The following is a 281,755-nucleotide window of genomic DNA, read 5'->3' as shown; positions in this document are numbered from 1 at the left end:
AAATCCTTCTCAATTTCAGGAATCAAATAGAACACAACACAATAATTCTGGGTGACTTTAACGCACCGCTGTTGCCACTAGATAGATCTTCCAAACAAAAACCAACCAAAGAAAACATAGAACTCAATAACACAATCAATAACCTAGACTTAATGGACATATATAGAATATTCCATCCATCAACGAGCAGATTCACTATCTTCTTAGCAGTACATGGAAACTTCTCGAAAATAGATCATATGTTATGCCACAAAGCAGCCCTTAGGAAATGCAAAAAAATAGAGATACTGCCTTGTGTTGAGAGTAGTAATCAATGACAAAATAAAAAACAGAAATTACTCCAACTTGGAGTAATTTACTTGGAGACTAAATAATATGCTATTGAATGAAACATGGATAACAGAAAACCTCAGGGAGGAGATAAAAAAAAATTCTTAGAGGTCAATGAGAATGATTATACAACATATCAAAATCTCTGGGATACTATGAAAGCAGTACTAAGAGGAAAATTCATTGCATGGAGCACATCCCAGAAAAGAATGAAAAGTCAACAACTAAATGACCTAACATTACAACTCAAAGCCCTAGAAAAAGAACAGAACAACAGCAAAAGTAGTAGAAGACAGGAAATAATTAAAATCAAAACTGAAACCAATGAAATTGAAACAAAAGAAACTATTCAAAAAATTGACAAAACAAAAAGTTGGTTCTTTGAGAAAGTAAACAAAATAGACAAACCCTTAGCCACACTAACAAAGAGAAGGAGAGAGAAGACTCAAATTACTAAAATACATGATGCAAAAAGAATTATCATGACAGACACCCCTGAGATACAGAACACAATGAGAAGCTACTTTGAAAATCTGTATTCCAACGAAATAGAAACTACTGAAGACATTGACAACTTTCTAGAGACATATGCTCCTCCCAAACTGAACCAGGAGGACATACACAATTTAAACAGATCAATATCAAGCAATGAAATAGAAGAAGTCATTAAAAACCTACCATCCAAGAAAAGCCCAGGACCAGACGAATTCTCAGCCGAGTTCTACAAGACCTTCAAAGAAGAACTCATTCCAATACTTCTCAAAATATTCCAGGAAATAGAAAAGGAGGGTACCCTACCAAACTCATTCTATGAAGCTCATATCAACCTCATACCCAAACCAGGAAAAGACACATCAAGGAAAGAAAATTTTAGACCAATATCCTTGATGAATATGAATGCAAAGATCCTTAACAAAATATTGGCAAACCATATCCAAAAACATATTAAGAAAATTGTGCACCATGATCAAGTGGGGTTCATCCCTGGAATGCAAGGATGGTTTACCATCCATAAATCAATAAACGTAATCCATCATGTCAATAGACTTAAGGATAAGAATCATATGGTTATTTCAATTGACGCAGAAAAAGCGTTCAACAAAATACAACACCCCTTCAAGCTCAAAACACTAGAAAAAATAGGGATAGTAGGAACATACCTGAACATTGTAAAGGCTATTTATACTAAGCCCATGGCCAACATCATTCTTAATGGAGAAAAACTGAAACCATTCCCTTGAAAAATGGGAACAAGACAGGGATGTCCTCTTTCACCACTTCTATTCAACATTGTCCTCGAAACTCTAGCCAGAGCAATTAGGCAGACCAAAGAAATTAAAGGGATACGAATAGGAAAAGAGGAACTTAAGCTGTCACTATTTGCTGATGACATGATTCTATATTTAGAGGATCCAAAAAACTCCTCCAGAAAACTTCTAGATCTCATCAATGAATTCAGCAAAATAGCAGGCTATAAAATCAACACGCATAAATCTAAAGCATTTTTATACAACGAAACAGCTGAAAGGGAAATGAGGAAAACAACTCCATTTGCAATAACCTCAAAAAATAAATAAATAAAATACTTGGGAATCAATCTAACCAAAGAGGTAAAAGATCTCTACAATGAAAACTTCAAAACATTGAAGAAAGAAATTGAGGAAGAACTTAGAAGATGGAAAGATCTCCCATGTTCTTGGATAGGCAGAATTAATATTGTCAAAATGGCCATATTACCAAAAGTGCTATACCGATTCAATGCAATTCCAATTAAAATATCCAATGACGCACCTTACGGAAATAGAGCAAGCAATCATGAAATTCATCTGGAAGAATAAGAAACCCAGAATGGCTAAAGCAATCCTTAGCAGGAAGAATGAAACGGGGTATCGCAATACCAGAACTTCAACTATACTACAAAGCAATAGTAACAGAAACAGCATGGTATTGGCACCAAAATAGACAGGAAGATCAATGGTACAGAATAGAGGACACGAATACAAACTCAAATAAATACAATTTTCTCATACTAGACAAAGGTGCCAAAAAGATGCAATGGAGAAAAGATAGCCTCTTCAACAAATGCTGCTGGGAAAACTGGAAATCCATATGCAACAGAATGAAACTAAACACCTATCTCTCACCCTGCACAAAAATCAACTCGCAATGGATCAAGGACCTCGAAATCAGACCAGAGACCCTGCATCTTATAGAAGAAAAAGTAGGTCCAACATCTTCAATTTGTTGCCTTAGGATCAGACTTCCTTAACAGGACTCCCATAGCACAAGAAATAAAAGCAAGAATCAATAACTGGGATAGATTCAAATTAAATAGCTTTCTCTCAGCAAAGAAAACTATCAGCAATGCGAAGAGAGAGCCTACAGAGTGGGAGAATATCTTTGCCACTCATACTTCAGATAGAGCACTAATTTCCAGACTATATAAAGAACTCAAAAAACTCTACACCAAGAATACAAATAACCCAATCAACAAATGGACTAAGGATATGAACAGAAGAAGATTTACAAGCAATCAACAAACATATGAAAAAATGTTCACCATCTTTAGTAATAAGAGAAATGCAAATCAAAACTACACTAAGATTCCATCTCACCCCAATTAGAATGGTGATTATCAAGAATATAAGCAACAATAGGTGTTGGAGAGGATGTGGGGAAAAAGGTACACTCATACATTGCTGGTGGGGCTGCAAATTAGTGCAGCCACTCTGGAAAGCAGTGTGGAGATTCCTTAGAAAACTTGGAATGGAACCACCATTTGACCCAGCTATCCCACTCCTTGGCCTATACCCAAAGGACTTAAAATCAGCATACTACAGAGATACAGCCACATCAATGTTCATAGCTGCTCAGTTCACAATAGCCAGACTGTGGAACCAACCTAGATGTCCTTCAATTGATGAATGAATAAAGAAACTGTGGTATATATATACATTGGAATATTACTCAGCTATAAAGAATAATAAAATTATGGCATTTGCAGGCAAATGGATGAAATTAGAGAATATCATGCTAAGTGAGATAAGCCAATGTCAAAAAAGCAAAGAACGAATGATCTCGCTGATAAGTGGATGATGACACATAACGGGGGGTGGGAAGGGGGGGAAAATGGAGGAAGGAGGGACTGTATAGAGGGAAAAGAGAGGTGGGAGGGGTGGGGGGCAAGGAAAAAATAACAGAATGAATCAAACACCATTACCCTATGTAAATGTATGATTACACAAGTGGTATGCTGTTACTCCTTATACAGAAACAATATGTATCCCATTTGTTTACAATATAAATAAATTTATAAATAAATAAATAAAACAAATAAAATAAATAAATAAAACATAAAAAGGGCTGGGGATGCAGCTCAGTGGTAAAGCACCCCGGAGTTAAATCCCCCGTACTGGGGTGGGGGTGGGGAGAAGACAGTCTTTGAACAAAAAAAAAGCTACAACTAGGGTTGTCCTGTCCTAGACTTGCCCAGTCTCTGTCCCTCACCCCCGAGTCTGAAGACACCTACCAGTGGTCCTGACAGGAAACGCCAGGCCCAGAATGGAGGGGAGGGAGGTGGCACCCGAGTTCCTGGAGGTCCCCTCCTGTCCCCTTCCTGGGCCACCTCTCTCCCTTGTGACTCTGTCCTGCATCTGTAACCTCTCGGCCCTGGAGCTAAGACCATCTGCAAGCCGAGCTCCCTCTTCCCCATGCTTTGGCCACTCTTCTCTCTGACTTGGTTTCTCCGCTTTGTAACACAAAACCCAAATGGCACCGTGGGTGGAGAGGATAGAACAGGACCTACGCATCAGGAAACCCAGAGTTTACCAGCAGCATTGAGTGAGTATTTACTCTGTGCCCAGAGACCCCCTGCCAAGTGCTGATCCAGCAAGTCCTCCCAACCCCTCAGAGGAAATCCTGTCCTCTCCTATCTTAGACATTAACAGGAGAGACTGAGGCCCAGAGAGCGCACATACCTGGCTGGTAGGTGGTGTGACCTCACCTCGAACCCAGGGCTCAGAGGATTCACCCTAACCCTAACCTGCTAGGACTCATGGAATTGGGGTCTATTAAGGTGACCTGACCCAGCACACAAAGCACAAGACACCTTCCCAGTCAAACAAGGAATATTTAAATGCCACTTAGTCCTGAGTTTTATCCAGAACCTTAGGTTCTATAAACAAAAAGAGAAGGGGTGAGGACTTTAGGGGGCTGACATTTGGCTGGCTTTTCAGTGTTGCTGACCCTACGGTCACCCAGTTAGGGTGCAAGACTGGCCAGTGGATCTGACATGTCACCATGACCTGTGAAGAGGACGCCCAGCAAGACTGAGAGGACAGAGGATGGCTTGAAATACGGGGTGGGGGTGATACCTGCAGCCTTGGGAGGTGGTCCTGGTCATCTGAGTTTAAGCCACTGGGTGAGAAGTGGCCTCACACATACTATGATTTACTTAATCTTTTTTCTTTAACTTGACTTGCATTTTGACACAAAGGTGTTCAAGCAGAAAACCTGAGTCAACTTGAGTCAGAGGTTATTCCTCACCACCGTGGCAAGAACACCTGCGAAAGTGGAAGCGCTCTGTCTCAGCGGAAGGTGACATCCATCAGGGAACTGGCTCCAGGAAAGGATACTGGGCCTGCAAATTGACACCAAAGGGCAGGAGATAATACCGTCACTCCTTAATTTGACTCCTTAGGCTATCTGGTCAAAATTTTAACTCTGTTGAGTTACCCTTTACTAATCACTTACAATCTTAATTAGGCAAACTTAACCCGCCAGAAACCCAGACACAAGATAAGGCCTGACAAACCATCATGGCGGTCACGTCTCAGGCTGAGTCCTCTTAAATGAGTGTCTCAGGAGCCGTTTTCATGGAGTCTCCGGGGAAGTTAGTGCTTCCGTCCAAAGACAATCATCTAGGGTATCACCACTGAAGTGGACCAGTTGTGAAGTTACTTAGGGAAAGGAGTTCCTTATTGAAGACACACTGCAGGGGCAGGTGGTTCCTGAGGTTTATCTAGTAATTGATCAACTGCCCTTTTTGCCATATAGTTCTGCAGGGACCTTCCACAGGGCAGAGTGGACCTCCCATCCCATGCACTATGAGGTTGGTCACATAACTTGCTTTAACCAATGAGAGGAGGTTGTGTAGACCACATTGAGTAGAGGGTCTACACTACAATGTCCTCCTCTACTCTGGCCTCCACAGAGGAGCATGCCCTCTTGCAGGCAGAGTCCTAGAGCAACGGACACATAAAACCAAACTGAGGCCAACCCGTGGCTGAGCTTACCTGACAAAGTCAGCCAGGATCAGCCAAACCACAGCCTACACTGCAGACCTTTGAGGTACAAAGTAAGTGTTTGCTTTTGTAGGTCACTGAATCTGTGGCTGATAGGTGACCCTTCACCACTGTGGCAAGATCTAATAAACACCTTCCTGCTTGGAAACAGCCCTTTCTTGTTTGCCATTACTGAAGACGCTCCTGGAAGCCTCCCCCCAAGGACTCCTCCCATGTGTAGGAGCACATGGTAGAGAGGGTTTTCTGTTGCCATCAAAAGGAGAAGTCCCAGGTCCTCCTGGTTTTCTTAGTCCTTCTACTTCAAAGCGACAGTTCAAGTTCACAAACACCTCCTCTGGGCCAGGCAGCGTCCAGCAACCTCCCCCTAGGAAGACAACCCAGAAGGAAGAGGATGAAGAAGAAAGCACGTGCTCCCTGGCTCCCTCCTCCCACTCTCCTCCTCTTTGATTTCAAAATAAATAACCCGTGAACATTTTCATCTTGATCATCTGAGATGAGATGGAGATCAGCATAGAAGTGAAAGTATTGGCGAGTCTCTGTTCCCAGCCGGGCTCCCTCTTCTGTAAGAGGCTGTGATAAACATTGTAAATGGAAACCCATCAGCTAGCATGGAAGAGGTCCCCAAAACAACACCACGGGAGGATCTTTGGATAATATATTCCTAAGGAACTTCAAGCAGCCAGATGTCCTCTGTCCCCGAAGTGGCAACTCTGGCCTCCAGTTTGCAGACTTCTAGATTTTCATCCCAGAATGATTTTTATGTCGCAAAAATGGGCTTAACGCTTACTTCCCCCATGCTGCCTCATCTCTTTGGCATTTTACATTTAATTTTATACTTTAAATTGATGATTTCTTTAGTGCCAAGTCACTGCAATAGGCATGACCTAATTTTTATCTCTAGATGGACCAAAATAGGAGACCTGTACCTAACAGCTCAGCAGATCCCTTAAGACGCTACGAACAACAACCCAGCAGCAAGTTGAATCTCCAGGGCACAAGAATGTTCCCCCCTTGTAACTTTTTCAGGGAACAGAGAAAGGGAGTATTTTTGGTCACCTGTCAAGATCTAGGCAAGCCCCAAAGTATTTAGTACATATCATGTAAAGTTTTAGGGGCTATGAAAGAAATACAAAAAGAAATCTCTCTCTTCTATGAACCCATAAAATTTAGACACAGGCAGGATTTTAAAACATAAGAAAGATAGGTGTGTGGTGTTCCTGGGCCAATGAACGTGTTGAAAACTCAGGTTCCCGGAGTCCCAACCTCCAGAAAAGGGTTTCGATGTGTTTTAGTTGGGTATCCCGCTTCCCCAGCTTGACCAAAGATGCCATGAATTCAGACTCTAAGTTTTAACAATAGCAGCATCATGTACTCCATCTTGAACCAGAGGATAGAGATCGTCGTCCACTTCTGGTGGACAGATCCATGATCCAGGACATCCAGAAGAAAGCTGGAGAGTTAAAAAGGAGAGTAAGTCTTCATTCCATGAGGAACTTAAGAAATTAGAATATTAGAATATGAACCCACGCTTAGCTCACACTGAGCTGGCACTAACTCGGCCTTCCTAAGGCCCAGCCTCCCTCACAAGCCTCCAGATCCCCACCTCATCTCCTCTCCAAAACCCACCTGCCTGTCCTGGCAGGTCCCCCTGTCTGTGTTCCTGGACAGGTGTGGGGGCGTGGTCCTCAGGCACCGGTGTGGGTCACTCTCCCCCTCGCTTTCCAGACCCAGGTTCCTTCTCTGCTCTGTCCTGGGACCCACCCGAGAGCCGCCTTTCCAGACTCCTGCCTCCAGCACCCAGTTCACTTCAGCCTAGGGCTGGAGAGGGGTGGGACGCTGCTCCCCACTCTCCCCCGCTGTCACCGTATGGCCACAGCCCTGCAGGCAGCCTGCCCTGAACCCTGCAGGGCTCCCCTGGGCTCTTCCAAACACCCTTTCCCTGGCCTTTGGCCATGTCTGCCCCCAGCTCCCCTCTCCTGCTGGTCCCCTTGCTGCCAAGCCTCCTGGTTCCCGTAATGCTGCTCAAAATACGTCTTCTTCCTTCTGGGCTGTGTCTCGCAGAAGCCGCTACACCAGGGTCCCAAGATGAGCAGCAGCTGGGCCTCCCACCAGAGGGGATGGCACCGAGCAGGGGCCAAGTCTACAGCTCCGCGTGGGGCGGCTCTGGCTGCCGCAGAGAACCAGGCACATCCCAGCCGCCCTGTGTCTCCACCCCGAGCCTGGTCGGCCCTGTGCACACCACACCCGTGGTGCCTGGAACCACAGGGCAGCTTTTCTTGTGAGGTTTAACAAGCCCCTGGAGTGGTAAGGGTCATGGGCTGTGCTGGGGCTCCTTCCAAGCTGTGCGACTATGGGGATGTCCTTTGCCCTCTCTGGACTCAGCCTCCTCCTCTGCAAAGTGGGTATCTGATAGACTGGCCTCACGGGGTAGGTCAGGGCTTCAGAGAGCTCTGCAGGCAGTCTGACCATCTGGGCGTGCTCCTGGAGGGCTTGGTCAACAGCGCTGGTGACTTTGCTGTGTCTGGGATTCGCGCTGTCAACCTGGCTCCTATGGTACAGGCCTCACTCTGCCCAAGTGCCCCACTGCCTGGGGCCATACTCTCCAAGCCCCCTTCCAGCTCTACCCTGCCCCTTCAAGACAAGCTAGTGTCCTGGGACCCACGGCCACAGCCCCCGCCTCACTCCCACGCCACGGAGCCCCAAACCCCTCCCGTGGAACTTCTGCAGCCAGTTCGCCCAAGCTTCACACAGGGACCTGCCCTCCTTCCTGACGTGTCTGCAGACAGGCCGGAGCCTCCTTTCCTCCTGGGCTGCTCCCCACGACCCCACCTGCCTGCCTCCTCAGCGTCTCTGGTCACCTTGGCCTGCCCTAGACACAGGGTCTCCTAGGTTCCACCAAGTCTGCCTTCTTCCCTCTGCTTATCCTCCTGGGGACTTGGTCATCCCACCACCTCAGGGGCCACACGCACAGGGGACTCCCTAACCACACCCAGCCCAGGTGGCTTTCCTGGGCTTCTAGCCCTGTGTGGCCACATGAGTGTCCTTGGGCATCTGAACTCAGCCTGATGCATTCAGTCCCAAAGGGGGAGCTTTAAATGTCCCCACCTCAGTGCTTGGTGACTCCACCCTTCCAGGTCCATACTGGGACCCATACATACTCCCCTGTCCCTAAGTCCTATTGCTTCAGCTCCTGAATAGCTCTGGACCCTGTCCACTCTTCCCTCCTCTGTGGTCTCTCTCCTGGCTCAAGGGGTCACTCTGAGCTCACCCACATGACAGCCTCCCTCTCATGGTCACCCTGACCCTGAAACCCCAGGCCATAGAAGAGTGAACTTTCCAAAGGACAAGCAAGGTCATGCTGTGTCCCCGCCTGAGCCTCCCAGAGGCCTCCACGGCTTCCAAGGACATCCTGGTTCCCCAGCCTGCTGGGCAGAGTCATGCTGTAGGTCACACTGGTGGCAGCAAGCTAGACTGCAGCAGGGACCTGGGGTGTTCTAGAATCCCAAAGAGGGGCTGCTGCAAACACCCCAGCCAGCCCAGACGCTGGGCCCTGTGTTCCTCATGGTGACCCCAAGATGACGGGGCAGTGAAGAGAGGAGGCCCCAGCGCCCTGGCCTGGGTACGTCTTCACGGCCGTGACTTCCACTCTGCCCTCTTGGCGGTCAAGCCTGAACTCAGCCAGGCGAAGATACCGAAGCTTTGGCCCTGTTCTCCTGCGCCCCTCGGTCAGGTAGCCTCTGACTGGCAGTGCAGGGGGCCCGGCTCCGGGCGCCTCTGGCTCTTCCACCAGCACTCCTGTATTTTCCCACCTTTAATAGTATTTAGGTACGTATGTAAATATAATTAAAACCTTTCCTGCGTGTGCCCAGCAGCCAGCTTGAGTTGGAAAACACGCAGACACAGATGCCCAGACGCACATTTACAGTGATCAAGCGGATTTGTCCCCTCATCGAGTTGGAAGAAGCCATACCAAATTGTCGCCCAGCCTTGTACCCACAGCAGCGATCCCTTTCCAACATCCCGGGCAGCTCCCAGCCTCCCTCCCCCTGAACACCAGGAGGGAAGGAGTGTACCACTTGGCATGTTGGCGCTGCAAATAGCAACACTAAAGTCAAACTGAGTTAAACATTAAAGGGAACATATTGATTCTGCATGTGGGGGGCCTCGGGTAGTTTCAATCAGCACTGGGCTCTATTTCTTCATGTGTGTCTTGCTCTGTCCCCAAATGGGGGACCCATCATCCCTTCTGACTGTCCTCAGAGTCACATTCAGGTTGCTGCTGACCCAGCTGCTGTCTGCGACCTCCACTCCCCCCAGAAGAAAAAGGGTCTATTGCTCAACCTTTGTCGCACATCGGAAGTCCTGTCCTGCACTCCGACTGACCAGCACAGACACATGTGCTTTCCTGGACCATCATGGTGGCCAAGGCAACACCCTACGTTATTGGTGTCAGCAGTCACCATGGTGAGCACCACAAGATCCCACTGCAGCCCCTTCTCCAGATTACTAAGGGTTTCATGACGAAATGCCTCTTCCTCCGTGGCGAGTTCAGATGCTCTAGACTTCAGAAAGTGACTGACAAGGGCTCCGGCTCCTGCTCTGCTGTGGGGCCACAGGAACAGCTAGCGCCTGGGAGGGGGGACCCCAGGGCTCGCAGGGGACAGACACAGAAGCCTGACCCCCAGGGCCTTCGTGGCACAACACGCACACAGGATGCACACGCCCCCGCACGCCACACACACATACAGCACCTCGCACCCGTGTCCCTGCACACATACAGACTGTCACTGTCACAACGCCTTTATGGAGAGGTGGCTCAGGGCAAGAGCTCCACCCAGCTCCCTTCCCCAGCATCAGCTCTATTTCTCATCACTCATCGTCACTCAGGGGACATGGTTAGACACCCCGGCACCTCTGACCATCCCTCAGCATGGCGCAGAAGCCAGGACCATGTGGCAGTCAAGGACAACGGTGCCATTCTCCCAGGGCTGCAGACAGCCCTCCTCCTTGTCCCTCCACATCTGCAGTTAACAGGGTTGCCAACTGTCAGAAGATAGGCAGCCCCTCTCCGACAGTCGCGGGCGCTTTCCTGAGCTCAGCTCCACCCGCCAAGCTGAGTTTTGTCCCTGGGCTGTCACATCCAAGTTGCTTCTGCGCTCGCTCCTCCTCCAGTCATCTCCCTGGAACAAAGTCCCTGCGCCTGGCTCTGCGGAGTCCCATCCAGAGCGGCCTCGCGTCCAGAGGGCTTCAGTGGCCTTTTGTGCATTCCAGGTTGCCGGTGTCATGGCGTCCACGTTCCACATTTCACCGTGTCCAAACCTGCCCGCGTCCAGCTGGAGGACCTGAGCCCAGGCTCAGTGGACCTGGATGGCCGCGCTCTGCGAGGCTCAGGGAGCCTTCGTGGTGACCAGAGCGCGCGGGAAGAGGACAGATGGCCACGGGTGACCCTCTGCAGCGCCCAGGCGTTGAGTCCTGAACTCTGATTCCCAAGACTCTGTGCTGAACAGGACCCCAGCCAGCCCTGGGCACCCAGGAGGCGGGCGATGCCCTCAGTGCCTGCAGGTCAAGGGCCACATGGAGACCAGGGCCACCCAAGGAGACCCGGCCACAGTGCCTGTGGGACGCGTGGCCACGAGCGCTGCCCCGGCTCAGACCCCTCAGGACAGAGCCGCTCGGCCCCTGCTCCCATTGAACGTGCACAGGACACTGGAAGACCCGGTGTCTGCGTTTCCCAAACCCAGAGAACTGGACACAGGTGCCCGTCACTGTGAGGGGCAGCGCAGGTGACAGCCGCTGCAGCTGCTGGGAGCCCAGAGGGCGGGGAGGTGGCGGCCACCACGGGGTGTCACCCAGGCCTTGGTCCCACTGGTCCCTCAGAACTCTGCCATTCACTGCAGCCAGCGAGGGTGACGCAAGGACCTAAGCACTGGCCTGCCCGGGGCTGGCTCTGCGTCCACACGGGCCCAGCCGTGGGGCTCCGGCCAGCAGAGACTGTGAGGGCGCAACTGCAGGAGCCCCTCCGCCCAGACATCCTGCACAGGTGGGGAGACTCATGCAGAGCGGGCAGCTCTCCTGGCTGGTTCCTGCTAGTTGTGAGGCCACCGCAGACACGAGGACTTCAATAAACATCACAATGTCACTAAGTCGCTGTAGTGCTTGAGGTTCAGAAAGGGAGTGGCCCAGGACCAGGGCCATGTTCCCTCCGGGGACGTTTGCCAAGGTCCAGATGCAGTTTTGGTTGTGACTGGGAGAGGGAGTCACCAGGTCTGGGTGGACACCAGGGACGGAGCAGACACGCCACACGGCACAGGATGCCCCCCCCACACACACACACCAACATGATTAACCAGCTCAGGGCCAGCAGGAAGCCGGAGGCACAGGAGGGGAGTTCCCAGGACAGGGTCTCGGCACAGGCGCAGATGAGGGGAGGGGCCGGCTGTGGGCGGCCAGCTCGGCTGCAGGGTGCTGGAGGGGGAGGACTTGGCGGGTGGTGGTTTGTCCTTTCTTCTGCTGCTGACCGAGGACCTCTGCCTCCTGTCCAGGTGGACACGGTGGGACTTCCAGCCAAACTCCAGATCCTTCCCCGTCCAGGGTTCACATGCCACCAAGAAGGGCCGATCCAATCCTCTGGGAACTGAATCGCAGCCTCACAGGGTTCACAAGGGTTTTAGCAGATTCCCTGTGAAGGTGGCACAGGGACCCGCAGCTGCCCTGCCACCTCACCCCCGAGCCTGGCTTTGCAGTTAATTTCCTCTTGCCTGTGACTTGCCCCAAGTCCTCCCAACAACTCTCTGCAGGAACTTTCTTCCCCAGGGCTGCTTTCTGTTGCTTGCACTCCACGCTGGGGGGCTCTGTGGCTTGGGTCCCCCTCTCCTTCCTCCCACGTCAGCAAGTCCTTGATCCAGGCTGTGGAGAGAGCTGGGTCTGCCCAGAGCTAGATGGACAATGAACGGAGGACACGAGGACAGTGAGCCTCGCCCTGATGGCAGTGACAGAGAGAGAGAGACAGAGCGAGAGCCAGAGAGAGAGAGAGACAGAGAGAAGACACACAGCCAGGACACCGAACGCCATTCTTTGTCTTCCGTGGTAGCAGAACTCTGCCTTTGTCCCCGTCTCTGGTAGAAAACAAGGGGCTAAGGGAAGAGAAGAGCCTGTCCCTCACTGGCCCTGTCCCCAACATGATTGGTCAGCAGTTCAGGGCCAATCACATGACTGGCTTGAGCGGGCGTGTCCTCCAGTTTCAGCGGATGGAAACCAAGGGCGTCTACAAGAGGCCCCGGGAAAGACACCCCGAGACACACATGAAGACAATCCCAGCTCTCCCCCTCCTCTGTTTTGGACACAGCCTGATGATGCTCGAGCCATGGCAGCCATCCTAGGACCCTGAGGCAAAGCCCAGAGGATATGAGCCATGCAGAGAGAGGCCTGACACCCCTGCGCCTGGCTACCAAACTGGAGGTGCTGCTGGCCTTCCTGTGAGGCGAGCTCATAAATGCCTTTTTAACTGAACCAGAGCTTCATAGACTGCAGTGTGCACGTGCCTCCCAGGGCCCTCATGAAAAATGCAGCTTCTTCCTCATTAGCTCCAAGATCAACCTAGAGTCCAAGTTCTATCGGACCCTTGATGCTGATGCCGAGGCTGCAGGCATGCCGGCCACACTTTGGCTGGAAGGGGGCCAGCCGCTCTTGGGGGCCCTCCTCTCACCTGCTGTAGGAAGCTCCCCACTCATAACCATCTGCAGGTTAACCAGCCTCTGGGTGGAGCTGTGTCAGCTTCCCACCAATCAGGTGCCCCTCCTGCATCTGTGGGCGGAGCCAAGACAGGCAGGGAATGTGGTCCTCCTCCCACAAGGCAGGAAGGCTTGTTGGCTGAGAGACTGAGAAGGAGGCAGAGTCAGGAGCCAGGCGACATGGGCAGGAGGTGATTGGGGCTGTTCTGGTTTTCTGTGGCTTCTTTGTGGTCAGTTTATCACATGGTCCTGACATTCTCATGAACACAGATTGGTCAGGGTCCGGTGCCCCTCTAGGCTGCACATTCGGGGTATCTGAGGGATTAGAGGTTCCCACACTGGGTGCTGCACCCAGAGGTTCCCGCTGGATAGCGCTGGGATCTGGCTTGGGCACCCGGAATGTTTAGTCCTTCCCCGAGGTTTCTGAAGCCCGGCAGGGTTGAGAGCCATGGGCCAGACCCGATTTCACAGAAGAGAAATTGAGCTCGCATTGCAATTTCCCATCACAAATGGACGAAAGCACCAGGAGAGAGCCGGTGGCTTGCTGAGATCCAGGAAGGGGGAAAACAAAGAAGGACGCAAAGGCCAAGCACTTAGGAGACCCTGAGAGCAGCCAGCGCCCCCACGCCAAGGGGCTCCTGCTGGGGTCTTCCCACATCAGTTATTGACTGAGCCCTGATTTGTCCTGGAGCCACCACGACAGAAGGGCATGCGGTCCCTGCCTCGGGGGCTCCCTAGGAATAAGGCAGAGTCTGCGGGGCCACCGACGTTCCAGTGGTCGAGCAGGTACACGCAGCACCTCGAGGCCTCTCGCTTCCAGTTATGCCTGTCCTGTTGATGATGCCCACAGTTTTCTGATTTAAAATGTAATAGGAAGTTTAGAAAATAATCCTAAAAGTGGAGAAAGCAGCACCCAGCCCAGCACCTTCCTGCACATGGAAAACCCCCAGGATGTGGAACCGAGATTCAGGGGATCCCTCCTGGTTGGTTTTGTGCCACTTGGCATCAGGTAGATGTCTCAGGGCCATCGTCCTGAACTACAGGACATCCCAACCCAGAGACACAATAGCCACCTTCGACGGTCCTCCTCCCTGGACCCGAGGTTGTTTTCCCCTTTGGTTTTTCTTCTTCTTCCTTGGTTTTGGTCGTTATAAATAACCCTGCAGTGGACACTTAAGCTGAGGAATCTGGAATCCCCCAGTTGTGACTTCAGCTCTTCCTGGGGAAGCGGGAAGCCCTGACCCGAGCAAGACAAAGCCTGGGGTGTCCTCACGGGCCCTCTGCAGAGGCAAAGGTGTGCAGGAAGAAGGTTGTCCACCCCATAAGCCTCCGGAGCCGCACCTGGCCCCGTGGCCTCACCCGGAACCCAAGCTCCGCAGCATCACCCAGCACCACTCTCTCCTCTCCCAAGCCAACCTCAGACACACCGTGGTGCGGGGCTCAGGCTCAGGCTGTGTCCCACCCTCCTGCAGGAGAATGTGCTGAGCCGGGGAATGCTAAATAACCGGTGCAAACCGGCTTTCATACAGAAAACCTGTCCTATGTTCCTCTCCTTCTATGATTTAGCTCAACAGAAGAGAGTGCTGGAGGGCAGGCGGAGGCTCTGGCCCCGAGAACCCACTAAGGTACAGGCCAGCCGTGGTTCTGCCTCCTCCCACCTGGATACAGAGGACAGGGTGCCTCCTCAAAGCCACCAGGAGTGAGCCTCCCGGGGGACATTGCTCTCTCCCACTTCCTTACACCAGGCAGAAGAATGCTCGATGACTGATGTCTCCAGCTTTAGAATTCACATCTCCAGTCTGTTTGCTCCAAGGAACCACCTAGAATATTTTAAAGCTCATTTTTATGTAATATTAAAGCTCATCCTTTCTGGTACTCCACACTGAATTGTCCCCTGTGTAGTTACCCATGGAAACTTTTTCACGAGTGTTTTCATTCTCCTTATTTTCTTCAGAACTCCTGGAGAAAGCTCTGGGTCTGCTTTGACTTCGATAAGTGTCTCCCACAGTCCCAGGGTGAAGGCCTGGTCCAACCCGTGGTGCTCTCGGAAGGTGGTGGCACTTTAAGGGGTGGGGCCGAGCTGGCTGTCTTCCCATCATGTGCGGCGTGTCCCTGAAAAGCTAGTGGACCCCGCCCCTGCCTTCCCCCTTTGCTGATTGACTGCCAAGTCCAAGTGGCTTCCTCCACCATGTGCTCCCGCTTGGTGTGCTGCCTCACCAGAGGCCCAAGGGAAAGGGCCCACTAACCCCAGAAAGCTCCAAAGCTGTGAGCCAAATAAACTTTTCCTCTTTGTGGACTGATTCTCACACGTACCTTGTTGCAGGGGTGCAAACCTGACACATCGTTCCTTCTCTTCTGACCTGTATCACCTGGACAGATCTTTGTTTTCCCTCCTTTCTGTTCCAAAGGTGCACATGAAGATGACGTTGATGGTTATTTAATAACACAGTCATTGGCAGGGAACACGGTTGGCTACTCTCCAGCAACCATGTCAGAGGGAACAAGAATGTAGGGCTCCAGAGGACACAGCCACCCTGCTCTCTTCTTGTCACCAGGAAGAGGCCACCTGGAGTTTGACAAATGCTTCATGAAAGAACATTTGGAAAAGTCCGCGTGTGCTGACTCAGTGCTGTCCCGGCCTCCGGTACGTGAGCGGCTGCCCGGGTCTTTAACGTCTGACGAGAGAAAAACGAAACCCTCGGTGGTGGAGCCACTGAGCACAGAAGCGCCTGAGCCCGACCCTCGGGAACATCGCCTGGTGGGCAGGGACCCGTGTCCAGTGCAAAGCCACTCCGGGGCAGAGGAAAGGCGGGGCGGGTGGGTTTGGGTGCTGTCGAGTCACTGGTTGGCACCCATGTCACCACAGGCTGCGTGGCAGACTCAGCTCCAGTCAGCAGAGGCATTCCTTGTCCTTCTCACGTCCTCAGGGCTGCCAGGCATAGCACACCTGGCCCAGGTGTGGCCCTCCTTGGCTTCGACCAGGAGTGGCCCAGGCGGAGGCACCCTGGGCCTCTCAGCTTCCTAGAACCAGAGACAGCCAGCGTCTACTTCTCAGGTGAACAGCACAGCTCAGAGGACAAGCCCGCCACGCAAGCACATTCCACATCTGTCCCCATCACACTGTCACCAGCCAAAGCGAGTCACACAACCAGGGTTGACACCAACGAGACAAGGAAAGCATTCCACTTCTACAGGAAGAAGCTAGTCACATGAGGAAGGGCCTGGGTGCAGGGAAGGGAGGAACTGGGAACAGAAACGCATGATGGCGTGAGCTGCCCCTGCGTTCAAGGCCCCCTGCCGGGTAGAGGGCACAGACCCACACCCTGGGGTCAGGACGGGCAAGGCCTTCTTCACCCCTCCTGAAGCCTTCTCTCGGGAGAGTCCCCTCGTATCCCCCCTTGCACATCCGTGACGAGGCTCAAGGGAGCACGTGGCAGAAGCTCACCGAGTGGGGCCAGGTGCAGGGGACAGACACCGCGTCGGCTCCCAGGGTGACCGTCAGTGTCCGGGTTGTACAGAGCCCACGCCAGTCACCAGACTTCAGTTATTTTCCATTAAAATATGAAAGGGTAGAACATTCTCTCAGGGAGCACAGGGCACAGCCGAGGAGCGCTGGGGCCACACAGCCCTGCACTGAGTCGCTTCCTCCTCCCCACCTGCCTCTGAGCCTCAGCTTTCACCAGAGAGAGGGGCTGAACCTCCTTCATGTTTGTGGTCCAAGTTCAACAGGCTGACGTTTCCCAAGTGCTCAGACAGGCTGGCTCGGGAGGATGGTGATGGGCAGTGAGAGGGCATCTGGGGTCCTGGAAGTCACTCTCTCCCAAGCCTCGTCACCCATCGCTGAGGAGTGGCCGAGCCAGTCAGGACAGTGGTGGCCCCGCCCGCTCTCTCCATCCTCTCTCCAGCTTCCAGAGGCAGCCTGGGCAGGCCCCCCACAACCCAGATGCTCCGTGGTCCACATAGGGTCAGAGGAACCTGTGCGGCCACCAAGGGCCGAGCCACACTCAAGGATGCTGACCTCAAGGTCTCCAGTCAGGAGGCCCAGTCCCTCCTGGTCCTGCCCTGAATGATGACACACAGAACCCACACCAAGAGCCCCAGCGTCACTTCCAAGCCTAGCACAAAGCCTGTCCTGCCCCCGTGCTGGGCTGGGGCTCACCAGGGTCTGCCCCACAGGGACCATTCCCCTTAAGCCCCTTGATTCCAGGTCCCAGATCCCACATGGTGAAGAGCACCAACACACACGGCCGCCATGCGAGTCGGGCAGGTAGAGGACGCTGCAGCAGAGAGACCACGAAGCGGTTATGAGCTGCAGGGAGCATCTGGGATGACGGACCCCAAGGGAGCACGGCCTCCCCTGCTCCTGGGCAACCACGAGAAGCAGGTGCAGGAACCGCGTGGTACGAGGAGCGGTTGCTGTGCTCTTCCTGAGGTTGGCGGAGACCGAGTTTGACTGTGGCCTGAACAGGCTTCCCGAAGCCACCTGCAGGGCCAGGTGGGGACACACAGAGGAAGAGCGGAGGGCACCTGCCAGGTCCCAGCGCCTGGGCTCCAGGCTATTCCACTGCAGGGAGGAAAGCCACCTCCTTCCTCCCTCCTCTGCTCTTCTGGGAGAGGGACAATGGAAGCCTGGCCTGTGGGTCTCTGGACAGCCTGCGCCCGACACCCCCAGCTCAGAGCAGTGACATCTCCTCCCACCACTCAGCTCCCAGCCGGCAGGAGCACAGTGACTCAAAGCAAGCATGTGGAACTCAAGGGATCCAGCAGGAGGGGCTGCACCTGCCGCAGACCTCAGCCGGCTCCCTCCCGATCGGGGCCGCAGGAAAAGGCATGGCACGTCTGCTGCATGCCAGGCGTGGGCCGACCCACGGCCATCGCAGGAAGAAACGGCTTTCATTAACAGAGCGGCACCACGCACACCTCACGCAGGGACCCAGCCTTGGAGCAGAACGCCGAGATGATCAAAGCGCTGAAGGACATTCAAAGGACTCTCCAAGGACAATCTGCCCCAGATGACAGTGACGTCAGTGGTCACGACGCAGGCACACCTCGTTCCACCTGTGCACAGCGTGCTCAGGTTGTGTCTCTGGGTGCAGGGAAGAGTCAGGAGGCGACGGGCAGGTGAGCTGGAGGCATGAAGGATCCAGCCAGGGTCGGCAGCTCCCGCGGAAACCGTTTCCAGGGTGAACAAGTGACGTGTGGGCAGGGGGCACGTGAAACCATTTCCAGGGTGAACAAGTGACGTGTGGGCAGGGGGCACGTGAGGGAGCAGACGCAGGTCTCAGGGGAAATGGGCCCTGGATGGCCAAGCCTTTCTGTGTCGTTGCTGATTCCACCCATCAACCCTGTGCTGGTTCTGCGATGTTAGAATTCCGGTCATTGGAGAGAACGCACCTGCCTCTGGCCAGGGGTCCCCAGGCACAGCCGGTGGCTCAGATGAAGGGAGGTGGCCACTCGGGGCCTGCTCTGTGACTGACAGCTCCTCAGGAGCGGAGTCCTGCTCAAACCTGACGCCAGGAGCCGCGGTGTCGGAACGGCCCCTGCCATCTGCAGAAGGAATTCGTAAGTGCATCTCAGACTCCCACTGAGACTGTGGTCTCCACCCCGAGGCACAACTTGGTTAATCAATTGTCCCAACAGCATCTATGATCACTGCTTCCAGACAGAACAACTCAGATGTTGAAAGAGAAAGAGAAACGGCTGCATGGCCCCGCGGCAGCCTGGTTCCGTGTAATGGCAGCTCCGTGGAGGCTAGCCTGATTTTCTGGGGAGTCTGGTAAGGGGCGGCAACGCCAGTCCTGAGGCGTCAGTGTCTCGAATAACTCAGAGCAGGCAAAGAACCGCCCTCAGCAGCGACACTGATTGCGGAGAGAGTTGGCCTGGAGCAGGCCGGAGCCTGCTGGGGTACAGGGCTACGGCTTCCGTGTCCACATGAGGAAGGTGGCAAATTACAGGTGTCAGATAATTGCGCTCCAGCGCGGCTGCTCAGGATGCGATCGACCAGCTGGAGCGCCAGCTGACACTTGATCAATCGGCCGAGATGACACACGGAACTGCAGGCACAGGCTGGGTCAGTCGTGGACAGAGTGCTTCCCGCAGGGGCAACCAGCCCCCGAGGGGACAGTGACAATATCTGGAGACAGATTTAGTTGTCACAACCCTGGGGGTGGGAGGCTGCTGGCTTCCAGGAGGTAGAGGTCAAGGATGCGGCTAAGCCTCCTGGGACACCAGGACAGCCCCCGAACAGACCTATCCTGCCTGATCTAGAGCCCCTTTCCCTCCCACCTCTGGGTGACACCAGAGATGTGCCAGAGGGACGTCTGACTCCAGCCGGGGGTCGCTGGCCTCGCGCAGAACCAAACCCGAGCATAAGCCGCTGTTCCCCTGCCCCTCCTGCTTCCTGCCTGTTCTGTTCCTCGTCCCGCTTTTGTCTTCCGTCACCAGGGAAATGGCCACACGTACTGGAGTCACTGAAAGCGTTGTTTTCCTCAATGAAAATAGTGGATTGGAAGTGACTCACGGAAAGCAGAACGTGAGCGGAGGGAGGAGACGTGAGAGCCATGGAGAACTCGAGCAGCCCAGGAGAGGCGCAAAGACGTCTCCAGGTGAGCGCGTCGGGTCAGGACCCCCACCCCTGGTGGAGCTGTGGGCAGAGAGGCAGGGAGGCCCGGGAGACTCCACCAAGGCTCCTCCACCAAGCCAGTGCAGTGCAGGCCGCAGACCGCAGCAATGTGGAATGATAGCGTTGCGTAGAAAGCGTCAGAAATCGCCATCATGGTGAAGAGAAATAATGTTTTGTGAAATTTCAGATTCGTGTGTGTGCGCGCGTGTGTGTGCGTGCATGTGTGTGTGTGCGTGTGCGTGTGTGCGTGTGCATGTGTGTGTGCATGTGCATGTGCGTGCGTGTGTGCATGTGTGTGCGTGCGTGTGTGTGTGCGTGTGCGTGTGTGTGTGCGTGTGCATGTGTGTGCGTGTGTGCATGTGCGTGCGTGTGTGCATGTGTGTGCGTGCGTGTGTGTGCGTGTGTGTGTGTGTGTGTGTGCGTGTCCGTGCACTGTGCTCCATGGCAAATGTATTCTTCATAACAGGTCACGGTCTAAACAGCTTGGAGAACACACGATGGGATTAAATGATGGAGGGTTTGGAAATCACCCAGCATCTGTCAGCAAGTTCTGCAAGAAAAAAGAACGAGGAGACGACAGACTCGAGGGAAATGAGGCAGAATAAGAGAGATGCAGCCGCGTCCCAGCCCTCAATGCGCAGAGGGGAGCACTTACCTGTCGCCCCACCTGGACACCTGCCAGCCGCCGACCCGTTGCTGGCAGGTTCTGCAGGCTCTGCACGAGCTGGTGGGTTCAAACACCAACACACGTGGGCGCAGATATTCCTTGAAGAGCTGTTTGTGCCCTTGATTGTGTTCTAGGCGGAAATCAAACCGGGGTTCCATGGGTGACAGATAAGGACAAGGGTTGGTGCCACATGCATGGGTTTACTCGTCAGTTGGTTTGGCTTAGGGGAAAACGAGGTGAGGGGTAGGCCTGGCTCATGTCTGTGGATGGCCCTCGAGGGACACAGCTCTGGAACCCCGAGCCCTATGGGCCTCCTCACAGCTCAGGTAAGGCCCCTCCCCGGCCAGCCACACCCGCATCCTCTTGGGAACAGTGACAAAATGACGGACCTGGGAACAGCAAAGCCAAGGGCGTGAGGGGTCCCGGGCACCCAACTTCCTCTCGGACATCACACTTGAACAACCAGCTCCTCCACCGAGCCCCCTGCTGACAGGGAGACCCAGCCCCAGAGCCTCCCAGATGCACGGCCCCGGCTGAGACAGGCCTGCTCCCAGGGCAGCCAGGCTGGTGGCCTCCTGTAGACGTTTATCCCAGCACCTGCTCCGCCAGGCTGTCCCCTGACCTCTGAGGTCACTGGCTGAGTTTGCCTAAGGTGGACTTTGATGCATAGAGACCCCATCATGAAGCCCTGGTTCCCCACCCACTGAGCCACATTCACACAGAAGCTTCCATTGTTCCCCAGGGTCCAACTCAGGCCTTTGGATTCCACAAACGCCCACCTCCTGCCTAGGGTCGGGGTCATTCCTGAGCACCCACGCCCCTAGAGTTTGTTGGGGTGCTCAGAGCTCCCCAAATTCCTGCAGGATTCCAGCATGTGCACAGGAAGTCCCGGCCCAGTGGGAGGAACGGGGAGCCCAGAAGTGAACTGGACAGCGTACCTGGTGCTGGGTGACGTGGGCATCGCCAGCAGTCCACCTGTGACCAGGCCGGCCCCTCCCTGACTTCAAGGGACCCCGTCCTCACTGACTATGGAGAACAGTCTGGAATAAAGGGATCAGTCCTGAGGTGCCATTGGGACCTTCTCTTTGGCTGGCCCTGACCCTCCCTCCATGCCAACCTCACCTGAATCTGCCAAGTGCGTCCATTTGGGTTTGTTCTGTTTTTTGAGACGGGGTCTGGCTGAGTGGCCCAGGCGGGCCTGGAACTCGCAACCCACCATCTCAGCCTCCGCGGCAGCTGGCGCTCAGGCGCCCCTGGAGCATGACTCGCACCCGCCTCCACGAGACCCCACCAAGTTCCCAGACCCCACTTCAGCCGTGCAGGGTGGGAGCGATGGCCACGCCCCCCATGGGCGTCAGGACCACGTGAGCAATGCGGGAGCAGGAGGGCCACTGTGGGAGCCCCAGGATGGCACCACCGTCCCTCAGGGAGGAGCCCCTTCTAATTCTGGTCAGAGGAGGGAAACTGAAGGCCCCCGGAGCTGGGGGAGGGACAGGAGCAGGTGCCAGGCCCCCAGGGCTCGCAGGCCCTGAGGGGTGGTCATCGACACCTGCAGAGAGGGACAAAGCCCGTCCCTGCTGCTGCCCGACCCGCGCCTGCCCTCTCTCTGCACCGGGGTCCTCCAGCCAAGAGCAGGTGCTGAACGGCCACGTCACAGACCCGGAAAGCTGACTCGCAGGCAGTGAGTCCCTGGATGGCCAACACGGCCAGACCGGCACCGCATCAGGCCCGGAGAGCCCAGGGATGTGGCTACTGTGCTCCTGAGGGTTTGACAACTTAAGATTATTTCTGAGATTCGGGGGCGGTGACACTGGTGTGTGGCACCTAAGCTGGTTTGTGACAGAGGATTCAGAGAGCACCTCGCTTCTTTAGGTGTCCCTTTGTCACGAGAACCAAGGACTCGGCAGGACTGGAGGCTCCCTGTAGGTCATGGGGTCGCTGTCCTGGTCTGGACTGAGGCCGCCTGGTGACCTGGTGTTGGTCAGCATGGGAGGGCAGGGGGGCAGGCTGCGGAGCTGATGGAGAGGGAAGGAAGGCGAGCCCAGCCCCCTGGGGTCCCCAGGCCTCCGCCTCCAGGGCCCAGAGCCAGCCTGCCCTGCCGCCCCCTGCTGACCACGCACCTCTGGGCAAGTCCAGCCAGCCTGGGGCGGGTCCCAGGACCTCGGCCTGGGTTGTTCTGGAAACCCGGCCCCTGAAGGTCCTGTTCACCCTGGGTGCTCGGCCATCTCCTCACTGACTGTGACTGGGATGGTTTCCCTGGTTCCTCCTCTTAGAGCAGCCCTGGGGACACGGGGTGCAAGAGCTGCAGAGCTCAGGGTGACATAACATGCCCTGAGACCCCACGTGAGAGGGCGCAGAGTGACATTACTGCCTTAAATGAGCAGCTTCAGCAACCCGAGCAGGTTCCGCGGTGGAGGCTGAGTTGTTTGGTAAAAGGCTCATTAGCTGTTTGCAAACATTCCATGCGCTGAGGAAGGGCCCGGGGCTCTGACAAGTGATAAATGAGAAAATTAGAGGCTTCAGGAAAATGTAAATACCATCCTTTGTAAGTCTGTCCCTTGGCAGGAATAAAAAAAATGTTTCCTCGAAGCAATGAGGCATCTCTTTTCTCCTCTCCACCAGCAGGGTAATGGCTGCGGCTACTTTACATACTTTTACATACCTCGGATCTCCTTCCATACTCCTGCCAGCTAGCGGGACAAAGGCTGTGGTTTCCCTGTTCCTCGGCTTTTGTTCCAGTCACATGCCACACACCACTCAGCTCTGCGGTGCCTGCCTGGCCCCTGACCCCGCATGCTCCCAGCCAAGGCCAACTGAGCCACTGTTCCCAAGCGGTCAGAGGGCTTTTCACCAGCCTCCCTCTGCAGAGGGACCTGTCCAGGCAGGAGAGCTGCATGTCTGCCACACAGGCCTCCTGCCCAGAAGGTATGGAGGCCCCGTGCCAGTGCCGAGGGTCAAGTGGGTACATTCATCACCCAGCAGACCCCGAGGTTCCTGGAGCCACCCTGCACAGGCTCAGTCCTGGCTGTGCCCCCGCATCAATGACTTCACCACCTTGCCTCAGTTTCCCCACCAGTAGCAGCGGAAGTTGAATAACAGGACATTACCTAACGGGCTGGCACGAGATTAAATGAGCTAACAGATGCAGAACCTATGGAAGAGTGCCTGGCAACAGCCGAGCCAGGGCCTGTTAGCTCCTGCACACCCAGGACCTCGCCTCCCACCAGCAACGGGGGACCAGAACCCACTGAAACAGCCTTCACAGGGAGGAGCTGCCAAGGATCGCTGGGCACAGGGAAGATGGGGGCGAACCTGTGCACAGACATGGATGGAGCCTAGGCTCAGCCTGGGAGGAAAACAAGCGCAGGGTCCCACGCACACACGTGCACACGCACACATGCACATGCACAGGAGCGTATGTGTGCTCCAAAGCCCTCCAGGCTGCACGGCACCAGGCAGGACTTCTACATGCACATCATTTCCCCAGGGCCTCTGGTGTCCACCGCTCTGCCCCGCCCTGCTGCCCTGACACCCGCCCCTCCTCACCCCACCCCGTTCCCACCCTCAGTGGAGCCCTGACATGCAGCACGCTCTGCCTCAGGCCTCCTCTCCTCCCCACGCTGCAGGGCCCCCCCGCGACCCCTGCCCTCTGCTCACACCCGCCCTCCTCTCCCTCCCCCTCGCCCTCCGTGTGAAGCTGCTTCTCTGCCTCAACACGGCTGCGCCACGGAGGCCCCTGGGCACAAGGTGCTTGAGGAGCATCGGGTGAAGAACCTGAGATTCATGCATCTCGCGAGCAGCCATCAGGCCCTGGATCCGAAAAGCCCCAGAGAGGCCCTCACCCCGCCCAGCAGCCACTGCAGGTGAGCGGTGGCAGCCTGGGGCAGGGACAAAGGGCCTGGGGCTCGTCCATTAGGTTTCGGGTTTCTAACAGGGGAATTCACCTGGGTCTCATTGTGGCATGAAAATTAACGGTAATTAAACATCACTTCCTGCCGTACTGAGTTCACAGTAGAGGAACGGAGTTTTAGTTCTCCTGATTGACATGTTAGACGCCAGGCAGTGTCGTCCTGAGAGCCGGCTTCACGCAGACCAGTCTTGGTGCCTGACGACAGTGACAGTGACAGCCCCCCTGCTGCTCCTGTGGACCCTGCGGGCGGCTTTGCTGGTCCCCAAGTGCGTCACCTCCAGGACCTCGTCTGATCCGAGACAACGGGGCAAGTGGAAGAAGAGGGTCGCCACAGCTGGGCTGGCACGGGTCAGGGTCCTAGTGACTCCGAGGGCGCGAGGCTCCCAGGGCAGGGGTCCCGAGTGGAGCCGCTACGGAAGGGGCCGCGACTGGGGCCACTGGGCCGCGCTCTGGCCCTGAGGGACGCCCAGCACTCCCCGGCCCGCCAGAGCGACTGTGGTGTGCACCCCGTTCTCAGCTGGGTGGGGACAGCTTAGTGCAGGAGCAGAGTCCTCGGCAGGGACTCCGGGAGGGCGGGTCCCCTTCCCACAGGTTTTTCGTGATCTTATAGCCAACGAGGAAAAACTGACTGCGTGGAAAGTCTGTAGAACAGTCACCCAGGGAGTCGCCGTCACAGCAGTTGTGCTGGCGAACCCGGGAGCTTTGGGACCAGGGAGGTCTGTGCTCAAGTCCCTGCTCCAGCAGACACCTGCCGTGGGACCCTGGGAGGACACTTCCTGAGGACACTGCACACCCGACTGTCACCCACCTGAAGAGGCCACTTCCCCCGGAGGCCATGGGAGAAACTTACCTGAAAGGCCACAACTGGGAACATCAGTTACCTGAGAGGCTATTTCCCTAAGAGGTCACTCACTGGGGAAGCCACATCCCTGAAAGGCCATTCACCTGGGTAGGACACTTCCCTGAGAGGTCACTCACCTGGGAAGGACACTTCCCTGAGAGGTCACTCACCTGGGTAGGACACTTCCCTGAGAGGTCACTCACCTGGGTAGGACACTTCCCTGAGAGGTCACTCACCTGGGAAGGACACGCACCTTCTATGAGCGATTTCTCTCAGGTCAGAGATGTAGTGAAGGTTCAGAGTCAGCATGGAAGGCCATCCATTGGCAGACCAAGGCTATCTCCATCATTGGTGCCCACTAAAAAGGCTGCTCCAGAACATTCCACGTCCCCCTGAGCGGGGACCCAGAGTCTGGCCACGCCCCAGGCCGGGAGCACTTTCCTGTCAATCAACCTCTTCCCAGCAGCCCGCTGGGGACTGGTGGGTTCCTCCCACCTGGGTCCACTCCCTGTTACACTATTTCTCACATAGTGACAGTTTTTTCCTGCAGTTTTACAGCTTTTACAGACGATCACAGCCCTGCAGGATTGAGGTGGGGTTGTTCCTGGATCTACACAACAGGAAACCAGGGTTTCTCGCCTTCTGCTGGCAGGTGGGGTCTGTCAAGCCGCAGCCAAACCTGCCGCAGCTCTTCATGCCCTCACTCTTGCAGCCGCAGCCGGCCCTGAGTTTCTTCTTCTTTCTGGGCTCTTGTCTCATGTTCAGAGTGAAATCCACACCGTGAGTGAGTGAAGAGCAGGTTCATTCATGTGTGCATGGAAACCACTCCCCAGAGAGAGGGGGCCCGAGGGTTGCTCTCCGAGCGCGCACGTCTAGGGGGTCATAGAGCACCTGGGTCAAAGCTGTTGGTCCGAATTGTGCTAATTAGGGTCTGGAACCCTCCTGCCGCCACTGGTCAACGCTGGAGTCCAAGCTCCACGCAAGTCGCCTCACTTCCATCTTCTCGCCACTCCTGCGCAACTCAGCGTCCCAACAGGTTGTATCCGTGGATCGGGCCCGGGCCTGGCCGCTGCGGATGGCAGCCGGTGTGCCTCAGGCAAGGGCCAGCACAGGGGCTCTGCCCTGCCGCAGCCAGGCTTGCCGCCTGCGCTCCAGCTCGCCCCAGGGAGCAGTGGCTGGCGGCTGCTTGACGGCCAAGCCGATGATTCCCTGAGTCCTCACAAGTGCCTGAGCGCCTGTCGCCCCGTCGTCGGCTCATCGACTCTGCTGTTGAAAGTAGCCTGGCAGCGCCCCCCACAGAGAGCTGGGCGGGTGGGTGGAAAGGAGAGAAGAGAACAAAGCGTCAGGTCCAGGGCTTTGGATATGCCCTGTAAGGCGCCGTCCGTTAAGTAGCAAACCCTCCACCTGACCACATCCCTGGGCGATGGCGGTGGCACAGACAGGTGCCCCATGGAGGCGCAGAGCACAAATGCTCAGGTCACTCACCTGGGACAAGCATCTGGAACTGTCCCCCTTGCTGCTGAACTCTCTTGGAAAGGGACATTTGATCTGAGAGCGCTCCCTCTGGGCACTCCTCTGTGGGGACCAGTGACACTCAGGATGCTCAGGAGCTGAGCCACCGGCCACAGCCCCAGCAGGGCTGGGCACCCGGGCTTCTCGGCCCCTCCTGAGGCCACTGCAGTGCCCTCGCCTCCTGCCTCAGGGTCCTCTCCCAGCGCTCATGCCGCAGGCCCAGCAGTGGACCTGGCGCTGCCCTGGGGACTCACTCGCGGGGAGGCCTGGGAGCTGTGCTTAGGCAGGAGCCACCCTCGGCTCCCCATGGCCTGTCCAGAAGGCCAGGGTCCAGTGACAGGAGGGTCCTGGTTGTAGGTCCACTCACCCTTCACTGTCCCCAGTTGAAAGGACAAGTGGAGTCCAGCTGGGCAGAGAGGTCCCAATCCTGAGCTGGACATCCCATGGGCTCTGCCCCACACAGGACCTGCTGTCCAGCGTGGCCACAGTGGCAGGACTGGGGCTCCTCCCTCTCCAGAGCGGTCACCAGTTTTACCCCAGGTCACAACTCAGACAAGCGCTCAGAGCCGGGGACTGGTGTTGTAGAGCAGCAGCAAGAGAGTGAGACAGCGAGTGTGTGAGTGTGTGTGTGTGAGTGTGTGTGAGTGTGTGTGTGAGTGTGAGTGTGTGTGATTGTGAGAGTGGGTGTGTGAGTGTGAGGGTGTGAGAGTGTGTGAGTGTGAGTGTGTGTGTGAGGGTGTGAGAGTGTGTGAGTGTGTGTGTGTGAGGGTGTGAGAGTGTGTGAGTGTGTGTGCGAGTGGGTGTGTGTGAATGTGTGAGTGTGTGGGAGTAGGAGTGTGTGTGAGGGTGTATGAGTGTGTGTGTGTGTGAGGGTGTGTGAGAGTGTGTGTGTGAGTGTGGGAGTGGGAGTGTGTGTGTGAATGTGTGTGTGAGCGTGGGTGAGCGTGTGTGTGTGAATGTGTGAGTGTATGTGTGTGAGTGTGAGTGTGTGAGAGTTGTGTGTGAGTGGAGTGTGTATGAATGTGTGAGAGTGTGCATGTGAGAGTGTGTGTGAGAGTGTGTGTGTGTTGAGTGTGAGTGTGTGAGAGTGTTGTGTGAGAGCAGTGTGTTTGAGTGTGTGAGTGTGTGTGTCCGTGTGTGGGAGTGTGTGGGAGTGGGAGTGTGTGTGTGAATGTGTGTGAGTGTGTGTGTGTGTGTGAGTGTGTGAGCGTGATGTGTGAGTGTTGTGTATGAGTGTGTGAGAGTGTGCATGTGAAGGTGTGTGTGCAAGTGTGTGAGTGAGTGGGAGTATGTGTGGGTGTGTGTGTGTGGGTGTGTGAGTGTGTGGGTGTGCACACGCAAGGGAGTCCTGCTGCAGGGGAGGAAGGGCAGGGGAGGGGCAAGGGAGGGAGGAAGGGTCCCAGAGGGTCAGGAGGTGAGGAGGGGCCAGAGGACAGAGGGACCTGGGGTCCTCGGGGCCTCATGACTGTGGGGAACTGGGGTCAGGACAGGAGGACCTGGGTCCGGCTTCCCCTGTGAACAGGGACGAAGGTGAATGAGGTGGCTCTGGATCAGGGAGATGCTGAGCAGAGGCTGAAGGGACAGGAGGGAGTCGGGGTCTCAGGGTTGGAGGCCTGGGCTCTGCTTCCCCCAGTCCTGCGGGGCTGACCAGGAGGAGGCCGGGTCTCCAGAACATTCCATCATAGTGTGGCTGCATCCACAGAGTGTCCAGAGCCCCTGGGCTGCCCCTTAGGACCCAGTGTCTCCCAAGACCAGAGGAGGGAGAACCCGGGCCCCCTGCCTCTGGAACATTCCCCACAGAGGCAGCTGCAGGTGGATTCTCTCCCTCCAGAGACAGCGTCACTCAGAAAGGCATCAATTAGACACCATGGAGGAGAGAGTTGACCTGGGCTGGGGCCAGCGTGACTGGCAGACTCTCCTTTCTGGGACTCCGAGCTCCCTCCCTGGGCAGGTCCCTCGGGAGTTTGAGAGAAATGAGGGCTGTTTCCTCTCTCCTGGGGGCTGAGGCGGTTCTGGGGTGCAAACATCCTGAGCCGGGGCAGGTCACTAGGAGAAGCAGCAGGTGAAACCCGCTCAGAGATGGGACAGGAGGAGGAGGAGGGGAGGGAGGAGGGAGAGGCCACCTGATCTGGCTGGAAATGCAGGGGGGAAGGAAAGGAGGAGACTCCAGGAACACCTCCAGGTGCCTGGGGAGCCAGAGGTCTCCTGACATCCCCCGGGGTGGGCGGAGCCAGGCGGTCAGCGGCATAAGAAGAAAGGTCTGCCCAAGCTCGGTGGAGTTCAACCAGAGAGAAGGAGCCGCCCAGGGCCCTACGGCCGCGATGAACCTGGTGCTCCCAGAGGACCAGGCCACATCCTGCCATTTATAACTGGGATCTCTGCTTCCCCAGCCTGATCTGGAAATGGAGATGTCCATCACAGAGATGCCACTTCCCAATTAAATCAAAGGGTCTTTATTTTCATATTCCATAAGGGAATGGAAGTCAAGGTCAGAGCCCAGCTACCCATGAGCAGACTCCACCCCACCCCCCATAGTAGGACTTCTTGTGAAGGCCATCTGCAGGTACTTTGGTTGCCATTCACTAATTCAGATAAAGAGGCAAAGCCACTCCTCAGGAAATGTGCTGGGGATTAAAAGGAGGCAGGGAACAGCCCCACCTTGGAGGGGCCCAGGACGACCTCTCTGAAGACGGACACGGGCTGGGGCTGAACACTGGAAGATTCCAGCCAGACCAAGGCCCTCAGAGCTTGCCAGGCAGGGCACAGCAGGTGCAAAGGCCCTGAGGTGGGACTGGGCTGGGCCAGTGCAGGGGAGGCACAGGAGGCCGTGGAGGGGCAGGCGGGAGGGTTTCAGGCAGGGACTCCAGGGTCAGGGTGAGATCCCGGGGTTCACGTGAGGAGCCCTGGGAAGCAACTGCAGGAGGTTTTGTGCCGGGGGCTCATCATGGCTGAGCTGCATGTCCCTTTGGCTGCTGTTGGAAACCGCAGTGCAGGGGACAGTGGAAGCCGTGGATCCAGGCTGATCCCAGGGGTGCAAGTTGCAAGACCTTGAGCAGATTTGTCTTCCCAGAGCCTCATGGCCCCGTCTGTGCGTGAGGGGACCTCGGCTGTCCTGAGGCTGGGTGAGGAACTGAGGAGCTGAGGCCTAGGGCAGCGGCCAGCACCACGGTGTCTTCCTGTAGCTGGGACAAGTGGACCTTGACCTCCCAGACTCATGCCCGGGACCAGGAGGTCAGCCAGGCCGAGGGTCCTTGGGCGGCCCTTCGGGGCCTGCCTGGGGTGTGAGGTTCCTCCACGTGCTGACTCGGCGCTGCTGTGGGGCTGTGAGGCCACACTGCCGTCTCCCCTGGGAAAGGCAGGCGGCCGATTAAAGTGACCGACCCCCGTGAGCGTCAGCGAATGAGCTGGGGAGGCTCGGGACACCCCAGGCCTTGCGGGTTCCACGCGGCCCTGGAGCCTCAGACACGCAGCCTCTCTCCCCGGGGCAGCCGCTTCGGTCCCAGTCCCCGCAGCCCAGCCTGCTGTCATGGACGCCACGGCCCCTCCCAAGGTTGACGGGTGGCATCCACCTGACCTTCCAGGTGGAGGCAAGTAAAGGTGATGCAGGCGCAGGCGGAGGAACGACTCCAGGATGCGGGCCTCCCGCAGGGCACCTCCTCCTGAACTCAACAGGCCACCACCTGAAAAGTGGGACAAACTGGGGAGGGGACAGAGTCACTGTCGACCCAGGAGACCACAGAGACTTAACCTCCAAATGCCACGTGGCCCTTGCTGAACTTCTGGAGGAGCCACCAGAGAGAGACGCTTGTGCATCAGCCGGGGACTCAGCGCCAGAGGTCCTGGTGCTGCTGCAGGTGACAGAGCATCCATGGGGCCCGGGATCGCTCTACATGGGTGGCAGAGGCGGGGGCAGCGGCGGAGGCAGGTCCTGCAGCTGCTGACGGGGTCCACGCTGAGACGTCCTGGCTGAGCTGACGGGGGCAGCTGTGCCGTTTGTGCTCCGGGTCGCGGGGCAGGTGGGGACGTCTGCGCCTGGCGCTCGGCCCCACCCTACCCAGCACAACGGGGCCGTTCCTGGGGCTGAGCTGGGACACAGATGTCACGGCTCTCCTGACCCCGGCCGCGTCCTTCCTGAGGGGCAGGGACTGTATGTTCACTCCGTCTAAGGGACCAACTTATCGTTGCAAAAGTCGCCGGCCAGGAGATTTTGTGCAGGGCTGAGCACCGCTGCCGGGCCTGTCACCCAGCCCTCCAGGAGGAGCTGGTGTCTTCAAGCAGAAATCATGGCCCCCGTGGAGTCTAAAGAGCTGTCCTTTATCTCTGGGACCACAGCCAGCCTGGAGCTGCCACTGATGGTGACAGGAGCCCTGGCCATGCGGAGCTTTAACCTCGGCTGTCCACAGACGGGGCCCGCTGAGGCTTCGTGGGCCAGGGCTCCTGGAGCTGGGCGGTTGGTTGGCAGGGGCTCCAAGAACGGCAGCTGGGTGCTGCTGGAGGGCGGTCGGGCTCCTGCTGGATTGGAGCTCACCATGGCTGCTCGGTGGGATGTCGCAGGAACCCTTGGTCCAGGGGCCCCGAAGCTGGACCCTGTGCTGTGCTGCTCTGAGGAAGGACAGCCGCGCAGGCACCTTTGCAGCCTCTTAATGAGACCGGGGCCGGCACCGCCTGTCATCTGCCCCACAGGCTCTGGTTCCCTCCTCATGGCCCTGATGGTCACCTACCTGTAAGCAGTGTCCAGCCCCTGGCCACGAGGGCCACGTGGCATAGTTGTAGCCAGTGGGGTGGAAGCAATGTCTTCTGCGGATGCTGGGAAGTGAGACTTCCTGCCCCAGCCGCTTCCTCCCCGCCTGCTGGAGACAGGAGCGAGGAGCTGCGGCACCAGCAGCCACGGCGACCCCACGGTGCTGCGGAGGCTCGGGAGGGCCGCAGAGGCAGCAGGAGCCAGGCCCCGGTGGCACCGTGTGTCCCCTGCCTGCCCCGCACCTGTTAATCTGGAATAAGGACAACGGCCATTCCGTTGGGCTAAGGGACCTGGACTTCTGTGGCTTAGAGTTGAGCGCAGTCCCGGCTGGGAAAAGCATCCGCATCCTGCCCTTGATCATCCGGGTCCTGACGGCCACTCACCAGCTGGTTTCCGTAGCAGCCAGGGTCACCACACTCATCAGTTCTAGGACGTAGGCTGTGACTGCCACGGAGCCCAGACTCCACCTTCCCAGGTACAGATTCCCGCTCAGCTGGAGCCTTAGAAGCTGAAGCCAGAATTGAGAAGCCTCTGCGCCCACTCTCTGAGTCCTCCGAGTTATTGGTCCCTGCCGCTGGATCAGCCTGCACGTGCCCCTCCTGGAGGACGTCTGTGGCCTCCTCCAGCATCCGCCTCCCCGCATGGGACAGAACTTGGCTGTCGCCGGGGACAACCCCCTCGACGCCCCTCAATCCATGAGTTTGGAGTGAGCTGAGTCAGGACCCCAGGCCCAGGTGGGGAGGCACAGGTCGGAGGCAGGCCTGGCCCATGGGCACCCCTGGCCTAGACTGTGGCGGCTCTGTGAAGAGAGGGACCCAGGTGACCCATCAGGGTGGCTCTGGGGCTTCCTGGGACCCGCTCTTATCCCTGCATTGGAGCCTGAGGGTGTGAAGCTGGAGCCCCGTGGACAGTCCAACAGCAGGGACGCCAAGGGGGCAGCAGGAGCCACCCAGCCCTGAGTGGAGCCTGCAGTGGGGCCACCGCAGAGGCTGGTGGACACTCCAAGGCCAGCCAGATCCAGGGGCAGCAGCAGAGCCCCAGACCCGGCTCTGCCTGAAGCCCTGGCACCAGTGCTTGAGCCTCTCGATGCCCTGCTGGTTGAGCCACCTGCTCCCTCGTCACCTGTCACTGAGGGAATCTGCCAGTCACGTGGGGCTTAAATATCACTGGCCCTCGGGAGAACTCCAGCCTGCCACACTTCGGAGACCTCGTTCCCCTGCGGAGGTCTCGCACCAACGTTACCTTCCGCAAGCCTCCCCCATACACAGGGTCACCTGTCTGGAATCAGTGACTGTCTGGGAGGCTCCGCAGGGCTGGTTTGCGCACTTCCAACCAGGGGAACCCAGGGTGGGCTGTTTCTGCCCCTAAACGAAGCCATTATGCCCAGCGTGGCTCAGGAGTGGAAGTTCCTGTTTTCACGGGAACCACAGGATCCTCCATTTCCAAGGACCTGCCCTGAGCACCCATCCCTGGGCAGCAAGGAAGCCTGTGGCTGCGTTACTCTGGACACAAGGTAGCTCTGCAGCGGCTGACCTTTGGCCCTGACCCGCGGCTCTTCCCTGCTGGCCTGTCTGCGGCTTTGGATTCAGTTTCTACAATTCCAGGAGCCGATTCCTTAAATCTCAGTCTACACACACACACACACACACACACACACACACACACACTCCCTGTTGGTTCTGTTTTCCTGGAAAGCACTCACTAACACACGTCCGCACCAGGGGTTCAATCATCTCTGCTTGGTGGATCTTTCAGAGTTGGCGTCAGAAGAATGAATGAAATCATATATAAAAATGTGCTTTATCTATAGCGATACTTGTAATTAATACTCTGAGCTTAGGTCAAATATTAAGTCAGTATTCATTACTGTCACCTCTGTGCCACCAGCTTCATCAGTTTCTGGCATAGAGCTGGGTTCATATTAGAAGCCCCCAAATGCTTCAGTGGTGTGGGGATAGGGCACCTGCAGAAAGCAAGTTCATTCCCCTGGTCGAATAGGTGTTCGTAAAAGGACCCTTCTCAGAAGGGCAGGCAGGCCGAGGAACAAACAGGGACATCAAGGCCCACAGATCAGCAGCAGCAGGTAGCTGTCCCCGTCCCCGAGAGGATGGGACAAGGGAGGAAACAGGTCCCCACATGACAGTCATCATGGAAGGACCTGAGGAACAGGGGGAGCTGAACAGGGGGGAGCCAGGGGGAAAGACCCACCTTGTCACCTACCACTCCTGCCGCCCAGACCCGACCTGAAGCTGGAGGTGAAGGAGCCAGAGGGTCTGCAGGGACAGGCCCCAGAGCAGAGAGGCAGGCTGGGAGAGGGGCTGAGATGGGGCAAAGCCCACAGGGGCCCGGCAGGGCGGCACGGCGCTCCAGGGCGGAGCCAGCAGAGGTGGGCAGTGCAGGCCTGGGTGGAAGGTCCTCGTCCAGGTACTGGAGGAGGGACAGGCTCTGGTGCCGCAGCACAGCAGTGGCCAGGAGGATGGAGTCATCCACCAGGTGCATGAGAACTCGGACAGGCGGCAGGTCCATGCATGGAGGTGCCTGCCGCCAGGCTGGGGTCCTCTCCTCCCACAGCTCCGGCGCCTCTCCAGCAGCACCCAGGTGGCCTGGAAGGGCCCTTAGGCCCAGTCCCAGTTCTGCTCCAGCCCAGTCCCCAGTGGATGAAGGCAGGTCTGACAGAGGCCAAGGTCACCCAGGGTCCCAGGAGGCACAGAACCCGTGGAGAGGCAGCCACAGGCCACCAGCCGCAGGTCACCCAGAGCCTCTGGTCTGGTCCCATGGGGCCTACTGGCCCCTGCTCTCATCTCCTCTCCCTTTCCCTGGGGCTCTGAGGCTCCCATCTCCAGGAGCCTTTCCATCTCCACAAAACCGTCCATCACGAGGGAGAGGGGACAGGACAGCCTCATCCCACATGGGCTCTTGAAGTCCCTCTGAGCAGAGGCTGGCACTGCGTAGTGGTCAGAGACGTGTGCTGCCACCACCTTCCCCGCTGCATGGGACCTGGACTGGGAAGAGTGGCGGCTCCCAAGTTCCCATCCCCCCAGCACCCAGCCCCGCCCGCTCCCCGGCTGCCCCTGCTGCCCCTGCTGCAGCCCGGGGACCCCAGACTGTGCCCAGAGGGTGAAGCCAGGCAGGGCACTCCCTTCCCGAGCCATCTCTGCAAACTGCTCACGCACAGGTGCCACCACGTGGTGGTGGAGTCGCTGGGGGCTAAGGGCTCTCTGAGACCCGCATGTTGACGTCCAGACCAACGGGGAGCCCAGGGCAGTCACTGCCAAGGGCAGATGAGAGGGCGGCGGCCCTGTTCACCGGCCTCCAGGGGCCAAGTTCCTGTTCTGGGCTCTCAAGACATTAAATTGAGCCAAACAAAGCGGTGACAGTGGCCCACGTGATCATGAGCAGCTTCACACGGGTCCCTAGGTTGCCTCCCGACGCCTCAAAGCCACTTCCTTCCCTCCCGGCCCACTCGTCCTGTAGACGCCCACGGAGCAGCCAGCAGGCGCCCGTGCTGGTGCTGGAAACCAGGACACAGCCCCGATGGCTGGCCCTGTTCCACAGGCTCACCAGAGGGTGGGGGACGAGGAAGGGATCCTGAAGTCACAAGTGCACTAACTGTTTCCCCTTGGCAGACGGTCCCCACCTCCCCGCGGCCCACGGCCATGGTCACAGCCCAGAAGGCCTCACGCGGCTGTGGATGAGAAGGGGACTCTCAGCATCGTGTATTTACCTGTGAGTTTTATGATTTATTTTTAAAATACAGGAAGCGATGCAGATTCTATGGAAATGGGTGCCATGCTCTGTAAGTTCATGGATTGGGGGATTCCAACCCCCAAGCCCCCAACAATCACCACGAAGAGTGGGCATCTAAAGGGACCACGGGGAAGCAGTGTCCTGTCCTCCAGGGACGTTCACCAAGTGGTTGCCTGGCCCCAAGCTCTGTGATGGGCTGGCTTTCCGGGCTCCACCCAGGGCCCCAGGCCCTGAAAGGATCCTGGCTCAGGCTGGAGGCCTTGGGCCTCCTCCCAGCCCCTCAGCCTCCTAGCAGCCCAGCCAGGCACCGCCTGCCTCTCGATCGATTGCTCCCCAGATGGTGGGCCCCTCCCTGGGTGGCTCCACCCACCATTAGAAGGTCTTCCTGTGTTGGAAAGACCCAGTCCCAACAACCAGGCCTGGGGTGCAGGAGCAGCTTTAGTCCCAACCACGATCCCCGTTTCCCTCCACAGACACCCAGGTAAGCTAGAATCCATGTCAAACAGGGAGCTTGCTGTTCAAAGGCCCCTGGAGTCCCCTCCTACAGGACCAGCCCCTGAGCCCCAGCTGAAGAGGAGCCCTCGAATCCTGCCATCCTTCGGGAGTTTGAGAACAGCACCCCTCTGGCTGACACAGAGCCATGGGTGACCCCATCCTGTACCTAGAGTGCAGAGCCAGGGCCGGGCAGAGGGTCTGAGGGAGAAGCGAGGGAAGAGCCCCAGGTGCTGAAAGGCGAAGGCGGTCAGGGAGGCCACGCCTAAACCCTGAGCTGCGCCCCCACGGCCCCCTCCTCCACTCCCACCTGAGCCATGTGGCTCCAAGCAGGGGGACCAGACTCTGTCTGTGTCTCCACCTTTCCAAGGCGTCCCTCTAGCCCAGGTGGCCCAAGACGCTCCCCACAAAGCCAGCATTCTGGCCAGCAGGTAGAGGGACAGAAAGAGGGAGGAGACTAGAAGGGCCTGACCTGGACTTCAGCCCCCTTCTCGCTGCTGACTGGAGCCTGCTGTCCTGGCCGCCCTGCCTGCAGTCCCTGGAAGAGGTGAGCTTCACTCCGGCAGCACAAGCTTCTGTCCATATCAGAGAAGGGACATGGGAGCCAGCTAGATGTCACTGCCTAGAAACGGTTGGCTGGACAAATCACCTCTCTACAGGACCACCCAGGCCCTGCCAAGTCCAGGGGAATCAAAGCAAATGGCGCCTGCGGGGATGTGGCCGGTTTCCTGTCTGCTTCCAGCTGGGCCTGGCAGAAGCCAGCTCTTTAAAGCCATTCGAACAAGTCCTGTCTCGTGCACACAGGGAAAATGCCACCCTGCATAGCCCAAGGTCACAGGCCTTCCGTGTGTGGGGCAGGGGGTGCTTGGACATGCCTTCGGAGTGTGGCTCAGATCCCCGGATGCTGGATGCTTATCTGGTGAGTAAGCACAGGCAGCTTTCCGCTCTGGGAGCAGCTCACGCTCTCACGTCCCATGGCCACTCCACGTTTGGTTTTCCAGAGGGAGAATGTGGCACAGAGGCAAGAGGAAGGGATTCTGGAGCCCACCAGCCAGTCCCGGGCCACCACGGCCCACTGTACAGCCGCCAGACAGTCCCCGAGCCTCACGTGTAGAATGGGAAGGATGACGGTCGCGGCAGGCCTGGCGGTGAGAAGCGAGTGACGTGACCCACGGGAAGCCTTGGGGAGAGCCTGGCGTGCAGGGAGCACTCCCCACGGTAGAGGGAGCACCAGGCGCCTGTCACTGTGCCCTGCTCCACCTTCCCAAGCGCAGCAGCAGGACAGCGTGGTGGCTTCCACTGCCGTCATGGCCAAACACGGTGCTGAATGTCACCCATCAGGGACAAGTAGAGGACGTTTGAGTATCCAGCCCATTCCAGAGAGGAGGAAATCCCCAGAGGAGGCTCATGCCCCTCAGCCAGGTGCCAGCGAATGGCCCTGCTAGGATTTCAGCCCAGACTTTGATGCCAGTATCCCCAGCCCGTGCCAGGCAGTGCCTCTGTGGAGATGCCGCCATAACGGTTGGGGACAGAAAGGCAAGTCCCTACCTTGGAGCTTGTACTCAGGTGGGCAGGGGGAGAGATGGCCCCTAAGTCAGTTCACACTCTAGGTCATTTCAGATGGTGTGAGCTGTCCCGGGACGGGGAACGGGCTGCGGGCAGACAAGCCCAGGTGGAGGGCCATTCTGGACCGGGTACAAGGAGGAAGTTCCCCCAGGGGACCTGGCAGAGCCCTGAATTCAAGGCAGGAAGGGGCGGCCATGCACAGGCCTGGGACAGCCGTAGAGGAGCAAACCCAGGCAAAGTCCCGGAGCAGAAATAACAGGCCAGGCTCCTTCCCCACCAGGCCTCCGCTGTCAGTGGGCATCTCAGAATGAGCAGCAGGAAACTGCGGTCACAGAGGAATGGATGCCTGGGACACATGGCCTAACCCAGGTAGCAGCCTGAGGCAACTTACAGTGTCCAAGTGGCAGCACACTGACCAGGGGCTTCCCTCCCTCCGGCTCTGCCCAGGGAGGCCAGGTCATTGCCTGAGCACCTTTTCTCTATTTGGTTTTCTTACTCTACAGGTAAAAGATGATACGTCAAAATATATGCATAGCGCATAATTCGAACACCTTGACGTGTCTGAGTTTGTGCCCGCAGCCTGCCTAACACGGTGCAGGTAAAGAACACAGAGTGAGGCGCAGCCCTCTTCAGGGGAAGCTTATGACGATGGCTTCCTTATCTGGTGAATCTTCGTTTGGTCTTTTGCGGGGATCCCCTTCTGCAGCTGCCCGTGACAACGCGAGCGCGCGCGCACACACACACACACACACACACACACACAGCCCCTTGTGTGTATTTACACTGTAACTTTGTACCCTCAATGTCCCCTGACGTCAGAGGCGCCATGAATCACCATGACAGCTCCCTGGTATCCAAGAGACCTCTGCAGGCTGCTAAGTCACCGTCCCCCACTGTGAGAACAGTCACTAGATTGGAGCCTCCAGCTGAAGGGACGAAATTCCATCCCGAAGGACCCACATTGTGTCACAGCTAATGACCCAGTTAACCTCGGGCTAATTTCCTGCTTCTCTGTGTCCTGGGAACGGGTGGTGTTTACTCGGCCTGGGACAAACCTTTATGAATGTGCGGGAGCCTGGCTGCTCTCGGCCCGGGTTTTCATGGAAATGGGCGGAGGGCCAGGCCTGAGCTGCAGGGAGTGAATGCGCCTTCTCCCACCCCTCCTCCGCCTGGTTTGCATGACTGGGCTTTCTGCTCTTTTCCTTTAAAGTGCTGGTTTGTTGATTATTGATCTGTCTCCTATGGAGGGACAAATTATTAGCCCACCAGGCAGTGGCCTCAATTTGGCAGAACCCCAACTGTGTCCGCAGCAAACTGGAGCCAGACAGTCACACTCATCGGCAGGAAAATTCCAGGAGAACTTTGATGGCCAAGGATGTGAGGATCAAAATTGCACTGGCCTCCAGCAGAGTCCTCAAGAGGAATCTTGGCGAGGAGAACTTGATGGGTAAGAAGGGAAGAAAGGATCCTCTTGTGATAAAAATCTGGCTCAATTTAACAAAAGGCTCAAAAGCCTCTTTAAATAAGCCTGCTGGTTCCCTGGGGAAAGAGGTGCTTCTGAGCCTTACCAATGTGGCTCTCAGCCAGGCAGGCGCCTGGAGCCGGCTAGTGATCCCAGGGAGGCTGAGGCAGGAGGAGCACAAGTTCAAGGCCAGCCTCAGCAACTTGGTGAGACCCTCAGCAACTTAGTGAGACCCTTTCTCAAAAACTAAAAAATAAAAAACAAAAAAGGGCTGGGGATGTTGCTCAGAGGTGAAGGGCCCCTGGGTCCAATCCCCAGTACAAAACAAAAAAAAAGACTCTCAACTCTCATGAAACCTGATACCATTTTTTTTTTAAAGCAAATACTTCATCTTTCCACGTTAGTTGAAATTTTGAGTTGAAATGAAATCCTTGGCTAACACAGTTTAACTACATGTCTTTTAAAAAAGTCAATGTAGTGCCCTAATGATAGCACAAAGCGAAAGTTCGGAAAAGCGGTTTGCAATGAAGTAACACCTGTCCCAACTTTCAAATACCTGGCCTTGGAATCACTGGTCAAGCCGGACGTGGCCTGTGGCGAGCACAGTGAGGTGGCTCCTCAGACCCCGGGGCCGGGCTGTCCCTGGTGACGTCACCACTGGCAAGTCACACTGCCAATGCTTCGCACCAGCTGCCCTTAGTCTACACCGTCATTGCCACCCCAGGAAACTGAGGGGAAACCAGGACAGGCAAAAAGCACCCCTTCCACATAAAATGGATTTTCTCTTTGGGGCTCGAGGGTCGTGGGGTGGACTGGAGGAAACGGGAGGGAAGGCAGCAAAGGGGGTGAAAGAGCCTCTAACTGGGAATGTAAAGCACCCTCCCACCATCCTACCTGCTCCCCAGACCCGCTTGGTCCCCTGGGCCGGTCATTCCCAAATTTCTGAGCCTCAGAGTTATTGTGAATTTACTCCTCTGTGAAAATCGCCGCGTTCTGATGAGCGTCCCCGCTCTCTGAGCCCGCATGCCAGGAGGTGCCGTTTAAGAACTACAATACGGCCACCTTCCAAGCACCCAGAGAGGAGGCAGCGTGATCAGGGATGAACAGGGAGGGCCGGCCGACCACGAATACCTCGGGAGCCGTGATCCCAGAACTGAGCTCACCAGACGGACGTCACTCCCACAGGCTTTCTGTGCCCACCTGAAACGGCCGAGTGTGGGGTCCTCCCTCTGAAATAAGGACAAAGCTCCTCCTGCTGAGAGAAGGGAGCCAATGTGCTGTGACCCCACACCCGTGGCCACCAAGGAGCAGCAGAGAAGTGGGTGGTAGAGGGAGGCGGGCCCCTGCCCTGACCCGCCCTGCGTGGATAACTGGCTGCGGGGTGCTGGGCCCGGCCGTTTCTGAAAGTTGCCTCCGCTTCTGTGGGGTTGGTGGGAGAAGTGACCTAGCTGCTTGTCCCCATTTTGCACACATTCATTTTTCTTTTTTCCATCTTTTGCCCATTTTTTATGGGACAGAGGACTGGATCCAGACAGCCGGGGTCCAGAGAGGGTCCCTGGTGAGGCTGCTGGTAACATGCCCATCATGAGGCGTCCTTTGGAAGAAGAGCCTGGAACCTCAGTGTGCGCCTCCCTCCTTCCGTCCTCTCTCCCCCTGCCCAGGCGTCCGCTGCCCTCCGCCTTCCTCCAGGGAATAAACCTGTCCGCGCGTCTCTCTGACACCCCTGGGATCCTCTATAGTGAATGTCAAGGACCCGCCCGGGCTGACTCAAGGTCCCCTCTCCCTTTTGAAGGGACCTGCTCGGATCCCCTCCAGTGACAATCATAAAGAAGGTTTGTGGACAGGAACGCCTGGTGGGACACCTAGCTTTGCACAGCGTGGGACCACCCTGTCCCTTGTGGTCATCCAGCACCCACACACTGCCCACCAACAGCATCCTGCCTCCATCGCTGCACAGCAGGGGTCAGCTCTTAGTCCACACCCCAGGGACACCCGCTGCCCAGCAGAGAGCCACGCCACCCAGAGGCTGAGGCGCCCTTGTCCTCCCGCTGCACCTTCCCCGCTGGCCCTCCGCCCGGCCCAGGAGGCGGTCAACCCCAGGACACTGCCAGCTCAGAGCTCCGTCCCTTCGGAGGAGAAGAACCGAATGCTCAGCCCCATCCCCACAGTCAGAATCAGCCTCCTGGTGTCTGAGGGCTGCGTGGACCCGTGTCCAGCTCCGCGGCCCCAGAACCTCCCGCCCTGTCTTGGGAACTCCCTCAAGGCCGACTGATGGGCTTTCTCTCCACCAAAATATGTCAAGATAGGCACAAAAATCGAGAAGAGCGATGGCAGAGCATTCTGTGCAGTCATGGGCTGTGCGACGTGTTCCAATCCACAATGGCCACACGTACGTGGCGGTCCCATGAGAAGCCATCGCCTGGTGACGTCATAGCGTGAATACACCCTGCAAAACCACCCAGTTGCCTAACGACAGGGCGTTTCTCAGACGTCTTCAGATTCTACGATCAACTCTGGTCGGCCCTGGAACAAAATCTTTGACTATTTCTTATTCAAAGAATATATAACGGGGGGCACTTTGGTGTCTATGGGATACATTCCTATAAATAAGGGACACTGGGTAAAACAACAAGTGCGCGGTTAAGGGAGAGAGGACCCAGTGATGACACCGCTCAGGGCGGCCGGGCGGGATTCCCTGAGGCAGGTCCAGGGGCCTCCCAGAGGGGGCGGCCCAAGCTCCTGGGGACCTGGGGCAGGGCTGCAAAGGCCCCGAGGCAGGAGCACGCTTGGCCTGGTGGCCAGCACACTCTCAGAAGCAACCCAAAGGACAACAACAGAGCGGCAGTACAGTGGCCGCTGAGGCGTCTGCAGCGGGACTAGGCTGCACCGTCCCGGGCGCTGTTTGCAAAGCCCCCCAACAGTTCCGCAGGAGAAGGCTGGTGGTCCCGTCTCCTGGGAGAGGGAAGAGAGGACCGGGTTTCGGTCAGCTTTTGCTGTGGCCAGAAGACCTGGCAGGGTAGTTTTACAGGAGGGGGTTTTGGGGCTCACAGTTTCAGAGGTCTCAGTCCCCAGACGGCCGGCCCCGCGGCCCCAGCCCGAGACGAGGCAGAACATCATGGCACAGAGGCGGGGGGAGGGCTGTGCACCGGGAGGCTCGCCAGGAACAGCAGACACCAGAGGCACCTGCTCCAGCCTTGCCCTACGGCCATCCCACCCCGTCCCGCGGGGGTTCACGCGCTGGCGAGGCCACAGTTCCCAGGTCCGTCATCTCACCGCTAAGCTTCCTTGCACATGAGCTTCGGGGCCACCTGGTATCTAACCCATGACACACGGGGTGACACCTGGCCAGTGTCACCCAGTCGGTCAGTGGAGGGGCCAGGAAGCCTCTCCCCTGCTGTGTCGGGAGCTGCCCAGGAGGGCGGCACACCGCGGCCGCCACAGTGCCCCGCCCAAGCTGCAGGTGGTGGAGACACCGGGGCCAGTGACCCCTGTCCAGCACCCGCCCAGTGCCACGCCCCCTTCCAAAGAGACAATGAATCTGGTCTCACAGGAGCCCTGTGAAGCGGGCAGAGGAGGACACAGGCACCAGGAGGGCAAGTCACTCCAGAGGTCATGGGTTAGCGAGGGTGACCCAGGGTCCAAGTCCAGGTCCTCAGAGCCCAGAGCCCTGCTCTGCTGAAACACATGGACAGGCGTGCACACGCGTGTACCCACGTGCTCACACGTTCCTGCAGGAGCCACGTGTGCAGAGGTACACATCAGAGAAGGGAGCGTGTCTCGCGTGAGTCACACGGCAGGCAGGAGACAGCCGGGATCCAGTCACATGGTATCATGGGGCCTCCCATCCGGCGCAGATGACCAGGTGCTGAGTCCCGCAGGCCGGGAGGACACGCCTCCTCAGGCCCCACCCGGATGTGACAGCTCGCCAGAGCTGGAGCAGGTCCACCTCCGGGGCCACGGGCAGCCAGACAGGAGCTGCAGTCGGCGCTCTTCTCCTGGCCGGGTGGGCTGCTCCCCACAGGGTCTGTGGAGTGGGCGACAGCTCCGGTGAGGACTGAGCGAGAGGCACCTGTGACGTGCAAGAGCCCTGCGGCACTGCACCACGGTCGCTCTCACTGCCCCAAAGCCTCACTGTCCCCACCCCCAATGGGACGCCACCTTCGCCCTCCGTCCTGCTGCGCGGGGCAGCGACGCCCCTCGGTGTCTCCGCCTGGCCTGCTTCTTGTCTGGATGGAGCAGCGACGATGCCGGGAGCTGTTCCTGGGCTTCATGTCAATACTTCAGGACGCACAGGAAGCCGATGGCTTGGGGACTCCATCAAGGGCTGGCGCGACTCCGTGGGCAGGGGAGGCGGGAGGTGGAGACGGGAGGGTGGGAGAGAGCGGGCCCGGGAGGGGGCATGACTGGAAGGGCTCCCGCAGCCCACGTGCAGTGAGATGTCACCTGTCCTTTGTCCTGTCAGAGGGGTCCTGTCAGAATGGAGGGGCCCTCCCAGCAGGGACGGAAAGGGGGTTCAGCCCACTGCATCCCCAGGTGGAGCGACCCGTGTCCCCACCTGGGCCGACAGGGCTCTGACCCTCAGGCCAGCCTCTCCCCATGCCTCCCCATCTCAGGGGCACTGGCCTTGCTGACCCCCGACGCACCCCATGGCCGCCCTCCCAGCCCGCAGCCGCTGTCCCTCTGCCCCACCTTCCCAGGCGCATCCCCCTCACGGCAGGGCTGGGCCTCTCTCCCCAGCCAGTATATCCAGAGAATGTGTCCATTTTCTAGTTGCTATAACAAAATACCTGAGGCAGGTAACCTATAAAGCAAAAAGTTTTGTTTAGCTCTCAGTTCTGGAGGTTGAAAGTCCAAACAGCATGGTACTGGCACTGAAGGCTCCCACCTTTACCCTCCCTCCACCACCACTACCCTCACAGCATGGCAGATTGTGTCCTGGTGAGAATTCATGTGACCGGGAGAGATGACATGGCAAGACAGACAGCCAGAGAATGGGGAGGAACAAGCCCTACTCTTTTACATCAGCCCTCTCGGGAAAACTGGGATGGTCCCATGAGGCCACCTTAACCCCTCTGAGGGCACACCTCCAGTGACCTCATGACCTCCGACTAGGCCCTGCTCCTTACAGGTCCCAACACATGAACCCTAGGGGGACGACCAGGCCCCCACCCCAACTGGACCAGCGTCCCCTTATATTTTCCTCATGACCTCTTCACCATTTTAGATGTTTGGGGCATATTTTCTGTGTGAGCGCCCGAGCGCAGGGACTTGCCTCTCTTTCAAACCCTAGAAACCCACGGGTTGCTCAGTGCAGGGCTCCACAAAGCCCTGTAGGTGAACGGGCGAGTGAGAGACCTGGTCACTATGCCTCAGTGCCCAGCAAAGCTTTCGTGTCCAAATCACTTTGCCCTGGAGTGGCTCAGCGCTTGTCCTTGCAGCCGCGTGGAGCCCCGTCTTTCTGGCCTGTGAGCTGATCGGTCCCCTCAGAGCCCTGCAGCTACCTGGACGCTGTCCACTCTGCCCGGTGTTGGCAGCCCGGCCCTGCTGCTGCGAGGGTCACACTTGCTGGTGTGACGCGGGCGTGGACCTGAGCCCACCTCTCCCTGCTGATTCTTGGCATTGGGCAGATCCGGCCTCAGGTGAGAAGTCACGCTGCCCCTTCCTCTCTCCACACCGCACTGAACGCCTATTTTGGACGCAACGCCAGGAAAGTGGAAAATTTCCCAGGCCTCCTGCTGCTTCCACAGTCCCCGATGACCTTTTCTATTTTTCTTTACCAAACCAATCGGGCGCATCTGTTCAGCCTTCGCCTAGCGAGGCCTTGAAGGTGAACCCCTGACTCTGGTTCCTCGCTGGAGCCCCGGCCCGGCTGAGAGCTTGGCCAGGGCCAGGGCTGTGCTGGGCGCACCTTTGCGTTTTCCCTCCACGAGGCAGGAGCCCCGGAGACGTGGCAGATCTGGTGCCGTACACGTCACACCGTGGGTGATCCTGCAATGGGAGGGGCACATGAAAAGCCACCTAGGAAGCTGTGTCTCTCTGGGGTTTCCAAACAGCCTCCAACAGCAGATCCCGGCCTGGCCTTTCTTCACTGGAAATCTCTGGCTTTGGTACAGAGAAGAGGCTAGGGAACGCCTGGGGCCGCCGGCCAGCTCTGAGGCCTGTCGCGCTGCATCTGCTTCAGATGTTTCCTTTTAAAATAAAACATATGGCGTGGTCAGTGCCCCTGGTGACCTGCCCTCCACAGCCCCGTCTCTGTCTGCCCCGGGGCTGCTCTTGGCACGTACCGGATGCAGGGCTTCCTGGTTTGCCACACGTGTGCCTGTGAACGTTGCACCGTAAGCCCCAGGTTGGCAGGTTTAAGCCACGTGTGAACCAAGCGCGGCGTGTGTCGTGACAGGCCAGGGGCAGCTCAGAGGGCAGCAGGGGACATGGGGGTGGCGGGGAGGGGCTGTCACCCAGCTGGTGGTCAGGAGCCCTGTGTGAGGAGGAGACACCTGTGAGGGCGGCACGCAGTGGCCAGCTCCGTCCAGTTCGCTGGAGATTTTCGCAGCACGAAAGGCTGTGTCCCCCAAAACCCTCAACCTCTGGGGAGCCAGGACTGTCCGGGGGCAGAGCATCCAGAGGAAGGGACGAGGAGAGGACCTGCCTGCTGGAGGGAAAAGAAGGCCTCTGGGGGCCGAGGCTGGAGAGGGTGGGGGAGCCCTTGGAGCCGAGGGGGAGAGACAGTCCATGGCACAGCTGGCGGGCACTGACGTGCATGCCGGACACCTGTGTGGAGTCCAGTGTCACTCCGTGACATGAAGTTCTTATAATTGTAGAAATCTGTCACCCAGGAACACTGACTTTGGTGATCATTTCTGTGAATTCCACTACATTTAGAGATTCTTGTGACCACCACCAGAAACAGAACCCAGAACAGATTCCAGCGCCCCCGAAAGTCCCCTGTGCCGTTGACGAGCAGGCCGTGAGGGCGGCTTGCCGATCACGCTCACGCTCTCACTGTAAGCTTGCTTTACACTGTTTTTCTTTCAGGTATCACTTCGTAGTGACCACATTCCTGTCTTTGACCCTCCTCCACACGAGGGGTTGGGCAGCAGAGATAAATTATATTAGTTATGAACGTCACTTCAGAAGAGCAATGTCGTCATCAGAGAGGACCGAGCGCCGCGGGGTCGAGAACGGCTCTTCCCGGGGATCCCGCTGTGGCCCCTCCACCCCTGCGCAGACGCAGGCCAGCTCCTCGCCATTCTGAGGCCCTGGAGTCCAACCCTCAGTCCACTCAGCCCACGATGTTGACTGAGCACCTGCGACGTGGCGGGAGCGGGAGCAAAGTGCCGCGACCCTCACCGGAGCAGCAGGGACGCCAGCCCACACCACGAGGCGCACTGTCGCCTGTGGCCTACGCTGCTGCCCCAGGCGCCCGAGACACCTCAGGGACTGTGCCGTGCCGGGGTGGCTGATGGCCCAGCCTGTGTGCCCGCCGACCACCAGCACCGAGTCCTGTGCTTGCTTGCTCGGGAGTCTCCCGCTCCCCTGGGCGGGCTGCAGGCCTCGGGGGAGCAGACCCCGCCCAGCTCCAGAGCTGCTAGAGGTCCCCCGTCTTCCTCCGCCGTGACTGGTCTAGCAGGCAGGTGACCCGGCCGAGGCCGAAGACCTTCCTCTGGGCGGCGTGTGCTGGACGTCATGAGCAACGCCCTGCTGGTCTGTCTGAGAGAGGTTCCGGCGACCCTGCTTCTCCTGCTGGACAGGAACAGGAGGCCAGAGAGGAAGGAAGCAAAGCCCAGATTGTGGACACGGGGCAGAGAGACGGAGGAACCTGGTCCTGGGGGCACGTCAGGTGGCTGGGTCAACCTCGCCTGCGGCCCACCTGCCACCAGTGACATGAAATGGTTGATCCTGACTCACGCATCCTCCATCCCACCCCCGGGGACAGCTGTGGGCTGGGAGGCTCTCCCCTTTTTGCTGTTGCTGTTTGTTTCCGTGTGGTTCTCGCTGTTCGATTCGACTCCCCTCTCTCAGCTCTAGACCATGCCTGAAGGGTCCCCAGTCCCTCACGATCGCATGCCCCAACACAAGCGAGAACCCTCCATCTTAATGTAGAGGCAATCCTTTAACGGTCATGAATGAGTCGGATTTTGACACGTAATACCACTAAAAAAGTAATGATGTGACCACTCAGTGGTGGAACGCTTTCCCTCCCTGTGCCAGGCCTGGGATTCTGTCCTCCACACCTGAAAATAAAAATAACAGAAGTAATAACAACAACAATAAACATCACCCGTGCTTCCCAAAATGAGAAGCCAACCAAGACGGCCTGAAATAAGACCAAAGCTTTCTCTGGCTCTGTGGGCAACTAGTTACTTAAAAGCATCTCTTTTTCCTAGCACATTTGTTTTTGATTTAGTTAACAGACTAGTTTTGTATTGGAGCAGTTTTTGCTCTGCAGAGAAATGGAGCGGAAGGTACGGCATGCGGGGCACCAGGGTGACCAGACCAGGCTCTCCTCTCCTGTGGCCCTGCTGGCTTCGGGCTCGGCCAGTGGGAGGCGCTGGCCAACAGTAGGAAATGTGATTTCATTTTTTCTTCTTAATCAGACTTAATTTTTTTTTAGAGCAGTTTCAGGTCTGAAAACACAATTAGCAGGAAAAGAGGTCAGTGTCCCCCTGCCCACCTCCCCGCCCTCCAACTCCCCTTGAATTAGCATCTGGCATGGGTGGGACGTTGGTCACAAATGATGAATCAATGGGGATCCATTATCATCAACCGAGGTCCACCATTTCCGGGAGGGGTCACTCCTGTTGACCAATGCGTTGTGACAGGTACCCCGACGAGTGTCTTACAGAACATCGTGCAGCCAACAAACCCCCGGGCCCCCACCTCTGCCCTCCTTCCCGAAGCCCCTGACAGCCGCTGATTTTAAGTTTCTCTGGTGTCGCCTTTTATGAATCAGCCACCTGACCCAAGTAAGCCATGGCGGCTGGAGGAGTTTAGAGCCCCGTCGCACCCTCTGTTGACAGCGGTGTGTGCACAAGGCTAGTGCAGGGGGCCCGTGGAGCCAGGGAGTGGGGAAGGGACAGCCACCACCCCCCACTGAAATCAGCTGAACTCCCTCAGACACACACTCACCCCCAGGACCCCGGGTGTGACGGAGACACAGAGGACCGTCCTCCACAGCATCAGTCCTAGGGCCTGGCCCAGGGAGAACCTTGGGAAGAGTTTAATGCTCGACCTTTTAGCTCCATTTCTGTTTCCTACGTAGTTCCCAACGTCAACCACGTGGACTTTTTAAAGAGAAAACGTGCGCTTGGTGTGAAGGCCAGTCTGCAGGATGCTCGCCCGCGCAGCACCAGACTCCCGTGCGGAAGGACAGAAACTCTTCCATAAAAATGCAAAGCGCTGCAGACGCTAGGATTATCCCAGCGTCACGGATGCTGTGCAGGAGTAGCGACAGCAGCCTGAAAGTGGGCAGGCCTTGGCGGAGAGTCCCCAGGGCAAATCTGCTGCCGCTCCAGCCCGGCACAGGGCTGTGAAATCGCCTTCTAGGGCTCATTTCACACCCCGGGCAGAGCGCGAACAGCTCCGCACTGACCCTCATTTTAATCACAGCTTCCTTGACCTTCAAACACCCTCTGATGGCTTGTTTTATTGGGGGGGCTACTTTTTAAGAAATTAAAATGTCCTGTTCGGTTAAGGTGAAATCTCAGGTTTGCTTTTGGCTTCATCTCTTTCATTTTGTGACTCTACGAACCGCAGAGGTTTTGCTTTGTCTTTTGATATTCCGCAAAGCTCTCTGACTGTGGGCAAGAGTCCTTTATTCATTCCACGTCCGTGATTCCTCTGTGCCGTCTCCACAGCGCAGGGTGCTTCCCGGGAGCGCGGCCTGTTTGCCGTCCCTGCTGAGACCTGCTCTTCATCCCCCTGCGACGCACAGGTGAGCCTCCTTGCCTGGGTTTGTGCGGACCTGAGACACAGGTGAGCCTCCTTGCCTGGGTTTGTGCGGACCTGAGACAGACTCGTCTTCCGGGACGTGCTTCAGGACACGGGGAGGGAACGAGTCCGAGTCAACTCGACCAATGGGAGTGACAGGTGAGCTGGCGTGGCTCCCAAGAGGGAAAACTGTGGCTATTTCGGCTGCAGATTTATAAGCCCCAAAGTCACCCTGGGGGTGGGGTTTGGTTGTTCCTGCCATTGGCTGATTCATTTGTTTCCCCACCTATGACTGAAGGGTCCCCTGAGAAACCACTCAGACAGAGGACTCGGTTTACTCCTCGTCTAAATAAGCTCGTTAGCGTTCTTCTAATGAGCCGGGGTTCTCACGACTGTGCATTTTAAAATGAGGTTTGAAGTCAAGAAATGGACGCAGTCTGCCCCGTCTTGCTCCCTGGCGCAGTTCCCTGCAGGGCTCAGAGACTCAGGGGAAATCCCTTCCTTGCTTCTTCCAGCTCCGGTGGCCGTTGGTGGCCCTTGGCTTGGGACTGCGACGCTCCAGTCTGCCTGTGTGGGCACCTGCCCCTCCTCGGCTGACGGGGGTCTGGCCTCCCTCGCACCTGTCTTGAAAGGACACCTGTGATGGCACCTGGGGTCCCCGCGTGCTGCCGGGATCTCCTGCACAGCCTGGCCACCGAAGGCAGCCGTCACTCTTGCCACGCAAGGTCATCTCATAGGCTGTGGGGACCAGAGGCGGACAGACCTCGGGGGCCGCCGTCTAGCTCGGGGCAGGACTCTCAGCCTCCTGCTGTGTAGATGTGAAGACGGTCTCCCCCGCTGGGAGGGGCGGCCCAGGGATGTTGGGTCCGTTTTCTATTTGCTGCCACAGCAAACGACCACAGAATCGGGAGCCCGTGTTTTCTCGGCATGTCCCTGCCTCTCCGGTCAGTAACCATCCCGGTGAGTCTTCCTTGTGTCCAGTTGGGATCTTCTCGTCCTTTGCATTCTCGAGCCTCCACCAGCCTGTTCCTTGCCCGGCCTTGCTAACTACTGCAAGCCCACCACCTGACGGGTCTCCTCTGCCCGGCCCCCGTCAGTCCACTCGGCTCCCTGTCCACCCGAACTACCACCACATTCCCTCCTCCATCAAAGCCCCCCATGGCTCTCCCTACCCCAGCAACCTGGCCCCACCAGACTCCCAAGGACATCTGGGATGATGTCCCACGAAACCCAGACCAGCGTCTCTGCAAAGGCTATGCTTGCTTTCATGAATTTCGGGGGGAAATGTAATCAGAAAATAAAAACTCACGTTTTCTCAAACATTTATGCCTAGGATGCAGTTACTAGCTTAAGTAGAGAACATGGAATCCGTTTAAAGGAATACGATAAATGAATTGATACACAGAATGCAGGTGAGGGAAGGGCTGGTGGGGAGCAGACCCCGGGTGTGGAAAACCCTGACCCACAAGGCAAACCCCACACTGGTTTGGCCCAAAGGGCATGGGCTGCCGGGCTTTCCTCCGCTTGGCACTACTCACCGGTGAAAACAGACGTCCCTCTGGCCAGGCTCCCTGAGCCCCTGAGCTGACCGCACCGTGCTCGCGGGCTCTCTTGCCTGTCAGGGCGCCTGTCCACCTTCTACCAGCACCCCCGGCCCCACCCCTTGCCCTCCTGCAGGACGCTCCCCTACCACCTTCTCCTTCCCTGTCCACCTCTGGTGCTGAACATCTCGCTTGGCCAGGTGGACACAACCCGTCAGGCCCTCCCCTTGCTGACGGATGTCCTGAAGCGCAGACTTGCCTCTTAGCATGGACGATGCAGAGGTGGTCTCTCTAGAAGGCCGAGGGTCTCCACTGCTGAGGCCAAACCTACCGCTCCACCATTCTCCTCTGGGCTCCACGCCCTGACGGTAGCCGGCCCTGGGCCTCTTTCCCACTAGATTTTATTGGGCTGTTCGGGTCATGTGACTGTCCATAATTTGCTCTGGTCAAGGAGAAAGGGAGTAGAAATGCCAACTGGCCAGGCCTGGGTCACCAGCAGAGCTAGGCTGGGAGGCCGTGGGGCCAGGGGCTCCCCAGGGAGGGAGGGAGAATGCGGAAGTTAAAGTAAATCAGGGAGGGCTTCCGGGAGGAGGAGGAGACACAGGGCCAACAGAAGCACCAGCTGTCCCCTGAGGTGAGTGAAGGAGGAGTAAAGAAACTCAGAGTCCAAGCAAGAGGGAAGAGCAAGAGGCAGGAGGGTGCCTGGCAAGAATGGCCCAGAAGTCCTGGGCATCTTGTTATTGTTGCTGCTCAAGAAAAGAACTGCAAAGATGGACAAGGTGTGAACACTTTGGAAAGAAGGAGAAGCTTTGTAAATGTGATGTATTTGCAAATAAAAGTCCAGGTGGAAAAGACTGCCCGAGACTGACGCCAGTAAATCCTATTTCCCGGGGGACCCGTGCCTCTCTAGGGAGATTAAGTTGTATTTACCAGTTTTGAAATATTGAACTTTCATTTTGCGGCTTAGTTCTTTAGCCCCGAGAAAGAACGTGCGTTTTTGCGCAGAGTGGATTACCAGCTGCACTGGATCTGAGCTAACGCTCTCGCTGGATCTCCTCTCGGATCCAGGGCTGATGAACTTGGGTGTCTCTGCTTTTAGCCTCTATCAAACAGAGAAGCCTCGCAGGCTGTAACTGGGTCACAGAAGACAGTCTTCAACAGGCAGAAAACTAAGAAAGAAAAGCTGACTGTTTGTGGGGAACCCTCCCAACCACTGATAAAAGAAGACCAAAAGCAGAGAGAAAAGATTAAGGATCCAAAGCCCACTGTGTCTGTAGGAATCAGTTGTGAAGTGTTCCCATGTCCCTACCTCCTGCCACTGTCCCTATTCCCTGTGCCCCAGCACACTGGTCTCCCTTCTGGTCCTTCAGAGCAGGCCCACTTCAACCTCTGGGCCTTTGCTGTTCCCTCTGCCTAGCACACTGTTCCCTGTAATCACTCCATGGGAGTCCATTCTTATCCTTCAGGACTTAGCCCACCTGCCCCTGCTCACCCAGTGTGAGAGAGCGGCCCACTCCTCCATTGTTCTTCCTGTCACCCAGTCTGTTTCATTTATGCGTGTGTCACAACCTGAGAGTGTGTTCACTTATATATCGCCCACCCTCCGCCAGCAGATTGCAGCTCCTTGAAGCACATGGTGTTCATCTTGTTCACTGTTCTTGGCTTTGAACTTAACATCTTAGTCCATTTGGGCCTGTAACAAAATATCGTAAACTGGGTACCTTACAAACAACAGAAATCTACTTCCCACAGTGCTGGAGGTCAGGAAGTCCAAAGCCAAGTTCTTGCCGTGTCCACCTGGTGGAAGAGACAAGGCAGGTCTCTGGGAGCTCTTGTGTAGGGGCCCTGCTGCTATTCAGGTGAGCCCACCCTCAAGACTAGCTCACCTTCCAAACTCAGTGACTCCTAACACATCAGGCAGAAGATTCCATCTCAGCACGTGAACCTGGGGGGACACAAACACTCAGACCACAGTGCCTACACTATAGGAGAGGTGCCAGCATTCCTGAACTCTAGCCACTAGCAGCTGGTAGCACACGCGTGCACACGTGCACACACGCACACACACACACACACACACACACACACACACACAGTTATTATGACCAGAATGTCTGTCGGCATTGCTACGGTCCCCAGGGTGGCAGGAACTGCCCTGCAGAGCCTCGGTGGGCACCAGCGCCACATGCACACCCGGCTGCCCCAGCTGGGTGGGAGGTCTGCCCATTTTACTTCCCCTGGGGTTCGAGTCACCACTCTCCCAACCCGACACCTTTGCCACCTTGGCTCACTCGCCACACCCCCCGTGAGTTCCCAGGAGATGGGGCACCTGGAACAGCACAGTGCTGCCCCAATTCAAAGACTCTTGCCTGTCGGGGCAGATGCATGAGAAATGTCGGCTTGAGTGGTCCTGTCATGGAGGCCACGGGTGACAGGGCAGCAGCAGGGACCGCCAGTGGGGGGTGGGCCTCACGAAGCACTGCGCCTTCCATCACCCCAAAGAGGCTCTGCAGAAACAGGAGCAGCACGTCCAGAGGGGCACGCCGGAGCCCAGCGCTCTGCTGGCTGCTCGGACCGTCCTCGTGGGGGGCCTGTTCTTATTCCACATAGAGGTGGGGCCTTAGCTCCAGCAGGGGCTCTGGAAATGAACTGGGACCAGACTGGTTCTGGGAAACCAGCCCAAGCCCAGGGGAGGAAAGACGCTCAGTGCCACCAGAGACCCAGGAAATGCAAGTCCAGATAACAACCCGTCCTCTGGGATCATCTGAGAGGAGAAGGCACGTAGGCTGTTGTGGATTCAGATGTTCTAGGAGTGCATCTAAGCCCCGGGCAACCTCAGGGCTCAGCAGCAGCTGACGCTGAACGGGAGTCTGCGGGGCTTGTCACCTCGATGATCATTTCCACAGGGAACCTGTGGTGAGGTTACTGCCTGAATCACTCACCTCGTCAGGGTCACAGCCCTGGCCTGGGCACCCCGGCATCGTACAGCCACGCCCGTGCTCTCAGCCGCAGCTGCAGAGTGTGAACATGCCAAAAGGACTTTGACAGAGAGCTCTGGCTGTTTTAGAGAATTTAGAGGAAAACAGATACGAAATAGACACAAAGATGGAATATTTCAGCAAAACAATTAAAAACTCTAAGATAAGGCCAGAAGAATATTCTAGAAGTAAAAAATGCAATGACTGAAATTGGCAGACTGCACACAGAAGAAGAATCAGAGAATTCAAAGTCAGGTTGATGGTAGTATCCAAACTGAGGTCAAGAAAGGAAAAGTGAAAGATTTTTTAAAAGAAGATAGCCTTCAAGACTTGGAACCGCATCAAACACTGTAACATACGTGTGAAAAGAGGTGCAGGAGGAAGGGAGAGGGAAAGAGAAGGAAAGAAGGAAGGAAGAGTATTGGCAGTTAACGTTGCTGAACACAGCCGGGCACAGTGGCACACACCTGTAACTCCAGCAGCTTGGGAGGCTGAGGCAGGAGGAAAAGTTCGAGGCCAGCCTCAGCCATTTTGCAAGGCCCTACGCAACTTAGCCAGATCCTGTCTCAAAATAAAAAGGGCTGGGATGCAGCTCAGTGGTAGAGCACTTGCCTAGCATATGCAAGTCCCTGGGTTCAATCTCCAGGACTGAGAAAATGAAAATATAGCAACCAAGAGGCCCAAACCCAAGCTCAGGACAAGAAACACTTTACGTACGTAGAATTAAAAAGCAAATAGCTGATAAAGGCCGTGGCATGGAGGAGGCTCAAGAGCCTTGCTGGGCAGGAGTGGCTGGCCACCTGTGATTGAACACGTGTGAAGTTCAATGTCAAGATCCACCGTGGCCGTGCTTCCTGCAGGAGCGGAACAGCCGAGTCGGGAGCTGTTACCGACCAGAAGAGGAGGATTTCCGTCAAGGAGCAAGCCTGCCTCATCCTGCGGCGGGTGGGGATCAGAAAGGTAAATGCCTGTTTGAAAATCAGCGAGCTGCATATTTAAGATCTGTGCATTTCGCTGTGCTTGCGTTTTGCTTCAGGGCTGGGATGTAGCTTAGCAGCAGAGCTTTCCTGGCATGTGGTTCTGGCCTCAGAACCATAGGACGAAGATTCCCTAATCGCTCCATAAAAAGGTGTTACACGTGGGGTGTGTATGCGTGTGCGCGTGTGTGCGCATGTGTGTGCATGTGTGTGTGTGTGTGTGTGTGTGTGTGTGCACGCGCGCGTATGCGCAAGCCTCTGTGCAGGACCCAGAGGTTGAGGAGGTGCCTGGAGGGAGGGAGGGGTGGGGAGGGGAGGCGCCCTGACCGTGCAGAGCAAAGGCCCAGCGAAGCCCTCTGGCTGTGGGCATGGGGGGCGGGAGCACCGAGAGGCACCCACGAGGACTGGGAGCGGGTCTTGGCATTCCAGGCCAACCTGTTGCAAGCCCTTGGCCCCCTCTGGGAAGAGGTCGTGCCCCGGCTGGCCGGTCCTTCCCACGCTGTCAACTCCCGGCCTCGCTTCTTGGCGCTGGCACAGAATTGCAGGCAAACCTGACGTTAAACTCAGCGCAGGGCATGGGGGGTATGGGGGCCATAGCACTTCCTGGGGGAGGTCTCTGAGCTCCTGGGCCTGTCAAAGAACCCCACTGAGCCCTCGCCACTTCTGCAAAAAGAAGGGACGCTATTGACTGAGGTCATCCAAACATTAGACGGCTCGAGGGAAGGAGGGACGGAGGGACGGTTTCATGGAATCAGCCCGGAAGCCCTGGAGCACCTCCTCTGTGCTGGCGCCCTGGCAGGAAAGGAAGGAAGGGTGCTGTCCCGGGAGGGGCTCGGGTAGACCCCAGGTGCCGGCCGAGGTACCTGGAAGGAATGGAATAGGAAGGACTCGTCAAGGGACAGGGCGGGGGTGGGGCGCGTCTGCAGGCAGTGAGTGTGAGCGGCGCTCCTGTTTCATCTCATGTTAGAAGGGTGGGCGTCTGCGCCTGGGATACCAAAGCCAGCTCTCACTGCGGATCGCCAACAGAAAGGCCTGGAAGCCCTGGCTGAGGCCCCCGACAAGCGGCTGCTTTTGCAATAATTGATCCTTCAACAGGTCAGGAACAGGAACCTCGGAGGAGAGCCTGGCAGAGGCCACAGCCTGCAGCGACCGCACCCCACCTGTGCTCTGTGTCCTTCCGTCTGGATGACCCCAGCCACCCCGGGTGGCAGGACGGGATGGTCCTTCTCATACTGACGGGACAGTGGAGGCCCTCAGAGGTCACCCCGGGAGGGCAGAGCACCAGGCCTGGTCCCACAGCCCAGGCCCCAACCCGGCAGGGTCCTGCAGCTCCGGTGCCACAGGGAACAAGTCCACCCACGGCCACCAGCACTGCAGGGAACACAGTGTCACCAACAGACGGTCTCCAAGCCCCACAATCAAAGCAACAGGTCAGGTGGGGCCCGTTGGGATTTGGAAAGAGACTCCAGCAGGAGCCGGGTGCACGCGGCCCACTCTGCTCCCCGGGGTCACCCCTCCTGTCCCCCGCCCACGCTTGTCCCTGCCTTCTCAGCTGTCAGCCCCTCAGGAGGATCCCCTGAGCTCAGGAGGTGACAAGGAAGCCCCTCTCCAGGGCACATCGCTGCCCAGACCAGGCGGGGAGACGTGAGATGCCCGGTCCTGCAGAGGGAAGGCCCAGGAGGGGCAGCTTGCAACTGCCCTGGCCAGGTGAGCACCCGCCCCTCACACAGGCCCCCGCCAGGTGACAGCGCCACCTCCCATCTCAGTCTGTCTGAGGGGCTCCGCGCCACGCTGGCTGATGGGCAGTGTCCACGTGGACGTGTCCAGCCAGGCTGAGCCTTGGGCCCAATGGCCTTGCTCCTCCTGGAAGGCCGAGGGCTCCAGGCAGCCTGAGTGCTGCACGTCCCTGTCACACGTGCCTGTCAGGCGGGCTGCCCAGGGGCACAGGCACTGGGGCCGAGCCACGCCCACCGCTGCGTCCCCCCGGGGACCCAGCCACCTCGGGGCGACTCCCGGCACCTGCAGCAGCGACACTTCCTGCTCACTCTGAGCTGTGGTGGAGCACGTGCTCTGGGCCTAGGCCTGGGTCCAGCCCTGGGGACGCAGCCGTGTCCCCTCCCTGCACCCTCAGACGTGACGCTCCAGGGCAAGGAACGAATGTGGTGTGGAGACGCCGTCAGAGGGCCAGACGGGCTGCAGGACCCAGCAGGATCAGGGCCAAGGCGGGCGGGTGACCTGCAAGGAGACTCCAGACCCGGGGGGACACTGGCCTGCGTCCTGGAGGGGGCGGGTCCTGGGAGGGGCTGGGCTTCCGCAGAGGCAGCAGCAGGTGGGACCTGGGCACAGGCCACCTCCCCGCCAATGGCGGCAGTAAGACCCCAGGAAAAGCCCCACCACCCAAAGCGAGGTCCCTGGAGTGGCCGCCGGGCTCACTTCGCCCACATGGGGTGGACCTGGCACGGGCCGTCTGGGTTCCATCTTAGCCCTTTCGCTGACCAGTGGACTTCGCTCGCCTCTCTGTGCCTGTCCCCTTGTGGTAATGGCAGAACCACACAGAGGACCAAGGAATAACCTCGCACAGAGCCCCGGTGCCTGGACACTGCCCACTTCAGCCGCCGGACGCCGGTCCAGCAGGCGTCCTGGGAGGCCAGGCCGGGCTTTCAGCCCAACCGCCATCACACTGGACCTCTGCCACACGTTGGTGACAAACTGCTCCTCTTCAGAACGAGGTGGGAAAAGACTGCTCAGACTTGCAAACATCCTGAGCTGTCCTGACAGCAAACCGTGTTCCAGAAAAATCCGGCTCCCTCTCCCAACTCCGGCAGGGCGGCGAACGCCAGGCTGTCTCACTGCGAACCTCAGAGCTGAGTGTCCCGGAGGAGGGGGCAGACGCTGCCTAACAGGGGATGAGGGGCAGTGGATCCAGGCGGAACCAGAAGGACCCCGGGATCATTGTGGACGATAGTCAGGCTCCGCGGCCAGTCAGCAGGGTTCCAATCCCAGCCCCACCACACACCGACTCTGTGACCTCCACAAGATTCAGAGGCTAAGCCTCGGCCTCCCATCCGTGGAACGGGATGACCGTCATGGGGTGTTTGTAAGGAACCACTGTCCCACGCCCGCCCACCCACATGTTCACAGAAGGCAGCGTCACACGAATGTCACTGGTTCCTGTTATCGTCATTGTCCAGCACGAGGACGTGAAATCCTGGATGCTGGCCGGGTTTGCAAACAGGACCTCGGAGGTGGAGGAGGGAGCCCCCCCACAGGAATCAGAAGGTCACAGGACGGAGAGAAGCCACGGGCCCCGGCAGCCCCGGCTAGCCCGCAGCTTGGAGGGCGACCAGTTGCTGGGCTCTGAGGCGCCTCTAGAACTCCCCACCCGTAGGCGGTCGGCCCTCAGGTGAGCTCAGGAGCCTCCACTCGGCAGGGAAGGGAGGCTGTGGACTTGCAGAGTGGACCCCGGTCTGCGGAGCTCTCTGCATGAAGTGACTGGGGCCTTCACAGCTGCACCGACCCCGCGCTCTGCTTTGACCAGCCTGCCCCTCGGGACGCGGGGCTGCCCACCAGGTCCTTGCCGTCTCACCTTCGTCTCCTGCGTCTCCTGCGCTCTGGTCTTGGGGGCTTCCTCGTTCCAGGCGCCTCACGACAGATCCTCTGCAGGATCTGTCCCCAGCAAGGACCCGCTCATCAGCAGGACCTTCGGCACATTCCTGAAGCCCAGCCAGCCAGAAGCCGAGGGGCCATCGGGCGAGATGTCCAGGTCCCTCTGCAAAGCTTGCGATGACAACAGGACAGGAGCAAGTGACACCCCGTCACGTTACTGGAGCTGCGTCTGCAAGCTGTACACGTGGCGAGGAAATTAATGACAGCGAGAGACATCTCCAAGAAAGTCACTGCCCTGCCCCCACCTGGCCGAGCGCCTCTGCCCCAGCCGCCCGCCAGGGCCCCCGGGCGCCAGGGCCCCCAGCCTGTCATTCCCGCTCGCCAGCCCAGCCCCTCCCGGCTCCCAGGAGCTGGTTTCCAGCCCCATCTGCCCAGACGTGGCCCCTGAAGAGAGCGGAACTTGTGAGCGGGACCTGCTGAGGCTGCTTCCTGCAGAAGGAAGGGGGACACAGGCGGGGTCTGCGGGGACCTGCGGGTCTCAAGTGGGACTTCCCTGTGAGCAGCCAGGGGTTCCCACAGACACAGGGAGGCTGTGGGCCCAGGCGGGGCCCCTGCAGCGGCAGCAGAGCTGAGCGGGGCTGTGGGGCCTGGGCGGCCCAGGCTGGAGCCACATGCACGGGGTCCGAGGCCACCTGGGCTCAGGAGAGTCATCGGCCTCCGGGGGAGACCCAGAGCCCGGGAACACAGGGGAGGGTGGAAGCCGCCGCCCGCAGCCCCTCTCCCTGTGCCAGGACCGGGCAGTGCCTGGGGCAGGACGGGCAGGCTGCAGGTGTCCCAGTCGAGGGCAGGCCTGGGCGTCACTGCAGAGGACACTGCCAACCAGGAGGAGGGGACAGGCCCGGGGCGGGGCCTGGGGAGGGCAGGAAGGCGGCCAGGGAGAGGTGTCCCCGGGCGCTGGGAGCGTCTGTCTTGGCAGAGACTCAGGGCAGAGCCAGGGACAGAGACGGCCCGGTCCTCAGCGGCTGTTCCTCCCAGGGGCTGGGGACGGAAAGCGAGGCGCCACGGAGGTCTGAGGTCTCTGCGGCCTCGCCCAGGAGTCCCCGTCAGCAGCTCAGGGCTCCCGCCCTCCCTCCCCTGTCTGGATCCCTGCAGGGAGCGCTGGCCTCTCCCGCCCTGCTCTCCGCCTCTGAGGGACAAGAACAGGGATCCTCCCCGGACACCCTGCGTCCTGTCCCGCACACCCCGGGGTCACAGAGGCCAGAGGCGTGGCCTGCGGCCCGTCCTGATGTCGCAGGAGATGGGGCCCCGTCGTGCCTGAGGCCCGGGGTCCCGTGGTGACACCAGAGGATGCTGGCAGGGAGGCTGCCCTGCAATGACCTCCTTCAGTAAGGCCGGGAGAAGCCGCAGCCCAGATGAGCAGGCGGCCCCGGGTCACAGCCCCCACCAGGCACAAGCAGCGGCCCTCCCTCCCCAGCAGGCGCCTCAAACCCAGCAGGTCAGGGACCTGCAGCGTCGGCGATGGCGGCCTCGGGAAGTTTGCTCACAGACGCGCTGTGTCCTGCAGCAGTGCCCAGCCCTGGCTGCGGGGCCGGCCCTCTGGAGCCTGTTCCCAGGCAGGGAGCCGGGGGCGTGGGGACCCCTCCTCGTCCTCTGCGGCCCTCGGGGTCTGCACGGGCTGCGGAGACTGCGGGCCAATTTCACGGATGTTGGTGGCCGCAGGAGGCCATAGCTCAGCTCGGCCCCTCCTGGTTCAGGGACAGGGGCCGGTCATTCTCCCTCGGCGCTCACAAAAGAGGACTGCGCTGGTCCCCAGGGAGCGTCAGATGCCAGAGTCTGGCACCTGCCCCCTGCCATTCTCTGCAAGTGACCCTTTAAGGAGAGGCGGCCACGGTGAGGCAGAGAGCACTGTGGGCCTCCAGTCCAGCCTGCCTGCCCACTGTGGGGCAGAGGACAGTGTCCTCAAACTGCCACTGTCCTTCCCAGAGGCAGGGGCTGCCTTGCCTGGGGGTTGGAGAGACGTGGGCCCCGAGTGCAGAGGCAGAGGACATGCACAGGACGTCCCCTGACCAGGAAAGCTGGTGGCCCTGTGGAGATATAGGCCATCCCTGCCTGACCCCCAGTGGCCAGGACAACCCAGGAAAGTGGGCCTCAGGGTCCACTCTGGGCTGCTCGGGTCAGGGCTGTCCCAACCCGGCCCGGTGCCTGGACGCCTCACTCCTACCAATTGGCTGCCAAGGGCCCTCCGAGTCCTCCTGCCTGGCAGGTGCCCCAGGCAGGGTGGCTCTTCCTCCTCAGGATCAATTATGTGCACAGGGAGAGAGTGTCTCATGTGACGCTTTGTCACTTTGGGCCACTGTCCTCCTTGGCCACTGTCCCCTCTCCTGAGCACCCCTCCCCATGCCACGTTCCCCTGCTGTGACCGTGACCTCCCGTGTGCCGTCGTGCAACCCTAGTTATGACTTCTGACCGAGTTGTCTCACCTCTGACACCAACAAGTATCCGGACCAGCACTTGCTGCGTCAGCCGGCAGGACATGCGGGAAGCGGAGGCCACCCTGCCTTTGTGAGCCGGGTGGAAGGCAGGTGATCAACACAGGAGACCCCGGAGGACGGCTGACAGCGGGCGGCCCCAGCGGCCACTGGAAGACTGAGTCCCTGCCCACTGGGGCCGAGCCGCCTTGTGAGATGACGATCCCGGGTGAGACCCAGGCCATGTCCATTCCCTGATGGGAAGACGGAACAGCTGAGAAACGCCGAGGCGGGCGCAGAAAGCAAGTTGTGATTAAGGGGCGGAACAGAGGCCCGGGGTGGGGTGTCTGGAAGCGGGTGCCTGGCCTTTCATACATCTTAGAATTCCTTTGTTCTCGTGCCCTCCCTTCCCCCACCCTGCCAATGTGACCAGTGACCAAAAGTTGAGAAGGAGACTTGGGGGTACAGGCAGGAAGGGAGTGACCCTGGGGACATTCATCACCCTGCAAGGACAATCCCTGGAGGCAGGTTACCTTGGCAACAGGTGGAGGAGGGGGAGGGCTCTGGAGGTATTAGCATTTGCTTTCTCCTAAATCAGCCCTCATCTTCCCGATCTGATCCAATCATTTATTACCTTCACTGTCTTTTCGCCCCCCAGCCTCAGTGATAGAGCATTTGAGGCCTAGAAAAAGCAAACGCAAAGGCCCTGAGGCAGGATAGAGCTTGGGAGATTTGAGAAGCAGAAAGGAAACCTGGGGAGTGAGAGAGAGTCTATGGAGATCCAAGAGCCACTGACTGACCACGCTTGGGTCATGTGTGACCCACTGAGCCAACCACCATGGCTGGAGGATTTCAGGGCTCTGACTGGCTATCTCCTGGACATGCTCCTTCCTGTGGGCCCAAGGCTGAGAATGGGGAAGGGGCAGGTCGTATTGTGGGGACAGGTGGTCTGCAGTCAGAAGAGGGCGGGAGCTAGAGAGGCAACGCGGGACTGTGCTCTGCTTCCCAGACCTGGAGCCCAGCCTCCCTCCCCCTCCTCCTACCCCCTCCTCCGCCTCCTCCTCCCTCTCCTCCTCTTCCCTCTCCTCCTCCTCCCTCTCCTCCTCCTCCGCCTCCCTCTCCTCCTCCCCTTCCTTCTCCTCCCTCTCCTCCTCCTCCTCCTCCTCCTCCTCCTCCCTCTCCTCCTCCTCCTCCTCCTCCTCCCTCTCCTCCTCCCCTTCCTTCTCCTCCTCTTCCCTCTGCACTTCCTTTCCTTCTTCTCCTGGCTTCTCTTTGGTCGAGGACTCACACCTGCCAGGCTCCAGGCAAAGAGCTTTGTACACGTTACCCATTCAGTCCTCAAAGCCGTGGAGAGGGGCCCGTTTGGCTGTTGGCCATGCATCTCCCAGATGGTGACTGGAACCCGGCAGTGAGCAAGCCGGTGAAGCCCCTGCCCACAGCACATCCTCCAGTGGAGGGGACATGCTGAGCAGACAGACTGCCACAGTGCCACCTAGAAAGGGCGAGGAGGGAACAGAGCTGCCCTGCAGCCGGAAAGGCAGGGGAGGCACTCTCCAGGGGACGGGTGGCCAGCAAGGGCTGCCAGGGAGGGAAGTTGCAGAGAGCTGAACCACATGGGGGGAGAGACAAGCAGAGGAAATAGCAGGTGCAAAGGCCCTGAGGTGAAAGCAGTCGGTGTGGGCAGAGTGGAGGGACAGGGCGAGGGAGGAAGGTCTGACTGCCACACATGGACTCTGTGGAGCTGGGGTTGTGCTCAGGCCTTGGCAAGGAGCGTGGAGTCTCTTGAGGGGAGAAGCAGCCCGGTGGGTTCTGAGCAGGAGAGCAGGGGGCTCATTTGCATTGGCCGAGAGCACTCCCTGTCTCCGTCATGATTTTTAAGATAGCTATATCCCATCTGTAGCCCGACCTGTCAAACTGTGTCTCCGATCAGTTACTTACTTTCCTCAAATAACATTTTAAAGGAAATTTGATATTCCCCCATTGCAAATGAAAAATCAATATTACTTGCCATAAATAGAAGAAAATCCATAAAAACAAATCCAGCAAAAACAAAGCATGGCTGCTGCCTTCTCAGCAGAGACACAAAAGCCACACACCTGGAGCCCCACCCCGCCCTCCCTCCTCAGGGTCAGGAAGCCCTGGAGAAGGAGCAGGTCACACCAGTCCCCAACCAAGACTCCAGCAGGCATGCGAGACCCCAAGGCTTGGGACAGGCGGCGCTCCACGCGGTGGGACTGGCCCCGGCCTCCGTGGGGAAACACCATTCCAAATGTATTTTCCATTCGATGTTCAGGAGCATCAAGAGGATAACGCATCATAATATTTTTTCTCTCTCCCACAGATGGGGGGTCCCCTGAGGGACCGTCCGCCTGGCCACAGCCGCGTCCCCAGCCCTGGAACTGGACCTGGACCTGCTGAGCAGAGGCGTGGGCTGGGGATCCCGTAGCTGTCACCCCACCAGCCTCGGCCGAGTCCAGCTGCCTCCTGCTCGCCAAGCCCGCCCTCCTCTGGGCAGCAGGGAGGGGACATTTCCAGCCTCTTCACAGGGAACGTGGGCCACACAGCCGGGTCCTGGCCAAGCGAGAGCACAGGCTGTGAGTCACTCGGGGGCCGTAGGACCCTCGGCAGGAGCCTCGCCTCATCCCCAACACAGCGGCCCTGGACCAGGGTGGGAGGTGACCTCACAGCCTGGAGGATCCTGAATCCCTGGGCTGCGCAGAGGAGACCCCGCCCGGAGCCGCCCACCCAGGGAGACCCACAGGAGGGAGCCCCGCGTGTGTCCCCTGAGGGGGCAGCTTCATGGCCACGGCTGCTGCTCTTCCTGTCGGCGACGTCACTGTGCTGCCCGGCCAGGCTGTAGGGTCCACCTGTCCACACGGAGCCCACTGGGCAGAGCAGAAAGCAGGGCCAGTCCCCTGGTCCCTCCCCTGTCCTGAGCGGCTGTGTACGGCACACGCAGCTCCCGGGCCTCGGCCAGCTTCCCAGGCCCCGAGGCCGCCCTGGGCTCTGGTGGGCAGGCCAGGAGCTGGAAGGGGCCTGGCCCTCTGACCCACGTCGTCAGAAGGAGCGTCTGTGCCCAGCGGGCTCCTCTCCCTCTACAGTGGCCACTGGCCTTTAGGGAGATGCGTTGTGAGCCACTTGCTGAATCTCCTCTCAGGCCTGGGGGAGTGAGGCTCAGAAACCGGTCAGAGTCGGGAGGGAAGATGTGAGAAACGCACAATCAGACCTGGGCAGAGCAGGACCCCGGGCCACCACGCAGGTGCAGGTGCGGCTGTGTCAGAGGCTGTCTGGCAGCTGCCCTCAGCCGAGCCTCGGTGACTCACTCTTACCAAAGAAAAGAGTCTGCCGGAGCCAACCATGAGGGAAAGGCCAGGGTCAGTTGCTGGCCCTCTGGTCAGAATCTGCTGCTGCTCCCCTGGACTCAGCAGCAGCCTGCAATGGCTGCCTGAGTCACCCTTCTCCCTGACCCGGTTCTCTTGCCCCTCTACCCACTATCTCTCTCCTCCTGAGCCCCTCGCTATGCACCCAACACCAGGGCTATGCCCACCCCAGGGCCTTTGCACAGTCACTTCTGCTGGGCAAGTTTCTCTTCCAGATAGTGTCAGCACTGCCTCCTCTCATGCCCTATCCCAGCGAGGCCTCCCTGATCCCCTTTGAAAACAGCAGCTCCCCACTCGCCGTCCATTCTGACCCATCAGACCCAGCACGCTGCACCCTTGACCAGGCGTGCCCGTGGGCATCAGCGTGTGCACCGCACAAGGGCAGGGAACTTTCTTGGTGGTGTTTGGCTCTCATCTGTGCCACGTGTGTGGCAGACACCGTCAGTCATGGTGGAATGAAGGAGCCAGTGAATAAGTGAATAAGGTCACATTTGAGGGACAGCCCGAGGCTTGGGAGAACTTGCTGATTGAAGCAGGGGAGGCCAAGAGTCTCCACCTCGCCTTTTGCTGAAGGGAAAGAAGATTAAGACCAAGTCGAGAGGTCTGGGGTGCAGAGCGTGGCCCGGCACGCGGGCGGCCCTGGGCTGGATCCCAGAACCCCACGCCAAAGTTATAATAATGGTCAACGGGGAACAGCCACCTGGGAGGGCAGCGGACTGGCTGTTGTAGCAAAGCGCCGCGTGTTTACCCAAGCGACACCCTGCGACTTCAGAGTCTATGGGGTGTCGTGCCCGTCCTTTGGGCTCTGCTGGACACCTCTCCCCACGGGGCCTGCTCCTTCCGTCATCGGGTCTCACCACACAGGCTGCACCCCCTGAGGGCCCCTCCCTGGCCCCAGATCCAGGTGACCTCCCGGTTCCTCCTCCATGCCACCATGATTTATTTCGTCATGCACTGGTCACCTGAAATTCTCGGGTCCACTCTGTCCCTGGGGTTCTTCTGCATCTCTCATCACTCCCACTCCCTGGCCCCAGGCTGCGTCGGGTCCCCAGAGCCCCTCCCACGTCGCCATGGTGCCTTCCCAGCAAGGACCACCACAGGTACACACACCTGGCACATCGTGTGCAGACACGTCCTCGTCACCAAGGACGACTCGTACAGAGGAAAAGGCCTTTGAGCCACACAGGGTGGCACACATCTCTAATCCCAGCCACTCAGGAGGCTGAGGCAGGAGGATCACAAGTTCAAGGCCAGCCTCAACAACTTAGTGAGACCCTGTCTCAAAATTCAAAATAAAAACTAAAAAGTGCTAGTTCTGTGGTAGAGCACCTGAGTTCAATCCCAAGTACTGCTGAGAGAGAGAGAGAGTGAGAGAGAGAGAAAGAGAGAGAGAGAGAAAAGCCCCCAGAGGAAAGTCCAATAGTGCTGGGAACTGAAGTTTCAAACTTGCTTTGTGATTCACTCAGCAAACATTTCCAGGAGGCTCACGAAGCCTGGGCCCTGCGCTCAGGGCCTCCCTGTATTATCACTTCCTCCTCCAAAGAGGCTACCACCGTCCCATCACTGCAGACGAGGATGCCGAGCACGGAGAGGGCGCACACGCGGCCCGGGCACCGTCAGCACTGGGTCGTGGGCGTCTGCTCAGGTCCCTGCCGTCACCCTCCGCTCTTGCCACCTCCCTGGGAGAGGGCTGGACAAGGACTCCAGGTAGAAGAGTAAAACAGAACGTGACGAAATCACTCTGGTGGCCCGTCCAGCAGCACTGAGTTCCCCGTGGTCACTGTGGCTCTGTTCTTAGGTGACTAAAGGTGCATCACATGCTAATTTTTTCTCAGGATTCTTCTGATAAAATCTCAGCCACAGATTGCTCACTGTCAGGCGCCTATCATCCGCCATTTGCCTGCCTCTCGCCTGTCCATCGCCTGCCTTACACCTATCCATCACCCACCGCACGGGGTTCACCACCCGATCCTCCGACAACAATCAGCAAACTGATCGCCGACCGCCAGTGGAGCACCAGCTACCTGCTGTCGCCTGGAAGTTCACTGTCACAGTACCTGCAGGTTTGGTTACACGTGGCTGCCCCCGTTTTGAGACAACAGCCAAGCCCCGTAGGACCGCTGGCCGGACTGACTGAGCCCCGTCTCCAGGATCCCTCAGCCCGACCGATCACTCCCTGCCTCTGGGGCCCTCACATCGACTGCTCCCTGCCGCCAGGACCCCCAGACCAACTGACTGTGCCCTATCACCAGGACCCCAGACTGACTGATTGCACCCGGCCTCCAGGATCCCGCAACCACACCAAACACACCTCACCTCCAGGACCCCTGCTGACCAACCACACCCCGCCTCCAGGACCTCCAGCTGACCACGTCCACCCCTGAGCTGCAGCTCCCCATTTGCCAATACATTTGGAAGCCAGAGCGGCCATCTTGGATAATCCTGGAAGCCAGAACTCCGATCTTTGGGTGGGTCAAAACCCATCCTGAGACGCCTGCTGGAGGCTTGAAGCTCATTGTCAGGTACCTCTCATGCACCAGGCTACTGAACACTGGGAGGTTTCATTACTATATGACTGTTATACTGTAGATTTTCTATTTTTTCCTTAATGAAAAATTTTAAGTCTTTATTTCTTTACTTTTTCTGCTCTCTTTTCTTTTGTTTACCTGTTCCCTCAGAGTCTCTTTCTCCCTTTTTGCATGCTAACATCCAATTTCTTTGATGACACTCTCACCCTTTCTATTATCTAGAACTTCTGTATATTCTTTTCTTATCCCATTAACAGCTACATTCTACATCCCTCTGCATCCTCTTTGTCCTCCATTAGAAACTGCAGACCTTATTGCAAATCTGTTTGTTTTACTGAAGATAATATTTGAACTCATTCTGTTTATTATGACAATATTGTTATTGTCCTCATAGGGTCTATTTGGTCTAGGATTGCATAGTGTCTGAAATGGGCACTGCTAATATTGATCTCCCCTTAAGAAAAGGTTTTGGAAACCTATAGGGCCACTATAAGCCTATAGGGGGAAATCTGCAATACCCCAGATCTGCACTGCTAGAGGGGAAGATACGTGAACAACATGAAAAAACAAGGGAAGAAAATGATCCAAACAAATCTAGATTCTATAGTAATAGAATCCAATGAGAGTATGGTAGAAGAAATGTCAGAAAAGGACTTCAGATTATACATAATTAAGATGATTCGTGAAGCAAAGGATGAGATAAGAGAGCAAATGCAGGCAATTAATGATAATACCAATAAGCTGAAAGAGCACCTGCAGGAAGCAAAAGATCATTTCAACAAAGAGATAGAGATTCTCAAAAAAAAAAAAAAAAAAAAACCAGAAATCCTTGAAATGAAGGAAACAATAAACCAAATAAAAAACTCAATGGAAAGCATCACCAAAAGACGAGACCACTTGGAAGACAGAACCTCAGACAATGAAGAAAAAATATTTAATCCTGAAAATAAAGTTGCCCAAACAGAGAAGATGGTAAGAAATCATGAACAGAATCTCCAAGAACTATGGGACATCATGAAAAGATTAAATTTAAGAATTGTTGGGATTGAGGAAGGCACAGAGATATAAACCAAAGGAATGAACAACCTATTCAATGGAATAATATCAGAAAATTTCCCAAACCGGAAGAATGAAATGGAAAATCAAATATAAGAGGCTTACAGAACACCAAATGCACAAAATCACAACAGGTCCACACCAAGGCACATTATAATGAAAATGCCTAACATTCAAAATAAAGATAGGATTTTGAAGGCCGCGAGAGAAAAGCATCAGATTACATATAGGGGGAGACCAATACGGATAGCAGCCGACTTCTCAACCCAGACTCTAAAAGCTAGAAGGGCCTGGAACAACATATTTCAAGCTCTGAAAGAACATGGTTGCCAACCAAGAATCCTATACCCAGCAAAACTAACCTTCAGATTTGAAGATGAAATAAAATCCTTCCATGATAAACAAAAGTTAAAAGAATTTACAAAAAGAAAGCCTGTGCTACAGAATGTTCTCAACAAAATATTCCATGAGGAGGAAATGAAAAACAACAATGGAGGTCAGCAAAGGGAGGAACTACCTTAGAGAAAAACCACTCAAAGGAGAAACCAAGCCAACTTAAAAACCAAAAATAAGCCCAAATGACTGGGAATACAAATCATATCTCAATAATAACCCTGAACATTAATGGCCTAAACTCATCAATCAAAAGACATAGACTGGCAGAATGGATTAAAAACAAAGACCCAACAATATGCTGCCTGCAAGAGACTCATCTCATAGAAAAAGACATCCACAGACTAAAGGTGAAAGGATGGGAGAAAACCTACCACGCACATGGACTCATGTAAAAAAGCAGGGGTTTCCATCCTTATATCAGATAAAGTGAACTTCAAGCCAAAGTAGTCAAAAGAGATAAGGAAGGACATTTCATACTGCTTAAGGGAACCATAAATCAGGAAGACATAATGATAGTAAATATTTATGCCCCAAACAATGGTGCCTCCCTGTACATCAAACAAATTCTTCTGAATTTCAGGAATCACATAGACCACAACACCATAATTCTGGGTGACTTTAATGCACCACTGTCACCAATAGATAGATCTTCCAAACAAAAACCAACCAAAGAAAACATAGAACTCAATAACACAATCAATAACCTAGACTTAATAGACATATATAGAATATTCCATCCATCAACAAGCAGATTCACTTTCTTCTCAGCAGCACATGGAACCTTCTTGAAAATAGACCATATGTTATGCCACAAAGCAGCCCTTAGGAAATGCAAAAAGATAGAGATACTGCCTTGTGTTCTATCAGATCATAATGGACTGAGAGTAGAAATCAATGATAAAATAAAAAACAGAAATTACTCCAACACCTGGAGACTAAATAATATGCTATTGAATGAAACATGGATAACAGAAAACCTCAGGGAGGAGATAAAAAAATTCTTAGAGGTCAATGAGAACGATGATACAACATATCAAAATCTCTGGGACACTATGAAAGCGGTACTAAGAGGAAAATTCATTGCATGGAGCGCAATTCAGAAAAGAATGTAAAGTCAACAACTAAATGACCTAACATTACAGCTCAAAGCCCTAGAAAAAGAAGAACAGAACAATAGCAAAAGTAGGAGAAGACAGGAAATAATTAAAATCAGAGCTGAAATCAATAAAATTGAAACAAAAGAAACAATTCAAAAAATTGACAAAACAAAAAGTTGGTTCTTTGAAAAAGTAAGCAAAATAGAAAAACCCTTAGCCACACTAACAAAGAGAAGCAGAGAGAAAACTCAAATTACTAAAATTCATGATGAAAAAGGAAATATCACGACAGACACCACTGAGATACAGAACATAATGAGAAACGACTTCAAAAATCTGTATTCCAACAAAATAGAAACTACCAAAGACATTGACAAATTTCTAGAGACATATGCTCCTCCCAAACTGAACCAGGAGGGCATACACAATTTAAACAGATCAATATCAAGCAATGAAATAGAAAAAGCCATTAAAAACCTACCATCCAAGAAAAGCCCAGGACCAGACGGATTCTCAGCCGAGTTCTACAAGACCTTCAAAGAGGAACTCATTCCAATACTTCTCAAAGTATTCCAGGAAATAGAAAAGGAGGGTACCCTACCAAACTCATCCTATGAAGCTAATATCACCCTCATACCCAAACCAGGAAAAGACACATCAAGGAAAGAAAATTTTAGACCAATATCCTTGATGAATATGGATGCAAAGATCCTTAACAAAATATTGGCAAACCATATTCAAAAACATATTAAGAAAATCGTGCACCACGATCAAGTGGGGTTCATCCCTGGAATGCAAGGATGGTTTACCATCCATAAATCAATAAACGTAATCCATCATGTCAATAGACTTAAGGATAAGAATCATATGGTTATTTCAATTGACACAGAAAAAGCGTTCAACAAAATACAACACCCCTTCTTGCTCAAAACACTAGAAAAAATAGGAATAGTAGGAACATACCTGAACATTGTAAAGGCTATTTATGCTAAGCCCATGGCCAACATCATTCTTAATGGAGAAAAACTGAAACCATTACCTTGAAAAATGGGAACAAGACAGGGATGTCCTCTTTCACCACTTCTATTCAACATTGTCCTCGAAACTCTAGCCAGAGCAATTAGGCAGACCAAAGAAATTAAAGGGATACGAATAGGAAAAGAGGAACTTAAACTGTCACTATTTGCTGATGACAAGATTCTATATTTAGAGGATCCAAAAAACTCCTCCAGAAAACTTCTTGACCTCATCAATGAATTCAGCAAAATTGCAGGCTATAAAATCAACATGCATAAATCTAAAGCATTTTTATACGCAAGCAATGAAACATCTGAAAGGGATATGAGGAAAACAACTCCATTTGCAATAGCCTCAAAAAAAAAAATAAAATACTTGGGCATCAATCTAACCAAAGAGGTAAAAGATCTCTACAATGAAAACTACAAAACATTGAAGAAAGAAATTAAGGAAGACCTTAGAAGATGGAAAGATCTCCCATGTTCTTGGATAGGCAGAATTAATATTGTCAAAATGGCCATACCACCAAAAGTGCTATACAGATTCAATGCAATTCCAATTAAACTATCCCAATGATGTACCTTACAGAAATAGAGCAAGCAATCATGAAATTCATCTGGAAGAATAAGAAACCCAGAATGGCTAAAGCAATCCTTAGCAGGAAGAATGAAAGGGGTATCGCAATACCAGAACTTCAACTATACTACAAAGCAATAGTAACAAAAACGGCATGGTATTGGCACCAAAATAGACAGGTAGATCAATGGTACAGAATAGAGGACACAAATACAAACTCAAATAAATACAATTTTCTCATACTAGACAAAGGTGCCAAAAATATGCAATGGAGAAAAGATAGCTTCTTCAACAAATGGTGCTGGGAAAACTGGAAATCCAAATGCAACAGAATGAAACTAAACCCCTATCTCGCACCCTGCACAAAAATCAACTCACAATGGATCAAGGACCTTGAAATCAGACCAGAGACCCTACATCTTATAGAAGAAAGAGTAAGTCCAAATCTTCAACTTGTTGGCTTAGGATCAGACTTCCTTAACAGGACTCCCATAGCACAAGAAATAAAAACAAGAATCAATAACTGGGATAGATTCAAACTAAATAGCTTTCTCTCAGCAAAGAAAACTATCAGCAATGCAAAGAGAGAGCCTACGGAGTGGGAGAAAATCTTTGCCACTCATATTTCAGATAGAGCACTAATTTCCAGAATATATAAAGAACTCAAAAAACTCTACACCAAGAATACAAATAACCCAATCAACAAATGGGCTAAGGATATGAACAGACAGTTTACAGAAGAAGAACTACAAGCAATCAACAAACATATGAAAAAATGTTCACCATCTTTAGTAATAAGAGAAATGCAAATCAAAACTACACTAAGATTCCATCTCACCCCAATTAGAATGGTGATTATCAAGAATACAAGCAACAATAGGTGTTGGAGAGGATGTGGGGAAAAAGGTACACTCATACATTGCTGGTGGGGCTGCAAATTAGCGCAACCACTCTGGAAAGCAGTGTGGAGATTCCTTAGAAAACTTGGAATGGACCCACCATTTGACCCAGCTATCCCACTCCTCCACTTATACCCAAAGGACTTAAAATCAGCATACTACAGAGATACAGCCACATCAATGTTCATAGCTGCTCAATTCACAATAACCAGACTGTGGAACCAACCTAAATGTCCTTCAATTGATGAATGAATAAAGAAACTGTGGTATATATATACATTGGAATATTACTCAGCTATAAAGAATAATAAAATTATGGCATTTGCAGGCAAATGGATGAAATTGGAGAATATCATGCTAAGTGAGATAAGCCAATCTCAAAAAACCAAAGGACAAATGATCTCACTGATAAGCGGATGATGACACATAATGGGGGATGGGAGGGGTGCAAGAATGGAGAAAGGAGGGACTGTATAGAGGAAAAAGAGGGTTGGGAGGGTTTGGGGGAAGGGAAAAAAATAACAGAATGAATCAAACATCATTACCCTATGTAAATATATGATTACACAAGTGGTATGCTGTTACTCCATGTACAAACAGAAACAACATGTATCCCATTTGTTTACAATAAAAATAAATTTTTAAAAAATTAAATTAAAAAAAAATTTCAGCCACAGTCACCCTCCCTCCCTCCATGTCTGGGTTTCACAGCCTGATCAAGAGTGGTTTTCCAAAGGCCCCAGGCCTCAGCCTCCTCTGAGCCTCAGGTCTCTGGGGAAGCCACAGCCTCCCTGGGGCTCATTGGCCTAGTCAGCAGGCTCCACGCTCTCTTACCTGGGGTGTGAGTCCAGAGAAGCTCTGGTTGGCAAGCTCACCACAGAGGCACCTGCCCAGCGTTCGCTGAGACCCCTGAGAGACTGGCATGGTTCCTCCCACCGGTGTGGAGCCCGAGACTGGCAGCTCCTGGGTCCACTGGGCATACCGAGGAAGACCTGTCTTACCTGCCCACCTCCCTGAACTGACCCCTGGGCCACTCCACACTTGCCCTGTGCCCACCTGCCCCACGCCCACCAGCCTAGGCAGGCTCAGGTGTGGCCTGCTCTTCTCCCTGTCCCTGTTCCCACTGGCTGAAACACAGGCAGCAATGGGGCATCTGGACCAAGCAGAGGAAGCCCAGGGCCAAGGAAAATGGAGCAACACCTTATAGGGGTCAGGGTCCCTCAAAACTTCATGAACCCAAAGGGCCACACCACTTCAGTCATTGACACCAGTCACCGTCTCTGTCATAGTGACCAGAGCTAAATCTTAACTCGGAACCCAAAGACACTGGTTGAAGACCGTGGGACATTCGGTGTGGGCTGTGGAGCCCGGATCTCTCTGGGTATTTTCTGCACAGATAAAACTCAATGGAGGAGCGAGAAGTAGATTTTAGAGACTTTGAACATACAATGCAGCAGAAATAGAAGGAGCTGATTTTAGGAATGGATAAACTGCCTTCTAAACAGATGGAGTGAATCACACGCCCAAGTTAGAAACATATTTTGCTACAAAAGTGTGCCGATCAGGGGTCTAACCCAAACAGCAATGATGGACTGTAGGCCACATCCAGCCAGGAGACACGTGACCAGCCCCAGCATGCTGGTCTGGTTGTTTTTTGACACTGGATGTGAAAAGTTTTCCTGTTAAGCTCCAGATTTCCATCTTCCAGTGGCAAATTGGACACACCAGCCACAGGGCATCCCATGACCTACACCAGTCAACAGCTGACCTCCTGGGACCAGGCAGTGAGCTCGCACCCACCCCAGCCCCCACCCTCTGCTGTCCCTCAACAATGAAGTCCAAGGTCATCGCTGTGTGTTTTCATTCTGACTCTGATTTTCTTTTTCCATATAAAAATGAATCTCAGACTGGGGTTGTGGCTCTGTGGCAGAGTTCTTGCCGGGCATGTGTGAGGCACTAGGTTCAAGTCTCAGCACCACATGTGAATAAATAAATAAATAAATGGATATCCATTGACAACTAGGAAATATATATTTTTAAAATCTCTCTACTTATCTCTCTTAAAAACGATAAAACAAGATCAAAACAGCCATGTGCACCAACAAAAATAGGAGCACTCGTCTCTCTGTGAAAATGAATTCTCTATATATTTGCTATGCAAATAACTTCACCCATGTTTAAAAAAAAAAAAAAGCTGGCTCAGCTGGCTCCCACCCACCGGCCTGGTCTCTGCGGGCACTTGGGTCTGACCTTGGCTCCCACCACCCCTGAGTCCAGCCTCCACGCTCTTCATGGCTCCCCTAACTGGCGCAGGGCTCTGCGGCCGCTTGGTTCCTGGGGACCTTCCTGCTCACATTTTCCAGTGACATCATCCCTGTTGCGCCAAGTCTCTATTTGAAGGTATTTTCTTAACTCTTTTTTTTTCCTTAGACCCAGGAAGCAACGAAGCAATGTTGCCCCCGCAACGTGTCAACACCAACAGCTGCTCTGCAACCGGGGGCACTGTCCCCTGACCGCAGGGCAGCTCTTACTCCAGCTTGAGACAACCCCCCATCTGGGAGGAAATTAATTGTACACAAACAAGAACACATTTCACCCTTAATTAAGTTCTTCAATGCTCCCTTGGCAAAGAAGTCTCTGGCTGTTTCTTTTCTGTTTGGGATCAAGTCTCTCTGCTTCCCTGGGAGACTTTTTGGCAAGTGGACCGGGCTTACGGGTCCCCCAGGGTTGTGCAGGTCACCTCCCCTCATTGCTCCTCCTCTTGCCCATCGAAGCTGCCATTGCTCCAGCCCACCTTGAGCCGTGACCCTCCCAGCCCAGCCCGGCCTTCCCACGCAGCCCCCTCCCCTCGGCCTCTGCGGAGTGGAATGGTCCCCAGTCCACGACACGCTGCCCCTGCAGGACGCCCCGAGGTACAGGAAAGATTAACCATGATGAATCGGAAGACGCGAGGCGGGGAGAGAGCTTGCGCCAGCCGCAACTCCGAGATTTATTGCTGAGCGCCACGGATAACGGGACCATCCATCTTCCCCAGACTGGAAAGGGCCCCACAGCAAGCTTGAAAAGCAGCGAGGAAAGGGCTGCCTCCCTGTTGGGAGCTGGCTGTGATCTCCTGCCCCGCAGCCGGTCCCGGCAGCCCAGGGACAGTACCCAGCAGGCGCCCCAGGTCTGCTCTGAGGAGAGAAGTGGGGTTACCAACCCCTGACCTGCCACCTGCAGGGCCAGCCTGACCCTGACCTCTACCTTGCTTGGGACTTACTCCCTGAGCCCCCAGGACAAGAGCCAGGCCAGCCTCTGCCTCCTCAGTCACCCTGAACATGCTGCAGACGTGAAACAACTCATTGTCACTTGCCTGGGGACATCTCGGTAACGCTGTCCCTGGAATCCTGGAATCTGGGAGAGAAGTGCATTTCAAGGTTTCAGGGATCTAGGACACTTCCAGAACTTTCCATCATCCTAATGCCCCAACTGTTAGCACGTGCTTCAGTTAGAATCCCAGCAGCAGCAGGAGTAGCAGCCCACCTCACCACCACCGTCAGGGGCCTGGGAAGCGCGGGTTTGCGCTCAGGGAGCGCAGGAAGGAGGTGTCAATCACACCAGCCTTAGCGGGAGCTTCTGTCCTCCACAGCGACCCAACCCACACATGCACTCTCCTGAACCCACAGTCACGAGAGTTTGCAGAGGCTCAGCATCAGCACCTTCAAACTAGGAGCTTCCAGGTGTGGGACCCGCTGTGATCATGTGGCTCTAGAATTCACATGCTGAGACCTCACCCCCAAGAAGAGGCGGGACCTTGGGGGGCAGTGATCTAAGTGATCCTAAGGGCTGTGATCTCCTAAGACAGGTTGAAGGGCCTGCTTCATCCCGTTTGCCCTTCCACCAAAGGACAAGAGGACACGGCAAAGAGGCACCATCTATGAGGACCAGGCCCCACCAGACAGCAGATCGGCTGACACCCTGGCCATGGGCTTCCCAGGCTGGGAACTCTAAGCAACAAATCATTACTAAGCCACCCATCTAAGGGAGTTTGTTATAGCAGCCTCAACAGACTGAGACCGGACGCGAGGAGGGCCGGGGAAAGGGCGGGTGGGCCGGCTCTTTCTCCCGAGCCTCCACGCCCAAAGCAGCAGCCCCCTTTCATTGGTTCCACAAATTAGAGTCCAGTCTAAGCTTCTCTTTGGCAGAAAGAGCTTGGAGGCTAAAAAGAAATGTGATAATAACCCATCGACATCATCTCCTAATTAAACAGCTCCCTAACTCTAGTCCAAGGTTTCTGAAACTGAAAGATTCCCACAAAGGTACTTCTGGCACCATTAATAGATGACCTGTATCAGTTTTGGTTTTCTGAGAATATTTGAAAACAAAGTGGCACATCAAACACACGGCTTCCCCGATACTGCCACCTAACATGGATACAAAGATTCTTCTAAGTAAATTTATCTGAAGGAAAGGTGTTGCTAATATCAGAGGTAGTGCACACAAGGGTTCAGAGTCAAGGAGGCAGCCCTGCAGGGTCTTGGGAAACTCAGCTGCACAGAAAAGTCGGAAGTCTGCGAGCCTCCACTACCACTGCGGACACGCTGAAGAGCCTCCCTGGACGGCAGGTCCCTGTGCGTGACGCTGTGAGGTGGCAGGGCTCTGCCACCCTCTCCTTGAAGCACACAGCCTGCTTGGTCATGGCTTCCAGGGGTGGCCTGTGCTGGCTGCCCCGGTGCAGCTCCTGGGCGAGACCTCCTCGGGCAGCTCTGATGTGTCCCTTCCACTCCGGTCCCCAGCCTTCTCTGCCTGAGAACACCCCCATCCAGCCCGTGCTGAATCTGCTCACCTGGACCGGCACCCAGCAACCTGCTCTGGACGGCACACGCCACCAACGAGGAGTCCGGTCTGCCGCATCTCCAAGGCAACCATTCAGGACCACCTTGGGTGGCTCTTGACCCCTGTCTCTGTCTCATCGTCTTCAACTGATCAGCAAATCCTGTTGGCTTTGCTTTCAGAAGAGAACTGAACCTGACCACTCTCCGCCGCCGCCTCCCCTCTCCCCACAGGACATCACCTCTGGATCTTCCCAGCACCTCCCCTCTGTCCCGCATCTCCACTGCGCCCCCTTCAGGCCATTCTCCATACGGCAGCCTCGCCCTCAGTTAAAACCCACCTGGGTCCTGCCCCTTCTCTGCCCCTTCTCTGCCCCTTCTTGACCCTGCCCCAAGGCTCCCAGGTGCCTGAGTAGAATCCAGGCCCTGGCCACAGGCTCTGAACAGGGACCAGCATCCCCTAACTCTTTGACCGGACCCCCGCCTCACTTCTCACTGCCCACTCTGCCAGGCAACTTCGCAACGCCCACCCCGGAAGCGCTCTCACCAGAACACACTTCCCCCACCGTACCCCTGCCTGTGTGTCAATCAGCTTTTTGTTACTGTGGCCAAAATAGCTGACAAGAACACCCTAAAGGAGGAAAGATGTGCTTTAGCTCAGGGATCCGGAGTTGTCAGTCCCGGTCAGCTGACTCCACTGCAGAAACGTCACAGTGGAAGAAGAGTCTCAGCTCCTGGCAGCCAGGAAGCAGAGGCGGCCAGGGAAAGGGTCAACCCTTCCACGGCACACCCCAGGACCTGCTTCCTCCAACCAGGCCCGCCTCCCAGGGGTCCACCCAGCCAACAGTGAATTAATCCACCCACGAGGTCAGAGCCTCCTGGTCCAATCATTGCCTAAACACCCAACTCTGGACCTTGCTGTGTTGAGGACCGGGGTCTCAATGCATGAACTTTTGGGGTACATTCTAAACCCAAACCATAACAGGTTGTGCTATGGCTCAGCTGTGACCACACAGGGTGGCCCTTCCTGGTGCTGGCCCTCTGTATGTTAGGGTGGGACTTGTCCACCAGCCCAGGCCTTTCCTGGCTCCACCACTAAAGGACTCCTCATTCCTTGGCAAACCAGAACCACACAACTGCAGGGTCTGTCCCCTGAAGCTGCATGACAGCTACTTCCTGTCTGCCTCTGCAGATCCACAGTCCACTCTCCTCAAGCCTGCTTTGGCCCTGAAGGCTGATCTCCAGAGGTGGCCTTGTTCAGACTCCTGGCCTCCAGACCTCCACTGGGAACTGGCCTAATTGGAGGGACCCAAGAAGATCACACAGGGCAAGATGTCCACTTCCCATCTCCTGCTGGCCTGCAGCTCCCACAGCGGCCACATCACCTGACACCCTGGTTTCCTGGGAGATGTCCTCTCATCTAAGGTCTGTGAAGTTTGAGGAAGCAATTCCCGCCACCTAATCTCAGATACTTTTTTGATACAGGGTTTCTTCCAGCTTGATGTGAAAGAATTTAAATCCCTTCCTTCAATCTTACTTAACGACCTGCTGAGGGGCGTGTGTAATTCTCGTTTCCATCACACCTAATCAAGTGCCACCTCTATGGAAATACTGTCCCTTCCATCCACGTCTATCGTGGTAAATTAAATGGCTACATATCCATTTCGCTGACTGCACCAGAGTCCACAATCCTCTCTGCTCCCCGAGCCCCGAGGCAGAGCATCGAGTAATAGCTTTTGATAAGGGCATAAACGATTGTCGTCATCTCTCAGCTTAAAAGTGCAACACCCAGTAAGGTTGCGTTCGGAAGGGCTGGGAAACCCGGGAACGTCCGTGGATGAAGAATGGCAGACGGACCAAGAGCCGAGGCAAGGCCTGGGGGAGCTGAAGGGGGCCACGGGAGCCGGGCCTGGAGTGTGGAGGAGCCACCAGGAACCCTGAAACTGCCAGCAGAATTAAGATTGCTGGAGCCCGAAGGCGCCCGCACCCCGTCAGGACGCAAGGAGCAGACGGTTCAGCCAAGTCTCCAGGCCTTCCAGGAGATAGCGGGAGTCATTCAAAGAGAGGCCCAACCTTGCGAAAATCTAAATTAATTCTTTGCTTGACTGTTCCTGGAGGAGGATGAGGAAGCAGTTGCCAAAATAAAAGATAATCAAAATATTTTTTTGAAAGAGGCAAAATGCGCCTGTGTACTCGTGTGCGAATAAACATCCACGGGAGCGCACAAGAGACGCGGGGGAGGAGGAGAGGACGACGTGATCACGGAACCGAGGCGACCCGGCTCCGAAGCTCGGCTGGGGGTTCCTCCAACATGAGGCAGCTCCCAGGCCCTGGCAGGAACCAGGCGGCCCTCTGCACACACGGGGAGTCCGCACCGAGGCCCCGTCTGTCTCGTGAGTCCTGCGCCCCCACTGCCCGCACAGGGGCCACCTTGGCGCTCCAGTGTGGGGGTGGTGCCTCCCCCGCCCCCTGCTCCCTTTCCCTCCTCAGTGCTTCAAAAGTCCCCCTGTGATCCAGTCACAGGACAAACCCAGGCTCAGCCACCCTCCACATCCTCTGCGGGTTCTTTTCCAGAAAAGAAAACAGGTTGATTTGGTGCTAAGTGCCTTAGCAGCTGCCTAAGCCCAGCTGGTCATCCTTTTGAACACAGAAAGGACAGGCAGGCTTGGGTCCCCTGCAGGCTTGGACACCCCCCGCAGCCTCTGTTGAGGCCCTTCCTTCTCCTGGCTCCTGCTTTGCCCGCTTGCTTGCTCTGAGGACAACATTCCTCTTTCAATAAAAGTTGCTTAGCGACAACAAAACTGGGTTTATTTAAAGAAAACCATTGAGTAAATCAGGGATCAGCGAACTGCCTGATTTGTAAAGCACCTTTCTCTGGGACACGGACCTCCAGACAGTTCACACATGTCTTGGCCCTGGCCGCCGGCTCACTGTGACACTGTGGAGAAGCCACTGCGCAGGGACTGTGCACCACAAAGCCTGAAGCACTTACTCTCTGGCCCCTTTTAGAAAACATTTGCCCCCCCTGGGGTACAGGCTCATCCAGGGGGTGGGTGGAGGTAGGGAGAGGAGGCGGTGGCCAGTGAATGGTTTAAATTGGGCTCTGATTGAACCCACGTGCAACAGCACCCAGGAAGCCCAGTGTCCACACTGACCACCTTCTGCTGACTGACCTCAGCTGCCCCAAGGGAAAACAGGCCTCCCCCGCAGGTCCCTGCACTGCGGCGCCATGCTGGGAAGCCCACCTTACAGCTGGACGAGAGCTGCCCGGGGAGAGGAGCCTGCACAGCTCAGGACTCCATCCTAAGAAGCCACCCGGGCTTGGAGAGTGTGGGCCCCAAACTGAAAGACCAGGAGGCAACAGCTGCTCAGGACAGCGGGGGCGGAGCCGAGGTCGGAGGGAGCAGGGGAAGGGGATGGGTTGCTAAGCAACGCGTGCTGATGCGGCGTTGGCAGAGATGGGCAAGGCACCAGGGCATCGGTGACATCACCCTGTGCTGCTCCAAAGTCACCTGTAAGCACTGTCCTTCACAGCTGCCCCTGGACACGGAATCAGGGAAGGTAAAATCAAGGAACCCACGCCACACTTGGAGGGACAGACATCCACAGAAGCAGCAACTAGGGCACAGGGGGACCCAGGCTGGACAGGAGAGTGAGGAGCAGGAAGGACATGACTCCATGAGTAGCAAAGTCCCCAGAAGACGGCTCTGGGTGGCCAGGGTCCCTGCACCAGGAGACAGGCGGGGCACTGAGGGCCCAGCAGGCCCTGCGGCAGCTCCAGACACCATCCACCCAGCAGGGCAGCCGTGAGCGGGGCGATGACCTGCAGCCCATGCCAGCATGGCCAGCACGTCATGGGGCCCAGGTCGACCCCCAGGACAGCACTGGCTCCGGGCAGGATCGGCCAGAGGGAAGGCAGAGGACCAAGACGGGGCGTCCACACAGCCTCTGCCTTTCCTGGGCTCCAGGGTCCCTGCATGCACCAGGCACCGAAGGGACACTGAAGGAGGAGACCTGGGGCGGTCACTCTGCCCGTGACGGGAAACGCCGCCTCTGAGGGGTGCTGATGGCGGGGCCTGAGAGCAGCTGCCGCCTGCGGAGAATACACCGCGCCCTCCTGTCCTGAGGTGCCGCGTGTTGGGGGACCAGGCCGCGCCCAGCACTGGCCCAAGCGGCCCTGCCTGGCTGCAAGGGACCTCGCTCCTGGAGGGCCAGTGGTGGACGGGCCTGGCTTGGCGAGCAGGGACCCCAGGAGCACAGCTGGTGCGGGGAGGCCTCACCCTGGATGCGGGCCCAGCTGCCCAGAGCTGGAGGCCTCAGCTGAGGGGAGAGACGCTCTTCAGTCCCGGGGGAGGCTGTGGAAGCAGAGCAGGGTCCTGGGGCCAGAGCCACCCGAGAAGGCCAGAGAACAGGGATGCTGGAGGCGGGGCCTTAGACAGGGGAGGAGCAGGCGTGGCCGGGGCTGGGGTCCTTCTGTCCTTCACCCCAGGGATGGCCAGGCCCCGCGCTGCGCTGGAGGGAGGGACAGATAGGACGGCCGTCCGCACCCACTCGTCACGTTAGCGAGTCGACAAGCTCACGCCGAGCCAGGAGCTGCCTGGGCACAGGCCTCGGCACACAGGAGCCCCGCCCTCCCGAGCTGCATTCCCGCGGGGGTCTGACTCCCGAGCAGAGGACACAGTGACAGGATTGGGCCCAGGACCTCGGGTCCCTGCATCTCCAGACTCCCGTTCCCGGGCCCAGGAGGCATCGACGCCCCACCGGGCAGTGTCTTCTGCCCAGCCCACCGCTGTGTCCCCTCCAGGGCTCCACCGACACCTCAGCCTGACGAGCCCCCCTCCGGGCACAGAGCAGGGTCCGAGCCAGCGGGAGGCCTCCCCTCACTTCACCCCCAGACCCAGGCCAGAGGGCGGATCAGCAGAACCGGGTTCACATCCGGAGCCCGGCTGCTGGGGACTCTGGGACGTGCCATCTCTCATGTCCAGGCTCCCTCGGGCGGGCGCAGGGAAGAGAGCAGGGCCAGGCGGCGTCCCCGGGGCTCTGGGCTGCCACCACCCAGGCCTGCCCTTCCCCACTCTGACCTCTACAGCAAGGTCCCTCCCACCTCTCCCTGCCACACACCCTGGGGCCTGTGCGAGGCCAGCACACCCGCCTCCTGGGACCCCAGAGCCCACTGTCCCTAAGCGGCAGGGGCAGTTGGGGGTCAGGCGAGGCCCACAAGGACACTACTCCCTTCCCCAGAGAAGCCCCTGTTGGGGGCAGCCTGAGAGGATCAGGGCTCAGGGACCCCCATGTCCCCTGTCCCTCCAACACCCAGGGTGATGCCTCAGACCAAGGGCACAGTCACTGGGCACAGTCACTGGGCCCTGCCCCTGTGTGCACCTGCCCGTCACTAGCAGGCAGGGACTGGGGTCTGGGCTGGAGCCGGGGGTCACAGAGGGACGACAGTGTCTGGGAAGAGGAACCCCAGGGAGCTGTTTGCATTGTGTCCTTTCAGAGCCAGATGTCGGGGGCAAGAAGTTCCACTTGAGGTCAGGCAGCGAGGACGTTCTCACAGAACGTCCCACAGATGTGGACAGCAAGACCAGAACCCTGAGCCTCCTCAGAGCACAGCCCTGGGTGGATTCTCTGGTTCAGATCCCAGACCCCAGCTCACTAGCTGTGTGGCCTCAGGCCAGTTATTCACCTCTCTGCGCCTCGGTTCCCTCATCTGTGAAGATAAGGAGAGTCACGATGTTGATGGTCCCCAATGCCAGGGATCTTGCTGATTAAGGCAGAAAGTGTCAGTAAAGAGCTCAGCGCAGCGTCTGCCATGGGACACGAGGACTTAAAATGTCGGGCATCGTTGCCACCATCCACTTGCCTCTGAGTGGGCAGCGAGCACTGTTCCCGTGGGTTCTTTTCGACTGGACTTGATTATCACACTACCTCCGATCATACGCTGACGACCTTCATTCCCAGACTTCTCGGCTTCCTTCTGGGATCAGTGCTGTCCCTCGGGTCGGACTCTGCCCCACAGGAACAGAGGCTGAGAAGGACTCTGAGGTCGCCCCTCGTCTCCATCACTGTCAACAGCGCAGGATTCCCTGGACGTCACTGAGCACCAGGCAGAGGCTGGCCCGCTGTCCCCTGGACGGATGGCACTCTACGGGGTGCAGAGCGCACTTCTTGTTTCAGCCACCTGGTGTCCGCTGACCTCTGCAGCTCCCCGTCTCACCTGGCTCTCCTGCCCCCCTCTGCTGGACAGCCCCTCAGTGGCCTTGGGCTGACCTGGTGGTCCTCCAGGGCCTCGCTTCCAGGTCTCAAGGACAACTATGGAACGTCCTGGGGGCCAGCGCCTGAGCCGGGAGGACCTGCGGAAAGCAGCCCAGCCGTGGCCTGCACTTCACAGGGGAGGCCACATCCTGGGACAGGGTGTGTGTGTGTGTGTGTGTGTGTGTGTGTGTGTGCGCACGCGCGTACACTACCAACCTGGACAGGCCCCCAGGGCACGGCCAGCCTGCCTCACCCCCTCCTGCTCACGAGCAGCCCCCTCCCAGCAGGCCGCTGGAGGGACCTTGCAAAGCCCACACCAGAGCCCAGCCCCCCTCTGTGTGTGCCATCGCCAGTGTCCCCTCCCAGGACCAATAGCTCAGGACGTGACTCCTCTCAGACCCCGTGTGGCTGGCTCCTGCCCCGCTGCTGCCCAGCCAGCAGCCTGGCCGCTGTGCGCACCTCCCCGGCGTTCGCCCCGCTCAGGTCCTTGGAAGCGAGCTGCCCTGGGTACCCCTGCCTGGGCTGGCTCCTCCCTCCTCAGGGATGTGTCATGGTTTAGACATGAGGTGTCCCCAGAAGCTCACGTGCGACCACGCCAGACAGCTTAGAGGTGACGTGATTAGGGTATAAGATCAGCACGTCGATGCCCTTGAACGGGTGAACTGGGTGGTAACGGTGGGCAGGCAGCGTGCGGCTGGAGGAGGGGTCCCTGGGGCGTGTCTGTGGGGTTTGCATTTTGTCCCTGGTGAGCAGAGCTCTGCCTGGCTGTGCCGTCCTGAGCCGCTGTGCCCCGCCACGCTCTGCTTGGTGTGCTGCCTCACCTCAGGCAGACCAACGGTGTCCGCTGTCCACGGACTGAGACCCCTGGAACCGAGAGCCCCAATAAACTTCTCTTCCTCTGAGCTGTTCTTGTGGGGTCTTTTGGTCACAGTGACAAAGGGGCTGGCTGAAACAGAGGGTCGAGGGCACCTTTCCAAAGTCCTCCCCATCGGCCTCCCCTCCCCCTCGTGTCCCTCGGTCCCTGCGCCTTTCCCTCCTGGGACGCAGCACTGACGTGGCTCTGGGCTTATCTCTGGACACTTACTCTCAGTCTCTCCACGTGAACGTGAGTTCCGGGAGGTGAGGATGCAGGCGGCACTGGTCACCACTGGTCCTCAGCAGCCAGTTGGTGCTCAGGGACGGGTGTGGGCACGGGGCGAATCGAGTGGCCAGCTCTGGGGCCGGCACAGCAGGTCTGGCTTCACCGCCTGCCAGGGCTCCAGCCCCCCAACCCCTGAATGCAAGAGATAAACAGATGGAGGCCACTAGCCGGAAAACGAAGGACCAAAGGTCTTAGGGGAGCCAGGGACAGTGGCCAGCACCAAGCAGGAGCTCCTGTCTCTTCCCGCCTGGCCACCTGAGGGGAGCCCAAGGAGAGCACACTCCAGAAAGACCCACGTCGCCAGCGACCGGCTGGGGAGTCCACAGAAATGAAGGCTCTGAACTATGAGTGTCAGAAATCAAGAAGCAAAAGGAGGAAAGGCAGACGGCCCGAGCCTCGGACCCAGGCCTCTGCTGTCCTGCTGCGTATGGTGCCTGACAGCAGCTGGCAGGGCTGGGCACCTCGAGAGGGGTCCTGGGTCACTGCTCTTCCCCAAAGCGTTTTCCTCTCTTGGTTCAGGAGTGACCAGTGTTGTCCGGCTGTCTCTCGAGAGTGATTAGAAGCCAAGCTGCCAATCACAGGCCGAGCCTCCAAGGGCTCCTACAGAAACCTCACTTCCTCAGGCCCAAGCCCTAAAGTCAGGGCCACCTCTTGACCGGATGCATCTGTGCCCCCAGTGCTTGCCCTGTGCTGGGGACTGCAGTGCTGAGCACTCAGGGGTACTAAGTCCGTGATCCTCGCCTGGCCACGGTCGGAGGGTGAGGGCAGCAGGGTCTGCCGGACATGGTCAGGGTTCCCTGGAGCCTGGGCCTGCAGGACAGCAGAGCTGGGTTCCAGGCCACCAGCTGGCACCTGTCCCCAACCCTGGCCACTGACCACCTCCGCTCTTGCTAGGTGGAAGAGGCACTCATCTCCCCTAGCGAGGCGTCCAGGCCCACCCGTGTCACCATGAATGGCAGAGCTTGCCTATTTTAAAGGCGAAGTGGCATCCCTTGTGTGTGCCTGCCGCTGTTGCTTCACTCCTTCATCGAGAGGTGGACCCAGGCCGACTCCGTGCCCTGGCAGTGAGCTTCGGACAGCAAGGGCCTCCTGGACTCGCTGACTCCCTTCCCTGGGGAGGGACCCTGGTCTCCAAGCCCATCTTTAAACTGCTGTTCTTTATGAAGCATTCCCAAAAAATTTGACTTTGTTTTCACAACAGCAACGACTCCGGCAACCAGCTGCTGGGTTTGGAGCACATACGTAAGCTCTTGACGGCAGCGGTAAATGCAACAGGATCGGCGTGTTTGGAAGCGAACCCGTGGACCTGGACTGACCAGCGACTCAGTGGGAACACTCCAGAGGGAGGCTGGTGGCCCCGAGCTGCGCGCGGGCTGCTAAAAACGGAAGGAGGGAATGAAGTGTCGGTCAGTCCGCTGGGGGGCGAGCTGGTTTTAGGTAGAAGAGCCACACACAGAGCTCCGTGCAATGGCTGCTGGGTAGCAAGCACGCCGACCGGGAGTGGCCCTGGCCTGTGCGTCTTGCTACTCACCTCCATTCCTTCCACACAGACCCCGCTGATCCCCTGGAGCTCGGCGGGGCTGTCTGCCCGGAATCTTGCTGCAAATTCTCCTTTCTTTTGTTTTGTCAAGGGCTCTCCCTCTTCCCCAGCACCCCTCAGGCCAAGGGGAAGCAAACTGCATCCCTAACGTCCTCAAAGCCAGGGTGACCCTCCGGCCGGGCCATTTGCGTATGGCACACCCGCCCCCACTGGGCTGTCCCCCAGAATGGGCTAAGTCTACTGAAAGGAAAGACTCAGAGTCCTTGTGTCAAGAAGATTCTCTTCTCTCTTTGTCCCAGTAAACTGTGTGTGGTGACATGTGGCCTTAGATGCTTCTGCCAGCCATCTCGTGCCTAGGAGGTGAACCAGCATTAGAACAAAGCCCACAGAGTAGGACACAAAGCAGAGAGGACACATATCCTGGACCCCTGGGGACAGGGCAGAGATGCCCCTCCCCCACTGGCTGGCCTTGTCAGGGGAGATAGCAAATCCCCTGACCACGTGGGTCAGATTCATTTGGGGGCTTCAGTTACTTGCAACCAAGAGCAAACTCACGGACGCTCCACCCTCCTCTCCAACCCAGCAACCAGCATCGCACTGGTCCCAAGTCCCAGGACGTGGTCTCCTCCCTCCGGCCACGTTGTCACCTCCCTCCGGCCACGTTGTCACCTCTCTCCGGCCACGTTGTCCCCTCTCTCCGGCCACGTTGTCACCTCCCTCCGGCCACGTTGTCTCCTCCCTCTGGCCACATTGTCACCTCTCTCCGGCCACGTTGTCTCCTCCCTCCGGCCACGTTGTCACCTCTCTCCCGCCACACTGTCACCTCTTTCTGGACTGTGGCAGTTGCCTCCTTGTGGCCCTCCCTGACTCCACCCTGAATCTCCATGTGACGCACCCACACGCAGCCTGAGGACCCTGTTTTCACGCCCATGCACGGCACGTCTCACCAGCACCGGATCCCAGTGTCTGTATTGTGCAGAGTGAAGGATTTGTCCTGGCTTTCCCGGGGTTTTCCAGTTTGCCCAGTGAAAGTCCTCTATCCAGGAAGCCCTTCATTCCGGGAGAAGGGGATGGTTGGTCCCCACAGTGTCCTGACCTGGCTCCCAGGTACTTTGGACGGTCCTCCCGGCTGCCTCCACTGCAGCGGCCGCAGCAGCCTCCTTGTGCATGGAGGAGCACACAGACTCACGCCCACCACAGGGCCCTTGCTTGTACTGTTCCCTCTGCCTGGAACAGGCCTCCCCCAACGTGCACGAGGAAGGTCCTTCCATTCCTTCAGCCTCTGCTCAAATGGCACACCACAGAGGGGACAGCCGTGGCTCCCAAAACAAGGCAGTTCGAGACACCCTCGGCCACAAGGTCCTCCCTGATTCCCTGATGGCAGCCACCCTCACGCACACGTGAATACCTGCCTACACACCTGCGTGGTTCTGTGCACACGTGTGTCTGCCCGTCTACTCATGGAGAAACACGGGTCTCTTATTCAAGGCCCAACCCGGGACAGCAGCCCCGTGAACTTGGGGTCCTGGCCTGTGTCCTGCATAGTCAGGCAGCCGCAGGTCCCTGTATTTTCAGTCTTAATTATTAATATCTGCAACACTCGAGTCGCACACCACACTTCACACAGTGACACATAAAGGCTGCAGAGAGGCCAAGAAGGGTTAAGGCTGCCCCAGGGCTTCAGGGGCCATAGCAAGAGCACAGGCAGAGAGCATCTGGCTCCAGATGGTCAGCGAGGGTTTCAACCAGCCGGTTCCGCAGTCGAGGGTGAGGCGGGTCTGACAGCAGGCGCTTCAAAGTGTCCGACTGAGGTGTCAGCTTGAGAGGGCAAAGGCCACCCTCGTAGGCAGGAGCGTCCAGGCTGAGCTGAATCCCAGGACAGAGGGTCAGAGGTCCATTGCCATGAGTTTTCCTGGGCGAGGCTCCCAGGAGTGACCGACCCCGGTGAGGCACTGCATTCAGTCCTGGGTGCCGCTCCTTCCATGAGCCTCGGGTGAGGGGGCTCATCTGGCGAGGTTGGTGAGCTCCCCTATCGGGTGTTTCTGATAGGATCGCGTATCCCAGGGTCCAGGCGCTCCTGATGTAACCTGATAAATAGACATGAATGGATCATTTCTCATTTGTGCCGTACGGTTGCTGGGCAGATAGTGGCTGTTTACCTGGACAAACAAGATGTAGAGTCTTTCTGCCTTGGCGCCTGGACGCAGGACGGTGTAGCCCATGGCAACCTGCTGCTTTTTAAGGTGGGTAACTCAGGGTCAGGCACAGCCCGAGAACTGCCTCTGTACCTGGTGGAGTGACCTCACTATTGTATGACCCACTCTTAGGAAATGTCCAGAACAGGTAAATTCATAGAGTCAGAGTGCAGCCCAGGGGCTGGGGAGGGAAACGGGGAGCAATGATTCCACCGTGTTCTGTGCTGGCCAGAGGCGGTCACCGAACAGCCTGTGGATGCTCTAAATGCCACCGCATTGCTCACTGTAGAATTTTTAAATATTTTGTAAACACCCCCCAGTGTTTTAAAAGTCCCACTCTCTGCTTTGGGGGAACACAAATCGAGACAGCTGGCGTCACGGGCCTGCGTGCCGAGCTGCGCCCTGGGAGCCTCTGGGGAGGCCCTGGGCCGACCCGCCGCCTCACCCCGAGCCCAGGACTTGAAACACACCTTGCCAAGTCCAGGAAAGAGCAGCCCTTGAAAGAGTGGGGTCGGGACGCTGGTCATGGTCTTCCCTCCTCCTCCCACACCAGGTCAGTGCCCAGGCCCAGGAGACTCGGGCCAGGAAAACCCTGCAGGCACCTCATTCGTGAGAACTGGCCGTGGAGCCAGCCCAGGAAGGGACAGCCCGGCAGGGCAGGCTGCCCCGAGAAGACCCTCGGGGGCACTGGAGGTGACCCAAGCAATGTCCAGGGACGCGTGAACCCGAGCAGGAGGTTACTGCAAAGGTCCAGAGAGATGGTGGGCACTTAGACAGGAGGTGACAGTGAAGAGGGACAGACCTGAAATCAACAGGTGTGGGGGACGAAGCCAGGGTGGGGGCCAGAGCACAGCTCCCAGGGCATGTGGAGGAGCAGACAGACGGACAGAAGAGAACCGGGCCTGGGGCTGTTCCTGGATGTGCTGAGTCTGAGCTGCCTTTGACCCTCCCTGGCCGGGAAGCCAGGCACAGGGGTCTGGAAGTCAGAGGAGAGGCGCGAGCTCTGGAGGCCACCTGCCACCTACAGACACGCAAGGGGAGGACGAGGACCTTCAATTACAGGGAAGCTGAGGCACGGAGCGGGAACAGGGCCCGCAGGGGTCACGGGTCGGGAGGCTAGGGACACAGTCTGGGGCAGGTGGTGGCTGAATGGCGGCCCTCCGAACTCCACAGAACTTGTCGGAGCGCTGCCTCACTTGGCAAAGGGATTCCCGATGTGATCAGAGGAGGTTCTGGAAGTCCATCCTGCATTCCAGAAAAGGGGGTTCCGTTAACTCGGAAGCGCTGGCCTAGATAACGGTGAGCAGCCAGAAGAGGAGGCCGCGGGTTCTTCGCTCTCTGGGTAGTAGATTCCAGCTCAGCCGGGTGACTGTGTCCTGCAGGGCCTTCCGGCAACATCTAGAGGAACCCCAGGTCATCACCCCAGAGCAATGGTGCCACGGCACCTATGGCACAGAGGCCCAGAACGCTGCCGAGACGAAGCCTGCCTTGCACCAGAGGGACCCCGTGGCAGAAAACGGTCTGGTCCCACCGTCAACAGCCGACACCACTGATCAGACATCTGTCCAGCCCTTGGGAGCAGGACAGCATTGTCAGATTTACGAGGGACATGCTGGCATTGACCCTAGAATCCTGCTCCTGTTTATCAGAAGTTCAAGTTTGACTGGGCAGCCTGTGTTTTATCTGTAGCCCTAGCACAGGGTGGTCTCCGCACCCAGTGTTCTCTGTGGCCCTGTACCTAGCGTCAAAAGCACGAGGCGAGTGGACACAGGACCCTGTCACCAATAGGCTGCTGCCACTCTGGTGGCCCTGATCTGCACACCCTCCCCCACCTCTTCCCTCCAAAGCTCAGGGCCAGCCTCTCCCCTGCTGGGCTCAGTGACACTAGTTCCCCTCAAAGCAGCCCAGGTGGCTTTGTCCTCCAGGACACCTGGCTTCCTGTTCTGAGGTGACAGGAAGAACCGATGTGGGATCTGAACTCAGGCTGGGGGTCGCCCGAGCGCAGCACCAGCTTGCTGCTGTCTACACTCAGGCTGAGCAGAAGCCTGAGGCCGTCCGTCCCCAGCAGTATCTGGTAATGGCCCACAGAGGTGTGGTCCCTGCTCAAGGCAGAGAACCCAGGAGGATGCAGCGGCTGACCGGCTGCTGACCGGCTCCTGACCAGCGGCACGCAATGTTTATGCTCAGGGAGCCCCTGCGAGGTCGATGGGGAAATCAGATTCATGATGACCCGGCTCTGGATTTACCATCCAATTTTGCAGGAAATGAAAGAGGGTCTCCCAGGGCCTGTGACCACCCATTCCAATTCTGATTCAAGCTTCACTCACTGCTCCTTCCCTAAGCCAAGCACTGTGGGTGCTTGTCACCTTCATGAGGTCACCTGACCCAGAGACAGCAACCTACAATGTCCTCGATACCGTCACACACACACACCTTCTTTTTCTTTTGTGGCGCTGGAGTTGGAACCCAGGGCCCCACACATCCCACGCCAGTAAAGTGCTCCACCTCTTAGCTACACCCAGCCCTGTCGCCAACCTTCAAATGAGGAAGCTGAGGCCCCAGGAGGTCAGCTAGGGAGTCACCAGCCAGTGGGAGCAGAGCCCAGGTTAGCACGTGGTCCCCGGGCCGCTCTGCTCTGCTTTAATTAAATCACCGCTCACCAGCTCCTCGGGGAGTATTATGGGATTGTCAGCAGGAGCACCGTCCCGAGGGCCCTGAATCGACTGGCACCATGGTCTGGTGCTCCTGCCTTTCCCTGGAGATCACTGTCACTACCGAGGACCCGGTGCTCTGCCTTGCCTGCAGGGAGCCCCCGCTGGGCCCGGCACTGAAACTCAGCTGTGTGGACATTAGCACCATGGCCCACGTGTCCTCCCTCAGCAAGACCCACGTGCTCAATCTCCCTCACCCACTTCTTGTAAAAAGAACGGCCGTGGATGGTTTCGTGACTAGACAAGCCGTGGCTGGCATCTGTTCTGACGGGAGGCAGCCCCTCGCCCTCCTGGGCAGGATTCTGATGGAGTCTTCTGGCTCCCAACCCAGGAGACAGTGGGGACCCCCGATTATGGCTTCCCACCTCCTAGACTGACCCCTGCTCCTAAGCACACGCTTCCAGGCATCAGGCCTTAGGATCGCCCCCACCACATGGTTATTTGTGATTAAGGGAGAAAACGTGAACCGTGCTGCAAAGCTGAGCTGTTTTGCTGAGACAAATCACCTGCGTGCTGGCGCCTGGCCCAGGGAGACGACGTGAAAGAGATGACACGGAGCCCCTGGGTGGGGCTGGCTGACCCCACCTGCCTGGAAGGGCCCTGACCAAACGCTGAGGCCCGAGCAGCGGAGCGCCCAGGAGACTGCTGGGAACTGTGGGAAGACGTGAGGCGAAGGGCGCCTCACAGTGCACAGGCCTGCCCACGTGAACACAGGCCACAGTCAAGGCCACAGTCAAGGCCACGGCTGCCCAGGAGGGTGGGGCGGGAGCACAGGTGGCCACCATGGGTTTAGCACAGCAGCCGTGGGGGAAACCAGCCCTCAGCTAAGAGCCGCTCAGCCCAGGACCAGTCTCTGTGTCCAGGTCCCAGCCTCTCTGCCCACCAGGCACCAGCCCCTCTGCCCACCAGGCACCAGCCCCTCTGCCCACGAGGCACCAGCCCCTCTGCCCACGAGACACCAGCCCCTCTGCCCACGAGACACCAGCCCCTCTGCCCACCAGGCACCAGCCCCTCTGCCCACCAGGCACCAGCCCCTCTGCCCACGAGGCACCAGCCCCTCTGCCCACAGGCACCAGCCCCTCTGCCCACCAGGCACCAGCCCCTCTGCCCACCAGGCACCAGCCCCTCTGCCCACCAGGCACCAGCCCCTCTGCCCACGAGACACCAGCCCCTCTGCCCACGAGACACCAGCCCCTCTGCCCACGAGGCACCAGCCCCTCTGCCCACGAGGCACCAGCCCCTCTGCCCACGAGACACCAGCCCCTCTGCCCACGAGGCACCAGCCCCTCTGCCCACGAGACACCAGCCCCTCTGCCCACCAGGCACCAGCCCCTCTGCCCACGAGGCACCAGCCCCTCTGCCCACGAGACACCAGCCCCTCTGCCCACGAGACACCAGCCCCTCTGCCCACCAGGCACCAGCCCCTCTGCCCACGAGGCACCAGCCCCTCTGCCCACCAGGCACCAGCCCGTCTGCCCACGAGACACCAGCCCCTCTGCCCACGAGGCACCAGCCCCTCTGCCCACGAGGCACCAGCCCCTCTGCCCACCAGACACCAGCCCCTCTGCCCACCAGACACCAGCCCCTCTGCCCACGAGGCACCAGCCCCTCTGCCCACCAGGCACCAGCCCCTCTGCCCACGAGGCACCAGCCCCTCTGCCCACAGGCACCAGCCCCTCTGCCCACGAGACACCAGCCCCTCTGCCCACCAGGCACCAGCCCCTCTGCCCACCAGGCACCAGCCCCTCTGCCCACGAGGCACCAGCCCCTCTGCCCACAGGCACCAGCCCCTCTGCCCACGAGACACCAGCCCCTCTGCCCACCAGGCACCAGCCCCTCTGCCCACCAGGCACCAGCCCCTCTGCCCACCAGGCACCAGCCCCTCTGCCCACAGGCACCAGCCCCTCTGCCCACGAGACACCAGCCCCTCTGCCCACCAGGCACCAGCCCCTCTGCCCACGAGACACCAGCCCCTCTGCCCACCAGGCACCAGCCCCTCTGCCCACCAGGCACCAGCCCCTCTGCCCACGAGACACCAGCCCCTCTGCCCACGAGACACCAGCCCCTCTGCCCACCAGGCACCAGCCCCTCTGCCCACCAGGCACCAGCCCCTCTGCCCACGAGGCACCAGCCCCTCTGCCCACGAGGCACCAGCCCCTCTGCCCACGAGATACCAGCCCCTCTGCCCACCAGGCACCAGCCCCTCTGCCCACAGGCACCACCCGCCCAGCCCTGCCCAGCCTCTTGCTCATGAAACACAATTTGCAGTGTCACTGTTACTATGTTCCCCTTATTGGACAGAGGGACAGAGCAGGCAGCCGTGGGCAGTGCCCAGTTTGGGAAGCTGGGCCTGGAGAGGCGAAGCTTGAAGGTTCAGGGTCTTTTGCCCCCAGACACACATTGTGCCAGGGCTGCCAGGTCTCGCAGGAGATCCATCCAGAGGACGGGGACGGTTTAGCTGGGTGATGCAGCCGGGACAGGTCACCAAAAATCTACCGTTATTCACCTGAAATTCAGTTTTCTCTGGAAATTCTGCATTGCGTTTTGTAGAGCAACTCCACCACCTCTGCACACACACGCACACAGGCGCACAAACACATGCACATACTCGCACACACGCACACGTACACGCACATGCACACACACACTCACATGCGTACACACGCACACACACATACTTGCACACACTCGCACACAGGCACACACACACACGGGCACAACACACACTTTCCTCTGATGACATCGCATAGAACCCAACATAGAGTGACTCGGCCCTCCTGCCAGGTCCCGTGTCCTGGCCCCTGCGGGGTGGGAAGGCTGGCAGCGCGTCCCCTGTGGTGGCCACCATCTCTTCCCAGACGTCATTGCTCTCCACGTGGGGACCACGCCCTCTCGCCCCTTTGCCGGGCGGGCTGGCTCAGTGCTGGCCTGGGCCCTGCTGGAGACTTGGGTCGACTCCACCCCAGCCCCAGTGTCCTGCGGGGCTGCGCTCACACGTGCGTTGGGGGGCAGTGCCCGAGAAGCCTTGGCCAGGTGACCCAGGCGGGAGGGGGCGAGCCTTTCTCAAGGCCCAGCCAGCGAGCTCCCTGGCAGAGAGACTGAGAAGCCGTTCCCCACTGAAGGACAGGAGCCCAGGTCACCCAAGGCCCTGTGCGGCCTGCTCTGGAGGACACAGAGCCGAGGCGTCACCCCAGGGCAGCTGACCTGCCTACCTCGGTGGGTGGCCCTCCACTGCCTGAGACGCTTAGTGCTGGGAGCGCTGACCACTGGGACGCGGACCAGCTCTGTCCAGCTACGCTTGGAGCAGTGACGCAGGCGTCCGGGTGCACACAGATCACCCGCCCCTAGATCCACAGCAGCTGCTGGCTCATTGGGTCTGAATGAGGCGTGGAGGACAGTCTCTGGTGAGGCCACACATCTGTCCAGGGACTACGCTTGAGCCACAAAGGGCTGAACTTTGCTGTCTCCAGGAAAGCCCAGCCCAGCCTCAGCACACCTGATTTAACTGGTCAGGGGCTGGGGTGCAGCCCGGGCTTCGGTGTGCGTTAACTCTCCCCAGGTGCTTCTATGCAGCCTAGGCTCAGAAACATTGGCTCAAGCAATAGGGACGTATAATCACCTCACCTCTCGAGAAGGCCAGGGGAGGGTGCTTACCAGGCCTGTGGGCAGTACGATCACAGTTCCTCCTCCTGCTCCGCCACCTCATCATGTCCTCAGACTTAGTGTCTAATGGTCTCAATACGGCTGCACAGCTCCAGACATTGCATCCTCACCCAGGCAGGAAGGAAGAGCAGGACACTCTGCTGTTAAGTGGAGTCTGAAGTCCTTTGTGGAACCTAGCCACATGGCCCCCCTCTCCCTACAGCCGCTAATCATTCTGTCTCCTTTGGCTCACAGTGGGTTATTTATATAGGTTGCTGTATTAGCAAGGAAAAATGTAGACCATTCCAGATTTAAATTGGAACATGATCATAATAAAAAAAATTAATTGTCAGAAATTCAAATTTAACTGGACCTTCTGTATCTTTCTTCTGGTCCTAGTTACACACCTACCCATAAACAATCACTGACAAAAAGAAGTAAGACCACCACACTCGGGGTAGCCCCCGACCAGCCGCAGACTGACCACCCCTGACTCTTTTCTGAGTCTGAATCCCTCCCTTTCATCGGCCAGACCTGGGTCACGTGCCTGTCTCTGAGCCAATCACTGGACCAGGGGAACATGGGCTGCCCAGAGGTCCCCCGCCCTGGGCAGCCACTGAGCCGTGACTCAGCCTTGAGTCCTGTGAGCAGCAGGATCCCCAGGGCCCTGGTGGCCTCCAAGGCCTCCAACCACTGCTGCCTCCACCTGCGGCTGCAGGGACCGCCGTCCTCCTCTCTTGTATTTCCGTTTATGTGTGTTAGAAGCAGCAGGAGCCGGCGCGAAGGCGCAAGCTGTAGTCCCTGCAGCTCGGGTGGCTGAGGCAGGAGGGTGGCACCTTCCAAGCCAGCCTCAGCAACTCAGGGAGAACCTGACTCAAAATTCCAAAAATTTTGAAAAGGGCTGGGGATGTGGCTCAGTGGTAAAGTACCCCTGGGTCCCATCCCCAGTACTGCAAAAAGGAAGGAAGGAAGGAAGGAAGGAAGGAAGGAAGGAAGGAAGGAAGGAAGGAAGGAAGGAAGGAAAGAAGGAAGGAAGGGAGGGAGGGAGGGAGGGAGGGAGGAAAGGAGGGAGGGAGGGAAGGGAGGGAGGAAGGGAGGAAGGAGGAGGGAAGGGAGGGAGGGAGGGAGGGAGGAGGGAAGGAAGGGAGGGAGGGAGGGAGGAGGGAGGCGACCACTGACCAACGGCAGCCCGTGCCCTGGAGTAGACCTGGGAAGGCTGAGTTGGGGGCAGGCTGGGTGGTTCAGTGTTGGGATAAAGTCTGGGACTTGGCGGGGGCTGGGTCCTCCCAGCCCTTCAGAGTCACACGCACAGGTGTCAGGGTGACCTCTTCCCAGCCCACTGCGGTGGGAATGTTGAGTCACGGAAAGAAACTTGATCTGTTTTTCTCCGCACCTCCTCAGGCTGCTGTTGGAGGAACAAATTCTGGCCGGTCACCGACTTCCCTTGAAATATTCAAATCTGGTGTCCCCCCACCTCCCCAGGGCCCTGTCCCCTGGCTCTCTCCTCCCTGGGGTGGGGGGCCCTGTCCCCTGGCTCTCTCCTCCCCAGGGCCCTGTCCCCTGGCTCTCTCCTCCCCGGGGTGGGGGGCCCTGTCCCCTGGCTCTCTCCTCCCCGGGGACCCTGTCCCCTGGCTCTCTCCTCCCCGGGGTGGGGGGCCCTGTCCCCTGGCTCTCTCCTCCCCGGGGTGGGGGGCCCTGTCCCCTGGCTCTCTCCTCCCCGGGGTGGGGGGCCCTGTCCCCTGGCTCTCTCCTCCCCGGGGTGGGGGGCCCTGTCCCCTGGCTCTCTCCTCCCCGGGGTCCTGTCCCCTGGCTCTGTCCTCCCCGGGGCCGCCCGTCGGCATTGGACATGCTCTGGGTCAAGACACTGTTGCAGACGCTCTTGCCACAGCTGTTCCTTCGCCGGTCGCCCAGGGAGCCTCCTCGTGAGTGCCGCGCGTGGGCAGATGCTGCTCCTTAGAACCGCCCAGCTGGGCTCGAGTGGCAGCTGCCAGCGCCTTGGACCAGCTCACTGGGCAGCGGCCAGGGCTCAACCACCCCAAACCAGCAACAGGCAGGAGCCTCCCCCACGACCCCTCTGGACCGGCCGTCAGGGACCCCGCCAGACCCTGGACTTCAGCCCTGCAGCCCGGTGGCCGGGTGGCCGCCCGCTCTGCTGCTCTGGAGAGGGAGGACCGAGGCCCCCGTGGCCTCGCTTGCCTGTGGCTTGGGAAGCCAGGACGAAGGGCGGGTTCTGCCGGGGGTGCCCAGGAGCGAGGTCCACAGTGCCCATTGAGCACCACTGTGTCCCCCGCACCGTGCTTGACCGGGACGCTCGGGCTGGGGCCTGCAACGCGCCGGCACAGGCGCGTCCCTGGAGGTGGAGAGCGCGGGGGTGAGCGGCTCTGGCCGCTGGCTGTCCTGAGCCCCAGCGCGGGCCAGGTCCCTTCCCAGCCGTCCACTGGAATCGCCCTCCTCTGTCCTCTCAGCCCCAGGAAGGACCAGCGTGAGTCTCCTGGAGGCGAAGCGTGTGACCCGGTGGGCACAGGCCGCGGCTGGCACACGGAACCTGGGCCTCCGCTCTGCACTCGAGTGCCTGAACCAAGGCCGGTCTTGCCGCCCAGCGTCTCGGTGGGCAGAGCCAGTGCGCCCTCCGCCATCCGAACGGAGGCCGGGGCCAGCCGCTTCCCAGAGGTGGGGTCCTCTGCGAGTCCCGAGGCAGGGCCGGCTCGTCCCCTGTCCTGCCCCCGATGGCTCTGGGCGCAGGGCGCCTGCCCACGGCCCTTCCCCCTCAGGGACCACTCGGTCCCGCGCAAGTGACCGAGCCAGCCCAGGGCAGCCCCCCGGGAGGGTGGGATGTGAGCGGCTGCCAGGCCCGTGCGTCCAGGGTGTGCGTCCTTGGTCCAGGGTCGCTCTCCTCCCCTCGCGGCCTGGGGGCGCGCCAAGAGGGCAGGGCGGGGTGAGCGGCCCCCTGCAGGGCGCCGTCAGCTCCCAGCCGCTGGGAAGAAGCGCGGTCCTCACGGTGACCCCCAGGCGCCCCCTCGCCCGTGCTGAGAGGACATCCCTGGGCCCTGGCGCCGCTCCTCCTCCACGGCGAGCCCCACCTCCCATCCCACTCCGGCGTCTCGGGCGCCCCGGGGCCGCGAGCCCACAGCACTGCTGCCGCCATGACACATCGGTGCTCTCAGCGAGCTCGGCGAGCACGTGTGGACGACGCTCTCCATTCCCTGAGGGCCGGGGCCCGTCACTGTCCTCCGCCACTGTCCTTGCCGTGTGATGGGCGTTTTCCCATTAGGTGACTGAGCACTCCCTCTGGCCAGTGTGCTGACCGTCCTTGGTGGCAGGACCCCACCACCAGCTGCCTGGAAGGTACCACCAGGGTCTTCCAGGACCACCAGGGGGAGACCCCCAAGACCTGTGCGCTCCTGAAGGGCATGGGCAGCTTCCCCACCTGTGCCAACCACCCTCAGGGGTGGGGGGAGCTCTGGCCACGGACAGTACGGTCCCCCCTCCTTGGCTGTGGTGTTTGGGCCAAGGGTGGGCATGTGGCCACGTTGGTCCAATCGGGTGAATCAGGTGAACCCCGAGAAGTCCACAGGTGTCACCGAGAAGAGCAACTTCCCTCTGGAGGCGCTGCCCTGGCAGGTGGCATCTCCCGTAGCAAGGAGAGGAGGGAGCCGCTCTGCCAGGCTCAGAGAAACTGACGTGGGCGCCTGGATCCAGCCCTACCTGAGGCTGGCCGCACCCCCGGACTTTCCAGTTCTGGGAGCATTGGCTTCGGTCTGTTGGGTGGGTTTCCTGTCACTGACCCAGGAGGTGAGGCAGTGACTCGAGCAGGGCACCTGGTTGCCCTTGAGAAGCGCGGTGGCTGTGGCTCCACGCTGTGGCGTCTGGGCAGGCTGCTGGAGGAGGCGCCCTGCGGCGCTGTCCCCGGCCTGGCCCCTCCCTGCGCCGCACAGCCCCCCCCCGGGGAGTGGCTTCCTCCTTCCTGTCTCCATCAGCGGTGGCAGCTGAAGCCTTCATTTTCCTCCGCAGCACACGGTGCCCGTGGTGGCGAGAGGAACGCCGTGTGTGTCAATCAGCCCGCGAGCTTCGTGTGCAGTCGCGGGAGGCCTCAGGACGCGTGGGCGGGGAGGGCCTGGATGAGACTGGCCCCTGAGGGAAGCGAGACCTGGGAGCTCGAGGTCCCTCTCCCTCCCTTGGGCCCCAAGGGAAATGGGCCTGGGGGTCAAGAGACCCCCGCAAAGCCTCACCTCGCTGCTCCCGGAGGTCACCACGACTCCCCACAGCAAGTCCAGTGTCCTGTCCTCCACCATGGCCCCGGCCTGCTCCCGGATGCCTGGCCTTTGCCCGGCCCCTGCCATCCACACCCACATTCTCTCACAGCATCTCGCACTCACGTTGAGCTTCAAGAGTGTCAATCAAAGCTCGTTACCCTCCTGCTCTGAGACCCTCAGTGGCTCTCTCTGTTCTTAGAACAAGATTTAAACTCCCCAAGGCCTCCAGGGCCTGCAGTTTGGCCCCGGCTGACCTCCCGCAGGCCTCTCCCCACACTCCTGGGCTCACGCCCCTGGCCCTGCCCTGCCCCCAACGCTCGCTGCCCCCCTCCTCCTATGCAGCCGCTCATTCCTGCCCCAGGCCCTTTGCACTGACTGTTTCCTGGTGACTCTTCCCTTCCATGTCTCAGCTCAAATGCGACCCCCGGAGGCTGAGTTCTCCCTCCTCATCTACCATGTACCCAGCCCCCGTGTCTGTTCAACTCACAAACATCCATTGCACAGATTCCTGTGCCAGACACACCTGAGCCCTGGCAAATAAGGCAGGAAAGACCTCGGTCTCCCAGAGCAGCACTGGTACAGAGGTTCATGGACCGAGTAAAGGGGAAAAAAAGCAAAAACGCCAAAGAATGGCAAGTGCGTGAGGAAGATGGAGAAGGGACAGGTCAGGGGTCTTCAGTAGCTGGGGGTCAAGTGGGCTTCACAGAGGTGACACCTAAGCAAAGCCCTGAGAGGGAGAAAGGGGCCACACAGGTCTCTGGGGACAGTGCCCCGGGCAGAGGGAACAGCGGGTACAAAGGCCCTGGGGCCAGCACATGCCTGTGGTGTCCAAGGAGCAGCAAGATGGCCACTGTGGCTGGCGCAGAGCCAGAGAGGGGGCCACACGGGACCGGAGACTCCGGCTTCTGCTCAGAGTGAGGTGGGAGCCGCGGGACGGCCGCGGGCAGGAGCAGAAGCGGAATCCGCCTCGAGGGCAGATGGCACCTTCTGTCCCTGCGGGGAAGGGGAGGAGGGGCAGGGCCGTCCCTGGGCTCGGGAGGGCTCTCGGGTCTGCCCGGGCTCCTAGGTTTGTGCCCCCAGGTCCGCTGGGGTTGAGGCCCAGTGCCAGGCGCCCTGCTGGGCGGCGGTGGGGCTGGGGGCCCTGGGGGTCCCGGGAGACCCACGGCGCTCTCACGAGAGGGCTGCTGCAGGAGGGGCACTGGCCCGCCCGCCCCTCTGCCCGCGCAGGACGACCCTACTGCTCCTGCTCAGCTCACCGCTGGCCACCATGAGGGCGCGGCCCGCGGACCCTGGAACCTCCCTGCCCGCCCAGTGACCTGGTCTCCTTAGGAGCCTCGGCTGTCCCCTGCAGGAGCACCAGGCTGGCCGCTCACTCAGCCGTCCGCCCCGAAGCCACTCCGTCCTGCAGAGGCTTGGGGTCCCGGAGCGCCTGGGTCCAGTCCCCGCCCCACCTCTTCCAGCTGGCCTCCCCCAGAGAGACCACAGGGTCTACCTTCCCTCCACCACCTTCCTGCCCTCTTTCCCTCTTCCCGTCCCTCCTGGCCTCCTTCCTGGGGTGTCGCGGGGATTAAACGGGACATTTAGGTGCTTAGCAAAGCGGTCAGCATGCAGGAGGTGCCTAATAAATGGGATCTGGGTCTTGGATTTGGGAACAGTAGGTAATAAAACTGGAGTGTGGTGCTGGGGTCAGAGAGGAGGTGACGCTGGGGTCAGAGAGGAGGTGACGCTGGGGTCAGAGAGGAGGTGATGCTGGGGTCAGAGAGGAGGTGACGCTGGGGTCAGAGAGGAGGTGATGCTGGGGTCAGAGAGGAGGAGATGCTGGGTCAGAGATGAGGCGACGCTGGGTCAAAGAGGAGGTGACATTGGGTCAGAGTCCAGGTTACATTGGGTCAGAGACAAGGTGACACTGGGGTCAGAGACGGCAGTTCACGGGGAGGGCTCTGTCACAGTGGGGACGAGCCCTCCAGGGAAGACTCAGGGAGGAGAGGCGCAGGCAGGCACTTACAGTAGGATTAGAGCTCCTGGATCCAGCCGCTCCTGCAGCCCCTGGACTTCCCACGAGTGGGCCAATAACTTCCCATTTGGGCATATTTAAGTTTGACTGGGGCTTATAGCCTTATACCCAGAGGGCTTTTATAATCCTCTTTAATACGAATATTAAGACAAATGGCAATCTCTAGATTTCTTCATGGACGAATGATTTCAGTGACCGATGGTAGAACTCAACGTGAGATCACAGCACAGAGCACGTCCACCATATTAGTCGCCGCGACCCGGAGGCTGGCACGGGGCTGGTGGGCACCAGGGGAAGGGAGGGGAGCTGGGCTACTTGGGGACGCACAATCCAAGGTCGACAACAGGACCCCTGCTGGCCGCCCGCTGAGCCCAGGATCCCCGCCCCGCACATCAGTTCCTTGTCACGGTCCTGGGCCGCCCGATCACCCCAGAAGAGACCCCTTAATTCCAGGCAGATGAGCGAAGCTGGTGTCCATGAGCGTGAGGTCTGTGGCCGCGACGCCAGTTCCGTGGCAGGTCGTGCCTGGAGCAGTAGTCGCAGCGCAGCTGTGTGTCGTCACCGTCACCGTGGGGACTGTAAGCTCGGCACGGCTAGCGGCCAAATAAAATCGGATGGAAGGCGGCTTCGTTGGAATCTGACTCTTGGCGAAACCCCCAGCCCCGCGGGGTACAGGTCAGGGCAGGAGCCGGAGAAAACGGCACGTGGCCCCGGCTGCCCAGGGTCTTTACAGGCCGGATGGACGGGTCCTGCTGAGTGGCTGGTGGAGGTGAGGGTCAGCGGAGTTTTCCTGCCTGTGATCGGTCACCGTGGGGCGCGCTGCCCTTTGCCTCAGTTGCTCCGCTCTCCCTCCTACAGTCGCCCAAATCCCCACCTAACAGGGACCCTGTGAGCAACACGGCCTGCGATTTACGGCCATCTTCACAAGGCTGGGGTGTCATTTTGCTACTTTACACATTTACAGAGGTTCGAAGTCGTGTCTGCTCTATGACCCCTGGCGACAGAGCGTGGCCCTCTCTGGTCTGTCTGGTAGAGTCCTTGGTGAGGACAAGCCCAGGAGAGCCTCAGCTGTGGGAGACCCGAGCGGCCTCCCGACAGCCTGGGGGAGGACGCGTCCAGGCTGGTCCCTGGCCAGGAGGGAGACACTCCAAGCAGAGTGATCCCCAGGCCAGGGCCGCCTCGAGGCTCAGACGAGACCCTCCCCTGTGAGCCAGGAGCCCCAAGGTGAGGACCAGGGACACACCAGACGGGCCCAGGCCAGGAAGGACAGGTGGGGCCTCTGGAGGCCAAGGAGCCGGGCCATGCTTCCCGAGGAAGACCGTGTGACATCACCAACTGGGACAGAGGCCCTCGTGAACGCCCCGTCCCTCCGAGGATGCTGCGGTCACTCAGGCTACTTCGGTTGCTTCTCCCACCAAGGGCAGGAGCAGAGACGAGCCTCCTGCCTGGTCCTCCGCAGCAGAGGAGAGTCCAGGGAAGGAGCCGGCTCTGGTTGCATGGCGGGCACTGGCTGTGTGGGTGAGATCAGTGTGCAAGGGAGGAATGAGGAGCGGGTCCCCCCAGCGGTGTCCAAACAGGTGTGTGCGTGCCTCTGTGTGCACCTCAGCTGGCTGTGGATTCAGCTGCTGGTGACAACAAGCCCTTTGTCCAAGTGCCTTAGGCAAGACACAAGGTATTTCTCCCTCTGATAAACAAAGCCGAGCAGTCAGCAGTGGACCAAGGAATCAGGCTTTTCCTAACATGTCCTTCTACTAACCAGAACAAGGCTTCCACCTCACTGCATCATGACTGCTTGAGCGCCAGCCATCACACTCACATTCCAGCCAACAGTGAAGAGGAAGGTACAAAACACGCGTTCCTCTTCCTTGAGGACACCTTCCAAAAATCACAAGTGATCCTCCTCCTATTCCGTTGACAATGACTTTACATGGCCACGTCTAGCTGTAAGAGAAGCCGAGAAGCATAGCCATTATTTGGGGCAAGCGTGTGCGGCTAAAATCCTCCTTCCCTAAGAAGCAAAGGGAGAAGCGTCTCGGAGGGAAAGTCGGCCGTGCCCCGCCGTGTGCGTGAGTGCTGCCCGCGTGCGGCCCGGGGGCTGCGAGCTGCGCGTCCAGGACAAGAGCCTCACCTCAGGTGACAGGCCCAGTAACTACCGCCGAGCGCACGGGTGAGGGAGAGCCGGCCGCTGTGAACGCAGGACGTGACGTGAGCGGCCGGCCGTGCTGGGGCCCGCACGTGTGCCCACCGCCCTGCTGCCTGGCTCGTGCTGGCACCCAGCCAGATCCTTGGGAGTCCGCAGGGTAACGGGCAGCAAGGTCAAGGCCCCCTGGAGCGCGGAGTCCAGCCGAAGAGAGGCCCAGACCCAAGCCCAGCGACCGCCAGGCGTGACATCACAGCGATATCCGAGTGGTGAGGGAAACTGTCCTGCGCTGGCGCAGCAGGGACCCGAGGGTGGGGGGCCGCCCTGAGGAGGTGACGCTGAAAAGACACGGTGGCCCACGCCACCCGACGTCTGCCTCGGCTCAGGTCCCCCCTGGCTCCCGGCACCACCAAGGCCCATTCTGCCTCCAGGTCCCCGTTGTCAAAAGGAAGCTCCTGGTCCTCTTGTCCACGCCACCCTTCCCTCCCTCAGTCTTCCTCAGCCGGACCCAGGCTGCGCCCGACTGCAGCAGGGGAGGAGCCCGGGAAGGAGCCCTCCAGGCAGAGGGAGCAGCAGTGCAAAGGCCCTGGGGCAGGCGAGATCTTCCGCAGAGAGTCCAGAAAGGGCCAGCCCTGTCGGCCCGAGGAGCCAATGAACCAACACCCCGGTGCCACCCGCCCTGGTTTCCTGCTGGGCTCCCCTCAGGTCACAGGTCAGCCTTGCAGGTCAGACGAGGGCTCGCGGGGAGAGTGGCCCTGGGGACAAATGAAGATGTGTGGCTCAGGCTGCAGCCAAGGCCAAGGCTGTGCTGTGGACTCTGACAGCGGGCAGTGAGCAGAGGGGGTCACATGTTAGAAGTGTCCTCCACCATCACGGGCACAGGGACTGCAGAGGCCCCGTGGAGGCAGCCGAGGTGACAATGGCTCTGGCTAAGAGCTGGCAGGGAGGTGGGGACGTAGGGCTGCCTTGCAGTCAGGGCAGAAAAGCCACACTGAGGCCTCAGGTGACATGAGGACCCAGGTGGCTCTTCCTTTTGCCCAGCAGCAGCTGCCGTGCTGGGAGCTGTGGGAGGCCCAGGAGGGAGGCTCAGACTTTCAGGACTCGTGGAGTCAGAGCCGGACCCTGAGCACGGCCTCTGCAACCCTGGCCATCCAAGAAGCCCTGTAGCCTTGGAGGGGTGGACAGAGGGTCACTCCCCCGTCCCCCTCTCAAGTTCCCTCTGGTCCTGCAGACGCAGCAGGATGGGGACCACAGCTGAGACCCTCGGCCTCCATCACCCGCCACTCAGGCAGCCTCGGTGGGGAGGTCGGTGGTACCCTCCCGTCCCCGGGCACAGCCCTGCAGAACCCAGGGCCCTGCTGTGCCACCCGAGCCCCACCCTCGGAACTCAGCTCCCTGGGGAGGAGGCTGCAGAGAGCAGAGCTCACTGCCCCGAGTCCCTGTGCTGGTCTGCGTGGACAGCAACGGGGGAAAGGGACCTGCCTTGGGGTCTCTGGAGGACCAGGAGGCCAGGAGGAGGCTGTGCGGGCCGCAGTTGTAGAGTCCCGGGCTGGGGCAGGACGCAGGGCCAGGACATGCCCGGGGTCAGTGCTGCTGCGGGTACAGATGCCCCGCTGGCATCCTGGCCCTGGGGTCGCAGTGGAAGCTCCCCACTCATCCCTGTGGCTTGACCCCGCCTCTGTGTGGAGCAGTCATGTGACCTCAGCCTGGCCAGATTCTCTGGAAATCACCCTACAGCTCCTGCCCCGGAGGCAGGGAACCCAGGCCAGGAGCTCCCTGCCATCCTCCAGGACAGGAGTTAGGAGTGCAGGTACCTGAGGGGTGGGCAAGTGGCCTCAGCAGGTGACTGAGGCTGGGGGCCTGCAGGAGAGCAGGGGCCTGTGCCGGGCTGCTTCAGCTGCTCTTCAGCTCTGCAAGGGCCACTGTGAGGGAAGCCAGGCCCTGCTCGGGCTCCTGTTCTGCCCGTGAAAGAAGTCAGGGTTTTCACGTGAAATAACTATTCGCTAACTGCTTGCTTGTTTTTAATATTTGGGGGAAAAAAACAATTTTTCGAAAGAACCATATGAAGGCAAGAAAACAGAAGGCAAGGTCAACACAGAAAAATCAATCATAGTTCTAAATAATAGTAATGTAGTACTAGAAAAAAATACCATTTACAAAAGCTTCCTAAAATAGAGTACTTAAATATTAATCTAACAAGCTGGGGCAGGATTCGTATGCTGTAAACATCAAAACACTGATTAAAGAAATAAAAGAAAACCTAAATGAATGGAAAGACATACCATGTTCATGGATTGGAAGACTAAAATAGCATAGATCTGAATTCTCCCCTGGTGATCTACAGATTTAATGCAATGTTAGGCCAGCAAGATTGTTTTTACATATAAACAAACTAATTCTAGGATGTGCAGGCAAAATCAAAGGAACTAAAACAGTTAAAACAATTTTGAAACACATCAATAAGATTGGAAAAATTATTATCCCAATTTAAGACTAAATATAAAGCAACAGCAATCAACAGTGCAACACTGAAGGAAAACACAGTGAATAGAACAGAGTTAAGAAAGAGACCCACGTAAAGATTGCCCGTCGACTTTTAACACAAATAAATCAAGTTGATTGAAAACAGTATATTTAATAAGTGGTATTGGAACTAGTCATATATATGCAAAAAAATAAATAAAAAAAACCTGTATCTCAACCTGAATCTCACGCCCTGTGCAAACATTGATTTAAGATGGGTCATAGGTCAAAACGTAAAGCACAAAGCTGTTAAATGCCCTCCTTTCACTGGAGTGAGGGCGGAATATCGCCGTCCACGGAGGAGAGGGTGAGGACGTATCTCCTGCTCACCCCGTGTGAGCACCAGGCTCAGTCCACAGTCTGACTTATGTTCATAGTTGTGGGACTGGGATGTCCCCAAATGTGGGGACGGGATCTGTGTCCCCTGCACCCATTCCAGCCCCAGCCCTGGGGTGAAGTCCGGTGCCTCTGTGTGGCACAGGCCAGGGGCAGGGTCTGGAGGCCACATCCTGCCCCCAAGGCTGGAGCTGGAACAAACCCAAAGAAGCTGCTGGGGACTCCTGAGCCACCCTCGGAGACCTGTGTCCACCCCCAGCCAGGGCACCCAGGAAGCAGGTCCCAGGTGTTCCCACCCTGCACAGCCCTCGTCCTAAGAGCCAATTCTGGGGACTGGACCCCGTTGGGAGCTTCAGCAGACAGGGTGCTGTTGGCCTTTGGTGGATGGGGCCTTGAGCCCCTGGCTTCCTGCAAGGCCTCTGTGACCCTCGGCTTCAGTGTCCTGTCCTCCCAGGGCCAGGTACAGAGCGCGTCCTGGAGCTGGCACAGGAAGAAGACCCCAGGGCGAGCCAGGCCCTGGTTACACTGTCACCCTCGACCCTGGCATCCTCCTGTGGCAGCCTCCTGGCAGGAAATGGCCTGGATGCACGGAGGCCGGGGGCCCTGCAGGACTGCCCCATCTTGACGCGGGCTTCATCTCCTCCAGCCACATGTCGCCGATGTGACCGTCCCCGGTGGGAAGCTCTCTGCCACAATGCCAACTTTGTCTTCTCAATGGTCCCTGGGGCACGGTCCCCATGTGGAGGGGACCCAGCAACACGGATCCAGGACCTCCTGCTGCTGAGGCTGGTGACACGGCCATGGCCCTCCTGCTGCGGCTGACCCGGGACCCATGTGCATCCTGTCATGGAGTACAGACTCCGGGAGGTCAGTGGCGCGTGACATTCCTCACTGTTAGGTCCACGGAAGCCTTTGGAAGGGGCGCTGTGGCTAAGTGCTGAGTAGGGGAGGCTGGGCCGTGGCGCCTCCAGCGGACACTCCAGGAAACCTCCCAGCGCCACCCACGTGTCCCTCTTACTCGACATCCCTTTACTGTTCCCCCAAATGAGTCTTGCTGAGCACCTCCTCTGTGCCAGTAGCTGCCAGGGGCTCAGGAACAGAGCTGGGAGGGAAAGCACTGGCCTCCGCCCCAGAGGGCCTCTGGACAGGGGACAGGGGAGAGAGGACAGAGGAGCAGGAGCTGGCCAACACGTTCTCCCACGTCTTTACCTGAGAACAGGGGCCGTCATGAGAGAATGAGCCCACAGACTGGCCAGATGTGACATTTTTGTTGCTTTTAGACAAAGAAGTGACAAATTTGTAAACGAAGGGCAAGTCCCACGCCCGAGGGAAGCTGGCCACTCCCGCAGGTTCCCGTCCTGCCCATCCCCGCGCCCCTGCTGTGAGCGTGTTCTGTGCTCCGAGCCCCAAAGGGCACATTTGGGGTGAGCTCTGTAGGCCAAGAGCGGAAGACAAAACCACAGGGGTCCCGACAATGACGGGAGGAAGCACCGGCTGTGCTGAGGCCACAAAGGCCAGGGGCAGACCTGAGGAGCCGGGGAGGGGACTTCAGTGGGGGGCCAGCGACAGCCTCACCCAGAAGGGACGTCTGAGCCAGGTCCTCAGCAGGTGGTGAGGGACCCGCAGCAACCAGAGGCGCCGTCGTCACCGTCCCTCTCCACCTGGGCTCCGATGTCCAGGGCTGGCCCAGGATGCACAGGGGCTGCCCGGCTGAGCGGGTTGACCTGCCGCACCTGGCGGTCACCTCTCTGCTCCTCCCCCTCTGGCCAGGTCGAGGGGCACCCTGGGTCTGGTGTCTGGCCTTCCACCTGGACTCTGGGGCCTGTGACCTCGGCCTGGGAAGGCCCCCAGGTCCTCGTGGGGCCTCCGCCCCTCGGCCTCCAGGTTGTCCGAGCAGAGCTGAGGAGACGCTGTGGGCAGAGCCAGGACCCACTCCAGTGTCCACTCTGGAGCCTCCGCCTCGCTGGGTGATCCGATGGCTTTACTTACACGCAGCGTGTCCACCGCTCCCTGGGAGTGAGCGGCGGGTGTGCAGGGAGACTCCTGGGCCATCTGAGGGGTGGCCAGGCCTGGACTGTCCCACCTGGTCCCAGCACCACAGGTGCCAGGCGGGAGCCACGCTGGGTCTGGTGAGCGGTCCCCTTCTCTGTCACATGTGCAGGCCAGGAGCCTGGGCCAGGGGACCCCTGCCCACCACCTAGGAACCTGCGTGTGCTCCTGGGGCTCCACTCCAGGGGCAGCACGTGCCCTCCCGCAGCCCCTCCTCCCACCCCGAGCCCCAGAACTGTCCCGGGGACAGTGGTGACAGTGACGGCCCACTGAGACAGGTCGAGGGCTGCCGCTGAGGTCAGCGTTGGGCAGGAGCGGCCATCTGCCCGGGCGGGCTGCAAGGAAGGTCTGGCCAGGGGCTTCTGGAACCCGCCGAGCACACGAGCCCCGTCGGAGGCTGCAGAGAGGCCACCAAGGCGCCTGCTCGCCCGTGGACGCGGCATCCGTGGCCCCTCCGCCCCGTCAGTGGGACTTGTGGTCCCAGCACAGTGGGGCTCCCAGAGCAGATGGAGGCCCAGCCCCAGTCTCGTCCCCGCTGGGGAGACAGCCAGACGGATGTCCACCAAGCCAGCCTCGCTGAGTCTGCGGCCCAAGGTCACATCCATGCCAGGATGCGGAGCAGCCGTGGACAGGCAGCCTCTGTGGGCCTCGCACATCCCAGCCTCCATCCACGCCTGCCTCCATCAGGACAGAACCACGTCTTTCCCTCCCCACGTCCCAAGGCCACGGTGGGGACAGCTGGCACCTGAGTGTTCAAATGGGCCAGACCCTCGCTTAAAAGGGACACTGCAGCCCGTAGCACAGCGCAGCAGTGACAGAGCTGGCCCAGAAGAAACGGCCCTCAGGGGCAGCGCCAGGCCCCCTGCAGGCCCCGGACCCTGGCAGCCCCGGCTCAGGAACAGCGGCGGGTTGACTGGCTCGCGCTGCGCCCGTCCATTCACTCACTCACTCAGCGACTGCGGGGCCTCCCGGGGACAGTGGTGACAGCGACGGCCCTTCAGTGCTGGTTGGAGGGTCAGGGCCACCTTTGGGGAGCCCCGGCACAGCCTGGCTGGGGGAGGGTCGCTGCTGGGTGTGGCGGAGCCACGGGGTCCTGAGCAGGAAGCAGTGGGCTCTGGAGCCTCAGCGTCCACAGTGAGGGCAGAGCAGGCCCAGGCCCAGCAGACGGCCCAGCTGGCTGAGCCGGGTCCGCCTGAGGTCAGGGCCCGAGGCCCTGCCCTGCCTCCGCCTGCAGCCGGCCCTCTGCCCGCCACCCAGCCTCACCACCAGAGTGGGCGGCAGCCCTGTCCTCCCACGGAGCCTCCGCCAGCACGTGGGGCCCAGGAAGCCTTGGAGCCCTCGCCCCAGGGCACGGAGCAGGCGGGGAGGGGTCCTTCAGCCAGGGGTCTCCCCTGCCAGAGCCCAGCTGCTCTTCCTTTGTGGTCAGCACAGGGCCAGGGCCAGGACCTGTGCATGGTCCCCTCTGAGGAGCCCACGACCTGCTCCTGTCCCTGAGAAGGAGGGGCAGCCGGTTCTCCTCCCTGAGCCCCAGACTCTGTCGAGGGAGAGCAAAGAGCAGAAGCCGGGGTGCAGCCCTGAGGAGCCTCGCTGTCCCCTCTGCTAACTGGGAGGAGGAAGAGAGTCACCGGGAGAATGTCCCAGCCCACTGGCTGGGTGTCCTGCCACCGCTCCGCCACGCCACCGTTATGCCCGTCCCTCAGGAAGCCCGTCCTGGGTGCCTATTCCTCCTCCACGTTCCCAGCAGAACAGGAGCCCCGCCTGCCGAGTCCTCTGCTGGACCCCAGGGCCTCCAAGCCAGGCCTCGGCCCTCCACCAGTTGGGCAAGAATTTGCTAGAAGAGCAGCTGAGCTGGGAGGTGAGCAGTGACGGACAGGGGCCTTCCAGGCCTCGGCTCTGCTCCTGGGCTCCTCCCATCACCAGCTCCAGCCACCTGGGCCTTGTTCCCGGGACACCTGGGACATTCCTGCTGCCGCACCTGCTCCTCAGTGTCAAGTCTGCCTGCACCTCCGTCAGGCCCCGTGTCAATCTCCCGTGGAGACCGCAGGCCCTCCGGCCCTGGCCCTCCCTGCCCTCTCCACAGCCCACCCGGCTTGCTCCTCTCGGGGCACCTGCATCTTAAGACGCGACACCTCTCACTCCCCACGAACCTCAGCCCCAGCAGGGCTGCCGCCCGTCCTGCCAGCACACAGAGGGCAGAGTTTCTGAATGAGTGAGTTGGAAGGAGACTAAAGATCTGGGAAGGCAGGCAGGAGTGGGCACAAGGACCTCCTGAGAGGGGACCTAGGTGGGACCCATGGGCTGGGAGAAGCAGAACACAGGTAGGAGACAGTCCCAGGGCGCAGGCAGGTTCAAACCCCGGGCCCAGAGCACCTCCCAGGTGCAGTCTGGACCTCTGCTCCCGCCCAGTGCTTAGATCTGTGCCGTTTGATGACGGTTCTTTGGAAATTAATTCAATGTTTTATTCATCCTTAAATTCTTTAAAGCTGCAAATCAAACAGTCACTGGGTGCTGGCTCCTGTGTTGCAAATGACCGAGCTCGTTTGCATACCAAGCAGACCCTTCTCTGTCCGGGAAAATGAATTTCTTCTGGTGTTCATCGCTCTAATTGCAAACACTCTCTCCTCCTGATTTGCATTATGCAAAACCTTCATCTCCCCTAGTTCCAGAAAGCCTGGGAATGAGCAGAGGATCCACGGCCCTCGGACATGCTCTTTCCTGTCTGCTGCTTCCTGGGCTCTCCCCATCACCAGCGCCAGCCACCTGGGCCTTGTTCCTGCCCTGATATCGTCCTGTCTCCATCACCACAGTGCCCTTGAGCATACCAGCAACTTCACCGAGTCAGGGTGAGATGACTCTCAGTCCCACCTCTTGGGCGGCAAGTCCAGCTGCTACCTCTGTGACACCCCTTGCGGTCAGTAAACTTTTGCCCAAAAGTCCACAGGATAAATATTTTAGGCTTTTGGGTCACATGATCTCTGTTGCAACTAGTCGCTTCTTCGGCCCTTGTATGACAGCGGCCGTAAATGGCACCTGGCCAAAGGGGCACAGCGGCACGGGACAAAACTCAGTTTACATTAACAGCCCTGTCGTTTACCAACCCACCTTAGGTTGTCTCTTTGTAGCTCAGTTTTCAACACTCAGTTAACGGTCGTATAGAGAGATGGCTGAGTTAGTTTTTACTGCTAAAATAATTGGCAAGGTTTCTGTCTCCTGGCTGGACCCTAACTCATACAGAAATTGGAACCATAGGCGGGGCTACATTGTTCTCACTACATAAGAAATTTAGCACGCTTGCTTCTTTAAGTTCAATTCCAAACAGCCAAGCATCATCAGCATCTGTGATGTTTCAGGTGACAAGAATGTATCAAGAATCCCTGAAGACCGTGCCACCGCCGACAGTGTCAGCTGACACTTCTTCCGCTCCATTTGGACAGAAGTTAAATGGGCAAAATGCAGCTCTCTTAGCATTAGCAGCTCTGAGCTTTGAGTGCCAGTTGCTCTCAGTTCTGAGTGTTAGCAGCTCTCTTTGCTGGCTCTGTCTAGCAGCTGGAGCCACGGTACCAGGAGCTGGGAATTCTTCCTGCAGCTGGAGCCACGGTACCAGGAGCTGGGAATTCTTCCTGCAGCTGGAGCCCACAGTACCTAGTAGCTGATAGCAGTTCTCCATTGTTCCCTGCTGACCCCTGGCTGCCATCCACCCTCACTGTTACCAGCTCTTCTTGAGATAGAAATCACAATTAGGCAAAATAAAACCACTGTGGTATAGAGGTAAGTGACACAAGGACTTGCCCCATGGGGGAGGGTTGCTCGGATAAATAAAAATGCTCAGCATGTGCAGTGTCCTGCTGGCCAGAACCACAGACTTCCTGCTCAGTAGTGGGGAGGGGACCAGCGCGGGATATCTGGAGTAGCTGTAGCGGCTGGAGTAAACCAAAGAGGTCATGGGGCAGATTCATCTGGGATGGACCCAATGCAAGTGTCCGTGGGGCTGCGAGGTGGGAGCATCACACCTATTAGAGACGGAAGGAAGGAGAATAAAAAGTCCCTTCCGGGGAGCCTCGGGCGGCCTTGAGGCAGGACGGGCAACACGCGCTGTGGCTCTGACAGGAAGGCACCCACTGCCTCTCCTGGTTCTCATAAATTGCTCCAGGAAGACGACAGACCGGCCAGGTCCACAGCTGCAGGGAGGGGTCCAGGTGGGGTGGACGTGTCACCACAGCAGCGTGTCTGGGACAGCAGCCACGATTGGCGTTGCCACCTAATTGTTTAAAGTCACTCTCCAAAATCCGTCTGTCTCCACACCCCAAGCTAAACTGGGGGTTGAGAATCACCCCTTCTGCACCTTTGGAGTCCCCGAGGCTGGATGGTCCCACGGCTCCCTCCAAGCTGCTCCCTGGCTGGGGTAGCAGCGGGGCGGGTCTCCACTGGGCTGTTTGTGCTTTACTGGATTTTACTCCAAGTTCTTCCAGTTGCCAAGAAACTGGTGGGGTGGGGCCCAGACCTCCGGCCCTCCAGGATCTGAATGTGGGTCAACATTCCATTGATTGCTTGACCTCGGTAAAGACACTGGGCTCCTCACTGTGGTGGCCTCTGGCCACTGGGTCTGGGGCTTCTCTATTAAACAGGTCAAGTTGCATTTTGATACACCATCCGTTCATTTTATATCTAAGGGTACCGTGACAAGATTGCAAAAGGTTCCGAGGGCGAACATTCCAGCGCGTCTGCTGCGTGCATCCTGATGACTACTGCTGACGTCCTGGAGAGCACGGTAAGCGTGCAGCCTTGTCCTCAGGGGAAGCATGCTGTCCCTGGACTCCACTCCCACGAATGGCCCCCGCCACTATCCCTGGCCCACTTGAAAGCCCACAGAGCTGTCCGAGGCTGCGGGTGCTCCCTGGGCATTCTCAGTGCCAGGGTGAACGAGCGTCTGCCCCGCCCTGTGGGGGCACAAAGTGGGTTTGGAGAGACGGCCTGTGTCAGCCGCTCCTCCGGCCTCCCTAACCTGGCAGTGCGACCTTTACGTCATGCCGGGAACGTTCTGTCATCCCGTGTGCACTCACTGAGAGCCACCATTGAGCCCAAGAGTGAACATCAACCAAGTAAACACCCCCCAGCTTCCTGAGCCACCACGAGACCCCAAGTCTCCCCCGTTTGCTGGCTTGATTCCGGGCTCTGCCGCGCTGCTGGTCCCTGTCCACGGGCCGTCCCAGGCTTCTCCCTGGGTGCTGGCGCAGTCTCGCCACTACAGCAGGGTGCGTGCTACCTCCTCCCAGGCCAGGCGCTGGGCTTGTTCCCTGGAACCTGCGACCAGGGGGCTCCCCACAAGGAAACTTGAACAGCCTCGTAAGGATCCGTGCATGGGAGGGAGGCCGATGCCTCCGCTCCCGCCCTTCTTGTTCTGCATGTTTGTGTGGTTTCTATGGCGCAGGCATTAACAGGCGTGGACAAGTATTCTTTGGATGAATGGATTTAAATATTTGAAGGGTAAGAGACAAGCATGTGAATTCTATTTTATTTTTTTAATCAATAAAGCAATCATCAAAATGTAGCCCTTTCTCTCAGGTAATTTAAGTAGAATCTCCAACTGTCTAGGTCCTCAAAGGCGACGTCACTGGCTGAACAGGAAGCACCTGGAACAGGCTCAGGTCTGAACCCTGACCCTTCACACCTGGGCACAGGATGATCTGCATTCAACAGACGGCTCGGTGGAATGCTGACTGGGCACGTGGGGACCGCCCACAGGGGGCTCTTCTGGAACACTCCACCAGCGTCAGGCATGGGTCAGACCATCCTCCTTCCGTTTCTCAAAGTGACAAAGTCATCTTTCATTCCTACAAGTAAATTCTCTCCCATCAGAATCAAGGCAGTCCTAGTGACCGACAGCCAGGAGGCCATGAGCATGGCAGGTCCCCGCCGTCCCGTCTCGGGCCCAGTACACAAGGAGCACTGCCTGGTTACCAGCAGCCGAGACGGGGAACTGGCAGGCTGGATTTGGCCACAAACAAGCGAAACGAGGTAAAAAGGAAAATGAGTTTTATGCAGTGTGCTCAAGCCGAAGAGAAGCCAGGAGATAAGGTGAGAGGGTGCGGCCAGGCTGCGCGAGCCAGGGGACAGGTCCGCTGCCCCAGCGCCCAGCCTGGTCAGCGGGTAGCGTCTCAGGTTTCATCCTCTGCGGAGCCTTTGGGTGCGGTGGAGCAGGAGGCAGGGAGTGGCTGGTCGTAAAGGGGCTGTTTCCACCTCTCCAGCTCCCCAGGTGCCTCCCGCCTCCTCCAGGAGGCAGCTCCTTCCACACATCCACTCTCTCAGCAGCAGCACAGGCAGCCCTTGGAGCTGGGCGCAGTGGTACCATCCCAAGCCACTCTCAGCCCAGCCCCACGCGCACCTGCAGCCCAGGTACAGACAGACGTGCGTTCTGGAGCCCAGGTGCCCCGTCCCCAACATGAATCCTGAGGGACCCAAGCCCGCGGTTCTCCCCCTTATCAGACCCCATGACCTCTCCCCGGACGTGCTTCATGGTCCCTTTCCTGCCCTGAAGTGAAAGTCATGCATAATTAACCTATCCTATCCCGCGCCGACTTAAAAACTCATTACAAGGCCCTAAGTGGATTATAAAAAAGAAATAAAAAGACAATAATTTGCAATGAAATAAATCATATTTCAATATGCAAATGAGCAGACGCAGAAGCAGCCCAGCGGAGAGCTGGCTCGCAGGGGAGAGGCAGGTCCGGTGCAGCGGGCCACAGCGGGAGGAGAGCGCCCGCCAGGTGAGCACGAGCGGATCCTGGACACTCGGAAGTCTGGCACGAGCACTTCGTTCCATTTAAAGTTGGCGGAGGTTGTAGGCTAAGAGGGTGACGCAGCCGGGCACTAGGAAGTGTGCACAGGGGCTTGAGCAGGAAACAGGGGAGCCTGCCCCTTGAGGTCACCCAGCGTCCCTGCGCCTGCCCTACTAATCCCAGCAGAGTCGCATCGTTGAGAGGACACGTGCACATTCCCAATATGGCCCCAGGAGCCAGTTTTCTGGTGGCCAATCACGAAAATTCCATTTTCTCTGCTGCTAACAGGTCTATGGGTGCAATTTTGGCCAAGTAGTGAGAGGAAATCTGGGGTTTCAGAGGGGGGCTCCCTGGCTCTGCAGAGAGGGGAGGGAAGAGGTGCACAATCCTCTGCCTCTGGGCATCTGTGCGTGAGCCGTGCCTGGAGCTGGGAGCAGCCCGAGAGGATCAGGGTGGAACAGGTGGCTCTAAGCCAGCGGGCCTGGGACCGGAACCACCCGCCTATGGTGGGACTCCTTAGCCAGGAAGCCCACAGCTGTCCTATGTGCTGGCTACTCGTTTTGCTCCAAAATAGCATCTGCCTGCACCGGGGGGCACTTAGCTTCCCACTAGAGTCCCTTCTGTGTGCGGAGCAACGCACCTGAACCCTGAGGTCAGGGTCCCCGCTGACAGCCAAGGAGGAGGGGAGGGGACTCGCCCCGTGTCAGGCCAGGTGTGGTGGCCGAGCATCCCTGGGCTGTGCTGACCCCAGGCAGCCCTCCCGCCAAGGGAACCAGGAGGTGCCTGCAGCTCTGTGACCTGCCACCTCCGGGACCACCACACCCTCCTCACTGCTAGTGGCGTTCTCGTCACTTGGGTGACGTCCTGGATGGAAAGACCGTGTCTCTAGACATCCCTGCTAAAACACGCACACCTGACCTCGAAAGAACCAGCGCAAGTGCATCAGCACAACATCAGCTGGGGAGAAGGGACCGCGAGCCCGCCGTCCAGATGTGTCTGCCACGGAGCCCGCGAGCTCTGCGTGCTCCCCCGCTCGTAAGCACCCCAGGGCGCCCTGGGCGCTGGACGCTGCTGAGTCCTGGGGCCCCAGCTCCTGCCCTCCTGGAACTGGCCGTCCCCGGGAGGCACAGGCAGAACCGCAGGAGAGGACGCAGACACCCAAGAAGGAGGGGTCAGCCCCATGGAACAGGGGACGGGCCTCAGACAGGTGGTCCCGGGGCCCAGAGGAGAGACGGCCCAGGGAGAGCCAGAGTGTGGAGGCAGCAGCCACAGGAGACCGGGGACACCATGTCGCCAGCAGGGGCAGCCAGCGCAGGGCCCCGGGGTGCTGGTGCCAAGGGAGCAGGGACAGGAGTGTGACCAGGGCAGCAGACACAGGGGCCCTGGAGGCCACAGTGGGAGTCAGGGTTTCACCCCGAGAGCCGTGGAAGTCGTTCAAATGCAGGTGGCAGATGGCTCACCAGGTGCCCTGCAGGAGGCCCCCTCTGGGGCCCACAGGCGGCAGCAGAAGCAGGAGGCCCTGGAGGGGTGGCCGTGGTCACCAGGACGAGGGGACGGTGGCATGGGCAGGTGATGGAGGAGGTGCTGACCGTGGATGGGACAGGGGGACGTGCTGCCCACGGGCAGGGGCCAGGGATCCAGGACCCCAGGGGGCAGGAGGAACAGGAGCAGCCTTCCCCAGGTGGGGCAGCCACCAGGAGGACAGGAACCTGTGGCCATGTTCCCACTGGCCAGAGGCCCCAGAAGGCGGGAGCTGGTATCAGAGAGAAAACAGACCCAGGACGAGTCGTCCAGAACAAAGACGGAGCGCTGAGGGCACGGGGACAGTCCCATGTCCCGCCACCCGGGCTGTGGGCAGCTCAGGTGGCTGCAGGAGCCACACCAGAGGGTCATCTTGCAGCGGGGCGTCAGGCAGGGGACCCCCCCTAATGGGACAGGCCTCCCCCTGCCCAGCAGGGGCCTCTGGGAACCGGGCAGGAGGAACAGGCCGTGGCCCCTCAAGGAGGAGGCAGGCGAAGCCAGAGGCTGGGGACAGAGCCCCGATCTACACCAGGACAGGGGCTTGAACCTGGGGGCACCGTGGGACCAGGCAGGAGGGCCGGTGACCCAGGGCAGCAGCATGGCCTGTGCTGGAGCCTTCCGGGCAAGCGGCTGTTCCTCATGTGCCGCCATTTCCCGGGTGCAGCGCTCTCTGCCACAGTGAGCAGGAATCGGGACATCGGGCACCCGGCTGCCGGGCACTGTCCTGGGCGGCTCCTGAGCCTGGTTCACGCGGCTCGCAGGGACGGGGACGGGGACTCGAATGGACAGCGGGCTGGGCCACGAGGACGCACACCTGGGAACCACACACCCACGCTCCCTAGGACACACAGGCTCACACCGCACCCCGAGGGAGGCTGCCCTGTCCCCGCTGTCCTCGAGGCGCAGACCTCGGGTTGACGAGGACAGCAGGACTCCCGCCAGTCAGACGTCCGCCTCCCTCCCTCCCACAGAGGCTGGCGCTGTGGCAGCGAGGCTGGTCCAGGAGAGAGCTGAGTGAGGAGCCACAGGGCGTCCGTCTCCACAGGCGTCCGTCAGGGACGGCCACCGCTGACAGGTCCACCGAGCCTTTCAGAGGCGGGGCCCTTGCCAAGCCCTCGCACACGGTGACCTCTCCGAGCCTCACCGGATCCCTGGGGCTGCTCCCATTGGGCAGCCGGGAACACTGAGGCTCGGAGCAGCCCTGGGCCCACCTGAGACCACGCGCCAGCCAGAGGCAGAACCGGAGTGTGAACCCGGGACCCGACTGCTCAGGTCGGGTTGGGGCTGACGTCACCTGCAGCGCCGTGGTGGCCATGCTGAGGGCTGGGCAGGTCTGGGGTGCAGGAGCCCAGGGCCGGCGTCCTGCCTCCGCCACCTCCAGCCCCGAGGGCGCCACCCGGGGACTGTGGGTGTCAGACCTGCCAGGACGTTGGGCCTGCGGGTCCTGCTGCTGCCCGAGGTGGGGGTGGCCTGGGCAGCTCTGCACCGCACCCTCCCCGCCTCCCGCCAGGCAGCTCCCCTTCCTCTCCCGCCTTTGTCTGCAGCGGCCTCTCTGGGGTCCACCCGCCGATTCCGCCTAATTAGCTCCGCAAATGAAATCAGGTTATTTGGGCGCAGCCTCCTCCATGTCTCCCTGGAGCATCGAGGTAGAACACAGATAAACACGCCTCTCTGTAAAGTCAATGGATGCAACTTGTCCCCAGGGCCCAGCCTGTCGGGTGGCCTCCCTGTCACCACAGGCCTGGATTTCAGACTTTCCCAGTTCCCTCCAAATGAGGCAGCGTCCCCTGGAGTCCCAGAGAGCCTGGGGCTGGGGACAGAATGACCGTGGCGGCATCCCCTGAGCAGGTACGAGAGCCCAGCACTGGTCAGAGGCTTGAACGGCGTGCCTAGCACTTAGTAGGTGTTCAGTTAACACCACACCCCATCCACCTCTTCAGTCCCAGCAGGGCACTGGGACAGGTGCCACCAGCTCACTGGGAGGCGGGAGGCCGGATTCCCCTCCTGCCCTGCTGGCTCGGACACTGAGCCTCCGCCACCAGCACAGAGCGACTGGAACACAGGAGGACGTGTGGGTGAGGAGGAGGAGGAGGCGGGCAGAGTCCTAAGGGAGGGCGGGGTCTTCAGCTTCGGGGAGTGACAGGAAGCCCTGAGGGTCCTGAGCAGAGGCAGGACGGGGCCTGACGTCCCTTCCCTCGGCTGCGGATGGGGGTGAGGGTGAGGCTGGGGAACAGCGAGGGGATGGGAACACTCCGGTCAAACAGGGGTGCTGGGTTGGCCGGGTGCTGGCAGTAGTGGGAGGGAGTCAGACGGCCACTGCAGAGCAGGTAGAGGGAGACCTGGAGAGAGAAGGTGCTCCTTGGGGTCCCCGGCTACAGACAAAGATTCTCCCAGAATCCCCAGCCCAGGGCTCTTGTGCCTCATTGGTCAGAAGTGAGTCAACAAGAGACCCTGGGCCTCCTGGAAGGAAGACGGGCCCAACTCTCCATTGCACCAGCTCAGGACCCGCTTCCTCGACAAGACCCCGAAGCACAGGAAGTAAAATCAAGCACCAATAAACGGGATGGCATCGAACTAAGAAGCTTCTTCACAGCAAAAGAAACAATGCAGAATGTGGAGAGAGCCTACAGAGTGGGAGAAAATCTTTACCACCGGCACCTCAGATAGAGCATTTATTTCCAGGATTTATAAAGAGCTCAAAAAAACTTAACACCAAAAACACAAATAACCCAATCAAGAAATAGTCAAAGGAACTGAACAGACACGTCCCAGAGGAAGAAATATCGATCAGCAAATATATGAGGAAAGAGTGTCCAACACCTCCAGCAGTTAGAGAAATAAATGCAAATGAAAACTGCCTTGAGATTCCACCTCACTCCAGTCAGAACGGCAATTATCAAGAATACAGGTAACGGTAAGTGTTGGCCAGGATGTGGGGAAGAGGTTCACTCACACATTGCTGTGGACTGCAAATTGGTGCAACCACTCTGGAGAGCAGTATGGAGATTCCTCAGAAAATCTGGAATGGAACCACCATTTGACCCAGCTATCCCACTCCTCCGCATATACCCAGAGGACTTAATCAGCATACTATAGTGACGTGGCCACATCAATGTTCAAAGCAGCTCAATTCACAATAACCAAGCTATGGAATCCACCTAGGTGCCCTTCAACAGATGAATAGATAAAGAAATGAATATCCACAATGGAATATTACTCAGTCATAAAGAAGAATGGAACTATGGCATTTGGTGGTAAATGGATGGAACTGGAGATGATCATGCTAAGTGAAATAAGCCAGTCCCAAAAAATCAAATGCTGAATGTTCTCTCTGATATGCAGATGCTAACTCACAATAGCAGGGTGTATGGGGGGTTCAGCAGATTTGAGAAGGGGAAGTGGGGAGAAGGGAGAGAATGGGGGATGGGAAAGATATTGGAATGAATCAGACACGCTTTCCTGTGTTCGCATATGAACTCGACCCGTGTAACTCACACCACGTACAACCACAGGAGTGGGAAGAATCCATGGACGAATGATGTCAAAATATATTCTGAAACAAAAACGTGGGCCAACCTCACCAACCACAGGCACGGGCCGGGGTCCTGAGCTGGCTCTCCTCCCCATGGGGCCCTTGTTCCAAGATCACCACACACGTCAAGACGGCAGGGCAGAGCCTAGGCCGAGCACCAGGCCCTGGAAGGCAGGTCCCTGCACACCGTGAAGAGCCCCTTCCCGAGTCACCTCCTAGGCCACACCTGCTCCAGGGCCTCGGGGGCAGGAGGGGCCCAGGCAGCGAGGAGGGGCCGAGCCACGGTGCCCCACCCGAGGTCCAGCCCCCGAGCCCTGGCCTGGCTTGTCCAGGGCCTACGCAGGGACCAGGCCAGGCCTGTGGGAGCCGTGGCCAAACACCCAGGCTTGGACAGCGTCACCTGTGCTTGGTCACCTCAGGGACGGGCTCCACCACTTGGTGGCCTCCGGTGCCACACAGCTGTGACCCAGGACAACAGCGCTCTCTCCCCTCACCTCCCGCACCAGTCCCGGGGCCCAGGGGCCTCGCAGCGTGCCTGCCCATCTCCCGGAGCTCTCCACACCCTGATCTGGAGACCACCAGCTCAGCCGCGGGGACAGAAGTACCGCGCCATCCTGAGGTCACACGCTTCACAAGACAAAAGCCGCAGGACTAAAAGGCCCAGCGCTGCCTCCGCCCTGGACGGGCAGGCCTGCCAGGCGGGGCAGGGACGGCCATTTACAATGAGGAAACAGCCTGGCCTGTGTCGGGACCAACGGCCTCCAGACGGGAAGTCCCAGTGCCCAGGCCGCCTGCTTGCTCTGGTCCCTGCCCCCTCCAGGGTCACCTCCCCTCCCCTCACTGCTCCAGCTAGTGGCCTCCTCACCCCAACTCACCAGGCAAGCTCCGACCACAGGGCCTTTGCACAGGCTGCTTCTGATGCCTAGACCAGATGTCTCCGTGGAACTCTTCCCCTTTGGTCCCCATTCAAGGGTCTGCCCCAGAAAGGCCTTCCACGACCTTCGATCACAATGGCTTGCACGCCGGTCCTGGCCTCTGGCCAACTGTATCAGACTTGCTACAGCTGCACCAGCTGACATGCCCACGTGTGTATACATACGAAACGTGAGCGCCAGGGGCTTCACGCATGAGGCTCTGGCCTAGGCCAGGGCTGGGCGCAGAGCAGGCCCTCGACAAGTATCTGTGAAACAGTGCAGTGAGGGCCAAGGAGGGTCAGACCCAGAACCACGGTCAGGTCTCTCCAGACCCCTGATGACCAGAGTGCTGGGCGGGGACGCACTCCGACAGCACAGGGCACCGGGCGACTCTCCCTTACCGTCACGAAATGCCTGAGGCAGGCTTCTTATGAACAAAAGAGGTTCACTCGGCTCAGTTTAGGCACTGAAAGGCCAAATCACACAGCGCAGGCCTGGCAAGGGCCCCCTTGGCTGTGTCACCTCAGGGTGAATGGTCTCTTCCTGGCAGAGACCTGAAGTGGCACGTGGCACCAAGGGACAGGGTGTGTGTGTGCCCGTCAGACAGCAGGAAATGCTGTGAAGAATAAAATGGGGCAGGCAGAGGGGAAGCAGGTGATGGTGACTGAACAGACCTGGAAAAAATGATGGAGCAAAGCAAGAGGCCATGGAAGTGTTTCAAACCACGGGGACAGCATGTGCAAAGGCCCTGAGGCAGTGTCCATGACACGCTGGCAGCAAGGCTCCCTCTGCTTCCCGGCTGACCACCTTGCACCCTTGCTCTTGGACAGTGACCTCTCCAACCCTTCCCCAGCCCCCCTTCTGCCAGATCCCGGGACAAAGCTCTCTCCTGTGGTGCCCGCGGTCCACAATCCTGGCCACGGTGCTTCTCACTTGCCAAATGTAAAGCTGCTCCCTCAGACCTGGAGCCACACAGGGGCTGGTACTTCTGAGGTGCTCGACTTGCCAGCTGCGTGACCTCAGGAAAGCCACTTAAACTCTCTGAGCCCACTTCCTCCTCTACGAAGTGGAGAAGCTGATCTGGTACGATGCCCGCCCAGCAGTGAGCCCGATGGACACTCGGCACCCAGTGCACAGTGGGTCTAAATGTCCACTGCTCCTTCAGAGTCTGGGAGGGCCAGTGGATCCCTCACAGGTGGTGGAGACCCCGGCCTGGCAGGAACCCCTAACTCAGGTCCCGAGCCCTGACTCCAACACCCTGCCCTGCACATCCCCTAGCGCGAGGGAAGGGGTCCCCAGGCGGAGGGCGGGCGGTGGCAGCTGGGCCCTCCGCCTCGCCACCCCAGTCCCAAAGCGCCAGGACCTTCCTCCAGACAGCCTGGCCCACAGCGCCACCTGGTGGCCATGGCGTCCACGGAGCCATGGTTCGGGAGCATCGTGGGGCACATCAGCAATTGTGGGTTCCCGGCCACAACCCTGCGGGGACCACTTGTCCAGGGAGGTCATTCACTCCCGCCTCACGGGTCCACCAGGAAGAAGGACGACCAGGGAGAGAAGGGAGGACACTAGAAAAACGGGTAGAAATAGTCGCGCGTCCTGCCACGTTACGGGGCAAAGAGAAACAAAGGCTGAGGAAGAAAGAACAGAGGGGGAGAGACGGAAATCAAGAGGAAAACGCAAAAGGCAAAGCCAACCGACCAAGGGCAAGGGCAGACCCGCCAGGCCGTGCGCAGGGCCAGCGCCCTTGTCCAAACGGTGCCCGCACTGCCTCCTGGCTGGCCAGGGGCCTCTGGGCCTGAAGCCTGGTGGCCAGCCAGGACCCAAGCTCAGGAGTCCCGACTCTGGGCACCTCGCAGACCCTGGCACCCCGGCTGGACAGGCTGGGCACCACGCACCTCCAGGAAGCCACTGCAGGGCCTGCTGGCACCCCGGCATTGCAGCAGCGGTGGACAGAGGGACAGTGACGCCTGAGAGACACCACCCTGCACTGCAGGAGGCCGCGGGGTCCAGGAGGCGGCCAGGAGCCCAACGTGGAAGGTGTCCACCAGGCCCCCCACCACGCCAAGGCCCCCCGCCACGGCAGTCCAGCGGCCACAGACCCCCCGGGCCAGAGCCGTGGTCCGCGGCATGCACTCCGGCTGCCCGGCGCCGGCGGCTGTGGCCTGCCTCTCCTGCAGCCGAGACTCGCGGGTGCCCGCTCGGGGCTGGTGCTGGCCACCAGCACAGGGAGGCTGGGGCAGGTTCCGGGCTCGTCCTGGGGGCTGCCCTCTCCATACACAGTTCAGTCTAGGTGAAATCAGAGTGGCCCACGCGCCCGTCCACCTCGGGCTTCCGAGGGCCCCAAGCGCAGAGCCTGCACCTGACAGTTCAAAGGGCGGCTCGCAGAGCTCGCGGGCTCAGGCCCCGGCGCCTGCTGCCCCCAGCGGGAGGAGGAAGCCGGGCGCAGGAGCCAGAGGCTCTGAGAGGCCTCGCGGGCAGCGCCTCCCCTGGACTTGCCGTTGGGCGGCTGTGGCTCCTGGCCACCAGCTCCTGCCCTGGCTGGCACTGACGTGGCGACTCCCAAGCCCAGGCCCTCGTAGGTACAAGCCAGGCCTCGGGGGCTGCGGGAACTGAAGCACGGGGAGCCCCTGGAGGCAGCTGCTCCTCACGCCCGCTGCCCAGGCCCGGGGGGAACGCGGACCAGTGTGACCAGAGCTTCTGATTCGCTAAGAAAACGAAATCAAGAACTGAGAAGTGAAATCCGGCCGCTGGTGAGAGGAGTCGTTACAGGAGCTCTGCCTCGGGAGCAGGGCGGGGACCAACCACTTCCAGGCTTCCCCAGGCCCCAGCTGGGTCCTCCGGCCTCCGCAAAAGTGCCCCTGGCTCTGAGGAGCTCTTTGTGCCCCACTCTGTACATTAAGAAGGGCGCGTCTGAGAGGGAAGTGGACCCCGCTCCCCACTCAGCTGAGCCCAAGGAGGGGACCCAGCTGGGCAGCAGGGCTGCCCTGTCCAGCACTCCTCTGCGGGTCCCCAGGGAGAATCCAGGCTGCGACGGGTACTTCCTGTGGAAGCGTCTGCCTGAAGGAAGACGTCCAGTCCTGCCGGCCCCAACTCCAGCTGGGGGAGACAGCCCTTCTGAGTGTCCCTGGATCCAGAAACTGGCCTCCAATAATCCCCAACAATCAGTCTATCACGACACCCCAAATCCCAAACAATCAGTCTATCACAGCACCCCAAATCCCAAAATTCCAAAACTGTTATGGCATTGAGTCTTTTGAAATCTCAGTTGAAAGACCCTAGGATGCTTCTGGAAGGGGCCCAATCCGGGCCTTTGCAAATGGACGGGACAGTCATCCTGGACTCTGAGTGGCAGGAGCCCCGCCCACCACACTGAGCTGCTGATTCCACTCCCGCCTGGGCCAGTGGTCCCTGCAGGCGGAGCAGAGGGTGACCGGGTGCTGTCCCCAGGCCCTCCCTAAGCCCTGGGCACAATAAGACACCCAGCAGGGGACAGCAAACTGCTGGAAAACAGCAGCCATGACTTTCTACCGCAACGGCGAGACAGCGGGTCGGGGTCCTGGACAGCGCTGAAGTCCAGCCCAGGAGCCATCGTTTGCAGTTCAAGCTGGGGTCGCAAACCCACCCTGCACCCTCAGACAGTCCTCACCCGTCCCCAGAAGGAGGCCACCCTGTCCCCGTGACCTGGAGAAACCCCAGCACAGGGTGGCCACGTCGCTGGCTTGGGGCCACTGGCTCGAGGCCCCAGCAGTGGAGATCTGACCGTGCTGGTGGCCGTCAGAGGTCACCCCGCCAGGGCACTCGCCACAGACCAAGCGGGCTGCAGCCTTCTTGGCGTCACAGGCTGGCTGACAGTGAGCTCAGAGCCTCCCGCACGCTGACCCAGAAGAACCCGACGTTTTAAAGGGAACCGTGCGCAGTGCCCGCCCTGGGCCTCACCTCGCTCACCAGGGCGGAGGCGGGTCCTGGGCTCTCTACCTGCAGCAAGATCCGGCAACAGAGGCACCCTGCAGGCCTGTGCAGGGTGACAGGAGGGTGGCCTCCGGGGACCGAGACGCCTCGTGGCAGCCCACGCCCACACTCCCAGCCAGCCGGGTGACAAGGAGACAGGACGTCCCCCTGCTCCCTGCCCCCCCCACAGACCCACAGGCGCCAGGGACGGACTGCTGAGGGGCCTCTTCGGGTCGCTCTGCCCAGAGGGCAGGTGGTTTCCTGTCTCCGCGGCCAGCAGAGGAGTCCCAAACGCCCTGCTCTGAGACGTGGACGTCAGAAGAACCAAGTCCACTGGGGCAACCAGTGCCCCGCGCAGGAGGCCTCTGGGGGCAGCCCCGGCCCCACCTCCCTCCTGGGCTCCTGCTCTCAAGCCCTTGCAGCCACCATCTAGAAAGTTCCAGCCCTGAGTCGACGCTGGAGAACCGGAAGTGGATGGAAGGCGTCGGTGGGGACCCGAGACACCTTACGACCCCAAAATTAAAAAAGAGCACGTGCTGATATTTTTAAGTTTTTCAATAATTTAGTTTTCCTTTTTTAGTAGAACTGGGTAAAATCGTCAATGCTACCTTACGTTGGTCCCTGTTAGATAATATACCTTTCTTTGAAATTTAAAATGTCAAATATATACTCATACAACCTTAGAAAAAAACCTTGAAGACAAAACAACAAAAAATAAACCACGCCAGCGACGTGGCACCTACGAACACGTCGGAGCGCATCTCGCGCCAGGCCGAGGGCGCCGGCTCCCCTGGGGTCGGGCTCAGAAGCGGAGGCTCTCGAGTCCTCTGGGTGGCGGGTGGCGCCCCATCCTTGTCCCTCCTGGCAGAGGCCAGCTCTCCGAGTCCGCCCAGCAGGTTAGTACGGGTTAGGGGTGCGCCGGACGCTCGGGCCGAGACCAGCGCAGAACCCGGGAATGTGCCTGCGGGCCCCGGGCAGCACCCCACGCCGGGCCCTCGGGGATGGCGGGTGGAGTCCAGGTGCCGGAGTGGAGGACGTGCTGGCCCAGACGACCGGACGGTCAGGCAGAGTGGGCCCTGTCCTCGCAGGAGCTGGTAGAGGAGGCTGGGCAGGTCCCAGGACAGCTGGGCAGGAGCCACAGGCCAGCTCTCCTGCTGACCCGGTCCTGATGTGTCCTCTTACATGGCAGCCAAGCATGTGGCACATTGGTGTTCAGAGGTCTCCGTCCACCGGAGGCTGGCAGAGGCGGTAGAGGCTAGCGGGAGGAGGCAAAGAGGATGAGGGCCGGTGGCCAGGGCCTGTGGCCCTCTCACCTCCACTTCTGCATATCTTATGGGCGATTCGCACCAGAGAACAGGCTCAGCAGCCTCAGGAAGCCTGTGAGCGGCTGCGCCAGGCCACCCGGCTGCCCGGCCCCTCCCGCAGGCAGGGTTCACGTGCACAGGCGTGTCTGGAGCACATGCGTGTATTTAGACAGGGGCGTGGGTGCTCTCCTGTGCCCTGGGAGGCTAAGAGACCCGTCCTGCCCGAGCTTCTCCCCACGGAGCCTGGGACTTGCTGCAGTACGGGGCAGAGCGAGGACTCCGAGCCGTGTGCGCTCATTGAGGACACTGCTGGGCCTGTAGCAGGACCGGTGGCCAGAAGGACCACGAGGGGTCAGGACCGTGGAGGCAGGAGTGCCAGGCATAGGCCACCGCCCACGGAAAAGCCGAGCCTCCAGGTGACTCAGGTTGGAGCTGGGCCTGGGTTCAGAACCCAGCTCTGCCGGCTGCTAGCTGTGTGACCTTGGACAAGATACTTAACTTCTCTGGGCCTGAGCACCCCCACCTGCCAACTGGAAATAACAGCAGGACCTTGCTCACAGCACTCCTGTTTGGGTCGAATGGGCCCCTACAGGTTAAGAGATGGGCCCAGGGTCTGGGGCAGGGAAACCACAAAAAAAATTAGAAAAAGAGGCTGAGCGAGCACGTGGAGACTCTTGAGGTACAAACGAGGTTTGCGAGGGGGTCTGAAAGGGCAGCCTGGTCCCGACCCCGTGCTGGGGCCACAGGAGAGGTGGCCACTGCGGAAGTGGCCGAAGGGTGTGCGGGAACGCAGCCCTACTTCCGCATACTCAGACTACTTCAGAATAAAACGCTTCTTAAAGCTTGTGGGCAGATGAGGAGGAACCGGGCGGGGGCGGGAAAGCGGAGAGGGGCTGAAATGGGCCCAGATCCCAGGGCTGCGGAGCGGCTGAACACCACGGGAGCCACCCCGCGGCCACCTCAGGGCCCGCAGGGACCCCTTCCTGCCTCCCCCTAAGGGGGCCCTGTGGGGTCACAGCCTGGGCCAGGCCTGGCGCTCCCAAAGTCGAGTCAAAGAGCAGAGCGGCGGGGGCACCAGGGTCTGCCAGGGCCGAGGGCCCCCGGAGGGGCGGGCCACTCACCGGGGTGCACCCTGGGGCATCTGGTCCTTGACGCGCAGGTTTTTGGCCAGAATCTCCACCCTGGGGCCCTGGAAGGAAAGAGCCGTCAGACTGGGGCCCCTGGAGGAGCGCGGGGCACGCGGACACCTGGCTGGGGGGCTCTGCTCCAGCAGTGGGCACCCTCGGCCCCCAGGCGGGCCAGGTCTGGGCTGAGGGCGCCCAGGCCCAGGTGGCCAACCCCACAGGGCGCACGCGCCGCCCGCAGCCCGGCCTGGCGAGCCTCGAGGCCTCACCTGCTTCCGCATGATGTCCGTGGCCTGCATCATGCACTTGGGCAGCAGCCCGTGGCTCCGCGCCAGGATAGCCGCCTGCTCCAGGGACACGCTCAGGGTGCTCCTGCCGGCGGGGAGAGGGCGTGGGACAGCGGCCACCCCCGCAGGCCTCACCTCCCTCTAGGGCTGTGCGGGCCACCCGCCCTGCGTCCTCTCCGGGCTGACCTTCCCCACCGGCCTGCTCCTCCCCACCGGCCCCTCCGGCAGCCTCCACCCCTTAGCCTGTCCCTGCTGGGTCTGCACCCAGGACAGCAGCACCGCCAGGCGGGGCCCTGCTCTCCATCAGCTGAGTGGTGACTCCCTAGGCCGGGCCCCTGCTCGGTGGCCCCGGCAGCCCCGTGGCTCAGGCTGTTAGGACCCGGCTCTGCGCCAGGCCTGGGGCTCCAAGCCACCCTGCACCCTTCTCCCTGCGGCCCTGACGGAGGAGTTGACCTCTGGGCACCCCGGTCTCCCTGACTAGAGTCGGGACTGGAGCAGCAGCGACAGGGGACCAGAGAGGCTGCCCCGTGCACTGTGGGGTGCCCAGTACCAGCCCCCACCCACTAGATGCCACAGTCCCCGGCTGGGATGACGAGTGTCTCCAGACATGGCCAACGTCCCCTGGGGAGCAAAACTGCCCCTGGCTGAGGACCCTGGAACAGGTCCTTCTGCACCAGCCACAGCAGGGGACACAGGCTGGGGACGCAGACACCACAGAGCACCCGGCATGCAGGAGCCCGCCACCGCTCGACGAGACGCGACTGGACGCCTGTTCATGGGTGCCAGGCACCGATCTGCTGGGCAGGCGGAGAACAGAGGCCCTGCCCTCACAGACGGCCCGCACCAGGTGGCAGAGCTGTCGACCCCGAGAGGGAGTGGCGTGAGTGGCAGGCACGGGGACGCGTGGTTGGGAAGGGGTCCCGGGAAAGCAGCTGTCTATCCCTGGGCCAGCAGCTGGGCAGAGGACAGGAGCGTCCAGGGAGGCTGGAGGCAGTTCTGCCCTGCAGGTGAGGCCTCCGCTGGCGGCAGGGATGGAGGCTGGGAGCTCAGTCTCCCTCACGCCCTCTGGCCAGGACCCAGGACGCGCGCAGCCCCGCTGCCCGTCGACTGCCACTGTCCCATTTCACAGACAACCTGGGGACCGGCGCGGGGAGGCCCTGCCCGTGTCCAGGACGCGGACGCAGCCTTCGCCTCCTGTCCCGGCCCGGCGCGGCCCACCTCTGCATGCCCGTGCCGCACATGGCCATCTGGCAGGCCCCCAGGCGGTAGCAGAGCTCGGAGGAGACGGGGACGAGGCCGGCGCCCAGGCTCCCGCTGGTGCCAGGTTTGGGGTGCACGAAGGACTTCATGAGGCGGCAGAGCTCGTCCAGGGCGTTGATGGGGCGGATCAGCTGCAGGCGTGGGACAGACACACGGATGCTTGGGCACGGCCGAGCGCAAGTGCCCTTCCACGACCCCGGCTCAAGAGCAGTCTGTGGCTCCCCGCCACCCTGCACTCGGCGCTCGATGTCCGCCACGTATTCCAGGTCTCGCCTTCCGGCCTGCTCCCTTCCCCTGCCCAGCGCGCCCCTGACTAAGCACCAACAGGCCGCGCCCTCTAATCCCTCCCGGCCCTGCTTCCCCGACCACGTGTGCGGTAAAGGCGGTGGCTGCTCCTTCCTGTGCCCTGTGAGAGCCGGCCACGCCGCAGGCTGGGGACACACCTGGTCGATCTTCACGGCAGTGGTGCTGGCGTCCGTGGGCAGGTTCGACCGCTCCAGGTAGAAAGCCCTGAGGGAGGACGGGCGAGGGCTGAGGGCTGAGGGCCACCCTGGCCCCGCGGCGCCTGGCCACCCTCTCCAGGTCAGAGGCAGCCTGACAGCCCACCCAGCTCCCCACCCGGCCTGTGTCTCCTCTCCTCGGAGCCCTGTCCCCACCTGGCGCTGGACGCTGCTCTGGGGTCACTGGCTCCCAGTCTGTCCCCCTCTACCACAGGGTCGGCCGAGCCGTAAAGGCCCAGGCCCCGGGAGCCAGGGTCTCAGGGACACTGCTCAGCCGGGCTGTGGAATCAGCACAGGCCGCAGCCGGTGGACAGCAGCAGCCGCCCTCCTGCTGACAGGTCTGAATTCACAGCACGTGGGCTGGTCTTGGCGGTTCCTGCCCCAGAAGAGGACTCCCCGCACGGGGACAGTGCGTGTCCTGCGTAAGGTCCCGATGAACCCGTGCTGGGCAAACAAGGGAACGACCAGAGCCTGTATTTAAAACACTGCACAAGCAGCAGAGACTCGAGGCCTGGTCCATCCACGGGGACAAGACGGAAGCGTCCGTCTCCCATTCCCAAATGGCAAAGCCAGGCCCAGAGCGGATAAAGCCCCTCCCAGCCACCCTGTCACCCAGGCAGGGCTCGGGAGGGGCCGTGGGCGAGCTGCTGGGGAGTGGGACCTCCTCCCCTGGACCTGGCTCCCTCCTGGCACAACCCGTTCCCCCACTTCTCCCTGCGGGGTTGTGAATGGGCACCCCCCTCTCAAGGCCCACGAGGCCCAGGGCCCCATCTCAGCTCCGGCCCCAGGCAGAGTGGACCAGCCGCTGGGCTCAGCAGAGAGGACCTGCTTTGAAGTCAGACTGTTGGCCTGTGACCTTGGGCACACCGTGTACGCTCCTGGCCTCAGCTTCCCCATCTGTAGCACGGGTGAGCGCAACCCAGTGTGCACACTGCCATCCGACTCTCATGCAGGCACGTGCTCCAGAAAGAGCGTCTGGCCTGCTCCTCACGCCGAGGGTCTGCCTGCCACCTGCCGTGGCGGCCTTCTGAGTCCTGCCCCCGACACAGGCCCAAGTACACACCTGAGCTTGCGGTAATACTGCTGGACCTTCTCCAGGGACTGGGCGTTGATCTCCTGCTGCAAATCCTCTGCTGCCTGGCTGCCTGGAGGAGGCGGCCCTTCCACATTCTCCAGAGCTGAGGAGGAAGAGGAGGTAGGGCAGGGGCTGGGTCCCAAGGGCTCGGTGGCCTTGGCTTGGCCCCGTGGTCCCCCACAGCACGCAGCCCACCTTTTGTGAAAAGCACAGTGTGCAGTCGGAGGCTGGCCCCGCTCTCCAGGCGGGAGGGCAGCTTGGAGAAGTGGTAGCTGTCGAGGTAGAAGACCACCTTCAGCGCCTGCCGGCTGCCCTCGATGTGGTAGAAGACGTTGGTGTCTGCGGGGGACGAGGAGGCAGGGGCCTCAGAGCCCCACCCCTCTGCCACAGCAGCCTCAGATCTCCCTCCCCCAGCACCTCCCTGCCCTCCCCACTCCAGAGGGATAGCCTCAGACCTGCCTGTCTTCCCACCCCCCTCCAGAGGGACAGCCTCAGAACCCCTCTTCCCAGCCTCAGGATGGCACCCTGGGACTTCCAAGTCCACTGATGCCAGAATAGCATCCTGTGAGCACACGTTCCCTCCAGCCTAGAGGGGCAGCCTCAGACTTCCCACCCCACGGGGTAGCCTCAGACAGCCCCACACAGAGCAGCCTGTGACCTCCCTCTTGGACAACTTCAGCAGGTGCTATTCTTGGCCCTGACACTGACTGCCCAACAGGGGAGCCCGCAGTGTGTCTTCAGAGCCCCCCCACAGTGCTCCGGTCACCCCTGGCCTGGTAGCTCAGGGCCCCACCTGGCAAAAGCTGCCCTCAAACAGCGCCTGCGTCTTATTTGCCCCATGAGGAAGAGCTTAAGGCAGGGAGGGCACACTGCGGTGTGCTCGGAGCCCCTGCTGCACCCTGCAGGCATCGCTAGCCGATCCGGGTTCTCCTGAGCCCAGCCCAGCCCCAGACAGGCAGCCACTGCAGTCAGCTCAAACTGGCCCCCAGGAGCCGCCCCATGCGCAGTCTGCGTTTCTGCCCCAAGGAGGTGCAAGTCGGTCCTTGCAGGGAGAGAGGGCAGACCTCGCAGAGCCAGACACAGCACAGGGACACGCAGGCCGCGGTGGCGCTGCAATTTCAAGCGGGTGTGGGAGCAAGGAAAAAGGGTCTCAGGGGCTTTTCCTGGACTGAAATGAAAGGAAGGGAAGCGCTGATCTAGAGCGTGGCCCTCAGCCTCGCGAGCGCTGCAGTCCTGGGGACAGCTTTCTGAGGTAGGAGGTCTGGGGCGGGGTCTGAGAATCAGTGTTTCTGGCAAGTTCCCAGGACCCACGCTCAGCAGCAGAGCTCTGGAAGCAAGCACAGGGTTCTCAGCCTCGGCTGGAGGTCACCCGGACAGCTCCTCAGGGACCCCGGGACACGGGGACCCCCTGCCCAGGCCCCATGCCACAGCAGCCAGCAACAGGGATCTGCATCTGGGATGCCCCCAGTAGACTCCAGGCGAGACGCACGGGGAGGGCAGGGGCCATGGCCGTGCTGCTCCATGTGGCCCAGATCCTGTCCCTGAGTACCAAGCGCTCCCTGCTACGGACGTGTGCATGGTGGGTGGTGAGTGGTGGTCAGATGGATGGGGGGCAGGACGAAGGGAGAAAGAAAGGACTAGGGACCGTCCGTCAATTATGCCGTTTGTCCTTAACAATCTGAACTCTGCTCCACACAAGGAGCCTCCAGGGTGGAATCTAATGAGAAGCACTTTACGGCCTGGTGGGTCAGCTGGGTTGGCAGGAGAGAACCCCTGAGGGAACCCCTCTTTTTCCACTCAAGCTGGGGCACGAGGCTTGACGTGCTGAGTTCAGGTCCACCTTGGGCAGCTGGCCTGCACCCAGGGGAGACAGGGCCCCAAGCGTCCCTTCGGCCTCAGCATCCGGACTCCCACCGCAGGGGTGGGAGGAATCACTCACTGGCCACACAGTTCTCGTCCAGCTGCTTAAAGGAGAAGGTGACACTGTCCAGCTCCGACAGGGTCCCCCAGATGTCCTCCAGCATGGTCCGTTCCTCCTTCTGCAAGAAGACACGGTGGAGGGACCTCAGGTGCCACCCACCCCAGGTCACCTTGCGATGCTGGGATCCGAACCTAGGCATCGGGCGACACCGGGGGCTTCCTGAGCCCCAGGTCCAGGGTGCTCTGCTAGCGAAATCATGGCTCCCCATAGCTCGTCCTGTGCCCCCAAGTGTCAGAACTCGCCTCTGCTCTGACTTGCTGAGTGACCTGGTAACGCCACCTCCTCCCCACCCGGACAAGGGTTACTGACTCAACCATCCCGTCCACCTCCCTGGCTCCTCCAGGAGACCCCAACACCTGATCTCTTCCCCCCGCCCATACACAACCAGGGCCAAGCCCCGACAGGTAGACCATGTTCCACATACCCCCAACTTCCCAGCCACCCCCAAAGGGGCTCTGCCCACGTCCCAGAAGGACCCCACATCGCTCCCTCATCCTCCCTCAAACAACCCACCCCTCCCTGGGCTGTTCCCTTTTTAAGTCGAGCCCAAATCCCATTTCTCCCCTGCCTCCACACCTGCAAGCCTCCTTTGCCCAGAATAAAGCCCCAGCCCTACAGACAGGGCCGCAAACCTCTCCTCCAAGCCGCCACTGCTCCCAGGGCACCCTGCCTCCACTGGGACCAGCTCTGACCCTGGGTCCCCAAGCAACTCCACGGCCTTCCACTTTTCCTGCCGTCTCCCCTCCCTCCTCCATCCTCTCTTCTCAGTTTCCCCAGCTGGAAAGTGAGCTGCAGACCCCAGCAGGCAGCACCCAGCACCTCCCGACATCAGAGACAGAGTGGACCAGGCAGTCTCTGGCTCTGAGAAGACATTGAGGGTTGGTGTTCCTGCTGCCTTTTGGGTCCAGGGAGAGCAGACCTCTCGCCAGCAGAGGGCGCTCCAAGGCCACGCTTCCCACCCACCAGATAGTGGCTGGGCTTGGCCACCACAGAGCCAACCTGCACGACAGGTATTTGTCCTGGCGACCGTGGTAGGACACTAAGCAGCATCCCTGGCCTCTGCACACCAGGTGACAGTAACACTACTCCCGGATCCCTCAGTAGCCACAACTAAAAATGTCTCCAGATGCAACCAGGTCCCCTGCCCCAGCTTGAGCACCACTGGTCTACGCCACATGGTCTGTTTCCCTCCCACCAGGAGATAAGTTCCCCAAGTACAAGGGCTGCTTTGCTCACTGGTAGATCCCAGATCCCTAACAGTACACAGTAGGTGCTCAATTAATAACTGTTGTGTGAACAGAGTAGGCCATGAGCACAAGCTGGGAGGGTCACTGGCAGAGGGGCCTCCCACCCACCTGGCCCACTCACCACCGTGGCCGGCGCCAGCAGGGACTGGCAGTGCAGCAGGACCCCGGTGGCGGCCACCTGCTCCAGCCACTTGCGGCTGGCGTCGCGGCTGCTCTCCTCGTACTCGCCGTTGTTGTTGTAGCGGTAGCTGAGGGCGGCCATCAGCTGCTCCGAGAAGGTGCACACGGCGGCCACCAGGGCCTGACAGAAGAGGGCGTCCCTGCGCAGCTGCAGCTCGGTGTCTGCGGTGGGGACAGGCCGCTGGGCGGTGCTACGAATCGGCCTGGCCCCCCGCAGACCCCACGGGGTGAACTGGCCAAAGTTCACTTGGGGCCAAAAGCCAGGTCCACAGAACTGCCCTCCGCGAGCAAGCCAGGTGGCCCCAAACCCCGACCCAAGCATCTGCCCAAGGGGCGGGCCTGTGGGTTCCCTGCGCCCCCGGGTCCCTCGTGCTCTCTGGGGCGCAGCACTTCTCGGCCTGGCCGGCTGGGTGCCCGTGGTGCTGCTCTGCCACCAAGCGCCACCCATGAAGAACGGTCTGCCTGCCTTCAGAACTGTGCCCGCCCTCGCCGCCTCGCCCTCCTTCTCTGGCCCCACCCAGTCCCGCCCCGCCCTCCCTCACTGGCCCCACCCAGTCCCGCCCCGCCCTCCCTCACTGGCCCCACCCAGTCCCGCCCCGCCCCGCCCTGCCTCCTTCGCAGGCCCCACCCCACCCCTTCGCCCCGCCCACTTGGGGCACCAGGCACCAGGGGCTCATCTGCAGGGAGGAGTTACTCTCAACTTCTGGCCACTGAGTGCAGCAGCCTATTTTGACCTGGACCCTCCCTTGGCTGAAAATTTCTGAGAAGAAGGGAGGGACACCAGTCGTCTCCCAGGGTCCCCCACCCCACCTGCAGTCCTGGCTCCACTATCAGCTGGGGCTGGAGTCCTACTGACAAAGAGCCTCCCCACCCTCCATCCTCTATCCTGCGTCCTTGTCAACAGTCACCCAGGTAGCAGGTGGCCCAAGACAGGGCTCCCAGCTCCAGGGTCCTGAGACTTGTCCCTTGGACATGAGGTTCAAGTCATTCCTGGAGGGGCAGGAGGCCAAAATAGTGCTTTGCCCAGTGCAGGTCCTGATGGACCAAGGACAAGTCACCTTGGCCACAGAAGAGGCCTCTGGGGCTGTCCTCATGGACACCCACAGCCAGGAGGGCCTCGCTGGTGCACCTGGGCACGTGCACTCACCTGTGCATTTCAGCAAGGCCAGGAGCAGCTGGTTCTTCCCATCTGGAAGAGGGGGACAAGAGGGAGGGCACTAAGTGAGGCTGGCAGGGGACAGCGGAGCTGGCCCAGCCCATGTGCCTGACCCCCACAGAAAGATGGTGCTAAGGCTGCGCTCTGGCGGTCTTTACCGAAGGCTGGTGCAGGTCCCCATCCGGCAGGGACTACAGTTGGCGCTTCTGTCTCTAGAGTCAGAGTCCCTGCAGACGCGCACACATGCACACACACACGTTTGTGATACACTCACTCACACCAGCAGACCTCAAGTGCACACACGTGCTCAAGCTTGCGCGTCCTGGACCGCAGGCTGCCCCGGGGGGAGGCCCTCCCTCCTCGGCCGCCAGCCAGGTGTCTCTCCTTCAAAGGTGCCCTGGAGCCAGAAGAGCCTTCGAAGGAAGTCTGAATGGCCTCCGTGTGGCTTGAGGTACTGTCTTCCCTAGAAGGCCAGAGGGAGGCCCGGCCAGGTGTGGCGACAGCCAGAGCAGATGCTGTACTGAGGGCCTGCCCCCATCAGGCAAGGCACTAAGCGCTGATGGGTACAGACTGGCTTACCCTCATGACCGCACAGAGTGGCACGAGCCCTGGGGCTGCACACGGGCAGACCCGGAGGCCAGAGAAGACAAGGGTGTGCCAAGGTCCCAGGGCCAAAGGTGTGTGGCCTAGGATTCAAGCCCTGGTCCTCTGGTCACCAAGCCCACACCCTTTACCAAGCACAGTTTCGTAAACAGGACAGCTCAAGGTCAACAGAGATTCCAGCTCAGAGGCAGCTCCTCCCTGGGGGTCGGGCCCCTGGGCTGTCACCTCCAGCTCTCCTGGTCCAATGTCCCCTGGCCTGGGTCCTTCCAACCCAGGAGACCTAGACTCAAATGCCAACAAGGAGCAGGGTGGTGACATCAGAGGTGTGGCATAGACACCAGACTTCGGAGACTGGAGAGCAACCCTCCCCACCCAAGAGGGCAGCCGCCACTCATCTCCTGCCCCACATGAGCACAGAACAGCTGGCCTCTGCCGCCTCAAGCAGCCAGGAGAAATCCAGCTTCCCAGGGAAACCTGAGTGGGCACCGGCCCTCCCTGTTCTGATGCTGCAGCATCAGATCCATTGGTGGCCCCCACCTGCCAGTTATGACCTCAAGGATAAGCAAAAGGACTGAACCAAGCCCCGTTTGGAAGCTGTGAAGAACAGCTCAGCCTCTGCAGCCTCGACTCACGAGAAAGGCTCAGCATGACTGGCAACCGGGATCAGCAGCCCCCTGGCAAAGGGCACCCAGCCCAGGTCTGCCAGGGCAGGTCACTCAGCTGAGAAACGTACCTACTCTTCTTGCCCTTCCCTGAGCATGCAGGGGAAGGGGCATGGAGATGGACCCCGGCGGGACCCCGCTGCATTCGAGCCCCAGGCAAAGGCCACAACCCCCACCAGGACCCTCCCTGCCTGCTGACCTTCCACATATCTCTGGATGTTGTCCACCAGCGTCTTGATGGAGCTAGGGAGGTTCCAGGGGTCCTCCTGAATGCTGATCTGGATCAAGCTCCGGCCACGGACCATACACTCTTCTTTCTGTTTGAACTCTAGGGTGGGAAAGTAACATGAGGGCCAGGGAAGAGACAGAGGTGGCTTTGGAGAACAGGGGTACAAAGGCCCATGCCCCATCACCAGATTCCAAAGCTCAAAACCCTAGATCCAGGGAGTCAGCAGGACTCCAGGATATAATCCAGGCCTCAGAGGACAAACACATGGTAAGTGTGCTACGATTTCAATGTGCCATCCCCATCACAGACATCACTCATCAATCTCAGCACCTTCCTGCTGGTCTGAGGCCATGATCCACACCCACAGCCCATCCAGTGCAGACAGCACTAATCAATCTCGGCAGTCTTTGCTCCCAGATCTGGACGTTGTAGCCACAGAAGACCTCTCAGGTACTAGGTCCTCATGCCACAACCAACTGAGCTGGCACATGAGTTGTGACCTAGTTCTAACCCTTCCCTATATAGAGGAGGAAGCCCAGGCACAGTGACTTCCCTAAAGTCACACAGGGTAGTGGGAGACCTGGAATTGAATGCGGCCTTAACAGGGCCAAAGGCCAGGCAGACGAAGGCCCCTGTTCTGTTGGCCTCTTCCTGGGTTTCTGAGATGTGTATGGTTTGGGGCCCTCCTTGCTTTTCTTCCTGAGGTTCACCCCTGGACGGGGGTCCTGACACAGCAGAGGGCCAGCTGAGCAGGAACCGACTCCTCGCTGGAGGCGGCTGCCGTCTGCATTCCTGTCTCCTGCACAACACTGGGTGCCCCCGAGGCCAGCAGCGTCCATCCTCCTCAGGGTCACCAGCACCCAGCACCAGGCCTGGCACGGGTTGGCTCTGGGGAGCTATTTACTGGCTGCAGAGCTGCATGGATGGACTGGCAGCTGGGATGGAAGGGTGGACAGATGGTGGGCAGGAGGGTGGTGGGTGGGAGGGAAGGCGGAGGACAGACATCCCAGTTCCCATCTCAACCACTGCAAGGAGGAAGTCTCGGCGTGGTGCTGGTGCAGCCTCAGCTCACAGAGCCCTCTCTGAGGAGGCCCGGGCAGGTAACGGCGGTTGCTGCCCCTTTAAGTTCTTCGTTATGGCTGCCATTAATGTATGGCCTACTATGCTGGTTCTTCATATATGGGGAGGATAAGGCCCTTTAGAAATTAAGTTTCCAAAAGGAAGATACCTTTCTAAAATTTACTTATTCACTCATTTTACTGGGGAATTGGACCAGGGACACTTCACCTTTGAGCTACATGCATCCCAGTCCTTTTTCATTTATTTACTTTTTTTATTTTTTTGAGACAGGGTTTTGCTAAATTACCAAGGCCGACCTCAGACTGGCGACGCTCCTGCCTCAGCCTCCTGAGTCACTAGGATTACAGGCATGCACCACCGCACCCAGCAGGAGATACATTAAAAAAATAAAAGTCGCATCAATAATAAACCAGGCGGCAAATGCACACGGTCGGCAAGCAAGAAGACGGAGCCAACCCTGCCGAGTGACTGAATGGGGGACTGTGCTACAGGCCTGTCCCTGTGTCCCCAATGGGCAGGCCGAGGGTCCAGGGACCAGCCCCGGGCCACCAACTGTCCTGCAGAGCCAGGCAGCAGCCAGGTCAGGCTTTGCAGCACCTGCAGCTTCCACTTCACACTGTTTCATTTTTACGATGCTTTAAAAATAAAAAATAAAAATAAAAGACATCATCCGATTCTGAGCAAAAGCAGCCGTGGCTGGATCTGGCCCACGGGAAGGAATCTGCTGGCCTGCACGAGCCAGGGCCACCCAGCAGGAGTGCGTGCCCCGGCGTCCAGCCTGCTGCCCCCACAGGGCCCTCACCTTGGAGGCTGTGCTCCATGGGGAAGTGCCTGGTCTCCTCGAAGGCCCTGCCCATCACCGGCCCCTTGAGCAGCGCGTTGATGGCGTCCACCTGGAGACAGAGCCCCGTGAGTGCAGCCCTGCGCCCGAGCCCGCCCAGCCCAGCGCCAGGGGCTGCGAGGACCCCCCAGGGACTCCCCCCTCCCCCCGGGACAGGCCGACCTGGTTGAAGAGGTGCTCCAGGCAGCCATGGAGCTTGTCCTGCTTGTCCCACGGGATGCGCATGTCACAGGGCAGCTCGTCCCCTGGCCAGAGGAAGAGCAGCCGCTGTCAGTCGCTGCTGCCCACCCTGCTCCTCCAAACCCACAGGGGACGTGCAGTCTGCCAGGCCCAGGTCCCCACTGAGTCACTGGGAAAATCCCTGGACCTCTCTGAGCCTCAGTTTCTTCATCTGAAAACTGGGCAGGAGGCACTAGCGCCCTACAAGATGGCGAGGTGTCGATATTCCCACAAACGAGGGCGCTGAGAACAAAGAGCTGGATCCCAGACCCACTGGGTCACTGTCCACTTTCCAGCGAAGCCAGCTGCCACTGAACCTCCCTGGGCACGGACTGCGGTGGCCCAGTCTTGTCATGAGACATTAAAGTCCAGTGACACATTCCGTCTTCCTGACCTTCCTTTTCCTCTGCTAAAGTGACGTATCATAAAGTTGACTTCTCCACAGAGACTTCCTCTGGCGGGACCCAGCGGTGACAGTGGGAGGGACTTGCCGCCTGGCCCACCCTGGGCCTTTTAATCATGGACCGTGAGGATGCCTGACCTATTTACTCACAAAGTGCATTTTTAAGTCTGAGTGAACGAGACTAAAATCAAAAACACATCAGGCTTCCAGTAAACGCTGCAAGGTCTCATCTGTCTGCCTGCCCAGCCACCGGCCTCCTCCATACATACGCCCATGGCCTCCAGGTACCATCGGTGGGCGCACCTGGGGGCGTGAGGGTTCAGGGCTGAGGGGACTTGGTCTTGGAACCCACCTGTGCTGCCTGGACCTCTGGTTGGCATGTGCGTCATTTCTGCAGGTCCCCTTGATTCCCAGGGTCTGAGGGACCTCATAGCACCCGCCACACCCACACCCCACAAGACGGTGTGCCATGATGCACGATTGCCCGAGGGTCTCTATCTGCTCTGCATCTGGGATCTTGGTTTCACTCACTAAGTGTCCCAGCACCCACAGCATGACACGTGCTTGATTAAGTACCTGCTAAACGAGCAGACGGAAGGAGACTCTGTAGGACTCAAAGCAACACACTGCAAACATGGAAGGCGCTCGGAAATACCCACTAAGCCGATGGCCAGGGGCCCTCTCTGTGCTGGGCGGCCACTTACCAGACCCCATCTCGTCGCTGCCCAGGTAGGAGCTGTTGCTTCTCACGCTGGTGTAGGACAGGACTGAGTCCCGGTTGCTGTTGCACTCACTGCATGGGGTGAGAGATGGCCGAGTCGCCCTTCGCTCCACCCCTGGTCCCGGACACAGACCCCCTTCTGGGGCGTGGTCGAAACCCCAGCCCATGGGTACGACACCCAGGGGTCCTTCCTGTCTGGGGGCGGGAGGCGCTTTACAGCTGCACGGAAACGCAGGAAGAGGAGGGGCCAGCTGCCTCCATTCACCTGCCACCACTGCACAGGGTCCACACTGTCACCACTGCCCAGGGTCCTCACTCACTGTCACCACTGCCCAGGTCCCACACTCACTGTCACCACTGCCCACGTCCCACACTCACTGTCACCACTGCACAGGGTCCTCACTCACTGTCACCACTGCCCACGTCCCACACTCACTGTCACCACTGCCCAGGTCCCACACTCACTGTCACCACTGCCCACGTCCCACACTCACTGTCACCACTGCCCAGGTCCCACACTCACTGTCACCACTGCCCAGGTCCCACACTCACTGTCACCACTGCCCAGGTCCCACACTCACTGTCAACACTGCCCACGTCCCACACTCACTGTCACCACTGCCCAGGGTCCACACTCACTGTCACCACTGCACAGGTCCCACACTCACTGTCACCACTGCCCAGGTCCCACACTCACTGTCACCACTGCCCAGGTCCCACACTCACTGTCACCACTGCCCAGGTCCCACACTCACTGTCACCACTGCCCACGTCCCACACTCACTGTCACCACTGCCCAGGTCCCACACTGTCACCACTGCCCAGGTCCCACACTCACTGTCACCACTGCCCAGGTCCCACACTCACTGTCACCACTGCCCAGGTCCCACACTCACTGTCACCACTGCCCAGGTCCCACACTCACTGTCACCACTGCCCACGTCCCATACTCACTGTCACCACTGCCCAGGTCCCACACTGTCACCACTGCCCACGTCCCACACTCACTGTCACCACTGCCCAGGTCCCACACTCACTGTCACCACTGCCCAGGTCCCACACTCACTGTCACCAAGCCCAGGTCCCACACTCACTGTCACCACTGCCCAGGTCCCACACTGTCACCACTGCACAGGTCCCACACTCACTGTCACCACTGCACAGGTCCCACACTCACTGTCACCACTGCCCAGGTCCCACACTCACTGTCACCACTGCCCAGGTCCCACACTCACTGTCACCACTGCCCAGGTCCCACACTCACTGTCACCACTGCCCAGGTCCCACACTCACTGTCACCACTGCCCACGTCCCACACTCACTGTCACCACTGCCCAGGTCCCACACTGTCACCACTGCCCAGGTCCCACACTCACTGTCACCACTGCCCAGGTCCCACACTCACTGTCACCACTGCCCAGGTCCCACACTCACTGTCACCAAGCCCAGGTCCCACACTCACTGTCACCACTGCCCAGGTCCCACACTGTCACCACTGCCCAGGTCCCACACTCACTGTCACCACTGCCCAGGTCCCACACTCACTGTCACCACTGCCCACGTCCCACACTGTCACCACTGCCCAGGTCCCACACTCACTGTCACCACTGCACAGGTCCCACACTCACTGTCACCACTGCCCAGGTCCCACACTCACTGTCACCACTGCACAGGTCCCACACTCACTGTCACCACTGCCCAGGTCCCACACTCACTGTCACCACTGCCCAGGTCCCACACTCACTGTCAACACTGCCCACGTCCCACACTCACTGTCACCACTGCCCAGGGTCCACACTCACTGTCACTACTGCCCACGTCCCACACTCACTGTCACCACTGCCCAGGTCCCACACTGTCACCACTGCCCAGGTCCCACACTCACTGTCACCACTGTCCAGGTCCCACACTCACTGTCACCACTGCCCAGGTCCCACACTCACTGTCACCACTGCCCAGGTCCCACACTCACTGTCACCACTGCACAGGTCCCACACTCACTGTCACCACTGCACAGGTCCCACACTCACTGTCACCACTGCCCAGGTCCCACACTCACTGTCACCACTGCCCACGTCCCACACTGTCACCACTGCCCAGGTCCCACACTCACTGTCACCACTGCACAGGTCCCACACTCACTGTCACCACTGCCCAGGTCCCACACTCACTGTCACCACTGCACAGGTCCCACACTCACTGTCACCACTGCCCACGTCCCACACTCACTGTCACCACTGCCCAGGTCCCACACTGTCACCACTGCCCAGGTCCCACACTCACTGTCACCACTGCCCAGGTCCCACACTCACTGTCACCACTGCCCAGGGTCCACACTCACGTCACCACTGCCAGGTCCCACACTCACTGTCACCACTGCCCAGGTCCCACACTCACTGTCACCACTGCCCAGGGTCCTCACTCACTGTCACCACTGCCCAGGGTCCTCACTCACTGTCACCACTGCCCAGGGTCCTCACTCACTGTCACCACTGCCCAGGGTCCTCACTCACTGTCACCACTGCCCAGGGTCCCCAGTGCTCTAATGCCTGTTTCTTCTCAGGGGACAACCCTGCCCCTGGGCATGAACTTCCCACCGACCTGAATAAAGGAACTCAGGAATCTAAGTCGCCATGCCACCTTTCCATCCCACCGCTCACTGACAACTGAAGGAAAAGCCCGAGGTCCCAGAGATGTAAGAAGGAGACCCAGAGCCCCGGAAAACCCTGGCGTGGAAGCTCCGAGGACCTGGTGCATGGCAGCCAGGAGGCCCTGTCTGCAGACCCCAGGGAGCTGGACACCAGGAGCGGGCAGGGCCCGCGGGACAGCAAGAGTGTTCGCTGGCGCATCTCCCTGGGGCTCCGGGTGCGCCTGCGACCTGAGCTGCCTCAGGCGCCCCCTAGCGGCAGGCGGAGGTGACTGGGCTCTCGGGCTGAGAGGAGGAGGTTCCGCACCCAGCGCAGGGTCAGCGGGGACCCAACTCTAGTCCACTTAGCCCACTAACTGAGGCCCCGCTGATCTCGTTACAGTTACTCTAACCAGTAGCAATGCAGCGCGCGGCCCCTCAGGAGAAGAGGAAAACCCCCTTATTCCTCGGATCAAGTAAAAATGAACAGCGTTCGCTGCAAAAACCATGCTTTTGTTCTAGTGCTAGGGACTGAACCCAGCACTCAACCGCTGAGCTACACCCCAGCCCTTTCTGTCCATCTGTCCATCTGTCCATCTGTCTACCTACTGATCTTGAGACAGGGCTTCACTAAATAGGCCAGGCTGGTCTTGAACTTGGGATTCCCCGGCCTCGGCCTCCCCAGTTCTGGGATGGCAGCCGTGCGTCCCCGTGCCTGGCGAAGACCACAGTCCCACCGGAGGTGGAAGCACACCGCCCAGGCCTCAGACCCCTCCTGGACACTCCGCCAGCACGTACAGCTGCACGGGCAGCATCCGCTAGGCCAGGCCTGAAGTGCCAGCCTGGACAGGAAGCTGGGGCCTCTGGGGTGCGCCTCAGCTTCCCCAGGGTCAGAGGCTCGACTGTCCTGCTGACTGTCCCATCCAGCCCCAGGCCACGGTGGCCACACCCACCTGTAGGAGTCCCGGTAGCTCATGGTGTCGTGGCCCGAGTCCTCCTGGTCTTCCTCGGACACCTTGAAGCACACTTTCTTGATGCCCCCGTGGTCAGTCCTGTCCATCTCGCTGTCCTCGCTGACCAGCGGGGAGGAAGAGGCCTCCTCCGCCAGGGGCGGGTCGCAGGCCCCACCAGGAGTGGGCTCTGTGATGGTGGACAGCAGCCTGCAGGGCAAGGGCTCAAGGTGAAGACCCAGGCCGAGGCTTCCCCAGCCCTGACCTTCAACCCTGCACGGGGGAGCCGTCCAGATCTCTGTGTCCCTCCCCTGGAGGCCCACTGCAACTCTGCAGACGCCGAGCTGGGCGCCTCCCGGGGCCGAGACACACAGGCCCGTGGCTCCTGGCCAAGCTCGGGCTCTGGCTTCTGCACAGGCCGGGGCGCTGGACGAGCCCAGAGAGCAGGGCTTTCAGCCAGCAGGAAGCAGGGCCTCAGGACCACCCCTGGGCTATGCTGCCACGGGTGAAAGCCCCCAGGACAGGCAGCCCGTAAACATGTGGCACGGGTCACAAGGAAGTGTCATTCAAAAGGCAGTTTTAGCCCTGAGGCCACCACTGCCTGACTGAGGGGCCTAAGGCAAACTGCTCAGCCTCTGAGACTCAACCTGCAACATGGGAGAATTCACACGTGCCTCCCGGGCTGGGAGATGGGAGGCATAGAACACGCCGAGCGTTAGACGGAACAGCGTCCGGTGCCTCGCGGGAGCCGCAAGTTCGGGCTAGATGCCACCCCACCTCTCATGAGGTCAGTGTCACAACTGACTCCACTCTGCAGATGAGGAGACCGAGGGTCAGAGAGGTTGCCCGAGGTCGCAGAGCCAACAGGTGGTGGGCCAGGAGTAAAGCCCACACCTTGGGCTCCAGAGCCTGCAGCCCGGCCTCCTGCACGGGAACCATCCCACGAAGCAGAGAGACGGTGCGCAGGGCACGCAGGCTCTGCAGCTTCCGCCCAGAGAGCACGGCCCCTGCACGTCCCCCGCGGTGTCTCCGACACCAGGCCTGTTCAGCAGCGCTTCTCCCCAGGGGACACTGTCGAGACAGCCCTCTTGTCACCACAGGGAGCGCGCTGCTGGGCCCTGGCCGTGGAGCCCAGGGACGCTGCCCAAGGCGGCCTCACCACACAGAGCCACCCGTCCAAATGCCGACAGACGCAAGGTGGACGCCCTGCCCTAAAGGTGACCACACGCCTCTTACCATGCAGAACAGAATCAGCCCCTTAGCACCCCTGGGACCCTGTCCCTGTTCAAGTGTCCCCGACTGTCCCAAACTCTTCTCTCCAGGTGGCGTGTCAGAGGCAGGTCCCTAGCCCCGTCCGGAGGCTGCTTCTGGTGGCTGCATTGCCAGGGCCCTAATGGCTAAGGGGCCTGTCTCCTCCCACACGCGTCACTGTCCTGCACGATGGCCCAGCTCTGGCCTGGCCACGCGCATCCGAGGGGCACCATTCCACCCTGCTGGGCCCCGCCCTGCTGCCAGCCGACCCAGGCGCCCCTTAGACAGGGCCGGGTGCTGGTGTCCTGCGGTATCACAGCAAGGGGCCTCGTCCAGCTGCCCGCCTTCCTGCGATGCTCAATTCCGAGCCTTTCACCAGGCGGCCCGGCCCCCGAGGACGCCGCGGCCTTCACTGCTGGCTGGAGGGCGCCCTGCCCCAGGGGCAGCTGGCCAGGCCTGCAGCAGCCATGGCTCCCGCGCAGAGGCCGCGGCCGGGCTCACCTGTTGATCTGGGTGACGTACTGCTTCATCTCCTTGAGGGCCACGTCCAGCTTGGTGAAGAGCTGCAGGCAGGCGTCCTGCACCTCCCGGTCCTCCTGCTTCAGCAGGGAGCTCAGGCCCCGGTCCTCCGGGCCCAGGGCCCCGCTGGCCGGCCCAGAGATGTCGCTGGGAGTCTGCCCCTGAGGGTCCCCGTCCACCACAGGCAGGCACTTCCAGGACGGGGCGGCCATGGTGGTGATGCAGTGCTGGGTGTAGGACATGGGGTTCGGGTGGCCTGCGGGCGGGGGGCAGTCCGTGAGGCGGGGGCGGGCGCTCCCTGGGCCCAGGAAAGAGAACTTCCGGAACAGGACCTGGGCTTTAGGTGGTACCAGGGACGGAACCCAGGCCTCACACAGGCCGGGCGAGTGCTCCCCCACTACTTCTGCCTCAGCCTTTTATTTTCTAACTTTGGGACAGAGTCTCACTAAGTTGCCAAGGCTGTCCTCAAACTTGGTGATCCTTCTGCCTCAGTTTCCCCATTAGCTGGAGTCGCAGGCATGTGCCACAGGGCCCGACCTCCCCTTTCGGAACTCAATCCACTAAGTTACCCCAAGAATACGGTTTCGGTTTGATACTAACACACCTCTAACCACTGTGGCTTTTCCTGCCTGGAAATGCAGACAAAGTGGCTGGTACCCCAGCAGCCACACTCTACCATGAGGTGCCCTGAAAGTCAAGAGACCCCATCTAGAGACGGGGTGCAGAAAGAGAGCAGGGCCTGGGCCCCGAGGCCTACACAGCCACATTCCGGCCCTGGACTGTCGGCCCTCAGACTGTTCTGGGCTGGTACCGTAGTGTGGGCGGAAGTACCATCTCTAACAGGCAGGCGAGTACCTTGCTCAGGGTCAAGGCCGATGAGGGAGGGCTTGCGCCCGAATCGGATGCTGAAGGACCTGCCCACGGAGGGGGTCGTCTTGGGGTAGGACACCTCCATGAGGTTGACGTGGCAGTTGGTGGGGCAGAAGTCCAGGTCGCACAGCGCGTGGGGCCCCCGGGCGGCCTGCTTGAAGGCGGGGCTGACACGGCTCTTCAGCTGAGCTGCAAACTGAGGACGGCCGGGCTGTGAGCCGGGCGGGTCTGGCCGCCTCGGACACACGCCATCCCGGCTGCGGCCTGACGCCCGAGTCAGACGGTCAGGAGCTCGCGGTCCCTCCTGGGCCACGGGAAGGCCTGGGGAGGCCGGGAGCGAAGGCCTCCCTGTGAGCTGCACCCATGTCTCAAGGTCACTCAAGGTCAGCTGCTGCCCCCGAGCTGTCCCAAGGGAACCGTCTCTCCTGGCCCCAGCGCCCCGGGTTCAGGCAGGGCTGACTTCCCACTCAACAGGGACCGGAAGAGGCCAGGCAAGGGGCCCAGGCCAAGCCAGCAAGAGCTCCCTGAGCCAATTTCCGACGGAATGCCGAAACTAGAGCTACCGCAGGCCACCATCTCACTGCCCGAGAGAGAAGCCAACGTGGGGAGCGAAGCCGAGGGAGGGAGAGCAGCCGTGCTCTCGCGTTAGTGAACTGTCCGATTAAGAGCCTGGATACAGCCATGCCTGAGGTTCACCTCTGCACTTTTCAGTGACAGAAACCTATAAAACTTCCGCTGGTTTAAGCTTGTTGGACTGGAGCGCGACACCCATAACGACAGCGAGCGCCGGGTGAGATCCCACCCCGGGGAGCCGGGGAGGGGCCCCGGGAGCAGGTACCTGCCGGTAGCAGGCGATCCTCTGGCCGAGTCTCTCCAGCTTGGTGTCGCAGGTGCTGCGGAACTCGTAGTGGGACATGGTCAGCATGGCACTGCTCATGGCCATGAGCCGCCCACAGTTCTGCACGAAGGCGCTGTCGTCCGCGGCAAAGGCCTCCAGGATCTGCAGAGACGGCAGCAGCGACTGAGCGCTCGCCGGGCCGCGAGGGGCCCCGTGCTCCGCCCACACCGCCAGGTCGGGCCCGCTGCCCAGGCCGCAGACTCGGGCTGAAGGGACAGTCACCCTCCTCAGCCCACAGCCACCAAGGCGGGGACGAGGACACGGCCCCAGCGAGGGCGCTGCCCACCCTGGGAGAACTGCCCGCCTGGGCACCTTGGCGGTGAGGCCGAAGCAGCCGCGGGGCTCCACGATCCTCTCCAGCACGTGGCAGCGGACGCCCGCAGTGCTCACGTACTCGTACACCACGCCCGGCTCCAGGTCCACGTTGTCCACCGTCAGGCTGACCACCGGGCTGTCCTCCCGCAGGCTCAGCTGGGGGCCCAGGGACAGCAGGGGCCAGGCTGCAAGCCAAGGGCGGGCGATGCTGAGGACGGCACCGTGCCATGACCAGCCAGGCCCTGCCGCCCGCACAGCCGGCGGGAGCGTGGACTGTCCCCAGTGCTGTCCACCTCTGATGCCTGCCACCGCACACCCATCCTGGAGAAGTCTCCTTGAGTATCAACCCCTGTGAGCCATTCGCAGTCTGTGTGGCTCAGAAGGGGCCCCACCTGCCCCCTCCCCCTGAAGTCCAGGCCCACAGGTGGGCAGGACACTGGTGGCTCTAGGGCTTCTGCTGGACCTACAAAGGGAAGGATTCCGAGCTGCCAGAACCATCAGGTAAGAGTGAGGCAAACAGAGAGAACTGAGAATTGGGAGGTGCTGGATCAAGCCAGACCTGAAGCTTGTTGACCCGACTGTTTAGTTCGCTGGGCCCATGTTTGTATGTGAGCTAATTTCAAAAAGAGCTTGTCTAGGGGGCTGGGGAGATAGCTCAGTTGGTAGCGTGCTTGCCTCGCAAGCAAAGGCCCTGGGTTCAATCCCCAGCACTGCCAAAAAAAAAAAAAAAAAATAAGAGCTTGTCTAATTAGGGAACACAGAGTCGCCTCTGAGAAGAGATCTGAATGAAGACAGGGACATAAGTGAAGTGGAACTGTGAAGAGTTCCAGGCGGTGGGGACAGCAAGTGCAAAGGCCCTGGGGCAGGGACATATCCAGCTGGAGCAGATGGAGCAGGGGCAAGCAGGAGAGTGCTGAGAGGGGAGGATGGAGAGCCAGGCTGGAGTGGGCCATGGCGGGGACTTTGATCTCTGCCCTGAGCAGGAAGGTGTCTTCGGAGGTCTGCTCTCCTGTTTGGGGACCCCTAGGAGGAGGCGTGAGCAGGCTACTGCAGCCATCCTGGTGAAAAGCCACGGCAGTGCAGGGAAGCGGTCAGATGCTGGGGGCAGGAGGAAGTGGGTGGTCGAGGGTGTTGCTGGGATTGAAGTGGGAGGGCAGAAGGGAAGGCGTCTAAGAGGACCCTGGGCAGGGTCGAGACTCTGAAAGGATGGAGGGAGGGGCAGATCCTAGAGGGAGGCTCCCGGGAGCATCTGACGGGAGGCCGAGTGGGCAGGCGAGCAGGCTGGGCTCAGGCTGAGGCGGCTGCAGAGGTGCGGGAGCCCCCCCGGATCCCGGGAGCACAGCGCAGAGCAGTCCCCCGAGGAGCGGAGGAGCCCGCCCAGGCCAGGGGGCCGCAGGGGCCACGGGCCGTGACACGGGCCTTCACGGCAGTAGAGCCGCAACGCAGACCCAGGGACGCAGGGGCTTCCAGGAGCCCGGGCGGGCGAGGAGCAGACCCCAGCCCAGAAAGCACGTGGCCCTCAGCCACCTGGCGGAGACCGTCCCGAGCGTAAGGTGGTGTCACCCTGAGCCTCGGCTCTGTGGGTCTGGGGAGGCCCCAGGGGGCAGGTGCAGAACGGCAGCTGGGGAGGCCCGGAGGCCGGGCACAGAGGACACACCCGTCCCTCCCGTCCCTCCCCACCGCCCCTTTACCAGAGTCAGGCTGCTCTTCCTCCGGGGCCCCCTGGCCACGCGGGTCCTCGCCGGGGGTCTCCTGGCTGGCTCGCGCCTCCTGGGCGTCCTCGTGGGTGTGGTAGATCCAGTGGTAGAGGCCCTGAGGGAGCAGCTGTGAGGCACGTCCGGGGCGACGGGTGGGACCCAGGGCTCAGGCCTTGAAGGGTCTCCTGATGCCCCCGAGCCTCCAGGGCCTCCAGGCACACCCCTCCCCCAGCAGGGATGGTGACTGTCCCACACAGCAGCCCAGGGACGGGAGCTTTTGGAAAATGCCAGGCCCCCAGCGTCCCCAGGGCCACCTGGAGATCCGGGGCACGTGATGGAGAAGCTGCCCTCCCAGAGCCCCAGCCCCAAGGGGGACACACGGCCGTCACCACCCCTCTGCCCCACGCCCAGGGGTGCGGAGGGGTCCTGTCCGCCCGGCGGGGCTGGAGACCAGGTCCTGGGGGGGGGGACCAGGCTGCTCCCTGCCCAGCGGGCAGGGACCCAGGGCTGCCCACGCGTCTGGGCAGCCACCATCCCGCCGCCCCCAGCAGGACCCTGGCCTGGCCGCGGCCACTCACCAGCGCCTCCTGGCGGCGGCTCCGGAACGCCTGGAAGTGCTCCAGGACCCCCAGGGCACCCTCGCTGGCCACGCTGCTGCCGTTGACCTTCAGGACGCACTGGCCGGCACTCAGCCCTGCAGCCGCAGCCTCGGAGCCTAGGGACGGGGCGGACGGGGTGGACGGGGTGTGGCGGGCAAGGCAGAGGCCGCCAGGTGAACTGCCGCCCGTGTCCCCAGACACCCAGGGCCCCTCCCTCCCGGGACCGACGGGCCCTCGTGGGCAGCATGGAGCCGGCACCCGTCCCGCAGGAGAGGCAGGAGGGGGCGCTGGCCAGGGTCACACGCAGGGGCTCCGGCTCTGCACCCGGGCTCCAGTCACCGGGGCTCTGCCTCCGTCAACGTCCTGCAGGACCCTTGGTCCTGGACCAGGCTGGCCCCGCGTGGCAGGGGAAGCAGGGACTCTGGGAGGCACAGCAGCCCGAGGTCTCGGGGCCAGGAGCCGGGACTCGAGCCCGTGCTGCCAGCCGCACGTCCACCCCCCACGTTCCGACCGCCAGCCCTGCCCCGGGGCCTCGGGGTCGACTGACATGCAGACTGGGCGGCGAGGTGACAAGGGCAGCCTGGCTTCACCCTGCCCTCCACGGTCCTTCATCCAGCACTGCCCAACGTCCTGCGCTCCAGGTCCTCATCTCCACGACGGGACATGGACACAGCCACTCACGGGGTTCCTGAGGGATCCCGGAGTTGGCACGGGAAAAGGCACAGCAGCGAGCGGCTCTCGGCAAGGGCTCGGCAAACACCTGCGGCCTCGCTATGCTTGGCTGGCCCACCCCCTGCCAGGCCACGACCCGGACTGTCCCCCAAGGGCCTGGGCCCAGCTGGGTGCTTTCTCAGCAGGGGTGGAAACGTGAAGAGGCGGCCGAGGCCACACCGCTGGCCCTTTCTATTGTGAGACAGGGTCTCACCCAGCTGCCAAGCTGGCCTTACATTTGTGATCCTCCCGCCTCAGCCTCCTGAGGGGCTGGGATCGCAGGCGGGTACTGTGCCCAGCCAACCTTTCCTCCTGTGAGTCGATGGCTCTGGGTGTTTCGTCACAGCAGGGGCAAAGCTGACCGACACCCACTCGCGCTACCGCAGCGGATCACAAACGCGGCCGCTGCTGCAGGACAGGCCCCCTGCACTAGCACCATCGGGGCTGGAGGGCCACCGTGGGCACACGGGACGCCAGCAGCATTCTGTCTGCCCCAGAGGCTAATGGCACACCCTCCCCAGTCCCCCAGAAGGCCTGTGGAGGGGGAGGCAAGTCACCCCCAGTCACGAACGGCTGCTTTATAGGTAAATGACCCTCGAAACGCCATGGACTTCAGAAGCCTCTGTCATGACTCGTACTTTCTTAGTGAACAGATTCTGGAAGCATAACTCTGACCTCAAAAGTGACAACTAATGTTGGGACATTCAGAGGGGCCTGTGTGTACAATGCCGGCCCAGCACTGCGGACCTGCTCGGCTTCCTCTCCAAGGCAGAGGGGCCCTGAGACCAAGAAGGCAGTGCAGGGGCAGAGGCCTGGAGCTGGTGGCCCGGGCTGCGGCACACCCGGGGGACAGAGATTCGCGTCTGTCTCCTCTCAACAAGCCCCGTCTGGCAGGAGCGGGCCCAATTCCTGCCCGGAAACACAGAGCCTGAAGGGCGTCGGCTTCTTCGCGGAGGGACACGCGCTCTCTGCTGAGCCTCCTCCCCGCTCCCCGCATCCCTCTGGGCTCCCCCGGCCCAGGTGTGAGGCCCAGGTGTGATCAGCGTCTGCGACCTCGGCTTCAGGAAGGACACAAATGCCATGGCTCACGAGCAAGCGGAGCCAGGCATAGGGGTCTGGGCCACTCGGAACTCGTGTGACGCAGACAGTCTGGGCCCAGGGCCGCCGGTCAGCGGGGTGCCCACTCACCTCTCCCCACGGCGTAGACATAGGGCGGGGCGGCCCCCCGGATCTGGAAGCACAGGGCCTCGGGGTGGTCGGGGACTTTGATGGTCCTGCAGCAGCAGCGACAGGTAAGGCCTGAGGAGAGCATGCGCTTCCCACAACCCAGGCCCACCTGGGGGCCCCGCCTCTGAGGCTTCTGGGAACTCGGCCCAGGCTTGCCGCTCCCACAGGAGGAGGAAGGCAGCTGACCAGAGTCCACACCACCAACCCCGGGGCCAAGAGCCCCGAAACTCCCCCAGGCCTCCCGCACCGCTCCCCATCCCAGGAGCCCCAGTGGCCAGACCAGCACCACCAGTGGGTGGCGCCTCACTATGGAAGAGGCAGGGTGAGAAGTGGCCCAGCTCAGCTTGGTGCTGTCCCCAGAGAAGCACCCAGCGGGGCCCCTAGGAGGGCTGGAGAGCCCGGGCACAGCCGCACTGAGGCCCATTCCCCACCATGGCAGAGAGGGCCGGCCCTGCCAGGGTGGGCGGCGGGTGTGCTGTCCGGGACGCCCCTGCCCAGGCTGTGTCCCCAGTCCTGCCTCCACCCCTCCCGTTCCCACCTGCCAGGTGAAGCCTCCCGTGAGCCTGTGCCCCAGCCCCAGGTCCTTCCAGAACTCTGAAGAGATGGTGGTGCCTGGTGCCCTCCCCACTGGCACAGCCAGCTACACAGGGGCTAGAGTTCCTGAGCCAGCTGGCCTTCGACTGAAATGGCCACAGTCGAAGACCCCTCGCTCCCATCAGGGACACTGGCCTCAAGTAAGAGGGAGACCTGGACACCAGGTGAGCGACCTGAAAGTAAAGGACTCGCCCTGAACCTCGACCTGCCCCAGTTGCAGCCGCCAGACCCCAAACCTCCAGCTGCTCTCCAGAGGGCTCAGGTGGGTGCAGGGCCCCACATGCCGGCCCCCACTGCCCGGCTGGTCTCACCCCATCACTCGGCTGCACCCCTCGGCTTCCTCGCTGGTCCTCAAACCTGCCAGGGATGCCCCACCGCCTGGCACCTAGGCACCTCCACCTGGAACCTCCTCCCCCAGAATCCCCACAAGGAGCTCCAGTTCCTGGCAGCCTCTCTGTGTCCACCCTATCTGCACAGCCCAGTCCACTCCCAGCTCTGTCTGTCCACAGCCCCTTGCTGCCCTAGCCCAAGACATATCTCACCCCCTACCTGTGTACCTCTGCCCCCGGCCCTGTCCCCCAACTTGACCAGAGGCCCAGGAAGGGGAACTGTGTCCATGCCAACGGGGCCACATGCCTGCACGCCCCTTGGCACAGCCAGAGCTCACGTCCTGTGGTGGCTGCAGGAACGGGCCACCCACAGGGCCACCAGCTCCTGCCCACCAGCACCCAGGCACGGCACCTCCTCAGCACACCAGCAGGGGCGGGGGACACTCACTCTTTGGCCTTGGTGGCCACCAGGAGGCGCAGGGGGCGGCGGGAGCAGAAGCTCTGGTTGAGCAGGGACTCCACCTCGGAGAAGGGCCGCAGGAAGACCAGGTCCTCGTTGATGGAGTAGATCTTCCTGCCCACCTGCAGGCCGGCCATCTTGGGGACCGCAGGGCAGACGGGCATGTGGTTATTAACCCTGTGTTCCTTAGGACAGGGGCAGCCTGCAGGCCACGGAGGTTCCCCTGCAGGAAGCACTGAAGGCACAGGGCCTGGTTCTGGGCAGCAGCTGTGGGGGGTGGCCTGCCCAGCGGGGGCCAAGCTTGGTGTCCAACGGGGTGGCCACCTGGTGACTGCTCCTCTCACGGGGGCTCCCGACATGGCAGGTGCAGCCCCACCTCCCACCAGGAGAAGCTGTGAGCTGGGGCTGAGTCCTGCCTCCCACCTGGCCCTCCTCCGGCCCTGCCCAGGGGACAGCAAGGAATCCTCCTGCTGAGAGCAACCGTTATTTGGGTTTTTTATCTTCGAAGCTCTTTGGAAAATTGACTCAGAAGGTGAGCGTTCCCGGTGCCTCTGCGCAGAGCCAGCAGAGGGTGCCAGAGGGCCACGCAGGAGGCACTGAGCAGGGCCGCCCTGCTCCCCGTACCTGCAGGGGTCCTAGGCCCAGTTCTCCCAGTGGCCAAGAGAGAAGCAGTGCCGGTGTCCCCGGACCTGCCAAGCTGCCCCCTCCCACCTGCACACAGCCCCTGCCAGCAGCCAGGAAACCTCACCTCGGCCAGCGAGCCCCTCTGGACCGATTTGACCACCACGGCCTTGTTCTTCTCCTCGATCTCGAAGCCGTAGTCTTCCTCCTGGGGCAGGATCTGAGGGCCCGGAGCAGACCTGGTGAGGCACCCCACCCTGACCCCTGCGGCACGGTGATCCTGCCATCTCCTCACGTCCCAGGGCCACCAGGGTGGGGTGCAGGTGGGGGGGTCTGCAGGACAGCAGCCAGACCAGGCCAACTGCACACAGTAGGTGCTCAGTAGATACCTGAAGTGAGGCCATCACCCCACTCCAGAGCCTGCTGTACTCGTCCAATCTGTCACCCCTTCCTCCTGCAAGCCTAGGGGACAATCTCCTTCCTTCCATGTTACTGTCTCCCCGTCCACTGGCATACTGTAGGTGCTCAATAAATGACTTAATGAATAAAACAGACCCAGAACATGACCATGGACGTGGGAAAGCAGCTCAGGGAGCAGTAGCCCCTCTCCTGCTGGAAGAAGGTCCTGGGGCTCTTTGGGGACGGAGCCTCTACCCCTCACACTGGACGGGAGCCGGCTACTGGACGAGGGGGACTCCACGGCCCTGCCCGCTGCAGCTCTGTGGCTCACGGTCAGAGGGGGCCAGACTGTGGTGCAGGGGCGTGTGCAGCCCAAATTAAAGCAAAGCAGCTATGGGCCAGGCAAGGCGTGGGGCCACAGGGTGCCCTGGAGCCAAGAGCTGGACACCACAGTGGGGGAGTGTGCAGGGCAGCAGGCCCACGTGCCACCGCCCGGAGTGAGGAGAGACCAGGGTGGCTGGGTTGAGATGGAGCTGGGGAGGCAGGGTCTCCCAGGCCACTCTGACCTTTGCAGCCCACCCTAGGTGTGCCGGGGAGCCCTGGAGGAATCGGGGGAACGGCAGTCCCCACAAAGAAGGCAGCAGGCATCTTCTCATCAGGAAGAACAGCTCCAACCTGGGCGGGAACGAGTGACCCGCTCTGAGCCCGTCCACTACCAGCTGGGGCCACACATTAGGAGGGGCTGGTGTTCACCAGCAGGAGGCAGAGACCAGGACTGTGGGGCTAGGTGGGCACACTTTCTGCACAGCTGAGACCTCCCTGAACTGCAGACAGTGACAGCCACTGAACACAGGCAGCGCCTGTCAGACCTAAGGCCCTGGGGCGCAGCGCCAGGCTGCGGGTGCAGGGAGGATAGGGGGAGCCGGAAGGCCAGGGAAGGCGCTCCGCAGCCCCAGCCTGAGTGAGGAGGACACCTGGCCAGGGCAGTGACCTGGCCTCCCAGCCACCTAGAATCCCCAGGAGGGCTGGGAAGAAGGAGGCGGGCTCAGCCCTGCTCCTACCAGCAGCCGCTTGGCCAGGATGTTCTCCACCAGCTTGAAGTCGCCTCGAAGCTGTTTGTTCTTGCTGCTGGTCCCCTCCATCTCCTCGTCAGCGTGGAAGCGGAAGTACTGGGACTCATCCCTGAACTCGCTCTTCTCCAGCACTGCAGACCCAGACACGAGTGGCCCTCAGACTCCCCGCCCACACCTCAGCCACACTTGCCAACTGGGTAGCCCTTGGATGGGTTTGCTTTGGCCCAAACCCTAACTTTATTAGAATGGAATCACATGCCAACACTAACCTACTAGGATATCTCACATAAGGAGCTGGATTTCTGCCTTCTCTTGAAAAATCTGAACCTGCCCCACCTGCTCTATAGAACAAACCAGGGTCACAAAAGAAAATCGTGTGGGATTGGACAGAAAAAAGCAGGTACCCAGGCAAGGGAGAAGAATCACCTAAGGGTACTGCGTGTCCAGGACGGGATAGGCGGTAAAGGATTGCGGGGAGTACCCTGCAGATGGGACTCTGACTCAGGGGAAAGAATAAACCAGATCCCTACCTCACACCACACACAGCGGTGAACTGGGTGGGAGACCCGCTGGTGAACAGGGAAACTAAAGCTGACCAAGCAAAGGCTAGTTACCTCAGGGCTCATGCAGGTGTCAGAAACAGACCAAGGAGTGGCAAACTGAGGCTCCAGGGCCACGTCCGGCCCACTGCCTGTTCTTACAAATAAAGTTTTATTGAAACAGACCCATCCATCTGCAGACATAAGGTCTGCGGCTGGCAGCTCTCAAGCCATAATGCCAAAGTTGGATCTGTGTGACAGAGGTCATAAGGCACACAGGGCCTGAATTCCCACGATCTGGCCCTTTACAGAAAAAAGTGCTGACCCCTATACCAGGAAGAGCCAGGAAAACGAATAGGCATGACCTACTGGTCATGCCTGACCCTCGGCCTGAGGTCCAGCAGGCACCTATGTGCCAGGCACTCGGAGGTGGCAGGGGGTACGCTTAGCTCTTCTACTCCTTAGGCAGATGGAAAGGTTTTTGCAAACCTTTAACAGATGGAAAGACTAATGCCCAGACAGACTAAATAAATCCGTCCAAGGTCACAGAGCCAGCAGGCAGCACTAGGGCCCCACCCAGGCCCCTCCTTTCCCTGTGCTGCCCCACAGGCCTGTCAGTGGGGCGTGGAGAAATAGCACAGGGGAATCAAGGCTCGGTTAGGTCAGAGGGGCTGCCTACGGCCAGCAGGTCCCCACGACAAGGAGAATCAGCTACCCTGACTGGAGACATCTCGCCCCTAAAGACAGGGCATCAGGTGGCTGAAGGGAAGACAGAGGAAGTGTCTCCTCCTCCTGGTCCCCAGGACACTCACCAGGACCCCACCTGTCTGGCCACCCCATCACCTCTTTGGAGAAAACAGACACACAAATTGCTACTGTCCCCAGAGCTGGGCAGCCAGGCTCCAGGGGGCCGGCTGGCTTGGCCTCCACTGTAAACATGCAGCTAGAAGATTCCGGGAGTGGGAGGAAGAGCTTCAGCGCTATGGCCGGCTGACAGGTCTGGGAAACGCCCTGGAATTCCTCAGGTCCACGAGCTCGGCCAGGTGAGGCCCAACCTCCACCTCTCCATGGAGGCCACTGGCCGGGCCTTGTGAGCCACAGACCTGGCGTCAGATCCCTGTTCGGCCCTTGCTGACCACATGTGCGTCCAGCCTCATCCACAGGGAAAAAAGAGCACATGACTTCCCAGCTCTGAGGACTGGGGTGGACCGGCCTCTGGGTGCCTCCCTGGGGACAGCGCAGCACCACGCAGCAGGTCTCCCGAGGCCCCCTCTGTGCCCTGCCCTGCATTCTGCCAAGGCCACAATCCTGGGCTTTGGCCCTTTTCCGTATTTTAGCCTATTTTTAAGGTCGCAGGAGGGGCAGGGGAACAGGGCCGCACCCTGTAATTTCCCCCCAGGGCCCCTGAGGGCGTCAAGACTGCCCGGGCGCCCCCCTGTGGAATGTCCTCCCAGAAGCCTTCCTGGAATAGCAGCGGGGGTGGACCCCTAATTACCCTCACCCACAAACAAGAGTCCTGCCCAACTGGCTGGTGGGAGAGCAGAGCTGGTGGAAGGCCCACAGGGACTAGGGCGGCTCCTGGGAACCAGTGAGCCAGGACAGCAGGAAGGAGTCCTGACCCCACAGAACCACGGCCGGCAGACGGCAAGGCCTCCAGCGGAAAGCTGGGGAAACTGGGGCCAGAGGGGGCCCAGCCGAGAGGGATCAGCAGAGGCAGCCCGGCCCCACCGGCAGTCACAAGGCAGGCCACAGGGCCAGGACACCACGGCCCCCACCTGTTTTCCTAAATAAAGTTTTATTGGCACATGGCCACGCCCACTTGTTTGCACGTTATCTGTAGCTGCTTTTGTGCTACAAAGGCGGAGGTGGGCAGCTGTGCCAGAGGCCTGTGGCCCCCAGAGGCCTCAGCATTAGCCCCAGCCCTTCACAGAGCTAAGAGTACCATGCTCTGAGACAGATCAGAAAAGCAGCAGCTGGCAAGGACCCTGCGAGGCCCTGAGTCCCCTGACCCACCTCTTCTCCCACCTCTGCTGCCACCACCTGGCCCTAGCCATGACGCCCTGGCCCTAGACCTCCTCAAAGCCTCTAGGTCTGTCCTCCCACGGACCACGCTCCACCTGCACGAGCCAGAAGGATCTAGAGGACACCCAAGTCACCATGTCCCTCCTGCCCAGGGACTCCACCTCTCTCAGAGTGAGAGTCCAAGACCCCCTCACATGCCACCATCCTGGAACATTCCAGAAGACACACTTCTCTGTGTTGGTACACACACGCCTGCGACCTGCCCTGTTCACTGCTGTCCCAGGACTTAGCGCCGAGCCTGGGACACCTGCTCCACTGGAGAAGAGCAGGACCACAGGCTGGAAGGACACACAGGCTCGGCCGCAGGGGAGGCCCTCGACCCCGGCCACGCAGGGAACGGTGCAGGGGGCCGGCTGGCAGCAGGGCACGCTGGGGCGGAGGCCCGCGGAAGGGTTACCGTGGTGCATGAAGCCGTTGTTGCACAGGCCCACGCCGAGCGCCACGGCCTCCTCCCGCGTCTGGCAGTCTCCCTGGGGGGGACAGGAAGGGGACAGTGGCATCAGGTGAGTTGGCAATTCTGAGCCACAATCCCGCCCAGAGCCACCCGCCCAACCTCCTCACGCGCCACCTCCCTTTAAGTCGCCTTTTACTTGGGGCTTTGTCCCTGCCACTGAAAACCTGCCAAAGTGGCACCATCAGAACCAGGGACGTGGGTCCTCTCAGAGCTGCCAGGGAGTGACCCGCCTCCTCCAGGGAGCCCTGCCCCCTGCACCCCCACCCCCACCACGTTATCCAGCATCATTTCTGTCGCTTGCAACCCAAGTAATCTCCATACAGCTGGCAAAGGGCGAGTGAGGAAGGGTAGCAGAGGGAACAGCAGGGACAAGGAAGCAGAGCGGGACGGAGCTCAGAACCGCAGGAGAAACCAGGAGCAGCAGGGCCAGCCAGAGCAGCCAGGCCAGGGCCACGGGGACCAGGAGCCCGCTGAGTCCCTCCTCAGACTAAGTACTGGGAACAGCGACTGTAGAGTCCACTCAGGCGCTGGCCAGAGGCCCCTCCAGCCTCCCCATCCAAACCACCAGCCCAGTGAGCAGCAGAGTTCTGCCGTCCTCCCTCTCGGCAGCCTGAGGGCTGAAGGGCATTTTCCCAGGTGCAGGGGACACAGCTGCTCTTTCAGAGGCTGCTGCTGCCAAGCACAGCCAGACCCTGAGCAGGGCCGGGTCAGCTGGGCCTCGAGGTTCACTGAGCTGCTGCGGTGCTGACTCAAGAGACAAACTGCTCCCCAGGGACTCCGAGCCAGCCAGCAGCTGGAGAGCCAGTGAGCTCAGAGCCAGGTCGAGGGAGGCGCCCAGAGGGGCTGCATCCGGAGCAGCCACCCCAGCTGTGAGGGACAGAGGGACAGCCGGGTCACAGGTGGCACTGGCCCAGCTCAGCAGCCTGGGAGGCTAGGCGGCATCTAGAGCCCACCTGGCTCTTGAGGCGCCTGTGGCCTGGCCCCCCTCCCAAAGGACCTGGGCAGGTGACCAGCAAGGCCCTCACCCCAGCAGAGTGGACTCAGGCTGAGCAGCAGGCCCTGGATTCGTCGCCTGGCGAGCAAGCCTGCCATCTCGGGTTGGCAGCCACGACTCCCCTCCGGGGCGAGGCACACGCTGCGCCAGGCTCCCAGGCACGTGCGCCTCACCGGGGTCCTCGGCCCTGTCTCCCCACTCGCTGGCTCGTCCCCAAGCCCCAGCCACCCGGGCCCCTGCTGCTCACGCCACACACCCGGGGCCTGGGGCCTTGCTCTTTCCTCTAGCTGGAGTGCCGGTCCCCGGTTTTCCAGGCCTGGACGCCAGGTCACCTGCTCCCAGTCCGTCCCCTAACTTCCCTAGAGCAGCCCCCACGCCCTCCCCAGCGTGTCCTCCCCAGGAACACTCAGCCCGTCCCTCTCATTGCTGCCACGTTATGTGCACAGCACAATCAGAAATGAGCGCCCATCTGCTCTGTTTAGTCTGTCTCCGTGGGGACAGGGCCCTGCCGCCTGGCCCGAGCACCCTCAGATCCTAGCTCAAGTTCAGCCCGATGGGCATGAGACGTGGAAGCGGGTGGCAGGGAGGAGGGGAGACAGGAGGCAGGAGTGGGGAGGCCAGGCGGATGACCAAGGCCCCCTCCACGCGGCTTCTGTGCCTCTGAAGCGGGAATCACCGCGTCACAGCCCAGACCCCTCGGGGGGATGCAAGAGCCACTCCAGGGGCCACTGGGACGGAGGCAGAGGCACAGCAAGCCCGGCCGTGGGACGCGGGGGAGGACCCTATAAACGTGCTGGAGCCCGCTCGCTGCTGAGCACCGGCTGGTCTAGGCGCTCAAGCCAAAGGCCACCACTCTGCTCGACCCACTTGACGGGGGGAAACTGAGGCACGGCAGGCTGGGCAGGCTGTCCCAGGTGCACGGAGGCACAAAGGCCGTTCAGGGCAGGGCTCTCCCCACCACCAGGTCATGGCTGGGGACACTGAGGTCCAGTGGGCTGTACTGTGGCCCAGGGCTACGGCCAGGACTCGCGTCCCTGTTCAGCTCTCCTGCCCGGCTCTCACTGCCCACACGGAGCCCTGCTGCCATCAGCACCGCCACCTGCCTGGAAGAGGGAGCCAGCATGGCGGTGGGCAGGTGCAGTCCTGCAGGCCAGTGCAGGCGTCTGCACATCTGTGCCCTCGGTGCTGGCTCCGCGGCCTGGCCCTGCTCGCTCCAGCTGCAGCCCGCCGCCCCTGCCCCCACTGGGTGTCCCGGAGCCCAGGTCGCGCAGCAGCGGGAGGCGAGGAGTGGGACCCCCGCCCTGCCCTGGCTGTGGCCCTGGCGGTCAGTTCCTGGGCCTCTCTACTCTGCAGGGCCCCACCCATGTTTGTGCTCAGATTTGGAGTCTGCACCGGAGGGGTCCCGCGCAGATCGCCAGAGCCGCCGGTACAGAACATCTTACAGCCGACCACGGGGGCACCACACCCCCGCACCTCCAGCAGCCCACAGCCGAGCGCCAGAGGCAAGGTACCCCGACTCAGCTTCCCCATCAGTACAGGGGATCCGAGCGCTACTCCCCCAGGTTGCCTGAGGACTGAATGAGCAGGAAGAGCGCAGAGTGGAAGTGATGAGCACAGCTGCCCGCCCCAGGGCCATGCAAGCCTCCGCCCCAGAGTTAAAGAACTCACCGTCAAGGAAGTGAGTACTGAGCCCCAGTGAGCACCAAGGGACGAACCAGAGCAAACCTAGCTGCACTCAGAAATCCCTGTCCTTTTACCCACAGACTGCTTTAGGGGACCCAGCTGGTCCATGAGAACTAAGGGGAATTACCATGGTCAAGGGGAGACTGTGAGAAGTTGTCTCCCCTAATGTGTAAACTGAAAAAGCACTCTCAAACTGACTCTGCTGCTTGCTTTGGGCCAGAGTTCTTTAAAAATGTGATGCCTGGAGCTGTGGCAGCCATTTGTGACAGTGAGGCAATTAGAAAGAAGCTAAGATAACCAAACAGAAAGGTGCATTTCTGGGGGCAAATAGCACTGCTGGGTTCTCACACCATGAACTCTGAACATGTAGTTATGTGGGAGGAACGATCTGCACTGATCTAAGTCAGGTTTTCCACTATGAGCAGACAAAAGCACTTCTAGCAGGTTCAGTAGGTATCCAGCTGACATTCTGTCCCAAGGAGCAGAATAACCTAGAAGTTAGAAATGATGATGTGTCGATAGGGGGAAAACCCCTCTTGAACTGCACAACTGTGTGATCGTTGCACAGTGCTGCTGAGGTTCCAGGTGGGGATGGGTCTTTGATGTCACATCCTGTCTCGTTGATTCCAAACACTCCTCAGACCTGCCCCAACCCCAGCCCTTGGGGCAACATCTACTTGATCCTGTGACACCAGTAGGCTGTCCCCTGGCATGAGTGGAGTTCATGGAAATATGAGGCCACAGTTTGTCCACAGCAGTGAGACCTGGGCAGCTCAGAGCCCTGAAACCAGGCACGTCTGGACAGTGGCTTCTGAGCTGCCAAGCAGAGGCCCTGTGGCCCGCTCACCTGCCCGCTGCACACCTGGCGGGCGGGCTCTGCAGACTCCCCACCCCTTAGCTCTTGATCTCAGTGTTCCTGGGCCCTGAATCCCCCTGGGACTTCCTTAGCCTTCTATGCTGACAGAACCTGGGCCCCCTCGGGTCCTCTGTAAAGGTGAGGAGGAGCAAAACCAATAGCGACGCTCACCAAGCGGTGACTCCATGCCAGGCTAAGAGTGGGGGTATTGCTTTTAGTTCCAATTTACAGGTGGGGAACCTGAGGCACAGAGAAAGTAAGCCAGTGGCCCAGGTAGAGAGCCAGGAAGTGGCAGAGCTGGGATCCGAACCCAGGTCTCTGGGCTGACTGCAGGGGCGAGGGCAACGGGTGAGGCCCTGTGCTCAGACGCAAGTCTGACCCCGAATCCAGGGCCTCTCCACCTCCCCCGTACAGCAAACACTGGAACACACACACATCTCGTACTAAGTACACCATTTTAGCTTGATTTTTTTCTCAAACATTTTTCTAGACCTACTTTTAAAATTACTTGGTGCCAAGAAACTTATAAATTGAGATCTCACAGCAATCTTCAGTCATTTGTTCAATGTGAGAAAATCCAGCCAGCAATTGTTTTTGAATAAAAGGAACTTTTTATGAACAATTTGACAATGACTGAGGCTGGCATACAGCTCTACTCCATAGATGGCTTGGGGGTTTGGTTTGGTTTGTTTTTAGGCCTGAGGACTGAATCCAGGGGCTCTACCACTGAGTCACATCCTCAGTCCTTTTAATTTTTTTATTTTGAGACCAGGTCTCACTAAGTCACCGATGATTTCACTAAATTGTTAAGACTGGCCTCAAATTTGCAATCCTTGTGCCTCAACCTCCTGAGTCACTGGTATTATAGGTCTGCACCACCAGGTTCAGCTTCAATAGATGTTTAATTAAACATTCATTCATTTTCATTTTGCAGGGGTCTCCTCATCTTTTGGAGCAAACACATTCTTTTCTCAGACCATAAATGGACATTCTTGTGGGCTCCCTGAAAAATTCACAGAATCCAGGCCGAGTCCAAACTAGGTGAGATGGACCCAGCCGGTCCCTGTCTTTACCTTTGTGAGGCTGTGCATCTGGAACCAGGCACCTGACCTTTCTGGGCCCCAGTCCCTCCCATCTGTAAGAGGGTTGAAGGACTCATCAGGTTACCGTACAAAGCTCAGCCAGGGCCTGGTCAAGTAAGTGTCTGTTAACAGGAGCCATCAAGAAGGACAGACAGGCAGGTGGGCTGACTGTGGGACCTCGCTGGAGCAAATACCTCTGCATGGACAGCAGAATGGTTGGATGGAGGTCCACACCTCTGCTGGTCTCTGCCCGCTTGGAGCTTCCCTGAAAGGAAGACCTCGGCCAGAGACTCCAGACTGGAGCCAGGATAGGACCGACTTGTCCAGTTCTAACAGTGAAAGTCCCGACACGGGAGCAGCCCACGTGTCCACTGACGGATGAACTGATGACAAAATGTGGTACATGCTGTCACTGTGGCTCCAAGGTCTGTGTCCTATGTCAAAACCCGGTCCCAAGGGTATCCTCCAGGGATGGACCGTGACGCTCTGCCCTCATGAGTGACTAAGCGCCCTCATAAATGAGCTTTTGGGAAGGAGCCTGCCCGTCCACCTCCTCCACCATGAGAGGTCACAGACCCCACCTGGGAGGTGGAGACAGGGCCCTCGCCAGACACAGCCTGTCGGCACCTGGAGTCCCAACCTCCAGGACTGTGGAAATAAGTTTCTGTTCTTCACAATGACCTGGTCTCAGGCACTTGGTTCTACAGAGCACGAATGGACTAAAATATGTACACTGGAATGCTATTTGTGGGACCTTAAGGACACAGGGAATTCTACAACATGGACAAACCTCAAGGACATGTGCTAAGTGACATGAGGTGGTCATAAAAGGTTGATATGGTGGAATTTCACTCCCAGGAGTTCCCTAGAGTAGTCAACTCCAGAGAAAGAGCAAAAGCTGACCTAAGCGAAGGGTGGGGTGGAGCTGCTGGGAGGGACAGGCTAGAGAATGGCAGGGGCTGCAGGGAGGGTGGGGCTGCAGCAAGGGGTGGAGCCTGAGAGGGTGGGGCTGCAGCAAGGGGTGGAGCCTGAGAGGGTGGGGCTGCAGCAAGGGGCGGAGCCTGAGGGAGGGTGGGGCTGCAGCAAGGGGAGAAGCCTAGAGGTGGGGCTGCAGCAAGGGAGGAGCCTGAGAGGGTGGGGCTGCAGCAAGGGGCGGAGCCTGAGGGAGGGTGGGGCTGCAGCAAGGGGAGGAGCCTAGAGGGTGGGGCTGCAGCTTCCGGTGCAGTGCAGGGTGGAGTTGTAGGCAGGGCCAGCTGCCCCTTACAGGCAGAGCTTCAGCTCTGTGGGTGGGGGGCGTCTACAGGACATCACGCACTGGAAAAGGGGTTAAGCGGTTAAACTTGCATTATGTGCATTTTACCACCATTAAAAATAGAAATTGTAAAAACTTTTAAAACAACACAAAGCCCCACCTCAGGAAGTCCCCCTACCCTCACAAAGCCAGAAGCTGGTCGCCCAGGTCTGGGCAGTCCTCACCTGGGCCAGCAGCCAGTCCACCAGCTTGCTCCCGGGCAGCACCGACTTGTAGGTCTTCAGGTGGTAGTCACGGTCTCTGCAGAGGAGAGCGGGTGGCCAGTGAGCAGGGGAGGCCATGGGGCCTCCTGACTTCCCTCTTGCCATGCCCAGGAGTGGAGAATGCCGGCTCTCTAGGCGCAGGGCAGGGGCTGGGCAGAGTCCCACCCACACCTCCACCACAGTGTGACCAGGGGCAGGGCTGCTTCCTCCAGGCCTCCTCCTCACCCAGGAGCACAGGGCAGAAGGCTCTAGGACGCTCGCTCTCACCCAGGGACCTCAGCTGGGGCAACGTGCCCTCCAAGAGACATACTGGGTTGTCAGGACCTGGAGTGCGTGCTGCTGGCACCTCATGGTGGAAGCCAGGGGTGCTGCTGAAAAGCCTCAAGGGGGACTTATCTGGCCAAGAAGTAGGCACACAGGCCGAGGAGTCCTCTGACATGGGACAAACTCGGCCCTCCCCTGTCCTTTCCCTCTGTTCCTGAGCTCAAAGGTCCCCAGCTATGGTGACAGGGAAGCCCCTCTCTGGGGACGGGGGTGGCCAGCAAAGTCCCTGGGTCTCTCCTGTGAGCTCTGCCTCTGAAGTCCTGCTGTGCCAGTGCTATGGCTGTGTGAGCCCGGCCACTCCTGGCCATCCTCAGTCTTCCCAGCATGAGCCGAGAGTCTGGGTCTGGCCAGAGTCTGCTCCAACCTCAGAATAAGGGAGCCCAACAGGCCAAGGTGCACTTGGCCACCAGGGTGGCAGAGGAAGAGCCAGGAGGAGCCAGGAGGCAGGGCTGGGGACAAGGAGTCTTAGGACCTGGCCCCCATGGCAGCACGCAGGAGAGGTGGCAAGAGTTAGGGACAGGGCAGAGGAACATGCAGCCGGGGTAAAAATCTGGTGGCCCTAGGTCCCTTTGCCAACCACTGTGAGCTTCACAGTAAAGGGAATGACCGCCCAATGGCACCCACAGAGCCAGGCGCCACCCAAAGCACCTCCCATAAATTTAACCCCACAGCACCCCAAGAGCTGTGAGCAACTCTTGTGCCCATTTCACAGATGCAGAACCAGAGACAAGGGCTCAATCCCCCTTCAGCAAATGGGCCTGTTTTGAATTCAATCAAAACATGAAACTCAAATAACATCAAATCAAATCAAAGGTCACATCCTCAGTGTTTGAAAACCACACGTGCTCCCACATGGGACAACAGACAGGAAGCAGTTCTACCACTGCAGGCAGCTGTACCTAACAGCACTGGCCAAGATGAAGCCAGGGAGCACGGAGCGCGGGAGACCCCATGTCGGGTGTCAGGGAGCCCCTCTAAAGGATGAAGAGCATCCCAGCAGCAGGAGGAGCAAGTGCGAAAGCCCTGAAGCGCATCCTAGTATCACTCCAGAGAGAAAAGCCAAGGCACAGGGGTGTTGAGTGACTGCCTGAGGTCACACAGCTGGCAACCAGCAGGCAGATCCAAACTCAGCCAGTCTGGTTCTAGAACTGACACCTTCCGCCCTCAGTGCAGTGCTTCCCACAAACCCACCCACTCCATCCCAGCAACAAACCTCCAGGGTAGGCACCACTATAAGCCCCACTTGACAGAGAAGGAAAGTGAGGCTCAGAGAGGCTGAGATGCCAGCCCAAGGCCACACAACCGAGAAGAGTCAGGTGTGAAGTGAGAGGTGGAGAGGGACTTACAGCACATGGGACTTACTTGATCACCGGGGTGTAGAGGCTGTGGAGACGGCAGTACAGCCTCACACCCTGAAAGAAGAAAGAAGGGGGAGTTGGTATCAGGCCACATGCTTCCGGGGCCCCTAGACTGCTGGAGAGGTCAGAGGTGGCTCTCAGAACAGAGCAGGGAGTCAGGCGCAGTGGCTACGCCCACAAGCCCAGGGCTCAGGAGGCTGAGGCAGGAGGATCATGAGTTTAAGGTCAGCCTCAGCAACTTAGAGACCCTAAGCAACTCAGCAAGACCCTGTCTCAAATAAAAAAGGGCTGGGAATGGGGCTCAGGGGATCAGCGCCCCTGGTTCAATCCCAGTACCAGAAAAAAAAACACAAAATCAAAACAGAACAAGGCCAGGCAGGGTCGTAGGGCACGTGAGGAGCAGACAGGCTGCCAGTCACACCTGCTCTGCAGGACCTCTGGCTGGAGCAGGGTCATGGGTCAAGGAGGAGGGCCCCCGCCTTGGACACAATGTCAGGCCACGGGTCAGGGTTAAGGGTCATGGGTTAGAGTGGAAGCCCCCTGCCTAGGACACGGTGTCAGGTCATGGGTCGGGGTGTCAGGTCGTGGGTCAGGGTTAAGGGTCAAGGGTCAGAGTGGAAGCCCCCTGCCTTGGACACGGTGTCAGGTCAGGGTGTCAGGTCAGGGTGTCAGGTCGCAGGTCAGCTGGAGGCCCTACCTTGGACACAATGTCCTCCAGCTCGCTCCGGGCTTTGTAAGTGCCGTCATCGTAGCGGAAACGGTACATCACCTGCTCATTTTTGAACTGGTGCTTGTCAGAAACTGCAGGGCCAAGGAGGGTCGGTGAGGCTGGGCACCCCGCACCCCTCCCCGTCCACGCACAGTGGGCTGGCTGGCTCCACTTCCAGTGTGCAGACCAGGAACGCAGGTCCCCCGCAGTGTGCAGGGCCACCTGAGACCTGCTGCAGGCCAGGGCACCTGTGGGGTGAGGGGCTCAGAACCGCCTCTGCCGGCTCAGTCCAGCGTGGGGCCCATGGGTCTGAGACCACTCGGCTGGGAACCCACCACTGGGGTCTCCAGCTCAACGTCATCCTCATGCTTTGGATCCTGGCAAATCCTGCCAGGCTCAACCTCTGGACTCCAAGCTCTCTGGTCAGGGCCCCTCCCTCCACTGCTGCCCCCACAGCTGCCTCCGCTGGGCTCCTGTGCCACTGCGGCCCCGGCAGGCTCTGCCCGGCAGCGAGAGGACACCGTGAGAGGTGACCCCAAGCGCGGCTCCCCTCTGCAGGGTCGGCCAGGGCTGCGCACCTCATGCCCGGGCATGGCGAGCCTGGAATCGGGGCAGCTGCGCAGAAGAGCCCCAGCAGCTCTGCAGGCGGCTGTGGGGCTCTGCCCGCTCCCGCAGAGGCAGCACTCACCATGGTGGATGATGCCGTTCTCCAGCAGGGCCTGGCCCAGGTTGACCCCCTCCTCCGTCTTGCTGATCTCACCAATTTCCAGGAGCCAGGCCACAAACTCACTGCCAGGAACAGAAATGGGGTTGGGGGACAACCCAGGCTGGAGCAGCCCTGGTGGCCTGGCCCCCTCGCCCTGGAAACAAGCCAGAACTTCCCACGGGCCAGCGAGGCTGAGGAACCCTGCCCTGACCACCTGTGGAGGCCTGAACCTTTGCCACTACCCATGGCAGAGGGATGTGTGGCCCGGTCGGGGGCCTGCGTCAGGCTCAAGGAAGAACGGAGGGGTGGATGGATGGTGGACCAATGAATGGACGGATGGACGTGCAGGTGGACGGTAAACGGCAGGTAGGTAAAGGAAAGGAAGGCGAGAGGCAGGTGGGAAGGTGGATGGACGGGCAGGGTGGGCGACTGGACAAAGGACAGTGGTTGGGCAGTGGGACAGTGCATGAGGAGCTGGGGGACGGGCCAGCACCTCGGTGGGTGCCGATGGCTGAATACAAGGACAGGCACAGGGCAGGCGGGGGTCAGTGGCTGGTTGCACGGGGGTGGACAGACAGATCAGCAGGTGGTAGGCAGATGATCCACGGCTACTGGAGAGATCAGCGACTAGGTGGACGACAGAACAGTGCAGGAGGCAGAAAGGAGTGTGAACAGATGGACAGAGGGGAAGTGGACAGATGACTGAGTGGACAGCTGGATGGTGGGTGGATGGGCAAACAGAGGATAAGCAAGCAGGAAGAAATACTAGAGGGCCCAAAAGGTGAGCAAGAAGTCAGGAGAGCACAGTGTGATCAGATCACAGCATTTCCACATCTAAACACCCAACAGGCTCCCCAACAGGCTCCCCAACAGGCTCCCCCTGCAGCAATGAAAAGCCCTCTGGGACCAGCCCCCTGCTGATCTCACCCCCTCTGCACCACTGCCTGGAAATGCCCTTCCCCGGCTCTTCAGGTAACCATTCCTTTCTGTCCTTCAGGCCTCAGGACAAGTGTGACCTCGGAGGAGGAAGAGCGTTTTGACGGCCTCAACTGTCAGGGACAACACAACCCACTCAGCACTCCCGTTGTCGTCCCTCCTTGGTCCTTATCACCATCTGCGCACTTGTGGCATTTGTGGCTATCCGTTTCTCAGCCACCTGCCCCAGCCAGAAGGTAATCTCCCTGTGAACGGGTTTTATCTACGAATCCCCAGCCTGGAAGAGGCCTACGCACAATGGCTCAATAATCACTCCCTGAACAAAGGAAGAAACAAGCCATCCAGCAAGAAGGAATGTCCTGGGGCCAGCAAGGTCTGAGGGAGACAGAAGTTCTCAGGGGCCCGAGGCAGACAGATGCTCTTCTGGGTCCAGCACGAGCTGGTGGGCAGAGGTACAGCTGGCCCAGGTCTGGCAGCAGGAGCTCTTGGGCTCAGCACAGAACTTACCCACCCACGAGTCAGCAGGAAAGGGAGACCTGGGCTTCCGCAGGGCGGCTGTGCTCAGTGACAGCAGGTGGCAGTCGGCCAGAGCCCCACGCTCTCCTGCTCATTGAAGCCAGCTGCCCTGCCTCCGATTAGGGGGCGAGGGGGGTACTGTTTTTAGCCTCCCAGAGTTTGGCAGAGGGAGGCCCTGCCTGTGTGTAGGTAGCTATGTGCTGAGGCTTTCAGAAGGCCCTGCTGGAGGCCGACAGAGGCGTAAAGAAACGGATCTGTTCTGAAGAGCTGGAGCCCATGGTTCCAGGAGACAGTCCCAGGCCGTCTCCCCCAGCTCCGTTCCCAAAGCCCCACAGCTGGAGGACACAAGAACGCCGCCAGCTGCGGAGGTGAGCGGATGTCTGCGTGCCCACTCTCGGAAGCCGGGGGCCCAGCATCTGGCTGCCCACCAGCTGTCCAACGGGGGCCACCTCTGGCACTGGCCAGCAGCCCTCAGCCAGGAGGAGGGACAGGAAGTGGCCCCCAGCAGCTGCAGGGGTGGAAGAAGACAGTCACAGGACAGTGACTTGGACCAGTGACGCTCCCAAGCTGGATCCTGCCACTTTCTGGGATCAGGAAGGTTCACAGCCTTCTGGACAAGTTTGGGCAAGTCTTTGCCCCTCTCTGGCCCCCAGCAGGGCCCATCTGGCCAGTGGTTCACTCAGGGTCCTTCTGGGTTTAGTGGGTAAACTTTCTATTCATATGAAATCTTAGTCTGGGATGCAGGAGGCAAAACCAGATCAAAATCCTCTCCACTGCAGGGACCTGGAGCTCTCAGGGAAGGGGAAGCAGGTCAGGCGGAGCCTGTGCCCACCCGGCCAATGCCCACACGTCTCCAGCCAGCAGCCAGCGCCCAGTGCACACGAACGTGGTCCCCGGGAACTTTTCAAGAGCAGGTGGAAACCTGACACTTCCCACGAATCTCCAACTGTGAAACGCTGGCCCCCACCCAGCACTTTAGCCAAAGCCCGTGTCCCAGCTATGTGGGCTCCGGGCGACACACAGGGCAGCACGGGGCAGGACTCGGTGGCACAGAGGCCTCGAGTGAGAAGGGAGCTAGGAGGTCAGCCAGCACAGGTCCAGCCAGGTCCAGGCTTACAGAAAGGTGTGCCCGGGGCAAGCTGAGGTCAGCTGGAAGGGAGAAGGGCCGCCTGGCCTGGCTCCTGCAGCCTCCCCTCCCACCCCACGGCCCCCGAGGCCTCTGCCACGTTGACGGCCTCCTGTCTCCCCACAGCTCAAGGCTCCTTCACCCTCAGGACTCCCAGCTGGGCTCCCTCCGCTGTCCCGGGTCTGGTGCCTGTCGCTCAACCTTATTGGAACAGCACCCGGGGGCCACGCTGCCCCCAGCTGAACCAGCCCCGCTTCCTGCCTTGACGTTCCCACGTCCTCGACTCCCGAAACCCGCTCTTGACCTCCTCTGTCCTGCGGTCTACCACCTGGTTCCTCCCTAGACAGGTATCTCCCTGAGGGCAGGGATTCCCTGTGTCCGCTCCCTGCTGGCCCAGGTAGCATGCGTCACCTCTCCCCTCTAGCAACCCTGTGAGGTGCATTTTATTCTCTTTAATTGATCATTTGTTGAAATTCAGAGAGGTTAAGAGGCTTGCCCAAACAGCTTGGAAACAGAGAAAACAAGACTCGAGCCCATGTCTGACTCAAAGCCTAACACTTGAAAGTTATAAAGGTAAATCAGACACTCTGGATTCACAGATAAAAATGAATAAACACGGCAAAGCCGTGAGATGGAGCAGAACACCCTGAGTCACCCGCCTGGGTTCAAATCCCAGCCCATGTGCTGTGCAACCCTGTACAGAACTCCTCCCCTCTCTGTGCCTTCTCCTCACCCTTAAAGTGGGACAGAAGCAGAGACCTGCCTCACAGTTCTGAGACTGAAAGAATGTCAGCGCTGTGCAGCAGAGTCAGGGCTGAACAAACCCTCTCTGTGGCCTCCAATTCCTTCCACCCAAGGGGACCAGGGCTCCCAGAGGACTCAGGAGCTGGCCCAGGTGGGAAAGAGGCACCTGCCAGGCCAGGTGCAGAGGGAGCTGCACAGGAGGGAGTGTTTCTTAGAAGGTCTCCTTCTTGGCCTCCTGGTCCCCAGGGCCAACCATCCTGGGATCCTGGCCCGGGTTCAAAGGGGCGGTGGAAGCCACCCCCCGATCCTTCCTGAGAAGATGGAAACGCCCCAGAAGCTCCCATCAGACAGGCTACCCTTTCCGGCTGGGCAAGGGCTTGGCAGGAGGCAGGAAGGTTCTCTGACCAGAGGCCGGAAGCAGCCCCTCCCGGAGAGGAGCCTCCTTTCAGCCGGGATTAGGGATCAGTTGGTGGAGACCAGCCAGGGCCCTCCCCCTGCCTCCCGGCCCTGAGCCAGTCCAGGACTCCTGGGACCCCAACTCTCTCCTCTCCAGACACCCCAGGGAGAGCTGCTGACCCTGGAGCTGCAGCCCTAGGCCCCGCCACCCCTGGAGGCCGCCTGCTGTGTCCCCTGCTGTCTGACCCCAGATGGCCCTGGGCTCCTCCTACTCCAGGCTCAGGCTCCAAGGGACGAGGACGCTGGTCTGGACCCCTCCCCTGTCCCACCTCCTCTTCACCTGGCGGCTGGGCCCCTCCGCCTCCTTCCTCCTTCACAGGCGGTCAGTTGGAGTCCACTCGGCCTGCGGCTGTGCTAATGACCTCCCCCCAGGGCTCCCACTTCTCCCAGTCCAGACTTCACATCCAGCCCCCCGCCCACCCCTCCTAGGAGCCCGCCCGCCGTCCACCTCTGCTCGCTCCCCAGGGCGCCAGGCGGACAGGGGACGAGCCGCGGAGGCACGGGCAGCTCTGGCTTCAGCCCAGCCCCGCGCCTGCCGGCTGTGATGTCACAGGCGTCACAGGACTGGGGGTCCTGCGGTGGCTCTGCCCAGGAGGGCTCCGGGGAGGGGCAGGGCGGGCGTGGAGGCCTGGCCCCGGGCGCCGGCGCACTCACTTGCCCAGGAAGCACTTGGGCACGGTGCTCAGCTTGCGGCGACGATCCTTGATCAGGTTCACCTTCTTGCTCATCATCAGGTGGTACAGCTTCTCCCCTTTCTCCGCGATCATGACGTAGGCGTCGCGCTCCATGCCCAGCTTCAGGCCTGCATGGGGACACCACTGCACTGGGACGAGAGGGCACCAACCCAGGGGCCCAGGGGAGTCGCCACGGCTCCCAAACCGCGCCACCTGCCCCACCATGGCCACCCCAGGGCAGCTACGAGCACTTCCTGTCCATCACCCATGGCTCCAGACACCTGCCGTGGACTCCTCAAAACACCGCTCTACACGGGAAGGTGGAGGCCCAGAGAGGTCGAGCCCTGCTGGAACGCGGTCCAGCCTTCGCCCCAGCCCAGCTCCAGAGCCACGCCCACCCCAGGGCGCGGCTCCACCTGCACAGGTCAGCAGAGAACCCACCACCCTCTTCACTGCAGCCTGGCTGGAAGACGGCTCTTCCTCCTGACAGACGCGCGGGACCCGGGCCTTCACCTGGGCCCACGTTTTCTATGTGGACCCGTCCACCTTGACAACATGGCCAACGCCTTTACAGTGCGATGCCATGCCACGCGGCCCTCAGGAGAACCTGCGGTAATGTGCCGTGGCCATCCCCACGTCACAGCTGAGGCCCAGAGAGGTCAGCTTCTCAGTCCACATGGCCCAACTCGAAATGGTGGACCGGAATTTTGATCCAGGAAGTGGACACGGATCTGGGATCCTGACCACAGCACGCCCCACCCTAGGTGCCCAGTCCAAGGTCAGGGTTTAAACAACACCCAAATCTGATGACAAGGGCCCCTCGGACCACACCCGACCTGGGTTCACAGCCACCCAGGGCTGACCACAGCTCTGGATTCCAACCACAAAGATACCGATCGGCCCCACCCTGCCGGGCCAGGCGGCTGAACCCCACCCCAGTCCTGACCACACACCCACCCGGGTCAGTTTCAGGGCTCACAACCTTGCCCACCAAGGGGCCAAGTTCAGTGGTTCTGGAAATACCTCCCAGAGACCCAGGGTCTGCTCCTCCAGAAGAGGCACCCTCAGCGAGGCCACCCTGGGCACACACTCCCGAGAGGTGGCGGTGACCGACATCCGACCAGGGGGCAGGGAGCCTGGAACTGAGGGTCTTCCTTGCCCCTCAGCTGAATTTGGGGCACAGGAATGCAGGGTCAGGGATGGGCCTGGAGTCAGACTGTGCTCCGGGGCGAGCGGAGAGCCCGCTGACTGCTCCCCGGGGGCCCAGGGAAGAGCAGTCGGGGCAGAAGACAGTTGGTGACGAGTTCTGCGCGGGGCAGGAGTGAGCCGTCTACCACACGGCCAGGCCACGTGGACAGGAGGCGACCGACACCCCCTTCCTGCTTGGCACACCTGGCAGTCGGGGGTTTTCAGGACCCCGCGTCAGAGTTCCAAGGTCCTCAAGTGCAAGGTCCCGTGCAGCAGGGTCACAGCCCTGCCTCAGATGAGGACACTGGGGCCTGCAAAGCTGAGGCCACTCGCCGGACACACCGGGCCCCTTCCCCGGCCCTCAGCGCCCCCAGTTCAGAACCCAGCCCGCCCGCCCGTCAGAGCCAGCCCCGGCTCCATCTGCAACCTGCTGGGGTATCTGTGCCCAGAGGGTTCCTGGTCAGTCTCCAGGGGAAGCAGGCATCCGGGGCATGGCAAGCCCTCCTGCTGGCCTTGGCTCCAACCCTCCAGCCCCAGGGCACCCACGGGGCACTTCTGGCAAGGACCCAAGGCCCCTCCAAGGCACACCCTGGCCTGCAGCGCCCGGAGCCCCGGGGCCGCCGGGAGGCCCCGACTCACTCTCGCGCTGCTCCCGCTCGCGGATGATGGCGTCCAGCCACTTGCGCTTCTCCTCTGCTGTCTTGGCCATGCACACGAACCACTTGTTCTTGGCCGTGTTGTGGATCTTCCAGCCGTTGGTCACAGTGTAGCCGTTGCTGTGGTAATCAGCTGGCAGGGACGGGAGTGGAGGTGGGTGATGCGGACCCGACACCCCCTCCAGCCGGTGGCCCAGTGGGGACCCGCCCTTCCGCGCCAGCGTGGAGGGGCAGGGTTGGCAGCAGGGGCTGAACACCCAACCCTTGGAACGTCCCCTTTCCTGGCTGCTCTCTGGGGGGCAACCTACAAAGACCCCTCCCGGCTCCTCAAGGACGCGGGGCTTCAAGGCCCCTCCGGTGGGCACAAAGGCAGACACTCGTCTGGAGCCCAGGAGGGCCTCCCAGCCTCTCCCTCGGCCACTGGGGCACCGGGGTTACCAAGCCCTCCGTGCAGCCGAGGGCAGGGACCCCAAGGTGAACTGGGACATTCCTGCAGTGGACACCAGCCAAGGAAGGCAGCGCATGCCAAGAGCCAGGGCCGGGGCGGGCAGTGACAGGACCCCCTGGAATCCATGAGTAGAAGCCACACCAACCACTTAAACGCACATAGCCACCCACGTGGGGTTCAAAACCGCAGACATTTTAACTAAAACGTGCAGTAAAGAGTACGCGGCAGATAACAGCCAGGAAGTGGTCATCACAAAACTCAGACAGCGGCTTCGCCTGGGGAGGCGGCGCCATGCAGGGGACCGGAGGCGCTGCCCGCTCTGGGGACCGTGTGCCCTGGGTGCTCCCTTCGGTACCCACGCTCCAGACACCCTTCTGGAGGTAGGTCATGTGCTGCAGGAGAGGCAAACGCTTAAGCGCCGCAGGGACGCGAGGGGCGGGCCTGGCCTACCTGTGCCGTCTTCCACGTTCTCCACCTCCATGACCTCGGTGTTGATTCGGCCCCTGAAGATGTACAGGGAGCCGTTGATGGATTTGGTCCTCTTGGTGGACTTCTTGCTCCCAGTGACCCTGAAAGACATGGGAAGTCAGCGTCCCCTGAGGAAGAAAGCAACACGGAGGGACGCCAGGGACAGGGGCAGCATCGGGCTGGGCCAGTGTGGACGGTGGGCTGGCGCGCAGGCGGTCGGCCACCCACTTCTCTCCCAGTCCCGGACCTCTCATCTGAAAGGCAGGCTCAGAGCCTGGCTGACCCCCAGAGCCACCAGCCAGCCACTAGGAGGTGTCAGGGGAGGCCAACGAGAAGGGACAGAAACCCATTCCTGACTAGCAGGGGGGAAGCGGCCACAGAGTTCCTAACAAGCACTTCCTGAAACAAGACCAGATGGAGGAGAGCTTGGAGTGGGCCATGGTCCACCACCCCCACCACCCACTCACCCACCCACCCAGCCTACCCACCCTTCCACCCACCAACCTATCCACGTGCCAGTGCATTTAAATCTATCTACCCACCAGTCCACCCATCTATCCCACCTACCCATCCATCCATCCACCCACCAATCTTACCAACCCACCATCCACCCACCAGTCCACCCACCCACCCACCCAGCTTACCCACCCTTCCATCCACCAACCTATCCACATGCCAGTGCATTTAAATCTATCTACCTACCAGTCCACCCATCTATCCCACCTACCCATCCATCCATCCATCCACCCACCAATCTTACTAACCCACCATCCACCCACCATCCACCCACCAGTCCACCCACCCACCCACCCAGCTTACCCACCCTTCCATCCACCAACCTATCCACATGCCAGTGCATTTAAGTCTATCTACCTACCAGTCCACCCATCTATCCCACCTACCCATTCATCCATCCACCCACCATCCACCCACCCACCATCTACCCACCAGTCCACCCACCCACCCACCCAGCTTACCCACCCTTTCATCTACCAATCTGTCCACAGGCCAGTCCATTTAAATCTACCTACTGGTCCACCCATCTACCCACCCACCATCTACCCACCAGTCCACCCACCAACCCAGCACTCATTCATTCACTCGGGTGAATTCCGCTCACCAGCTCAATCACTGCTATGATCTGCTGGTGTCCCTCCAAATTCACACGCGGAGCCCCGAGCCCTGAGCCCGGATGCTGTGGTATTAGGAGGGGGCCTTCGGGTGATGTTTAGGATGGGGCCGCGCCCTCATGAATGGATCAGTGACTCTGTAAAAGAGGCCTGTCCCTTTGTAGGACAGCGGCCTTGTCCCTTCCACCCTGTGAGGCACAAGAAGGCACGGCTGGGTAGCAGACAGCAAGCCCTGGCCAGGCACAAAGCTGGGGCTCCACCCGAGCCTCCCCCAGCCCTGGACCCCCTCACTGCTTCTCTGGGTGCGTTCCCCATCGGCTGAGCACTCACACACACAAGCCCGCCCTCGAGTCCTGACCAGACAAGGCTGGAGACAGAAGCAAACTCACACTGCTGTGCAGAGGGGTGAGTGAGGGCAGGCTGGCCCAGGGGGACCAGAGCCTGGCTGGGGCTCCAGCGGGGTTTCCTCTCCTGCTCAGACTCAGACACCAGAGCTCCTGCTGGGTCAGGAAAGCCATGGGCTCCCCTCCGTCCTCAGCACGCCAGCTGCAGGCCTGCATCCTGCCAGCCCGAGGCTCAGCTCATCCTGGGACAGCTTCCCACACACCCAGGGACACCCTGCCTCTCCCCCAGAGCACCTGTGGCAGGTCCCTCTGTGGGGACAGCAAGGCCTGAGGAGGGAAGGGGTGGGTCAGGAGCCCGAGGAGGAGGAGCCTTCCCTGCACACGTGGGGCGTGCGCAGTATGCGCACCCAGGAGAAGAGAGGCGCTGACCCCCCAACCACCAGGGCACGGGCCGGGCCCCCCCAGGCACATGTGCACCCTGGGCACATCCTGCTCACCAGCCCTGAGGAGGGAGGACCCACTGAAAAACGCATGAGCAGTAGCCACGCGTGGCCAAGGCTGGTGGCGGGCCAGCATCAGCCTCCGTGCTCTGGACCAGGACGTGCTCAGCAGGCAGCTGGGGTGGGGGCCACTCAGTTCTGGGCCTCAGTTCCCCCTACACAACTCACAGGGGGGACTTGGGTTTTTTTGATCGTCTGTTTGTTTGTTTTTTGGTGCTGGGGATTGAACTCTGGGCGCTTGACCTCTGAGCCACATCCCAGCCCTACTTTGTGTTTCATTTAGAGACAGGGTCTCACTGAGTGGCTCAGTGACTCCCTGTTGTTGAGGCTGGCTTGGAACTCTCGATTCTCCTGCCTCAGCTTCATGAACCCCTGGGATGGGCCACCGTGCCCAGCAGCAGGGTGGACTTTAAAGTGCTCCTGTCCATTTATGACACCCAAGGAGCTCTGCTTCTGGATGAGATCAGAGCACTGTGTCAGAGACCTCCCGGCCCATGTCCCAGACAGGCCGCGCCCTGGAACCCCAGCAGGGCCAAAGTCAGCAGGCACTGGCTGCGTCGGTGGCCACTCCAGTGGGGCCGGGACTCCACTCACCATGGCCCAGTCCCTAGGCCTCCAGGCTCAGCTCTGGCTCTCAATCCACAGGCAGGCCGGTGGCCTGCTGCCAGGCCCTCAGCAGAGAGGTGCGCACCTTCCTCCAACCTCACAGACAGGTGCGCACCGTCCCTCCACCCTCAGCGGCCAGCTGTGCACCGTCCCTCCACCCTCAGCGGCCAGGTGCGCACCGTCCCTCCACCCTCAGCAGCCAGCTGTGCACCGTCCCTCCACCCTCAGCGGCCAGCTGTGCACCGTCCCTCCACCCTCAGCGGCCAGCTGTGCACTGTCCCTCCACCCTCAGCGGCCAGCTGTGCACCGTCCCTCCAACCATCCCTGCTCCCCTCAGGACCAAGGCAGGGCCTGGCCTGAAAGGAGCTCCCGCAGCCCAGGGGGGCCTGAGCCCACACAGAGGCCACTAGACCAGCAGCCACCCTCACAGCAGGAGGAAGACTGGCCACACCAGGGAGGCCAGAGGCTGAGTGAGTTCAGCCACAAGTTGGGACCAGGTCCCAAAGGCCCTAAGGGACAGTCCCAAACCCCAATGTTCCGGGAAAAGTGCCTGCTTCCGACAGCCCAGGGGGTGGTGACAGGACGGGCTGGGGAAGGACAGCCTTGCAACCAGGAAGCGAGGACTCGGTGGCCCCAGGGAAAGCAGGAGGTGTGAGGGAGGTAGCTGGCGGGGCGGAGGGGGACGGGAGGACTCGAGAGGGTGAGAGAAAGACCCTGAGGAGCAAGAGGAAGACCCTAAGGCGCGGGCGGGAAGAACAGAGCAAACGAGGCAGGCAGACCCGGGGCAGCCCTGGGAGACCGCGGAGCGAGGAGACCCAGGCCTCCTGGCCCCAGAGCACCGAGGAAGGGCGAGCGTCCCGCGCCGTGGCCTCCTGCCTCAGGGCTGCACTCACAGGACCACTGAGCAAGACCCCAAAGAGGCTGCAGGGCCGGCGTGACAGTGAGTCCAGCCCTGCGCACTTTCTATGCACCAGGCTGGGCACATCTGATCATGCGCCCTGCTTCACAGATGAGGACGCAGACAGCGAGAGGCAAAGCCGGGGCTGGAAACCCCCTGGGCGAGGAAGGACCCGGCGAGGAGCCTCGCTCTGAGCCAGCTGACGTCCCCTCCGCAGAAGAGAAAACGGAGGCTCAGGCAGGCCCACAGGGACAGCAGGAAGCATGCCCGCGGCCAGGTCTCTCACAGCAGCCTTAGGCGTCAGAAGAAACAGAAAGTGACCAGGTCAGTACCCGAGGGCAAGCCGGAGGCAGAGCTGAAGGGGACCAGGGTCTGCACCAGCCTACACCCCAGCCTCTGCTAGCCAAGAAGGAAGTCCCTGGGAAGTCACTTCCCCCTGGAAGACAAAGGAGCAGGGAAGAGAATCTGGAAAGGCCACACTGGTCACTGAGACCACCCTCTCCACACTGAGCAGGAAACAGAAACGCAGGACGTCCGCAGGGTCACATGTGACCCCAGCGGCTCAGGAGGCTGAGGTAGGAGGACTGCAAATCTGAGCCTAGCTTGAACACTTAGCAAGATCCTGTCTCAACATGAAAAATGAAAAGGGTGGGCGAGCAGCTCAGCAGTAGAGCACCCTGGGTTCAATCCCTGGCACCAGAAAGAAGAGGAGCACAGAGAGGCAGAAATCTCCGTCCACCAACCCCACGGCGACTCAGCCACCCATTCGCGCACCCGTCCCTCCCATCCACCCTCTCTCCATTCATGGTCCGTGTCCCACCCACCAGCCTCCCCTACCTTTCCAGAGTCCAGCTACTCCCCCACCCAGCAACCACCCACCCGTCCGTCAGCTCGCCGCTACCCAGCCATCTGGCCTCCGACCTCCAGACCTCCAGACCTCCATCTGTAGCCGCCACTCACCCGCCCGCTCACCTAGCAGCCACACGCTGGGGCGCCAGCCCCCGAGTCTAGAGGCACCTCTGCAGGTCCCCTTCCACCTCTCCACTGCCACAACCATGTCTCCCGTCCCCTCCCCAGAGCCACCTCCCAGACCTCCAGCCACCCGGCCACACCCACACGCCATTCACACTGCCACTCAAACACTGTGGCCGCGTCCCCTCACACCTGGGCTCTAGGAAGACCAGGAAGCTCCAGGGACGAGGCAAAGGTGATGAAGACCCTGTTCTTTCCCTCCTGAAGCTCAGCAGGAAAGAGCTCCGTCCCCTGGGACCCTCGACCTTTGATCTTAGAATCACAGGACGCTGGTGTCACCTGCAGCTTCATGACCATCGAGAGCCACACTGCCTGACAAGTGTTCATTCGTGAGCCACGTGGAGCTACTGAGCACTCACCACGCGGCCACACACACCAGTAGTGCTGAGGGTGACCCACAGTCCAGGTTTCCAAACTGATTATTGTTACACACACACACACACACACACACACATACATACAGTTTCAATTGAATGTAACAATTGTAGCTACATTAGGTTAAATAAAATACACTGTTTAAATTCATTTTGCCTGTTTCTAAGTTTCTTAAATCTGGCTCCTGGAGAATTTATAATAGCATGTATGGCTCTCACTACATGTGGATTAGAACAAACCCCTCAAGTACTGGAAGAAAAGGGAGGCCCAGAGAGGGAAGCAACAAGCCCAAGACACCCCCCAGGGGAAGCAGCGGGTCAGCCCCGCCCCGCCTCCTGGCCCACAGAGGCAGCCAAGGCGCCAGCCTCCCCAGCAAGTCACCTGGATTTCCGCTTGCAGTAGACCAGGAGGTTGTCGAACAGGAAGAAGGCCCTCTCCTGGATGTTGCCCGCTGAGATTTTCAGCAAAGTCCCCTGCAGGAGGAGCTGGGTGCAGATGTCCGTGAGGTTGGAGCCCTGGGACAGGAGGGAGGGGCCAAGGATGAGCAGGCCAATCCGGAGAGCAGCCGGCACAGCTCTCCCCTTCCCATCCCCCTCGGCACCCCAAAAGAGCCTGATGCACCCCACAGGCAACTCTGTCAGCAGAACCAGCACCCTCGGGCAGGAGGCTCCTGCCTGCAGAGAGCACAAGCCGCAGGGGCCCAGGAGACTGAGCAGGGGCCAGCCAGGAGCTGAGGCCTCTCCAGCTCAGCTCGCTGGCTCAGCTGGTGGTGCTGGGCCTGGGCTCCAGCCTACTCGCACCTCGTCACCTCTCCCCCCAGGAATGCCCCCTGCACAGGCACTGGCCGCTGTCTGCCCAGCACGCACTACCACCCGGGTACACAGTAGGTGCTCAATAAGTGGGTGCAGAGCAGATGATGAACGCAGTGTGGACACCATCAGCCCAGTGTGGTGCGGGCAGTCGCTCCAGCACAGCTGTGTGGGGACGGGAGGGACAGTGCACCCTGCCCAGCCCTCCTGCCTGGTGATGAGAGACCTCAGACACGGAGGGTGTGTGAAGCTTCCTGCCCGCCGGGCAGACCCAGGGTGGCATGGCTGGGAAGGGTCAAGGAGGAGCGAGCTGGCCTCGGGGGACGGCTGGGGCAGGCTGAGGGAGGACGGATGGGAGGACGCTGCTGGGAGGAGTCCTCAGAGCCGGGGACCACAGGGGCCTGCGTGGAGCCCAGAGAAGAGAGGCCAAAGCAGAGGCCAGAGGCCAGAGAGGCCACATGCTGCGCGAGGAAGCTGGAAGGAGGCCCGTGGACGCGGGCCAGCTGCGGCTCCCGGATCCACACCCTGCTTCTGCCATCTTGGGGTGGGGTTTCAGCTGCACTTGGGTGCCGGCCGCAGCCTCCCTGCCCCAGGCACGGTCACGTGACAGAGGTAAGGCCATCTGCCCGCCAGCCTCGCCACCTGAAGACGCCTGCCTCCCTCGCTGCCTCCTTTCTAAGGCGGGCAGGCAGCCTTTGCAGTGGAGGAGCACCGTGGCAGGCAGGCTGGGTGACCCGTCCACCTGGAGGACAGCGGAGCCCGACATGTAGGCCCAACAGATTCCTCAAGGGGAAGAACAAGGTGACGCCATGCTCTCCCTGCTGGAAATGAGCTTGGGAAAGGGGCGGGGGTCACTCACAAGATCTCCCTCCACAAACACCAGACCAGGAACGAGGAGCAGCTCACATGCCAGGGAGACCTGCTGACTGGCCTGAGACCAGTCAGGGGCCTGGCTTCACCAATGCCGGCCGTGAGTTCCCACCGCAGGTTCCCACCGCGGCGGGGGTCCCTGGGTCCCTGGTCCAGCCACGGGGGGCAAACCCGCTCACCAGTGCAGCCAGAAGCCCACTGGGTCCTGGGAACCACTGGTCAGTGGGCCAGGCTGTGCTCCAGACGGGCCAGCAGGCTCCTGGCCCGGGGGCCACGTGGGCCTGGACGCACACACACTGCAGCCAGGTGTCTGTTTTCCTGAGCTTTTTGTTTCTTTTTTTTTTTTTTAAATCTCTTTGCATTTCTGGGGATTGAACCCAAGGGCACTTTACCCCTGATTCATATCCACAGCCCTTCTAATTTTTTATTTCAAGACACCAAGTTGCCCGGGCTGGCCTTGAACTTGCCATCCTCCTGCCTCAGCCTCCAGGTCACGGGGATCACAGGGACGCCTCACTGCACCCAGCTTGCAGGCTGATCTCTGACGGACACCGGCAAGGCCAGGAGCCTGCGGCGCCCCACTCGGCTGCCACGGAGGGCACTGGGACCCCATCCTCACAAACAGTGGCTCCCTGGGTGTCGAGGCTCTACCAACCGCCCGTGGCCAGTGCAGGACAGATGGCAGCCTCCTCCTCTTCCGGCCCCACCTCACTCGTGCCTGCTGGGTCCCTTCCAGGCTCCAGAGGACCTGGTACCTGGCCCAATCGCAGATCCCCAGGGTCATGCAGCCCTGGACCTGACCCTGTGGCCATGGCCGTTCAGGGGGCCTGGGAGAGAAGAACACTGGGCTCGGGAAGCTGCCCCTCGGCGTGGCCAAGCACATCAGCAAAGTGCATCCAAAATGCCTGGACACTCCTGGGCGGGGGACCCCTCTGCACCAGCCCTGCAATCTCCCTGTGGTCCCAAGGGTCAGACAGACAGGCGGAGGCCAAGCACCAAGAGGCCCACCAGCCAGGGCAGCCCGTCAGGAGGCCTCCCCCCAGACACACAGCTCCAGGCACGCTGCAGCGGCCACGCTGAGAGGTGACCAAGCCAACACTAAAGGCCAATGTGCAGGTCGGCGTGGCTCAGTGGAGAGGAAGCGGACAGGAGCGGCTGTCCTCGCGCCCTTCCCTGACCACATCCCCGCGAGCGGGCCAGCAAGGCGGGCGCCTGCTTCCTCTTACTGAGAACACACGTGCCTTTCATGACCATGACCCTCCTGCGAAGCTCCCTCCCGGGGCTTGCGTCTGGAGGTCCCTCTGCAGGGGTGGACCAAGGGGGGCGGGCAGTAGCTCCAGGCGAAGCCGCAGGAGGCTGCTACCCAGGAAGAGGGAGCCCAGTGCACTGGCCACCCGTGAGGGGGGCTCGCCACTGTCCAGGCCTTCCTGTGCGGGGGGCCTGCCGCCCCCGAGGCAGCCTAAGTCCACCAGCCGGACGGGTCTGTGGACTGTGGCATCTGGTCTTAACTAAGCCATTCTCTCCACAATAAAGGGCAGCGGCCGAGGCAGGGAGGGGGACAAAGCAACAGGGACGGAGACGCGACCAACGGCGGCCGCCAGCCCACACACACTGAAGGAAGGTGGCCAGGAGGGGACCCCGTGCTCCTGCCAGCCAGATTCCAGGGGAGCCCACATCTGATCAGAGCAGCAAGAGGAGACAGAAGACCAGCAGGCCTCAGGGGGCGGCAGCAGGAACTCGCGACCTCCGCCGCCCGCCGTGGACCACGGCCACGCCAGGCTGTCCCCAGACGGGGCAGCAGTGCCAGCGCAACCACAGCCAGCAGCTTCGCAGCCAGCGCGACCCGTCACGTGCACGACCTCCGTGAGGATCAGACTGGGCAGGAAGCCTTCCTGCCTCACAGGAGCCACCCCCATCTCCCAAGAGCACCCAGCTTCCCACCTCGGTCCACCTGCAAAGGGACACCCAGAGGTCACTTCAGAGAGACGCTGCCAGGAGGAGGCACCCAGGAGGAAGGAGGCCGGGGAGCAGGATGCCCCTGCTGAGCCCGGGCAGCCCGCAGGCTGCAGGGCTGGACCTCAGGACCAGGTCCCTAAACCTCAACCAGGACAATGACCACACCTTTCCTGTAGCAAGAGGTGCATGCAGTAGGAGCTCAGTAATGGACCAATACTCACTGGAGGTCGATGGCTTTCCTAAACTGCACCCAGAAACGGTGACATCAGGACAGCCACCGAGTCCCCAGATGATCGATTTTCAGGGGCAGGAAGGGTGCGAAGGCGGCCCTCGCCCATCTCCCCAGCGCCTACCAGAATGAGGCATCTGGAAACCCCTTCTGCTCTGGCAGCCCAGCAGCCTGCCCAACACTCCTCCGCTGGGCCCACCTGAGGCATTTCTTTTCCGGCTGAGTGCCAGGAGACGCTTGGTCTCCAGAAGGACCAGCACTTTCTGCTTCCTGACGGTAACGTAGGTGCTGCTCTTTTTACCTCGGCTGCCAGGACGCTCAAAGCCCAGACAGACAGAAGCTTAACGACTCCACTCTATTGGCTCTTGCAAGTGGCCAAGTGACCCACTCCTGGCCAATGAGAAAAAAGGAAAAAATGTTTTCTGGGGCTTTTTAAAAAGATGTTGTCCCACTGGGGTGAAGCACCGCCTCTGGCTGCCCAGCAGGCCCTTCTCTGGCTTTGGACACACAGGCCTTCGTGGAACCACCAGGGCAAGGCCAGGCCACTCTCCAAGCTCAGAGCCGGGACCCCGTGAGGCCAGGGGGAAAGTCCTCAGGAGACGTGTGCTCAGTGGACACCTGAGTTTCAGCAGGTTCCAGCTACAAGAAGCGAGCCGAGGGGGCACTGGGCTGGGAGGCCGGGACTCCCAGAGCCCAGCAGGGAGCACAGAGCCAGCCTGTCCTGGTCACACTCACAGGAACGCTGCCCGGGCACGTCTGGACACTCAGCAGGGCATCCTCAGTGGCCAGCTGCAAAGGTGCCTCACGCCTGCCTGCCAGGTGCCCACAGCGGCCACCACCCCAGGAAGGTGGGACCGGGGTCCTCCGCTAACGCCACCCCAGCCGCCAGGCAGGACCTCGGCTGCGTCAGGTCACACAAACGGCAGCAAGGGGGTCTCCACTCCCCCACCTTCCACACCCCAAGCCGGATCGGATCTTGGCCAAACCCCAAATCATACCCCAAACCCAGGCTGCAAGGGAGTCTGGGAAAGGCGCTCTTCCGGGGCGAGGGCAGGCCACGGGAAGTGCCAGGGCAGAACCGGCTCCTCCCTGGACACAGGCCCAGACCCCAGAGCGGTGCCAAGGCACATCCGGGATCCCCAGCTCGGAGGGAACGCTAATCCTCACACAGCGAGAGCCACCGAGGCCAGAAAGCCCCAGGGCCTCAGGCAGCGACCAGGCGGCCTCCCCGGAGCCCTTCCTCTGCAGCCTGACCCCCTCCAGCTGGGCCCGCTCCGGCTGCTCTGGTCACAGGTCCCCATTTCCTGCTCAGCCTCCTGGACACTCCTCACTGCCCGAGGAAGCGGTGGGCGCGAGGTCTTAGAGCCCCCACCCAGGAAGCACAGGCCAGCAGCCACACCAGCACGTGCAGCTGAAGACGGGCCCTGGAGTCTCCAGCGGGGGCGGCCAGCCGGAGCTCCGTCCTGGAGCGGATCCTGGCATCGGAAGCTCGCAGGCGCCACACGGCAGGCGGTAAGGGCGGGGGCACTAGCGAGTGGTGGGCGCCAAGGGAAACGAGAGGCGCAGCGCTGCTGCCATGGGACATGGGGACCCAGGCCACCCACTGTCCAAGGGGAACTTCTGAGACACGCGCAGGCCACGCTGGCCCCCAGCCCCAGGTGGCCCCGGTCGCGGCGCCTGCCCAGCCCCGTGGAGGCCAGGACCCCCGGCCGCCGCACGCACCTCCCAGCCCTCGATGTGGGACTGCAGCTGCTCCAGGGCCTCCAGCTTCTCCATCTGCCGCTTGGTCTCGTTGATGTTGGAGCAAACCGTCTTCATGGCCTGCAGGGCGCTCTGTACCGCCGGGTGGTCAGGGTGCTTGCCCGGGGTCCGCTTGGCCAGCTCCTGGGCAGGGGCAGAGGCAGGAGGGGAGACATTAGCGGGACCAGCGACACGCAGGCCGTGCGACCTGGGGTTGGGAAGGTCACTCACTCCTGCGGTCACAGTCCCCTGAGCTCCTCCACGGTAGGCGGAGAGCTAGGCAGAGGCCCTCACCTGGCGGCTTTTACATTCTGTAGCGGAGACGGGCCCAAACAAAGAAGAGGCACGTACACCACACGACGCCAAGCGGTGACAAGGCCAAGCAGCACGGGGGCAGGGAGAGGTCTGTTCAGACAGGGAGGTCAGGGGAGGACCCTCTGAGGAGCAGACATCCGAGCGGCCACTCTGGCTGAAGCGAGAGGGAGCCCTGCAGTAATCTGAGGGAAGTGCTTGAGTGTGGTGGGCAGCAGCAACAGCATGTGCAAAGGACCTGGGGTATGAGCAGCAGGAGCCAGTGCCTCTGAGTGGCATAAGATGGAGAAACCGGGAGACCGGCAGGTCATGGAGAAACTGAAACTGCCCTGGTCCCAGTTTTCATGGTGAAATGGGCGTAGGAATGCTTCCTGCAGCTAGGGGTGACGCTCAGTGGCACAGTGCTTGCCTCGTATGCACAAGCCCTGGGTTCCAACCCCAGCCCTGCAGAAAACTGCTGGCCTTGGAGACGGGTGGTGGGCACGAGAGGCTCACCCCGTGAGCCACGCCCCCGCTTCTGCCCGCTCAGCCCTCATCCCAGGCACAGGCTGGGACCTCCTAGATGCCAGTCTCAATCACAAAACTCGGGCACATGTAGGCGTGGCAGCCGGGAACGCAGGAGAGGAGGCGCCAACCTCCAGGTACTGACAAGACCTTGAGCCAGGTCGCCCCGCCACAGCCGCCAGCCTGCCTGCTGACCACACCAGCACAGGAAGTCCTTTAAGCAGTGACCCAGACACGTGCCCAGGGGTCCGGCCTGTGCGCCAGCCCATCTCTCTGCTCTCGGGTGCCGGGTCCGCACGCGGACAGGGCAAGGCCAGCTCTGCCCTGCTAACTGGGGGAACAGGGCCAGCACCCCTCCCTCCTGGCCTCGGTCCCCCTTGCAGGCCACCAGGAGGCTGGCAATGACAGTGGCACTGAGCTCCACTCGGGGCTCCAGGCGGGCCCTGCTGTGGCCTGAAGGCCGCGGAGCACAGGCTCAGCAAGGGACCCAGGGCGCGGAGAAGCAGCAGGCGGGCTGGCGGGGCCCCGTCCAGCAGGGGCAGGTCAGACGCTGCGGAAAGCACCCCGTCCGCACGCAGCACACGCCAGCACCCAGCGCTCGGGGTGGACGGCTGAGCAGCCCTGCGCCCCCTGGGCCACGGCTCTGGGCACCTGCAGAAACCCGGCCCCGAGCCCTGTCCACACGCCTGCACCCCAGGACCCTGGGCCACTGAGCTCCTGCCAGGGCCCAGGGCCGCGTCTGCAGGGTGGGGGGCGTGTCCACGGGGGAGCTCCCCTCCTGCCGCTCAGCCAGTCCCCACGTGGACCCGAGGTAGGCACTGCTGTTACCTCAGCTGACAGACGCAGGGACAGAGCACAGAGAGCTCAGGTCACCTGTCTAAAGTCACACAGCAGACAGTGAGACCAACCAGTCTGGCTCTGGAGTTTGCGTTTGAATCGTGTGCTGTTTACAACCTCAGTTACCTAGGAATTCCTTCCTTCAGGTGGAGACAGATCTCATAGCACTGGAAGTAATTAATGCACGTTGAAATAGGGGATGAACTGGTTATATGATATTAGTAAGCGCCAGAGGGAAAATAAGGCAGGCGAGGGGAAGGGTGAGGGAGCACGGCAGGGCACGGCCTCCGAGGAGAGGCTCGTGAGCGGGCCTGGAACCCACGGAACATGCTCAGAAAGAAAGGAGCTCCAGCAAAGGCCCTGAGGCAGCGGGAGACAGGAAGGAGGCCGGTGAGGCTGCAGCAGGGGGAACGAGAGGGAGAAGCATGAACGAAGAAGTCGGACGAGCCCGCGGACGCTCGGCTCCATCCAGAATCCAGCAGCGTGGGGACGTGACAGGGCTATGAACAGAGGTCCTCGCCATCCGCCTCCCCTTCAAGGACCCTCTGGCAGGTGAGAGGACACACGTGCAGAGTATAAAGTGAACTGAAGGTCGGTGGCCACTGCAGGTGTCCAGGCAAGAGACGGTGGTGGCCTGGGGGGAGCTCTGGCCTCAGCCACGCTCACGGTTCAGCTGGCCCCACGCTGGGCCTCTGCCCCAGGCCCCCTGGTGGACAGCCCGCTGCAGGTACATCCACAGATCAAGCACGCCTGAGGCCAGCGCCTGGGGCTCATCGCTGGTCAGCCCGCTCATGTCCCCAAAGCCACCCCGTCACACGTCCGCAGATGCGTGGCTCTAAGCATCTGGACCCCATCAGGCCAGTCGAGGCCCAGGAGTCCAGCCAGCTCCCGGGGGGTGGGGATAGGCTGCAGGACAGTGGGAGGCACTGTCGCCACGCCCGCCCCCAGACCCAGGAAGGGGACACTGCAGTGACCCTGCACCACCGGGCTCCCTGTCAGCACTAGGGGTGGGGAGGAGACACCAGGCACGATGTGGCCAGGCCCAGGCTGGGCCAGAGCGGCTGGGGGTCGCTGGCTGTGTGGTCTCCACTCACGGGGGAGCACGGGGTCCACCCACTGAGCCACCAGGGCCAAGGGCCCCTTCCTGCCCCTGGACCTTTGCACTTGCCGTTTCCTCTCCCACACCCCCTCTGCAAGCTCTGAGTGGCGTACGGTGTGGCAAACAGACAGACACAGAGAACTGGAGTGTGGAAGGAAAGCAGAAAGAACCGTCTTCCGACGAAAGGCGCCCGCACAACCAGACATCCGCGTGCAAGGGGGTCCGGCAGGATCACGCACCCACGCACACGGCAACCGACTCAAGGTGGAGGCCAGGCCCAAACACGAGAGCTGGGGCTGCCAAGTATGAGCAGAGAGCGCGGGGCAGGTCCCCGTGACCTGAGGTCAGGCAGAGTCTTCTTAGGACACCAAACACACGGCCCGACCTGGTCAAATGGAGGCTTTGTGCTTGAGGTTGGCACCACCAGGACCCCAGGAGGTCGGGAATAACGCCGACCACACGGAGAGGGACTGAGCTAGAACACACAGAGGGACACGAGATCCAAATTAAACACGGGCCACGGGCTGAGCTCGTGGCTCCGGGGTGGAGCACTTGCCTGGCACGTGTGCGGCACTGGGTTCGATGCTCAGCACCACATAAAATAAATACATCAACAAATAAAGGTCTGAGTCCAACTACAACTAAAATTTTAAAGAATTTTAAAAAGGCAACGGTTTGAATAAGCATTTCTCCACAGAAGACGTACAAATGGCTGACGAGAGGATGAGAGGTGCCGAGGTCACCCACCCCCGGAGAAAAGCAGATCGAAGTTCAGCGAGGTCCCGCCTCACACCGACTGGCACAGGCACAACCAGGAGAGGGACAGCCACCAAGCTGGTGGAGCAGAGAGGCAGGGCCCCTGCCCTCCTGGGCAGAGAGGACAGCGGCCTCTGAGTCCTTTATTTAAGTGATGTTGCCCAAGCTGGCCTCAACCTCGTGGACCTCCATGATCCTCCCACCTCAGCCTCCCGAGTGGCTGGGACTGCAGGTATGTGTCACTGCACCCAGCTGCAGACAGGGAACACAGTTTGGTCATTCCTTTGTGACGCTATACCTGGAGCCATCGATTCATATACTCTTCAGTCACATCAGTCTGTGTTTTACACATTTTAAAATACACGTATGTGTGTGTGCCTGTATGCACATGTACAGCCTCCTTGAGCTCGTTTTCCCAACTCTTTTACTTGAAACGGTCCTTTCTGCTTCTTAATCTCAGAGAGATTTAGAATCCCCAAAGTGTCCAGATCCATCTGGACACAAAATACAGACAGCTTCAAAGCTCATGGGAACTTGAATTGAACCAACAAAGGTCTAACACACAAAAGCAGGGAGGTGAGGAAGCTCCTGCCAATTCAAAGTTGGAACAGACTCGAGTTCAGAGACAGACTGGAATCCACATCCAAACTGGACCCGCTGCATGCACTGATGAGGCTCAGCCCAAGGGTATTTAGGGTAAGAATCCCAGAACTGCTCGCTGAGCATCTTGGGAGGACTGTGAGACCACGAGGGTCCAAGCAGCTGGGTGCTCAGGCTGACCCACCCCTACACCAGCTGGAGCCTGTCACAGAGAGTGGGTGCCCTACAGGGCAGTGAGATCCCGAGGGCTAGAGGCACCGAGGATCGGGGCCCCTCACACCTGGGCTCACACCTGGGCTCACACCTGGGCTCACACCTGGGCTCACGGTGAACCAGAACGCCTGGGTCAAGGCTGGGCTGTGGGGCGGGGAACGTGGCTCCAGCCGCCTCCACCACTGCCCAGCCGGGGACCTCGCCCAGGGGACCTGCCTCGTGAAGCCATCTGCGCATCTGTGAAAGGGGCCAACTGTCCCCTCCCAGGTCCCCTCCAGGGACACAATAGTGACCAGCACCACCACCACTTCCATAGTAACAGCAGCTCACGTTTGCTATTGCCTCTGTGCAATAAGAATGGCAATAAATGAAGTCACCATGGTGATCACTGCAAGCATCTACTGAGCACCTTCTGCATACCCAGCATGTTCACACTTAAATGCACCGAGGTGTTTCCTCTTCAAACACCCCCAGTGGGGAGGGGCCATCGTGTCCCCACCTCCATGCGTGGAGACGGAGGCACACGGCAGTCAACGTGCCTGGCCAGGCCAGAGGCGGACAGGAGGACTTGTGGACGCTCCTGTCCACAAGTCCCTCCAGAACCCACAGGTCCCTCCAGAACCACTGAGAGCTGGACATAAAACCTCCAAATCAGGCTCTCAGAACACAGAAGGCCTGAGCAGGGCAGCACCTGGGCCACACCGCGGGTCTGCAGCAGCGGCCAGGCTGGCGACCCGCCCGCGTCTGCCCGCGACCCACGTGGCCTCACCAGCCGCCCCAGGCGGGGGCCTCCTGGAAGAGAGGATGTCGGGCAGAGGAGCCGCCACGCCCCAGGTAGGGTCCCCGCCAGGCCAAGACGAGAGGACGTCAGCACAGGGCTCCAGCACCAGGCCAAAGCGCCCAGGCCAGCGGGCAGCACACCGGGCAGCACACCGGGCAGCACACCGGGCGGCACACCGGGCGGCACACGGGGCCCCAGGCAGCCCTGCTAACCTGCTGGGCCAGGGAGGAGGGGCTGCGCACCCAGGGCCTGCTGCTCCCACCCACCCTCTGGCCATGGAGAGCCAGGCATGTGCTCCGGTCAGTGCCCAGTGTGCAGCCTGGGCCTCTCTCCCTCCTGCAGGTGGGGTGTCAGGGAGGCCAGGAAGGCTGCGCCCGTCCTGGGGACTCAGGAAGCCACCAGAGAAGTGGTCTCCCAGCAGAGACAGGCCCAGGGGAACAGCCCCGGGGGCCCAGAGCCAGCCCAGCGGCCTCGTCCACCCTGGGAGCGACTGGCTTGCAGCCAGGCCTGCGCGTCTCTCCCCGCACCCTGGGGTCCCGTTCTGTTTGCTGCTTCATTCACCTTTTTCTTCTTTGTCACCTCCATACTGAGGACTGAGCCCAGCGGTGCTCTATCAGCGAACTCCATCCCTTTTACTTTGAGACACGCCCTGAACTGCCGAGGCTGGCCTTAAACTTGGGATCCTCCTGCTCCAGCCTCCCGAGCCGCTGGGATCACAGGCATGTGACACTGGGCCCATTCTTTTCTGAATTAGCAAGTTTACATTTGGTTTTCAAAGTTTGTTGAAAGTCATAAAAACAATACATTTTCAATCATGGCAAGCAGAAGTACAAGACGGAGCCATAAATACAGTGAGGACAAAGCTGGATTTGTCACTGGAAGATGCGACACAACCACTACTTCCTGTGACTTGAGGTTGGTGGGGGCCCAAAAGGGGCTTGGGGCTGAAAAGCCACGGTGTCCTCTCCACAGAGAGGAAAGGGCAGCCCACAGGGCAGGGGTGTCCACTGGGTCTGGATCCAGCGGAGTAACATCCGGGGACACCAAGGCCAGCTCCAGGGAAGGCTGGCGGCTCTGGGCCCTGAGCTGCCCAGCCTCTGTGCACACGCCCCCTCCAAGCTCAGGAAGCCCAGGACAGCAGGACAGCAGGGTGCCAAGGCCGAGGTGCTGAGGAGCCGTCGCCAACACTTAGAAGAAGAGGAACAGAAAACAAGAAGCAAAAAACATCAGCAAGTCCAAGAAAACCCAGAACCGAAGCAAAGCTCTGCGGCTGACAGCACAGGTCAGGGAGGCGGCTGGGACGCAGCTCGGGTTCCACCCCGCGGGCCTGCGCCACGCGGCTAGGAAGCTGCAGCCTGCGGGCTGCTGACGGATGGGCGAGGAGACTCCACTTAGGGAGGAGGACAGCGGGGCAGGGCTCGTGCGGGGAGCTGGCCTCCTGGCTGACGCGGTGGCCAGCGCCCTTGGGCAGTGGCCTCCCCTTCCCGAGGGCAGGTCTCCCGCTGGGTCGGCTCCAGGGGCCGCCCAGCTCTGCAGAGCAGGGGCTCTGGCCGCCCTGGGCTCTGGTCCAGCCACCACGCACAGCTGGTGGTGCCGAGGGGCAGCGCCCACGCGTGGCCAAGCCCTCGCCCCGCACCCGGCTCCACGCCATCTGCTCCACCGCTGCTGCAGGTGTGTGTGCGGCCCTGGGCCTCAAGGTCCCCACGGCCCCCGATGCCCCAGCATTGAGGGCTCCGCCTCCCACCGCCAAGGAGCCCCGGCCCAGCTGGCCGTCCAGTCCACTCCCTGCTCCAGCCCAGGCCCTGAGGAGACGGGTCTCAGGAGGAACCGGGGCCGCGTGAGGGTTCGTGGCTGGCGGTGGATGTGAATCTGATTTAGTGGAAGAAAAATAAAGAAGAAGAGAGCGACTCAACGGAAAAAAGTCAGCGGTGAGGGGCAGCAGGAAAGATGGACAGAGCAAGTCCAGGCCTGAGGACCGTGAAGAGCTCAGGCAGACGTACGAGGGCCGCACGGCGCGCGTCGGGAAGCAAGTCAGGACACCTCGCAGTTACAGCCACGCAGGCGAACCCGACCCCGCCGTGTGGAAGGGGTTCTTATCGACCACTCTGAAGCACTGGCGGGCGGGCCATCTGCCCTCCGTCAGGACCCAGGGCTCAGCCGTGACAGACAGGAGGAAATGGAGGCACAGGGCCTCCGCGACACCCCAGAGGCCGTCCAGCAGGAGCTGTCCTGTCATGTCCCAGTGGCTTCCCCAGCCTCCTCGTGGCCGTGTCTGATCTCACAGCAAGCCTGCGAGACACTGCCATCTGGTTACAGATGGGGAAGTGGAGGCACAGAGAGGTTCAGCAACTTGCCCTGGGGTGCACAGCTAAGCAGAGGCTGAGTGGAATTCCTGGACTTAAGACTCTCAGCCACAGCAGCAGGGAAGAGGGAGGATGTGGGCAGCAGTCCCGGGCAGGGTTCCTTTGAAGGTGTCTCCTGTGCCCTTGGCTTGGACAGGAAGAGCCAAGAGCAGGCCCCAGTCCCAGAGGTGTCCCAGGCTCCCGCTGGCTCTCCACACAGGAAGGGGCAGAGCAGAGGTGGCCGTGGGTAGGGGCGCTGCGGGCAAGGTGCCAGGGCTCAGCCCCAGAGGCCAGATAGAGGGCGGGCACTGTGGTCAGGACAAGAACCAGGGCAGAAGGCCACAGGAAGAGGCCCCCACTTCCTGTCTCCTCAGTCGAACACCAGCCTGCAGGCTGCGGCTCACTTCCCAGGATCAGGGTCAGAGGGGACATCCAGCGAGGACCCAGAGTGGCCCGGGTAACAGCACACACCACGGAGCAGTCCAGACAGCCAGGGGCAGGCCGAGAACAGAAGCAGCCCTCGTCAGCGCCCAGGCTCCACCGCCGTCCTGCCAACCAGACCCGACGGTGGCTCCTCCAGGGCGCCCCACGTTCCAGTCCCCACACAGCCCGGTCAGGCCCGGCAGGTCCCGGCACCTCCCCAGGGCCCCCACCCCCTCCAGGGAGAGAAGACCGCAGTGGCCGCAGGCCTGCCCGACAGCCCAGGGCAGCACCACTCGCTCCCTGTCCCCCCGCCACAGGGCCGGCCCTGCTCCACACACGGGGCACATCCCGCCCAGGGCTGTGCACAGCTGGCCCTCCCCGTGCAGGACTCCCCCCAGGCCACCGGGAGCCCTGCCCGTCCTCAGGGCTGGGGCAGCCTCCGGAGCCAGCGGCCCCTGCGCGCCATCACGCCAGTGTGCCTGGGCACGCTGCACAGCGCCCACCACCTGAACCAGCACAGGCAGCTCCGGCCTGTCCTTGGCCATCCACTCCCCAGGAGAGGGTCGGGGCCATGCGGGCAGGGGTTCGGGCTACCCCTTCACTGCATCTCCAGCACCGAGGACAGCGCCTGGCACTTAGCAGCTGCTCCATAAACACGGCCGAGCTCACTGAAGGTCGTCACAGCCGCGCTGTGAGAGCGCAGGTGCCCTCAGACAAGCCGAGACATCCACGACGTCACAGGGCTACGCCATCTCGCGGGACCACAGCATTCATGTGGTCCACTGTGACCTAGAGGTCGTCATCGGCCCACAGCGGGCTGGTGCTGAGGCCCAGACACTGCAGCACAGATGCGGCTCTTCCAGGAGGCCAGGGGACAGACGTCCCAGCAAGTGCAATCCCGCCCCATGGCTCAGGGTGACGGTCACCCTCTCATCTTCCCCCCAAGTTCCCTCACGTCCCCCCAGTCCAGAGTGTGCATACCCACGCTCTGGTCCCCTCACCAAGAACCAAGGCTGAGAGCTCCCTGGCTGGGCAGCTCACACCGTCACCCAAGGGCGCTGACCCCGGTCTCGGCCACATCCTGCTGGCCAGGACAGACAGCCGAATGGCAAGGTCCTCATGCTGAGCACCGTGTCCACTCAACACCCACAGACGTGGGAGGTGTGGAGACGCCAGAGACCAGGCAGGGGCCCACCAGAGCCACTGCCCGCCCCAGGAGCTCCCCGGTGGCCCTGCCATGCTGACAAGCTGCGATTCGGGCTGACGGTGGCATCAGAAGCGACTGCGCAGCAGCCCCGATTCCGGATTTGGAAGCAGCAGGCAACCTGGGTGGCACGTCCACACTTGCTCAGGGAGCAACCTGGGGCCTCTCCTGGGCACCAGGCCGGCTCCAGGCACCGGGGAAGCAGGCCCCACCTGCCCTCTGGAGGCGACACCCCAGGAGGGGAGAACCTGGATCCGAGCACCAAGAGTCCCAGCACAGCTCACGCTGGCGACACGCTGGGAAGCCAAGTGAACGCGGGTGAGGTGCACAGCACTCTTCTGCGGCTGAGTGGCCGAGGAAGGCGTCCAGGGTGGGGACGTCTGAGCAGCAGAGGCCTGACGGGGATCAGAGAGTGAGCTGGAAAAGAGCCAGTGCAAAGGCCCTGAGGCAGGAACCCGTGAGCTGGGTTCAGAGAACTTGGAGGAGGCAGGTGTGCGTGAGCGGAGCCAGGGAGGACGGCGGCAGACGAGGCCAAGAGACGGGGATGAGATGCCACCGGGCCTGGCGGGAGGAACGGCAAGGAATCTGGATTTTAGCAGGAGAGGCTGTCAGCCCTCCAGAGAGAGGCTGGTGGGCAGGAGGGAAAGCCGGGTCTCCGGCAGAGGTGCACGTTGCCGTCGGCAGCACTGAGACGGAGGCACCCGAGACCGTGCGTGGTGTCCACAGCCCGGCCCTCGCCGCAGCCAGGAGGCGCAGGCCCCCGACCCCCGCTGTCTGGTGAATGGACCAACGACGCAGCCGGCAATGCAGCCGTGGAAAGAAAGGGTGTCCGCACACAGCACGTGGCCTTGACAACGCCATGCCAGGTGAAGGAGGCCACCAGAGGAGGACAGTGCAAGTCCATCACAGAAGCAGTGGCTCCCAGGTCCAGGGCTTCTTCTGGGGCCATGAGAGCGTTCGAGGCTCCTTTGGTGGTGACACAGCCCCTGGATGCACGTTAAAAGGGAAAACGAGGCCAGACAGCAGGTCTGGAGAGGGAAAGAGGAGGGTGGACGGGGCACCTGGGCGCCGAGGTCTGGGACAGGAGGAGCCCACGGGGGTTGCAGCAGAGGGGCGGTAGCAGCGTCCCCTACACACCGGAGGCCAGGCACTGGAGGCCGCGGGCAGGGGTGCTGTCCTGTCTGTGATGGTGACTCAGGGGGCCGTGCCTGGCCCGTGCAAGATCTGGGCACCATTGGTGGACGAGAGGCTCAGGGCCGGCCGGTGCCCCGGGGCCTGCCAGCCGAGCCCCAGAGGCCCCTCCCGAGCCTGATCGCCTCCCGGAAACGCGGATGGGACCCGGCCAGGCCTGAGAAGGCCGGCCGCTCTCCTGGGCCAGCTGGAGCCAAGAGAGACGGCCAGCTCTTCCCAGGCAGCGCTCGAGTTCAGCTCTTGGGGCTCTTCCCAGAGGCCTCCCCCTCCCTCCCGCCCGGCTCCTCGCCCCCCAAGCCACACCAGCCAAGCTCGGTGCAGACGGGGTCAGAGGGCACAGAACAGCCAGGGGTGGCGTCCGCAGGGGTCAGGCCGGGCTGCAGCTCAGCTGCTCAGGCTCACGGGACTGTCCTTTAAGACGCACTGGAAAATGTGACAGCAAGGCCGGGGGGGGGAGGGGGGGGAGGAGTCCCTGTCCCAGCTGCCTGCTGACGTGGACGTTCCGGCCTGGCTGCCAGGGGCCAGGACCTGTGCAGCTCTGTCAGCTGGGAGCATGGTGTGTCCCCACAGGAGTCTGTGGCCCTGCTGGCTGGTCCCCCACACTCCCAAGCCCCTCATAAACACAGCCGAGGCGGAGGGCCAGCTGTGCCACGCTCCCGGCCACGTGGGTGGGCCCTGCCCCTGCTGCCCCTGCTCTCCTGGGAATCGAGAGCCCGGAGTCCTGCTGGAGCCGACGCTCGTCCCAGGGAGAGGTGCGTGGCCCCCAGCCGGCCCCCAGCCGGCCCGCAGCTCACCTGTGCGAACAGGTCCTGCCGCTGGTGTTGGACCAAGCTGGAACCTGCTGCCCTGGGGTCCCTGGGACCCCTGGCCTTGCCAAGATCCAGAAACCAAATGGTTAGCAACCCGCGGCTGGCCCTGGGTGGCCGCTGGCGCTCACAGGTCAGACGTTCAAGGTTTTACTCCCAGAAAGGAGCGGACCAGCCACTGAGCCAGGAAACGCAGGGCCACCCACCTTCCCAGGCCCGGTCAGGCACCTCGGCCGCTGAGCTCCCCAGCAGGCACGCGGCTGGGGTGGGGCGGGATCTGAAGGAGCCCAGCCAGACGGCGGTCCTTCTGCCCCCTGCCTTGAGGCCCCGGACAGCCGCACAGCCCTGGACGGCAGCTCCCTTCTCTCACCTGCCTCGTCTCCAAAAGAGGGCTCCCCCCACTGCCCGCTCGCGGGCTGCACGCACATCTCACCTCAGCCCCACAACCCTGGGAGCACCGTCGACACAAATCCTGAGTGACAAAGGAGAAACTGAGGCACCGGACACCGAGTGGGCTGCTCAAGTGGGCTGTTCCACGGTAGAGCTGGAACCCATGCCCAGCAGCCCTCCTGCAGGGCCCGGCTCCAGTCCAGGGGCCAGCAAAGTGTCTCCATGAGGACCAGATGGTAGACGCTGAGGCTCCGCTGGCCACATCTGGCTTCCGTTGCACAGTCCTGTTTTTGTTTTGCCCTGTTCTGGTTAGAATGCTTCAAAAATGTCAACACCGCGCTTAGCTCACAGGTCGTGCAAAACAGGCCACTGGCCGGGTCTGGCACGGGCACTGGGACGCCCGTGTTGTGCTGCCTTCTAAACGCTAGCTCAAGTTCGGAGGGGACACTAGGCAGGTCCAGTTAGCGCTCTGGGGGGCTGTCCTGGTCCACAGGGCACCAATGCCGCGGTGTCGCCCCAGCCTCTGAGCCTCAGCAGGGCCCCGCCTGCCAAGGCACTGGAGCAGCGGCCAGAACCACTGCAGAGCTCCCTCCTGCCCCCAGGGACAGGAAAGCAGCAAACACCCAGGCCGGGCACGGGGAGAGCCCACCCAGCAGAGGCCTGTGCTCCCCAGCAATGACGGCCCCAGGCCCTGACCAGCTCCGAGGCTCAAGCCTCACCCATCTTCGGCAGAGGGAAGGTCAAGATTTCTCTAGAACCCTTCCCTCCCCTCCCCTCGCCCTTCCAGCTCATGCAGCAAGGACCCCCAAGGGCAAGAGGCAGATGGCCGGCCAAGGAACCCGCCAAGCAGGGAGCCCAGGACAAGGCCCTCGGGACAGGGACAGGGCAACAGCGGCTGTGGCACACTGTCCCCCAGCTCAGGATCTGCCCAGGGGACTCCGAGGTCAAGAATCACACATCTTGTCTCCCCAGGCGAGCAGCACGCCTGAGCCTGGCCCGCAGGACCCAGACTGGACCTGTCAGCTAGGCAGGGCCAGACACACGGGTGTGTGGACGGGGGTGGGTGACAACCCAGTGCCGGTGCCACCTCACGCCCTGCTTCCCAGAAACAGTGTGGTGAAGGAGTCACTTGTGTCCGGTCATGGACTGTGGCCGGTGGGCTCCAGGGACTGGGTCAAGGCCGGGCACGGACCAGGTCTGAGCCCAGAGCTACTAGGTCAGGAGCAGAGCACCGGCCCGACCCCAGCCAGTCAGACCACAGCACTCCCAGCTGGCAGGGAGCGGTCGGGGCAGGGCCCAAGCAGAGGGGACAGGGCCAGCGGTCAGGCCAGGGTTCTGTGCAAGGGGCTCCAGTCGAGCCTCATGACCAGGGCCCAAGCCATTTGGAACACAAGGCTCCCTGGCCACCAATGGCCACAGCTGAGTAAGTCCCGAACTTGCAGCCGACCTACTAGGAGAGAGGCTCCGTCTTTCCCACTGGCTTTGAACTTGAGAGGGAGCAAGGCCAGGGTGACCACAGTCACCTGCTGCCACGCTGGAGAGAAAGACAGCGACAGAGAGAAGAGCAGAGGCCTGGCCGGAGCCGGTCGGCAAAGCAGCACCGCCGCTAGACTCCACAGCTCAACGAGCTAAGACCTTCCTGCGGAAGCCACTAGAAGCCAGGCTTCCTGCCACCTCCACCCAGGAAGGGGCAGCGGGGCACGGCTCACCTTAAGGAGCAGCGGGTACTTGCAGATCCGCTGAATGGGAGACAGCAGGTAGCCCTCCAGAGGGATGTCCGTGGTCTTCCGGCCTCCCAGCAGCATACAGCTCTGCAAGGGAACAGAGACCCTCAGTACACTCACCAAGGGCAGCACAGCCACTGGCTGCCCTCAGGTCCCTAAGGGAGACACACAGAGCACAGCACCGAGGAAGCGACTTAGGGACCCCAGGAGAGGCGAAGCCTTGCTGGCGGGCAGACCACGGCCTACAGGCCAGTCCTGCCTGCCCCCAGCCTGCTACCTCCTCTGGCCACTTCCAAGCTCCGGAGGCAGAGGCAAGCGGCTGCAAAGAGACCACTGGCCCTGTGCAGAAAGCCTGCTGATTCCCGGCCCAGAGAAGCCTTCGCACATCTGCTCCAGAGACGGGAGTGGACAGACAGGCTGCCTCCTTTGCAGCTGCTGCAGAAGGGAAGGCAGGCGTGCTCCTGGGGAGGTCCGTCCACGGCAGGTTCAGCAGCCGTGCACCAGACGGCAGGAAGTGGGGGAGCAGAGCCTCGCACAGTGACAGGCAGACCCCACGTGCACTCCTGGGCAACAGAGGAAAACGGGCGCAGAGGGTGCGCACCCACTCACGTGGACCTTAAAGACCCAGAAAGCACAGCTAGGGGCCGTTCACCAAGAATACGCAACCGTCACACAGAGGACACGCCTGGGAAAGAAAGACCCCCAAAGGGGTCACCTCGGCAGAGCGGAGATCACGGAAAATGGAAGTGGACTGGGGACCTTCGACTGTGACTGGAGAGGGTCTGCTGCTTTGCCTGGGAAATGGGCGCGTGGACGCCTCCTAAGAGCATCTACATTTGGTCGTGGGCTGGGCTGGGCTCCGTGGTGGAGAGCCTGCCTGGCACGTGTGAGGCCCTGGGCTCGAGTCTCAGCACCGCATAAAAGTGAATAAATAAAATAAAGGTATCGTGTCACCTACAACTGAAAAATCTGAAAATGAAAAACAGGAACGCGCTGCCTCGAACAGGACATGGCCAGCATGGCACCCAGGTCCAGCCCCACTCCTGGCCACACCGCCAACTCCGCACCTCCCTGGGCCTCGCCTGCTGTGGCCCCGTCCAGCATGACCTCCACCCCCCAAAAAGAGTGAAAACAGTATCTCGCCATCTTCACGCATTGCTGGCCAGGGGGCAAGGGCAGGGAGCTCGCCAGAAGCCCGGCAGGCCCTGGGCTCCATCCTAACCACCAGCCACCCTGCAAACGATGGCAGCTCAGAGCTCTGGAGCTTGGGAGGTTGAGTCACCCCGGAACATGGGAGTCACAGAGGTGGGACAGAGCAGGCTGCCGACCAGGACCCTGGCTTAGAACCTGCATGCCAGCCCTGGCCCAAGGCCAGCCCAGCCACCACCTGGGCTCCAGGGCCACCACTCCTTCTCCCTGGTCTCCAATGGAGGCCAGCGCTCCCGGTGGCCATCATCACATTATAAGGACTGTCCTCTCCTCCAGCAGGGGCTCCAACTCAAGTTCACTTCTTGGATGGGGGAAGCCGTGAATTAATGTGTGGTGGACAGTCCCGGGTCCCCAAGGCTCATGACATGCACAATCCCGGGTCCCCAAGGCTCATGACATGCACAATGAACACACAGTGGACACATCACGGGCTCCTCCTCCTAAGGGCCTCAGCCCTCCTCTCTCGCACCTCCCAGCAAACTGGCAGAGGACCAGGACTCCTGGGACGGGTCCCCGCCTATCACTCCCTCGCTCATCCGTCACTGGCTCGGAGGCACCCCGAGTGCCGACCTTGGGCACTGACCGTCCCAAGCACAGGGAGCTGCCCCAAACCAATGCCTGCTGACGTTCAAGGGAAAGCAGACCACACGGCGGCCACCATGCCCAGCTGCACACACAGGGACACCCAGGCTCACAGCGCTGGGGCCCGGCAGGCACCTGGGGGAGCCACGGCAGCACAGCGGGCCCAGCACCCACGCGGCCCCACCTCCCTGTGCGACCGCGCTGGCCCTCCTGGCAGGGCCACATCCCGCCACCCGGGCCCCTGCTCGGGCTGAGCTGCTCAGCTCCCAGCGCGTGTCTGCCCGGCACAGACGGGGACCCAGGCCGCGGCAGCTGGGAGGTGCCAGGCCCCAGGCTGCTCACACTCAGGTCTTTGTCCTCCCAGCCAGCGCTGGCCATGAGCTGCCCTGGTGACGTCAGCTCTGGGCAGAGAGCAGGCAGCCTGGGGCGGGGGGCTGGCAGGAGAGGGCGGCCTCCGTCCAGGACCAAGGCGTTCCCACAGGGCCCTCGCAGCCAGAGCTCCTCGGCCGCCGCACCGTGAGGTAGGCCGCTCACTTCATCGCTGTTCAAAAGCAACAGAGCTGCCATTCACCACTCGCTGCGCGCCAGGCGGGGGAAGGGCTCTTAGAACGAGCTCCTGACTCCTCCGAGGTCCCAGAAAGGGCTCAGGCGAGGTGGCAGCTGAGGCGGTCCCAGCCCCTCCTTCCCGTCCTTCCCGGGTGGACCTCAGCAGACCTGGGTTCACACACCATCTTCACCCGGCGTTGCCTGCCTGCCCGGCACCCTACCTGGATAGCCACAGGTTTGGTTTGGTTTTTTGGTACTGGAAATTGAACCCAGGATGCTTTATCACTGAGCCACATCCTCAGCCCTTTTTATACTTTGAGACAAGGTCTCACTAAATTGCTGGCCTCAAACTTGGGATCCTCTTGCCTCAGCCTCCCAAGTTGCTAGAATCAGAGGCATGGCCACCTCACCTTGCTCATCGCAGCACCTTGACCCTAAGACACCCACAGAGGACCGTGCTCCCACCCCAGCCTCCACGGCGTGGGGAACACTCCACTCACCCAGGGGATGGGCCCCAGCCCTGGAGCCCACTTTGACTCCTCTCGTCACCCAGGCCCCAAAGCCAGCCAGCAGGCAAAAGGGCCAGCAGGGCCTTCACACTCTGGGGGCCTGACTGCTGCTCCCACCCCGTTCTCAGCCACCATCACCTCGGGTTCCAACAGCCCTTAGTGGTTTTGAGTGGCGATCCCCAAATGCCATGCCCAGAACCTCGGGATTGGACTTGGACAACGGGGTCCTGACTGTCGTGATCAGTCGCCATATGCAACGAGGGGACCCTGAATCCAGTGGCCGGTGTCCTCGCAGGGAGGAGGGACAGAGGCCATGTGAGGGGCAGGAGCCACAGAGCCCTGGGGCGGGGAGGAAGGCGAGCTTCCCAGAGCCTCAGGCAGCCAGCCCAGCCGACGAGCGGCCTCGCCCCGTTTCCAGGCAGGGCCGCTGGTCAGGCCAAGGCCCTGGTGTGCCCCGTCCGGCTCCGAGCAGCTCTGAACAGTCCTTGGAGCGTGCCACGTGCTGCCCGTGGGCACAGCCACAGGCGGGCGTTGAGCCAAAGCAGCCAGACCCCAGACCGCCTTGATTCCGCGCATGGAGAGTTCTCAGAAAGGAAAACCAACCGTTGGTACGAGGAAGGGCACAGCTCACCTCGGGCCAGAGGGCAGACTGAGAGGAGCCGAGGGGGCTCTGGAGCGAGGGGCAAGTCCTGACCGTGGGCTCGGTGGCGGCCCGCGGGTGCAGACAGGTGTGGCGCTCACCTCTGGGGCGCTCACTGAGTGGTGCTACAGCTCAATAAAAGGCTTTTCAAAACTCGCGGACTCCAAGGACCAAACGGCCCTTTCCATCTCTCTGACCTCATCTCCTCCTCCTTCTCCTCAGGCTCTTTGCTCCGGTGCCCCTGGCCTTCCTGCTGTTCCCCGAGCACACTCCCACCTCAGGGCCTTTGCGCCTGCAGCTGCTCTGCCCGGATGCCTGCCCTCCAGACACCCCTGCCTCCCTCTCTCACTGCATCCACCTCGCTTCTTAAACATCAGCTGAGACGGTTTTTCCAAAGACCAACCAACCTGAGAGAGAAGGCACAGCCCCACTCCCTCAAAACATCTACCCAGCCCAACCTACTTTATGACCTCACGCCCTCGTCTGAGTCCCCGTAGTGAGTGGGGGCCCCTCTTGAGAACAGGGCCCGGCCTTGCCGTGTTCATGTGGCATCCACGGGACTCAGAATGACCCCCACCAGACCGCAGGTGCCCAAGAAGCAGCTGTCGAATGAAGAGAGGAGCAGATCGTCACCGGTTAGTGGACAAGAAGACAGATGCAGGAGACTAACGGCCCCGCCTGTCCCTCAGCACAGAGCCACGTTCTGTCATCCCCACGCCTTGACATCCCGTGACGTGCTCACGACAGCTCTTTTGCAGGTGGCCAAGAGCCGGGAGACGCCGGCAAGGAGACAGATGGCAGGGGCTGGCACCCACCCGTCCTCCCCTGCCCGACCAGCCTGGCCCAGCTGCCACGAGGAAGACGCGGGGAGAGGAGGACGGAGGGAGGCGGCTCTGCCCCCAGCCGGGCCCCCCGCCCTGGCAGGAGCAGGGCAGCAGCAGACACTCTCAGGTGGAGGTCAAGCCGGAGCCGTCTGGACAGTGGGACAGGGTTGGCAGGAAGGTGGCCCCTCTGTCCGGGGAGTACTGTCCCGTGCTGCGGGGACGTCACCAGCTGTGCAATTGGCATGGAGTGTTTCATGAACACAGTGCAAAAAACAGGGTGCGGGGTGCACAGAGCAGGAGTGAAGCACATCCGCTGCACAGACTCAACTCGCCTGGGACAGAAATAGGGGGCGGCCGCCAACTCGCCCTCCCTCAGAGGCGGCCGGGCCCAGCCAGGTCCACACGCTTGCATGTGGTGAAGGCGGCCTTCTGGAGGCTGTGCGTTAGCGGGGAGCGCTAGGGAGGAGCATTAGGGAGGAGCCTGCCGTGAGCTCCTGTGGCCTGTGCAGGTCCCTGGGAACCCGCTCCCTCGCCCACGCTGCTCTCAGGCACCTGTCCTAGGTTCTAGGCTACACTCTCTGCACAGGGTGTCTCTGAACCAGAGGGGACTTAAGAGGTGGAAGACCTGGACTGGACCCCTGGTGAGCTCAGTCACTCTTCACGTAGAGACTATAGAAACTCACTTAATAGTGCAGAATCACCCAAATCACAACGAAGACAGCAGAGTCTGGAGACATGTCCTGGTGACGAGATTTGAGCACCTAGACTCAGCTCTGCCTGAAGCCCCCTCAGGTCTTAACCTTCTTAGAAAACTGCACCAGTAAATTCGTTACTATTATTATTTTGCTTAACCAACTTCACTTGGATTTTCTTTCACTAATAAGCAAATAACCCTAATGGTACTAGTAATCCAAACAGTAATGGTAATGACGCGATAGCAACAATAACTACTACTGTCACCACTTGAGACAAGAGCAAAGCTGATGGCCCTCTGTCTGATTTTGCAAATAAAGTTTTATTGGAACACTGTCACGCTCGTTCCCTTCCACATTATTTATGCAGCTAAGCATTTTTGGCCACAGCTGCATGCGACGAGTTGTGTTGGGGCCTCTGTGACGGGCAAGGCCAAAAACAGCCTCCCACTGGCCGCAGCGAGGAGAGCCCGCGATGCCTGCTTCCCCCAGGAGGCCCCGCTGAGGCCTGAGCGCGGGCCGGACAGCGTGGGGCGGGCACACTTACCAGGAGGAAGGCGCGCGCAGTGGGGATCTTGTTGAGCTCCACCAGCAGCCGCAGGGCCTTCTCGTGGTTGCTGCAGTACTCCTCGTACACGCAGAACTTGTCCTTCTGCAAGACAAGGACACGCCTGAGGGACACGGTCACGCAGGAGGGAGACGTCCCAGGTGGGCCACCTTGGCCGGTGGCCTGGGAGGACAGCACTGCCCGGCCCAGGGTCACGCATCAGGTGAAGGCCTCCTGCTCAGTCCCAGCCTCCTGGCTTCTGCCTGCCCCAGTTCTGCACCCGGCGGCCGGAGGCCCTCGGGAAGGCATGGCCGGGGTCAGAGCTCAGGCGGGACCCAGGGCCTGGCCCAGCGTTCCCTAGAGTGAACCCGGGGAAGCCGCCCGGGCCCCGCGCCCCGCGTTCCCTAGTGTGAACCCAGGGAGAACGCCCGGCCCCCGCGCCCCACATTCCCTAGTGTGAACCCGGGGAGGCCGCCCGGCCTCTGCGCTCCGCCTCCCCAACAGGAACAGGCTCTGATACAGGTCATGGAGGCGTCACCACAGGGGGCAGCTCTCTTGACCTCCAGATGCCCCTGAGCGTGGGCTAGCTCTTCCCAGCACGGAGGTCACCTGGGTCACCAGGTCTGTACCCATCCGTCCTGGTTTCAGAACTGGAAGGCACAGGAGCCTTCTTAAGCAGGAAGCCCTCCACTGAGCATGCTTGTCCCAAAGGCTCGCGGAACCTGCCAAGCCCCAAACACGGATGTCCTGGGGCCCCTGGAGGAAGGCTGCAGGCCCGGGCCGGCGCGGGGAGCAGAGACCCCAGGACGCTCAGGAAGGAAGACGCGCCTGCCCAGCCGGTTTCCACACCAGCCCCAGCCGTCCTCCCGCTGAGCCAGGAAGCAGGGAGCCGAGCAGGGAGAACGGGCTTCGGATCAACACGCAGCCCCGCGCGCCGACGGCCCTGCAGGCCGCCTGGGTGACAAGGCCACACAGCAGGTCCCAGACCCTCAGACAGCCCCGTACTCGCTCCCTCCTACGACTGCCTCGCGTGCAGCCGGCTGGCCCAGGTCTCCGAGCCACGGACACAGCACATGGCAGGACCAGGACTCAACGCCCTCAACTCGACCCCAACCCAACGTCCAGCTCCAGGCGTGGGGTTGGGACGGAGCCCGAGGCCGACGCCTGAGGCCACAAACGCCAGACTGGGCGCTGCAGGAGGACGCAGCAAACGCACGGCACGCGCCCCAGGCAACGTCGCATCGCCTCCCGCACGCGGTTTCCTGGTCTGGGTAAGAGCCCCACCCTTGGACTGCCAGGACTGAGCACCCCGAAGTGAGGCCCCCAGGAGCACTGCGGAACATTCCAGAACACACCACAGGTGTCAGCCAGGGACACGCACAGCCGACAAACAGGTTGTTAGGGGAACACCACGAGGACGCTACCGTCCCACAAAGTCACCAGGAGGACCACGTTACCATCACACAAAGTCGCCAGGAGGACACCACCCCGTCACACGAAGTCGCCACGAGGACAAGGTCAGATCACACAGTCACCACAAGGACGCCACCGTCACATGAAATCGCCAGGAGGGCATCACCGTCACATGAAGTCACAAGGACACCACCACACGACGTCACACAGGCACACATGCTGCAGGACCAGCCCAAAGCGCACTCCCAGGACCCCGTGGCCACCCGAAGCGGCACCACCATCACAGCAGATGCGGAGACTGGCCGAGCCACCGAACCACCGAGCCACCTCCCGCCCGGTCAGCGCAGCCCAAGTCATGTGACCGCAAGGCAGGGCAGGAAGAGCGGGACCCAGCACCACAGCGCCCACGCCAAACTCCGCTGCCACGGGTCTCAGAGGAGCCCCGCAGGCTGAGGCAGGAGGAGCCTCTCAGGCTGAGGCAGGAGGAGCCCCGCAGGCTGAGGCAGGAGGAGCCTCTCAGGTTGAGGCAGGAGGAGCCCCGCAGGCTGAGGCAGGAGGAGCCCCGCAGGCTGAGGCAGGAGGAGCCCCGCAGGCTGAGGCAGGAGGAGCCTCTCAGGTTGAGGCAGGAGGAGCCCAGGGGAGTCCAGCCTCGGCAACTTGGCCAGACTCTCAGAACAGAAAGGGCCAGGGTGCACTGGGGTGGAGGTCCTGGGTCTGTCCCCAGTACCGAAGGTGGCATCCAACAAGCCTAGAGGACTGTGAAAACCCAGGGAGAGTGGCTGGCCAGGGCCTCGACCATGGAGGGGCAGCAACAGGGAAGAGGCCAGCCTGCTCCTAGGGGCGGGAACTGGCCTGTCCAGGCAGCCTGCAGGGGCTGCGGGTGGGGCCAGGCGCTGGGGGCGGCCACAGCAGGTCCCCAACTGCGGGAGGAGCAAAACCTAGGCCCCTGTGGCCGGCAGGGAGCCTCAGCTGCCCCTGGGCCACCGACCTGCTGTCAGCACGGCTGGGAGGTAAGACTCCGGAAGCCCGTGACCATCGCCTCCGCCACCAGCCCTGCGCTGCCCGGCCTGGCCACAGCTCTGCAGCCAGCCCCGCTTCTGAGCCTCACACTCTCATCCAGTGTGGGCCAGAGTGGCCTCGCATCACGAGGCTGTGGAGACAATGAGCAGGGACCCCAGGCAGCACCCCAAGGGCTCCGTCCTCATGCAGGCCCACCGCGTGTCCCCGGGCGTCCTCCCTCTGCATCTCCACCATCGTCACCTCAGAAAGCTCGTCATCCCAGCAAACCCATCTGACAGGACGCCCTTCCACCGAGCCGGATGCAGGTGCCGCTGGGGCCCGAGAGCCTGGACTAGAAGTCCTCCTGGACTCCGCTCCACGCCCCCAGGCCCCGTGGTACCCAGGCGTGGCGGTCGGGAGTGAGGCTCAGGTCTGGGGTGTGAGGGAGACGTGGACGGCTGCCCGCTGGGGACGGAGGGGGAGGGGAGCCATCCCCCGGGGAGGGCATAGGGATGTCACGGTGGCGGCCGCTCCCACTGTGTCCAGGGGGTGACCATCTGCTCCAAGTCATACCCTTCATGGCCAGGAAGCCCGCGGCTCGGAGGTGGGCAGGAGGCGCTGTGTGGACCCTCCAGCGGGAGGAAGCCTGGGCGGCGGGCCCACGCCGCAAGTCTCCTCGGCCTCCAGGGGGAGGGTGCTCTCCTGGGCTGGAGACCCCGGTGAAGGGCGGCCCCGGGGGCAAACCCGGCTCCTCGCCTGGCCACGGCGCCCTGGGGACCTGACCTGGGGCACCCCACCCCTCCTCCTCTCCTCCCGCTGCAGGCCTCCCTCTGTCCTCAGACGTGCCCCCAGCTCGGGCGTCCGCAGCTGCTCAGCTGAACCTGACTTCAGGTGCTCAGTGGTCAGTGCTCGGGAGAGCACGCTGGCCCGGTGCACCGGCTCGAGAGCACCACGCGGGGTCCACCTGAACCACGTGGTGTCCACCTTTACCTGGGGTGCTGTGTGTGTGCTTGCAAACTCTAGCACCCGGGAGCCGGCCTCCTGACTGAAGGCGGGGTCCAGCCCCTCCTGACCGCAGCTGTGAGTTACAGGGTCTCCATCTGCACGGCCATCTGAAACAACCTGTCTGCTTACCCTCACCCGCGGCCTGAGCCTCCTGGCAGCCAAGAACGAGTCTGTCTCATCTGGTGCCAGCTCCTCAGAGCTGACCACAGCGCCTGGTACTCAGCAGGTGCTCACTATGGGCTTCAGGAGACGGTATGGAATCGGATGGTGGGTAACACACGCTCCAGAGCGGGGTGCCTCCACCCCGACCCCGGCCTGAGACCCAGCAGCCGTGGAAGCCTGCCTGTGGCTTTCCCCTCGCGGCCTGTCTCCTCACCTGGAGAACAGGTACCACCACAGCGCCCGCCCTCGAGGACCACTGCCAGGTCCTAATAAACCAACACCTGCCAGAGGCTCAGCGCAGCCCCGGCACGAGGAAAGGGGCTGTTCAGGGCTCGACCGCGATGAACTCAGTCCACAGGGGTTGGGCTGGCGGGTAAGAAGGGAGGGGTCCTCCCCGCCCGCTGGCCGGGGCTGGCACCCGTGGGCGTCTGTGGGCCAGGCCCCTCCTCTCCGGACGGCCTGTCTGCAGAGTCCCGTTCCAGTTACGAGCTCTGCCCAGATGCTGCACAACGGCGGGAAAGCGTCACCAGATGGGCAAAGGGCTGGGGACAGGTGGGACAGGGCTGCAGAGGCTGCTGTGGTGCCAGGCAGCCCCACCCACAAGGGCAGAGGCACCCGTCCCCCGGGGGAGAGCGGAGACCGCCACCACCCTCAACCGAGTCCCCTCCCAGGCCACAGACAGCCACCTGATGAGGCTGACACCAGTTCTCAGACGGCCACCTCCGTGCCCAGCCACGTGGTGAGGGTCCCCCTGATGTACCTGTGCCCAACCCCACGGCCCTTCCCAGGGTCCTCCAGGGATCCGCTGAGGCCACCTGAGCAGCCTCGCACTGAGCTGCTGCCATGGGCCACCTGCACGTGACACCCCAGCTTCCAGAACAGCCCGCAGGCCACCTTTAAAAACCCTGAGACAGATGACTCAGCCCGGGGGCAGAGCGGGTGATGGCGTTACGTTTTAAATTAAAAATATGACTTAAAATGACAAACACTGACTCACGCTGGGAAGGCGGCTCCTCCTCCAAAGGCCACAGGGGGCCGTGGAGGACCTGGGCAGGTCCTCGTGAGGACCCGGGGGCCAGGCCTCAGGCTCAGAGCCACGGCCTGGGTTCTGCCCTTCTGTCCTCAGGAGCCCTTGCTCAGTGAGAGTCCTTCACTGTCCATCTCCAGGGCTGAGGCCAAGCCCCCTTTTTAAGTATGTTTAGGGTTTTTAACTGTCAGTTTTCAAAGGCTCAGACGACACCACCAGGGCACACGGACAGTGTGACCCAGTGGCCTGGGGGCTCTGGCCCGGCCAGCTCTGCCACTTGCAGGTCAGACCTGGGGTCCTCCTTCCTGGGCGAGGGGGAGGCAGAGACTCCCGCCTTCAGACAGGGCGGCTGGGAAGGGCTCACGGGGAAGCGCCTGCTGAACTGGAGCCGCTGAGGGAACTTGCACCCAGGCCCCAGGAGCGGACGGCGAGGGCAGCCAGTGCGGTGGGCCAGGGAGGGAGGTGCACAGTGGACAGAGGGGCCTGCATGGCCTGGGGACTCTATCCAGGAGAGCAGCTGTCTCCAGCACTGAGCGTCACCAGCCGGGGTCGTCTGTCCCTGTGTCAGGGGCTCACAGCAGCTTTGCCAGGCTGAAGGACAGGGCTGCTGAGGGCCAGGTGGCCCCTGTGAAATCCGGAGCCTGGGATGTGGCCTCGGCACACAGCCGCGACCCGGAGAAGCCCTGGGGGGGGTGCGCCAGGGAACAGAGCAGCCCAGGACAGAGGCGCGGGACCCCAGTGAGGGGCACCTCTGAGCCTCCAAGGAAAGGACACGCCTCCCACCTCTCAACCGCCTGCCCACAGTGTCCCCAACCTGACGGCATAGGTGGGACACAGAGGCGAGGTCTCTCGGCCACAGAGTGGCAAGCGCAGGGCCGGGTGCGTCGAGGCAGCTGACCGACGTGCTGGACCCCAGGGTCCTGCAGACAGAGCGCGTCCTAGGGAGCCAGGGGAGCGTCCTGCCCAGGAGCACCCCCAGGGCCCGGCATCCGCTGTGGGGGTGCCCTCAAGGCCGGCCAGCAGGGCCTCACATGGGACCTCAGCAACCGCAGGACCGCCCGGGTCTCCATGGGGTCCAGAAGCGGGCACCACACAGAACCCCACGCCCGCTCCCTTCCGCCGCCCCAGGAATCCTGCACAAAGACAGGGTCCCTGCCACCCTGCGGGACCTGAGCGTCCAGAGCCCCTCCTGACCTGTGAGCCCTCAGCCGCTGGGCCAGGACACCCAGGGGCTGGTCATGGACAAGCCAAGGCAGCACCCATGGGTCCATCCCCTTCAGCTGGAGTCCAGCGGCTCCCCTCTGCCAGCCCTCGGGTCACAGCCAGCCCTGGCCACCTCCTCCCGATGCCCCCCACAGCTGCCACTCACAGGACATCGCTGGGTGCCGGCGGCTCCCAGGCTTCACTTCCAGTGCTCCTCCCAGAGCCCCAGGCAGCAGGAACCCCAACCCCACGGAGGCCCCAGAGAGAAGTGGCACCCACGGTCTCTGGGCTGGTCGGCACTTGAGCAGGGACGGGAGTCTCAGCTGCTGGCTCCAGAGCAACAGGCCCTCCACGTTCCCCCAAGTTGGAAGGGGACTGTCCCCCCATCACGTCCACCTCCTACTCACAGATGTGAGCCGGACCCCGCTGCCAAGCGCCCCTCCTCACCCCACAGGGCTGCCACGCTGGTCCCAGCGGCCTCCCTGCCCCTCAGCCTGCTCTCCATCCACAGCCGCAGGGCCCGGCAGACCCGAGCAGATCCCGCTGCCCCCCCGTGGCCCCCGGAGTGGACTTCCACACTGCCCCGTCACACTGCTCTCAGACGTGGGGGAATGTCCACTGCGTGAAGAGGGCGACCTGTTGGCCAGGAGTGCTCCTGGCGTCCCGTCCCTTGATCCGCCCGGACGTCGAGAGCTTGCACCCAGGCGCAGGCGAGGACGCCGAGGTGCAGCGTGTCCCGACAGCCTGCTGAGGGCGGCACGGGTGGTGAGCGCCACACGCTGGCAGGAGCAGCGTCCCCCGGGTGCACTCGGGCCGCTGCCTCCGCTGGGCTGCAACTCCCCCAGGCCAGGGCCACTCCGACCATCGAGACAGGGCCCTGGGGCAGCGAGCCGGCGCCGACCACCAGAGCTGACCCCAGCCCCGCACCACAGGGCCACGCCTCGACCTCAGCACTGCCGGCCACGGGGCAGAGAACCCCCCGGGCTCCTGGTGTTGCAGGACGTTTGGGGGCATCCTGGCCTCCACCCACCGGAGGCCAGCCACACCCCCGCCCACAGGGAAATGTCTCCAGGTGCCGGTCAGCGTCCCTGGGAGCAGAAGCCACCTCCCTCTCACAGGCCGAGGCCACACAGGACCCGCCCTCTGCCGGACTCCAGGACGCTGCCTCCCGCGTCCCCACAACACAAGGAGCTCCTCAGAGAGGCGAAGGGGCCTCCCCAGCCTCACAGCTGAGGCTACCCGCGGCCGTGCCCCCCGCGACGAGGGGCCCAGGCAGCACAGAACGAGCGGGCATGGAGAGGTGGGCAGGCCCCACAACACCCAGGGACTTAGGGGCCAACAGGGGACAGGCTGGTCCCTGCAGCCCGAGGGGCATCGGGCATCAGGCGCCCTCGCTGATTCAAACCCAGGTGTCCGGGGCCGACCTGTCCTCTCGGCCACCGGCTGCCTCTGTGGCAGGGGGGCTCTCTGGGTCAGGAGGTCCCAGGCCCCCAGGCTCAGCCATTCAGCAAGGGGCCACATTCCCCAGGGCGCCGGCTTCCCGCTGTGCCTGGCGAGGGAGGCCGGTCGCATGGCGGGTCTGCCTCCCCGGCAGGCAGGCGGGCTGGGGCACCGTACTCACGAATTGCAAGAAAACGTTGCCAAGTTCGTGCTGAGACTGAGGCTCGGGGTGCAGACGGCACTCCAGGGCGGCCAGGAAGTCCTTGTGCACCTCCAGGATGTCTTCGATGTTGGAGAACAGAATCTGCGCGGGAAAGCCCGAGGGCGGCGTCAGCCGAGGCTCCAGGCGAGCAGAGCCAGCGCGGGGAACACGGCTCTCCCTCCCGAGGTCCAGCCCAGGAGCAAGCAGCCCTCCCTGACGGGCAGAGCACCCTGAGACTGCACTGGGGGCGTCTGACCCTCGCTGCAGGCGCTCGGGGCAGGACCAGCTCACCCCGGCCTGTGGGCGAGGAACCCGGGCTCAGAGCAGAGAACCAGCGCCCAGCGCCCAGCAAGCCACAGGGCAAGAGCCCCACCCTGCCCGTCACACCCAGATGCCAGTGCGCATCAGCACAGAGCTGAGCTGTCCACGCCAACCACGTGCAGAGGAGAACACCGCCACCAAGCGCGTCTGCAACGTGCCGTTAAACACGCGCCACACGAGGCTGCCGGCTTCCTCATGTCCATCCAAAGCCTGGGAATGCAACTTGATCCAGCAATTCTACCTTTCTCTACGCCTTCTACCAGTTGCTTCCCACTAGAGGGAGTTTGCCCCCAGGAGACTCTGGCAATGTCTGGGGACACTTCGGGTAGTCACAGACCGTGGGAGAGGAGAGCGTACTGGTGTTTGCAGCCACAGAGCAGGAATGCCACTGTGACATACAGGCAGAGAGGTTCAGGCGGGAATCTGGAGCTTGGCCGAGTGAAGGTGCTGCAGCCTCACTGGCAGCAACAAAAAAAAAAATGGGAACAAATATCCACCTGTAGGGACTGGTTAATTAAGTTACAGTGAGATATGTTCCACAAGCTGGAATACTATGCAACCTGAAAAAGAATCTGTGAAAGTATACACATGGACACAGACACAGAATCCCACCATAATCCTCAATATGTATTGTTAAGTGGGAGAGGGGGTGGCAGAACACAGGCACCAAACAGATTCCATTAGGGGACTGTTTGTGTAAAACACCACCAAAAGAGGCCCCTTGGATTTATGCTGGTGGGAACGGAGACGTCTTAGATGGTGACGTAAACTGGTACTCTACAGGTGTTCCAGGAAGGACCAGGAGAGATCTTCCTTGCCCCTCAGATGCTCTTAAACTTTACGAAGTCCATTCTCCATCTCTTTATTTCACAAGTGTTTCTAAGTTTGACTGTTGAAGACGCCAGGTGCCCACACGGTTCAAACACCAGACACAGGAAATGAACAATCAAGAGTCTCGCACCCATTTGGCATTTTCTGAGCACCTACTATGTGCCGGGTTCAGAGACCCCCGAGGATACAGCAGGGAAAGAGCCCCGTGATGGGGGTGCCTGGTCCCTGGTCACAGGAAGTGGCTGTGGCACCCCACACCCGCAGTGCTGTTCCTACAGCGCATCCACTCACTGACTGAACTCACTCCTGTTAAAGGCACACGTTCTCGGCCACGCTGTGCACTGTAAGGAAGGGTGGCCACATTTCAAAATAAATCTGTCTCGCGTGTATACCCAAAAGAAATGAGAAATGTCCAAAAATCATTTACAGAAACTGTCACAAAAGCCAAAACTGGATACAATTCAAATATCCACCCTCAAGAGAAGGGATGTGTGAACTGTGGTATGTTCACACTGTGGACTATTACAGAGCAATGAAAAATCAGGGTTCCACATAGCACCACGTGCGGCTCCCGGGCGTGGTGAAGGCAAGACCCTAGACCTGAAAGAACGGGCAAAACCAATCAGTGGTGTCAGAAGACCTTGTTAGCTTCAGGGAGGGAGGACTGTGTGGGAGGGGCAGAGGGTGGCCTGCAGGTGGGAGATGCTTCCTGCCTTTGAGGATCTGGGCCAGGTGTGAACGCACTGCACTTGGGAACTGTGCCCTTCACCGTCCGGGAGTCAGACCTCACAGAGAACAAGTGTCTTAAACGCTGCAGTGCGCTACCATCTTTAAGTGTGAGACAAGACTGAGGAGCTAACTGTGTGTCACAAGTGAGCAATTCACAGCAAGCTCGGTAAACATGCGCTGAGCGAGCAAGGAGGGGGAGACCAGCCCGGAGAGCGGCCCAGCCCGGAGAGCGGCCCAGCCCGGAGAGCGGCCCGTCGCTGGCCGCCAGGCAGGTCTCTGTACATCTGTGAGCCTCAACTTTCCTAAGCAAAATGTGAGCTCAGAATCGTCGAGTCCCCGTCCAGGTGAGCAGGGACCCCGGAAGGCATGGGGGAGGTGCCTTCCTTGGCCACATGGCTGGGCGCCCGGGTGCCCACAGCCCCTGAGACCAGGACCTTCAGAGTCCCAAGGACTGACAGGCGACTTCCCAGAGGGCAAGGTCACATCAGAGCCAGGCCCCGGCGTGGGGCCTCTGCTGTGCACACGGAAGGCCCACTGATCTCCTCCCCGGCCTCCCCTGAGCCTCTGCCAAGATGAGACTGGCCATCGCTGCTCGGCCCCTGCCCCGGGTGCCCAGCCCAGGCGGGAGGCAGCTGCAGCAGCCAGGCTCTGGGGAAGGGAGTCCCGCTGGCTCTGAGCCAGCAGCCAGACCCGGGGGCTGGGAGACAGGGTGGCCACACTGGGCCCGGGGAGAGGGTCTCGCACTGGGAGCAGGACCAAGTCAGCCTGCTCCCGTGACCCCAGGGGAGTCCTCCAGGGAGCTGGGAGCACAATGCTGGCGCCAGCAGGTGACGTCCCCTCCCCAGCGTCCTGCAGTGGCAGGGCCATCCGCAAAGGGGCATCCCGGGCGTCCATACCTTGACATTGTCCTCGGTGAGTCCCTTCTCCACGGAGTCCGCCACGTTCTGCCGGATGCGATGCAGGAAGGCCTGCAGAGAGGAGAGGAGAGGAGGGTCAGCGCCTCCGACTGACCAGGATGCCCCGGAAGGGGCGTGGTCAACCCCAGCGGGAGCCCGGGAGGCGCGCGGTCCAGGGACAGGGAGTCTTGTTCTGCGGACGCCCCAACCCGTGGACGGCTCCTCACCCCGTCTGCTGAGTGACTGCCACACCCGGCCCCGCGCAGGCCCTGAAGAGACCCCAGAGCAGCACGGGCAGCTCTGCCCCACCACCGCCACCCCCGTCTCCAGGGTGACAATTCGTCTCCACCCATTTTTCATCCTTGTTTTTTTTTACAATTTAATCTCCACACTTAACACAGTCACGCGGCTCAGAAGTCGGAACTAGGAAGCCTGGAAACATGAGGAGTCGCCTTCCCGGCCAGCGGGCCCTCAGGTCCCTGGCCACCACCCCTGGGGACCTCGGCCAGCAGTTCCTTGGAGCCTCCAGTCTGCAAACCCATAGGCAGGGGCACAGGGAGGTGCCAAGCACGCAGGGGTCCCAGGGCGCAGGGGGTACCAGGGGCGCAGGGGTCCCAGGGCGCAGGGGGTACCAGGGGGCAGTGAGGTGCCAGGCGCAGGGTGTGCCAGGCGCAGGGGGTACCAGGGCGCAGGGTGTGCCAGGGCGCAGGGTGTGCCAGGCGCAGGGGGTACCAGGGACGCAGGGGGTACCAGGGCGCAGGGTGTGCCAGGCGAAGGGTGTGCCAGGCGCAGGGGGTGCCAGGGGCACAGGGGGTACCAGGGGCGCAGGGGTCCCAGGGCGCAGGGGGTACCAGGGGCGCAGGGGGTACCAGGGCGCAGGGGGTGCCAGGCGCAGGGTGTGCACACTGTGACTCTCACTTCTGCCTCTTCTACCCCCAGAAGAGAGGGTCGTGCACAGGACCGACGTGGCCCGTGTGCGCTCCTGGGGTCACCGCCTTCCTCCAGACGCTGCCCAGGTCCTCCCGGGCAGGTGGACTGTCCTTCTGCCGTACCATGCTGGGGCTCAGCAGAGAAGTCGCCTCCCTCCTCTGTGAGGTGCCAAGTCTGACAACAGACAGGAGGGACGGGGGACCAAGCAAGCACGAGCCCACCTGAGGGCTGCCACTTGTCCCCTCCAAGTGGGAACAGGTGGGAGGCAGAGGCCCAGGACCACCAGATGTTTTGACTGGACTTTTTGGGGGGTGGGTACCAGGGAATGAACCCAGGGGCGCTTAACCACTGAGCCACATCCCAGCCCTTTTTATTTTTTATTTTGAGACAAGGTCTCACTGAGTTGCTTAGGGTCTCAGTAAGTTGCTGAGGTTGGCCTCAAACCTATAATCCTCCTGCCTCAGCCTCCCGAGCCACCACACCAGGCTGCTACTCAGGTATTTTAAAGCAAAGGCTCCCAACTTTTGGGTGTTGATGAAATGAGCTGTGTTACGGGAGGAACCGGAATGTTAGGGTGAAGCAGAGCAGGGAGACCAGGGCACAGCAGGGGTGCCCATGGAGACCCCAGGGGGAGGGAACCAGGGACTTGTCAGTCACAGGGCCACAGTTAGCTGAGCTGACCTGGCAGCCCTTGGGGCCCAGGGGAGCCACCCTGGGCAGCACGTGGTCTCCAGTCAGAGTCCAGCTGCAGGTTAACCTCTAGCGGGCCCATACCCCACACCTGTCAGGGAGACTGCTGCATCCCAGGGAGATGGAGGGACAGCGAGGCAAGGCAGGAAGCAGAGAGGAAGCGGCCCTCCCCTCGGCCGTCAGATCCTTCCCATCACGCAGGGCGATGTCCATGGCGGCCACCAAAGCCCAGCACCACCCAGACTCAAGCCTGTGGGGACGGACTGCTGGGGTCCCACGGGGGGACCCAGAAGGCAGCCCCCGTCTCCATCCACGCTCACGCAGGGACCACAGCCGGTCTCGAGCCCGTCTTTTGCTGACACCTTCCAGTTTCTGTCCCCACCCTGGACCCCCACCGCCCCTCGGCATCTCCCCCAGGCACCGGAGGAGCCCCCACACTGACCCGATCCTCGTCCCCACCCGGAATCACCCCTCACCTCCCAGCGGATCCCCACCCCACTTACTGAGAAAGCCTGCCTTCCCTCCCGACCTGCTCAGCCAGCCCGGTCCAAGCCACCGCCCCCCTGCCTGGACCAATGTGGTCACCTCTTCCTGGTGCCCCTCGCCGTCCCAGGAGTCTAGTCTACACACACCGCCAGAGGGAGCCTTCCAAACACGTCAGTCCATCTTGTCACCCACAGCCCAACGCTTCCCACGGCTTCCACAGGAGGAGACCCAAACTCTCCTGCGGCCGTAAGGCCTCCTAGCTCTCCACCTGCCTCCCAGCACCACGGCAGGAATCTTCAGCCAGATCTATTCCTGCCTCAGGACCTTTGCACATGTCATTCCTGCTGGCGGGTTGCTCTCCCCCAATCTGCCCTGAGCAGACTGCTTCTTACCCATCAGGCCTTGCTCAAATATTTCCTCTCCAAGGGGCCCCCTTGTCTTCATGCACTCCCCACCTTCCCACTTGCATATGAGCCCACCTGACCAATGAGAAAACGGAGGTTAAGCATCTACACTAGCTCCTCAGGGACAGGCCAAGCATAAGAAGGGAGCATGGCTCCAACCACAGAGGTCAGGTTAAGAAGCTGGCGGGTCTTCCTCCTTCCTGTTGCGTGGCCTCAGGAAAGCGCACCCACTTCTCTGAATCTCAGTGTCCTCTTCCCGAGTGTGTGGTGATGCTGGGCACACCTTCACACGTAACAGGACAGAGCGGGCGGCCGCTCCTCTCCAGAGCTGTGTCCTCAGGGCCAGGAATGGCTGGCACACAGCAGGCCAGGGAGTCACCGGAAGGCGAGGAATGTGCTGGCCAGGACTGGCTGCTGGCAGGAGCCTCCCCTGGAGGTCAGCTGGGCTTGCTTTTGAGAGGACAGCCAGGGGAGGGACGGACACAGAGGGACACAGGGCCGGGAAGCCCACAGGAAGCTGTCCCCAGGCCCCCAGGCCAGGGAGACAAAGGCACCTGCCCAGGCGCAGCCACGCAGGGGAGGGCGGCAGGAACAGGGAGTGCCGCTTGCTGGCCTAGATGGGGCTTCCTGTCCCCGTTTCTTCACAGCTCAGCCACCACTATTGTGCGGGGACAATGGGAGGCTCGGGCCACCCATGGAGAAACTGCAAACAAGCCAGCCTGGCCCTGGCGGCACAAGGAGCAGCTCTGACCTGAAAGAATGGCGACCCCGTGGGGGTCCCTCGCAGCCTTTGAACACTGGGCCATCAAAAGGCCTGACGCCAAAGGCTGGGTGGGGGCAGCTCTCACCTCAGAGGCCCCTCCCTCCCACGGGACCTCAGGGGAGCTCTGCCTGGACCCCGGACCGTCCACCTCCTCTCCTGAGGCACACAGGGTACAGAGGAGACAGGATGGCCAGCGGCCTCCAAGGCAGCACTGCCCCACGCTGGAGCACCCCCACGGTGCCAGGTGCGCCTGCGGCCACTGATACAAGGCAGGCGTGGCGCCTGGGGCCGGCCGGAAAGGGGCACAGGGCCCTGGGTACAGGCGCCTGCCCACTGGGTCTGCGGGGCACTCGGACAGGCCCGCCTGGCCAGGCACCCTGCGGAGCCCCCTCCTGCCCTGGCCAGGCGCTCCAGGCTGGCCTCTGCCCACTGGCCAGGGGCGCGGGACGCCGCTGTCTCTGAATGGCACGCGCTGGCAGCCTCTCTCAGCGCCGCATCTTCTGCAGCTGTGCCCTGTGCATGGGCAGTGCCCGCCCTGCCCGCCCAGCTGCCAGTGCGCCTCCCAGCCCAGGGTGTCCCACGCACAGGGCAGTGCGGTGCTGAGGGGGTGACCGGGCACTGCCCGCAGCGATGCCTGACAGGAGCTGGCACACAAGCCACACGAGGAAGCCGCCCGCCAGGCGCATTCCAGAGCATCCCGCCACCCCTGGGCCCTACTGTGCGCCTGACCCCACACGCGGCCCAGCAGGTGCAGCCATGACGCTGCCACCCAGGCGCGGTCCCCTCCCGGAGCCTCCACCGGTCCTGCTCCCAGGGCAGCAGGTCCCCTCTCGGAAGGGGTCCTCGGGGAAGCCACACTGGGACCTGGGGCCGGCCTCAGCTGCCACCTCAGTGCTGGGTGACCGAAGCAGTGACGCGACCACCGTCACGCAGGCTGGCGGACGGCCCCGGTGTCACTGTGCTGTGACGGGCGGCCCCTGGGCTCAGGTGTCGGGGCTCCCTCCCGGGTGCAGGGCCGCGGCCCCCAGCCTCCTGCACACAGTGAGCTCCCTCGGGACGCGAGGCCCTCCTGGGCGCAGGCGGGCGGGCGCCTCGACGCCACGTGCTGGCTGCGGACAGGGACCCAGTCGCCTTGGCTCCGTAGTGCCAGGTGGGGCTGCTCCAGCAGCACCGTCCCCCGTCCCTCAGGGGCCGCGGCTGCCCCAGCACGACTCCACCGCCGCCCCGCCCTGGATTTCAGGGGAGTGTTTGGGTCCCCGGGGCGGAGTGACCCCAGAGGGCCTCCAGCCAGAAGGCCGCAGGTGGACGCGGACCACCACTGCCTGACCCCCGCCTGCTGCTGGGAGGAGGGCCCGGGAGCTGCTCAAGGGGCTCCGTGGTCCCCGGGGCCTGGGACCGAGCAGGAAGCCGTGCCAGCCTTGACCGGTGACGCCCACCGCAGGCGGGAGCCAGGGAGGCAGCAGCAGCGTGAGCCCGGAGTGTGAGGCCAGAGGACTGAGGCCAGAGGGGAGCTGGTGACCAGCAGGAGCAGAGCCGGGACCCCAGGCCAGAGCTGCCTTGCCGCCCCAGCCATCCTGGCCACGTGGATGCCCCTGGATGTGGTGGGCAGAGGCCAGGGCTGCTGCTCAGGAGCGTCCTCCAGGACACAGGATGCAACCGAGGCCCTCCCAGGAAAGACCCAGCCCAGGTGCCCGGGCAGAGAGGGAGCCCCGCTCAGGGGAGGTGCCAGTCAAACCCAGGGCAAGCCCAGTGTGCCGGGTGCTCAAGGCCCTGCCCTCGGGGACTCCCAGCACAAACCCCCTGGACCTGACAATAGCCTGTCCCCGTCCAGGCTGTGGCCTCTGATAGGCAGAGACCCCTCCTCAGATTGAGAGGCCCCCTGGGGCCCCATGAAGGAGAGTTCGGCCACCCCCACACTGGCACCTCCCGCGACCCCTTCACAGCCGACACCGCGGCTGGCTGCTCCTGTCCAGGAACCCAGGCAGACTGGACACGGTCGGAGCGCTCCCCTGGCCCAGAGGACGGCCCCATCCACAGCCCTCCAGGGCCTGGCACACAGTAGGTGCTCAGGAAAGATGGGTTTGCTGAGGAAGGGAGGCTGCAGGCAGCTTCAGGAGTTAGCGGCACAGGACGGGGGAGCCGCCACCCCCGCGTTTTCTGACTACTGACTCGTACCGGACACGCTGGGCCTTCGCCAGGTGCCAGGAGCGCCTCTGGGTGCTTTGGTTTTATTAAGGCAAGGTCTCACTGTGTGGCCCAGGCCAGCCTCCAATTCCTGGGCTCCAGCAATCCTCCCGGCTCAGCCTCCTGAGTAGTGGGACCACAGTGTGTGCCATGCACAGACTGCCCTCTGCAGGCTTCGATCCTAAGCTCCGGGAAAGAGGAGCTCGCACAGCCGCGCCCACTTTACAGAGCAGGGGACCAGGCCCGCCCAGGAAAGAGTTGACCCAAAGACACAGCGCCAAGAGGCCGCGCTGGGCTGAACCCAGGCCGCCCGGCCCGGCAGCAAGTGCTCACCCGAAACGCGTCGCAAGCAACTGGGCCACAGACCACGTCAGCCTTCTAAACGGGGCAGCTGCCCGTGGGGGCCCCGGGGACCCGCCATCTGTCTGAAACCCACAGCCACAGACCTGGGAGGATAAATCTTTCCCTGGAGATCAGAAAAAAAAAAAAGGGTGGGAGAGGCCTTGAAGTCACTCTGAGACCAGCGCTGGCAACCTGATCTTCCAGGGACGCGGCCCGGCTGCCCCCAAGGACACCCGTCTCAGCTGGTGACCTCACCAGACATATGGCGAAACCCGAGAGGGCCAGGGGACGGGCGGGGAGGGGGCCCCAGACCACGGCAAGGACAAAGGCAGGCAGGGGTCTGTCCCAAGGACCCCGGCCCCAGCGTGCGCCTGTGGCCAGGGTCCAGGCGAGCGGTGCTGGAGCAGCGCACCACGCACCCGAGGAGCCCAGGCCACCGGGACGGGCAGCCCAGTGGCAGCGCCAGCAGGCTCAGGTGCAGGCCTGAGGTCAGAGGCACGGCCGGGCCCCAGAGACACGGAGGCGTCTCCTGGGATTGTCCAGGGTTCTCTGCGGACATCAGGAATTCTGCTCTGACACTTCTGGAAGCCTCACGTCCCTTCTCCAATGCCAGGCGGGCACCAGGGGTCCTGTTTCTGTGGTGTCGGAACAGTAGTAGGCCGACGCTCGCCCACCCAACTGCACCCCACCCGGCCTCCGTGGACAGGGATGGGCAATCCGAGCGCCGCAGGCCCTGTGAGGCCGAAATGAAGCACTGAGTCCCAGGCCTGAAGGCCGGCTCTGCGGCAGCTCGGTTCCCCTGGACACAGGCGAGGCAAGCACAGGTCACAGGGGAACTCGACCCCAACGCCCTGGGTGGGACCGAGCAGGCTGGCGCACAGTAAGTGCTCAGGAAAGCGCAGGGGCTGCTCTGCCCGCGGGTGCCCAGCCCAGCGGAGGAGCCTGCTGAGGAAGCCTGTCCCGCATGCCCGCGTTAAACACTCTCCTGGGGACTCCCCCACATCCCAAGGGGACAGGAGGGACGCAGCACTGCAGACGGCAGCGTCCCCACCCCTCACGGCAGGGCGGCCATGCCACTCCCCAGCACACCCGCACCCCGCCCGCGATGCACTGCCAACCACGTGACCCCAGCAAGGAGCCAGCTTCTCCAGTCCACTTCCTCTTCTAGAAAGGGGGTGGCTGCTGAGGTTTGAGCGAGACGGTGCAGGCTCTGCGCACCAAGGCTTCCTGGAGGAAGTGCAGGCGCTGGGCCAGGGAGGTATGGCGACCGCCAAAGGAGACGCTGCTGCTCAGGGTCAGAGCCCGCGGTGAGCACTCCCGGATTGAGGACGGTCAGAGAAAGCCTGGCGAAGAAGCAGGCACCTGAGCAGACAGGATGGAGGGGACCCAGCAGCCCACTGGGGCACCACCAGTGCAAAGGCCCTGAGGCACAGTCAGTCCTCTGTGTCACCTGCCCCTGCCCCGGGTGTCCTGTCCACGGCCATGCACGTCGTTTCCTTGGCTCTGATGTACCTGTTCATTTACCACTGTTATCCACCCAGCCCACCTAGCGTCACCTCCAGGAAGGCAGTCCTGTTTGTCTGTCTAGGTCACTGTGCTGTCCCAGAATGTAGGACTGCACCCTCAATAAAAGTGGGTACCTGACCAACCATCTGCACAGACCACCTCTAGCCCAGCTCCACTTCTGGGCCCCCCTAAAGGACGCCCAGTGTCTGCCCAGGCCCACCCCACCCTCACCACAGAGGAAGCTGAAGCAAAGACCCAGTTGCTACAACCTGCTGTGAATAGCCTGATGCAAGGGAGGCAGAGGAGGCCGCAGAGGGGAAGTGAACGCGCTTCCTCACAGGCCTGCACCCCAGGGCTGGGCCCACCACTCCTTCCACAAAAGTCTGCGCTATGCGTGCTTCACCCTGCATGCCAGGGCTACCCCGCCTGGCCTGTGTGGGCTGACCTACAGAGGGTGCTGAGAAAATTCCAGCCAGGTCTGAGAATCAGGCTTCCTTAGGATTCCAATTCCCAACTGCTTTTGAAAAAAGTGACACAGGGGCCTCACATGCCCACAAGGTTACAGATGGCTGAAGCAGAGGCAGCAACCACCCTCGCCAAAGGCGAGCTCCCATTCTCCAGCCCGGCACAGCTGCTCACCCCGCTCCCCGCTAGACCTGGAGGGGTCTGAGCATGAGGCCAACACAGGGCCTGGAGGAATCGATGCCTGCCCCTTCCGCCCACACCCTCAGCAGGGCAGGCATCACTAGTGGAGCACAGATCTTTCCCGGTTCATTCTTATCAGCTGCACCTTAGCCTGTTTTCCTCAGATCCAGCCTGTGCAGACCGGACTTCTCCCCATCCCTGGGACGCCTGGGTTTTGTTTCTTTTCAGTCCTCGAGAACAGGCTCATCAGAGTGGCATGGGACAGGGCTTCCCAACCTCGGGGCCTTGACCTCAGAGCAGAGGATCCTCTGCGGTGAGGGCTGGTCTATGTCTCCCAGGCTTCTACCAACTGGACACTGGACACCCTCCTCCCTCTGGTTTGACAGTGCCTCTGGGCACTGCTCCAGGTCCCCTGGGGGCAAACTCGCCTGTTCTGGGCACAGTCAGGAAAAGGAGCAAGCCGAGTACCGGGGCCACCCTGGGACCCAGGGGCCGGCTGGTGTCCCCAGCAGCTTCTCCAGGAAGTGAGGACAAGGGAGGCGCCACTGCCAGGCCTGGAGTCGCTGCTGGATGGCGGCCATGGCGGCCACTGACTCGGCTAAAATCCCTGGACGCTGGGCAACCCCGGGCCGCAGGGAAAAACCAGGTGTGGCAGGAGGGAGGAGCCGCAGCCCGGGCAGCGCTCAGCGCCCCTGCACCCGGCTCTGCCCAGGCCTGCAGGCGGCAGGAGTGGGGTGACCAGACGGCTGGGAAGGCCCCACTTTGGGTGTCTTTCCCGCCAGAACGCCAGGACAAAGGGGGCCAGTCACCAGCCCAGGATACGGCGGGCAGCTGCTGCCCCCAGTCTGGCAGGACAATGGCTGGAATGTGGTCTCCTCAGGGCTGACACTCGACATCTGAAGACAATGACTTTCAAGAGGTTTTGTTTTTCCTCCTCCAGAGGTTGGTTTTTTGTTTGTTTGTTTTTTTTTCCAATCTCCCCAAACAATTGTCCCTGGGCTGGTGGCTTGCGGAGTCCCCCTTGGTGCCTGCAGAGGACTGTGTTTGCAGAACCAGAAAACAATGCACAAAAGTGAGAGAATATAAAAATAGCGGCACTGGGGGGACGGGACAGGGACAGGCCAGGCCAGCAGCTGCACAGCAGCATGGGGTTCCCTCGGGTTCTTCCTCCCCGTGCAGACTGGGGAGGGGATCCTGGTTAGCAGCAGGCCTGCCGAGTCCCAGGAGCACAGGGTGCCCTCTGGACCGGCTGCAGCCTGGGTCTCAGACTGAAGAAGCATCCGCAATGCTCCCCACTGCCTCATCCCAGAGAGCCCCACTCCCTTTGCAGAAAAGGAGACACAGGTTCTCAGTGGACACCATGAGTGCACACTTCTGGGATCTGACCTCCAGGCCAACAGAGTCCAGGCGCTGACCTTCTGCCTTGTCCACTCTGGCCCAGCCCTGTGCGCTCGGCTTCCGGCATCTCCTCACTTCCCACTCACGGTGGGGCCACATCATTAGCATCATCTCCCCTCAGCTGCACAAGGGCAGGTACCTTTGACCCCAGAGTCCAGCACAGGCCTGGCCTTCTGGGCCCAGGAGAAGGAGGAGACCTTGCAGGAAAGTGGCAGAGTCTGTGGACTGCTCGAGAGGCCCCAGGAGCTTGGACCACTGCGGTAAGCTGAGTGGTGGGCAAAGAAGCCCCGCAGATGCCCACACGCTGATCCACAAAGTCTGCCAACGTGTCCCCTTACGGAGGGCTGTGCAGACATAATTAGGTGACGATCATGAAGTGGGGAGGTTCTCCTGGATTACCCAGGTGGGCCCAAGGTCATCACAAGGACCTTCTAAATAAGAAGAGGGAGGGGAGAGGGAGGGTCAGAGTCAGCGGAAGACGCCAGGCTGCTGGCTTGGGCGGAGGACGGAGTGGGGCCTCCAGAGGCTGGCAAGGTGAGGCAGCGGGTTCTTCCCCAGAGACTCAGGAGCGCCAGCCCTGCCAGCAGCTTGATTTTAGCCCCACAAGTCCCAACGCCGACTTCTGACCTCCAGAACTAAGATACTAAATCTGCGTTGTTTAAAGACACCGGGTTGGTGGCGATCTGTCACGGCAGCCACGGAGAGTAACGCAACTGCGCAGGCCTGAGTGAGAGGCAGCCCGTCCCCTCCGCACCTGCCGCAGCAGCCGCGAGCTGGCCCAGCGTCCTGGCTGTCAGGAGAGATGCGCCCACAATGGCCGACATGCCCGCCTGCCGGCTCCCAGCGGCTCTGCCAGCGACAGGAGGGAGGTCAAGTCATCCTCATCCAAAGGATGTGGCCTTCCCCTTCCCAGCCGCTGCTTCCCTGAGCCCGGCGTGGGCAGCCCTTGGTGAGCGGGTACCAGTATGGGACAGGACGCTCAGGACGGAGTGAGGACACGGCTTGCTGCGTGCCACTGCCCAGGTGCAGAGGAGGGGCTGCTGGGTCCCCGTCCCAGGCAAGATAGAGGCCCCGAGGGGGAGTCACCGCTCAAGGTCACCTCTGCAGGGGGCAGTCAGAGCACAGAGTCAAGACTGAGGCGAGCCTGGGCCCCCTGGGCAGGGAGGACAGGGAGCCCAACGCCAGGACGCTCCTGGGACCTGTACAAAGCTCTGGTCACCCAGTGCCTGGTGGCAGCCCATCTGTGGCTCCGGCTGCTCTGAAATAACTAGAAGGACAGCAGGACCAAGCTCAGCACCCACCCAAAGGTGCTGCGGCCCGCGCCTCAGGTTCCATGGGTGGGTGCTGCTGCCTCCCCCGCCAGGCTGTCCCTAGAGCTGGACACCCCGCCCCTGCCCTCCCAGGCCCACCAACGCCCAGGATGGATGGACAGATGAACTGACGGGCAGAGGGCTCTGCAGCTCCCACACCCTCCCCACCACCCCAAGACTGTAACTTGACCTTGACTTGTGGGATGGCAGCCTGTCTCCCCCACCTATAGTCACGGTCACCCTGTGGCTCAGCCAGGGATGGACTCTTCATTCACACTCTTGCCCACAACTGCCCCAGAGCTCAGGGGGTAGGGGTGGGGGGTCCTACACGCTGATGGCACGGGGGGGGGAGGGGAGGGGAGGGCAGGGGGAGGGGAGGGACGGAGAGCAGGAGCTGCGCCAGGAGCCCAGGGTGGACCACCAGCCCCGCCGCACACAGCTGGCATCTGGGGTGAGCGCCTTCTCCCTGGCCTCAGTTTCCCCGGCTGCACAGCAGGGCCTTCTGCCCTGGTTCCACACACGGTCCCTAGGAAGCCGCTCACACTCCACCCTCTGTCCCTCTTCTGCAAAAGAAGGGGTGTCTGATGAGGGGGCCCCTAGGCCCAGCTCTGGGGGCGTGTCCCACTCTGCCCACAGCAAGGCAGGGACAACCGGCCCTGCCACGGTCCGTCCCCAGGGCACCTGACCGGGGCCAGGGGCAGAGGTCACCAGGGGGCACCTAGAAGCCTCCCTAAGGGCCCTGAAGGGGTGACACAGAGCCACAGGGGGGTGATGACCCCACTGTAAGCCCTGCCCCCAGCGGGAGCACGCAGCCCTGGCCCTGCTTCCCTGCATAACACAGAGGTGCCCCTCACCCCTCGGAGCCTCAGCGCTTTCGTGCCCGTCACCGCCCACCACCCACCTCTCAGGGGCTTCGTGACCAAGGATGCTCCCTCCAGGCACTGACCACACTGCACTGGCCTGGCCTCCCCACGACCACAGGCCTCGCTGGCTCCTGCCACACGGCTGCTGTCCCTTCCCCGGACCACCCAGGCGGCTCCCACCCCTCAGCACAGGGCAGCACAGGACAGCTCAGAGGTGGCCACCCACCCTGCCCAAGGCCCAAGAGCCGGGTCCTGTCTGAACGTCCGCATGGTGCTTGCTGCATCCCAGGCGCCAGCAGCATGGGCAGCGGGCCTGTCTGGCTGGCGGTCTCCGGAGACCTGGGGGCGGGCAGGTATGGGTGCTGAAGAAGGCCAAGGCAGGCAGGAGAAGCTCCCGCCCAGAGCGCCCATCCGCGTGGCCCTGGCTCTGCTCCATGACAGTGGCCAGAGGTCAGAGGTCAGGGCCGGGCACAGCCTGAGGCCTCACCTGGGGCGATGCCCCCCGGGGGTTCCCCCAACCGTATGGACTACACTACAATGGAAATCACTACAAAAAACCTTTTTTTTTGATAAAGCTATGATCAATAAAGGACCATCCCCATCCACTGTGGCTCACCCACCTGCCCACAGGCGGACAGCTCCGGCAGAGGCCTGTGGCCAGCATGGCCCCCAGCTGGGCAGACCCGCCACCCTTCCCTCCTCAGCCTGGCCCCTGGCTCCTGGGTCCCGCTGCAAGCCACAAACCCTCCAGGCCGAGGCCACATGGGGACCAGCACCTGCCTGGCCCTGAAGCCAGCAGGCCATGGCCGGGCATTGGTGCAGGGTGGGCAGCGCAGGCCCGGGGCTGAGAGGGGCCTTGAAGACCAAGGGGACCCCCGGTGCTGAAGGGGCCCCCTGCCCCCACAGACACAAGGACTTCACCAGCACTCGCTGCGGTGGCTGATGGGCAAGTCCAGGAGCCCCAGGGCAGCCAGGTGGGGACATGCCCCGGACAGCAAAGCAAAGTCGCTATGTGTCACTGCCCGGCTTGAAACCCCAGCAGCGGCTGCCACTGTCAGAGTCAAGCACACTTGCTACACGGCCTCCACAGCCCTGCCTGGCCTCGCCCCCACCCGAGCGCCCCGCCCCTCACCTCCTCCCACCTGGCAGGGCCACCTGCCACCAGACTCTGCGCAGCTTCTCCCTCACCCATTCCCAGGAAGTCACACGACATGTTCAGGTCTTGCTCAGACATCAGCTCCTCAGTGAGGCCGCGAGGAGGGGTCTTCCCTGCACCCAAGCCCGCCCCCCGCTGCTACATTTTTCCCCAAAACACTTATCACCTGCCAACAATAGTTTTTATTTGATCTTCACTACCTCTCTTCACTGTGCAGGGATGAGGAAAGGGTCCTGCCTGTCTTCTGCTGTGTCCCCAACACCTGGTGCACAGCGGTGCTCAGCACGTCAGGTGCAGCCCAGGGAGGCGAGTTGCGGGGTTTCCACGGGCCTGACTTCCGTACAGTGGTCTGCATCCTTTCCATTTTCTGCTATGAACATGTGTCACCTTTACGATTTAAAAAACTCCATGACAGATGTGGTTCTAAAAGCCAGGTGCGGGCCATCCTTAGGTCAGCAGGTCTGATGTCCAAGAGGTGGGCATAAGAATCAGTTGGGGATCTTTCAGGAAACACCTGTGCCCAGGAGGTGCGCAGGAAAGTCCAGTCTGACTCCACAGGCCTGGGAAGGCCCAGGAGCCGCCATTTTGAAAGAGCTCAAGAAAACCCAGAGCGCTGGGGATGTAGCAGGTGGCCAGGGACAGCTTGTTCTTGACCAATAAGCAGAAGGGAGACAGGAGGCCTTGGCCGCCAGCCCTCAGTCTCAAAGCCCCTCGGGGTCACCTGATGCATGACCTCTCCGTTAAGACCACCTGGACGACCCGTCCCGGCCTGAGCCTCGGAGGCTCAATCTAGTTCAGGGGGGGTGGGGAGGAGCCCGGGGCTGCACTGTCAGGGGCTTCCCGACACCAGTGGCCAGTGGGGCCCTGGTCTAGGGGTGGCAGTGGAGCCTGATCTCATTAACCCAGTGCCCCTGAGGAAACCAGCAAACATGTTCCACGACGCCCTGTTCCCGTGCTGGTCCGTCCTGCTCAGCCTGCGTGTAACTTGGCATGTCACCTTCCGCTGGCCCGCAGAGTCTGAGGAAAAGGGCGTTTCCCCACTACAGGACCTCCAGGGCTTCCAGTTTGGGGCACTGGTCCACGGGGCTCCCGAGACATCCTGGCACATCAAGCATCTGGGGTCTCCCCCTGAGCGTCACATTCTTTTTAGGCTCAATTTTGGAAGTGGGATCCCAGGTGTCCAGAGGACCAGTCTCGCTGTCTCTGCTAACCGTTTCTGCCATGGGATGGAACCAATTTACTGCCCTAAAATCACGCCAAAGGTACCAAGTCTGTGCCTCGGGGTGGTAGGAGGAGGAAGCTGAGGCCGTGCACAAACTCCCAGGGCTGGTGCTGCCCAGGGCCGCCCGTGCTGTGCACTGTCCGAGCACTTCGCCAACGTGAGCGCAGATCCGCAGCACCCAGAGCCGCCTGTGGGGTGAGGTGGAAAGCCAGCAGGCTGCACGCTCGGCAGGGGTGCTTGTAGCTATTGTCACCTGCATCTTTGTTGCTACTGTCACCGGCACCCAACTCTCCTACAAAAATGAAGTGTCCGACCACACCGCTGAAGAAAACTGGTTCCAGAAAGCGGGGCCGCGCCTCTCGTGTGGCCCGGGCACGGCCCAGCAGGGGGTTGGCACCCCAGAACGGGATGGGAGGGGTCTCAGCCCACACCCTACAGCAGCAGCCACTCCTGGCAATGAGACCTGCCTTTGCCACTGTGGCTTCAGTGACGTTCACCTGGCCACGCAGACTCCTCCGGCGGGAGAGATGCCCCTGCCCGGGGGGCCGGGGTCAAGACCTCAGAAGTGCAGCAGAGGGCGAAGGACCAGATGGAGGCCAGAGTCCACAGGTCCCTCGGGGGAGAGGCGACGCCCCAGGATGCACCCCGGTGTCCCAGAGTGCCCCAACCACCAGCCGCAGGACACAGACGGGCGCAGAGGGAACGCCCCAGTTCCTCCTTTCTCTCTGCAGAACCCCCACCACATCGAGCTGGAAAGGAAGTCGGCCCCAGCCCGCGTGTCAACAGCACGGAAACCATGTCGAGTCAGCGGAGGAAGCAGAGGCAGCGCAGGCCAGGCGGGGGCTGCCCGGTCACCACCCGGAGCAGCTGTCTGGAGAAGCCAACAGGCTACCAGCGGCCACCGGCAAGTCGCCAGCCTCACAGACCTCAGTTTTACTCATCTGCGAGATGGGCAAGGTGGCACCTGCCCAGGGCCACCATGAAGATGGACAGGGGAAGTTCAGAAGGCACTCACCAGCCCAGGCCGGTGGGCGGTGTGCTCAGGACACGTCCCTGACAACACCAAGTTCAGGCTCGTCCTACCACAGTCACCTCTGGCTGGGCTGGTCCTCCCACTGGCCTGCGCGTACCCCACACTGACCCACTGACCACACAATGCACGGCAGTGTTGTGCAGAGGCGAAAAGCTTCCTTGGGGCGGAGCCTTTGTGTCTTCACTCTCTCTACACACACTTCCAGCACAGGTGGCGTGGTGGCTGAGACCTAGTGAAGTGGGGCACAAGCCATGCAGACAAGTGGGAACACTGTTCCAAGCAGAGGGAACAGCACATGCAAAGGCTCAGAGGCCAGAGGAAATGAGCAGCGAGGAAACAGCTGAATCAGAGGGCGCCAGCGTGGGTTGGAGGAACAGAGACCGAAGAGCCAACCAGGAGCCCCAAGTGAAGCCCATGTGGGCCCCGTGGGCCCTCTGCCTGCCCCTGGGTGAGGCGAGAGCCACAGAGCTCGGGCAGGGCCGGGACGTGACTTGGTTCTAACAGAGCCTTCTGGCTGTGTGGAGGTGGACTGAGTGAATCCCCAGCGGGCTGGGTGGGGTGAAAAAGTGGCCAGATGCTCAAGTCCCCTGAAGGCAGAGCCTACAGGATCTGCAGATGGGGTTGGGGGGCTGGGGAGAAGTGGGGCCACGCCTGGTTCTGCCAGCAACACTGGAGACAGACGTCACTTTGGGACGGGAAGGCCGTGGTTTGGATGAGGGTAGAGTGAGCCCTCCATCCGGGACACTTTTGAGTCTCTGCCCTTAGGCTGGTCAGCGGCCAGGGAGACAGACCCTCAGCCAGTGACCCTTCCCAAGACCACCTGAGCGCTGGAGAGACCTGGACAAGGCACAGGGAAGGCACACTCAGGGCAGGCTGCCTGGAGGCGGCCACGGGAGCAGGGGGCTGGGGTGAGAGCTGCTGCCTCTGCGCGCTCCCCACGTCGCCCCGACTTTGCACCCAGTGGGACCCAAGTCCAAATCTGGTTCCGAGGTCCCGAGCTCTGGGGCTGCACAGGGCTGGGACCGGACCCCAGACCCGCGCCTTTTTTGCTGTGTGGCCAGGCCGGGCCTCTTCCCACGACGGGCTGCGCAGACATTTCAGGGGTGGGGAGCGGTGCCATCGGCCTCCCCAGCCCCGTGAGAGGCAGCTCTGTGGGAGGCTGAAGCCTCACAGGGCAGCGCGGCCCCCGGGCTCGAACCACAGGCCAGGCCCGGCCTCCCAGGCCCACTCCCGGCTGCCCCGGCCAGCACCACAGCAGCACTGCGGGGATTTTCCAGAGGTCCAGAGCAGGAATGGGTGGACGTACACGGCCTCCAGCTGCCCCGAGGGTGTTTTTCCACAGGGAGGCCGAGCTCAGGGCAGCGGCTGTGCGGAGTGGCCGCGGCCCTCTGCCAAAAGATGCAGGGCTGCGAGCGGGCCCCAGAGCCCATGCCCCGCCAGCTCCCACGCAGGCCCTGGGGGAAGAACTGGAAGGAGAATCCACTCCAGAGGACTCCAGGACGGTGCGGGGTCGGCAGCAAAACAAAACGTGTTGGGTGAGCGACCTGAAGAAAATCAGCAGGACCGACAGAGAAGGGGCGGGGACACGGGTGCCATGAGTCACAGGGGCCAGGGAAGGCCTCAACCAGGGGCAGCTGAGACGGAGCAGGAGAGTGAGCCCGGGAGCCAGGCTGGCAGTGGGCAGCAGCAGAGGCCAGCACCATGGCAGAGGCGGGACAGGCGGTGAGAAGGACTGGACAAGGTGGTGCAGGACAGAAGGGAAGGCAGAGGCAGGCCGCGGCAGAGGGGACTCTCCTGAGCTGGCTGGGGAGGAGGAGAGTCCGGCTAGGGCAGTCCTGCCCAGGGCAGTACCAGGACCAGGACCCGCCCTCCTCTCTTCCCCACTGAGCCATATTTGTCCCCATCTGTAAAATGGAGATGCAAATCCTGCCCAGCCTCGGGGAAGGCGCACAAGAAGGAACTCAGACCCCAGCCTCAGGTTGCTCCACCCACTAGCCTCCCGGATCCCACGACCCAGTAACAGACGCTGCAGCCCCCAGGGACCCGGCCCCTCAGGCAGCCCCAAACAGGCTCTCTGGGAATCAAGGTGTGCGAGGAGGTGGTGCCTGGCAACCAGATGTCTGCCTAGCAACAGCATGATGGGATGGCAGCTGGGCTCCATGGCAACCAGCAGCTGGGGCCCAGAGCCCCAGCACCACTTTGGGGGTGGGTTCCCAGGCTCCTCTGAAGCAGCATGACTCGCGGGCCCTCAGGACACCCAGCAGGTTCTGGATCCCAGAGTCCAGCTTGCAGGACCACAGGCCGGGCCCACCCCCAGCACGGGCCCTGAGTGGGCGCTGTGCTCCTCGATGTCGCGGCCTCGGCTCTGAAGGGGCGTGGGAAGGCAGCGTTCACAGACGCCGCGCACGGCGAGGCGGGCTGGGGCCGCCTCCGCACCTGACCCTCCCACAGCCTCCGAGGCGTGGCACCGCCAGCACTGGACACTAGGGTTTCTAAGTAAAATACACAGATACCTAGACGCAACACAGCTGTGAGTACGTGCGTGAACTGCTGCACACGGAGCATCTCCAGGGGCGTCCGGGGGCGTCCAGAGCGTGGTCTCACCATACCCTCCCCCAGAAAAAAAGACGAGGTCCTGGAGGCCTGGCCGGCCTCCAGGGGGGAGCACAGAAGGCACAGCTGAGCCCGGAACACCTGGAGCTGCCAGTGCAGAAGGGACGCTCAGAGGAAAGAGAAGGAAGAAGGGAAAACACAGTGGAGACGCATTCAAACGGGTCGGCAGGAAGGGTCTCCCCTCAGGCCAGCCTGGGGACGGCAGGGGCCAGCTGCTCCACAAAGTCAACAGCAGCACAGACCAAGCTCAGGCAGTGGTGTGTAGACCGCAGGGAAGACCCAGCCGAGCTGGCGTGTGGCGGGCGCTGCGGCCTGTTGAGTAGGGGGCGCGGGGAGGGCAGCCAGGACCGCAGGGCTGAGGCAGGACAATGATCTCCCAGCAGACGCAGAAACAGGCCAGAGAGGGACCCACTGGGCCAGTGGACGGATGGAGCAGGGAGGAGTCAGGCTCCAGGGAGAACCAGGACCCGGGCCTGGCCCCTGCTCAGTCTGAGGTGTCACTAGACATCCAGGGGGCAAGGGCATGGTGGCCACAAGCGTGAAGGCCAGTGGAGAGGACGGTGCACGCTGCACTCGTGGGACTGCAGAGAATTAAAGGGGTCCATCCCCAGGGGAGCCAGGCTCGCCCAACCGCAGGGCCGGGGGTGGCGAGGGTGGGCCAACCACCGCGCCAGGCAGAGGGCCAGGGCCCACAGTCCCGGCAGCAGGTCTTCGCTGTGCGCTGCTGCTTCCAGGAGTGAGAAGACCTCGGCTCTGCAACGTCCCTGTCCCTCATCAAGTCCCCCAAGGGAAACCGACGGCCACTTCTTTTTTTTTTTGTGGTGGGGATCGAACCCAGGGCCTTGTGCTTTCAAGGCAAGCACTCTACTGACTGAGCTATCTTCCCAGCCCCGGCCGGCCACTTCTGACGTCACCTGGAGGTGTCCCCACACAGCCCGCCCTGCTCACCACCTCCCCCAGAGCGCAATCGTGATCCCCAAAGACCCAACACTGAACACCCCAAATCACAAAGATCAAAATCCCGACGCTTCGAGTCCCTGAAGTCCAAATTCTGAAACCTGGAAGCCCACAAACTGAAAAGCCCCAGGGAAAACGGCTGGGGGGGCTGGGAGGGGTCGCCTGCAGGCAGGGTAGCTGCCCCAGTCCCGTCACCACCCCTCCCCGTGCCACCTGCTTCGCGTCCATGCCCTCTTGGCTGACAGGCTCCTGGGGCTGCAGAGCTTCCTCCAGGGCAAACACGCCCAGTGCCGCAGGGTTAGGGTTAGGGGTCTGCGTGTGGACCAAGGCAGGCACCTCTGAGCCGCCCCAATCTACCACGGAGCCCCGCGGATGGCACTTTGAAAACCATCTACACCTTTTTTTATCAAATATGATCAATTCATGCCCCAGCTGGTTTTGAAAATTCTAGAACTTACCAGCTCACTTTTGTCTTAATGATTGGAAAAAAGCAAAGCACTTCATGAATGCTGGTTTGGAAATGGGGTGGGCTCTGCAGAAGAGAGTGGACCTCAGGTGAACCCCCAAACCCTAAGGACAGATCTGGAATTCAGTGTGACGGGGGTTCCGAGAGCGAATTTCAAGATGTCACCAATAAAGTGTGTTGTTGGTTTTGTCCATTCCGCCCAATGCATTTGGTAACACATTCGGAAGTGTGCTTTGGCCGCGGTGTGCGACCACCAGAATCCAGCTTAGCAATGCCTGCCCCCTCCTTCCAGCTGACCCAGTTCCAGCTGCTTCGATGAATTAAATGACACTCGCTAAGGGAGTCGGGAGTTACTGACCGGTGGTGGGTAACCATGGGCAGGCAGGAGACACCTGGGCGTGGCGCTGCCACTCTGGCCTGGAGGTAAGGGCGCCGGGTGCGTGGTCTCCATGAGAGCCCCCAGAGGCTGCGGCTGCTGGCGCAGGGCATGAGGCACCCGGCTCAGGAACCCCAGCTATGCTGAGTGGACCAAACGCCTGACTCTTCCCTGGAGTCCGGCTCCCTGCCCCTCCTGGGAGCCTCCCCTCCCACAGGGAATCGTGTCCTGGGGCTGGAGCTCCCGGGACTCAGGATTCTGACTTTGTTCTGTTCACGTTTTCTGTTGGTGCCTTACAGCTGCACACACTGGGGGGCCGTGCCCTTGCTATCTGCACGCGCACGCGATGCACCAGCATCATTTGGGGGGGACTGTTCCCCAGGGTTTCCCTTCCCTCCCCCTCCCACCCAGTCCCTTTCCTTGCTGGTCTCCCTTTGAGCTTCCTGAGACCCGCCCCACCTGTCTTTTCCTTTTTCCTCTCTAGCTTCCACACAGGAGGGATGACGCACGACCCCTGACCTTCCGAGTTGGCTCATTTAGCTTAACGTAATGGTCTCGAGTCCCACCCACTTTCCTGCAGATGACGTGACTTCATTCCTCTTCACGGCTGCACAGGTTCCACGCTTCCTTCTCCACCTGTCCACCAAGGACACGGGCTGCTCCCTCGCTGGGCTCTTGAGAGCCCTGCTGCTGTCAGCATGGGTGTGCGCCATGCCCCAGTCACATGACTTAGTTCTTCAGGATGAGCTCTGAGGAGCGGCCCAAGCCGGGCCACACGGTGCTTCCAGGCCTCGTCTTTCGAGGAGCCTCCACAGAGGCCTCTGTGGTGGCTGTTCACAATCCCGCTGGCGGTGCGGAAGCGATCCTCTTCCTGGACGTCCCCTCCTGCGCTGGCTGCTGGCTGCGCCCTTGATGACCCCGTCCTGACGGAGCGGGTGGGATCGGAGCTCTGCTGTGAATCTCCCCAGTTCCTCACACAGACTTGTTGGCCGTCTGCACTTGATCTTTCGAGTGGCGTCTGTTCAGTTGTCTGCCGTTCATTCCTCGGGTTGCTTGGGTGCTGGTGTTGAGTCTGAGTTCTTCACACTTCCTGGCATTAGCCCTGTTAGAAGAGCAGCTGGCAAAGACCTTCTCCCACTCTGCGGGTTCTCTCCTCACACTCGGTTTCCTCTGCTGAGCAGAAGCTGCTCAGCTCGATGTCATCCGGCTGACCAACGCCCAGCACGGTTCCTGAGCTGCAGGGTCCTCCTGGGTCGGTGCTATCTTGCCCCCACGCTGGAGCATGACCCTGCGCTTTCTCCTGGGAGGTGCGCCGTTTCCCCTTCCTAGGCCTCTGATCCCTTTGGCGTGGACTCTGGGGCCGGGTGAGAGAAGAGGTCTAGACTCCTTCTGCCTCTGGGTGTCTGGGTTCCCTGTGCCATTTGTTGGGGAGGCTGTCTTGCTCCAGTGTGTGCCTCCAGCCCTTGGCGAGGATCAGCGCCGAGGGGCATGGGGGCCTGTCCTGCTCTCTGGTCTCTCCTGGGCCCGCGCGGGTCCCTCGCTGCAGCTCTGCGGGACAGTGTGCAGCCAGGTGCTGACGCCTCCTGGCTGCTTTCGGTTTCGCCGAGTCTTGGCTCCTCTGGGTCGTTGGTTAAGAGGGATTTTTGAGATTTTTCATCTTGAGGGGCTTTGGTTTGGGAACGTGGACATTTGGGACCGTGCACTGAGGGTCATGTTTCGGAGTGATGGCCCACGTCGCAGAGGAGGCCCTCAAAGTGCCGTCGCCACAAAAGGTAAAGTGAAAGCCAGTGGCGCAGAGGAACTGCAAGCCTTCACAGGGTGCCGGCTGGTGACATCGAGAAGCCTTCACAGGGTGCCGGCTGGTGACATGGAGGAAGATGGCGGGGGCGGCGAAGCGGCCAGGAAGCCCTGGCGCAGGGACGAGGGCACCCAAGAGAAGCCGGCCAGGAGCCAGGCTGGGAAGTCCCCATGGAGGTGCCACAGCCACCACAGAGCAGGCCCGCGGGAGCCCAGCCGGGAGCCGGAGCCACCATGCGGCAGAGGCAGCCTCGGGGCGACGGTGCACCCAGAGCCGTCTAGCTTCACGCGCTCCGCACGCCATGGGACTGAGCGCCACGCACCAGCACTGCCAGGACGCCCAGGCGGCCGTGGAGGAGAGGCCCCACCCACGTCCAGTCTGGATTTTTCTCCAAGGCCAGGCCTCGCCTGGCTGTCCCGTCCCTAAGCTGCAGGTCTGTCTTCCTGCCGCTCAGCCTTGGCACCAGTCATCCCGAGGTGGGGAGGCTGCCCCGAACCACATCTGCTGGGCCCACCTGGCCGAGGGCCCTCCACCCTGGAGAACCCCCTTCACGGAGGGCAAGAAGCTGCTCTGCCCTGTGGAAGTGACCGTCCCCGTGGCCACAGCGGTGCGCCGGCTAGCTGGACCCCTGGGCACCCGCGGCTGCCCCCCCAGGACCCCTTCCTCCTGAAGCATGTGCTCTCGGCACTCTGATCGCGGCATCGGCAGAAAACACCCGCACACGCGCCCAAGCCTGTCCCACGGTGCTGAGAGGCCCAAGCCTGGGCAGGCAGCACGGGGCGGGGACGGGAGGCACAGCGCCCCCAGCAGGCAGGAGGGAGGGGTGACAGGAGGACACGCCGGGGAGGGCGGCGGTGCAGGGCAGACCTGCCCGTGCCACACGGCAGGCGCCAGGTAAGCAGGCGCCAGGTAAGCGGCTGGACGCTCTGGAGGACAAACAGCAAGGACTACCAAGATCTGAAACCGCGTCCCTAGAGGCCACCAGCTCCCTCCCGGATCCACCCACAGACGCAGTTCCTGGGCCCCAGATGTGACCAAGAAGAGGAGTCTCCAGTGGGAGAGGGGCACAGAGGAGAGGGAGGGAAATGGGCAGGAGGGAAGAGGGAGAGGACGGTGGGGGCAGGAGGCCAGAGGCCACGCTCTGGCCACTGACCCCTGACCTTGTGCCCCTGGTCCCCTCAACACTCCTCAAAGCTCTCAGAGCCCTCAGCACAGGACGCAGTGACCCTCTAGGGCCCCATTCCCTGGGCCTCCCTGGTGGCCAGAGATGCCCAGCCCAGACTGCCAAGGAGCTGGGGGAGGACACTCCCAGCCCCTCCTCCATCACCATGGCGACGGGTGCCCGCCACCCCGCCCCCTGGGGACAGCGGGAGGGTCTTTCTTTTCTCTTCACCCTGGAAACTGGCCCTGCTTCCGGGACCCCAGGGCCACACGTCTCGTGGTCACGAGAATAGCTTCTAACCGCCCACTGGTTCTTTCAAAGCATCATAAATGGTCTTTTCTTAAGAAGTTCAAAAAAATAAAGAGAGAGAGAGAGGGAACCGGCTGATGGGATGCTGCACACCTCACAGGCGTGTGACGGAGCGAGCGGCCCGGCCAGGCTGGCCTCACGATGGAGAAACTACCCGCCTCGCAAAGCCAGAAACCCCGAACAGGGCTGGAGACAGGAGGCCGGCGGAAACCTGAGAAGTCTGGCTGCAGGACGCTCCGAGAAGAGAAGGAACAAAGAAGCTGACCCAGGGACACCGACGACACATTCTTAAAAGTCTAGTTTTGAAAAATGATCAAAACACTCTCTTCCCCAAACATCACAAATGACAAGTGGCCACCAGATGCCTCGGTCAGGAAATATGGCTGCGGTTGGCTGTATTTTCTTTGTTTTCAAGAAACCTGAAAATTAGGGGTGTCACAAATGCCCAAGCGAAGAAACAACAGGAAACGGCCTCTGGCGAGGAGCCCCCCCTGCAGACTGCCGAAGGCCGGGTGAGCACCCAGAACCCAGCACCAGCACCCAGCGCTGGCACGGGGCCGGGGGGACGCACGCAAGCCCACCCCGAATGGGTGATCCACTCGCTGAGCCTCAATGCCCGGACGTTCTGCAGGCCGAGGACGTTCCACCGTCAGGCTGGCACTCGCTGCCCAGGGCACAGGCGGGCAGTGTCCCCAGAGCCTCCTGCAGGACGCAGGGCAGATGCCTGGGGAGGTGACGTAACCCGGGCAGAGTGAACTCATCCGCGGATGAGTCACAGGCAGCCCTGGGTGTTCTTCAGAAACCTCAGCTGCAGGACGGCGTGGACCCCACCGCCCGAGGGGCCTCACAGGGAAGCGCCTCTCAGAAGCCCTGGCACTGGCCAAGACGGCAGGCATCTCGCCCTCTCCACCAGCTTCTCTCTCCCTTTGGGGGTACAGCACCCCAGTGCTGCCACCTGACCACCCAGGGCACGGGACGAAGGCAGGTCTTTGCGCACTGACCCCTGGATCCTCGTGTGCCTGAAGCTGGTGCTCTGGCTCCACGAGCCGTCCGCGACGCTCCCTCTGCTCTTCCGTCAACGGGGTTCAGGTCTTCAGTCGCTTACAGCAGCCCAGGGGTTCCAGACGACGCTCACGCTAGGACCTGGGGGTCCGGCTACACCCACCCCCTCACTAACCAATCCAGAGCGGGACGGGTCTTCCCGGCGTCCTGGAGAAGGGCCGACCACAGGCGCCCAGCACCCGCTTCCTCGCCTCCACCACCGTCCCTGCCGGGCCACCTGCGGAGCCCACCCTGCTTCGCGTGGCTCCTCTGGATGACGAGGACCAGGACACCCTCGTGTTAGGGCTTCCGCGAGCTCGCCATGGGCCAGCGGCCTGGCTGCCATGCTCTGGATGGCGTCTCACTGGCAGGACGCCCGGGAGGTGGGCAGCACCCCACGCTGCAGAGCAGGGCCTCCTGGAAACACAGGGTCACACAGCCACCAGTGGCAAGGCCAAGCTGTCGGCCCATCCCCGCAGCCGCCAACAAGTCCGGCCCGTGCACGGCCACTTTCCGGGAATCACATAGGGCTCTGCGGGCCGCTCTCCTAGACCTCCCCAGTTCACCCGGCTCCAGCCCTCAGGAAGCCAGGGCCCCGCGGCTCTTTCACGTCATCCTCTTCGTCATGAATCAGACATGCCCCCCACTGCACCACTCTTCCAGTGGCTTCCATCCCGCTGAAAATAAAGCCCATTGTTCTCACAAGGTCACCCTGGACCTCACTTGCCACTCCACAACACTGCTCCAGCCACACTAGCCTTCACACCAAGCCTCACACCATCACAACCCTGCCCCAGGGCCTTTGCACTTGCTGTCCCCTCTTCTTGCAATGCTTTCCTCCTGGATGCTAGCTCAGCTCCTGCATCTCTGCTCAAATGTTACTTTCTCTGTGAATCAGTCTCCTCCACTCCAAAAGAGCAAGTCACTGCCACCCTGTGTGCCTGTCCCATCCCACCCGTTTTATCTAATGTTTACCACCACCTGCCACTCGACATATCTACTTGTTTAATTTTTTGCTCTCCCCCAACATACGCACACATACACATACATGCGGGGCAACGCGGCAGCTCCGCCACCTGGAGACCACACACCTGTGGGCCGTCTCTCGGTCCACGCCGGGACCCCCAAGCCCCACCTCCCCTGTTCATGGGTCGGTCAGTCAGCTCGACAACTGGTCCAGGAGCGGAAAGGGAGCCAGGATGTCCGCAGGCAGACAAACAGCAAGGGCAGCCCCAGCAGGACCCATGAGGAGCTCCAGGGAAGGCAGGGGCTGGCCTGTCTGAATCCTCCCCATGGAACGATCTGGAAAAGCTCTGCTCCAGCTGGAGGTCTCGCCCAGGGCTCCCCAGGTAGGCAGAATCCAGGTGAGGTGGGGGTAAGGAGGCGGGGCATGGGTGGGGCCTAGGGGAGCCCCGCCCACAGCCTGCCACCCTCTGGGGCCTGGCCCAGGCTGGAGGCCAGCCTCTCCTGGCACGGCCGACTAGCCCCAGGGTCCCTGGGCCACATCCAAGTCCCTCAGGAACGGCCTCCCCCCTCCCTTCCCTGCCGCCACCCTGTGGGGCCACCAACCTAACCTCTCCACCTGGACCTCAAGGTGCCACCTCCCCAGCCACCTGCCGCCCTCTGCCTTGTCCACACACACCAGAGGGATCTTTAAAACACTTCTTCATGGTCCTCCCCAGCCCTCGGGCCCAGGGCCTGCTTCCCAAGCACCAGGCACTCCCGCTCCCTCACCCGTCCCGCATCCGCCTCCCTACTCCTCACTGCTCCTCATGCCCACCTTGAACCTGACTTTTTTTCCCCCTTTTTTGCAGTTCAGGGATTGAATCTAGGATGTGCCACTACTGAGTCACTTCTCAAGTCCTTTTTATGTTTTATTTCGAGACCAGGGTCTGAAGTGCAGAGCTCAAAACTGGCCTCAAACCTGCAATCCTCCCACCTTGGCTCCTGAGTACCTGGGACCACAGGCATGCGCACCTGGCACCTCAGGACCTTTGCACTTGCCATTAGTTTTGCCCAAAGAACTGCAGGGTTGTTCCCTCCTACAGCCCAGTGACAAGGTGACCTCTCTGGAGGCCTCCTCTGACCACGCTGGCGGGCGTGGCACCCCCAGGCCACTGCTGATGCCATCCACCACACCTCTGCTTTGGAGGCTCCTAGCCCTGGCTGGGTCTGAAGTGACTCACTCCAGTGCCTGCCTACCTCCCGCCCCAAGCGCCCTCAGATGGGACAGCGCAAGGTCAAGATCAGCCACCACCCAGGCATAGGGCAGACACCCACGGCCACCCCGGGAGCTGATCAAAAATATTTGATGTGCCAAGAAGCAACCTCTTTGGGGTCTGACGGGAATGTCACCCTCGGGCCAAAAAGGATCTCTGGGGACCTCCAGGGTCTGAGCACAGGCTGCCCGCGCAGCCTGGGGCCTGGCCGGTGGCACTGCAGCCGCTCACATTCTGATCTTCCCTGCTGCAGCTAGAGCGGCTGGCAGGAGCCTGCACCAGGCGCCCGCTGGCCCTGCAGCGCCGGGCGGCTAGCTGGGGGCAGCGCCGGGCGTCTGCATCTTTACTCTCACAACTGGGGCGATCGTGTCCACTGTTCTCAGAGATCACGCCGAGACACAGGCTTTACCAAGGTTCAGATTCAGTTAAAAAACAAACAGGTATTTGAAGGTGATACAGATTCCAAGACTGATGCTAGAATGAGGGACAATTCGTGGATGGATGGACGGACAGACAGGAAAGAGGAGGAGAGAAAGCAGGAGGTAGAGACGGGGAGGGAAGGAGAAGAGTGGGCCAGCGACAGGAGGAGCGCGGCCAGGACCGGACCACACGGCCAGCTTGCCCCGGGCGCAGCCTGACCTCGCTGCACAACTCGGGCATGAGGCCTGAGCTCTGTGCCCGTCCCCTCGTCCGTGAACAGGTCAAGAACACCTCCTCGGCAGCCGCGGGAGGGCCAGCGCGCGACAGACGCAGGAGGCTCGGGACAGGGCGGGGTGCGGCCCAAGTGCGACAGACGGCAGCTGACACCACGCCCGCCAAGCTGGGTCCTCCAGGAAGGGCAGGACACACCTCCCTTCCACAGGGAGGCAGGAGAGGAAAGGGGACGAAACCCCGCCAACGCTCCCGGTGGGAAGGAGCCCGCCTGGGGTCTGCGAGGTGAGGCTCCAGGGTCCAGGTGGCTCTCCAGACAGCTCGACTCCGCGGTGCCCATTCTGCGAGCTCGGGCTCTTCTCAGACCCTGAGGGGGTTAAACCAGTGCCTATATCCGCTGAGGGAAGGGAGGAGAGGGCGGGCCTCTCGCACCCCGGGAAGCAGGGTCTGCGCCACGCTGAGACGCCAGCAGCTCCCCTGCAGCCACAGCTGGAGGTCCACAGAAGCCCCGGCCACGTCCTAGCAGCTCCATGCCCAGCCTGCCCTGTCCCAGCAGCCTTCCGTCATCCCGGAAACGTCCCTGGCGCTTCCTGGCAACCTGGCTGGACACCCCCCAGGGGCCCTTCCTGCACTTCCTTCTGGGAAGGTGTGAGAGGGTGAGTGTGCAGCGGGAGGCACACCAACCCTGCAGGGAGACCCCATTACCCCTGCCTGAGACACGGGGACACCGCGGCACAGAGATCCAGTCCCTTGCCCCAAGGTCACGCTGCTGGTGGGAGCTGAGCAGTGAGCACCCTACGTAAGCATCCATGATTTTAGGACCCCAAGGGGTGATGGGAGAGACCCAAGAACAGTCCTCCCCAGGCCCTCGGCAAGCCCCGTGTTGCTGAGGGGTCAGAGTCCAACTCCACCGGCCCAGACGTGGCCAGAGCCCCCAGGGAAGGTGGGTGCCCAGGCACAGAAGTGCGTGACATCAAGGTCCCCAGCAGCACCCAGCAGGCCGCTCTGGGGCAGACCGAGCGAGCTGGCAGCCCCAGGCTTGGCCACAGACTTGTTTTGTTTGGCCCGTGAATTGTTTGTTAAAAATGTGACCCAGTTGCCAACTTCTAAAACCCAAGTGATTTCATACCAAGAAGTCCACATTTCCGGCTGTTGGAAAACATCTTTTAAAGGGCAGGAGATCTAACAACGCTGGGCTCAGGTCCCCGCCTGAGAAGCCAGCTTGGGGCTAGGAAGCAGCTGCCCCTGTACCCAGGACGCTCACTAGTGCTCCAGGACACGGGGGCATGGGGTCAAGGTCACGGGCTCTGGTCCGGACTGACAGGCTGGCGCAGGTCTGAGCTCTGCTGTCTGCTCACGCGGGATCCGGGCAAATCACGCGTGCTCCTGCCCCTCGGTTTCATCTGTACCGCAGTGCGTCCCAGAGGACACGGGCACCCAGGAGCAGTCAGTGAAAGGAAAACTAGGTCTGAGCACATAGCAACACACGCACATCCACAGCAGCGTGTTCACACCAGCCGGACGGTGGAAGCCCCAGTGTCCATGTGACTCTGACGGATAAACAAATGGGTAAATCCATACGCTGCAATACCCTGCAGTCACGGGAGGGACAATATCCTGACACCCGCCAAATGTGAAAATATCGCGCTAATAGAGAGAAGCGGCACAAGAGGCCACGGCCTGGGCAGCTCCACTCACCTGACTTGTCAATCAAATCCACAGACGGCAGGTTTGTAGGGCGCAGGGTCGGGGAGACCACCAGGGGTTCAGGGTTTGTTCCTGGGTGACTGGAATGCTCTGGCATTAATGGTACGGTTGCCCACCCAACCTGGTGGACACAGGAGAAGCCACTGGAGCAGACATATGGACGGTGGATGTCACACGTGTGAATTATGTCTCAATAAAAAGTCACAACCAAAGGAGACGCACTGGGAGATGAGATCCGGCGGTGCCCCGTGGAGGTGGAAGCTCAGAAGACCCCGCGTGCGGAACGGTTCCCGGCATCCCTGCCAATGCTGGGAGCGAAGACGAGGCAGGCGCTGGGGTCACGTGGCTTGTTCTAAACACCTCGCTGCTTTGCTGGATTTTCCGCTCTTGCCAGGCAAATCATTTCCTGTCTCTGAGCCCAGGTCAAAGGCCAGACTGGAGTGACTCTTGACCTAGATCCCTCTGAGGTCCCCAAGGACCCTCTAAGTCCCAGCACCAATGGAAGCTTTGCTTATTCGTATCTACAGGGACAGCTGGGGACATTAAAAAATGAGGACTTTAACAACCCACAGTGGGAACTGGCCTCTCCTAGGTGGTCGGGAAGAAGATGCGGTGGGTTTTCTGAGTCCAAGCCTCTCCCTTGGTGGTTCAGCTGTCAAGAGTCACCTCCTCCCACAAGGGTCTGGCCAGGAGGTCAGCCCCATTAGGCTAGAAGAAACTTACTCACCGGGCAGGGTCACCTTGCTGGGCAAGAGCATCCCCTGCACGCCTGGGGACCTCTCACTCACCAGCCCCTGGGTAAGAGGAACCCCCCGAATGCCCCTCCCACCAGGGGCATTTCTCCCTGAGCTGATGGGGCTGCGAAGGAGTCCCGCTGGAGGGCGGTCCTGTCCCTGAGCATGGACAGGGCCTCGAGGGTCCCAGGGCTGCCAGCCAGCCCATCCTCAGAGCAGGCCGACCTGTGAATGAGTATCCCCGAGCCAGATCAGAGGAACAGGGGGAGCGGCACAGAGAAAAAGAGACTGAAGAGCAGAGAGAACCCAGGCTGTGAGGAGACCCGGGACAGAGCAGCCTGAGCCGCCCCCAGCCCACAGAGGCCAGGAGGCGGGAGACCCAGCAGGGGCCTTCCCCCGAGGTCCTTCCCACGCTGCAGGGAGGCACAGCCCTGCCCAGGAGCCCCCAGGAGCGGGGGCCGGAGGCTTCCCCAGCCAGGCCGGAGCCTGCCAGGACAGAGAGGGAAGCCGCTGGTCAGGCCAGGGGCTGGGCCCGGAAGTGCCAAGCGTCCCGCCAGGTTGCCATGGCCACAGAGACAAAGAGAGGGGCAGAGAGAGGCCTGGAACAGGGTCCCCAAGTGGGGCCCCAGCCGCCCCTGGTCCCTAGGAGAGTCCAGCTTCTCCCAGGACGACTGAGCGGGCTCCAGGCTGCTGGAGGGAGGCCTGTAGTCAGGGCCCAGCTGGCTCCCTGTCCAGCAGCAGGGGCGCAGGAGCCTCCAGACCCGCCTGGGCCCCGAGTCCTCAGCGTGTCCCAGCTCCCCAGGGCACAGAGCCCGCCTGGGGGAACCCAGAGTCAGAATGACCAGCAGAGAGGTGGCTGGCGCTGCAGCGCTCCCAGGGCGGGCTCCCCAGCTGTCCAGGGAAGGACATTCTCCCTGTGACTTCCAGTCCATTTCAGACCGAAGCGTTTGTAAAACGCAGTGAAAACGAATTGCCAGAAAGACAAGTCAAAAGACGCCTGGAAGCCCGATTTGTTTAAGTAGTGGACGCGACTCCAGGGGAACGGCTCTGCCCAGCGGTCCCATGGTCTCAGCGCTTCTCCTGCCGCGAGCGGCTCAGGGCCCTGAGCAGAGCCGGGGCCACAGGGTGCAGGCACAAGAGGGCCTGGGCAGCACTGCAGAGGGGACAAAAGCCCCCCAGCCCAGGGTCTCCACCCAGTTCCGCCACTTGCTGGCAAAGGCGGAACAGCTCCAGGCCTCGGTTTCCCCACCCGCAATCCCAGGGTAACATCAGCAGGACCCCGGGGCCTGGGGGATTCCGTGAGCCAACCACACGGAACTCTTTCCCAAACCCTCCTGAGTCAGCAACCGCTGCAGACATGGCGGAGGTCGGTGGCACTGTTACTGACCCCTGCCTCCTCGCCCCAACGACCCCCAGCTGAGTGTCCTGTGCGCTCTCGATGGCAGGCTTGCCGTCGCTCCCTCCACCGCAGGGGGTCCCATCCCCTGCGGCTCAGCCTAGACCCAGGCCTGGCACTTGGTGAGTGCCCATAAATGACAGGCGTGGGCTGCGATCCTGGCTCTACATCTCTGCTGTGTGACCTCAAGCAACTGACTCACCCTCCCTCAGCCTCATGGAACAAGAACCTGTGGAGCAAGAACACGGTGGCCCTGGGATATGCTCAGAGTGGCTCAGAGAAGCCTGCGCCCCGCAGCACTGCTCAGCACAGACCAGCGACCGTCGCCGGAGGGCATCGTCTGGAGACGTGCTCGGTTGTCAAGGTGGGGGGGGGGGCTTGGCGGGGGCAGAATTGGGTGCTGCTACACGTCCTGCAAGGCACGACAGCCCCACACGAATCACCCAGCCCCAAATGTCCACAGTGTGAGGTCAAGAAACCCTGGCGGAGGAGGAAAGGCAAGAGCAAGCGGCCACAGCAGAGGACAGCAAGAACAGCCCAGGGCAAGCCCCGCAGCGCAGGCCAAGCAAGCAGGAACGGGCAGGGCAAGATCGCCACCCAGACACAACGTGACAGACAGACATGAGCGAGCGAAGCCACAGCGGAGCGCTGAGGCCTCAGGTCACACCCCGGAGCCAGAGCCGAAGTCATAGCCAGCTGAGGAGCCGCAGCTGGACACCTACTCCGTGGCCTCACCTCGGGGCTTGGTTAACGCACACGCACGGCCTCAAAAGCAGCCACGTCCCTATGCAGCGACATGAGCACCCAGAGAAAGATCTGGAAGACTGCATGCCACACTAGTGACAAGAGCAGATGGGGCTGCGACAACCAGGAAAAGCTACTCAGCAACGCCTCCCCCTCACACAACCAAGGATGAGGGGACATGACACCAGCACCCCTGGCCCCCGAAATCCCACTCCTAGAAAGGCATGATCTACAGGCATGAGGTAGCTTGTCTGTCACATCATCACATATAATGGCTAGGACGGACACAACCTCCATGTCCAACAACTGGGGATTGGTTAAAAGGCACACAATTCCACCCAGGGGAATTCTACGCAGCTGGCATTTCCACATGGGGCAACCCTGTGTACCACCCCGGGACAAGCGCCACGAGGGGACAAAGTGAAGCACGAAAATGTGTGTGTGTGCGCGTGTGTGTGTGTGTGTGTGTGTGTGTGCGCGCGCGCACGCACATGCGAGGACTATCTGAAGGGTCCACAGGAAACCAGGGCCAGTGCTGCCTCTGGGGAGGGAAGACAGAGGCTGACTTTTCACTCTGTGTTAGACTTTTCTTTATGCTAGAGATTGAACCCCGGGGCACCTCACCACTGAGCTGCACCCTCAATCCTTTTTTACTCTTATTTTGAGACAGAGTCTCACTAAGTTGCTGAGGCTAACCTCCAATTGCAATCCTCCTGCCTCAGCCTCCCCAAGTCGCGGGGATTACAGGCATGAGTCACCATGCCTGACATTATTGTACACTTTTTAATTTGAACCATGGGAAGACTGCACATTTTACACAAGCACAACATAAACACTACACTCAAACACAAATATCAAGTCTGTGTATTCGTATAGTTACATATGTGACGTAATATATGGCACATAAAACACGCAGATGTTATATATGTGGTATGTAAAATGTGTATAATACATGATTCATATATGCACACATATATTTAGTTACTTTATAGTTATAATATTTTTAATTAATTCAAAAGACACAAAAGATCATGTATTATATGATTCCAATTTACATAAAGTCCCAACAACAGGCGAAACTAATCTTCGATGACAGAAATCAGAATGAGTGGTTCCTTCGGGGGACACTGTCTAGGGGGGACACCCTCCAGGTGCTGACAACATTTCCCGTCCGGGCTGAGTGACAGCTACACAGATACGCCACGTTATAAGTTCATCCAATCGTGTGCTTAACGCTGTGTGTTTGGCACACGAGATAAACCTAAGGGAATGGAAATGGGGAGCATTTCCAGAGATTCCCCAAATTCCACCCCCCATCCCAGAGGAGCTCGGGCCCTGGGAGCAGGCCAAGCTTGGTGCGGACCCCCAGGTCTCCCCAGGAATAAGCCACATGGGAATCAAGCTGGCCTTTGTGGATGCGGCCAGCAGAGTGGGACAAAGGGCCCAAGGCGGCCCTGCTCCCCGGCCCCCAGGACACTGAGGCTCATTCATGTTGGAGGCTGGCCCTTCCCCAGGCTCCCCGCCTCCTCGCCAGAGCTGGGAACAATGTCGCCTTTGACCACCCTCTTGTCTCCCACTTCCGCATTTAATTGCAAGTTCATGGGTATTAAGTGGCCCGCACAGCTGACCCGGCTCGCACCCCCTTCCCCACCCCCAAAGAGGAGGCCCACAGCGCTGCCTCTGTCCCTGCCCTGTGCCCGCTGCTTCCCGACGATCCTCCCCAGGGAGAAAGGAACTCCGCCCTGCGCCTCCACCTCCCCGCAGACTGTTCTCACCCAGAAAGCTGGGCTCGCCACCAAGCGGTGCTGGCCCTGGCGCGGGGCACCAGGCCTACGACGGTGGCCTCTGCCCTGACCTTCTGGGCCACAGCCCGCTCCCTTCACACCTCACTGTGGGGAAACCCAGAGCCAACGCTGAGCCTGGAGGTTCCTCGGCCTGGGCCCCACCACCCTCCCTGAGCTGCCCCTTGCCCCCACTGCAGCGCATGGCCCAAGTCTCTGACCCTTACTCTCTTCAGCTCCACCCAAAGACAACTCCTGAGCTCACCTGCGGACCCTGAAGGGCTGGGAAGAGGTCACGCGGGCCTCGTCCTGCCCTCCTCAAGCACCCCCTCTACCCTTGCTCCTGGGGCTGCTGTCTCCAGGCCCCCAGGTCTGTGGCGTCTGCAATGAAGGTCTCTGCCTCCTCCATGAAGCCTCCCAGGTTTCTTTGGTCCAGATCCAGCGTCCCCTCCATGGAAGAGCCTGCCACCACCTCCCCTGCCAGTTCAAGGCTTGTCTGGCTCTGACTCCAGCCTCACCTGCCTCCTCCTCTGGAGGCTGCCTCCCCGTCCACTCTGTGCTGGACACTGAAGTAGCCTCCCCCAGCCCAGGGCCCCACAGTCAGCCTCCTGGCCTGTACCCCCGGCTTCCCCGAGGCCCTGCCGGAACACCACAGGGCAACCTGCTGCCCTAGAGGAGGTCCAAGCTATGCACCTTCACCTGCCCATTCCTGGCCCTCCGTCCTCCCCTCCCTCCACGCTGCGTGGCCATCTCCCTGCTGCTCACAGATGCTGCCAAGTCTTCCCAGCTCCCAGCCTCCGCACACCCAAGCCGGCATGCCTGTGTTGCTGGAGATCTTGTCTCATCCTCTACTGACACAGTGGACCTGTGGGCTGGGGCGGGATCCCATGAGGATGCCCCACAGTCTGAGCACGCCTGGAGAGCAGCAGAGACCTCAAGGGCTTTGGCACGTAGCAGCTGCTCAATAAAACTGATCTCCCATTTATGAAGATCTAACCAAACTAGGTTAAATGGAACTGGGGGCCTGACCTTCCTACTGGGATTAAAATAGAATCCCATTAACCCTGTGCAGGATCCCGACTTAACTCTTCAAAACACAAATAAGTAACACTGGATTTTAAACATCAGCCGCTGCCATTTCTTGGTGCCTGGGTCTCTTCTTCCATCTACTTCTCGGGCCTCTCTGGGCACAGGGTGCAGGGCTCACTGCACGGGGACCCTCTCGAGTCACGGGGCGAGATGCTCCCCACTACAAGGACACACGCAGGACCAGGAAAGACTTCTGCAACACCCACTCTGAACCCACAGCACCAAGCACCCCGTCTGCAGCACCCAGGCGTGAAAAGCGGCTCCCACAAGCCCCAGGAGCTCCCGCAGCACACTACCCTGGAGGCAGCACATGCCACAGCACTCGCTGGCTCAGATGCCACCATCTGGGACCCGGTTTGTCCCCGGGCAATTTGTTAATAGCACAACCCAGGAGCAGAGTACCCGGCTTTCCACACACCCCATGGCTGAGGCTTCTCCAGCCCCATTCAGAGGAGGAAATGGGGTGCGGAGAGGCGCCCGCTGGCCAGTGGGCTTCTGTCCACTCCCAACAGGGCCAGCGAGGGAGGACTTGGGCTCTGCTCTGCCTGTGTGCAGGGCTGCTGCTGCAGTGAGGGTCCTGCTTATCAGGGCCACCCCCCCCCCGGCACCTGTGGCCACCGATAGCATCTCCCTCTAATCTGCCTCTGCGCCAGGGCAGCAACCCACCATAAAGGGGCCTCGGGGGGCTTTGATGTGGTGGAGACAGAGCCGGCCTGACGCGGGGGCTGGCCAGGCAGGGAGGGGAGCACCGAGGCTGGGCTCCCCAGGGCTCGGTCTCCGCGTCTCCCCAGGGCCTGGGCCCCCGACGACCTGAGCCCACCCACTTCGCCAGGCCCTTTGTGCTCATGGTCTGACCTCAACCTCGGCATGAGCCCGCAGGCGGCACCACGTCCCTCCCCGTTTCACAGGCCGAGAGACTGAGGCCCCGAGAGGAGACGTCACCTGCTTCACACAGCCGGCGAGCACAGAGCAGGGCTTCCCCGCCGGCGACCCACAGTCCCGTCACCCAGCCACGCGGGCTGTCCTGGGAGAGGCCCTCTATCTGCCAGGCCACCCTTGACCAGAACGCAGACGGCACCTAGGTGACAGTCCTCAGATGAGGAGCTGACAGGGCTGCGGAACAGACCCGCGTGGCTCAGCACCAAGGGACGAGTCTGCTGTCCATGTCCCAAGGTCCTCGATGGGCCCACGTGGGCCTTAGCGGGGCCACGCCTTCCACGCCCAGGACGCGTAGCCCGATGATGGTGGATGCAAGTCGTCACACGGCTTCTGAGGCCTCGTCGGCTTGAAACCCGCCGTTTGCCAGCCGGGGGAGCCTCCCGGGAGTCCCTGTGTTCCCTGGGCCTCGATTTCCTCAACTGTAACACGGGGACAGAAAGACGGCGTCCCTCCTGGAGTTCGGAGAGCGTCCCCAGCAGCACACAGCGAAGGGCTCAGGGCGTGGTCTGGCTGCTACGAGCAAACACCCACTGGAAGCAGGCCGTGGTGCAGGCACCGCTGACCAGGGCAGCACGGCCGGTCACGGAACATTGAAGCCGCGCCAGGAACACCCCCGCCATCGGCAGCCCCCACTGATGAAGGTCTAGCCCGGGAGGCCAGGCCCAGCAGCAGGCTCAGCTTCTGAGATGCGACCACAGCGCCTGTCTGACCCCCGCCCACCCACGGTCAGGTCATGAGGACAGCCCAGCCCTGCCAGGAGGCCAAGGCCAGGCCTTCAGGAAGGGAGCAGTAAGGCCACAGCCTCGCCTCTGCGGAAACTGCCAGCCGCATCCCAGTCTGGCCTTCCCTCTCCTCCCAGCAGGCCTGAATCAGGCCACCCCGGTCCTCACCTGGATGACTGCCATGACTTCCTCCTGGTCTCTCCTCTTCTGTCCCCCCACCCACCTCAGGGAAGTCAGGGGTGACCTCTTAAAGAACCAGTCCTGGTCACTCCCTGAACTAAAACCCCGCTGGACTGTCCCTGCTCTGAGGAAAGAGGCCCCGCCCCTCACCCTGGCCGCCAGGGCCTCTGCAAGTTGGCCCCCAGTACCGCTCATCCTCCTCGGCCACACCAGCCTCCTTGCTGATCCTGACGCAGGCCAAGCTTATCTGTGCCCCAGGGCCTTTGCATAGGCTGCTCTCTGCTCAGGGTAGTTCCTCCTGCCTCTCTACTCACACCTGTGTCACCTGCAGGACAATTCTTAATTGTTCTCTTTTCACCTCCCCTCACCCAAATGCCAGGTCCAAGGGAGCAGGGAGTTTGTCAGTTTGTTCTGAGTTTTTCCACCAGCATACAGTAGGAGCTTAATCAGCACTTGATGACAGTGTGGGACAGCAGACACCAAGATCCCCAGAGCTTAAAGTTTGTCCACTCCCTCTGTGACAGGGACTCTGCGAGGGGCAGTTCTGGGGGTTGTGGGAACTCAGCACAGGCTGGGGAGGGGCTGGGCGCGCTGAGCAGGGCTTCGGAGCTGGGTCAGCCACTGAGTCCCACACCACCTCCTGGGGCTGTTCAAATGCGGAGCCTCAGGACCCAGCCCACACAGCTGGTTCAGAATCTGCATTTAGCTAGTCCCCAGGGGGTCACGTGGAGAGTAAAACTGGGGTGTCCTGGCCAAAACTCCAAAGTAAGCAGGGGGTGCAAGTGCGGCTGGTTCAGGGCAGCCTGGACCCAAAGGCTGGGGCAAGCCTCCCGCCACGCAGGCCCAGGCAGAGCAGGCTTCGTCCAGGGACACGCGCCCTCCTTCCCTCAGTGGAAACGAGACCCAAGAACCCCAGAGCGGCATATGCAGGTGGGGGAGGAGAACAGGATCTGAACCCGACAGATTTTCACGGCAGACGCCCGGAGAGCGGCACCATCTGGAGCCCCTTGTGGTGCAAGAAAGGGGACACGGCTAGAGCCGGAGGGTGGGTAAGATACGGGGCGAGGGGCGAAGTAGCATGAGACAGGCAGGGCCGCCTGCCCCAACCACCTGCCACTCACAGGGCCGCACATGCTGAAATGGCTTCAACACAGTCAGCAAACCCCTCTGCACTTCCAGAGAGCTGACCTCCTACAGCCAAGCCCCAAGTCCTCTTCCTGGTACATGAGGCCATGAAGGAGCTGGCCCTTGCCCCCATTTGCAGTGATGGGCACATGACCTGGCCTGGCCAATCAGAGCTCCCCATCCCACACCCACGAGCAATGCTTGCTTCAGGGATGGCACGTGAGCCAGGCCAGGAGCAGCTGAATCCAGCCAGGCCTGAAGGTGCGGCGCCGGAGTCCAGTAAGCCCGTACCTTGCCTGCCGTTCCTTCTTCCTGGCTTTTTGCTTCAGCCTTCTGGACTGGGGTTTGTGTGTGTGAACAAACACACCGTCCCCACTGAGGCTGAGCAGCGGCCGCCGCAGTGTCATGACGTGTGTGTCCCCCTCCCCTGGCCTGGGCTCTTCGAGGACGCACACCCCTCCCTGATCCATCTGTGTCCCTGACGCCCAGAAGGCGGCCTGGGGTGTGACGCAGTCCCAGGAGAAAGGCCGACGAGGGACGGGCTTCATGCCACAGGTCTGCACCGGGGCTGCTCTGGCTGTGGGGACACCGCAGGGCACAGGAGAAGTCCCTGTCGTCAGGTCCAGCTCAACTGAGGAGGGCAGGCCAGAGCCGTGAGCGCCGCGGGCGGCAGAGGGAAGGCCCGGCGGTGGCCTGAGGCCAGGTGTCTGCAGGACCTGGGGGCGAGGCCAGGGCACACCTGGACACGGGCCTGGGGCGTGGAAGACCAGCACCCCAGGGCCCCTGGCCTCGGCAGTGCTCTGAGTGGACAGAGGGCTCTGAGCAGCAAGGACACTGACTTGGTGGCACAGAGCCAGTGCTGGGCCAGCGTGGAGACAGGGACCTGGGACTGCAGCATCCCTGCGGGACACAGTGGGGCAGAGGCAGGGGAGGTGGGGAGCGGCCAGACTCTGGCCACTGGTCCAGGCTGCCCAGGACCCCTGGTGGGCTGGAGCGAGACAGGCAGGGCGGTGGAATGTGGCTGGGCAGCCACAGAAGCCTTGCCCGAGGCAAAGGCCACGAGGGGCACGCGGGTGAGACGGAACCAGGTCCATGGGACGACCAGGGCGCGAGGCCCAGTCAGCTAGACGGGCACCTAAAGGTCAGGGCAGAGGTCGGGGGGACAGCGCTGACATGACTGAACAGGGCGAGCCCACCACAGGGACGACGTGACGAAGGGCGCGGAGGACGGGATCATTCCTGCCGCCGGCCCCGTGCCCACCAGCCTGCCTCCCGGGTGCTGGGGCAGCTGATGCGCCATGGACACCAGCCCCTTGGGAACGGCCTGCTGAGGACACAGCTCCCCATCGGGCACGGTCCACACCAGGTGAGAAACGGGCTCAAAGGCGCAAGGTGACACTGAGCGGCTGAGGCCCAGCACCGCAGAGCCAGCCAGGGCTGCAGGCGCCACAGCCCTCTGCGGGGACACCTGTCACCAGCAGGGCCGTCTCCTGCACCCGCCCTGGAGGCCGACACGGGCCGGGGAGGCTGACCCAGGTGTCACGGTAACTGCCAGGTGACACAGGCTGGCTGGGAGCCAGTGGTCAGCACAGCCACCAAGCACAGGACTGGGGTTCACGAGGCTCCCCAGTCGACAACCCAGACCGTCCCCAGACGTTGCCGCGCGTCTCCTGGGGCCACAGCTGCCCTCGTCTGAGAGCCCCTGTCCCATGCTCACCAGAACGTCCACCACGGCTCCGTGAGGGCAAAGGCCTCGTCCACGGGTGGACTCTGAGGATCTGAACCCAGGGCCTGCCCGCTGCCCCACCACCCTGGTCTCAGGGCCGGTGGAGGCTGGGAGACGGACACTCGGCGCTCCACAGGGACCTGCTTCCCGCTTGCTCTCACTGCGGACTGCGCTTCCGGGCTAGCAGCACCCACCCAGCCAAGCGTTTGCCAAGTAAGCACCTCACGAAGCACCTTCAGGGCGTCGCGGCGCCAGCACCCGGCAGGAGGCAGCGTCTCTCCTGGGACCCCACCTCCTGGGGAAGAGGTCGGGCTCGCACTGCCGGCGAGGAGCAGGAGCCGGGCTAGCGTGGCGGACCTGGGCCTCGACATCAGGACTCCAGGCTGGGAAGTTCCCTGACGACAGGCAGCAAGCACATACGAGGCGCCCACAAGGCGCCAGGTCAGAGGCCAGCATCAGGTGGACCCCAACAGCGGCAGCACTAGGCGGGAGGTGGCGAGGGTGCAGGGGCCTGAGGGGATGCAGGGTCTCAGACGCTGAGCACACTCATGCGAGCCGAGCTGTCACTCAGGTGGCGACGGCGGAGCCCCGCTGGGGTCTGGAGAGAGGCCTGGCAGGGGACAGCGTCCTCCGGCCCCCGCAGGGCTGAGCCTGGAGCAGAGAGCTGGAGGGAGAGACACCAAGGAGAGGGCAACAGGGACCCCGGGCCACAGCAGAGGACCCGCCACACCTCTGACCCAGAGACGCAGCTCAGAGGCCCGCCCTGCTGGGGCCCAGCGCCAGCCCAAGCCCAGAGCGCCACGGGAAGGCCAGGCTGCGCGGGGAGAAGGCGCGCCTGTCCCGCGCCATCACGGGGTCCACGGAGATCCGGAAGACAGCGTCGACCACGACTAAACAGCCACGCACAAAAGCACCCGGGGTGAAGTCCCCACCTTCGCTGTACCCCCCCCCACTTCAGCCCCAGGCCACCAGCACCCTGGGGGGGACCCTGGGGTCCTGCCACACGCCTGCACGCTGCTCGGGTCCGGACCTGGAATGCCCCGGCTGTGGACTACCAGGGGGCGGGGGGGACACCACGGCAGGGCCTGGGAGGAAGCGAGGTCCCTGGGCGTGGCCTTGAGGGCAGTGGGCACCCCAGTCCCTCCTCACCCTCCCCCAGCTTCCTGCTGCCTGCGAGGTGACAGGCCTGCCCCACCACAGGCCCTGCTGCCCCACAGGTCCACCGAGCCAACCGTGGACTGAAACCGTAGCAACCACGAACCAAATACACCTCCCCCCAGGCTGACCTGCTCGGCGACCGGCACAGCACAGACACCGGGCACAAAACACCAGCAAGTCACGAGCAGTCTGGACCCAATGAGGAGCGGCTGCCCACCTCGGGTCCTGGGCAGCAGCGGGCGCCTCCTGGCCTCAGGAGCCCACCCACATCCTCACCTCCAAAGCACATTCCACACCAGGCTGAACGAAGACGCCTGGGTCACGGGAGGGGCCCTGCTGCAGAGCATCCTGGGTCTGTCCATCACAGCCTGTGTGCGAGGAGGAGGCAGCTCGGGAGAGGGCATGCTGGCCACCCCAGTGGGCGCCGGGGCGGGCAGGAGCGGCCCGCTGGTCCCCGGCTCCTGCCACACTCCCCTCCTGAGCGCTCACCCCCGAGCACTTGGGGAGTGCTTCACCTTTGCCCCTCTTAAACTGAGCCCCACAGCCTCAAGAGACCCTCACCACCAGCCTACAGACGAGGGACCTAGGCTGGTGCACCCCAGCCACACGGCTAGCGAGTCACCTGGGGAATCAAGGCAGAGGCACTTAACTGGCTCCATTTGTTTATTTACTGGTACCAGGGGTTGAACTCCGGGGCACTCGACCGCCGAGCCACATCCCAGCCCTGTTGTATTTAGAGACAGGGACTCACTGAGTAACTTAGGGCCTTGCTGTTGCTGAGGCTGGCTTTGAACTCCCAATCCTCCTGCCTCAGCCTCCCAAGCAGCTGGGATGAAAGGCTGCACCACCGCGCCTGGCCTCGACTGACCTCCAAGCCCCTGCAGAACACTCCAGGCCCCAGCCACCCTCCCTTCCCACGCAGGTAATGAAGCCCCCAGTGCCCCGTCCAGGATGTTCCCCAGGAGCTGCTGGCCCCACGGTACCTCCCAGACTTTGCCTCCTGCCTCAGTCCACCGGCTCTCTGGGCTCCAGTCATCCCAGCCTCTGTGCTCTTCCTGAAACATGTCCCTGTCTCAGGGCCTTTGCAGTTGCTGTTCTCTGTGCCTGGGATGCTCTCCCACCTCCCCACGCAGAGACTTCCCTGAGGCAACATACCCAGCAGGCACGCAGCCTGGATTCAGCTCAGACCCCGAGGACTCAGGGGAATCTAGTGAGAGAGAAGGGCACGGTGTGCCTCTGGGCAGGTGGCCGGAGCTTTCTGACCTACTGTCTCTTCGTCTACAAAACAGACAACATAAGAACACGTCCCCGCAGGTTCCTGGGCGCCCCGTGGCTTGGAAAGTTCCACGCTGAGCGTGACACCTCAGACAGGCAGGACCCAGCAAGGCTCTGAAGGTCAGAGGTGGGAGGGCGGGGGGGAGGGGGCACCTGTGACCTGAGCCTCACCTGTGACCTCAGCCTGGGGGAAGCAGGAGACACTCCCGCAGGTGCGCCCGCCCCTCTTCTGAGCCCACGCCCAGAGGGAAGGCCCCCAGGGCCAGCAGCACAGGCAGGCCAGAGCCTTGGGGGCTGGGTCGCGATGGCAGGTGGCCCGAGGTGGCCCATCACCCTGGGACAAGAGTGGGTCCTTCAACAGCAGCCACGCAGGCCCCCTCTGGCTCAAGGGGATGAGAATCCCGACCGCCGGCCAGCTCTTGCTACGCAGGAGCAGGAGGATGCCAGGCGGACGGCAGGAGCCAAGTCCTGCCATCCAAGAGGAGGCCCCAGAGAGCACCCAGGGGCTGGCGCGCCGCAGGGAGCCACCGCTTCCCCTCGGGGTCTGCGCCAGCGTCTTCCACCACAGCGAGAGAGCAGGAAGTAGGACAGACGGACTGGGAACGTCCCACGTGGCAGCTGAAGTTGCAGAAAAGAAGAGGGAGCCATGGCCACAGGCCACAGGCCACAGGCCACAGGAAGTGGAAGCTGAGGCAACAGGACCACCCACAGCCGAGGCCGGGAGCCCGGCTGGCTGCAAAGGCCACCTGTGGAAGAGGCCCGGGGCCCGGGGCGCAGGGCGCTCTCCTCTTCCAGCCTTTCCTAAAGCACAGGAGCCACTTAGTACTGCTCTCGGTTTTCCGCTTAATAAAAGTTCAGAAGAAACATTTGTCCTCTTAACCACAGTTAAGAATCATGACCCTCAGGCCGAGTACAGTGGTGAGGGTGACCAGTACTGCCCCCACCCCCATGTTGGGGACACGTGAGGGAGAGGTGGAGACTGTGGCACGCTAAGGCTGCGCGACCTGCGCCCGAGCGCGCCCGCGCACGCACACACACACACACACACATACACATGCACGCAGCCGCTGAAACCAAGGAATCTGACAGCTACGTTCCCCAGAGACAGGAAGCCTGGGTGGCAGGTGCCTCCGGCTCTTGTGGATGCAGCCTGACCTCCCTCTCAGCCCTCGAGGAGTCTCGGCTGTGGGGCTAACGCAGACTCTGAGGCAGGAGTCGGGAAACCACACCTCAGCAGAACACCCTCGCAGCCCCGGCCCGCCTCCCAACAGTCCTGTGCCTCGGTTTCCCTGGCTGCAGCATGAGAGGCACGCGGGGTGAGGGCTCCCCTCCCGGTCCCCAGCTCAGGGTTCTTGTACCAACAACCGGCTTGGACAGAGGCCACAAGGTCCCAAGTCCAGCTTCTCCAGCCTCCGTCACTGAGTCAATGAAGGAGACGGTGACGCCTGACAGGAGACGCATGTGGCTGAACCCTGCACACCTGGAAGCACTGCGATGCCGGGTGCTAACGATAGCGGGTGGCTAACCAACGCGGTTTTGTCAGTCTGATGCTTGTGCCAGCTAGGATCAGGGGGACATCACATAAAACAGTCCTGCACTGGCGCAAGCGGCACAATGGCAGCCAACCTGTGCCAGGTGCTGCCTCCGGAGCCTGCAGGGACCCCTGTCCAACCCCCATCAACCTCTGAGGCAGCCTCCACCTCTGACAGGGGAAGAGGCCGAGCAATGAGCCACTGACCACAGCTAGAAGTGCCACCAGCTGAGCTGGACAGGGGGCCCAGACCCAGGTTTGCCATGAAGTCACCAAGGGCGTGTGATGAACCACTCAGCAGGTACACCCAGGGCACACCAGGGACAAGCAAGGCCAGATGTGATCCTAGCAAGCAGGGCAGTATGACCAGGTGACCACAGGGCAGGGGAGAGGGGGACACCGAGGGGCCTGGTCCAGTGTATGCAGGGGCCCCAGGCAGCCAGCCCGGCCCAGCACCCGTCCTCTCAGCTCCAGGGCCCCAGTCTGTCTGCCCTGCACACTGCTGCAGTCTGGCATCTAAACCAGGCACACAGTAGGTGCTCAGCAAAGTGTGCAGAGGAAAAGAAACCAGAGAGGCAGGGACAGGAGGCCCACTTCACAGCTGAGGAAACTGAGGCCCCAGAGTCAGCTGCACAGGGCACAGAGCTGGCGAGTGGGGGCACCCAGACCAGCACGAGCAGAGCCCCACCTTCACGAATTTCACCAAGAACCATCAAAATCACCAAAGCGGGGGCTCAGGGGTACGGGACTTGCCCAGCCGGTGTGACCCTGGGTCCCTCCCCAGCACCGGGAAAAATCAATCACCACAGGGTGGTGGGCACTAAACACCGCGCCAGGTCGGGGAGTGGGGTGGGACGGGGAGGAAAGGGACCTGAAGGGCACCTGGGGAGAACGGCACCTAACCATGGCGTGTGGCGTGTGACGCGGGACCTGACACTCCTCAGCTGTCGCCCCGAGGGGCACGCCCAGGGCCCAGGGCTTCCTGCAATTACTCTCCACGGATCAAACAGAATGATCAGGTTCCCGTGCGGGAGGGAGGAGGACGGGAAGGGAAGGAGGAGGCAACTGACGCTTTCTTGAAACTGTGACTTTGAAAGCTGCAACACGTCGCCTGTGACCCAGCACGCTGGGCTGTGTCCAGGCCCTGGTGTGTGGGAAGTGCTGGCCGGGGGGGGGGGGGGGGGGGGGCGCGGGGCAGGTAAGCACACCGATGGCCCCATCCCACCACTGGCTTCCAAAGCTGGGAGGCTGGGGACCTGCTGGTGACACGCAGCTCCACCGCGTGCATGACAACAGGAATCGTCTTAGAACAGCCCCATCGACAGCCTGGCTGGCTGCCCTCCAGCACCCGGGACCACACAGACTGCCTGACGTGGCACGTACAACAGGCCCACAGGTCAAGAGCAGAGAGAACCTGGCGGGCTGGGCAGAGTGGGCACCGGGTGGCACAGCTGGCCTGGGGAGAGAGGCCAGAGGACGCAAGGCCTCCTGGCAGGAGCCCGAGTTCCGCCACCTCCATGCTCTGCCCAGCCTCCAGCAGAGTGTGGAGGGGACAGCAGGGGACCCCTGTGAGTGCTGTCCCCATGAGAGCCAGCACGACGGATCCAAGCCCGACCCGCCGGGAACCCCCGAGAGGAGTGAGCTGGACCGTCTTGTTAGAAGGCAGCGACTGCTGGGGGTTAACAAGCAGAACCAAGGCCAGTCCCTGCGAGAGATGTGCTCGAAACACAGGCAGGGAGGTGGGCAACAAGCCAAAGAAGACACAAAGCCACAGCCACACCAGAGGGGACCGGCCTCCAGACCAGGTGCCTCTCCGGAGGCTGAGGCAGGAGGATCTCGAGTTCAAAGCCAGCCTCAGCAACTTAGCCAGGGCCTAAGCAACTCAGGGAGACCCTGTCTCTAAACAAAATACCGAAAAGGGCTGGGGTGTGGCTCAGTGGTTAAGCACCCCAGGTTCAATCCCCAGTACCAACAAAAGGATAAGGTGCACCACGGGGGAGGGCACACCACGGGGGAGGGCACACCACGGGGGAGGGTGCACCACGGGGGAGGGCACACCACGGGGGAGGGTGCACCACGGGGGAGGGGTGCACCCCAGGGAGGGGTGCACATGCCATGGGATGAGGGGGTTCACAATGACAGAGGGTTGACCCACTGGGGGCATAACACAAAGGCGTACCACACGACAGTTCTGGGGTGCGGGGAACCCAGGACCTCCTGCGTGCTGAGCACCTGCTCTACCACCGCCCCCACGGAGAACGTAAAACACAACCCTAAAATGTGCAGGCTAAAACCGGACAGAACCAGAGCAAGAAACCCACACATAGGGCCACAGCTGGAGAGCCCGGGGCCCTCCCCAGCGACTGCAGAAGAGGTGGGCAGCACGCTAGAGACTGACCACTCCGGCCACAACCTGGACGACACCCGAGAACACGCCGCCCGACAGCAGAAGGCAGCCCTTCTCAAGTCCTCGGGGACAGTTGGCCAAGGGGCCAGCACGCCTGGCTCAGGAACCGAGTCTCCATCCTCTTCAACAAATGGCAAACCCGAGGGGCCTACTCTGTGCACATGACAGAATGAGATTGGAAATCACTTCCCAGGACGGCCCCTGGAAGAGTCCCGACATTTGGGAATTGGTCCACAGGAACGGCTTCCTCACTCCACACCCCACGCCTGGGGTCGGAGCAGACACCACGGGGCACCTGCCCGCACGGGCTAAGCCCAAACCCTGGTGGAGGGGACACCGAGCCAATCGGCAAACCATCCCAAGAGAAGCTGGGGGCCTGTGGACCGTGTTAGAGAGGCCTGTCCCGCCAGGGAGGAAGCTGCACCCACCACACACCCCACCTCACCTTGCTCTGAATGAACCCAGCTCCCTCCACCCACCCGCCGGGGCGGGGCCTTCAGAAGAGAAATAACCAAACACCCGGTCAGAGCACAGCTCAGAATCCAGCAGTCTTGAGTCCATTACAAACTAACCCCGGCAGACCCTGAGATGCCCCCAGGGCCCCTGCCTCCTACCTACATGCCCTGTGGGCTCCCTTTCCCTCATATCAGCAGGACTGTGAAGCAGAGTTGAGGGCGCTCTGCTTGTGATATATAACTGACAGATCATGGTACATAACAGCCGAAGGGTGTGTGCAGATGTAATCAAGGTCTCAAACCAGTTGACCCTGGGTGGGCCTGACTTAATCAGGTGACACCTTTAAAAAATAATTGGTGGGAGGCCCAGAGATGTAGCTCAGGACTAGCGTGCTTAGCAAGCATGAACAAGGCCTAGACTCAATTCCCAGTACCAAAAAGAAAGAAAAGATAATAACTGGGGGAGGGAGAAAGGCCAGGGTAGGAGGTGGCACTAGGCCCTTCCTGAAGAGAGATTAGAAGCCAGAGACTTACCTGCTAGCTATGAAGAAGTGGCCATGCTGCACGAGGGCCCCATAACACACCCTGAGGGCAGCTCCAGGGTGACAATGATCACCAGCCAACAAGAAGGGGGACTCGGTCCTCTGACCACGCAGCACTGGGTTCTGCACGTGACCTACAGCAGCGCACCCCAGCCCCAGAGGACAGCACAGGTGGCCCCCACCTGGCCTGCTGCCCAGGCGGCCAGAGGGCACCAGCTACCTGTCCAGACTGACCCACAGGCACCTCCAGGAAGCACACGTGCTGGTATGAGCCACCACGTGGGCAGCAGGGGCCCTAAGGTGCCATCTCCATCATCTCAGGCAAGTGGCCTGCGCTGCGGGGCGGGGCTGCTCACCAGTGCAGTGGCCCTGAGATGAGGCCAGGCGTGTGGCAGCTGCTGGCAGGTGGGCAGCCCTGGAGCCCTGGGTGGCAGCCCCGGAGCCCGCACCCACTGCCCCCAGGGTGCAGAGGCCCCCGTCTAGGCGAGCTCAGTCACTTAGTTCAAAGGAGCAGATGACACGCTGGAACCATCCCTGTGCAAAAAGGAAGGAGACACAGAATCTACAGCAACCTGAACACAAGCCCACTGCCCAGCACAGAGCCGACCTTGTGCCGGGCACTGAGCCAAGCCCAACCCACTTCACAGATGAGGAAACCAAGGCCCAGAGAGGGGCAGCTCCCTGCCCAGGGTACACAGCTACTGAGGACAGAAGTAAGCATCAGACCCTGACTGTGACAGACTGGCCCAGACCCTGAGCACCTGAGCACCAAGCCACACTGCAGAAAATCCTCCTGCACCAAATTCCTCAACCCACACCAACCTGGTTACATTAGGGAACACTAGACTACCTTACCCTAGTCCCAGGTCCCCAAAAGTCTGCACAAAAACACCTCCAGTTACATGATTCAAAACAGTCGTATTATGTAATAAAGCACAAGCATGTAAACAGGGAAGCGGTCTTGCCATTCCACAAACATTTCATGAGCACCTACTATGTGCCAGGCATTGTTCTTGATGCCAAAAACAAAGTGAATGGAGCAGTTAACAGTCCCCATCCTCGAGGAGCTGAGAGAGAGAACACAGAAAAAACACGGGACACCCCGCGTCAGTCGCTGGGAAGCTGCTCAGGACAGGAGACTGAGGCGGGGAGGTGGTGCGGTGGGTGTCTGAGGACCCGGTCCAGAGCCCGTGGCTCAGCCACAAGTCCGCGGCCAGTGAAGGAGTGGGCCTGGCTCGGGGGAGCATGCCAGAGTGGGCAGAAGGCCCCCGCGGGCACGCACGTGGCGCGTTCCTGGGCGAGGGCAGGGGTACCGGGAGCCGACCGTGCGGATCATCTCTCAGTAAGAAAGAAAGGGTAACAAGAAAGGCACAGGCAGAGGCCACGCGGGAGATGCCCAGGCCCGTCCAGGCCCTTCCAGGCCCCTCCGGGCTCTGCTCCCGTGGGTGAGGCGGGCCTGACTCAGGTTCTAACCGGATCGGACACGGGGCGCAGGACAGCAGAGGAGGCGCTGGGCAGCCCTGGGTGCCCGGCCTCACCCTGCCCACGCTCTCCCGCCTGTGGGTGGGTCTGCACAGCCCGCCCTCCCGCCGGGGCCTGCGTGCCACACCACGGGGCAGGTGCTGCTGCAGCAGCTGGGAGGAGGGGGTCCCAGGCGGACGAACCGCGCTCAGCCAGGAAAGCCGTTTCACAGGAAGCAGGGGCCATCTCACCCCAAGGGCAGCTTCCCCCACATCTGGTTCACACCCTGCCCACAAACGGCCCAAACGCTGGGTGTGGCCTCCTGCAGGGACCCTGCCCCAGTCGCCTGGCGGCACAGTACAACGCCACACGTCGGGAGGCTGAGACACAGGCGGTCAGCACCAGCTCCAGGTCGCACAGCAGGCTGGGGCCGGCAGGGCACCTGAGGCTGCTCCCTCCTGGACGGGTGTCCAAGCCTGAGGCAGGGCTGGCTGCTGAGACTGGGGAGGCCTGGTTTCCAGGCCCCTGAGTGGACCAGGCCAGAGCCCTGCTGAGGACCTTCCAGCGGCCGCGCACACCACAGGAAGGAAGCCAGCTGCTCAGGGCGCCAGGCCCCTGCGGTCCTCCCTGCCGGCAGCACCACCTCTTCACCCCTGACGTCCCCTCCGCCACCCTGGCCTCCCACCCCCCTCCCACCAGCCGAGTGCAGTCCAGGCCAGTACCTCACAGACGTCCTTCTGCCTGGGACACCTTCTCCCCCTTTCCACCACCAGCTCCTCCTTGGGACTCAGCTTAGACACCACCTCCCCAGGAGGCCTCTGTCGACCACCCCACCTGAAGTATGTCCCCACCCTTGTCACCGACATGTCCTCAATTTATTTCCTTCCTGGTGCCCCACCCCTTGCGGCATGGGCTTGACAAACTACCCCACCACCCTGGGCCTTGGTGTCCCCATCTGCAAAGAGGGGGCACAACAATGACATCAGCCACTGCCAGGAGCCAGGGAGAGGACCCCACAGCGCACTCCGCAGAGCACCTGGACACGGGGGGCCTGCCAGCGTCACCCTTCTGACAGCTGTGGCCAAGTGCAGGCCATCTTCTGATGCTGCCGAGAGTCCCCCGGGACAGGGCCCTCGTTCATCTGGTTCCAGCTGCATCCCAGGACCCAACACTGCGCGTGGCACAGGCCAGCTGCCTACTGTGCGCTCACGGAGTGAGCTTCTCCAGTAGTGCCCACTGCCACGCCGGCTGCGGCCTTGCCCTCCTGGCAGAAGCTTCTCGCGGAAACTGCCCCCTGCTCCCCAGCAGGAAAAAGCACAGGACCCTAAGCCCTGGTGGCTGAGGCCACCTGCTTCCACCAGCCATGAGTGGCCCCAGTCATGCCAGCCTGAAATTGTCACGCCTCCCCTGGCCCAGGATCAAGGGATCGGCTGTCAGTCCCGCCCGGGGAAGGAACCCGGCAGTAAACAGAGCCAGTGTCCGACCGCAAGGCAGGAGAGCAGCGGGCAGGCCCCCTTCTGCTCCTGAAGGAGCTGGGAAAATAAAAACAAACGGGGCCGCACACAGGGGCCTGCGGCTCCAGCAACTCTGAGAGGAAAATGGAAAGTTCAAGGCCAGCCTCAGCAACTCAGCAAGACGCCCAGCAACTCAGGGAGACCCTGTCTCAAAATTAAAAATCAAAAGAGGAGCGGGGAACGTAGATCAGTTAGAGTGCTCCGGAGTTCAATTCCCAACTCCTAAATAAGTAAGCATCAAAATCCACACAGCCTGGGCTGGGCTGGGGCGTGGAGTAGATGCTTGCCTAGCACGTGCGAGGCACTGGGTTTGATCCTCAGCACCACATACAAAAATAAATAAAATTAAATAAGGGTATTGCGTCCACCTACAACTAAAAATATTTACAAAACAGATACACACAGGCCTGCAAGGCTGGGGACTCCCTGCCTCCTGGGCTTCCTTGTGGAGGACAGGGTCGCCCCAGAGCCCCAGCCCCGGCTCAGAGCTCAGGGACACCAGTGTGACCCAGGGATTACTGTGCTCGCTTCCTGGAGACAGCTCGGGGGGCTAAAGTCTGATGGGGAGGCCAGGGTGACAGTGGAGCCCAAGGTCACAGAAGGACGGAGCAGGGACCTGAACTCAGGTGCTGCACTCTGGAGTCTCCTGTGTGAACCATGATCCACCGAGCCAGCCGCACCGCGGGGTCTGCTGACCTGAGCGCACACGTGCACACTGCCTGCTACACAAGGGGTCTGACAGCTCAGCCCTCAGCTGGGAGCCACCCTGTACCGCCCCGGACACCTGGCCACGTCTGCAGACAGTTTTGATTATCCCACCAGGAGGCTGCTCTGGTGTCCAGCGTGTGGGGACCAGGGATGCTGCTGGACGTCCTGCCACGCACAGGACGCCCACATGCTGAGGACTGGGGCAGCCACAGGACTTGCCCCATCCGCACCCCAGACCCTCTTTAAGGGGGACCTGGATCCTGGCTAAGACATGCGTCCCCAGAGGAGGACTGCCCAGGGCCCTGGACAGAACCACTGACAAGCGACAGAGCCAGGGCCCTCAGCCCAGACCAGGGCCCCTCCGCTCTGCAGACCACAGCGTGCCTCACCTACAGGACGAGGACATCAGCCACAGTGACCCATCAGTTTGTGCATAAGCTCTGTGCTTCCTGAACTCTTGGACAAGAATCAGCTCTGACCTAGCGCCTGGGGAACAGGCTGAGGGACACACACACTGGGCCAGCCCAGCCTGTCACCCTCTCCTGCCAGGATTCCGACCAGAGGGTATTATCTGCTGGGAAAAGGAAATCACAAAACTCAGAGGAGCTGGGTGCTCCTGCAGCCAGGCCTGGCCGGCCTCAAAGACTTAACTCACAGGACCTCTGGGGAGGGGAGGGGGAGGGGAGGGGAGGGGGAGGGGAGGGGAGGGGGAGGGGAGGGGAAGGGGAGGGGAGGGGGAGGCCAGGCCGGGCAGCTGGCAGAGAGGATGTGGGCTCCTCCTCCAGGGAGGCCGAGCCCGCAGGTCCTCAGCCCACTGGCCTGACAGAGGACACTCTCTGGAAAGGGCTGCCCTGAGGTCTCACAAGCCAGGAACACCAACCCCATCCATCTCTTCCCAAAGTGACAGCTAAACGGCTCCCGGGACCACGGTGAAGGGCCTCAGTGTGCTCCTGGACACCGGCTCATTCAAATGCAGGGCTGCACGTCCACTGCCCCAGGAGGAGGCCCACATCTGCCCGCTGAGGCCCCGAAATACCTGCACGCCGGAGACGCCTGTGGGCTGTGGGCGACTCGACCCAGCTCTGCTGCCACACTCAAAACCCGGCCCTCCAACCCGCTGGCATTTGGTTGTTTTCACCAAAACGCTTCCGTGACTTCCTGGCCCAGGCTCCCTGGCATCCCAAAGCTGAGCTCATTTGAACCTCGCTTAATTCTGGCCCCTCAGGCAGCCGGGCCGTCTCTCGAGGGCAGGAATTTTTCTCAGGAACCCAGCCTCAAGTCGGAGCAGTTCAGAGCAGCAGAGAAGAGTGTCGGCTGCGCAGCCAGACCACCCGGGTTCAAATGCCAGTTCCAGCAGGCTGTGTGATCTTGGGAATGTGACCTGGCCTCTCCATGTCTTTGTTTCAATTGTAAAATGGGAAGCACAAAAACCTCTGTGACTTTCGAGTTAATCCATGGACGATACTTTACACAGGGCTTGCGAATGCTAGCCAATTATTATTACTATAGCTGTATCAATCTAATAGCCATGCCGAAAATAACATTTTTTTGAAATAAATTCACACACATATGCACAATTTTATATAAAAAGGATGCTACAAAAATTAAAGAAAGTTAAATTTTACTAAGTGAAATTTCTTAGAACACTTTTTTCCTTTTTTCTCTTCCTGCTGGTCTTTCTCCACGAGATGCACATCAGTCCGACCTCTGCAGGCTCTTGCAACCTTACACATGTGTCGTGATTATGATTACGATTTATTTTCCAAAAGCGGACCTGTGTAACACACTCTTCCTGGTATGCTCCTTTTCCAAACAGCACCACTTAGAAGTTCCCCGAGTCACTAGGCGCATCATTCTGTCTCGGTAATCAAAAGATGTACCCCCATTCAGCTCTTGACCCCCATTTCTCCCTAGCGTGAGACTAGGAGAGCAGAATGTTCTTGAAGAATAAAAAAAGTGACAACACAAAACCACAGCTTCTTGTTTGGCCAGCAATGCTCCAGCGAGAAGAGAGACGCTGGCCTCCTCCCTCAAAAAGCGGAACCACAGCGCGCTCGGGGCTTCCTGCTCACAGCCTCTGTCCACAGAGCCCAGCCAGCAGGTTCCCTCTGGGTGCCTGGGAGTGACAGGTCTCTGTCCTGAGCCAAGGGGTGCCCTTCAGGGGGCTGCAGACGGACCCCCACCCACGCCTGCCCTCTTCCTGTCCCTGCCCAGCTGGCACGCCCATCATGGGACCCTGGAGCACCTGCCCCTGAGCCTTCCCCTGCCAGGCAGATCCCCAGAGGCGGGGCCCAGACCCACTGGGTCTCCTCCTAAGCGGAAGTCCTCCAGCCCCAGAGTCCTTCTCTGGCCCCTGTTGCTGGACATCCCCAAGAAAGCCACCCTGACACTCCAAGCACCCCAACATGCTTGGCACTGTCCTGGAACTTCCACTCCAGGCCCATTCATGCTGTGTGACGCCAGGGCACCTGCAGCACAGACGGGGACACTGAGACCTGCTGCAGGCGGGCCATCTGCCCAGAGTCGCCTATGGTCGGAGTGGGGGAAGCCAGGATTTGCACACCAGCAGCCTGGCTCACGCCATGAACCGACCCGGGGTGCGGAGCATACAGGCGGCCGGACATGCTCCACAGTTGTGCCCACTCTGTGGACAGAGAACAGGCATCACAGAGGGGAAGTGACAGGAGCAGGCCAGGAGGAGGTGAGGGTCACACGGACTGGGCTCCAGTCCCAGTTCTGCCCCCCTGACAACTCTCGCACCATGAGCCTGGCCCTTATTTTACAGAACCGGCTAGGGACACAGGTCCTGGGATAGGGCAGCAGGGTGGAATCCCAGCAACTCTCGAGGGGTCCCGGGGCAGCCCGCTTGGGCTCACCTGCCTCGGTTTCCTCATCTGTCAACGGGCAAGATTAAGTGAGCTGACACGGGCAGTACTTAATGTGAGGAGCACTCCACCCGGCTGTCACCATCCTGCTGGCCCTCCCACCAGCACACGGGGAGCGTCCCACGCAGACAGGCTTCCAGAAGGTGGAACCCAAGGTCCTGAGTCAAGTCCCCAGGCACTGTTACCCTCTGGGGTGTACCCAAGCCAGATCCAGCGTCTCCATGAGAGGGCTGTCCTTATCCCCAGGACTCTCAAATCCCAAAACAGCACACCCTGGGCAACGGGAGGGGTGCAGTCCAGCACCGGAAGGAGTGGGGGAAGCAGTGAGACTGGGGAGGAACCACAGAGCCCCAGGCCCGGAACCAACAAGACCGCCACTTCCTGGGGCCCAAGTTAGAAGGTCAAAAGAAAACTCGCTTCAAGCCCGTCCTCCTCAGTGCTCAGACCCCACTTCCTCCAGGCAGCCCTCCCTGACCACCCTGCTCTCTGGATGCTGATCCGTGCTACCTGTTTAATTATCGTGTAACAGTAATAACTAATACGACTCAGCCTACAGGCCCTGCCCTACGGGCTTTACACTCACGTAACTTCCTTATCCTCTTAAAAAACTGTAACATGGGACCTATCATCACCCCGATTGTACAGATAAGGAAAGTAAGACTCAAAAAGATGCCAGCTCGCCCAAGGTTACAAGTCCAAGGACTCCACCAAAGCAGCCTGCCTCCGCAGAGTCCAGCCTTGGACTTGGATTTTTGTTGTTGTTGTTGTTGTTGATTTTTGCTTCTTGCAGTCCTGGAGATTGACCCCAGAGGCGCTCTACTACCAAGCTCTATCCCCAGCCTTCTTATTTTTTATTTTGAGACACAGCCTCACTAAGTTGTTGAGGCTGGGCTCAAACTGTGATCCTCCTGCCTCAGCCTCCCAAGTTGCTAGACTGCAGGCACGTGCCACCACAGCGGGCAGACTTAGAATTTTTAAGCACCTATTTTGTCACCCTGGGTTAGATGGTGTTCTCCTGAAGGGCGAGCCTGGACCTGGTTTCCCCGAATCTCCCCTGGTGCTCAGTAGAGGCTTCTTGCCCCGGGGCACACAAGGAAGCTAGGGTGGCCCTGTAAGGCCTGCCACTGCCACATGGAACTGGAAGCAGGCAGGGACTGCCCACAGCCTTCCATGCCAGGAGGCAGGGGGATCCCTTAGCAAGGGTAAAGCTGGGGAGAGAGGGTCGCAGAAGACCAGCACAGCATGCAGGCTGCCAGCCTGGCCGCCAGGAGAGCCCTGGTAACCAGCGGCGCCTGCAGCACTAGGCCCCAGGTTCCCGGACTGAAAGGCCCTGGGCCACCCAGGGGCCCTTCCCTAAGGGCAAAGGAGAGGGCTCCCCCCGGCCCCGAGCAAGGACCAGCTGCTCAGGTTACATAATCAGTCTGCACCTGGCACCAGCCTGGGGACACACGAAGGACAGGCAGCGAAGAAGGCGGGATTCGCCTACCCTTGTTTACAGGTGGGGAAACTGAGGCAGAAAAGACTGCGCAGTGGGTCCAGGACTGAACGGACACAGCACAAGAAAACGGGAGGTGCTCAGAAGCGTCCGGGACCTGAAGCACAAGTGATCCTTTCTTCACCGATTCTTTCATAACAAGAATGTTGACTCCAATCAATTTCCATTATTCCAGCTTCCTGGGACTCTACACATGGATGATTTAAAACCACAGTTAACGCCACACAATCCACATCTGCTCTGAAACGCCATCTCGGGCAAGGGCGTGGGGGGAGCAGTATATTTTCTTTCCCATTAATATAAAAATTGGTGTACGTTTCTGTTTCTCTTCCAGACTGAGGAGCAGGGAGTGGTTCAGAGGGAGAAGCGAGGAGTTCCCTAGAATCTGACATCGCTTAGAGATGCCAATGCTGTCTACATCTTTAATTCAGAAACTGCCACCTTCAAATGCAGAGATTCAAGTGTGCAGGCGCGTGCATGCGTGTGCGTGTGTGTGCACGCGGGAGAGAGGGGGAGAGAGAGAGAGAGAGAGAGAGAGAGAGAGAGAGAGAGAAGGAGAACAGTGAGAGGAAGAGATGGGAAAGACAGTCAACTTGCCTTATTCTTACAGTCCTTTCTAGAAGGGTCTTTGGTCCAAGGGCTTGCAATGTGTGTGCACGAACCCCTCCCCCACTCACCGGGCCTTTCACGGGGAGAAGGGCACAGGGCTCCCTCTTCCCTGATAAGGGCACAGGTCTCACACAGCTTCCACTGCACCCAAGCCCCAGAGAAGGTCCCTCTTCACCACAGAGGCTGGGAGCTGCAGAGCCTGGCTCTGGGGTCTCTGAAAAGCCGCCACCCCCACAGGGGCCCTCCCTGAACCAGGATTAAGACTTCCTAGAGCAGAGACGGGAGTGAATGAGGACCCAGCAGGAGGCATGGAGATTAAAGCCTCTGGAGTCTCTAACTTCCATCCAAGCTCTGCCCCTCCCACCCCCACCACCTCTGGCCACTTTTCTCACTTCCTAGGATTGTAGGGAAGTGGCCCCTTCCTCCCCCCACCCCCACCGAGAAGAAAAAAGAAAGGAGGCAAAAAGTGCAGCCTAGAATAGCAGTTTAAAGCCCTAGCTGGGACAGCCCTGGTTGGAAGTTCAATATCTCCACTTCACCAGCTGTGTGATCCTGAGCAAGTTATTCAACATCTCTGGAGCTACACTCTCCAAATCTTGCAAATAGGGTAAAGAGTCGCCCCTACTCCATGAGTCACTGGCAAAGGTTAAACCTGCTAAAGACATATGTGAGGTCCTGGCACACACCGAGCGCTCAGCTGCTATTTTACAATGTGGTTTTGCAAACTTGGAGAGGGGAGGCCAGTTAGGAGCTTCCACTCGGAGTCCTGTGTTAGCAACCGGCTCTCCCAGCTCCAGCAAAAAGCGTGCAGGGGGCCGTCCCTGGGCCTTTGCGGGTCCCGGTCCTTCCTCCGGGTTTCGCCCCACTCTTTTCGGCGCGGGGGGACGCTGGACTCCAGGGTGTGGGGTCGACGCTGGACTCCGGTCCCACCGCACGGCCGCCGTGCACCGGGCGGCGAAGTTGTTCCCCCGGCGAAACGCGGCGGCGCCGGTCCCTGAGCCCCTGCCCCGCGGATGTAACTGATTTTAAAACTACTCCAAAGGCTGAACGGCGGGGACCGGGAGGCAGGGACAAAAGGGCAGCGCGGCGGGGCGGGCCCGCGGCCACAGGTTGCGGGACCGCGGCGGGGCCGGCGGCCGGAGCGAGCCGAGCCCGCGCCCGGCGACTCACCGACTGCAGGAAGCGCAAGGTGCCCACGTAGTCCCTCTCGGTGCCCAGGATCTCGTTGAGGACGCAGAGGCGGAGGCGCAGCTGGCGCTCGGACTCGCGGGCAGCCGCGCACGGGCCGGGGCCGGGGCCGGGCGCCGCGGCGCCGGGGGCCCGGGGGTCGGGCTGCGCGCCGTCCGCAGCCGCGTCGCCGCCGGGGTCGCTGCCGCCGGGTCCCTCCATCCTGGCCGCCGCGCGCCGCGGCTCCCCCGCGCCCAGCTCGCGCCCAGGGGCTCAGGCGTCCAGGCGCCGCATCCCGGACGGGGCGCGCGGGCGGCCGGCTCGGAGCGGGCCGCGCGGCGGCGGGGGCGGGGCGGGCGCGGCGGGAGGGGCGCGGGCTCGCAGACCGCGGCCGCCGCCCCCGCCGCCAGGGAGCGTCTGCCAAGTGCCACGCCGCGCTCCCGCCGCAGAGCGCTCGGCGCGCGCGGGCCCCGGAGGCGCGCCGCGCGCCCGGCGCCGACGTCGGAAGCTCGGCGGGGCGCGGGCGGGAGCCTCCGGAAGGGCGCGCGGCGCGGGCGTGGGGAGCGGAGCCCGCACTCGGTGCCCCGCCGCGTGGCGCCCGGCCGCGGGCTACGCCTCCAGCCGCACACGCGCGACCCCCAAGCGCGGGCGCACGGCGCAGGGCGGGCTGCCGGAGTGGCCGGCGAGCGGCCCCGGCCAGCACCGCCCGGGCAGGAAGAGGGGGAGAGGGGCGGCCACCGCCCGATGGCGACGCCCGCACCGCACGCCCGGGCCTGGGTGCCCTGGGGCCTGCCACGACCTTGGGAAGAAGTGTGCGTGCTCGCGCCAGCTCGCTCTCTTCTCTTCCCCCGCCGTGTTCTTTCTTCCCTTCTTTTCCGCTTCTTTCTGAACTCCTCTGCCCCATGACCTTGCCCTTCCCACCTTTCCCATTAGAAATTGCCCCTGCCCCCTCCCCCTCCCTTGCACCCACCACCCGGATAAGACCTTGGGAAATCCAGCTTCTAGTCCAATGTGACCTTGATAATAAGGGAACCACTTGAAAGATGTCCTCCCCTGCCTTAGAGGGAGCTGAGGAAAGAGGGGGCTCCACCCAGCCCCCTGCCTCACGGGGTAACTGCTGGCCTGCGCTGGTCTTGGGCCTGGGCCCTTAGTGTTTCCCTCCGTGCAATGGGAATGACAGTGGTATCTACTGCTAGGGGCCTGTCGCGGGTGGGCAGTACTTGCAACAGCTCTCAGCACTGGGAAAGTTCTCTGCCAGAGTTTGTTCTTAATTGCTACCGTGTTTGTGAACGGCTCTTTGGGCCTGACCCCTCTATGCCATCCCTAACCCGCCCAGTTGCCAGGCTGAAGATCGTATTTTCTCTGAGGTAGATCAGCTGAATCACGTAATAGCCCCCTCTAGACTATAATCAAGATCTTCAGAGCAGGAACATTATTGCTTATTTATCTCTGTTCCAGACGCCTGGGACTGTTCTCCCAGTGACCTCAGGGTGAATTCTGCAAGTGCCTACCGACAGGGAGAGAATGTGGCTTCTGCCCCCCAGCACAGGTGCATTCAGTCTGGTCTTGGGGTGCCTGAGGTGTACAGAGTAAAGCGTGTCAGTAGTGAGCCCTTTGGGTGTGGGCAGTGGAGCCAAAGTTATCCAAAAGGTGGCTGGCCTTTCGTTCCCCGAATTCCTCACAGAGTGGTAAAGGGCTCTGGAACAGCTCTGCTGTGTGGCCTTAGGGTGGTCACGATGCCGCACTGAGCCTCAGTTGCCTTGTTGCCTGGTCTTGAGACTGACCCTATCTTCCACAAGAGGAGAGTTGGTGGGAGCGTCATGGATCTGGAATGAAACGGGCTCGCCTCCATGTCCCACCCCCAAACCTAACTGGCCCCGTGATTTTAGCCAAGACGCTTCACCCTGCTAAGCCTCAGTTTCCTAATTTGTAAGTTCTACGTAAGTCGGGCTTCTTAAACTTGCCCTGTTGACGTTCACTGTTGTAGGGGGGCCTCCTGTGTACTGTAGGACATTCAGAAGCTTATGTACCCTCAAGACCAGTAGCACCCCTCCCCAGCTGTGGGAGCCACAGCCATCCCGCGACCCTGCCAGGTGTCTGCTGGGAGACAGAGCTGCCCCCAGTCCAGGACCAGAGATAAAGACCCTGACACAAACAGCGGGCACCCAGTAGGTGCTCAGCAAATGCTAGTCCCCTTCTCAGCCAGGGAAGCTTGCTTCAAGTTCACACCCCCAAAAAGAAGGTCAGGACCTTCCCACACTGTGACTGAGACCATCTCCGGCCCGCGCCCGTGGCCTGCCCACTCTAGCTCCCTGGGATGCCTGCGGGATTCCCCCTCCCCGCCACCCTCCGTACGATGATACAGCTTTTAATAAGATGCTTGGGGCTTGCTGGTGCGGCTGCCCTCTGAACTGAGAGTCCCAGTTCCTCCACCTGAGGAGGTGGCAGGAGTCCCAAGTGAGCGTGGGGGAGCGTGGAGCACGCGGTGTGCGGGTAGGGAGGCTTTCCTACAGCCTGCTCTCCGTTCTCTGGTTGAGCGCTAATACTTTAGGGTGCATTTGACTGCAAGGAGAAAAAATGGGCTACCGAGGGCTTCAGACAGAAGGACGTTGTTTATTTAGCAAGAGCCTAGAAGACATTGGTTCCCAAGGTGGTTCAGAACTTGGCGATGTCATCAAGGCACCTCTGTCCCCATCATGGAGGTTTTTACCCCCAGGTTTGGGGCCTCACAGTCACAAGATAGCTGCTGAAAGGGCACCATTGCCTCCTCACACAGCAAGGCCATGATAGGAAAGAAAAGGACAAAGACGCCTCTGACTCCTCTGTGCCTGTCTTATCAGGTCACCTCTGACCTCAGCAGGTCAGAGCTGGGCCATGTGGCCACCCTCGAATGTTCCGTGACCCAAGAGCAAAGCCTGCCCCCACTGACTTAGATCAGCCCTGCCTCATTCCTGGGACATGGCTGCCAGAACATCTCGGGCTCTGTTGTCAAGCGAGGGATTGCGCATGGGTGGCACCTAAAAGCGTCTGCCACAGACATGCCCGCCCTGGGGGAGGTGCCAAGACTGCAGAGGTGAACAGCCCACAGCGCTCAGGCCTCCACCACGTGATTCCAGCAGGAGGGATGGCCCAGCAGGGGACGGTGGACTCAGAGGACTTAGCCAGTTCCTTCTGTGGTTCAACAGGTACATGATGAGGGCCTGCCAGGCACCAGCTAGGGGACCGCAGGGAAGACAGCAGATAAGTCCTGCCCTTCAGTCAGAGCAGGGAACGAAGGGAAGTGAGCAAAGAAACAGTGAATAAACCAGATCCTTTCAGAGGCCTGCAAAGGATGCAGTGGGAAACAGAGCTGGTTGGTGGCACCTGCAGGCCATCAGCCCAGGTCACTGCCCGCCCCAGACCTCCTGACTCAGGGCACCACTCTTGCCTGGATCCAGGGGGACTCCATGGTCAGGGCCTGGCTGCTCCCCAGTTAATCCTGGCACAGAGCAATCCCCTGAACCCAACAGGAGACGCAAACCCAGGCTCGGGGAGATGGTCTTTTCCTGTCCCTGCTTCAGCCTTGACCTCTTCTCCCTTCTTCCCCGTCACCCCAGCCGTCCCCTCCAGGACCTCCGGTGGGGAGCCCTCAGGTCCCATGCACATATCTCAGAGCCGGCTTGGGACAGGCTGTAGCGGGGGATCAGTCACTAAAAGAACAGGGAGGGAGGGGGAAGAAAGGAAAAGATTAAAAAAAACCTTTGGGTTCAGGGGAGGGGAAAGTGATGATAAGGACAGGGAAATTCTCTTCCCCGGGGACAATTTTAGAGTCCCCGTTGCCATGCTCCTCACACATGCTGGGAAATACCATCGTGGCTTGGTTTCCTAAGTTTCGCAGTCGGTGGGGGAGAAGACTCTGCTGCCTGGAAACATCAGACAGTTCCTCATCCTCTGACAAGACCCTATCAGGTTCTGTGGCCTCAGGGCCTGCGAGCCCTCTCCCTAAGCTTCCTCTAAAAGAAAAATTAATTAAGAGAAAGCAAGAGGAGAGGAGGGACTTTTTTTTTTACCCGTCCCAAGTTGAATAAGCCAGGTGCAAAGTGAGTTGCTGGCCTGCCCAGGAGTGTCAGTCATCTTCCACATGCAAATGAGTTCTCAGTAAATCAGGCTTCTCCCCGGCCTGAGCACTGAGAGCAGCTTTCTGAGAAGAGGGAAGTGGCCTGGTCGCCCTTGGAACTGGACAGAACAGCTGGACAGCTGAACCCAATGCTGGTCACGAGGACCGGGGCTCATTGCTTCAGATGAAAATACAATTGTCTTCCAGACAGTCAGTGGCGCCACCTCTGCCGGCCCACCAAAACCCCTCCCAAGACAGCGTGCTGCCGGAAGCAGACCTCTCCAGCGGGCTCAGGTTCAAATGTGATTGGCACTTGATAGACATCAGATGAAGTTGGAATCCAGAGTTTTGCCAAATCACGGTGGTGCCACAAAACACTGGGAGGAAGTAGAGAGGGAACTTCCTAGAACCCTGGGTTCAGAGTCCCCTGTCCTGGACACCTGTGTCTTCTCCTCCAAACTTTGGACATTCTTGTGCTCTAGAGACCCGCTGCCTGGGTTCAAATCCCAGCCCTACCACTTTTATGGAAATGACTCAACCTCTCTGGGCAGCAATGTCCCTTGTCTGTAAACCGGGGCCTTTGAGTTCCTACTTCACAGGGTTGTTGTGCAGCCCAAAATACTTCCTAGATCCAAAGTGCTTAGCAGGCCCCTGACCCTCAGCTGGCGGTTAGCTGTGCTGCGTGATGAAGCCATGATGCACAGAAGTGAGCCGACCTGCTGAGACCCACGAGGGAGGGCGGCGCTGACCCAAGGAAGGTGCAAAACAACGGGGACGGAGTCTACAGCTGTGATGTCACCAAGCTCCTGAATTGACCCACTGCGGCACCTCTGGACGTCCTGTCTTGGCATTTTCCTTGTTGTTTAAGCCAGTTGGAACGTCAGACAGTTCCTCACCCCTGACAAGGCCCTGTCAAGACACAGCAAAGCGTCCTAAGCTGCCCCTCCCTTTCTGTGGATTGCTCCCCACTTGGAGGGCCCCTGTATTGACAGACGAGCGCACACCCCAGCGTGCATGAGGCAGACAACCCCGCGCAGGCTGTCGTCTCAGCATAATTATTAATAACTCCCCGGTTTGCACCATATGGCCACCTAGCCTTCCACATAAGCACTGCTGTGCTTCTGCTCCTCTTATAAAAGGCAGATGACCCCCAGGGTGTCACCTCTACCAGGTCACTTTCCCAGTGGAGCAAAGACCTAAGGTTCATACCCGAAGGCTGGGTTTGGGGGATAAAAGATAAGAAAACAGTTCAGAAAGACATTGGCACATAGAAGTAAAGTTTGCACCTTCGTCTAGGGCAGAGATGGACCTGGATGATGTGTCTTGAAATTTCGCAGCAGGAATGCCAGATGGTTTCCACAGACCTACTGGACACACGCTCATATGTCTGGTTTTTGTTGTTTTTTTTTTTTTTTTTTTCCATTTTGTGTCCCAGACTGAAAGCACAAAAATAGGGCTGCCCGGTCCGAATCCAGACACCTGGCAACACCAGCGGCGACTTCCCCTGAGAGCCAACGGTTTCGTTTCAGCCAGCAGAAACGTAAACAGCCACACCCTCTCCAAACGCCACTTGCACTGTGGCTGTCTTCCAGATTTCCAGCAAGAGTACCATCTTTGCGGAGAGGAGGGGGTTCCAAGCAGTCAGGCCACCTCCGCTGCGCGCCGTGCTCCGGGTATACGGAGGTGCGACTCGGAACCCCCACCCTGCCATCCAGCGGCCTGGTTTGCAGATGAGAAAACAGAGAAGAACCAGAGGACGCTGGCTGCGTCAGGACAGAGGCTAGCGGTGTGCGTCTCTCCGCGTAGTGACGGGACTGTGAGGTGGGGGCTGGCTTTCCTTCACGTGTACCCGGCATCAGCCACTAAGACAGGCACCAGGCCCCTCGGTGCGGGGCCCCGGGCACCCTCCAGCTGTGTTCTCACCCATCTTCACCTGGCCGAGATGGCCACTCGGGGGCCACCAACCAGCCACCAAGAAGAGAAAGGGGCAGGGAAGGAAGGCAGGGTCCTGCGAGGCACCGAGCTGGCAGTCCCCTGCGTCACTTCTGCCTCGCTGGTCAGAAGTTTGCCACCCCAGTGTGTCTGACCCTGAATCCAGGCCACAGGGCTGTCCCCCCACAGGCGTCCCGGTGGACTGTGGGAGTCCTGTCCCCGCATGCGGCAACAGGGCCAGGCAGGGAAACGGCAGCCGGCAGAGTGAACAAATAAACGGACTCCAGTGGAGAAAACCCTCCCGGAAAGTGCAGCTCGGTTCCAGGCACCGAGGACAGGCCAGCGAGCAAGACAGACGAGAGACGCAGAGCTGCCTTCCGTGCTCGAAGACAGAGGCCCCAGATGGAGAAAAAGAAACAGCCGAACGCCACGGAGGGCTGGGCAGGCCACTCCAGGGGCGAGGAGGTGACCCTCGGGAAGAGGCCAGCGCAGGTGTGGCCTGCAGGCAGGACAGCCAGCACAGGGGCAGGAGGCCGGAGTGACCAGGGAAGGGCAGCAGCAGAGCAGTGAGGGAGAGAGGGCAGCCCCGTGGTGGCACCAAGGCCGGAGCCGGGACGGTTCTCAGCAGGGGAGAGACTCTGCCTCGGGTGCTAACAGGGCCTCCATGGCCCCTGGGAGACAGGCTGCCTCCGACGTGAGGGCAGCTTCCTCCTTCTGAGAGGAAGAGCTCCGCACAGTTCTGACGTCACAGCCTCCTCATACCCAGAGCCAGCGAGGGCCGAGGGCTGGCCCGAGACGCAGGGAGGCCGAGGCTGGGCCCTGGCTGCTCCTCAGGGGCCAGCCGGAGCTGTGTGTGTGCTGCCTGCCTGTCCACCTGCCGCCCTTTATGAAAGCTTGCCCTGCCCTTTCAGTTCTCTGAAAATGATGATTTAAAACAAAACCTCCCCTGTCTTCCTCCAAAGCTGATCTTGAATAAGGCCCGTTGTCCTGCCAACTCACGGGTCCAGGAGCCGCGCCTCTTAGTTTGGCACAATTACCAGAATAGAACCACAGGGGAGGTCAGCCGCAGGAAGGCCCCACCAGGAGGGTACTGCAACTGTCCAGGCCAGAGACAAGGATGGGCGGCCACAGTGTGATACCAGAGAAGGGGAGAAGCCATCGGCCTGATGGAGCTGAGGGGATCTGCTAAAAACCGAGGGATGAAGATAAAGTCACCCGGGACACCCAGGTTTTCAGTCTGAACAACCGGAATGCTGGCTCAGCTTTCACCAGGACAGGGGAGTCTGGAGGAGGGACTCCGCTGGTGGAGAAGATGGGCACGCAGGTTGGGCAGTTACATGGCCACTTGATGTCCCAGTGAGGCACTGGGTGAACAGCCAGATCCGCAATCCCAAGGGCAGGCCGGGGAGAGGTCTCCCAGAGATGCCAACCTGGCATTGTCAGGAGGTCAGCCACAGCTCAGCCAGGGACGCCGGGAGGTGACCAGGGAGGGCAGGTGGTGGAGAGGGGGACGGGGCGGAGCCCTGGGCCACACCAGCGTTCGTCACTGAGCCTACGAGGGCAGGTGTCATTGAGGGTCACTTCTAGCGGTTCACCGAGCTTCCTGGCTTCTTTAGGAAAACTGGACATAGCAGTGGACACTTGTTTCCTCTGGTGTTGAAGTGGGCAGAGGTGGCGTGCACAGTCTCCGCCTTCGGAGCCTCAGTGTCCCCCTCGGGCAGGTGGGGAAGTAGGAGCCACTGTCTCTGCCAGGTCTCCAGGGAAGCTGAGGCCACGAGGCCTGACAGAACCCAACCTGCTTGAAACAGGAGCAGGAGCCCCTTCCCCCATCCCGGGGGTCGGCCCTCAGAAATGGGAGGAGAGGGGAAGGTAAGGGAGATTCAGAGGCAGCAAAGGCAGAGTGCAGAGAGCTCCACGCCACGCCGAGGGCAGCCGAGCTAAGAAAGCCGAGGGGAAGGAGCACGTTGTGCGGGACTCCATTTACACAGAGCTCGGCGCGCCAGGAAGAGGGGGCACCCCACGTGTTTCCCCGCAGGTCGGCAGGCCTGTGGGATTCTGCGAGTCCTTCAGGGGCCTAAGGGGCCTGGCCTCTGGCAACGTTCTTCCTTTTTTTAATTTATTTTTTGAGTCCTGGGGATGAACGCAGGGGTGTTTTACTACTGAGCTGCATCCGCCCTTATAATTTTTTTTCTTTTTATTTGAAGACAGGGTCTGGCTAAGTTGCTGAGGCTGGCCTCAAACTCGCCATCCTCCCACCTCAGCCTCCTGAGTCACTAGGATTACAAGCGTGCAGGCCTCCGTCCCCGGGACAGTGTTCTGTTTCTTAACCTACGTGGTGTCATGGGGGTTTGTTTACGATAATGTGTTATGTTTATGTTTAAGCACTTTCCTCTATATTCTGTTTTCCAATTTTAAAAAATGCCCTGAAATCCTTACGAGCACACCCGTGCGCACCTGCACTCGAACCCTCGACGGCTCTCGTCCTGGCAACCTGAACTGCAGCGACGCCGGCGCCGAGGCAAGCTTCCGGCACGAAGATGTTCGTGGCAGCGTCATTAACGACAGCCCTGTGCTCTCACTGGTACTCACTTACATCCAGCCGGGGCTCCACAGTGTGGAGGGTATTTAGCCATTGAGAAGTCTGCTCAGAGTACTTAATGAACTAGGAAAAACACTCATGATCAAGGGGAACATGAGGAGGAAAGGAGCAGAATATGAATTATATGTACTAAGTTATTAAAAAGTGAACTTCCAATAAATAAATTACATGTTGACTGTGATCCCAATTTGTCAATTTATGTCACGTGTGTGTGTAAATGACAGGAGTAGTCACGTCTCAGGGCTGGAATAAGAGTATTGTTTTCTTTTTTTTTTTTTTTTTTGCGGTGCTGGGGATCAAACCCAGGGCCTTGTGCTTGCCAGGCGAGCGCTCTACCAGCTGAGCTAGATCCCCAGCCCGACTATTGTTTTCTTTATACGTTCCTCCCAAACGTCCTGCAGCGTAGGTGCATGACTGCTCGGTTGTGTTTTTGTTGCTGTTGCTCTTTTCTTGTGGCACTGGAAATGGAACCCAGGGGTGCTCTACTACTCAGCTGTGTCCCAGCCCCTTGTATTTTTTATCTTGAGACAGAGTCCCATTAAGTTGCTTAGGGCCTTGCTTAATTTCTGAGGCTGGTCTCAAACCTGCGATCCTCCTGCCTCAGCCTCCCGAGTCGCTCCAGGACTACAGGAGCCACCCACCTGCCCAGCTGCTGCTGCTTGGCTGCGTTGCTTCCCCCTCCCGACCTGGACGGCAGATAGACAGGGCAGCGGACCGCACTGCTGGGCTCACAGGCAGCATGGCCCGTGGCCGCGGCTTTGCTTTACCTCCTTCTTCCTCTTGCCTCCATCTCGTGGCCCACGCCTGTGCTTCCCCTCTCCCCACAGACACCCACACAGGGATATTTAAAGGATGTTCTTTCCATCCATCTGCCATACATTTGTTTGGATCAACGTGTATCCAAATAGACATAGTAAACCATAAAGGGCTCGGACGCACTGTGTCTGTGTGTCCCTGCGGTTTGAACGAAGGTGCAGAGCTGCGCCCCGCTCCCTGCTGGCTCCTGGGCGCCCTGTCGTGAGCTCCGCCCCACTGCTCGAGCCAGGGGCTCTGGGCTTGGTGTTTGGGGTGCAAGAACCCCTGGGAGAGACGGCGCTGCTCCCTGGCGCGGTTTCCTTCTCGCCCTGGGCACACGCAGCCTCGCTTCCTGGCCTCCACCGCCCGTGGGTGGAGCCACCTGAGGCCCGGCCCTGGAAGCTGGCACTTCTGCCGGCCGAGCAGCGGCTCCCTCAGCTCCCTCCTTCTCGCCCTGCTAGCTGATTGGGACGACGACCCCAGAGCGGCTTGGAAGCCACCGGCTAAAGGTGGCAGGGGCCGCCGGTCTGCATGCTGCCTGGGGAGTCAGACTTCGGGCAGGCACCGCGCCTCTGGCCTTGTGCCCAGCGAACCTTCCCTTGGGACTGAGCCCGCGTGTGCCCCAGGGTCCGTCCATCGCCCCGGCTCATCTTCAGCCCAAACAAGCAAACACAAAACCTCGCTCACCCCTTGCCTCGTGCCGGACACTGTCGCCCCAAACTCCCTGAAGCAAGGCCATGAGGAGACCCCCACATGCGTTCCTGTGCGTCTGTAAGCAGGCGGTCAGGTGGTCAGCAGAACTGGCATGGCGGGGCCACACTCTACCTGGCCAAAGCAGCGGCAGAGACGGCGCAGCTTCGTGAGCAGCGACCTCAGAGGTTCTGGTGATCGGTCACCCGAGACAGCACTGCCCACTCGCACACCCTGCTGAGGGCCAGGTGGCTGGCGCTGGGTGGCGGGGGCGCCATCCCACAGAGGGCTTGGGTGTTGCCCTGGGTGTTGCCCTGGCCTGGCCTCTAAGGCTGGCTCCTGGCCATCCTCACGGTTCTGTGAGCCGCCTGTCACTGCCAACAGGTTCACTAGAATGAGTTCTGTCCCGTCCAATGGCAAACCCTTTCCATATGCGTGACCAGGACCCAACAAAGGGCAGATGGTAAATATTTTGGACTTTGTAGGTCATACGGTCTCTGTTGCAACCTAGGCCATGTCTGCAGCTGCACTGTTAAAGCAGCGGAAGGCCACATGTAAATGAATGGGCGTGGCCACGTTCCAATAAAACTTTATCAAAACAGTGGCCCACAGGTTGTAGTTTGCCAATCCCTGAGCTAGAGAGAGAGAGAGAGAGAGAGAGAAAAGGAGGTGTCATCTCTTTAAGTCCCTATGTAGACATTTATGCCTCGTTTCCTGGTCTTAGTTCCCAGGCAAGCCCCGTTCCTTGTCCACGCAGGGGGGTGCTGCACATAGCCTAACACGTTACCTTGCCAGCCACACAGTGATTGAACGACGACATAAGCAATCAGATGAATGCATGAATGAATTGCTTTAATTTAGAGGTGACCCCATGAACAACCCAGGCAGAGACGCATCACAACAGGACTCAGCAGTAGACAACCTGTGCAACAGAACCATGAGCGCCAGGGGAGTCCATCCGAGACAGGGTATCATTCCTTGCCCCGCCACTGCTCCATGGAGACCACCCCCTGCCCTCCCACCCAGCCAGGCTTTATCCCACATCCCGGTGGGCATCCATTTGGGGGTTTGGTTTGCAGATTTCACCACTGATGAAGAGCGAGGGTAATGGTGGATGGCTCCCTTCTCCAAGCAGACTGTTCCAGTGACTAATCCAGCTCTCGCTCCCAGGGTACTTATTTGTCCCAGCAGAATGTGCATGAGTCACCGCCCTTGTGGGAGCTCTCTTTGGAACGCGGCGCTGTGCGTCTGCAGACCTGCAGGCTGGGTGCGGTCGATTCCAGCAGCAACAACCACAGCTGTCAGGCCGTGGGGCCGCGAAGTCGCGCTGCCCAGACTCCTCCCTCGGCCGTCAGCACCCGACTCAGAGAGCCAGGGGGAGACGGAGCGGGCACGACGGGGCTGTGGACTGGTTCGGCGGCCACAGGCTTGACCCCTCTTCCCCCAACGCCCTCCCCTTCTCTTGTGACCCAGCCACAAACGCGCCTCTTCCAAAAAGCCCTCTTGATCATCTGCTTTCAAAGGCCAGCGCTGAAGCCAGGAGTTGCCAATCGAACGAACCCTCTTCGGACCACGCGTGTCCTGCAGTGACCCCTGCAGCCTACGTGGGAGATTCCTGGCTCCCCTCTGTCCCTCCCGCTTCCTTTGGGGAGCGTGAAGCCGTGGCCTCATGGGCACGCCCTCCCCAGCCTGGCGTGGACAGAGCCCAGCTGGGAATCGTGAGATGAAGTCAGAGCTCCCTTCGCCTCTCGGCCTGTGCTGGGGGCCACCGTCCAGCTTCTGGAAGTGCGACGCTGGTCATCTTGATGAGCAGCGAACGTGACCACACCTCACCATGCCCCGTCCAGGGGGTGTTTTAACCACGGTCACTGTGGCTCCCAGGGTGTATCCCCTGGAGTCCACGTGCTGGACCTCACTCCCCAGCGTAAGTGGAGGGAGGCAGAGCCTGGCGAGAGGTGGCCCGGTCACCAGGGTTCTGCCCTCCCAGGGGATTCAGGTGGTCATGGCAAGAGTGGGCTGGTGACCCGAGTGGATCTGTCACAAAAGCAAGCTCAGCCCTCTCTGGCCCTTCTGCCGTCTGCAGGATGAGCCGTGAGAAGTCCTCACCAGGCACCCGCACATGCTCTGGGGCTCCCCAGCCTTTAGGACCACAAGCCGAAGAACTCTCTGTTCCTTATAAATTACCCAGTCTCAGGTATTCCGTTACAGCAGCAGAAAACCAACTGAGACAACACTCGAGTCGCGTCTGTTGAGTAATGAACGGATTGGTTCCCGTCCCTGCCTAATTCCCCGCCCCCTGGGCACTGAGGGTTGAACCAGAGCCTTGTGCAGGTTAGGCGAGTGCTCTATCCCTGAGCCAAATCCCCAGCCCCACCCATCTTTGCTTTGAAACAGGGTCTCCCCAAGTTGCCTAGGCTGGCCTCAAACTCTTTTTTTTTTTTTTTTTTTTTTTTTTGGCGGTGCTGGGGATCGAACCCAGGGCCTTGTGCTTTGGCCTCAAACTCTTGATCCTCCTGCCTCAGCCTTTGGAGTAGCTGGGATTATGGGTGTGCGCCATGGGGCCAAGCTTTACCTAATCTTAAGAAGCCCCACTCTCCTCCCAGGAAGACTGCTGCAGGTCAACCTTAACTCTCCAATATCCGTATTCAGAACTCACCCCTGAAATTGCTTTTCCATATTATCAAGGATCCTTAAGATGCAATGGCAGAAACCCAACTCAAACCAGTTCAGGCAAAACAGGGAATGTATTGGTTCATCTAAGTAAAATGTCTACTTATCTTCAGGCACAGCTGGATCCAGGTGCTCAAAGTGACTGCCTCTTTCTCAAGAGTCTATCTTGGAAGGCTGAATCTGATTGACCAGGACTGGAACATGTGTCAATCACTGGTTCTGAATGACCAGTCCTGTGTCGCGGGTCTGCTGCTAGCAAGGTAACGAGTCCCACCCAAACCTTATGGACTGAGAGGTGGGTATGGGTGGTCCCCAGAGGTGAACTGGGGTCTTAGCTCTAGAAAAGGGGGACGAGGGGCTGGGAACGTACTTGGTTGGAAGAGTGCTTGCCTGGCACGTGCAAAGTTCTGGGTTCAGACCCCAGCACCACCAAAAGGGAAGGAGAGGAAGGGAAGA

At 60.5% G+C, this 281,755-nt stretch overlaps 1 protein-coding gene across 1 annotated transcript; it reads right to left on the bottom strand.

Moving 5' to 3' along the window:
- Positions 1-124,217: 124,217 nt before the first annotated feature.
- Prex1 (phosphatidylinositol-3,4,5-trisphosphate dependent Rac exchange factor 1) lies at positions 124,218-268,878 on the bottom strand. The gene is made up of 40 exons (XM_047539776.1): positions 268,521-268,878; positions 212,644-212,715; positions 209,846-209,968; positions 202,416-202,520; positions 196,852-196,953; positions 183,667-183,828; positions 178,462-178,595; positions 173,178-173,296; positions 172,263-172,412; positions 170,416-170,563; positions 165,966-166,066; positions 165,266-165,369; positions 164,573-164,622; positions 162,848-162,923; positions 156,700-156,772; positions 153,670-153,812; positions 152,337-152,429; positions 151,577-151,725; positions 150,167-150,252; positions 148,247-148,383; positions 147,663-147,783; positions 145,969-146,156; positions 145,597-145,758; positions 144,744-144,954; positions 143,871-144,144; positions 142,122-142,328; positions 138,526-138,614; positions 137,362-137,444; positions 137,161-137,251; positions 135,249-135,377; positions 133,776-133,817; positions 132,570-132,790; positions 131,160-131,259; positions 129,416-129,559; positions 129,209-129,323; positions 128,089-128,155; positions 127,604-127,776; positions 126,368-126,470; positions 126,096-126,163; positions 124,218-124,925 (listed from the first exon to the last, which is right to left on the bottom strand). The coding sequence occupies exons 1-40, from the start codon at positions 268,737-268,739 to the stop codon at positions 124,883-124,885; spliced, it is 4,977 nt and encodes a 1,658-aa protein (XP_047395732.1). The 5' UTR covers positions 268,740-268,878; the 3' UTR covers positions 124,218-124,882.
- Between the last annotated feature and the right edge of the window lie 12,877 nt (positions 268,879-281,755).

The sequence above is a fragment of the Sciurus carolinensis genome, chromosome 2, assembly GCF_902686445.1.
Source record: "Sciurus carolinensis chromosome 2, mSciCar1.2, whole genome shotgun sequence".
In the NCBI taxonomy this organism is placed as follows: Eukaryota; Metazoa; Chordata; class Mammalia; order Rodentia; family Sciuridae; genus Sciurus; species Sciurus carolinensis.
The sequence above is the reverse complement of the archived record's forward strand: the minus strand, read 5'-3'. Positions and strand labels throughout refer to the sequence as shown.

Coding starts and splice junctions, on each gene's coding strand:
- Prex1 (XM_047539776.1), bottom strand. CDS start 268,739: ATGGAGGGACCCGGCGGCAGCGACCCCGGCGGCGACGCGGCTGCGGAC. Junction 173,297..178,461: donor TACTGCAAGCGGAAATCCAG/GTGACTTGCTGG, acceptor CATGTCTTTCAG/GGTCACTGGGAGCAAGAAGT. Junction 131,260..132,569: donor TGCTGGCGCCGGCCACGGTG/GTGAGTGGGCCA, acceptor GTCTTCTTGCAG/AAGGAGGAACGGACCATGCT.